The 242,352-nt window shown below is 38.7% G+C and overlaps 6 protein-coding genes across 11 annotated transcripts; 4 read left to right on the top strand and 2 right to left on the bottom strand.

Moving 5' to 3' along the window:
* The first annotated feature begins 7,244 nt into the window (after nucleotides 1-7,244).
* Nucleotides 7,245-13,125, top strand: SPIC (Spi-C transcription factor). The gene is made up of 4 exons (XM_050324640.1): nucleotides 7,245-7,350; nucleotides 8,368-8,474; nucleotides 9,356-9,464; nucleotides 12,698-13,125. Exons 1-4 carry the CDS (start codon nucleotides 7,245-7,247, stop codon nucleotides 13,123-13,125), a joined length of 750 nt encoding a protein of 249 aa, XP_050180597.1.
* Nucleotides 13,126-48,065: 34,940 nt separating this feature from the next.
* MYBPC1 (myosin binding protein C1) lies at nucleotides 48,066-116,548 on the top strand. Its single transcript, XM_050324621.1, has 28 exons — nucleotides 48,066-48,182; nucleotides 68,591-68,623; nucleotides 71,564-71,605; nucleotides 80,194-80,298; nucleotides 81,690-81,838; nucleotides 82,191-82,308; nucleotides 83,158-83,209; nucleotides 84,818-84,874; nucleotides 88,353-88,519; nucleotides 89,928-90,060; nucleotides 91,157-91,281; nucleotides 92,322-92,427; nucleotides 92,727-92,893; nucleotides 94,261-94,423; nucleotides 95,171-95,277; nucleotides 96,516-96,649; nucleotides 97,753-97,909; nucleotides 98,551-98,655; nucleotides 99,340-99,528; nucleotides 100,890-101,024; nucleotides 105,628-105,795; nucleotides 106,305-106,393; nucleotides 107,795-107,990; nucleotides 108,611-108,750; nucleotides 110,453-110,612; nucleotides 112,089-112,225; nucleotides 113,114-113,300; nucleotides 116,382-116,548. Exons 1-28 carry the CDS (start codon nucleotides 48,158-48,160, stop codon nucleotides 116,546-116,548), a joined length of 3,513 nt encoding a protein of 1,170 aa, XP_050180578.1. The 5' UTR covers nucleotides 48,066-48,157.
* An 8,681-nt stretch (nucleotides 116,549-125,229) lies between these two features.
* On the top strand, nucleotides 125,230-145,617 carry CHPT1 (choline phosphotransferase 1). 2 transcript variants are annotated; one of them, XM_050323496.1, is made up of 9 exons: nucleotides 125,230-125,546; nucleotides 133,368-133,515; nucleotides 134,418-134,559; nucleotides 137,347-137,431; nucleotides 139,010-139,141; nucleotides 139,534-139,692; nucleotides 140,905-141,030; nucleotides 141,520-141,630; nucleotides 144,855-145,617. In XM_050323496.1, exons 1-9 carry the CDS (start codon nucleotides 125,304-125,306, stop codon nucleotides 144,897-144,899), a joined length of 1,191 nt encoding a protein of 396 aa, XP_050179453.1. In that variant the 5' UTR covers nucleotides 125,230-125,303; the 3' UTR covers nucleotides 144,900-145,617. The 2 variants fall into 2 exon arrangements, with proteins under 2 accessions (XP_050179453.1, XP_050179454.1); XM_050323497.1 differs by lacking the exon at nucleotides 141,520-141,630.
* SYCP3 (synaptonemal complex protein 3) lies at nucleotides 144,039-157,747 on the bottom strand. 2 transcript variants are annotated; one of them, XM_050323499.1, is made up of 9 exons: nucleotides 157,634-157,730; nucleotides 153,166-153,312; nucleotides 152,640-152,715; nucleotides 151,604-151,638; nucleotides 149,293-149,410; nucleotides 148,193-148,292; nucleotides 147,345-147,443; nucleotides 145,070-145,174; nucleotides 144,039-144,934 (listed from the first exon to the last, which is right to left on the bottom strand). In XM_050323499.1, the coding sequence occupies exons 2-9, from the start codon at nucleotides 153,293-153,295 to the stop codon at nucleotides 144,881-144,883; spliced, it is 717 nt and encodes a 238-aa protein (XP_050179456.1). In that variant the 5' UTR covers nucleotides 153,296-153,312; nucleotides 157,634-157,730; the 3' UTR covers nucleotides 144,039-144,880. The 2 variants fall into 2 exon arrangements, with proteins under 2 accessions (XP_050179456.1, XP_050179455.1); XM_050323498.1 differs by lacking the exon at nucleotides 144,039-144,934 and having other exon boundaries at nucleotides 145,016-145,174; nucleotides 153,166-153,309; nucleotides 157,634-157,747.
* GNPTAB (N-acetylglucosamine-1-phosphate transferase subunits alpha and beta) lies at nucleotides 156,496-198,576 on the bottom strand. Of its 4 annotated transcripts, XM_050323493.1 has the most exons (23): nucleotides 198,410-198,576; nucleotides 194,062-194,147; nucleotides 188,945-189,064; nucleotides 187,265-187,306; nucleotides 186,313-186,518; nucleotides 185,544-185,608; nucleotides 185,230-185,364; nucleotides 177,442-177,603; nucleotides 175,567-175,746; nucleotides 174,334-174,504; nucleotides 172,474-172,597; nucleotides 171,843-172,046; nucleotides 169,601-170,709; nucleotides 168,391-168,590; nucleotides 167,898-168,117; nucleotides 166,777-166,890; nucleotides 165,137-165,222; nucleotides 163,319-163,417; nucleotides 162,370-162,462; nucleotides 159,962-160,129; nucleotides 158,880-158,970; nucleotides 158,233-158,290; nucleotides 156,496-157,747 (listed from the first exon to the last, which is right to left on the bottom strand). In XM_050323493.1, exons 1-22 carry the CDS (start codon nucleotides 198,524-198,526, stop codon nucleotides 158,243-158,245), a joined length of 3,840 nt encoding a protein of 1,279 aa, XP_050179450.1. In that variant the 5' UTR covers nucleotides 198,527-198,576; the 3' UTR covers nucleotides 156,496-157,747; nucleotides 158,233-158,242. The 4 variants fall into 4 exon arrangements, with proteins under 4 accessions (XP_050179450.1, XP_050179449.1, XP_050179451.1 ...); XM_050323492.1 differs by lacking the exon at nucleotides 158,233-158,290 and having other exon boundaries at nucleotides 198,410-198,575; XM_050323494.1 differs by lacking the exons at nucleotides 158,233-158,290; nucleotides 162,370-162,462 and having other exon boundaries at nucleotides 198,410-198,575.
* Nucleotides 198,577-210,007: 11,431 nt separating this feature from the next.
* On the top strand, nucleotides 210,008-226,165 carry DRAM1 (DNA damage regulated autophagy modulator 1). The gene is made up of 7 exons (XM_050325212.1): nucleotides 210,008-210,260; nucleotides 216,030-216,097; nucleotides 217,225-217,367; nucleotides 220,967-221,144; nucleotides 222,050-222,108; nucleotides 223,065-223,157; nucleotides 224,875-226,165. The coding sequence occupies exons 1-7, from the start codon at nucleotides 210,103-210,105 to the stop codon at nucleotides 224,917-224,919; spliced, it is 744 nt and encodes a 247-aa protein (XP_050181169.1). The 5' UTR covers nucleotides 210,008-210,102; the 3' UTR covers nucleotides 224,920-226,165.
* The last annotated feature ends 16,187 nt before the right edge of the window (nucleotides 226,166-242,352 follow it).

Here is a 242,352-nt window from a genome sequence, read left to right as displayed (position 1 = left end):
TGAGCTTCACATTCCCACTAACTGCTCATTGTTGGTGAGAACAAGATGTAGCATAGCATTCTTTCCTTTGTCTATTGCTATTTTTATGAAATACTCTCATATTATTCCTGTCTTGCGCTGAAATTTTTCCTCTGAAATATTATTGATTTTGTGTTTTATTTATCCTAATATTTGAGAGAGTGCTCATTTTATCTGTAAATTAATCAAAATAATTATTTCATATTTCACTTTAGAGTCTTCTTTTAGGGGTGGTTCTTGGGTTTTTTCCAATGAACTTTTTGTTATTAGTTCCTTGTGCTTCTGTTGTGGTTTCTGGTTTTCTATCTCAACGGGGCTTCCCAGCAGAAATTCACTTCCTTTGGTTATATGGAGCCAAAGAAGAAGCTTCCTGAGAAGCCTTGCTGACATGAGCAACTGGACCAATACACTGGGTCTAGTTGTAAAATGGGGGCTTTAGATGTGGGTTTTCCATTGAAGAGCTGATCTGCATACTCATGCAACTTCAGCCTTCATGCTGCACTTCTCTTTTTAGGCCCCAGAAGAGGCAACTCCGTGCTTAGACGTAACCTCTGCAATGATTTATCAAAATATCTAATTTTATGACTGTAATTATTCAATGACTCTAAGTGAAATATATTGCAGATGTAAAGTTAGCCAAATAAATAAATAAATCTTAAAGTTGGATCATAACTTATGATCTACATTGAATTCCACTTTGGGATGAGAATCCCAATGTGATATGCAAATGTGTTGTGTTTAGAGGTAAGGAAATGAGTCTGATTGATATAATCCCTCATTTTGGGCTTAAAATTCAATTTGTAAAACATTTTCAATATCTTTCTTTCTTTCTTTCTTAAGATGAAAAGCTCCATACAAAAGATGTACTTGGAGGTAATGATTGGACAAAGCTCCTTTAAAAAATGATGTTCTGTAAATAACTATAAAGAGCTCTCACATGAATTAAAATGCAAACATACAACTATTTCTGGTAACCAAGTGTTTTATAAGGTAGACAAAGAATTAAAACAAATCAGAAATTCAGGGAAGAATGTGTAACATTAGTACTGGCACAGTAAGTTTCCCCTTACTAGAGTGAAAATAATATTGGTGCCGACTATGAGCCAGAACCTCTGTTTGTAGATATCAATGATCCTTTGGCTTTGGTGGCTCTATACCAATTTCTACCAGCTAAGGAGCCGATACATTAACTCCACCAATTGCAATAAAAGTCTGTATTTTGCTTTGCAGAGTTTGCCATTTGTAGAATAATTTGTAAGGCAAGGGAAGCATTTGAACTTATGGTTCTCATCTTCTGGTATTTGAATAAATGACCATGTTTGTTGAAATGTACAGACTAAACTCTTCCAGCACAAATGGAATCATTAGACCCAGTTTCATAATCTGATTTGCTTATGTGATATGATGCCATAATTGGGGTTTTTTTGGTCTCTATTCTGCACTAAATTATCTGACCAAAATCATGGTAAGAATACTTAAACTAGTACTAAGCTGCATTTATTTCCTTTTTGTGTTTGGTTGTTTGGTTTTGATCGTTTGGGGGTTTTTTTAAGGAGAGTTTTCTTTATATTCCAGGGCTGGGAATGTGAATTCAGGGATTTTCTGAGCCCACTGGTTTGAAGTTCAGACTGCAGATTGATTCAGTGTGAGACACTCATGCCTGGGTTATCACCACACACTGCATGTAAAAGGAGAGAGTTCTCCATGTGTTGATCCCTGTTCTTGCATAAAGAAAAGACTGCACAATTGCTGCAAGAAACTTTCGAGTTGCCTTTGAACCTTGAAGGCAGCAGACCAGAAGCAGCATTATGGTAGAGATTTGAAGGTTTGCTGGTCAACATGGTTAAACTCAGAAGGTGAGATCTGGCATGTGACCTCTCAACCTTTTCACTTTCAGGGAGAAAGCATCTGCAGTTGTGTAATTATTGTGAATCTACATCCATGAGGATTCATGACAAAGATTATTATAGAGCTGCATGGCCAGATGAGAAGTGGTAAAGCCATCTGACAAGGGCCAGAACAAGTATATAAACACAGATGCTCTCTGTGGCTGCCTCATTCAGCAGTTTCTGAATTCTGGAGATTCTTGAACTGGTAGCCAGTCTGTTATGTGTGGGTAAATGACTCCTCATGACAGAATAATTTCTATAACCAGTCTTTTTTTTTTTTTTTTTTTTAATGAATTGCCTTCTATTGTGAGGGGTCTATTTGTGATATTTGGTCAGTTACAAATTGCTGGATGTTCAAAAAACCTGAGAAATCTACAAATGCCTGGTGAGGAAACTTGCCATTTTAGGTTTGATATTCGTTTAGGAAAAGACAGACTGTTTTTTTATTCTACATTTGAACAATGTCTCATGCAAAAGTCTTTATGCTTTCTCAAGCTCTCTGACAAGTGCTGTAATATATTATTTAGTTCTGGGGTTTATTCAGAGGTGAAAATTCTTCTACTTTACCATCTCTGTGAGCTAGCTTTTAGTGCCAAGAAAGGATGGAATTAAGTTCTGAAACTTAAACAATCGTTCTGTTTGAAGTTTATTTTTAAAACATGGAGGAAGGAGAAGAGCTCAGTGTTGTGGTTTCTAACTGATACTAAAATTTTATTATCAGGCACATCAATTGTTTGAGACATGTAAATGTGAACTGTAAGTTCTCTTTCTCAGACTTGTATCTGGAATCCATCTTCCCATCCAGTGAAAATATCAAAGCAGGATTTGTTCTGTAATAGTATTTCTCAGTAGAGGTCATTGTGCTGCCAGCCTTGACTGTACTGGGATTTGCTCAGAAGTGAGAAGTCAATGTTTGCTGTCACTCATTCCTCAGCTGTACCTTACTGTGCTTCTTCTGAATGAACCCTTACAGGCTTCCCAGAAGGTAGGCTGAGCCCTTGCTCTGAGCTTGTGGTGGTCAAAGATTCAACTTATAAATGGGTCACAGAGCTTAAAACTGCCCTATGAGACATCATTTGTTCTTGTTTCTCTGTTGTGTGTTTGTGCTGCACAAGGTACCTTCCCATTTCCTCTGAAAACAAACTTTTGCAGACCTGTCCTATGGTGTAGCCTCTCATCTGAAATGAGAACTCTCTGATCAAACAGTTTGATTTAGGAAGATGGACACTTTTATTGACGTTAAAACCATTTGCTTTCATCTCTTGACCTTCACTCTCTTTTTCTACACCCAGCCAGCAGCCACAAGCCCACACAGCTGCTCACACACTTTGGGAATTTAACCTAACTTATTGCTATAGTATATTTATTTGCTGATTCAGGTATTGGGAACTGAAGAAGACAAACAATAAAACATCTTTCCTTCCCCTTTCCCAGGCTCAACTGAACTGCAGACACATCTCCTCCCCTCTTGTTATCTCCACAGGTTATACTCAGTTCCTTTGGTGAGGCAGTGAGTGGTAACAGGGGTTTGGGGTCAAGATGTAGTGGTTTCTCTCTGCCTTTCCTTGTTTCTCACCCTTTTGTTCCACTGCTGCTTCCTTCTTACTAATTTCCTTTACACCAGTGTGGTCCCTCTGTGAGCCACAGTCTCTTTGGGGTTGTGGCTGCTCAGTTATGGAGCACCTCCAACTCCTCTGACCTTGTTATCCCCTCATTCCCTTGTTTCTATCCTTATCGCCTGGTTCCCTTGCTCCCTCCTTGTCTCCTCTCACGTTCCCTCACAGGTTTGTCTCTTCCCATTTGGCATTTTCTGCCCTTTGTTCGGTGTGTTTTCACAGAGGCCGCACACATGTGGCTGATGGGCTCCGCTTTGGCACGTGGTGGGTCCATTGCAGAGCCAGCTGGAATTGGCTGTGACCAGCACAGGAGAGCCCTGACCTCCCTCCTCCCCTGGGGCCACCCCTGCAGTTTCATGAGCAGGATGAGTGAGGAGCACAGGAGGCCAGAACATTCATTGCCCAGCTTCAGGTAGAGATGCAGGAGTAGGCAGGTCCGATTGTATCATCAGAGGGCCTATTTGGACGTAATTTATCAGAAAGGAACCCAGGAGGAATCTTGAAACTCATTTGTAATTGTAAATCCGATACATATTTCCACTTCAAGAAAGAACTGAACCGTGAAATCTGTGATTTTCCATGTAGCAAAGTAAAGTTAACTGTATGTGGAAAGAAAGTTAATTGAGTAATTGTATTTTGGCCTGAAATCCGGTACTGAGTAACAACTTGATATTTTGAAACTACAGTGGCCAGTTAATTTTCCTTTATAAGCTCAAGTCACACCTGAGAAGTGGTGCAAAAAAAAAAAGATATTCTGAAACTTTGTGTTGCAAATTTTGAAAATGCAGTTTGCATCTGAAAACAGCAGAAATTGTTGATACTAACCTTGACTTCAAGTTGCTATCAATCAGTTTTCATAACCAGGGTAGTTCTTGACTGGGTTTTTCATTGAGGGAGTATAGATAAATAGTGTAAGAGATAATTACTGTTTTATAGCAGCTGATGGGACATACTGAGGAAATTCTGCGAAATGTGTCTCTGGAAGACTTGACTGGAAAGAGCTATGGCACATATTAAATTATATCAGCAGTAAGAAGTTTTGTGCTGAAAAATACAGAGTTCTCTTCCTGTAGGATGCAAGATCATGTCTTAGAGCCACTCAGAAAGTGTTTGGCAAATCATCGACTACAGCTTGTCTGAATCTTTACTGAATGCTTTAGTCAATGCTTTAGGTCTGGGCTTGGGCTACAGACATGAGCTTTGAAGAAGAATTCTGAAATTCCTTCAAACTCTTATTTTGAGGTCTAATTTGGTCTATTTCTTACACTGAGCCAACAAGGAGGTTCCGATAAAACCTCTAAGTCTGCTGCAGTCTGTATGGGACAGATGAGGGATGAAGGTTTTTGCCCTGGATTCACCATACCACCATACTAGACACAGATTTGTTAGGAGATGCGATACCCAAAAGGAATCTCTCCCAATGCTTAAAACCTGCATGTTTTGGATGATAGTTAAAACATTTAGTTTTGTTTATATCAGTATAAATCACCCTCTTTAGAGCAAATGAAGGGCCAAGCTAGCAGAGTACTATACCTATACTTTCAAAAAAATCCCTAGCCAAAACACTTCCCTAAAATCAGCTATTTAATGCAGCCCCTTTGCCAGCTCATTGCTGTGGGAACTCAGTCTTTCATTTATTTATGAAACCAGACAGATTCTTGTCTTGTGTGCAGAGCTGAAATTCTAGGTAAGTGTCCAGATTTTTTTTTAAGTTTACTTAAGATGGGACTTTTTCTTTTTTAGTCTGAATTCAGTGGTGTAAATGGTATGACCATTCAACAGTACCTTGCCAATACTTGCACATTTTAGGTTTTGAAAAGCGTTGACAGTGACTGTAGACGTTCTGTTAGGGTTTACCAGATACCAGTTTGGAGTTTGAGTTAGAAAAGATGAATTTAAGTAAAGTGAATTACTTAAGATTATAGGGAAACTATGTGGGGATCTTTCAAAGCAGATTCCTGTCTTTAATTTCTATAACCCTATAGCCCAAGAATCTGTGCCCACCATTGCAGATAAATGATTAATGTGGCCCATTTTGGTTTCAGAATAAAATTAGATCAGTTTGTTGAAACACTTGTTGGACTGAAGTCAAAGAGAAAAATCCCATCAACATCAGTGAGATCAATTTACTGAGTCACTAGGATTTCACCATATATGCTTGGTGTCATCAAGATTTAAAAATAACTCACAAATTTTGACAGTACACTATAACATACTTACCTGAGGGATAATTAGAACATTCATGGTTAGTCTTGGATAAAATTCTTCCTTAGTAATATTTATGTATCCTGTCTCTCATTTGTATTTTAAAACATAACACAAAATAATCAAATATTTAATGAGTAAAATACTGATATATTGATTATTATATTTATGATTTTGGAAAAATGTAAATTATAACAGGGAAAAAAACCTGCAAGGCAACAAAACCTGATTATTGTTTTCTGTAAGAAAAGGGATATGTTTCTGAGTTCTATGTAAAGTATAACCCACATTAAACTGGCTGAAAATGTGTCTATTTACAGTGTTTATTAAACAATCAAATTTGCTTCTGGAACTCACAGTTCGTCTGAGTGTTTATGTATGTTCATATACAGTCATATGTTAGTCTGCATTAGGAAATAAAACCTAAGTTTGTTTCAACTGGTTATGAACCAAAGTGACTTAAATACCTGCATTTAATGCAGGTCAGTATTTTCTTTGGAAAATTAGTAGTTATGCTAAGAAAAACTCAATATCAATAATAACGCATTTTCACTTCACAATGTCTTTTAAAAAATGTATTTAAATTGATGTGGATAATACTTAAAAAGTTACATTTTTGATGAAACTGGAAGATTAGTTACAAAAAATGCTATTAATTTTAAAAAATCAAAATACAATGTCACAAGCATTTAATTTAAATGCTGCCTTCTAATAATAAATTCCTTTTATCTGTTTTATTAAAAACATTTAGTCTTGTATTGGAAGTAGTACTGGGTTGTTTCATTTGATTTGTTTTATTTATATTCAAAGAATTATTTTTTATTTTGAAACATACCATTTAAAAAATATTATTCATTTTCAACAGGATTCAAGTTTTGATATCTAAATAATGGTAAGTCTACAAAACTTCTATTCTATTTCATTACCGAGTGTTTCAAATACTAAGAGTCTAAGGTAGACTCTTAGTCAAACTCAAATTTGGGGGGATTTTTTAGCTTTTTAGAACAAGGTGTTCTAAAATTATAATAAGCAGTTTTCTGAAAATCCACACTTGGTTTCCTGTACTGGCATAGTATGGCATTATCTCTGCATAATTGCTTCAGAAATTATATGTAATAATTTTTGTCATGTCAATGTTATCGAATGATGACTTTGGCTTCAAAAGTCATGTTAGACAATTGATACATACATTTCTGTATTACAGGCTATAAAACTCTCAAACAGTATTAACACCCTTTATGTAAACTTCTGTTGTAAATTAAGGAAATGAACCTTGAAACATTTGACCAAGTGAGTAATGTTACCCGTGTAAGCTCTCCCACTGACCTCAAACAGACTTCTCAAAGCAGTGAGAACTTTCTCATAGTAGTAAAAAATTATGGTAATGCCTCAGTGCCTGCAAAATGCTTGTTCCAAGAGGATGTGTATTCTATACAAGCACTGTATTTGTTTGGGATCTGCTGATTGACAATGCTGAAAAAACCAGCCCGGTCTTTTCTGGTTCCTGATCACAAAAATGTTCTTGCAGAGTTTTCCTGACCAAGATGTCCTGGGCCAGGCTTTTGAAGATGCATTAGAAGTACTGCAGCAGCACTCTGACAGAGAAATGCAGTATTCACCAGGTAAAAAAGACCCATATTCCACTTCATTTACCACCTCCTATTTTTACAGGAAAATAGCTTGTAAAACATATAGGTGGGAGAGTAATTTTGAGATGAATTAATGGAGAGCAGAGGGATGTTCTGGGAGGATGAAAAGGAGGAAGAATATTTGCAGGGTTTCCACCCCTCTATTAGTACAGCCCAGTGTGGTGAGTATCTTCCAGGTCACAGGACAGGGAAACTGTTGGACTAACCCTCTCTACCTGCTCCCTAGTATCAGCTCAGGAACACAGAGCTCAGGTTTCCTATAATCAGAGGATATATGACCATAATGCAGCAGCCATTTTCCAGTTCTGATGCTTTAACTTAAAAATGCCATTCTGCTATGCTATGAATAAACTCATGAACTCCAGTGAAAAAAAAACAACCCAAACAAACAAAAAAAACAGCAGGTGAAATTAATTTCCACATTTAACTTTTTTTACATTAATATATAAATTTAAAATATTTTATTCAAGAATGATAGTTTGAGTCCGGATAATTAATAGAAAATTATTTTCCTTGGCTTCAAGAGTTTTATATCTTAGGAAATATAAAGTGCAATAAAGCTGTAAATTGTTCCAGTTCTGGCAAGGTTTTGGCAGTTAAATTACTATAAAATTTAAAATCTGTGCTTGGTGTTTTCACACTGTAAACAGAAATGGAAGGAAAGGAAAGTAGCAGGGTGCATCAAAAATTCTCTAAGTTCGTAACAAAATATGTCCTGTCTTTTGCATAAAATGCATTTCATACAAGGAAATTTATTTACATATTATCTATTATAAATTATTATTATATATATATATTCTACATGTATAATTATTCTCTAATTATCCAATTCATTATGTTTGGTGACTTCCTTGCCCTCCATTTTGTAGTAACCAAACTATTTCATGGTGCTATGAAATATCTGACATTTTATCTTCAAAAAAATTTGCTTTCTCCCTTCTTCTCTCCCTTTTACTCACTTGGTTTTTGCTACCTCCTCCTAATTATCAGGTTATAAAAATTGCCTGACTGTGATCAACCATCACCACCACCTCCGAGCAAATCCCAGTTACTGTGTGGCACCATCTACGGAGGAGCAAGGGTATAGCTGGAGAAATGTAAGTGATTATCACTAGCAGGCAGACATAACTGGAATAATGATTGCTCACTTGTGATTCCTAAAACAAAATCTTTATTCTAACACTAATGGGAATTTGGTCTGGCCAGGCATGATTCAGATGAAACTTCCTTGGGATATATTTGAAAAACATGATTAATAGTATAATTTTAGGAGTCATCTTTGCTCTTTGCCTCTGGTGCTCTTCTGTGGTTCATCACGTCACATGACAACTAACAAACAAGCCTTCAAGTATACAGGGAAAAGGGCTTCTTTGTATTACCTGGGAACAGGCAGAGAACAACAAATTCCAACCTCAGCATATCTTCTACCACTGTGAAAAAGTACCACAACTTTGATTTCTCCAACAGCTGTTTGCTTTAAAAGTTCTGGAAAGACCATGAGTATCAGGACTCTGAGCTCAACTTCAGCCAATAGAATTCATATTCATTTTTAAAAACACTGGGAGTGTGGCCTCCAGGAGTGATGGAAAATGCAGGGGAAATAATAGATTCCACAAAAGGCCATTTTCAACCAACAGATTAATGACAACATGACATAGGAACTACAGAGTCTGTAGGGGACACTGTCCAGGTGGCTCTTGTCTTTTACTAACTCTGGAAACTGTTCCTCCTCCGCTTACAGCAGAAGGGCAATAATGCTGTTTTCCTTCTTAGTTTCTTGCCTAGTGGGCAGATATTGCCCCTGGACATAAATTAGTGCTGCTTTTTACTGGTAAACCTTCCTTCCTGGCTGAGAAAAATCTTCCGTGGATGGGGTGATGAAAGGTTGCATTTTGAAGGCTTCTGGCATTACCACAAGTTTCTTTTTCTTTTGTGGATGTACTCTATTAGTAACTTTTTGTTGTCTTAATTCTTGAAGAACAGTGCAGCGGATTTTTATGCAGATGAGACTGTCTACCATACACTGCAGAATACTCCAGAAAGTCAAGTGATGCATCCTGCTGCTGGCCAACCAAAACCAGGGAAAGGTCTGTAGAAAGATAATGTCTTGAACATTACGTTACTTCAAAAAAATCTCTTGGCAAATCATGCTTTCTCCTTTTCCTTTTTTTTTTTTTACTTTCAATAGGAAACAATAAGTGAACATTCATTAGTAAGGAAAATGCAACTGCTAAAGTTCAGTTCCCAACTGCTAAATCTTATAAGATATGATAAATCTATTATTAACTTACTTTGTCCTTGCTTAGTACCTGGAAAAACAAAACAGGGATTTTTTCACTCCAAATCATCTGGGATGAAGTCTGATGCAGAAAAATAAATCTATATAAATCTAAATAAATCTTTTATTTCATGTGGTTCAACAAGCAGTGATTTTCTTGAAAGTTTTTTACATACGTGAATATTTTTGCACCTGACTCATGCCTGTCTTTGTTTGCTTTTCAAACTACGTTTTAGCTTTTGCCACTCCCAGTGTGCATTTTTATAGCTATTTTTCTGCTCCTTTGGTTGACTTTACTTCAATGGATATCTATTTTGCAAAGAATGTGTTGGGTGACATTGGTTGTTACTTTTTTTTTTTTTTGGTGGGACTGCTAGATGAGATTTCCACAGATTCCACTCCAAACTGTTGTACCTACTTTTGAGTAGCTTCCTGGTTTAGCCACTCTGTGAAATCCCCTTCTCTCAACATTAACCACAGAGTGTCAGTTTTTGGTATTGTCTCTTCCCATTGATGCTGAACATTGTGGTCTCTGTTGCTTAATAGCTACTACTACTACTACTACTACTACTGCTACTACTACTACTACTATTACTACCACAGACTCTTTGGGACAATAGGAATAGTAGCCTCTATTTTAAAGTTCTGTACTTCGGGTATCTGAAATTCACCATTGCAAATGAGAACATTTCAATCCAGAAATTTTGCTTTTCTAGGTCTTACCCACTGTTGCACTGGGGAATTTTGCATGTCAGTATCTGATTTCACCTTCAGTTGTTACTGTTGTGTTAAACTTCATTTCCTATTTCCTATTTCTTTTCCTATTTCTGTTGCCAATCTTTCCCAGAAGGCAATACTGCAGAAATTATTTGAGTAACTTACTATTCCTATGGGCTTATCTTGTGTCCTTTTATGGGTTTCTTTGTGTCCATGGTGATATTCCTGCCAGAAACTGTGATTTGGGGGACTATTTCCCCTGTACCTAAATAAATTTAGTCCTCTTAGTTTCTTATTGACACATGAGAAGTTTTTTGTGCTCTAACAAGTAGTGTGGCTCTTTAGGAATAGATCTGTAGATGAAACAATCAGTATTGAGGGCCCAAATCCTGTGTTTCAAGTGCTTCACAAAGGTTCATTTAGGGCAATCTCTATGCTGGCCACAAGTTCTGAAAGCTGTACTGGTTTAGATATGCTTCTGGAAAGCATCTTCTGAGTTAGGTTTCTTCTGAAAAGAGTCCAGTTCATGCCCATCAAGACCATTCCATGGGGTACTCCAGAAATGTGTTTGAATTAGTCACATTCTCCCCAAGAGAATTAGACTGCTTCAGGACAATTCAGCTCAGAAGTTTAATGCAGATGCTCTGAAACACCCTCTGGAGGAACCTGCTTCTCTCCAGTCATCACATTAGAAAGCTGCAGGCATTTACCTGCTAGCTTAGACTTTAGGGCCTGGTACTGAACTAGCTTATGCAATAAGGTGCAGTACACAGGCCTGTAAACTAACCCCAGCTCAAATTGGTGCCCTGTCCAACCAAGATATCAACTGGAGGCAATGTGTCTAAAATGAAAGTATGGGCAGAAATGACAGCTGAACTTAAGAGGGCAGACAGCATGAAATCAGATGCTGCTGCAGACCTGGCTACGTGATCCTTTCCCAGCAGAAATTGAGTCCACAGTAGTCTGTGAATTTCCCCCGATCTTATTTGTTCTGCCACAGGTTTATAGGATAATTAATGTTGGCAAGGACTTAAATAGGTCACCTACTAAGAATTGTCTGCTGTGACCAAGCTTTTAAGCTTCTTGTCTCAGTAATATTATATGTATTTCTAATAGCATATGTACTTCCAGTCACAGGTCAATTTTTATTTCGATAATGAAACTTTATTAATTTTTTGGAAAGTACCTCTGATTTCAGGCTCCTCTTTTCCCCAGTCCAACTGTTACTTCTCTCCTCTTTCCTTATCACCAGATACAGAATTACTGTCATCCCTGACAGATGTCTTTGACCTCAGTGTTCCTTAGCAACTGTTACTTTTCCCCTGTTCCTAGCTTAAAATAACCACACAAGACAAGACTTTAGGTGCAGCTGCTTGTTTGCACTTTGGTTAAAGTGGAAGATGTTCTTCTGCGTAGATTCTCCTTTCTGCAAAATGTTCCTCTTTGTCTCATAATCTTAAATTCTTCCTCCTCACAGCAGCTTCTTGATCACCCTTGGCTTTGTGAAAGGAACTAGAAGTACTTCAGAGAGGAGGATCCACAAGATCTAATTGAAGCTAAATTAGCCCCACTAGTAAACTTAAGTTTAAAAACTGAGCCTGTGGAGAAAAAAACTTAGCTGACTTAGTTACTAAGCTTGCTTTATTCTGCATGGGAATTCAAGTTGATATTTCTGCTGATTTAAAAAACATTACAGGGTACCAGAGGTCTAGCTCCTTTTTGAGAAACCTACATGAGGTTTCTGGTTAAAAACTAGCCTGCTTTTCCTGCTCACCCACTCACCATTTCTTATATCAAAGACTACCTTGCATCCCCAAAACATTCCTGAAGCAAACCTGACAAAACTGAGCCATCTCAAAATCTTGGAGTTTTGATTAAACAGGGAAACTATTAATCCAAAAACATTCTGACTGGCTCTCCAGAACCTCTTTCCCACCCTGTCTGAGGCTGTATTTTCTTAGTGTGTGTTCCTTCACCATGCATCTGCACAGCATGTGTCTGAAGGCTGCTAAAAGTGGCTTCTGAGACCTAGTGAAGGTGTAGACCAGTGAAGTCACCAGATATTTGTCATGATCCCCAAATAACCTGCTCTTGAAACTCTAATTACCAAATCCCTTTCTGTCACCACATGTTTCAGAATAATGATCCCATTTGCTGTCACTGGTCTTCCATTGAATAGTTTATACTGATCTTTTAATTTGCAACAGGGTAATAGGTTAAGCTATGCTTTTGTCTGTAAGATCTTTTCCAGGAAAAAGACAACTGCTCATCTTTGAAAACAAGCATGAGTTCTGTTCTGACCTTTTGTACTTTATCTCTTTTTAGGTAGAAAAAAACTGCGACTATTCGAGTACCTCCATGAGTCCCTGTATGATCCAGCAATGGCAAACTGCATCCAATGGGTGGATAAGCCAAATGGTGTCTTCCAGTTTGTCTCCAAAAACAAGGAGAAACTTGCAGAACTGTGGGGAGAAAGAAAGGGAAACCGCAAGATCATGACATATCAGAAAATGGCCAGAGCACTGAGGAATTATGGAAGAACAGGCGAAATAATTAAAATTCGTAGGAAGCTGACGTACCAGTTCAGTGCTGTTGTTCTAAAGAGACTTGCTCCATCTTATTTCTTAGGAAAAGAAACAGTTTATCATCCCTACATTCAGTCTAATCAAGAATATCAGTGTGCAGATGACTGGACCAGTTACAATAATTACATGTACAACAATGGTTATGCATTGCAGCATTCTAACAGCTAGAGTTATCCTTCACATTAATAGTTCTTATCCAGCAATACTTCCCAGCACAGAAACTCTTCTCTTTACATAGATTTTCCTTTAAGTTATCATACATGATACATGAAGAGGAGGGTTTAAAAAATTATGTTGGCCTAGTTTTGTTCCTTTTGAAGTTAATGATATACAGTCACTGAATGTTGAAGAAAAACAGCAGCTGTAGGACACATTCTATTCTCCATTATGTTAATCAAAGGAATTACTGTAGTTTCAAGATGGTATATCCAAGATTAGGATCCAGGCTTTTGTCTGTTAGTGGACACCAAAGATCCCATCCTGAAAACACTCATCAGAAGTTTTATACATATTTCCAATCAGAAATTTAGATGGTGTTGTGCTATAGTTACTGCACTCCCCTAAAGTAGAAAGGGAAGAGGTTTGTCAACTGCATGAAGCTACTGTCTCCTTTTTTCATCATTATTCTTTATTAAAAGACATTTTCTGAGTGAATGCCTGGCTGAATGATAGAGTCAGCATGAGGGTACACCTGTTGACCAAGTTTTTAATCCCTAATCACTTAAATTAACATATCCTAGCACAGATCTTGATGTGGTATTTAGATTGCCAGGTGCACATTTCACTGTTGGCAGTGGATTCATTGGGACCATGAGTTTGTAAAGGATTGTGCTTTTCATGAAGTTATTTGCAGTTCTTCCCCCACTAATACGAGAAGCTCAACTTTTAACCAGCAGTTCTGTACTCACCTAACAAACATAGCTTTGCCATGTATTTTAGGAGTTAGAACTTTATAAATATAAATACAATTTCACTTCTCCATCTCTTTTCCTACATGGGAATGTAGCTGAAAGGCTCAGTGATTTTACAGTCTCTTCATGGGGAAGAAGAACTACATTTAGGTAAAAATAGAGTAGTAACCACTTATTCCAGGAGAATACCTATAAGGCTACTTTTTTCTCATACTTCTGTTACCTGATTGACTCGTGTCATCATATCAGTTGTCTGTTGTGCTAAGATATTTCCATTCAGCTGTGTTCGATTTCAAGTTCTGCATTTTGCTTCAAGTGAGTACAGACACAGATATTAATAAAGACAAAATTAATTTCTGTGGAGAGGCGTAAATGACGGCCTGATATGTTTGATGAAATTCAATGACTTTGATAGTTGCCCCTTGCTCTGTCTCCTGCTTACTTGTACAGGGATATAATTTTATGTAGCAGACACAATGCAACACACTCAGCTTCAAGGTTTAGAAGTAGTACTTTGGTAAGATGAAAGATGTCTACTCTTTGAAATACAAAACATGTTAAGTAGCACTAAAAAGAGATTTTATGTCAGTAAACATGTGCCAAAATAAGAAGGTCATAACTGCATTGTTAATATTTCATTTTGAGTGTAGTGCCTTATAAAATATAAACATTGACACAAAATAGACACTAGAATGCATCTGGTCTTACAGAACTGAATCTGAATCCTACTGCAGCACTGAATGCAGTGGGAGTTTCGGTCTTACAAAGGACTGAGGTCTTTCATTTAGGATCCTTCACTATGTGGACATGTGTAAATACAACCCCTCAACTTTCATAATGTACATAAATTTGCCAAGGAAATGCACAGTTGAGTTACTTGCCATCTATCACCCTTTGCACACTGGTAACATACACTGGATTAAGAGCCTTCTTGGTGTAAAATGCTTACATAATCGGTGTAAAAAGCTAACTTAATCAGTATGTTTATATTAATTTCCCTCTAATTCATCTACTTTTTAAGGAAATAAATACTTATTAAGACTCTTTCTTATCCTTTTAACTTGGGTATAAACATTAGTATTTTCTTCCTGTAAAACTGGTAACCAGATGAGATGTTATGGTTCCAACTGGGAGAACAGTAGAGAGCTGAAAGAGAAGAGCATAAGGGGGAAGAAGAACTGAAGGAAATTCAGGCAGACTAAATAAAATAAATAAAATAATAATAATAAAATAAATAATAATGGCCAGTCTTCGCGAGCGAAGATCCGGGGAAGGTCTTTCCACCTTCCAGCCTGCGCATTGGATTTTTTAGGTGAGACACAGTGTGCGCGGAACTGAGCCCACCCTTTAATCCTAAGGTTCATCTGCCGGGGCCAAGCGAGCTTGGACGGTGGCAGCGAGGTCCTCAGGACGTAGGTGGGTTGCCTTTAAGGGCTAACAAGCTCCACCTGCCCGGGAGTGGCCCTGACCGGGAATCGAACCCGGGTCTCCGTGGTGATAGCGCGGCGCCTTTACCACTGGACCACCAGGGGCTCCTCAGGCAGACTACAAATGAGGTAATCATAGTATCTGTGGATAGAAGGATAATGGTTTCAGCCACAGGAATTAACCATGGGAACGGGCAATGTCAGAAAGTGATTTCTTTGAAGAAAGGTACATGGCATCCCACCTTTTGCCTCCCCAACCAGATGGGAGGATTTAGAAGCTGCTACTGTAGTTCTGTGGATATCTAACTGTGCAATGCACTGATGCTGAGCTAACAAACATAAAAAGTTCTTGACTTTTAACAACACTTGAACCTAGCAGAGGCAGGTTAAATTATAAGCAAAAGCATAAGGTTGCCAAATATCTCAAGCACAGACTTAGGCTTACTGATGTCTAAAAGAAGGTGTAGCTGTTTTCACTGTGCAAGTGTTTAACCACTGAAACAATACAAGGGATATGGTAGATTAACTGTTTCTCAATGTCTTTAACCCAAGACTGTGCCCATTTTTAAGATGTACAGTACTGCAATAAAGTCATGATAAAGTCATAGCCAAGTACCACAAAACACAAGACTGAATGTATGAAATTGGACTCCTGCTAGTCTCAGTATTTGCAGGATCCTGTCATGTAACTCCACATAGAAAATTCAAGGCTATGTGGGGAGATCTAAATAGAACTGAGGTGGGTGCTTGTAAGGCATTTTGATTCCCAATGCTTGGGCACCTCACTCTCCCTTCCTGTCCTCCCACCTTCAACCTCTGTGTAGCATCTCTGATCTTTCCCATCTCCACAGGATTAGACACAAAGTGTGATGGTGCCAAGTACCCAAGGGAAATATGAGAGACCCTTCCCAAGAGAGCATCTTTATCCCATCTATGTAACCCGTGATTACTGGCCCATTGCTCCCATTGTTGACTTCTCCTCTGTCTCTCTCCTGTCTCCTTTCTCATCACCCAGCCAAATCAGACCAGAAAGCAGTCTGTCTGCCCACCCATCTGCCTATATTTCAAACACACCTCTGACTTAGAGGCTGCATCTCACCTAAAAAGAACCCAGGAAAGGGCATAGGTGTGGGGAAAGAAGCTGTGCTCCTTCCAGCTCCTGCACTCAGTGTCCCACTTTAAGCAATACACCAGTCTGAGCAAGGTGCCCCACGCTGAAGTCCTGCGTGTATCTACCCACTATGAGAAAGACACTGAGGTGCTGGGGTGAGTTGAGAAGGGCAATAAAGCTATTGAAGGGTCTGTAGCACATATCTTATAAAGAATGGCTGAGGGACCAGGAGGTGTTTAGCCTGGAGAAAGGATGCTGAGGGAAGACCTTATTGCTCTCTACAACTATGTGAAAGGATGTTGTAGTGAGGTGGGGGTTGATCTCTTCTGGCAATAACCGAGCATTAGGACAAGATAAAATGGCCTCAAGTTTCACCACAGGAGGCTTAGATTCGATATTAGGAAATATTTCTTCACTGAAAGGATTGCCAAGCACTGGAACAGGCTGCCCAGGGAAACGGTTGAGTCACCATCTCTGGAGGCATTCAAAACACGTGTAGATGTGGCACTTAGGGACATGGTTTAGTGCTGGGTTAATTGTTGGACACAACGATCTTAGAGGTCTTTTCCAACCTAAACAATTCTATGATTCTGTAATACTTTGGCTCATGATGCTTCAGGCACTCATGAGCCTTTCAGAAGCCTCTGAAGGGATGGAAGAAATCAGCTTGCATGGATGTAGCTAGGCATGTGGTTAGTCTCCTTGCTCATCCCTTGCACCAACTTTGCAGTCTGGTCTCTGTTCAGACATGGCAGACAAGATCAGAGAGTCCCAGGGAAGAGCTGAACTGATGCCTGTCCCCAGCACACAGTACTTGTTTGCTCAAGTGATCTCAGGTATGATATCACACCTTCTACATAGAATCACTGAATGGTTTGGGTTGGAATGACCTTTAAAGGCCATTTCATCCAACCACCCTGCCAATAAGCAGGGACATCTTCAACTAGATCAGGTTGTTCGGAGCCCTGTCCAACCTGACATTGAATGTGTCCAGGGATGGGGCAACCACCACCTCCATGGGCAAACTGTGCTGGTGTTTCACTACCCTCGTGTAAAGAGCTGTAGAAACATCAGCTGCAGCTCCAGCACTGTGCTCTGATGGAAGGTCTCTGTGCTACCCTTTAGGATGGCATGAGGTGGGGGTGCACCTTGGTGGAGTGAGTTGCCACTTTGGAGTGGGTGGTGGCTCTGGGCCCACAAGATGGCACCAGTGGACAGCTTTTCACAGGGGGGCTGTGACACTTGCAGGCCTTCAGGTCATTTGCTCTCTCAGCGTCCCTGCTATTTTTTTCCTTTGCCCCCTTCCACGTTTAATTTTTTTCACCTTCATGGACAGCACTGCTGCTGATGCAGCAGAAAAAACACTGCCTTTTGAAGCTACCGCCTGTCCAGTTCCAGCTGTGGCAGATACAGAAAGTGTCATGATAGAAACCCCACAAATTAAAGCAGATACATTATGTCAGCAGATCACAATTCCGTGTTGACTACCTGAAAAACTGTCAGTTTTACATCTGACACTCAGTGTCTTCTCCAAAATAAATATGACTGCAGTGGCCTCCAGCATGGCTGAGGGTGATGCATGAGGAAGAAATAAAGTTTATCTTTCAGATTTAGACTCTGGGATTCCTGCAGGCAGGTATTACATAAACAGCCTTACAGATTCTGTGAAGGAGACAGAACTAGAGCACCTTTGTAATGTATTTTATCTACCCCCTCTTTCCTGGCCTTTGCAATGTTTATGTATGCCCTGTTCAGTAGATCAAAAGCAGGAGAGATTCTTACCTTCCAGCTGAGAAATTATTTGATCTGATTTAGTTTGATTTGAATTTGACTCCAGTGAAACTTTGGCAGCACTTCGAGCACACATCAGCACTTTGAGTACACATCAAGTACCTGCCTCCACCTTGTCAGACACCTACCAGACGTGTGTTCAGATGGTAGATGGGTCTTACTGCCCTACCATCCCAAGTAAAGATGGATGCTATCTCCTGGAGAGCACTGAAGTACCAATTCCCACTATTTCCATGCTGAGATCTTCTATCCTCTCACAGATCTGCCTATGTAGGGTTATCATTAGTGCACTGCTTAGTGAGTATAAAAATGATGCAAAATACTTCAAACAGTAGTGAGCTTTCTTCCCCCAAGAAACTGCCCCATGGATTCTTTCCTAAAAAGCGTCCTGAGTGCCAAACGTAATCAAAACCATGTATTCTTCCTATTTTTTTTTTTTTTTATTACTGAGCTGCCCCTTCATTCTCAGTGACATCTAAACAGACTGCAAACACTCACTGGTGAACTCACAGGGTGACTCTGGAGCTCAATATGGGTGCTCAGGCTATTTTCTGGTTATGTTTCATTGACCTTGGAAATTTTCCTAGTTTCCTAGTTTTTGAACTTTCTTTTATGGAAAAGGTCAAGCCCAGACTGTCTCTAAAATACAGGAGCAGATTCCTACATCCATGCCTAAGCTGAAGGCGACAACATTGCATGTGCCTGCTTCTGTTTTCATGAACTGATTTTCTTGAGAAACCAGAGAGAGTCTGGGATCATAAAACAAAATTTGTATTTTAAATATTTTTTTTGATGATGGTCTTCAATTCTGCTTTTAATCTGCATTTCAGAGTGAAATATTTGCTGTAATATTCTATAAACAACACGATTAAGGGCTCACATACATTTTAGAAGATGTGGAAAACTTCACAGTCAGTGCACTATGTAGAGAAATCCTCGGTTGACGGTGACAGCAGAGGGCGTCTGCCAAAATACATGTTCTTGAGTTTTTCAGGTCCAGCAGAGCTCCCTGTGAGTTACCATGTGGCCTCCTGCAAGTGGCACTTCATGGGCAGTCACTCTCCACCCGTGTAAGGACCTCTGCTGAAATCTACCACTTGTTTCAGATCTTATTTCACCCAACTTCTATCTGTCTTACCTGCTGTGAATTTCATGTGGCATAATCTGGAGCAAAAAGTAGCAGCAGTATCCTATGGACTCACCCTTGGTTTATAAATGTGCATCCCCAGCAACACAGTGCCTATGCTATAGTATGGCTGACTTATCCTGTCTTTTATCATCTCACCTCAACCTTCTTTGGTAGATTTCAAAGGGCTCTGTAAAAGTACCATTACTGCCGTTGTATCTGCAGGAAGAGCAGAGCATAGATGAGTTATGGTCACATGTGCAGGGACTCAGTGGCAGATGAGCCTGTCCTGCAGCCAACAGTCAGGCCCACCACGTGCTGATCCAGCTTCCTGCTGTTCCTGAGACATCAAAAGAAACAAGTAAAATAATTAACTGAATCCAGTCCGTGCACTGAAAGTGTCCAAAAGAGAAGTGAGCAGTGCTCCACTGACACATACAGCACAACTGGAGGCAGCATAAGCTTTTCATATTACTCCACAGCACACATGAGATTTGAAACATGGGATCATAGAATAGAATTGTTAAGGTTGGAAAAGACCTCTAAGATTGTTGTGTCCAACCTTTAACTCAGCACTGCCAAGTCCACCACTAAACCAGGTCCCTAAGCACCACATCTATATGTCTTAAATTCCTCCAGAGATGGAGACTCAACCAGTTCCCTGGGCAGCCTGTTCCAGTGCTTGACAACCCTTTCAGTGAAGAAATATTTCCTAATATCCATTCTAAACATTTCCTGGAGCAACTTGAGGCCATTTCCTCTTGTCCTACGGACACCTTTTCGCCAAAGCAGAGTATTTCTTTTTTCTAGTGAAGGAATTTATATCTAATTTTGACAGTTGGGAACCTCTGTGCAGGCAGCTTTTATCCTGGACATATGTTTTAAAATACCACTCTCCCAAGGCAATATAGCAGCTAAGAGGCACCAGCCACCTTGTTAGGAAATTACACATTGAACAGTCAGTGTTGATACAATGGATTATAAGGTGAATTACAGTGCAACCAGGCTGTATTAGCAAGATGCCATCAAACTGCATGCAGAGTGTAAACTGGTGGATGGAAAAGTAAATTCCTTATTTGACATTCCAGAAACACATAACCTGAGCCAAGAGTTCAAGAACCACAATGAAATAAAAAGATAGACAGCTGGTTGTTTGTCATGATATCTCTGTGTAGAATTAGAGGCTTTAATTACATATGGGTAATATTAATGACAGTTTAAAGTGGAATGTAGCTAATCATTATGGTACTGTCTCCAAGCAGGGTGCTGGGAAGCAATATAATATTTTCTTTCAAAGGAAATGAAAACTCAGCAAATCTATTTTTGAGTACTAGCAGTGTGTAGTAGTCTGAGGATCTAGGCTGAATTTTCTGCCTTGTTAGAGCAGTATTCAGTCACAATTAGAAGACACAATTCTTTACAGATTTGGCTAATCTCTCTAGTCACACTGAGAACCAGAAAGCACAGGAGATGGCTTAAAAATAATGAGATCAGCTTAAAATAATAATATTTGAATAATTTGGTTTGTCTTCTAGTTTTAACCTTTTTAATTTTAGGTTCCCAGACTGCACCCAACAGTGCTGAGACTAACACTCTTTTCAAAAAGGGAACCAGAGGCTTCCAAGCAGGAGCTGTTGAAAAAGCAGCACATTTGGAGAGATGCAGGCTAAAGAGGAACACCCCACCTTCTGTACAAGTATCAACTTGCTTTATAATGGAGGCAAACCCACCCACTACAAGTGGCTATTGACTTGCAGATAGGGATGAAGGAAAAACAGCGGAACACCAAGATGGTCTCTGGCCACTGGAAGTCTGTGCAGTCACAGAGGCAGACATGTTTTCACCCAGCTGTGAGAAAGACGCTACTGCTCTTAGTTTCCTCTCAGCTGGTTTTAGGAAACTGGTTTACTTTGGACCTCTGAGGTCTGCAAAGCCTCTCAGTCTTCATAGACTGAGGCATAGGATTTAGGCAGCATTTTGGTATGCTGGGACAAAATCCAGAGGATCTAATTGTCCATTATGCTGTTTTAACAGTCCACAGTATTCAAACCAGATGAGAATCAGGACTAAACATCTCAATAGACCTTGAAAGGTCTGAGACTCTTGCTAAGAGCAGTCCTGCAGGAAAACTGCAGTTTTCACTTGGTCACATTATGCTGTGTCCTGTGAAAAGTATGGTAGAAATGGAAAGCACTGGATTGGCTACAGAGCTTCAGGGCCCTGCAGTGCATGTTCCCCTCTACCATGGATTTGGCTGCCTAGGCTCACAGTCAGGTTTGACAAACTGTTGTCTGGACTTGAAAATGTTGTGAAGAAAGAGTTGATTGAGAAGAAGCTCAAAGAAACCTCAGCAAGGGCTCTCGCTCTTTTCTTGAGAGCTGCGTTTAATCTGACTTGGACCCTGCCTGAAATGTAATGCATCCATGGCCTGTCTGGCCATGTATCTTGTTGATCCTGACTCATGGACTGCCTCTGTGACATTGCCTCAGCCATTGCTCAGCACTATGGACTTGTCTGGTGATCACTTGACTGAGTCTGACCTGATTTCTCTGTTTGGTCCACCTTGTTATCTAAGCATCCTGCTCCTTTTCCCTTGTGGAGTAGCTTGCCCTTGCTGCTCATGGACACAAGGGCAGCCAGGCTGCAAATGACACTAACACATCCTGGGAAGTGTAATGAAACACAAACTCAAACGGAATTGCTTAAAAATAGTATCTAACTGGTTCTTCAGAGTATTGTTTGGTGTATGGAAAGCATTTAATTCTCTCTCTGACCTCCGTTCAAAAAACCCCACCTCTTACACAGCTCATGTCTACAGAGGGAAGTTTTCTTGCTTGGTGCTTAACTTTGAATTTAAACCACTGTTGTTAGGCTGGTATTTTCCTCTCCTCGTGTGAGTTCTTATTCCTCTGGGTTTCAGCCAAATTCACATTTCTCTGCAATAAGCATTAACCCTAGTATAATGTCAGTAGTGTAAGTGGACTTCTTTATCTGAACTAAGCAAAGAGATGTTTTAATGAAATAGCTCTACAGGATTTGGACTGTTGCAGGCTGCAAGTAACATGGAAGATTTGTTATGTTATGGAAACATACGTCTTTCTGCTTTCTGTATTGATCTCTCTCAGATAGAGTTTTCTTTAATCTCCAGTGTCTATCTGTCAGTTCGATTTCTTCTCATATTTTAGCTGTAATTCACCCATTGGTTTGCCCTCTGGCATGGTGAGGACAGCAGCACATAATCAATGGCAGGCTTTCTCCTATTAATCTTGTTCAGTAAGGTCCTGATGTTCTTCCTGCAACAGGCAAGAGGACAGTTCACATCGGCTTCAGTGTAGGCAGGAGTGCCCCAAACACGAATGGCTTCAGCAGCAGGTGCTCCAGGGTATCCACATTAATCTTCTCCTTTGCTGAAATTAGGACTTTTGCCACCCTCTACTGGGCTGAAGTCAAACATCCATGGAACCTGACTCTCCAGCATTGGGTGTGAAAGGTGTTGCCATATAAAGCTCTCCATTTATTTTAATTGCAATAAAACACCCCAACTAGTTCACTTGAAAGCCTGATACCTTTAAAAGTGCTTACAATTACCTTAAGCTGATCTTCTGAGACTGGAAGGAATAAACCACAAGAAAGGTGAATTTTTTTACTTTCCAGTGACAAAAATCTCCCTTTCTTACATTTTTTTTATACCTGGAAACAGGTACAGATGTGGGATTTGGGTCAGAGAAATGACTCATTAACCTGAGACTTGGGTCAGAACCATTTGGGAGTAAAGGAGCCCTGATTTCGGAGTCTCAGTCTACCAAAGCCATGAACTGCCTGCAGTAGGACTGGACATGAACATATGCCTTTGTACTACTGTGTCATAGTTAATTTTTCAACAACAGCTGTTCAAAGATATTCAGAGGCCTGGAATGCTGCAGTACTTCCTGGGGAGTTAGATTAAGCTTCAGTTCTACAGGGATTTTGATCTGTAAGTCTTTATTTTGTATGTTGTACAACTCACATAAGTCCTTTCAGGCACAGGCTTGCACAGAGGAGATCCATTGCCTAAATGCAGTCCAGCTGGTCAGGAACTCAACAAATATGCAATTTATGTGATTACACAACCAAACACGACATTTATTTCATGTATATGTTCATAATCACTCAATATCCAGTCTCCAAAGTTTTTATATATTAGCATCATTTATGTTGCATAATGCAATACATATGCATGCACATAAAAGTTTATGTGTGATTACTGGGCACTGATAGAGTAAATATTTTGATTTTCTATATAAATTGAAACAGCAAGAGAAAAAGGCACGGGCTATTTGAATTCTTTCTAACCCTTTAATATGACAAAGGTTTATTACTGTTTTGAGTAAGTGGTTCATCAGTTAGATGAACTGCATCTCATGAAAATACTTTTCATATCATGTTGCCCTTTGAAAGTGAGTCTATTTTTAAATTTTTGCATGATTTATGTATTTTGGACAGGATCAATTTTTAATTTCAAGGTAGTGAGAGTTGTGTCTATAGAGATGCAGATTATAGTTACTCATTACAGCTTGTAGTAGTACTCAGAGCTGTTACTGTCTTAATTGTTTTGAGGACTTTGCATTATAATACAAAAGTAATAAAGCAATAAAGCTTTATTTCTAGCTGTACTTTTGCTAATATTGGATAATAGGTAAATAAATGCTTTGTATGATAATTTGAAATAAAACAAAGTATAATTAGATATTTGCCTAGAACTGGAAGAGAGTGCTGCTTTGAATTGGTTGGAAATAATTTTACTCAAATGCAGGATAGAAGGGAACTTCTTAATGCATACATGTAAGGGAACTACATCCATACACAACATAAATGCTCCTACTACCTTATAGTTGGAATATCTGAAAAAAATTGTGGTTTTCGTATTTATTTCCTGATTCAAACGAAGGTAAATAGTTGGACTCTTTGCAGTGATTTAATGTCCTGTTGAGAAATTCAGTTTTATTTCCTGTTTCCCTAGGTTCTGCATTGCCCCAAAGTGAGTCCAGTCACCCACCTCTGAGGGGACAGATCTAACTGCATCCCAATTTGCCAGAGGTGAGAAGGTGTCTGTGAAGTTCAAAGGTCTGAACAGTGTTGAAAAACACCATGTTGGGGACAAGGTGAGCTGAACCCCAAAATTCCTCCTAATGACTTTTGTTCAGACCCTAAAAGTTAAAATAGAAGTGGGAGTTTGCTCCAGGGGATTAAGTCTTTTGTAGGCACCAAAAGTCCAGGGTATGTTTTATGAAAAAACACCAGGGTTGGTAAATATCCTCCCATACTTCACGCATCCTTTACCTTCACATACCTGTGAAGGTAAAGTCTTCCCCGCCCTGAGCTGCCATGCGGTGGCTGCAGGAGTGCGAGAGAGGAAGGACACTGAGGTCCCCAGAAGCAACCTGGTGGGAGTCCCTGCAAGTTGGAGTGCAGGAGTGCAGGGTGGGGTTTTTTCTTTGGTTTTTTTTCCTGTGTAAGCAACTGTGACTGCCTTTTCATTTGCAATCAACTCCTGTGACAGGTATTGCAGAAATCCATGATGCTCCTGGGTTGCTTCAGTTTCTAGTTTCCAGCAATGTACCATGATGAGATCTTGGGGAAAGGTGCAAAAAGGTTGGCAGTAGTTGATGGCAAGGATAGCCTGCCTCTTGGAGGCACCTCTTCTTTGGTGCTATTTGGTAGCTGCAGCATTGCAGGAGGGTTGAAGTTCTTTCCCAATCCCAAGGGTGTTATTAGTGTTTCATCAGAGGATTTCATAAAGCGGCATGCAAAGACTTCATATACTGCTTTGATCATGATCTGAATACTCCCAGTTCGTTAATTATCTTGTTATGACTAGTCTGGCCTAGGAGTCACAAAATCATAATTTCAAATTTCAAGCAGTGTAGCTTGCCTGCTCCACTTAGGGACGAGCACACTGTGAAGTCTGTATTCAGCCCCACTTCCCTTGTACTCTGTGAGAGTGAGGAGTATTAAAAATTCGTGTTTGCATTTGATTCTCTCTTCAGCTCAATGTTGCCATCGAAGCACTCTTTTGGATGGGAATATTTACTGCTATTTCTTTTTCACCCTTTTTCTCTCCTACCCTGTACCAACACATGTCATACTCCTAATACCTTGCAAATATACTCACTAGGTAACAGAGAAACAATGCAGATTCTTGCCAGTTGTCAATCATATGATCAAAGAGCTCGGCACTGTATGTCCCAGATCAGTGATGGATTTACATCCAGTGTCGCCTGACACTTTCTTGCTCTGAATATAAAAGATAGTATTTAAATATGGAAAAACTGGAATCAGAGTCTCTGTCACAAACTTATGAGCTTAAGTCCTTAACAAGTTGCTGCAGAGGTCATCACGTTTTTGTCTGAGCCAGGTAGAAGCAATGTCACCTTCAGCACTTTACCCTGTATGTGACTTCAGTTGATCTTGACCCACCGCCAAGATAGTGAGTGTTAACTTTATGATTCAAATTTTGGCATGCTGCAGTTGGGAGCAAAAATGTAAGACTTCAGATTACACTTTGGCAAGGCCAGTAAAATTCAACACTAAACCCCTTTAAATCCTTTTGGTTAAAACTTAATTTTTAAAAGTTAATGACCATTTGATCATCAGAATGAGTTGCTGCTGCAAATAAAGAGCATAAATTAGATCACAGTGAAGCTATTAATATTCCTTTCATGCTCTTTGTATGCAATTTAAGCTTTAAGCTTTAAAAGATGGATTTACTCACACGGACAGAAGACTTGCTATGCTTTCCTGTTTAGGAGAAGATTTGAGATGCCAGCTAATTGATAACTCCCGCTTGCAGGGAGAACTTCATTAGAAACTCTTGTCCAGGGACCTTGGTTCTATTGTATGTGCAGTACACAGGACAGATAAGATGCAAACAATGCTGCTTAATTTTGCCAAAGCTTTATTTCAGAGGTTTGCAGACACAAATATGTATGGACAGGAAAGATTCCCCTTTTAGTATAAGGCAATTGTGGTAGTGCTCTGTGTCCATGAACTTACATATATTGCATTTCTATAAGGAACCTTAGGCTAATGTGTGCTCAGCTCAGTGTACTGTTAGAATTATTCTTAATGCCTCTCCCTTCATCCTTTTTGCTCCTCTCTGGTCATCTCCCACACTTTGGCCCTTTCCAGTCCCATGTTCCCATCACCCAACACTTGATAATGTTCTCTCTCCACAGTCCTTCCAAAAGTTTCCTAGTCTCATTGTATACTAGCCTTCAATGGTATGGGTTCATGTTTGACATTGGATGGACCTAGAGAAAGTTTTAGCATGCCTTTGATCCAGGGCAAGTCCATGTTCACTGTGCTAGCAGTGCTAACATATCAGCTTTTCACTTTTCCAGTAACTGCATCACATATCTGTGTGTAAGGTATACCTCATCTGTTTCCTCTTGCTAGACATGAATGTTTTATAGCTTTGTATAGAAATTTTTCAGCAACGAAAATAGAAACACTGATGTCAGTTCTTGATAAGTTACTCATATCAAATCACATCCCACTGGTAATCTGGCATAGCTTTCTTACAAAAGTATTATGTGAATGAATGCCCAAAATAACATTTGGTTTTATTAGGAGTATCAAAGTCTCATCTGTAATAACAATAAATACTGAAAATCCTGCAGGAATAAAACAGATGATGGTTCCTAAATAAATAATAAAAAAAGTTTTAATTTCCTTGTGTGACGTGACTTATTGAGATCATTGCAATCTCATCATTAAATGTTACCAGTGATACCATAAACTTCAGAAAAAGTAATATTCATGAAAGTTACAGGCCTTTCATCCAGCAATAAAAATGATATAAAAATAATTTCACAAATACTGAGATAAAGAGTGCATTACTTTCTCTCATAGTTCCTCTGTGGCAGCCCCTGGTGGTCTAGTGGTAAAGGCGCCGCGCTATCACCGCGGAGACCCGGGTTCGATTCCCGGTCAGGGCCACTCCCGGGCAGGTGGGGCTCGTTAGCCCTTAAAGGCAACCCACCTACGTCCTAAGGACCTCGCTGCCACCGTCCAAGCTCGCTTGGCCCCGGCAGATGAACCTTAGGATTAAAGGATGGGCTCAGTTCCGCGCACACTGTGTCTCACCTAAAAAAATCCAATGCACAGGCTGGAAGGTGGAAAGACCTTCCCCAGATCTTCACTCGCGAAGACTGGCCATTATTTTTTTTTTTTTTTTTTTTTTTTTATTAGTTCCTCTGTAAGTTTATCCTGAAAGCATTACTTCCACCACTTAAAATTCAGCACTTGCCACCACAGTACCAGGTAGGTTAGCAAACAGGAGTCAAACCAATTGTTAGGAAAAATTTTGGGAGTGTAAGGGAATGAAGCAAATAAAGTACATCTCTTGGGAGGGTACATATCCTTCAGCACTGGAGGTGTTTGTGATCAGGTTAGAAAAAAACAGGAGTCCTATTATGGTAGGTGATTTTGCCTTAGGATAGGGGCTGCACGAAGCAGTCTTCTGAGATTTCCTCCAACCCTATTTTTTCACAATTTTGTGTTACAGCATTTCCTATTGCAAATTTATATGAGTAATAAGTAATATTAAATAATAATTTCTGGATAGGAGCTGTCAATACTCATTGAAAACTGTAGGTGAGAGAGGATCAGTGACAAAACTCATGAAAAGAATGAAATAAATTACCAGTTCAGCTTATTTAGTTAAAATTAAAATTAAATTTAATACACCCGATGGAAACTGAAATAAAATTCTGGGGAGACCATTAGAAACTTAGTGGTGCTTCCGTTTACATCTAAACACCCATTGATATATGTGTAATATACATACAACACGTGTACATATAGATAAGGATCTTTATTTGGGCTGGGTGTTAGGGCCTAGTGGTATGAACATAGGTCCTGAGTGTTACCTTTGAGACTAACTTGTCAGGTCATAGGCTGGAGGAAAGAATATTTGGGTAATGTTACTTCTGTCCTCAAAATATGCTAAGGCCGTGCTCTATTCGTCTGTGCAATACATGTGAGAGGAAGCTCTGTTAAATCTGGCAGGGCTCTAACTGCTGATGCACACTTGGGAATCAGCTGGGGATAAAGGTTTGGTCATTTGGAAAGGCATCACCAGACTCAAGCTAAGAAAGCATCCAGATTCTACTTGATTTTGAGAATTTAGGTTCCATCATTGGTCTCTGTAAGTGGCAATATGCTGTGAATGAACGATTCTGCTGCTCAGAAATTATTAAGCGAGCCTTGGAAGAGAGAGGAAATGCAGCATACCTGTGTGGCTCACAATGTGTTCTTATTCAAGTGTTTGCAAGATTTTCTAGGAGGGGGAAAAACTTAACATTTTTTTGCCAGCTTACTATTGCTTTGGCTTCACTCCCAATTTCTGCAACAAAATCTCCACCCATGGAGAATTATTGAGTGTTGACCTCAGCATCTAGCCTGAACTGTTGCTCTCAGTTTCGACTGAGTCACAAGTCCTGCTCTGAATGGCCAAGAAAAAAGGCAATTTTATGTTCCAACCAGAGCAGACAGAACCAACTTTTCTTCATGTTCTGTTGCACATGTTACAGCTGTGACAGCTACTCACACTGTTGTTCTGCAATAAATACAAGACAGAGAGAATTACCCTGCAAACAGTTGCTCTATTCAACATACTCATGTCCATGGAGAGTCATTAAAGCTAATTTTGCAAAGGATTGTCCTCAAGGAAGTAAAACTGGTGCTTGAAGCAGCCCAGGTGAATATTCTTCCAAGAAGAATCATTCTCAGAACTTTCTGCAGCTCTGCACAGTATTCACAGAAGTGACTGCATAAATTTTGCAGTGCTAGCAGGGATTAAATTCTCTGTATCTGACACTGAAAATTTTAGAACCTTATCCTTTGATTTTTTTTTTCCTTAGATCATAAAGGGCAAAGAAATTGATATGCAGCAGTTAGGCACAGAACTATGCCTAATCAGGCAGTCTCTATGTATTAGATTTCTACATACAAATTCAAAAGCAATGATGACATTTCAAGGGGTTTTCTAGAATTTCCATAACCTTTCTGTCTCTATCTGCTGTGCATGCTAGTAGAGACATGAGTAAATGCACAACAGTGCTGTTCTCCTGAAATTTTGCCTGTGGTCCCATTCATCTAGCCATTAGAGATATGCAGAAATCCTAGAAAAATATATTCAGCTCTCAGGATCTACCTGTTCAAAATTATCACAGCAAATAGGTTGTACCAGAGAAACTGCAGGTGTATGAGAAGCTCAGTTGTTCAGGAAGTCTTATTAAAACTTATTGGATCTCGTCCAAATGCACGTCTAATTGCCTTGCATTGCTAGAAGAGAGAGAGCAAAGCAGAGCACAGCAGAGAGAATGGCAACCTCCTGGTGGCCTGCTGGCTTGATTTGTGTGAGGCACTAAGCTGCACTACAGCAAATAGATAACACTTTGTTTAGAGGAGATTGGGGAAGAGAAATTACCCAGTCTATGGTTGAGTTATGGCAGCAGCTGAGGCCAGAACATTCCTTTTCAATTGAATTTTCCTGATATGCAGTTTCTAATGCGTTCTCCCCTAGAACTGCAAGAAAAAAATAAAAATGGTTTTAATATCTTCCAACATGAAAAAAAGAGGAGACATTACCATACCATTCCATTGCTTTATTGGCTTATAGAAAGAAAGAAGAATTTCTTTTGATCCCACACAAGAAGAACCATGTCTCTTTCTCATTTTGAGTCCAAATCCCATGCACAAGATAAAGGAAACAAAACTTGCTGTAGCTCTGTCCACAGACATGTAGGGGCATACACATAATGCCCAATTTTACCAAGAAATGCTTTCCACCAAGCACATCCCACACATAGTGGAGTGGAGTGGTCTGTTCTGATGCAATTCTGAGTCACTTCAGTAATGCCATGGGTCTACTGCAATAAATAATTTGGTGCGGATATAGTAAACCCATGGGTATATTTCATTAGTAAATTGAGCACTGATTCCATCTCTTGAGACACGAAATACGGAGTTTCTCTCTTTTTTAAGTTCTTCTAATTGTACTCCTTCAGTATTGCTCATCTCAGCAGCCTGTGGTTAGCATCTCAAACAAACCAGTAAGTATGAAGGCATGTGTTTATATGCAAGGTGTGTATGAGAGAGAGTAAATAGGGGAGAGAAAAAGAAAGGGAGAAATAGTAAGAGAAAAACAGAGAGAGAACAGGTGATGGATAGAAGGAAGAAAGGAAAAGAAAGAAATAAAAATGTTAAGTAGGAGAGTCTGCTGTCTTCTACTATGCCTATCCCATGTTTTTCTGAATTCTGTTGATCAAAATACATTCTGCCTTGTGATGAAGAAAATACACAGGTAAAAAGATAAACTTTAAAGAAGTACAAGGACATTCTCTAAGGACACAGCAGGTATGTAAATGCTTACTCGTTATTTTATTGAATTCTTATCCAGGCGGTTTTTAAACTGTTTCCATATGGCACAAGTCTTTTTTGCAAAAAAAGCACCCACGCAGATACCATATTAAAAAAGGCTATCAGATTTCTTTGGCATTGTCTCTTTCACAAATCCCACTTGGCCTTAAGCCAATAGGTTTGTCTGCTCTATCTAAGTAAAAATAGATGCTCCTCTTAGGTTTAGCTAATATTCTACCTGGAACTGAAGTCAGGCTGCCAGATCTAGAGTTACACAGTTCTCTCTCTAGACTTTTTAAGGATTTCTGTTCTTTCACTTTGTTTTCCAACTTTTGACATTTACAGAAGCTTAGGCTTTCTTCTGAACATGTGCAGAAGTGTCAGTGTTGCTTGAATAATCATATGCCACCACCTCTTCAACAATAACTTGGCTTCTTTTTTTTCATTACTGTGCCCTCGTAAGAATTAAGAATTAAGAATTAATGAATTCTAAACCTCTTGTTGCTGACATCCTATTGCATCAGTGCTGTCCTATGCTGTCCTCCTCTACAATGTTAGAGTTTCCAGTTTTTTTCACCCTCTCTCTTTTTTTGATGTAACTGGACTAAGACTGCAACTTTTGGGCACAGCTCTGAGAAACAGGTGGTAGATAAGCTGGGCTGGGGCAGGAGTGAGCTGACAGTCTGAGCTGGAGGAAAACCTCTGAGCAGGAGGATCCTTCTTGCATCACCCTTGTTTCCAGGAGTTACAGAGTAGAGGGGAAGTAATCTGTCACTAATCTGTCTTCTCATGCTAGCTTAGCCACTCTGCATGGAAGATAGCGGTGAGGGGACAGAGCCAAGCATTGCCTGTCTCTTCCTCCCCAGCTCTGAGTTGGCCCTATGGAAGGCTGCTACCTGAATCCATGGACCCACCTGCCCATGTTGTGTGGAAAAGGCTTCTCATTTCTCTGTGCAGATATTTACTCTGAATTTGAGAGTTAGATAAGTGTCTAGTTATACTTTAGATAAGTGACAAAGCTACAGTGATTTTTCAAGTCTTGTCAGAGCCTCTTGGCTGGAGTTGTCATGAAACCTCTCATGAAATAGAGATATTGTGGTTTGGGCACAGTATGTGCTTATAGTTTCTAGCAGGGAAACAACTGCCCTTCCTCCAGAGCTCTGGCCATAGCCATCAGCTGGGAATAAAGAGATAAACACAAACTAAAAAGATCTTTAAAATGACATGCAGGAAAGCCAAGGGCTGTTGCAAAAGTCTGAACCCACTCCTGTTTTATCTGACTTTGGATATATCCTCTCTGATTTCCAAGAGCACAGTGACTACTATGCAAAGTAGCCCTTGCCTGAGGCTGCCCAGACAGCGGGTGTCTCCTGCCTTGCAATTCCAGGGATAGTATGAAAACTTCCATCATGCCATCACCTTGACATCATCAGGAACAGCAACTGCTTGTTCTCCTTGTGATATATTACTCCGAAGCAACATAAATGTCAACTGGCTGCCTGCACATAATACCCTGGGAGAAAACGGCATTGCTCTGAGTCTCCAACTTAGTTCTGGGCAAGTTGAAATGCTGGTAAAATTAAACAAAAACAGAATACTGCAATGTAAATAACAGTCAAAATTACATTTTTATTTCTTGTGCCGTCTCCACTTTCACAATGCTAGGATGATTTTCCATACATTCTTATCTCTTGGTCCCAAAAGGTTGGGACGTTGTTTCTGCTGGTCCTGGTCATCAGCATAAAGCTGCATTCATTTGTCTCAGACCTCAGTCTGTTTTATAAGAAAATGATCCTCAACAAAAAATGAAATGCTGTTGCCTCCCCCACTGCAGAGGGTGTCTTGAGGCACTGTTTAGTTTTGAAGAAAATGGTTTATAAAAAAAGTGAGAACCAGTCTCTGTATTCTTATCAAACATCAGAAAGGGAACCCAAGGTTTGGCTTGAATGATGGAATTCTCCTTGGCAGAAAAATGTATAAAATCACTGAAATTAAATAGGAATCTTTCTGTGCTCCAACAAAGACTTATTATATTGCTGTAATGTCTTCAACAATTTTGTAAAAGATGAGTTGCTTTTACAGAAAGATGTGTTTGATACTCCATAATTATCTTAGTTTGAAATTGCATAAATAATTATACATGAGAAATTCAGTTAATTTAAAGAGTGCACTTATGAAAACTCAAGTTTCAAAAGTTGTCTCTTAAGTAGGCATAAATCTGTTTTCTAGCTTTGACAGCAGACTCAGTTTTTTTTCCCAGTTTCTGGCTGGGACAGTGGAAACAGATTCGTGACTGTTCTCAGGACAGTGCAGAAACAGTAGATTAGAGCTGAACCACCAGATATTCAGAGATTAAGTCTGCCCTATCATGGCTGCAGTTTCAAGAAAACTGTTTCAAGGACTGATTATAGTAGTCACAGTGACACAGAGCTCTGTACAGCCTGCAACCTCCACCCAAATATCTATCCAACCTCTTGTATGGTTTGACATCCTGTACTGTATTCCTGCCTGCCACAGCTAAATCTGCTACCACTACCCAGTTTAGATACAGGTAGGTATCCTTCAAATGGGTAGGTTTACATGGCAGGACCTACAGTGCACTCATCACTATAGTACAATTTCTTGTATTTATATTAGTTGACCTATTCTTGCAAGCCAGGTTTTTCACATATTTACATGTTCACTGGGTACTGATCTTGTGCATAGGGCTCTTTTTAATAAAAGGAAGGAGTCCGCAGAGTTTGCATGTGCATATCTGTAAATTTGATTCATATGAAAAATTGTCACCATATGTAAAATGGAAATCTTAAAAATTCCAGGAATTATGCTGAAGTAAGAAGTATGGCCTGTTATTGTCCTCTTAAGAAAACTAAAGGAAAAAATATTATACTCATGAAACACTCCCACTGCACAGAAAAATTAATTCAAGTAATGGCAAAAGATTAAGTTGTAAACATGTCTGCATTACACTATGTGTTATATTATGCTATATTGTAATTTACAGTTCTGTTGTATTTTCTGTCTTAACTGTTTTTCTTGTCACCATGCAACAGGGTGTTAGTTTTTGTTTTGTAGTTATGGATTACTGTGCAATTGCTCAAAGTTGGGCAATTCTTGGGAACTGTGACCATAATGCATTGCAAGAGACTTCATTTTTTGTACTTTTCTTCTGATACCATGGAGGCTGCATTTACCAGAATAATCTCGTAAGCACAGTTTTATCATAATGCTTCAAAGTAACTGCAAACCTCTGACAGCTGCAGCTGTTTTCAGACCCTGTAATGAAATGGAAGATGAGTCAGACTGACACTGTGCCAAGGGATACTGCCAGTGCAATACAACCTCCGTGATACCTCCAGTGAGGAAAGCAATGTCAGTGAAGAGGAGGTGTCTAGAAAGGTTGAGCCAAAATACGCCTCAGTGACAGAACTGAAGAAAGGAGCTACATCCCCCAGAAGGGAAGTTAGCAGATACAAACCTGTTCATCTGGGTTTGGCACTATCAGCTTCACCAGCTGGATGGGCAAACTGCCTCTGCTACACAGTGATCGATCACAGGAGAACGTGCTTGAAGACGTGTAGGTCTGCTGGTAGCAGAATCAACAAGTCCAAAGAGCCCCATTGACTCAGAGATACATCCTTCAGTGCCTTCTCCCAGAGGCTTCATTGCATGCAATGTTGTAAAATAGAGACAGGGGTAGACTGGAAAAGTGAGACAAATGAACAGCACTAAAGTGAGGGGCTGCACACACAGGCTAGCCGATTCTAAGATGGAGATTTTTTACTTTAACAAAAAAGAGACAAAAAAAGGGAAGGTAAAAAGTGTAAAAAGCAACTGTGATAGATTCCATCAACAACAGAACAGCATATAGGGAATTGAACTCATGAAAATCTAAAGACACAATCCTGTAATCTTTGCTATAGAGAAAATATTAGAAAACTATGAGGTTTTTGGAAAAACATAGCTTAGTTCTTAGCATTATAAGTTTTTATCAAATGGTGCATGCAGCCTGCCAAGCAACTCAATAATGTAATCTGAGATACATATGCAAATATCCAAAGGGCATCCCAGATAGGGATTCCTACAAACTTAGATATTAAGTTGTTATTAAGGAGGAGAGAGAGCACATTTTGATCTCCCAATCATCTCCAGCAAGCACACTTTGCTCTTTGATATGCTCTCAGTTGCTGAGTAAGTTAAATAGTACTTGGTGTGAGTTTGCTGGCTCCTGGTAGCAACATTTACTAAATAGTGACAAAATTAAGGGCTAGTATTATTTACAGTAGACCTTTCCTCAGTAAGTTAGTCAGTTTTTCCATCCAAAATGCTAAGGGCAGGAAGGTTAATTTAGTGTCTAGGACAGGATTAGAAGTCAGCTTTATAAAAATACAAGAAACCTGCATCATGTCAGAGCCCACGTAGTCTGCAGTGTTTGCTAGAATGAGATGCAACAGACAGAGGGTTAAAATCTTGTTTAAGTCAATGTCTGGGTAACTGGGCAGCTGGATGTTTCCTAACATCTGCAAAGACGATGGCTGATAGACACTTTTTTTTTAGCTTGTGTAACAGACACTATACTTAGACTTAGACTTCTGAAAAATGGGCACCTTCAGAGACGGCTAAATTTGTTTTGTCAAAACTTCTTCCTGTGCAAGAATCAAGAGCTGGTCCCCCTTGCCCTTCTTCCTGCGAGTGCTGGGAAATCACACCCTTACCTGGAGGGTAGAAGAGCTTCTTTGGGGTGTAATGGATTTTTGCATTCTCTTTGAATTCCCAGATGGCCTTTTCATACATTCCCACCAGCAGCTGCATCAAGGAACACCACTAGGTTCAGTGGGATAAGTACTTGGGGAGAAGCACACCTCTGTGCAAGTATGTTTGTTCCTACACCGTAACTGTGTGAATTACTATGGCTAATCAAACATGTTGGTTGGCAGAATTGTGGCTTACACCAAAGCTATTTCAGTTATTCAATTATTCATGTCATCTTCAGACTAAATATCCCCTTTATACTTTAACCTCATTTTGTAACTCAAGAAAGGCTTATCAATAAAATCACTCCATTCTTTGGTACTTTACATCACTTTGAATCTTTTCACTGCTTTCTCCTTTTTCATCATGCCAAACTGCATTTCATCTTCTCACTTTTCCGAACCCTGAAGGTGCCATAGTCCAAACTTAGCTTTCTTTGCTTGCATCTCTTTCATCCTACCTATCACAACATCACAGCATTTTCTTTCTCTTTTTCTTTTTCTGAAATGTCTTATAGAAACTGAATTACATCTTAGTTGTAGTTCAAAAGTCTTTCATCTTCTGTTTAAAATATTCTCCAAGTTCTTATTGTCCTGAAAAGACTAACTCCCTCTGAATTAAGACTTTGTGCCAGTAGCCATCTTACAGATATCTGCCTGTCAGGACAAAGACTGTCATCCTGAGATCTATACAACTCCCAAATGAGGATAAAATTGACCTGTATGGTGTTCCACAGACCTGCATGGCAACAGGGAGAAGGTAGGTAGGATTTTAACCTTCTAAACCATTGTATATGTTGCTCAGTTCCTGAGGATGCCATCTAATGGCTTTCAGTGATGAGGAAGCCACAGGCCAACTTCTCCCAGCTAATGATTTTCATTATCACTGGCAAATGGACATGGAGATTTTCATCCATTTTACTCAGTTCTTTAGGTATGAACACTGCCCTGAGCTTCTTCAGGGGGATGATAGAGGATGGGTTTAGAAATTCTGCTCTGCATATTCATTATTAAGTACTATTAACTCCATTGGCATACCTGCTCATTTTCAGTACAATAAAACTAGGATTTTAAAAACCAGGAACCTGAATTTGGGTTCTTAAGCCCATATTTAGATGACTGTGACCAACTTTAACAGTGTTGTATAGAATGCAGCTGCTCATCATGACAGTTTAGGGCTTCTGAAATCTAGACTAAAATTTGAATATTGGGTTTGGTAGCCACCTTTAAATTCTGTATTTTTTTAATATTTTTTTTAAACCAAACAGAAGCATATTCAGAAAATGATGTGACATTCACTAATGTGACATTTATCCCTGTTCATAATGTTTAATGTCAAGGAAAAGTGATAGTGCTACACAGAACATACTGACTGATACTTTTGACATTGCAGAAATCTGATAGTTTGGTTTTTTTCCTCTATTTTTATAGTTCTCTGCAGCTTGATCCTTGGCAAAAGCATATGACAGACAACAATTTGCAGAACATGAACAGAGGAAACAGGAGAGGGGGAGAGATTCGAGACAGGAGATAGGACTGAGTAGAAATAACAGTCTCTTTTCGAATACATTGGAAGTCCCTCGACATGTTAGCTAGATGGCTGCTGGTGAAAATAGCATAAGGGTTTAAGAAGAGGTCATTTTCAGGTAGCCCCAAATGCCTGAGACAGCCTGAGGATATGAAACAACCTGTGAGTGCTCCTGGTCTGCTTTATTGGGCAGTTAACATTCCTAGCTGGAATCAGTGCTGAAGCCAAGGCAGGGTGAGAAGAAACCAGCTGAGATGACAGTAACTACTTAAACTGCTATCCCATACCTGTGAGAAGGCAGTAGGGAGGGAGTCTTGAGCACTGTCCAATTGAATTGGTCAAAATGCCTGTAGGAAAGGTTTGCTGTATGACTCATGAGGAAGAAGCATTCCAAGTGGGACTGTGGCTGGTTCTTTCTGGGCAGGGCAAGGGATGGACTGACACCACCTGCCTGAGAAAGTTATACAATAAAGCATTTTCAACCATAAAAATGATCAGTTTACTGCTGATATTTTTCAAGCCACAAGAACTGGTTTTTTTGAATTTAGCACTTGAAAGAAAAAAAGGTTGTCATGCTTGTTAAGGTGCCAGTAGATAGCACACAGTCTTTCTGCTTATGCAGTTAATATTCAGGCAAAAATCCTGTGGAAGCAACCCCACAAGAGTTATTGAACTAGTAACAAGAAAGCAGTGATGGCATAGTGCACAATTGCTGTTCAGCCCTCTTTGGACTTCTCATATGTTTGTATTGTTATGGTTCCAGACTGCTAATACCCTAAGCCTCAGGCTCTAACTTGAGCCGGAAGGATTTATTTTTGGAAGAAGAATTTTTCCCATCGAAGAGTGCCTGCAATACCAACCTTTTTTTTTTTTTTTTTTTTTTAACTAAACCAAACAAATTAAATTTTTAAAAATGGCCCAAAACATCATTGTACTATTGAGATAGGAATAGTTAGAACCCAGACTGTAATGTCTGGACACTGAGATGCTCTGCACTGACAACAGCATGTCCAGGAGGTGGGGAAGAGATGGAGCTGAGTGGCTCGTGTATGAACAGATGAAAGACTTTGGCTCACACACAGTTCTGTGGGGTGCACCGCCACTGCAAGGCTGAAACACCAAACTGAGCTGATCTACTGTGGTCACTCAGGGAGAAGCTGCACAAGCACTGGGGTTTGGTACACAAGGCAGCTTTGAGGAGCTGGTGGGAGAGGGGAAGTGTACATGAGAGGACTTACTTTTGGGCATCCAATATATTATTGGAGTTATGAGCCTAAAAATCTCTCATAATCATTAATTCTTGTGAAAGATGCATTGAGAAGGGCCCTCTGGAAATCTGTGTTGGAGCACTGACATATGGGTTGGTCACTGTAAAGGGCATCACCATTGAATTCCAGAATATGTAATACCTTATCCTAAAATGCACTTCTTCATTGCCATGTAAGCCCTATTTGATAAGGGTTTAGTTTAGCTCCCTGAAGATAGGTGTCTAGTGCCATCAGAGTTGCCTGCAGTTACTTAATCATATGAAGGAGATGGATTTGACACCAGACTTGCCTATGAACCCTATGCTCTGCAGGGACAATGGGAGGCCATGGTGGATATGGGAGGGCACTCTCAGATGGCTGTACATGATCACATTCAAGTAACTGAACTGAGACCTCTGACTAAAACTCCACTGACTGCATGGCTGGGGAAAATGAGTTCAGATGCAGAAGCTGGCACTGCACTCACTAAAACTGAAGCACAAAGGCTGTCACCCCAAAAGCCAAAAGAAGTGTCTGTTGTGGATGTCATATGTACAGCCCAGGGCAAAAGTGAAATATTTCCCCTTGGGGTTTCTCCTCCAAGTTTCAAAGATCAAGAAAGCAGCATATATCTCAGACAGACTAGGAGCCAAGGAAAAAGACTAAGAACCAGATCTCTGGGCTCTTGTTCTTTAATGTTCTCACGTGGATCTTCAAATACCATGACTTGTCTTTGTTTATTCCTTTGTATATAAAATATTTTTTCTAGCCTATTTTAACTAGGCTGTTCGTGAAGCTTAATTAATGCAGAAAGTCCTTGTGAACTGATTCTAACAGGTTTTTTTCATATTTAATCTTACCAATTCATGTAACTTTTTGAGAAACCACCTACCTTTAAAATTAATGCTGGATGATCTCCAAAAACTTCAAGTCAGAATCTTCTACACACAGGCTTTTCCCCAAGGAAATCTCCTCATTACCTATTTAAAAGATGCCACTAATATCCAACCCACTGCTGACTCAGAGTGGACAGAAGTTACAAAGACTCTGGCACGAACTAGCACAACTAGTTACAAAGACTAGCACGAACAGGTTGTCCATGTTAAAACCGGTAGGTATTCATAAATGAAGCTAAGGTGTTGCCACCACATTGCTGTCATTCAGCCATATTAAGTATGTTACGTAAAAGGTGACATTTGTTAGAGCAGAAAGGGAGTATGTCATTCATTTCATTACATAATGGACATAGGAAGAAGGTACATCATCACCATCTGTCAAGATCAGAGGGAACCACAAAGTTACAAGGGTTTATAGAGCAAGTGAGGAAAACTGAATAAACCTCCCTTCTTAATGAGAAGGTGGAGGCCTCCACCAAGGCAGATTCACAGCTAATTATTGCCCCTTTGCCTTGTGCTCCCAGTGGATGGTCCTGTCTTTTCAGTCATGTCCCCTGCAGGCCCTGTTCACTCTCCTCAGTGAACAAATGGGAGGCCTGAAGTTTGAAAGGAATTTGAGTTTTTTCATCGAATACAAAGGAAAAAAGATTTGGTTAAACTAAAGAAAATCTCTCCACACAACAGATGTTTTTGGAATTAAGAGATCGATATGCAGTAACTCACACGTATCTCAAATATCTTCCAGAATGGGAAGTGGATGTTTATAAACTGTGGACCTCCGACACAACGAGAGTATAATTTCCTGTTAAACCTAACACTATGTGTGTGTAGGTTGCAGCTAAGAGAGATAGTCCCACTCCCCTGCCGTGTGTTCCCTTTGCCTCACATCCAGCAATCACAGGGCTGATAGAGGGCATTGCTTCAGCCAGCTCAGCCACCAGAAATAGTGTACCTCTTGCTCCAAAAGGGTAGGATCCACTCAGATCAGTGAGTTGAACTGACTCATCCTGCATAGGACCAGCATAACTAAGGGAACAAGGCCTCCTGGCTGAGGAAAGAGGAAGAGAGAAGGCAGGGGAGAATGGACACATCATGACAGCAGCAGTCCGCAGCAGCACTGGATTACGTGTCTCAGGAACTCTACAATTAATATGCCAAACAAATTAATCTAGTGTTATAATTGTACTGCAGTTATGCTGTATATATATGTTATAATTATACTGCAGTTATGGTAAGCACAAATGATCTAATAGACAAAATACCAGCTCCAGTACTTGACACCTTTTATTCCATCTCTTCATAGCCAGAAGTATCTTTTAGTCATTGTAAATAGCAGTAACATATATCATAATAGCAACTAAGATTAAGGTTCCACTCTGCAAACCCATACCGATGAACTCTCCACAGGTTCTCTGAGGAAGCAAAGATGATGATAGCTGTAGGGTAAAAGAATGGGCTATCAACCCCAATTCACAAAGAAGAGAACTGAGGTATGTCCTGGTTAAGGAAGCTGCCTAGGATGATGTGTGTGAACTCCTTTGGATACCTGGAAATTGAATATATTTCTGTTAAACACCTCCATAGGATTATTATAATGAGAGAGTAACCCTAGATGGTGATAATCTGAATGGAAATGGCCACTTTCACAATATTTCCAGGCTATCAAATAGTTAATTCCAGTTTTCAACCCCTTCATGTTGGGATTTGGATGGTTTTCTTTGAATGTTAAGGGACTTTGACACTTAAATTTATATAATTTGTTCTGAGTTTTTAAAATACTCATCTACCTCAATGAAGTATTGAAACTCATAAGACTACAATATTTAAAATTCTAAAGGTGACAAAATAAGGACTTTTAATATCAATGTATTTCTAATACTTCCACTTGGAGGCCCTGTACAAGTAATTCCCATAATACAGAGGCTGTGCACCTTTGGGTATAAGAGGTACCTGCAGCATACTGAAACCGGAACATGTTACTTGTAACCAGTAGGGGCACAGAAAAAAGAATTTGGGAAGATCTGTGCTATTGCTGGGGTAGTTATGGATTTCAGGAGTTTTCAGGGCTGAATTTCTACAGCCATGTTTTTTGCAGACTGCTAATAAGAGAGATCAAATGAACTGAAAGTAATTTAAAATGAATCCACCAGCCTCAATGGTGAAATGCTATAGTCACATCAGAAAAAAAACAACAGCAACAAAAAATGCAATTCTCAGAAAGAACCCAAGATCAGGGCCCTCAGTTTATAATGATGAAAGGACATTTTTCTCATCCCAGGCCTCACTGTCCAGTGGTGGTGACACAGCACCAGTGTGACACACCATAATCTGCTGGGTCAAATCATATGCTCTTTTTAAGCTGCTGAGGTAAATTTCCCATGCTTAATGAAGGGGTCAAATCAGGGCCAAAGAAACCTCTGCTTGATATCCTGCATTAGGCATTCACAAACAGATTCCAGTACAATGGAGCATGTAAACCCAGGCATGGGTCTTGCTTACCTAGGCATAGCTCAGGTGAGGAGCTGCTCCCAGTTTCACCTGCAGAAGTAAGAACAAAAACCTGAGCTACAATGTCTCTCTCCTCTCCTGTCTGCAAAGTTGTCTTTCACATCTCCTCCTAAAACCAAAGAAAAACAAACCCTGGCTCTCTTAAAGCACAGTGGCAAACTTCACTTTTCCTTTCTTAGTAACCCTCATCTTAACTTTTTCTGAGTAATCCAGCCAAGCAGTTGACATAAAGAAGCTGCTCTCTTTCCTCCTCCTGCTGTTTTGCCTGCTACCCTGACCTAGGGATTGGCTCTTGACTTTGGTGCTGAGTGCCTCAGTGCACTGGAATTTACTGCCAGAAAGGAAACACTCTGACTGCTATAGGACACCATGGGGCATGTGTTGCTTACACAGTAATGTCACCCTTTGGGTCATTGTAAGGCAGAAGGTAAAGCTGAGAAGTGGTGTTTATCTGTCAACGACATCTTGTACATGCCTTGAAGTGTCTCCAAGCCGACTGCCTTGGAAAAAAAAAGCAATGTGGGCTTTAAAGTTTAATCTTGCCTCGTCTTGCTAGATAGAGTAAGACCCCATTTGTGGATGCTACATCAATACAGAAAGTATTTCTCATCACTTCTCAGCAAAGGTCATGTGTCATTTACATGGCTGAAAAGTAGAGCGTGTGACAGAGCAGGAAAGTTTTTTTTCTTCCTGGCAGGTCTACACTGTAAGGCTGTGATTAAATTGAGCTGTACAGGTAAACCCAGGTGTCTTTCATCAACACTAACAAGTTCAGCAAAGATGTCAGAAAAAAAGGACTGCCTTCACAAATTAGATGGAGATTTAAAAAGTAAGAGATATCCAAATAAAAAACGTTCTGCCCTTGCAAAAATAGAAGTTCTGCATTTTTCGTTTGTACATTTTTAGCTTTCCACTTGCCAGCATGATAAAAATTCAAATAATGGATTTGTTATTTTCACTGGTAAAAAAGAAAAAAATGCTCTGCAGATTATCAATGATATCAAATACCACTGACAATAATAAAGAAATCCACCAGAGTCTGTGATGGTCTATTTTCATGAGACTATGTGGCAAAAGCAGAATCTGAGCATAAAATGTCATCATCATTATGATGCAATTCTGCTGTGGACATGGAGTGTTAAGGAAACTTTCCTTTCTGACCATCCAGGAGCCACTCTGGCAGTCACACCTCACCACCTGAGCTGTGACCTTTGCAGCAGGTGGGTCCAGTGAGTGACGAGTATCTTGCTTGACTCCCTACACACACCAGCCTCACACAGTCGGACAAGGTTTCCTCACCAGACTGACCCCAGGTTTCCCATAGCAGAGTCTCAGATGTCTGGATCCTCAAAATAATTTAATCAGGGTACAATAAAATAACAGCTTGAACTGGATACCTCCAAGGAGGGACCCAAAACAAGGATTCCCTGGGATCACAGTCTAAGCATGTGAAAGTCTGTGGTCCTCCAGCTGAGTCCTTTACTCCTGTTGTGTCTCTATGTCTGGTCAACTGGCTGGGACCACAGGTCCCCATGCCCTTTGTTAGGCAAAGGGACAGTGCCAGATTACAGCCTCTTGCCTAGGGTTCCTGCCACCCAGAGCTCAACCTGCCTCTGGCACTGCAGCTGCACACAGACCTACCTGCCCTAAGTGCCTTCCTCAGCTTGGACAACAGGCTTTTCAGGCCTGGTGGGAGAGGATGTCGGACTTGGATGGGGCTTGAGTACTCTCAGACCTCATTCCAGTGTCCTCCTGAAGAAGCACATTTATGTGTTCCTCTTATGGGAGGGGAAACTCCATGTGCTACTGCTTCTTATCCCTCATCCTTCATTCTTGGGCTCTGTAAATAACTGTTTCCTGAAGGCTCCAAAGCTCCAAATATTAAGGCTGGTGGAAAATTGTTTTCTAAGACCCCAAAACTCTGCATCATTTATTAAGAACAAAACCAAGATGCTGTTTATTTTTTGAACATAAACACATAAACACATTAGCATTTTGGGCGCTATTTCCAGATTTTTTTCCGTGCAGACTGGGAATCCTTTCCTATTCTCATTTAAACAGATCATTTCTGCCCTCTATTATTATCTCAGTTGATCAGTTTTTCTCAGTATCAATGAAACTTTTCAGTGGGAAAATTTTAAATAGAGCATCTCAAGCTGGAAGGGATCCATAAGGATCACAAAGTCCAATCCCCTCCTCCTCATAGGACTACCTAAAAGTAAAACATATGACTAACATTTGTTTAAATACTTTGGTTAAAAACTTGTCTCTGAGGTCTCCCAGGAGTGTCCTGATCTTTTGGTTTGGTGATAAGATGAAGATTTTTCTCTGGTAACAAGTAGACAATTACTTTAGACTGAAGTAAGTGAGAGAGTTCAGTCCTTGAAATAGCAGCAAATATGAAGCTATTGATGCAGATCTAGCAGCTGCAAGTGCAAATAAGGGCTTTGGATGTTTAACCAATGGAATTTATTAAAAACAGATGAGAGAATGATTTAATTATCCGACGCCTTGATTAGCTGCTGTTTGGAAACTGCTCAAGGAGCTGAACAGAGTTTAAATAGGATAGTCATACTTTGGAAACGGACCACAGAAGATTAATTGGGGCAGGCATGGAAGGGAAGGCTCAGAGAGCTTCACATTTTTGGCCTCTGAGGTGGTGGAAGAAGAGGGCTTGTGGTGGTACACAAAAGCCATGCTGTGATGAAGACAAATTTTGTTCGTAAGACATTCACATTATGGAAAGGATAAAATACAAGGTCAAAACCAGGGTGTTGAAGGAGAATATCAAGTTATGAGAAGGGCTGTTTCCATCCAGAGACATGAGGCAGCCTGTGCAAATAGGGGTGCTTTAGCAATAGGATAAGTTACTGAAAGGATAACTGGGAATGGCACAGCCTTTAGTTCAATCTACTGAAGTTCGGGAGGTAAGCTAGAAACAAGGTGTAGCTCAGCTCTCTCTACCTCACAGTTTCTGTGAAGGGTTTGGCTCAGTCATTTGGCAAGTAGGCTGGCAGCTGAGTCCAGAGATGGTTCATGGCCCTTTCACTCACTCAGAAGTCAGCACAGAGGAGCTAATTGCTTCCTCTTCTGGTTCAGCTCCTTCACAAGATAAGCTGCAGTGATCTCCATGTACAGGGAAGCTGAGTGGTCTCCATGTACAGGGAAGCAGAGCAAGACTGCAGAAAAATATGGTTAAAAATTTAAACTTCATGGAATGAATAGATAAATGCATTTATTAACAGGAAGTGTACACCTTTATTAAGAAAGGTTAATAACCTATATACAAGTTGGGTATACAGCTTGGGTGGATGTATAATTTTAAGTATGTTTAGACATCTCTATGATCCAAGAACCGTAAGATTAGAGATGACCATCTGGAATTTCTTTCTTTACAATTTTTTTCTTCTTCTTCTTTAGGTAGTCTTAAAATAATTTGGACAATTATTGGACAAAATAAATTCTTCTTTTCTATGCAGTGATCAGGTAACCTTGATGACTACTGTGCATTCTGCATATGTGGAAAAGAAGTATAAGAATGAGAGTCCCAATAGCACTGAAGTACTAATTGTTACAGCCCAAGCAAGATGGGAGTCAACATTGTGACAATATTTGTGCAGGGAGAAAAATAAACTGATGTGACTAGGTTGTTTTGATTGGGGTATGAAGTATCTGTAGGTGCTTAAGGCATGAACTCAGCTGGGAATTAGACTGAAACAAATATAATATGGATTACTGTCTTAGGAAATAAACTACTTTCCCTGTCAATTCTGGTGCTAAGGTACGCTGAGATATCACAGTCTAAATCTAACCCAGTGGCACCTTCTATTAAAAATTACATTACAGGAAAGTTGCAACACAGGAATGTTTTATCAGAGTGAAAGCGAACATAACATGAAATGCAATGAGTGCAAGTATAATGTAAGGGTAGGAAAGAGTGAAAGGATGAGCAAGTTTCATACGGCTACTACTCCACTATTTATTTTGTGCAGCTGAAGAGCCTTTTGTTTGTGCTTGCAGATGACCCTTACAAAACAGAGACCTCAAGAAGAGTAAATCTTTCAACTGCCTACAAAGGCAACTATAGTATTTCATGATTTTTTTTCTAACCACAACCTATCTTCATCCCTTGCTGCCTAGCAGAGGTTATAGAGACAATTTAATTTTTCTGGCTATGTCTATACCTGTAAACAAAGCAGGGCTAGGGCAGGGGTTCCAATGTTGTCCTGTGATTATAATCCTGGGGGATGATTAGCATGCTCCCTGGTAACATTTTGGCTTGGGCCAACTAGCATTCTTCCACCTATGCCTAAGCACAGCTCAGGCACATGCCAGCAACCATTCCCTGTATATGTTTTGACTGCAGTCTCACAGTTTACGGGTGGTGAAGGAGTTTTGCTGTGCAGATGAGAACCACGTACTTTCACTTGGCCTCTGGTTCCAGTGAATGGTCTCAGCACTGATTTATTTAGCAGCATAAAGGTTGACTATGAATGAGATTCTGTCTTCCTGAATATCCTTCTTCCTCTTGCTGTAAAGGAAGCCCTTTAGGCTGTAAGGATAAGCAACTGTTGATGCTCTCCAGCATGGTGTTTCCTTAGTGACTCTTTTGTAAGGGCTTTGCATTCCACCCATCATGTGCCAAGAGGTGCTGAGAACTATGCCTCTGGAGATCCCTGTTAATACAAACAGGATTAAATATGGTCACACTCTAGTAGTGATGAGTTAGAGAGGACCTCCACTGCAAGCTTACAGTGAGAAAGAGTTGATGGTAGGTGCTTATCCAAGTAGAAGAAATGGGAACAAGAAAAAGTGATCTCTGCAATGTTATTGAGTCTGTTCGTGCACTGATTCCCCACTGCCACCTCATACAGAGGGAAAAAATCCCCAGTTACCTTTTCAGGGCAGTGCTCTTTGCTTTCCAAAGACGGGAATTATTACAGTGATATAAGGAGATTTACCTAGATAGTGATAAGAAAGAAAGGAGGGACATAGTGTTAATATTCCTTGCTTAAGTTCATGCAGACAGAAATCTTGCCTTTTCTCTGTATTTTACAGGCACTGTAAAAAATACTGTACTTGACTGAATCAGTCAAATAATAAACACCACAATGAGCAGAGCAGAAATATGTCAGATGGTGGTCTGGTCTCTTAAAACAAAAAGAAGGAATGAAATGCCCATCTTTCATAAAATATCTGTAAAATGGCTAAATAGATAGGAAACAATATATTGCAGAGGAAACCATCATGTATTGGCTGCAGAATAACCAGACACATGACTGCTCTTACATCTCCAACTTTTATTCAAAGATGTAAGATATGTTTTCCATAACATTTGCTTGTATTCATACACTGAGAAGTCTTTCTAGTAGTCTAGTTCTTATGGACATGTGCTAATGATATGAACGTGTGTTTCAATAGCGGGAAACCTTCAAGGACCACTTCATCTATTGTGCTACAGTCACAACAGTTTTGTTTCAAAATCCTAAAAGAGTGTAAGAAAGTAAATCCCAGTACCCTCTGATTAACTTGACCAGCATTTCTCTTGCCTACATGTTCACAGTCTTAAGTGGGAGTTTAAGAGGAGGGCAACCCAGTGGCTTAGTTGAGTGGCTCTGTGCGTGTGCTACAGATAGGATTTCCATTCCTTCTGTCTAGTTTCCTAGCTTGGCAAAGGCAAGCAGTGTTGGATCTCCTGGATGAGTGGAAAAGAGAGTATCTCGACTCTCAGCAGTGATCTCTCCAGTTAATGAGATAGTCCTGCTGAAAGGAACATTATAGTGCCTACCAAAGCTGAAATGAGGGTGGCTACAGGGAAAGGACCCAAGAAAGCGTAGTAAGTGTAAACAGAATGGAGATATGGAGGTTCTTCACTGCTGCAAACAGTTTTTTCTTTGTTAATCCTTTTTTCTTCATTAATACTGAAAAGTACCTCTCACGTTGTCTTTACACACAACTCTCTCTTAAAGGAATAAAATGAGGTATCACTGAAGGCATACTCTCTGTAACTATTTGTCACTTTTATGTTGCGGAAAAAGGCACAAATGTATACAGTCATTTCCGATAAGTTCTGCAGGCAGGAGGGGCTCTTTAATAGCATGGCAGTCACTTTTTCAACCTCTATCTGCGTGTGTATACGTGTCTGCATATTGCAGAGAGGACACAGAGAGCGAGCTGTGCAGCTGAATTTAGAAAGTTATAGATGTTCTCATCAGCCCCATGCAATGCAGCAGAGATTCCTTCCAAAAGCCAAGGGAGCAGAGGCTGCAGACAACAGATGTGAGAGGGTTTCCCATAACTGTCAATTTTCAAAGTGTTTGCATTGAAAAGAGAGGAGGTGCTATTTTGATTGATATTTCAGCCGCGGTATATAAAGCAGAGGAATTCTTCTTACCCTCTGCTTGTCATACTGATCTGCATACTCTCTCAGCTGGACTTGGGGCTACTACTTACTGCATCTGAAAGGCTGAAACTCACTGGGAATAAAGAATTCTTGTAACAATGCCGGAACCCACCAAGAAAGATGGTAAGCATAACAAACATTACCTGAATGTTTCTTAATTACAGCAATTATGGGTACACACACACACAAAACATCTTTTAGACCATCTTGCATATAACAGCCACAAATAATATCTAAGAACAATAGCTGTGTAACTTCATTATATCATTAGATATCACGGATACTTTTAAACTAAGAAATTACTTTCAGGTAGGGGTATAGCACAAAACTGTTTTAGGTAAGAAACAACGACTTTGAATGGATATTGAGAAACTACTTTATTGGGCAAATGCTGTGTTTTTTAAGGACTGCAGGATTTCCATAGTGCAACTTGTGGTTTCTCTATTCTAAGCTAACTAGACTCTGGAAAAGAGGGAATAAACATTTCTTATGGTTTAAAAAGCCAGGACATTGATATGTTTTTCATACAGCTCTTTATTAGTTATTGAATGGAAAGGATGTGTTACGGTTCTGATGAAAACACATTCTATACATGGAATACATAAGTGAAGAATGTAATAAGTTTTTCTGTACAGGTTGAACTGGAAAGATTCATTTTGCCACAATACAGAAATTATTATTTTATGTTTCAGAAGGGTAGCTAAAGGCACTAATATTGGCTGGTTTTTGTGATGCTATTAAGTTCATAGCAAAGAAACTGAGTATATAGTCTGCTAGTGAGTTACAGAATTGTACACTGGATGCTGCACAAAAAGGTGCAAAGTGGTTGGAGTCTATTAATTAATAACCTTTTGAAAGCTAGAATTTATTTTTCTACCATTTTGAAAATATAAACTAAATAAGCTTTTTCTATTTGCATTACTTCAATCACCCTTGCTTTATTTTTCTTTCAAGTTTAGATGTTTTGGTAAGAATTTTTGGTGACTTATTTTTAACACTGACTATCTAAATAGCTTTTGCGAAGCCATGAATGTACAGACTGTATATGCTTTGCAAATATTGGTAAGTGAAAGGTACAAAGACAGGTTCTCTAATGCATTCCCAAATGCAAAACTGAATTTTATCCTTAAGGTAATCTTGTGGAAAGAATAGAATAGACTTCATTTCCCATTAATTTTGAAAGATCTGCTAGGCCCATGTCTGTAGTTTGAGTAAGTTCATTGGATTTAACACTGATCTATCAATAACATTTGCTTGATTTTAAAAGTCTTTTTGAAATATTTTCTGGTTTTGTGAAAGGCAAGAGCAGAGCAACTGTCAGGAACATTACTCACCTTTCAGCACCTTCTTTGGTTCGGGACATATGAAAACTAAACTTTTTGCACGACTGAGTCTTAAGCAAGTAGTGTTGACAGACCAGTGTGATCACTTTACTTGCTGGCCCTCCTTAGTGCTCGAGGACAATGATAGATGAAGTATCCTTCTGAAAATAGCTACACCAAGTGCACGTATTAATACAAGAGCCTAATCCTCTATATCAAACCTAGAGCCAAGCCCCTTCTAGAGTGTCTTATTTGTAATTCAAATTATTTACACATGTATTAAGTGTCCTTTTTATTTGATCTGTTATTTGACTGGATATTACACACTTTAATCAGAATGCATTCTCTGGCTGCCAACTCAAATTAAAAAAAATCCACTAAAATATTTATGCACTTTTGAAAGATATGTGCTTTGAAGAAAATTAGTTTGGAGACTCATGTTTATTATTCTGTTTAAAATTAGATTGTTTCAAAGATGTTCTTACAATGCAGTGATTATAAAAAATGCAGCTCTGTGTTTGTGTTTGTGTTACAAAACTAAGTTTAGCAACTCTGAACAACATTGACAGTGGAATAAATGCAATTTTTGATGAGTCAGTATTCAGGACCCGAAAATACTGAATTATTCTCTCTTGATAGAGCTAGAATTCACAAGAAGTAATGAGCTATGGAGAAGTGATAAAATTGGCTTGTGTGCTGGTTGCTCCTTATTGCACCCAGTTTATTTGCAGCCAGTAGATCAGTGGAGTAACAGGTTTATATTATGGTACTTAAGAGATTAGTTGCTTCCTAAAGATTTTGTGTTGATCAGGAACTCACCTGAGCTGGTGGCAGTACTTGTACAGTAAGTATGGCAGGAGGATTTGCTTCCAATAATAATATAATACCACTGCTACTACTCATATTAGCTCTACTCATACTAGGTCTACCAGTAAGAATTCAAAACCTCACGTGTTCATCAAATGCTTGTTCTCAAGGTAATTTCCAAGGTGTGAAGGGTTGAAGGCAATTAATTAATGAAGGTGAACCTTGGACTAACTAATTCTGGAAAGTACCGCTGGAAGGACTCTCTGAGAAACCTTTAAAGAACTTGGAGGACTACAATAGAAAGCAGGGGAGGGGGAAAGAGGCTTAAGGCTTCTGCTTCACATGAGCACCAGAATAGTGTTCTTCTTACATTTCCAAGAGAAGCAATCTACTTAAATTATCCCATACCCTTTATTCACGTAGGTCCTGCCACTTAAAAACAGAACACACAAGAGCAAGCATCTGAGAAATCAGAAACTGCCTAACACTTGATGTTAAAAAAAAAATCTCAGCTTTGCATTTTTTTATCTCTGCATTCTGAAGTGCATAACTAAATTTTTCAGAAGCAGTGCTGTAGCAAGCTCCCAGGCCGTTTTTCAGGTCAAATGTTCTTTGAGCTATTTTAAGATTATTAGATTAACAAAGTGAGAAATTTCCTGACTTGGTGAGAGTGTAGCCTCACAAAGTGTTCTTAACAAATAGGATCACCAAATTAAACAAACCACTCAGCTTAGAGAAGGTTGCTGGAGAGCTTCAGCCTGATGGAATTTGTCACTGTAGAAACAGGCTTCCATGACTAATGATTTAAGGCCTCTATGGTACTCCTAAAAAGTTGAGTCCTGTACATAATATCAGCTGTGGCTTCTCTGCAGTAGATGGTCACGTTGTTGTAAAAGAGTTTTGTCTTATCTGGTTCAAAATATCCTATTTGCAAGGTGAAGTTTACATCAATGGGTTAACTGATCCCAGTGGATGACTAGGATACGACTATGGTGCCAAAAACTTTACTGGTGCATTTAAATTCAATGGCCTTTAGTTTTCCTGGTGACTAATAAAACAACCCTCCCCCATATAATTACTTCCTGTAATTTATTGCAATCGCTCAGTCAATCTTTCCTCTCCCCCCTTTCCTTTAACCAATATTCATAAGAGCTGCTCATTAATTAGGTGCCCTCTTAAGCTGTCACAGGCCACGGCATTTGGATATGCTTTTGTAAAAGTGCCAAGTCTCTCAAGAGCAACCTTTTCAAACTATTTGTAGGCATCATCCCACAGTGACAGGTGCAAGTCTGTCCCCAGTAGGCAGCTCTGTAAATTTGCCTTATTTATTCTTCCCAACCTAGGAAATAATTCATGGCCATGAGTTAAGCGACCATTCCAAATTTTGAGCCAAAGCATTTATTGACTGTCTGCCAACTTTATTTTGTAAGTGTTTTCAAGCTCTGCTTGAATACTGGCCTGGAGCATCCACATATTGGCAAGGAATGAAAATTAAAAGTCAGTTTGTCTTCTTTAGACAGAGTTTTAGTAAAACTTTATTCAATCTATAAACAGGATACATGCAAAACTTGTGAAGAAAACTATGTGAATATATTGTCTGTTAGAAGAACAAACTCTAAAACATGAGAAAATTTGTGAAAGGAGGTAAAGAGACATACCAATTGAGACTGCTTTGGAGATATGGTAACACTGTTCTCTCTGAAGATACGCTGTAGAAAAAGCCTTTATTTATGTTGGCTTTTAAACATGATGGATTTTACTTTGTTGTGTGATTTTTTTTTTCTATCACCAAATTTGAATTATATTTAAAATATTTTAAGCCATGCCACAGTCACAAATCACCTAGTCATATAAATCATACAGGTAGACACATAAAGCAGCATTCCAGTAGGTAATGAATCTAAGCATAAAGATTGATTAAGAGCTAATTGAAGTCAGATTCCTTTTAATATTATATTGTCAGGGCTAGACAATTTTTCAGAGGTGAAAAAGAAGTTGAATGGGAATTCAGTTTCCTATACAGAGTTGGCTTGTGTCAAAATTAACACTGCTGATGCAAAGTTTTCCTGAAAATTCAAGAACCCAGTGTGTGAAACTTTTATAAAATTGTTTAGTGCTTTCTATGCAGGAGACTGGACCTGTAAAATCATTTCAGATGGCACCACACTGGGTAGTGCAGCTGCTGCTCTCCTTGTTGTATAGTAAGGGAAAAGAACAGCATACAGACATCCACCTTCTGCCATCATCATTGCCCCTCTGCAGCACTGACTGTAAAATGCAGTCCCATTATTTCTAACTTCCTTCAGTCTCAGAGCCAAATCACACTCCAAGTCAGGCTCATACATATAATTTCCAAGCACCGTATCCAAGTCACAGGTAAATGAGTTTTGGTGGACGAGGGAAGGATGAAACCCTAACCCCTTAAATTATTTTCCCTCTCAATTCTTTAGAAAGTTTCAGTTCATCACCTCTAGCTAATAAATTAAAATCCCTCCACAAATGGAAAGCAAACTTACGCCTAACTGTTGTAATTAGATCTGTGAGGGTGGGCTGTGCTCCCGTCCTGAGCCCCACGGAGCAGCGTCCTCCTGCACAGATCGTGTTGCACTCTGGGAACTGAGTTGTTCTTAGACTGCCTTTGCCCTCCCATTGCTAACTTCTAAGTGTTGCTCCCACACTTCCTTCTAAGATACCAGAGCATCTCAAATTTACTCTTTGACCTTCCGCCCCCATCGTTGCTAAGATTAAGACTACTTTTTCAATCAAATTAATTTGATTAAAACCCCCCTACACTGGCAAAGAAAAATCCCCTTGATTTATTTTTAAGCTTTTATGGTTTGTTTTGTTTCATTATGGTGTAAATCAAGGGCACTACATTGATTTGTTTTCTCATTCAATGTGTTGACTTTATTTCAATATTCGCGTAGGAGGATAATGCAAGATTGACCTGTCTTACTTAATGTTGTTCTTACTTGAAAAGCTTGTCCAGACTGTGTAAAAAACAGTCCATCTATGCACAGGAAAAATATTTAATATTATCACTCTAAAATAAAAAGATCATTGATTTGAGGAGGAAAGAAAGGAATGGTCTTTCAGCAAATCAGAGGGTGCTTTGTACTTAGTAAAACTGAAATTAGCAAGTGCTGCCTTTGTGCCTCCCTGTACTGCACCTGTTGGTAAGATAAATAAAGGCCTGCCCAGTTCTTTCCCCTCATACCTCCTAAATATATCACTTTGAGAGAGCTCTAAAAAAACCAACCATGCTACAGTACTCCTCTGTTCCACGAAAAACTGGAGGAGATTTTTCATATTAGTTTCAGGGATCTACCAAACAAGATGGTCTCATAACAAAACAATAGCAGAGAGATCTGGTGAGACCTCAGTTGTCAAAACATTTGTAGCTGCCCCACACATCAATGGTCCTTGGAAAGAAGTTGAAGAACATATTTCAGGTTTCATCAGCGGACATCCAGAGTGTTCCTTGAAAGGGAAGAGCAAATCAAGCTTGAACATAAATTGCCTGCGGAAATTTCCCTTGGGATAGGAACAAATACTAGACTCATCACTCATGGAAATGCAGAGATTCAACTAAGCTGGAAGTCCTAATTTAATAATTGCTCTAGAGTGAAGCAGAAAAAAAAAAGTTCTCATTTAGACGCTAATGTGACTTTGCACTGAATGTAAAAATCTGTAAAATAAAGGACAAGGCAAATGGATAAGATTCTGAACTTTAGTCGTAATTAGAGATTTTTCATACCCACTGCAAACAGTTTTGTCGGTAGAGTCTGAGGAACTGTGTGACTGAGAAACACTCACTTCTCTTCCCACCCTCTCTTCCCACCCAGCCCTCTCTTTCTGCTCTCAGTCACTGAAGTGCTATTTCTGAAGACTTCAAACACAAGATAGATGCAAAGGTTTCTCTTTTTCACTTTTGTTAGGGAATATGTACTTGAAGCTATTTTTCCATCATTTTGTCATCACTCACTTTATGACACTGTGAGATTTTATTCTTTTGCTTTGAAGAGTTGTTGGTGTTTTAAGAGTTAGGGAAGGGAGGAGTGGTCTGACATGAAAGTCTGTTTTAGATCACTGAAAATTTTGGTAATTTTGCAGCCCCAGATATCAACCTATTGTCTTTATACTGCAATAGAAGATCTCTGGGTTAGGAATCAGATACCCAAATAGAAGTATGTGCAAGTGAACTTGGTGTACCCACTCCCAGTGGAGTCAGGGACAGCAGCTCGTTAAAGTCAGAGGTTCCCAGTCTGCTGCTACTCAGCTGACCAGCCAGTAAATGCCTAAACTTAGGTGCCCTACCATATAAGATGCCCTGGGATACACAGAATACTCATCATGGGCTGGCAGATACGACTCAGGACCTGTAGGAGGCCTGCAACACCACGAAGTAGCAGCTAGAAAACAGAAGGCTACGCTACAGGATCTGAATGTCATTGATCAGTTGTGATGAAGAAAACGAATTGAACCATAAGCAGCTACTATAAGGTGAAAAAAAAAAGAATCTAATTCCATTGATTATAATGGCAGCTTGGACTCAGTTCACAATACAGACACATTCATATGCCTCTCTTTTTCTGAGTACTGTAACCATAATGCTGCAGAACTATCCTCTACAATTGGTTCAGTTGCTGTTCAAGGATTTTCTGCAATGGGTAGTTTTACAAGAAGGCAAGGAGAGATTTATGTTCCACCATTATTTTCATATTCAGATGCTCTTCCTCAATAAATAAGGAAGTACATGAGGCCCAGATTCTCTTGAGCAGAGTGCACCCTTCTGTAATCTGTAATCTGCTTTGTGCATTGATAAAATAAAATAATAATAATAATAATATTCTACTGCCATTTTTTTGTTATTTGGGAGAATTTGATGCTTTTACTTGTTATATTTTTATAAGAAGGAGACAATATATTTTATTTCATGGCTGAGCATTTAAATCAATGCAAAATTAAATTTCTACTTTGCATCAATGAGAGGAAACAGAAAGTTGAATTCCTATTCAAATTAGTATTAATTTATCTACTTCCTTTCTATTCAAGCTTATTCTCACTTCCTCCAACAGCTTTATGCTGTTGGATGAATGACTGGTTACATCAGTGATCTTTGTACCTATAAGCACTTTTTATGTTAAATAATACAGTGTTTCTGAATGTTCTATGAAATGTTCCACAAAAACATGTAGATTTAGGAATTTCCATGAATTCCTACATCTGGAATTTGCTCTCTCTAATTTGCTAGGTGTGGTTTTAGCTCCTAGAGCTCACTGAACTAGCAGATGTTGGGTCAGGATGAAGCACCTCAGAGAAGAGAGTTCTGTGTTTAACAGGATTTTATGTCCTAGGAAGCCATTCTAGCAAGCATGTGTTGGGAAAAGTGTCAATCAATCTTTACTGCTTCCTGAGATGCTGTAGGGACAGAAAGTTCCTCTGGGTTCGATACCTATGAAGATAGATTTTTGCTCAGATAACTCTCAGACCCTAAAGAATGCAACATACACAAAACAAAGTGGTTTCTCTCTGTCTTCCCTCACCTATTCCCTGTGCCTGTATTGCTAACAGCCTGTCCACAGAGGAGTCAGTGGGACCTAGGCTAAGTGATGAAAGATACCTTACATGCACATGGCTTAGAACAGCCACTTCTGAAGATCAGTAACACCCCCTTTCCTCTCTACTGGTTGACCAAGTGTCTTCATGTGTACTTTCAGTTCTAAGTGACAAAATAACCTGTGGCCTCTGCTGCAGTTAGTAATGGTGGTGTTAGATGTCATAATACTGGGATATTGCACACCCTGCCCTGTCTCAGTGATAGATGAAGGTTAGTTTAGGATATTAGACCTAGAACAATGTTGAAGGCTTGCTGAACAGAAAGTCAAATAGGGTACAGTCTCAGAAAACTTCAAAAATTAAAAAAAAAAATCCACCATCTTAAAATTTGCTTCATGGTCTGCCTCAGAGTAAAGTTGTTTGTTTCAGCAAAGGCCCTCACAAATATGATAGCTTGCATGTGTTTCCTCTGCAGAGCAAGGATGTGCAGTGCCAGGACAGACCTGGGAGCATGGTTGGATGACTCATTCCACGGTTTAGAGCTGCCCCCTCTGCCCTATGTACCATCTCTGTGTTCCCAAAAGTATGCAGACACTGCATCAAGAAGGGAGTCCTGCAGCAACAGAATGTGTTTGAGATAATAATTGCTTTCCCTTCCCTGGAGATTAGGAAATAGTTCTTACATAATTTGCCCTCCCTGGACCTATTACTAATTGAAAATAGCATGTGATCTACTTCTTAGGGTGGTTGTCCTTATATGTGATGGCTCCAGCAAGTTATTTTGATCAGGTGATTATTACAACAAGTTCTGTTCTAATTTAATTCTCTGTAGGATCAAATGGTGGTTTCAGTGAGCATCTGAAAGAATTGTTCAGTAGTAACATTATGTTTTCTGAGACAGATCTGTATTAAAATACACTCATTACGTCTTTGCAGGCTCAGAATAACTTCCTAATTTTGGTCATACATGTAAAGAGTAGTTTGAAGCCAACCCCAGACATAGATGAAGATTCCCTTTTCCTACAGATTTCTGTTTAAAGGTCTTGGCTCTGTGCATAGACATTAATTTCAGAGACATTTGCTGCCCATTTTGAACCAACTGGATGCCATAGAATAGGCAGTGGTTGAGCAAAAGCAATGCACAAACAAGTAATCTTTTCTTGAAGGGGAGTCATGCTTTGCTCAGACTGCCTGCAAATCCAGTCCAAAAGCCTATTCCAGATTTGCTTTTATCTCTTCCCTCTTCTCTCAAAGCCCTGACATTGTGATGAAATTAAACTGAATACAAACACAGCTAAACATGAAGGAGACCCCAATGAAAAGTTTATTGGCTCAGCTGATGAGACAGATCTTACTCCTTGATAGTCACCTAATCCATTATGCTCGTGGACTAGAAAAAGCAGTAAGACATAGTTGTTGAACAGTTGTTGAATTCCAAACTTTGGATATTTTTATGCTTATTTTCATAGCTATCTGCCACAAGACCTTTTCAAATGGGAAAAAAATGCACAAATTATGACACTTAGCACCAGTTACAACAATTCTAGAAAGAAGAAATACTTCCTCTTATCAGTCTGAGCTGATTGTGCATGTGTGGTAGCGCTTTTCACAGTTTTCAGAACTGAAACGAAACATTTCAAACCATTTGCACACCTCGATGTACACATTGCATTTCTATCATTTTTCAACAACTTCATTTATTTTCAGTACCACTAAAGCATTATTCCTGACAAAAGTTACACAAACCACTTGTCCCTGGTGATGTGGGGAATATCTGTGGCTTGAGATATCCAGGAACAACCACACAAAAAATGCCATGCAGATGGAGTAATTCATGGCCTAATAGCTTCTGTGTCTCATCCTGTGATACTCACGTAGACAGAGACACATGTGCACACCCTGTAGCACACTTGGTATCTCGTGTCTTTATAAGAACACAGTATCTAGGCCAAAAACCTTATTTTAGACCCAAAAGAGGAGCCTAATTCCAGTGGAGACTGTGGCTGCCACTCCTCCACAGATGCAGACTTTAGTGAAGGCACAGAGGGTCAGATGCCTGATGACATTTTTTCCATGGCATTCCCTCCAGCCTTACTAATCTTTCATCTAAGCTTTCCTTAGCCCTATTTTTAAAGGGGAAATCTGACCTCTGTCCTGTGCCCCTTTTTTCTTTGCCCTTGTTTTGTATTTCCCTGTTTTGCAATAAAGTTTTCTCTCTTACCAAGAGAGAAACCATATGCAATGAGCTGTGACTGCAATTCATAATAACATCTTAAATGCATTTTGCTGCATGCTTTGTAAGAGCTTTCTTTTATACATATCACTTACTGATATGTATAGACCCCCACAGTCTGTCTACAAACATCCTGCTGTGTGCTTACTCTCTAAAGGCAAAGCTAAGTGATTTCATTTTCTTTAAAGTGCAGCCTTATAATTCTCACAGTTATCTTCACTGATGCAGAACGAGATAGAGAGGTCAAATATGTTAACAGTATTAACACAGAGGAGTGTATGCAATTTTGTATGCTGAACACCCATGAAGGGACATACATGACTTTCCTGTACATAACTATTGCTGCAGGACCCACCAAAGGTTTGCCTAGTGCCATAGGTCTCTGGCACTTTAAGTCTCTTAAATTTTCACCTATAGAAAGAGTCCTTTCTTTCCACTTGTGCAAAATACTCCTAAAGGTTTTTCCATACAGTGCTGAATCCCAGGAATCTGAGCAACAATAAATATTTATGTGCAAAGAAGCTAACAAAAAGAGAGAACTCAATGAGTCAGTACATAGAAATCCAAATAAAGCAGTAAGTTTCTGAGTTTTAGGGCAACTGCTGGTTGTTAGTGTTTGCTATCATCAATACTACAACTCTGTTATAATGCTTTCCCGTATTGTGAGTTATGTTTGGGGTTTTTTAATTTTCTCCAAACTCGATTCCAAATCCATTTTGCTTAACATGTACTCGGACATCAACACTTACAAAAAGTAGCAGCCACCGAATTTCGCAGCCCATTAATTTGATTTTACTCTTGGTAAACCAAAAAGTGGATCCTACTACCCTCTTTTTCATCTTAAGTGAGTTGTTTTCCACAAGTCTGATGGGTAAAAAATTCAGGGTGACATAAGTAATGGATTATTAGTGATTAACTACTCAAAATGGTCCCTAACCACCTAGGAGCCTGACAGCCCTGAGTCCCTGCTCCTGTTACAATCCCATTCTGTAAGACATTGTCTCTCAAGAGGACTGAAGTGCAGATGACAGAAGAGTGCTCTTATCTGGAGGAAGTCTGAGAAGGCTCTTCCTTCTTGAAAAGATCACAGAGTATCAGATTATCTGTCACCCACTGTCAAATAGACTTGAAGCAAATGTTTTTCTTATTTGGTATCTGGATACCGTCATGACAGTGTTTAGACCTAGTTGTAGCATATATTACTCTGACAAAGAGCTGATAACAAGCTGATAAATTCAACCCTTCAGAAATCCCAATATGTGCATGTTTAATTTTGCCCTGATCCTCAAAGAAAATTGACATTTCAGAAACCATGGAATAGGAATACAAGTAGGATTTAATTTTAAATTGCTGAAATGCTTTATTCTGAAATTTAGTTAAAATAAAGCCTATCAGCACATCTTAAATGTTTCCTTATATCTGACTGAAATAAGTTAGATTTCATGAATACACACCACCATGGCCTCATGCTGATGTCAACATTTTCCCTAAGAGTCAATCTCTCTAAGTGGAATGATTTCCCACTATCTGCAGATAATCACATGGCTTTTAGGACTAACCTGAATGCACTGAATGGCAGGAGACTTAACTCTTTGTGGAACTCATTCCAGTTATGCAGAGCATCCAGTCCATAATGAGATTTTCATGAAATAATACAATTTCCTTGACTCAGAGTGACATATTTCAGGAGAGCTCAGCAAAACAACTCTATCACAATTTGGGTTTAGCAAGAGTGAAGACATTTTTCTAACTGATAAAACCGGTTTTCTGATCTGGTTTGGAAATTATCTGGACGATCTGAAAGGAAGTTCATTACTGATTAAGTACTCATCTCTGGAAATAAACGACCTTTCAATTTTATTACTGACTTTTATTCTATAATTAGAAGACAACTGTCATTGAAAACACATTGAACATTTGAGGAATAAGTTACTGTCATTCCTGAGTAGCAGTTCCATGGTTTATGAAGTGTTTTATCCAACAATGTGGTCCACTTTATTACATTTTGCCTCTTTCAGAAAGGAAGCTACCATCAGTCACTGCATTGCTATCTCTGATATCACATTATGCCGTTTTCTGCTTTCACTCAGGAATCTCTTGAGCTAAATGAAAAAATTTCTCTTCCTGAGAAAAATTATTAACAAACTATTGCAAGCAGGATAGGAAACTAAGAATAAAGTCTATATTTTGTCATAACATGGGATCAAACTATTCTGATTAGTGGATTAATTGATTTTAGTAAATACATAACAAAGATTAATTAGATTTGGGTCATTTAAAAGCAGGATTGCACTTGGCTGTGTTAGGAGTAATTTTGAAAACTCGATTTCTCATTAGCACCTACTGCCAAAAAGGAACCATGTTATGTTAAGGGCAATTTAACACATTAAAAACTAAAGAAATCTGAAGCATGTCGAGCTCCTGCCTTTTGTGTTTACACAGTTCAGTTCTGGAGTGTCAGAACTAACAAAACCTGGCTCTCTGTGATCATCTACCTCTTGTCCCTGCAGATACTAACACTCTGATTTTCCACCTATGAGCCAGAGCATTCATTTTTCCCCCTAGACAGGAGTCTGAGACCTCCCTGTCCTCTGGACATCACTCGAGGGCCCCACAGCAGAGGCGATGTCACTGCTGCCCAGCAGCGGCCCCGCGGGGTGGGAGCGACAACAGCACAGAGCATCGGCCATGGGGGCACGGTGGGATCCTCTTCCCTGACCTCACTGGGACCTTCTTATATATAAAAAAAGTGGAGTGAATGCTCACAGCTGAGCTATAGCACAGTAGGAGTGATTCTGCAGAGCTTCCATCACACCTGCAGCCCCCACCGATGACAGTAAGCTGTGCTGACCGCTCAGGTTAAGAGCAGGGACTTTCGAGTATGACACTGTGTGGGGAAATCTATGAGGTTCAGATCAGGTATTTCAGGACTGTTTTATTGTTGGTTTAAAACAGTAGCACTGCTTCTGTCCTTTAGACATGAGCACCCATCTCGTTGGCAATATAGACACAGCCATTTTTCTCCTTCTCCTCTTTAAATGGCACCAGAACCGTGTAGTGCATAACATGAAGCAATATTTAAGAATGTCCCAGGTGGCTGTGAACAGCTAGGTGAGGAACACAGAATGGCAGGAGTCATAAATCATTTCAGACTTACACTAAACTGGTGGCATATAAACTGAGATGATACCATAACACAGGAAAAATTGAGACTTTCTATCATCGGTAGTAAGAAGTTGACTCTTGTATGGAATTTCCAGTTTTCACAATGTAAATTTTAAGAGGAAAATGCCTACTAAGAATTTTTTCAGCAACATTTAATAGCAAGTTTTGCAGTGATATTTCAAAATAAAATGTTTTTATTTCCAAACATGGAAATAAAAGTTAACACATCAAGATGTGGAATGAGAGATAAATTGATATCACCATAAATAGACTCAGGTTCTGCAAGTGCAGCTGTGCTGACAAAAGTCTTCTCATAAAGGTGCAATAATGATGGCAAACTGAATTACCTTATGAGCACAAGTCACATTGGTAAATGCTATAACACATTTCAGCAAAATTCTTCTCTTATATAGATGGTTAACCAGCAAAACTTTGCCTACAAGAATTTGCAGGATAGAGAGCATCACAAAATTTCTGTTCTGGAAGTTAAAAAAACCCACAAGTGTTTATTGTTTGTTTGTTTTTAACGATGGAATGAATTAGAAAACTGCAATCGTGAAAAGATCAATAGAAAAAGATTTAGTGTAAACATTTTGATGAAGTTTAGCACTCAAATTGTAGTCTACTGCTATGTCTGTGAAATGAGAGATACCAGTATGATACTCTGTTTTTTCTTAGGTACTGAAGTACTCAGGAACTAATTTATATGTATTATTTTCTGTGGTATAAAGTAAGACAAGAGAGATACCAGGGAAATAGAAATGGAGTTTAATTACTCCATGCTGGTGCCTTGTGGGCTGAGCAGGTCAAAAATGAGTTTAAGAATTCATGGGAACTTGATAACCAGAGTGAAGCCACCAACTTTAGCTTTCTCTATCTATTTTAAATACTGTCGATGCTTGGCAGCCTTCTAGATCCCAGTTACAGTACACATGAAACTTCAAGTCTGCAAAGGAAGAAACTTAGAAGAATATAGATATATAAACATACATTTTATTAAATTACTTTTGTTCAAGGTCATGGTTACAGTGTTCTTTAGAGACTAATTCCTATATGAAAGACAAGTTCTCATAAGAAATGAAAAAGACATGGAGGCTTACATATAGTCAGATTTGATTTAATAGCATCATTTTAGAAAAATGGGAACAGCAAGGACAACACACTAAACAAGCAATGGTTGCTTTATGCACTTCCATAATTATGGATGACAATGACGACAAAATCTGGAGTGACCAACTACACTTGAGTGGATTTGTAAACTATTTCTTTGGTATCTAGTATATTCTGTAGAATTCACTGTTACCAGACTTTTGTTCCAATTGTTTATTCAGTTTTTCAGTCCTTAAGTCACGGAATATTTTAGCATATGATGGTTTGATTGACTCCGGTGGCCCATAAAATCATTTATAATTTAAAGTATTTACATTATTCCTGAAATAGGACTACTATTGGTGAGATTATATTATTATCCTAATTAGAACTAAGTATTATATTTAGATTGTTTGTGTTTTCTTGGTGGTTTTTTCTACAAACTGAAATTCATTAGGATTTCTTCTCTTGTCCCTACCTAGATATGCATCACCAGACTGTGACGCTTTTAGTTGTTGGAATATAAAATAATTTCAACTTCAGTGAACATGCTGCTTTGTTCACTTTGCCACAACAAAAGACAGTATTTAACCTAAGGTTGCTGTTTTAATCTTTAACCATAAAGAGTCATGAGTCAAAACAGGCAGTCTTATCTGTCTACTCCACCAGTACAAAACAGAAACTAGAAATACATTAATGAATTTATCAGTCTGGTTCTATCACACTGTTGACAGCAGTAATAGTCATTTGGCTAGCCACTAAAGCATCAGAGCTTATTTACTTCAGTCCTTTAGAACGACTTTTGATCTCAGGACTTAGGAATGAAATCTGTTTAGAACAGTTTCTGTAGCTGTGCATCTTTTAAGAGTAACATGGAAAATGTCCATGGACATTTGTAAAAACAGGTAATGATTTCAGCTGGTACTGTAGTTTCTTGCTTCCACTCAGACTGGGAGCTGTCTGCAGAAGTTGCCCACAAATCAGATTATTTCTCAGTGAACAATAGAGGCTCATGAGCCACCGGTCAGACCCTGCCTTCATGACCATGCTTAGGTTTTGCAGAATAATGATTACAAATTACCTTGAACCAAGACCTCTGTTTTCCATCTCATTTTATCTGAAGTCTGCTAACTGTATCTTTCCCCAGTGAAATACTCATCACGCTGTGGTAATCTTGATGGTTTATTAAGCAAGTTCCTGTCTTCTGAAAGATGAGGCTATGGCTTTTAATCACATCACTGAAGCCACTCTAACTCCATATTGATCTGGGTGAAGTGACCCACAAAAAATAGTCAAACCATTTTGAGCCATTTCTCTTCTTCAGAGCACTTTTTTTCAGGGAGTATAAGGAATGAAAGGAAAAATCCTTACTGAATTTTTCTGCTGATGATCTGTACAGGAGGTCTGTCAAGTAACCCTTCCACATCCTTGGTCCTTCCCTGCCCACCTATTTCAGTGGAGTATCTACCCCAGGAGAGAGCCATGTCCCTCAGTAAGAGTTCTTGTATCTTACAGCAGCCAGGCACAGGAGACAATCCTCACACACAACAACTGCACAAGGGCTGGGGTGAGCCATGCTCTCTCCCCAAACTAGCATTTTGTCTATTTTTGTCCGACTAGCAGAGTCAGCACTTTAGGAATGCCTACGTAATAGTTATATTTGTCTGATCCCTCGAGGTTATGTCCGCAAGCTTAATCCACATACTTAAATTTGACACAAGTTGACGCTGACAGGTCTTTATGACAAAAAGCACTAAGTGACTGTCCTCAGTCACTTCATATGCTCTTTGACATATGAAAGTATCTTTAATATGCTGCTGTTAACACAGGCAGATATCATACCTGTATCCATGATGGTGCAGCCATAGTCTTGGTTTCCTTTTCAGGTAAATGGGGGATAAGTCCTTTGGTCAGAGTGGGTGAGATCCTGAATCTCTTGGTTATTCTTCACTGGGTTGTAAGTGATCTTATATATATGTATATAACTGCAGGGAGAAATTAGTGGAGGAGACTTTTCTCCTCCTTCCTGTGAGTGCCCCAGGCCAGTGATGGTGAAATGCTATCTTTGGGCCTTCTGCAAGCCCCGACTTCATGCTCAAGGCCATTTCCTTTAGCTAAGGGAAAAAACATGAAAAGAACAACCCAATACTCATTTTCCAAAATCATTGGAAGTTCCTAAACCTACCCAAAATGAACCTGGTCATGAGCAGAGCACTGCAAGATGAGAAGGGTTATCCAGGCAGACCTCATTCCCAGTATGCTTGTTGATAAGCTGTAGTTCTTGAATGATCTGAACTGCAAGTCTCCAAGATGCTTTACATCCAGCACAGTAGTAGGGTAGGACTTGGAGACTGTTTTAGAACTGTCAACATGCCTCATTATGATCACACTTCAGTGTGAAAATTAATATATATGATGTCAGGGAGTTTCCATGCTTGGTGCTGTCAGAGAAGCCAGTGGAAGTGGGAATTCAGAGCCCTTGAAAACTGGCCACCACACGCAAACCGACATCTGTATGTCAGTTCCCTGCCAAAGCTTCTTGTGGCTATTGCAGGTCAGATGTCACTGCAACTAGACCTAAAATGGAATTGAAATCCTAAATAATGATGGTCCCACTTTAACATGGTTCTTAAGCATTTCCATAACTTTAGGACATTGATAATCTCATGGAAATTTTAAGCTTAGTTATCTGTATACATAGCGAGGGATTTTAAGTCTTATTTTATCTGAAAAACTGAACAAAGTAAATGTGAAATAGTGATGGAAAATTGTTTGTAATGGGTCAAATTGCATCTCCTGCTGATTTTCAAGAGTGTATGTGCGCATGTATAACTATAAATCACAAATAAAAATGTCTTGGCTCTTAGTGCTCATATCCTATGTCAAACTGGATCCTGAATGCATCTCATGACATGGATGAGGCATGAAAGCATTTCTGGAGATGTTATCTAAGTGGCAGTTGTGCTTTCCCTTTATTTGCTAACTACACTTCTTAATATACTCTGAGTAGCCATGTAAAGAGGACTGTTATGTTAATTCCTGTTCTTTCTGAAGAATTACATAGACCCAGACGGGTTACAAGTTTCACTACCAATGACTAACCCAAGGTCTGTGTTCCGCATGGCACAACCCACTGGACGTGCAACATTCTCAGCTTCTCAAACAAAAAACTGTAAAGAAGAGATCTTTGTTGTCTTAGAAGCTTCAAGGCACAAATTAACTTTAGTTGTTCGATAGAAGGTCCAGTGAACACAGTGGTATCAGTTCAGTGGTAACTGGATCTTCAATAACCTTTTTTCCCCATAACTCAAGAGGCATCATTGCAACCCAGTGAACAACACTTCTTCTCCAAAGGGACTGAGGATTGTGTGCTGGAGGCAACACTTTCTCCACCACCAGCCCCCCTGACAATGCCTCAACAGAGCACCATATTAGGCAACAGGCTGTCAGGAATGGCATCTGGGGACTCCAGTGATCATGCCTCCTAGGGAAGGAGCACAACCATAAGCTGCTGGTTGAGTGTACAGAGCCCTTTCCTGGCTGACAAGCCTGTTGCAGAGGTCAGCCAGAGAGGGCTATCATTCTTTGGGGAAGTGGAAACCACTCGGTGCTATTAATGGTTTTTTTCCTGGCTGTCCTCAGGAATGGAGCTGTAAGCCAAGCATGACCATGAAAGGGGTTGCACATGGCCAAAAGATTATGTTGAAGTATCTCCCATGTCTCTGTCACACCCAGTGCCTGGAACTCTCCCCTTTCTTTTTCTTCCCACAGTATACTTCAAGTCTCTCCCTTGAGCTCAGTTCTTTCCTTGGTTTTCTTAGCAATAGTCCAAACAACCTAGAATTATGGTTTAGAAAAGAAACCACTGACTTCTTGACTTGGCTTCAGGTCATTATCCCATCACAGAATTACAGAGTAGCTGAGGTTGGAAAAGACCTTTAGACATTGTCTAGTCCAACCTCCCTTCTAGGAACAGGGTCAACTCTAGGCAGTTGCCCTTGAGAGTATTCAGGTTTCGAATATCTCCTTTTGTGTCTGCATGTATAAGATGAAGTTTATAATAATAGTGTTTCAGGTCTGGTTTGTGCTGTAGCCTAACATTTGTGCCTACTGCTGGGTAAGGCAGGACTTGAAAGATGTGTTATTTCTGAGCAACGTTACTGTGTTGGTGTAGCCATGAAATACCTCTCAAAATGAAAGAAAAATTCTAGGCAAGTCCCTCAAAAGTCTCGTAAGTTTTTCATCTTAGTCTGGAAAGTGCTTTATTTGTTGAGCTTTTGTTTATACTGGTGAACCAGGGAGAATTTTCTAATTCAGTGTTCGTAAGAATACTTCATAAGGAAAATGATACAGTCAGTAATTTTCTGCTATTACTTTTCCATGAAATAAATATACTTCCATGCCATAGAGTTGTTATTTTATTCTCAGTGGAAGTAGTGAAATGTCATGGTAGCAATGTGAATATGTTCCAAGGCATACTTTTTGTTTTATAATTTTCATATTTTCATATGAAAATTATTCATATTTTTCTAGGCCACAAAACAGAATGTAGTATGTTAGTAACTAGACCAGAAAAAACAAATTGCTATGAACCTAAGATATTGTACTGTTTTCACACTCTGTGTGTTGGTCTTTACTATACTTCTGCCATCACATTCTGTGTGATGGGTGCAGTGACCAGAATGTACAACATGAGCTCTTTCCCTGTAGCGAGGGTTTCTCTTTGGAACCTCTACAAAGATTTGCTATCATATCTGTGTATGTGACTGGAAGTTCCTAAACCATATCAAATTCACACACTCAACATATATTTGCACTAAAAATATTCTTCCCTTTTAAATATTAAATGGATTTATTAAGAATGAGAGAGTATGTTTTAGTTATATCTAGACCTGAGTGCAGAGGAATAGTCTTACCCCCATTTCTGTGTGACAGAGATTGAAACTTTATTTCCTGAATATGACCTGAGGTGGGGTCCCAAATGTTAATACCCATAACATGACAAAGGTTAGTAAGAACCATCTACTGTTACAGTTAAAGACTTCAACTTTTTAAATCTTTGCTTGTTGTAAGTAGTTAAACTGTAAGTCAATGAACCAGTTCCAATAAACATTGCTGGTTTCAACCAGTCTAGAGTCCCAAAGCTTTGAAATGTTTAAAAGTTTTTAAATAATCTTCCTGTAATGTTTTAAAAATAAGTTTTAGCTAGTCAAGTTGTTCTTATCTTTTAGATGGGAATACATGTCGTCCCAAATGGATAATATTTAAATAGGATAAAAAGCCTAGTTTCTTTATCACACATCTGAACGGGAAGTGATTTAGATTAAAAACCATGACTGAAAGAAAGAAACCCCAAACATACTGTAGGTCCTACTCAGAGCAGATAAACTGATTTTTTACTTTCTGCTTGCACTGAACATTGATCTCTAGATCTGATGGTTTGGTGAAAATGAGATAAAGGTCTCTGGATTCGCTCTGTATGATCCTCCTAAGTTAATGGATCAATTACACTTCACCATTAAAGTCATATCAGATATTATATCAGTGGAAATTTTGCTTAAACATAAGGTATTATCTGACAGAAGAATATTGATGTGGTAAGTTATACCTTTAAGCATAGGTTCAAGCCAAATTGACTTCAAATCCAAGCTTGAAATTCAACTTGGATTCCATGATATTCCAAAACTGTCCAAAACTATAATTGCCAAAAGGTCCTTGAAGTGTACTGGGGCCCAATTGATAAAAATACATGCAGGAAGCTGACCTGCAATCAAGGAGAGACCTTACCACTCTCTACAATTACATGAAAGTTATACCTGAAAGGAAGTTGTAGACAGGTAGGGGTTGACTTCTTCTGCCAAGTAACAAGTGATAGCACAAGAGGAAATTGCCTCAAATTGCATCAGGGAGGCTGAGATTGGATATTAGGAACAATATCTTCACTGAAAGGGTTGTCAAGCACTGGAACAGGAAGTGGAGTCAGCACCCCTGGAGGTATTTAAGAGAAGTGTAGATGAGGTGCTTGGGGTCATGGTCTAGTGGTGACTTGTCAGGGCTGGGTTAATGGTTGGACTCGAAGACCTTAAAAAATTTTATGATTCTATGAATATTATATATCTCCGTACTGAAAAAGTTTCTTGACCTATCTTCACAGAGCATGAGCTTTAGACAACTGACCTTGTCACTCTGAAGTTGTCATCTGTTGCATGCATGAAAGCAAAAAAAATATTGACAACTGCATGAAAATATGAGATGAACTCAAACTATGTCCAAAGTAAACAAATGCATATCAAATGTGTGAAAAATATTTGCTTTTATTTGAAGCTCAATATCTGTCTTCTTTCCTCATTTTTCAGAAACTGAAAATGAAAGTGCACCGCCACCTCCAGGTTAGTGAAAAAAACACTAATTTGAGCTGTAACATGAGCAACAGTTGCATTAGACTAGATACTGCATGGCCATAATATAATTTGTGTTCATTATCCCTTTGAAAGTAAGAGGACAGTAAGAAAAGTAAGAAAGCCTGCCCAAGTAAGATGTTCTCACTTTGCTGGAATGTTGATTTTTTCAGACTCAATTTTTGTTTGCAAAAGACCAGTTGTTTGCTTCATATTGCACTTGTCCTTCAGGCTACAGGTGAATGATGACTGTTATATTCTGTGGCTAAATCATGCTGTCTTCTTGGATGCTGGACAGCATTTAATTACCAAAATATTCCCTTTCATTTCTCCTCAAAGGTACACTGTGAGTCAAGTTGACAGAATCAAGCATGGGATTCATTTCACTTAGTTTTAGCCATTTGAAAATTAAGTATCTTTTCTAAGTAATTCAATAGTGCTCCACCTATGACCAGTGGAGCAGATCCTGGGTCATAAATGCTCACCAATGGGCATTTCCTGGATAACCTATTGAAAATGTCACAGGAGCCTGATTGTCTAGAACGGAGTGGGTGAGTAACTTCCAGGAAAACAAAGTTAGGTGACCTGAAACTTGCTCATAAGGACTAGAGCTTCAGGTAAAGCTGAAGCTCTGTGAAAAGCTGCTACATTCTCTTTAGTGGGAGCAGGAAAGCTAGGGAAGCCTTTGCCTTGTGGCATTGAGTAACTTGAGTTATATTGACAGATACTTGTTAATATATATATATACATTATGCATGTTTAATTTAACCATTTTGTGAGTTTTATTCTTTCTCTAGCTAGATAAACGGCAATTCCAAACAGAACAAATACTCTACAGGTGTTAAACTTCATTTACTTACACTCTTGTTAGCTGGCATTTTAAGAGGCTGGTTGAAGACGTTTTGTTTCAACAATACATGTTTTAATAAAAAAATTACAAAGGTAGTAGTATTATCATCTGACACAAAGAGTTTCATGTTTAAATGATCCATGTATTATTTTTATGTGATGAACTCTTTCATATTGCATGTATTCGTAAAGAAAGTTAATTGATATTTCATTAATGATGGTTATATTTAACTCAGTTGTAAAATTTGTACAGTTAATATTAAAGTAATTAATTTCACACTGAGGCTCTTACCTGTTGTACTTGAATTCATGCTTTCCATCAATCTTAACTTTGAAGTAGAACTGAAATGAGAAACAGTTTTTTTGTATACAGAAAGGTACAGCATCTTTGAAGGATTACATTAAAAACATCTATTAACATAGTCAAATAATTAACATCTTTCTTTCTACTTAAAAACACAGGATTAAATGCAAAATCATTTATATAAACCCCTTTCTTTTCCTCATACCTTTACTTCTTTGCTAAAGTAAGTAAGGTGTCAGCAGGCCTTTTTGGTCAGGCACAGACCAAACTGGGATACTTCTAAGCTGGAAGTGCCAGTCATTTCTAGCTTCCTTCTGCCTGACTCAAGATGCTGTCATCTTGGATTACCGAGTGCTATCACACAAAGAGAAGTTAGTTATTCAAGAATCCAAATTCTGTAACATATAAATAGTTTATTGGACCTAATCAGTGTCTTGAACTGCACCCATTTACAATGGGAAGCCCTTGAAAGTGCTCCTTCCAGATCTCAATGTCAAGCCATGGGACTGGAATAACTAGAACTGGTGAAGTTTTCAGATGGGATGTAGACATCCTACCACATGCCAAGAACAGTGAGTTCTCCTAATCCCAGTTCCTGGTGGGAAAAGCAAGTGTTACTGTAGCAAAAGTCCCATTAAAAAGGAACAGGTTTGGCCATCTAGGCAAGGTGGACAACCTGACAACTGGAGCTTGGAAATTTAGGGAATATGGACAGAAGCATCATGTCTGTCACAGAAGTCTGTCACACTTTCAGAATGTGGATTTGCCTTCTAAACTTCAAATTTTATTTTCATAGTTACCATGGCTACACACATGTGAACAAGAAATTAGGGTAATCACAATACCAGATGGCTCTTGCCAATGTTTCCTCCATGGAATAAAAATTATCTTAGCTTCATCTTGACAGTGTTAGTCCATTGACCATCACCCAAACCCATGTTTTATCAGGCAGCTGACAGGTAAGTTTGCTACAGGAAATCATTGTTTACAGCCAATAGAATATTGAGTGTTTATACTTTGAAGACAGCACACTTCATAGGATTTCACAAGATTCTAGATGACCTTGTATGCAAATTGAATGAGGTAGGAAACCAAAGAGAAGAGGAATCCTGCCAAATCCTGAAATAGAGAAAGTGTAGAAATTTTTATCTTGTTGAAAGTACAGTCCAAGTTTTCTCATACATCTGAGCTCAAACATAAATCAGTTCACCTACTCGGAGTAGAAGGACAGGCTGGCAATTCTTCTGATTCAGAAAACTAAATACAAATAGTCCAAGAAAGACTGTTGATAATGATGATGACGATAAAGAATTAAGAAAACCTTCAACACACTCTCTCTGTGCTTTGTCTTTAGGACAAACTGATTAGTCTAATGGAGCTCTGGACACCATTAGTAGTTGGCAGTATCTCATGTCTGATCAAATTCCTTTCAAATTAACAGTGATATGTAACTCATTTCAAAATCTTTTGCAAATAAGTTCAAGAACAAGAGACTAACAATTGTTACTTCTAAAAACCCTAGTATTTTTCTTCCACTGAATCCAGGAACATCAGTCTTACATGACTAGTTCAAAACATAGAAATTGCATTGATAAATGTAATTAAAAAATGCTTTAGGGGTTTACAACTGTTTATTACTTACACACATATACCAGTCATTCTTTAGTGTTTTTTCAGTACTAGCAGAATGTAGAATATGACTGCATTTTTTAATGCTGTGTAAGTTTTTCTTTTTACTTTAAGATCCTCTCAAAAATATACTTGTACTTCCTACACAGAACAAACAACACCACAGGAGGGTGGAAATGAAAAGAGTAAAGGTAAGTCTGAAATCATATTTTAAAAATTGGCAGTAAAGGCAACATTCCAAAATACAATTCTGAGGCTGAATTGCTTGAGCTTTAATTCAGAATTTTGATGTTGCATTTCAGAAGTGTGATGTGAAGCTCCCTAGATCCTTTTCGTGCATGACTTAGCCAGCACAAGGAAATCACGATACTTATGAATATTTTCAAAAATTCTGCAAACCAGACCGTCACCTTGGCAACAGTATTTATATAGATTGTTTAATTAATGGATGGAATTACAAGTGATTTGCATGAGCAGAAAGACACCTTTAAACAAGCCTGGATGTTGCCACTGACCAAGCTTGCTTAAACTCAGATGCTGTGCTCACTGGTAGCTTTTAAATAAAGTGGACAGTCTCCTGCTGTCATTTTAAGCTGTTTCTGTTCTACCACAGAAACTTGATATTGCCTGTTTTACTTTTCAAAAAGCCCTATAGATTTTTTCATCTGAAAACAGAAATCACACATTCATCTTTCTATCCTCACCAGGAACCCAGCACCTGAGCTCATTGCAGGTTCTGAAAAATGTCTTTGAGGGTTGTTGGCTGTGAACAAACAGATAACTGTTCCACTAGCAATGCATGTAAAAATCAGCTCCAGTTTTACTATATATTGTTGTGCTGCTAAGATTAGACTCCAGTTCTGTTGCCATTTCTTCTGGTTACTAAGAGACTTTTTTTTGCAGAAATTGGGCCAAATTCCCCTTGTTTTTGTAGGACCCCTGCCGAAGTAGAAATCATACACCCCATCAGCTTAATTTTGAAATTAATGATCTTTTTATTTTCTTTCATTCTGATAAAAGGATAAACCAGACCAAGATATACTTACAACCGATGCAATGCTTGCTTTTCATTTGGCACGGTTATGCTTCCTCATGGCAAATCAATAAATGGCTTGCTTGAAAAGAGGTTCTGGCTTTTGGTCTCTTCCAGACAAAATCTTGTCTTTTAGACAGACTGGATGCCTACTTGATACTTGCAGATTCATTCAGCAAAGGCATGCATGGCAGTTTTTCTCACTAAAGTAAAAATATAAACACTGGGAGTGTGTGGTTCAAGTACCCTTTTGAAAATAAAAATGCTGAACCAAGATTCAGTGCATGTTATTTCACCAGTCGTCTTTGCATTGAGCAATTATTTTGACACACAAAGTATTGTGTGAGTAATCACATCTGTCATCTTGGTAATGGAAACTCAATTCAGGAATAATTTGCATGCTTAATGATAGGAAAAAAAGATGAAAGTCTTGCCTCAAGCTATTCCAGCAGTTAGTTCTGCTTGCTTTAATATTGACATGAGAGAAATGTTTGCTTCCAAACTGAACATGGATGGCGTTTCCCCACTGCTCATAAGCCTACGTTTTACTGAATAAAAAAGAAAACATGGTAGGTAACTTATCAAATACTTCTATTACCTTCTGCATTATTGTGTTTCTGGTTTGAAATTAGTGAAGGACACAAGTATTTCCTAAGAGGAAAAATGTTCCTCCTAAGAGGAACCATTTGGTGCTAGGAGGATTTTACTACCAAAAAAAAATTGTTTGGGATCCTAGTATGGAAAGTGTTTCCTATTTCAGACCATGGTGGCAGCTGCTGCCTCAGTAAAAATTCCAGTGAAACTCTGAATACTAGTATGTAGATGACCTTCTGCCACGCTCCAGTGAAACTGTCACCTCTGCAAAGCAATGCAGATGTCATTGCCAGACACTCAGTAGTAACTTTTTGGAAAAAGTTAGTAATAGTGCAATTGTTCCTATTAGCTCCTCTTTTGTTGTAAAGTATCACTTAGTAAGGAAAAGGATATTTTCTTAGAGTGATTTCTTCATGTTGGTCTGCCAGAAGAAAATCTTTTTAATGGTGAGCATAATTCACAAAATGGGAAAAGGTTCCATTCTTCCAATCTGTCCAAAATCATACACACATCTAGGAAAGAAAACTTGGTAGTCCATGTAAATCCCATAGCCCATAATCTTCACCTCATTAGTAAGAAGAGTATAACTGTCTGTGTGTCTGGTTTGCTGTTCTATTTCTTTTTGGTAGTTACTGTCTGTGTGAAGTTACAAATATGTGTTCCTTTATATTCACTGTGAAGTTAAGAAATGGCAAAGAGTGCAACAAATTCTTTGTGTCTTGTGGTTATTTCACTATAAATTAGTAGCTCAGAGCAGTAGACATAAAATTTTCTTTCATAGAATAAACTAGTTAAAAAATAACTGAAATAATGTTATAAAAATTCAGGATTATATGATCATCCATTTCATTTTCAGAGAAAAAAAGTGACTCAGCAGAAATCCCTCCAAATTTACTACATTATCTTATATTCATTGAATTAAAATGTTTATGCCTTTGTTTTGAATTTTAACATTATCTTACAGATTGAATATTGTTTTTATTTTGTTCCCACTGGCTGGAATTATAATAGAACTTTAATATCAATTTGCTCATTCCTTTTTTTTTAGGTCCCATCCAGACATTCAAAGAGCTACTAAAATTTCTGCATGCTTTACTGATACCTTTTCTCTAGGTTTCATCCAACCATCTACTAAAATGTTTGCATGCGTCACCCTTGTATTTTTCCAGGTTGCACTTATCCATCCATCTCTTTACTAAAACTTCCATTGCTGTATGTATGAACTTCATTTACCATTTTCAAAATACCAAGTCCCCTTGATGGGACTGCTGAGTAATCTTTGAAAATCAGATGGGTAATTGCAGTTGACTAAATTTCAAGCTCTCAGTCTTACTGTTCTCAGTAATTTCAGCACGAACCAAAATTATTCAGTTTATATACAGATCAGTAATTTTTTCTGTCAGATTTTTCCATTTTATGTGTCAGAAATTTATGTGTCAGAAATTAGTGTTCAGAAATTTTAATATTGAGGTTCCACTAACTGGGAGTATAAAAATGTTTTACATTAGGTACTTCTGAGATATGGAGAGTTCTTTTGTCTAACCAGACTCCTAATGAAGCTCAGCCTTGTCCTCAGTTAATGTTATCATTTAGATACAAGGAAAAAAACATAAATATCCTATTTGTCAATGAAAATGTACCACAGACAAAGAATAAAGCTCTCTATAGAGTAATACATCTTATCAACCTGTTATGTATGACCCTGGGCATACAACAGATTACTAACTAACAGATTTATCTCCATCAAAAGTTTACTTGCTGAAGATAAGGATAGTGAATTAATGATCATAGTCCTACTGGGAGGTTTGATATTTTTGGTAATTTTTTTATCTTGAAATATAATTCCTTGCCAACATAAACAATCATTCATCACATAAAGCAAATTGGTTATAGCAGTTTAACCAGTAGTTGGTCCATTTTGTCCTAGAAGCCTGAGATATAAGGAGTGATGGATTGTTAATTACCCATTTGTCAAAACAACCCAATTGTTTTCATACTCTTTCCATTTCTAACACAGTCAATTGTGCTTTCATTTTGATACTTCTGAAAGGTTTGTTTGGTTTGGTTTGGTTGTCTTTGATGTTAACATCTTGTTCGAAAAATTATAGATTACCCTGGAGAAACCCAGCAATCTCTCTGCAAAACTACTAATATGCTTTTGTTTTTTAGTTTTTAATTATTTTAATTTAAATAATTAAATCAAAATCAGAGTGGTCCTTTTATAACATGATTCTGATACATCATCATGTAGGATGCATCACATCAAATGTTTCATGCCGATTTTAATTTTTTTTTCCAGCCAGATGGCTCTTCGAACCATCATCAATCAAAATGGTGACATTATTGACAAAAAGAGATGAAAGTACACTTTATGCTCTCATGATATATGGAGAAAGATTTGCAGTGGAATTATGAATCTTGTATTCATTTAGTTGCTAGCACAGTATGTTAAAACATCTGACATGACTTTGTCATTATTGTGCTTTCACTGAAAATCAACATCTTCAGCATCTGCTTATGGCATTGGATGATGCAGGTCATGAGAACTCTTCCATTAAAAGAATTTGGGTTTTTTTGCTAAGAATAAGAAGAGATTTTTCTAAGATAACACATTAATTCTTCATGTGCAGGCATACCTTTTACAACTCTCATCCTCCTCCTAAGAGATTTCTAAAATGAAGTTTGATGAATCATTAAAAAAGGAATGGGTAAAAAATTACGATTGAGTACTTAAATTGTATTAACAGACTTTCAATTAACCTTCAATGTTTTAAAAAAACTCAAAAATCAATATCACCAGTGTTTATAATAAAGTGCAACTATACTTTATCTATGCTTTTGTTATAGTTGCTACATTTGTCCATGAGAAAATATAGACAAATTATAGCTTTAAGGTAAAAATGAAAGGATAACTCCAGATTTAAATTTAGATTATGGAAACCCGAATCAAAAATCTAAAAAAACCCGACTCCCAAAAAAGTACCTTTAAATATGAGGGTGAATATTTTTCCAAGGTCATTCTTGTTCAACTCTCTTCTCTATTTTGAAATGTTCTTCAGATTATTTTCTGGTACTGTATTAAAAACATATTATCTTACATATGCATTAAATCCTAAATATATCTAGTTTATTCTTGCCTTTTAAAGGATACATTGGTAATTTTCTTTTTCTTTACCATTAGGTTTTTAAGACACTAAGACTTTTTGCTCATTTTTATCAGAAACTGAGTTGTCTAGCCAACATCTAAAATTCAAAGAGATGTAGGTGACTCTTGTAAAGATATGCTTTAGCTTATTCTAGCTTTCTAATAATCATGATTGCAGTATTTCAGTTTAATGACAGTTTCATGTTTTTCCAGGCTTTTGATTTCTGTAAATATATACTCTCTGTGATTAAAATTTTAAAATTCCTGGTTACCAATTACTTGCAGTGATTTAAAAAGAAAATCCAGTATGACAGCAGTAGTTCTTTCCTTATTTTAAATTATTCTCCTATAATATGGAAAAAAAATGAGTTGTTTATTCCTTGCATTTTAAATTGATATTCTAATACAGAAGTTACAAAGTAAAAATACAGGGGACTATTTTTAACTTTTGCATATCCTGATTTAATAATGCTAAATGCATGTATGGTGCGCGTTTTAATTGCAGACACAGTCACCAGAGAAATGGCGTCTTCCTCAGGTTAGATATGTGATTGACCTTCATTTCATTGTGGCTTTTTCTTTTGTATTTACTGTGGATTACATCTCTAACAAACAGAATCACTCTGCAGCTTTCATATAAACTCATGATTTAATAACAGATCACAGTCCACATCTCATTTTTCTTTTACTTGCTTGAAACATTAAGGTTTACCATTTCAGCTACTGAATTATGCAAAGCTTTCCTCATCAGTTTGAAGCTTCCATTATGAATGCCTATGAATATTGTGATTTCTTTCCCTTTCTTTTGCAGGTTTTACATGTTCACGTAGTTGTTTTTAAAGCAGATGATCTTCTGTGCTTTCAGTTTCTTTACGTACCTTTTTATTTGTATTTCTTTTCACAGATGAAGATGACACCTCAGTTAGTACTCCACCAGCAGGTTAGGACTGTGATAATGCTTTGAGTGTGTATGTATGTATGTACTTTTCTCTTGACTATTAATGAAGAACAAGTCTGAACCACTGGACTGAACTCAAAACACACTCCTTAGAGAAAAAGTTTTTTAGAGTGCCCTACATTATATTGATCTTTCTTCAGAGGTACAAGACTTTAACGCTGGATAAGTCCCTTTCCAGTTCTGTCTTGAGGTCTTTGACAGAACTTCTACCAGTGGAAGGTAAAATATTGGTTAGTAGATCTGAAAGCAATTCCAGATAAATAAATAGACTGTTTAAATAATTCAAAGTACTGCCTCCTGGATAAATATTGAAGAACATAAATTCATCTGTTACCTGGAACTACACAAATCATGGAAAAAAAGATCAACCTCATGTAACCCTTCTAAATACAAACTACTAAAAAGGAAATCTTGAGTGGGAATTAAACTAATTTAGATTTCCTAGAGAAAAAGGGGGAAGATTTCTGGGGTTTTTTTCTTAGCAGTTCACTTTTTTCTGGTATTCAAGTAGTTTCTCGTGGATATGGTCCTAAATATTTAGTCTATCTTTCATGAAGAATCAATGTTCTTGAAATCATAATGGTCTGAGGTCAGTTAAGCTATGATCTCTGAGCTGGTATCACCTAAATTGCTCTTCCCTTTCAGATGGGATGTCTAAGCCAGCGGAAAGGAAAGATTCAGGTGAGACGTCCTGAAAAACATGATGGAAAACTCCAAAATGACACAATAAAAATATTAGTTATTCTTAATTTCTTGAAGATAATACTTTATTTTCGTTGTTTAGACAGTAGCAAACTATAACTTCTAAGGAGCAGAGCAAGTAGGTTTCTAGCAGCTAAACCAGGAATAAGAGAAAGCCTTTCTGCACAGGACAGGACATGTACCAGTATTTTACACATACATACATACCTATCTATCTATATCTATTTCTGTATAGATAGATACATAGCTGTTCCATTCCTCCTCAGCCTACAGGGTGACAGTGGCTTACCTGAATCCCAAACACGGGTCCCAGGAGACTGTAAGAGAATGGCTTCCGCTCACACCTCAAAGGACAGTGGGGAAAACTTAGCAAAATCATAACCTCTTTCTTCCTACCCTGGCAGGTAACGCACACTACACCCACTTTTGTGGTTTCAGGATTTGCAGCCTCTGGAACAAATTGAGCAGCAGGTACTTCAACCATGGTTATAGACCTGGCATAGCCGCCTATGCCAGCCCCTTCCACCAGCGTCAAACCCGCCTTCTGTTCTGTTTGTTTAATAATTAGGAAAATGTTAATATCTAAAGGTGATGGTAATATTTAGGTGTTCTTCTATGTGGTACCAAATTAACGACTCTATGTATGCTTTTCCCATTCTTTAATATTCTTTTTCCATTTATTAATATTCTTTTTCCATTTATTAATATTCTTTTTCCATTTCACCCTGTGGTGTGTTAGGTTTGTTACTGCACGTGACCAGGTCCTGTACTGAGCATCATCACTTCATTCTGTTCCCACCAGTAACCTTCACTTGCTCTTACATTGTTTCCACATACCACCATGTAATACTGGCATAATCTAAACATTTATACTATAGAGAGAGTATATATAGATATGTATCTATATATATATGTGTTCATTTATGTTTAAGTGATTTCATGTATGTGTATATATGTTTTCATGTATGTGTATATATGTGTATATACATGTGTATATACATGAATGTCTTTACCTATGAGACATATTGTACAAGCAGACATATAGGCACACCACCTAAAACTGGCTGAAAGACTGAAGGACATAGATTTTATAGCAAAGCTATCTAGAATTTCTATACCTTTTTTAAATCCCCAATAGACTTTAGGATAATAAAAACAGTTTGGTTGCCTTTTCTCATGGTTGTCATGAGTTATGTTGCATTTGTGAGTGATGGAAATTTTCATGAGTTAAAAAGGTTCCCACAGCAGTAATCTCTATATAATAGAAAGACAATTCTGACTTCTGGTAAATGAGTTTCTACAAAAAATACTGAGCAGGGAAAGGAACTTTTAATTTCAAGACCAGGGTTTGACTAAGTGGGAAGTGTTGTGTGACTGGTTCCTCACTTACGTTAGTTAGGAAACCGGAACTAAATGAACATTATATGAACTATAGAAAGCTAACTTCACTTTTGAAACAATTAGAAGTTCAAGGGAAACAAGGGAGAGGCAGCTCTGTTTTAAAAGACACAGATGGCCTTTATTAAGTACAGCTGTACCTTTCCACATTTGCCCTGCCCTTCAGTGCCAGAGATGTGATCTTCTCAGACAAGTGTCAAGCAGGTTGTAAAATACAAAAGCTTCCCATGAACATTGACCAAAAGCTGCTTAATGTGCCTGATAGCATCTTCTTACATTCAAAAGAGGGGTTAAAGGTGAGAATGATACCATCAGGTTCCATCTGCAACAGAGATCAAAGGAAGGAACAGGGACAGTGAATTCTGTATAAAGACTCAGAGATTAAAAATACAGAGAATTCTGCTTAAAATACAGAAGATTCTTCTCAAAGACATCAGTAGAAGAGAACAAAGTTCAGAAGTAAGCTTCATACCTGCCCTATTTTGCAGACAAAGAGGAAGAACCAGCTTGTACAATTGACTTCATTTGAGAGAGACCCACAATGTGGGTTTTTTGTCTGGTTTTTTTTTGTGCTTGTAGCTGTTTGTGTTTTCAGAACCTCCACCTCTTCTGAAAAACAAAGAGCTGACCTTTGTACATCACCTCTGTAAAGCACTCATGGTTGAATGCTCAAGTTGCTCAGTACCCATCTTGGCTGATCAGGTTCCCCTCTCTTCCTCCCTGATAGTTTCATTTTCTCTCACCACAGAGGTAGTGTTCTTGAAGGAGCTGTACACAATGTGATAGCCAAGCAATGGATGTCAGTGTGAACAAAAACTTACATATCTTTCAGGACATCTGAAGAGAGAGGTGATAGGGCTAGAGAGTTTAGTAAGTTCAGGTAAGTGTACTTTGGAAGGAGTAAAACACACTCAGATGACTGATATTTCCCCCTTTCTCTGCATCTCAGTATGGTCTCTTGGAGAAGGAGCTCCAGAAGAGTCAGAAAAACGAGATGACTCCCAGAGATCTACTTTATTCATCGAAAAACCTCAGAGTGGTACAGTGAGTGTCGGTAAGTGCTTAGAGACAAAATTAAAAACCACTCTCAGAGAGACAGGGGTTGAGGCAGAGCTGGGAATGGTAGGTGTCATTCCTGTGACACTCAGCTTCTGCCCTCAGCTGCAAGTGCTGCCACTGTTTTTAGCTGGATGTGAACTCCACTCTGAAGGAAAAAAGGACCATACAGAGAAAAGCAAACCCCAATTGTTTAATTCAATACAAGCTCAAAATCTAATAGTTTGCCGAGCACAATGGTAAGAGGTATAGTTTCTGGATAAGACAGTGGTTACTGTGACACTGTTGGCTGTACTCTTACTGATATATCAGGAAGATCTTCCCAAAGATCTGCAGAATATCTTAGAGGTTGACAGATACCCTACAGCTCTGCATAAATTAGCAAGTAGCCTAATGGCAACAGCTGCCCACTGTGACCATTCTGGAGGACTTGCTCTGGACTGGCTTTGGTTTAGTCCAGTGGTCTATGTACATATTCGCAGTTGGAGCACAGGTGGCAAACTCCCAGAGCACATATTTGGTTTTAATTTCACCCCAGAGGAATCCAGTTCAAGCACTGTGAGGACTTTCTATGTTGTGAACCACAATATAGTAAATGGAGGGAATTAGGAGGTTCACTTCTAAACTGCACTCCTGAAACATGCTGCCATGGTAAGGTAGCCACTCCTAGTAATGATGATATGTTTAGTGCAGGCTACTTAATATGCCTGTTATTTCACAGGGTTCACAAAGATGTGGGCAGATCTTGGGATTTTTTTCCATGTCTGTATTCTGAGTAGAAAGGGGGATTTGAGGAGGATTTATTTAGAAAATAAATATAAGGAGTTGGTTGCATTCTCTTACAGATGAATGTTAGGATGGAAACTCAATGGGGGTTGTGCAGTGGTCTTTTGAAAACTGAGATAACATTTACTACTCCCAATTTGCTGTTTAGAGAAAACTCTTTCCTCTACCTTCTCAACTTAAAGAATTAATGATAAAAAAGGCATGAATTACTCCAGACTTTCTTTTCCAGACTGGAGTTTATCTATGTTACAGCTGCAGGGTAGCCTATGGTTCAAAAGAACCTGTACTTCTTTTGAGCAAGGAAATTCAAATATTAGGAACAATTCACCCATGAGAACACTAAGATGAGAACATTCAGATTTATCCTGCTTCTCAGTGTCTCAAGCTCTGCATTGACATGCACAGAAAGCTTCCAGACCCAGAATCATTAATGTCTGTCTCACTGCAGTACTTGCATAGTCTGTGTGACTCTAGCTGACTCTTTACTGTTGTGGTAGAGCACGTGGAGACTGAATGGAGCAGTAGTGAAAGAAACTTGTACAGATATAACTGGCCAACCACATGTTCCTCAACAGCTGCATTATTCTTTCCTCTTTTTAAAAGGTGGGAATATTACATTTATAGCCAAAGTAGAAGCCAAAGATCTTCTCCGAAAGCCAAACGTTAAGTGGTTTAAAGGAAAATGGATGGACCTGGCCAGTAAGGCGGGGAAGCATCTCCAGCTGAAAGAGTCCTTTGAGCGTCACACTAAGGTGTGTCTTTGCTTTTCCTTCTTATGGGGGTGAATCTCCAAAGAGAGCTTAAAGATGGGTTTAAGACAACAGGTAGAAGTTCAAGAGCAGTGGATTCTAACCCTGGCTTCTCCGCACAGATTTGAGTGATGATCTCTGGCACTGCACAAAACCAGACTTTTCTGCTCTACCAGTGCAGGACAAGTAGTGATGGGGGAATAAAAGTTGCCATTTCTGGGTTCCAGATTCTTTTCAGAACCCATTATTTGAGTTATTCCTTGTTTCTGGTTTAGAACTGAAAGACCATTGTTTTAACTTGTGCTTTGTGCAAATGTATCTCCCACATTAATGAACAATTATGTCTGATTTTTAGATTCACACATTTGAGATGCATATCATCAAAGCTAAGGAAAACTATGCAGGGAACTATCGCTGTGAAGTATCTTACAAGGACAAGTTTGATAGCTGCTCTTTTGACCTTGAAGTCACTGGTAAGGTTCAACTTTTGTCTGTAAAGTTTTATGAAGATTTTTTTTTATTTTTATTTGAAATGCCACTTCATTTTGTTTAGAATCTTTAAATGGAGTAGTGGTAAAGCGAACATTTTTATCATAGAGTTCTGAGAATTTTTTTAAATGTCTAGTTTATTGTTTAAATGAACATTGGGATAGATAGCATGTGAGACATTTATCAAAAAATTAGAAAAGCTGGCAGGTAACACTAATATTGAGTTCAAATCAGGCTCTGGCACACAAGACAGTTGATATATGCCTGACAGCCCAAGGGGCACAGTACACACCTGTGTGTACTCAGAGTTCAGCAAGGCAGGGCAGCCTGGCTGCAATCATTCACTGGCTGTGAATCAGAACTTAATCTGATTCAGGCTGGCACAAAAGGGTAATTGCTACAAGAGGGATTCCTCCTTGAACTGAGAATGAACGGGAGTTTGTAGCTGTAGAAGAAACTCTTTCCTGTGATGTTGAGCATACAGAGAAAGTGCAAGATGCAAGCAGGAGAGAGAGCATAAAAATGGGAAGATGAAAAGGTCAGAGCCTCTATATAAGGTAGGAAGGGGAATAGAGAGAAACATCAGAGAAGCATCTTCTATGCAGAACTGCAGAAAGTAGTTTAGAGAAATACATTAATTACACTTAGCTTAGCACTGAGCATCTTTGCCTTCATCAGAACTTAGTATATTAATGAGAACTTAAAGGGGAAGCACAAACTCTGGTCACTTAGCAGGAAACTGAACAAATTCCATATTCCTAATTACACTGATTACATAAATTACATGAATTTCAAGTTGTGTTTTTAATTCTTGAATTACCATTATTTTATAGAATCTTCCCAAGCTGCTCCATCCATTGACATCAGATCTGCTTTCAAAAGAAGGTAACTTCAAACAGTGATGTCATGAAGCTCCTCAGTAATGGATACTGGTAGCATACACAGAACTTGCATCAGACAATTGTATCAAGTACTTTAAAAAACTTGTTTTGTAAATACAGACTAAAGAAGTGGGATTTAGGGTAGTTGAGAGTGGGTAGAATGAAATAGTTACAACACATAGATAGTATGTATGATATTAAATACTCTACTGTCATTACAATGTCATTGCATTAAGGAAAGAAAGAATATTTAAGGCAATTAAATATGTTTTTCTTTAGCAGTTTTAAAAAATGTACTTTCATTCACTAAAATATTCTACTGCATGTTTTCTGTAAGCTGTCAGCTACAATATGAAAGATCCTGGACCCAATCCTGTATTGATTAAAAGCAGAGAAAAAATTCACATTGAATTTCAAGAAGACAGGATCTGGCTTTATTTTATCTTACAATAAACAGTAAAGGCCATCATTAATGTATTACATCTATACATATTAAATCTATGATATAATATATTATGTTACAGAGAATGTGAGATAAAGCATTGTGTCTTAAGTTTTGTTACCTTTCTGATAAAGTGGCAAGTCTAACCAGTTTAGATGTCATCTTTATATGATGAAATATATAAAGAAGTATACAGACATATTCAGAATGAAAATGTTTTGCAAACAGAAAATGAATGCAGTTTGTTAATTTACAAGTAAAGCTATGATTCCCAAGTACCTGCTTTTATTTAGAGGGGTTAATTTAAAGAGAAAATACAAAAGGTATTACACTCAAGGTGCACTCCTTTCTTTAGCACATTTAAAAAAACCTGCAAGAACTGCTCTGCCCAAGCAGATGAAGATATCTGAGTATTTTCTGATTTTCTAAATAATATCTTGCATGCAAAATTTGGATGAAATATTGGCATCATTTCAGTTAAGATTTGCAGTATTTTGGCCTTTTTACAAATATTAGGGGCATTTCCTTTGTTTATATTTGCTCTATGATAAGGTAGTCCTGCTTAAGGTCACTTTATAGAAAGAAATGCACCTTCATAGAACTATGATTCTATCTGTAAAAATGTACAATGTCCTGTTTCTTCTTTTTTATCACTGATTCCTCCCTTCATTTAGAGAAAGGTTAAATCTAAATATAATGCTGTAAAGTGTAATGCTCTACAATCAGTATTTGACACAGCTATGCGTTGTTAAAAGCAACACCAAGCAATGCAAATCTTTGTTTTCTATTCATAGCTAAAGATCAGCACAAGCCCTTTGTTTTTATACACATTCACTACAGAAATGAAAAACAAAGCTGGTTGTGTTGACTGGCTCACATTTGTTTGTGTTATTGAAATCTAACACAAACCTTGGCAAATTTATGTATTCAGTTACAAAAATTTGCCATCAAAGTATAATAAGAAACAATACAAACCCTTGTGTTATTTTTCACACGTGCCTACGGAAACATAATTCATGTGAAAAAGGATACAAGTTTGTGTTGATTTTATACAATTATTGGTGTGTCTGGACAGTGTTGAATATATGAGATGTGTAGATCGTTTCCAATGTGTGTTGTCTAAGTCTTCCTGTATTAAACAAAGATTTGATCTTTTTCTATTAATAACAGCGGTGAAGGACAAGAGGATGCAGGAGAACTTGACTTTAGTGGTCTCCTGAAACGTAGGTGAGAACCAAGTGATGCAGTGAGCAGGTGTGGATTGCAAACCATTAGGTTCGCACATAGAAAGAGTCAGGTGTAGCATTAATAACTTCTTAAGAATTTTCTGACCATTTTTTAATGTTTCTAACTATCTTTTCTCATATTATAATATGCAAATATTCAGTTAATTTTACCTTTAAGTGTGCAGAAAAGAAACCTCAGATTTGAGTGCACTGGGAAAAAACGTGAGCCACAACCTAAAGAGGCAAATAACATTTAATTCACTTGCTATTTCTTTTGTGCTTGCATGGAAGGCAGAGGGGGGGAAATTTCCTACACAGGGATGAGCAGTTCAGAAAATTGAGTCTGGTGCAAAAATAAAAAACTGCAAGGGTTAAATTTACCTCTTTGGGTACATCTTAATTTGATTTTGTAAGTATCCTGATATATCATGTTTTCAAGCCATAGGCATTGGTATTAATTATTTGTAGCTTTTGGTTTCAATATGTGCACACAAATGCTCAATAATGTTTTATTCAACTTAAATGCTTTGATGGAAAAAATCTTGGGCACTTGTTTCTCCAGTTTGCTTTGAAAATCTGGTGTTATGATAGTTATATCTCCAGCTATTTCAGATCTTAAACCCATTTTAGTGTTTTACCAGGTTAAGAGAAAATAGTTCATAATTTTTTAAAATTGATCACAGAAATTCTATATGCTGTGGAAATCAATGGCAATTAACCACAGAGAACTGGAAAAGGAACTAAATCCTTTTTCTCATCTACCACTTACTCTGAAAGAGGAAAACCCAATATGAGGTATTAATTACATTAGAAGTTCACAACAGGGTCATTGGCTTTGAGGGTGAGGATAGCATTTAAGCAATTAAAGCAAACAAGAAAAGCTGAAGGTAAAAGTGCACAGGGAAAGAATTACCTGAGCCAATTCCAATCCACCAGGTCCTTGGTTTTTTAATCTTCTCATCCCTAACTAGGATCTTCTGTTTGACTTTTTACATACTAATACAACTTACCATACCAGTTCTCATGACTGCCTGTGGGGTGTTTTATTAGCAATATGACAATTGCATGTAAGAGGTCTTGGTGTTTTCATGGAAAGAGAAAAAAGATTTAAGAGGCATTATCACTTCACTAACAAGTAACTTATACGTTTTGTAAGATAAATACTATATAGCCATATGAACATAGTATACCTATTGTGTGGTTAATGGATAAAGCATATGTTTAGTTTTTAAACACCATTATTTGACATTGGTCAAATTGGTTCATCACCTCCTTGTTTCAGGCACTGAAATGCAACCTCATATTTCTGAGCTTAATTGAATGAAATAGTTAATTAAGCCACATTGTGGATGTTAATATCCGTGTGTGTGGATATTAACATCCATTATTATGAAGACAAATAGATGTTTTCATTTCAATTTTTTCAACAGGCAATGTTGGAGGTGCATTCCTTCTCTTTTGTACCAAGGTGCATCCCTTGGTTGTATGACCAAGACCTAGAACTTTTCACCTTTGGTGCATACTGCTTGAAACATGGTTTAAAAAAAAGCCCAACAACTAAATGCATAGAATTGATATGCTATTTTCCAATTTCATGCTGGTTGGCAGGCAGAAAAACCAGTTCTTATCTCAGTAAGCCATTCTGTGACTGGTTATGCTTTGTCGGTGCAATGGATCAGTAATGGCACGACTTTCCAAAAGGAACAAGATCTCTAAAATATTCAAACATTTGGGTCCTTTATTTTTTAGAAAAATAACATGTACATCTTTCAGTGAAATGCACATTTTTAAGGTAAAGGTCTGAAAGTGATCTTGTGGTGAGGTCAGTCTGCTTAGAAAATACCAAGCACTGTTTGCCCCCTAGCCGCAGCACAAACTACTGAGGTCTAAGAACAAAGTTGGTTTGCTTTAAGTGTCAGAATTTTTTCTCCAGTAACGCAAGAGGAAAATGAGCCTGGAATTATCATTTCAAGCTGGTTGAAGATCAGGATTGTCTAACTGATCCTCATTCTCAACCACTGCCTGATTTGAAGGGGTACATTATCTTGATTCCCACAGAGATCATCTCTCCTCAGCACGGACAGGCATTGCATGGCTTGTGGCCAGCCCTGGGAGAGGAGAATGCACCCCATGGGGTGTGTCAGCTTTTATATATGTTTGTCAGCTGATCTCAGCTTGCTGCCATGCAGAAGGCATCTCACTGAAAAGTCACCCTCCAGAAAGCATGAGATAAAAGCAAATAAAAGTGACAGGAACAAAATATGAAATTATATACCTGAGATTGTGTAACAATAATTCTAAGATAAGACTGAAAGTATTTCAAAGACTCCTCAGGGAGAAGCTTTCTTCCTTTTTAAAATAGCTCTGACGTATTATGAAAATTAATAAGCCTCATGGACTAAACAGCAAAGTGGTTTTCCATAGTTCCTCATCCAACATAGGGATTCTCAGGGATCCCCAGTGCTATTCCTGTATATGTCAAAGAAAATCCTCTGTCAGACTCAATAGAGCTCAACTCTAACAGTGTCTCACTGCAGAGCTCAGTCTTTTTTTATTTCTCAAAAGTTTATTTTCTCACTCTGTTCTCCAAAGTACTGATTTTGTTAGATCAGCTAGATCAAATCAGAATGATACTGGTCTGACCCTAGTGAATTTACAGGAGGAAGAATATAGATTTCTGCTCCAATTCCTGGATTGTTCTAGCAGTTCACTTTTTGAGCTAAACTGTAAATCTGAAAAATCATCATCACTGTTCTCTCATTTAATGGTTGCCACTGTAATAATAATCATACTTCTCTTTATTGGTTGTCTTAGCCTGGAGTTGCAGATAGTAAAGAAAGTATTGAAACTTCTGTAAAAGTGATGCCTCACACAGGACTCTGAAAATTTTTCCTGCTCTTAAGACTGAGATGCAGATCCATCCTTCAAGTCGAAGCTGGGGTGGAAATGTTCAGTTCCTATCCATATGACAACTTTAAGTAATGCTGAGAAGCACCAGTGTAACTATAAGCAGACACAGATTCCCCTGTATTCCAATGTCCTCTCATTGGTAACCCAAAGCAGCAGCTACAGGGACTCAGGGTTGAAAGCATTTTTACTTAATTATGACATGTACAGATTAGACTCAGCTCTCAGAGGTGCCATCATAAATTGTAACTGTATGCTATTACAGCACTAAATTTTTCAAACTATATATATTTTTTTAAGCAATGAAACAATATAAAAATCCTCATAACTGATTGTATCAGCAAAGGCCAAATTAAAACTTATATCCAAATTCTCACTCGAAGAAGTGTAAAGTAAGGTGTGAATGTCATTCTGAGCTGTTCCACTCGTTCTGAGTGAAATAAAAAAATAAGATAGCAGCCTTCAAATTTTGGCCAAAACATTTCTAGCCTCCCCACAGACTCAGCTCCACCTATTTTTATGGTGTGATAACCGCTAACTCTTCACCCATAATTTTATTTTGCTAATGTTAGGGAGGTTAAACAACAAGAGGAAGAACCTGAGGTGGATGTGTGGGATCTCCTGAAGAACGCGAATCCCAGCGAGTATGAGAAGATTGCTTTCCAGTACGGTATCACCGACCTGAGAGGAATGTTAAAGCGCCTGAAGCGGATGCGCAGGGAGGTGAAGAAGAGCGCAGGTATGGATATGGGAGAATATTCTTATGCTCATTAGTCAAACACCACCTTCTACCTTAAAATGCCAAATATGCTTCGTTTCCATGCAAGGGAACTTGCACACTACAACTCAAGCCTCGTTACTGCAGGGGGTTAATCAGAAAGCTGCTTTGTTCCACTGTGGGTAGTGTAAGCACCCTGCCCCGTTCAGTGCTTACAAAAAGAATCCTTCCCTCTCAGACAAACACTGGTTCCATCTGGAGCAATGTCCCTCAGTTGTGTGGTAAGGTGTTATCTGATCAAGCAATATGGAAATTAGACCTTGTGCTATTATCAGTATGTTCTGCTCAAAACAGAGGTCACTCCAAACATGTTGTTTGCTCTTCGTAATTTCATTTTGCACTTAATCTACATTCCTTGGAAATCCCAGCTGTACTAAAAACCCTCCACTCCGCACTGGGTGGGGATATTCAGGCCTGTCTTTCCCAACCCACCCTACTGAATAGTATGAGTGGTGTAATTATATATACCGAAATACAAATATGTGTTTCTATGTATATAAATATGTGTGTGTGTATAAAATACATGTCACATAATATGTCTACACGTACATAGTTCTACACATACATATAAATACTACACACTATCCATTATACTATTGTGCCTTCTGCTTGTTCCTGGACAGCATTTCAGAACTGGATGCAATACACACATTTGCTGTTCCACTGGATTCCTGGAGGAGTCCCTTTTGTGTAGGTGAAGTCCTCCACAAACCCAGCTGTAATTCAGCTTCCTGATATACCCTCTCTCCTTATCCATTACCTCACATAATAACATGTTTATGCTACTACACATTAATTTTTACTTATATTTTTCATTTGCTGGTATATTTGATTCAGGCCCCATTTGTGGGAGGGAGGGAGGAATGGAGTCAGTGGGCTTTGGCTGAGCCACTGGGGCAGTTTTTGGATCCAGTAAAGCTCTCTATGGAGCTGCAGCCCAAGGAAACCCCTCATCTTCCCCCAGGAGTCTAGACCAGAGATGAGGGCCTGGTGGGTCTGGAGGCTGGAGCAGGAATAGTGTGGTTGGGAGGAAGAGCTGTTCCCTACCCAGGTGCATGACATAGAAATGCCTGAATATTTTCCTGGGAAAGAGGCATCTCTCAGCACCTGTGACAGGTTGTCTGGCCCCTCTCCCCCATTCCTTTGTGAGTAGGATGGAGATTCCAGCTAAACTAGGATTTTTTTCAGTGGGCAGGGTTTTGCCTACAGGAGGGGCTCCAGATATTGGGGAAAATGCCTATAGTAGTGACAGGATGAGAACAGGGCATATTTCCCCTCATGACACCTTTATTATAAATTGGAAACTTTTATATGCAATAAGATAAATAGAAAATCCTTTTTTTATAATAACACTTGACTTCCATAACAGCTTTTGCCAAAGGTCTGGATCCTGCATATCAGGTGGACAAAGGAGGTAAAGTAAGATTCATGGTGGAGCTCGCAGACCCAACAGTGGAACTCAAGTGGTATAAAAATGGCCAAGAAATACGACCAAGTGCAAAGTAAGTGATTTTATCATATGCAGGCAATAAAATGGGTACATGTGTACTTCCTTGATAAGAGTGTTGCACAGATCTCTCTCTTCACTCAGTTTGCACCAATTTTATTCCTGAATTTCATTAGATGTGAAGAGTATGCAGATGATGCTATATTGCTCATGACCCAAAAAAGTCCACTGTAGGCTAAATGCAATGGTAGATCGACTCCTTTGTCTCAACAAACCATAGTGCCATTTTCTTCTTAGTAGTTTTTTTAAAAATCAGGAAGCACTGCGAGTAAACAAATCACTTTAAGTAAATAACAACAGCCCTCTTAGAGAGAAAGGGCAGATTTCCTTCAATATGTTGCTGCAAAAGTCAATGAAGGATTTTGATGAATCTTCATAATTGGCAAAAAAATGGATGATAAAGAGGGTAGTGTTTCTTTAGCCCCTTTATCTTCCATGAGCAGTTCAGAACTGTTTTGCAGGCAGCTCTATGGATACCTCTCCAGCAGAAGGGCCTGGATTGAGTGTTCCAGTGCATTTCTACCAGGCTGCTGAAGCAGCTGTCAGATGCTAATGAGCTTTGGTCATTACAAACCTGGAGCAGATCTAAACTAGTGACATAAAGGTGAAAGGCTCCATTACCAAAACCCCATATCCCATTACTGATATCTTGTGCCATCTGGCCTACCAACAATATTAACTTCTTAACTTTGGCTATTATTACACTTCACAAAAATGTTGGAATGAGTGATGGTGTCCTCTTACTGGTTATTTTCAGCTTTACTCATCTAGAGTTTCAGACTCCATTTTATTTGCCATCATTCCATGCCTGTTCTTCTTTTTTTTTTAATTTGTGGTTTTTTCATATCACCCAAGCCTGGGATTTTGGAACAAGCTAGAAGGAGCTCATTGTCCTTCTACACCACAGCTTTTTGCTAGAAGTCTATGACAGCACTGTTGAAACTTGGAAATTGCTTCTAAGGACAATTTTTCCAGTACTGTGCAAACCCCAGAATTTTTGCTTCTAATAATCCCTAAAGCACTTTCTACATAAAACTAAAGGGGCCCAGCAGTTTTGCTAACATCTCTTTGCTGCATTCCCGTTCAAACAGATACATTTTTGAGCACAAAGGCAACCAGCGAATTTTATTCATCAACAACTGTTCGATGACAGATGATGCTCGCTATTACGTAACAGCTGGTGATGAGAAATGCTCTACAGAACTCTTTGTGAGAGGTAATTATGTCAGCCTGATGCTCTTTCACGTGCTGTAAATTGATGTGGCTTCTTTGGCTCCAAGAGAAACTAACAGGGAGGGTCTGGTTCAGTATATTTTTGTATTTGTATTAGCAGCCCTGAGGATCGTTCAGTATTTCTGTGATCCCTGGACACTTTGTTTTCCTCATCCTGTGTTTAGTAACTTATGGTTGATTTTATCCTGTGCATTGGGATCTAGTGGGGCTTGTGGAGTCCTTCACAGTTTTAAGCCATTTTGGAGACTTGTGTGTCATAACATTTCCCTAGCAGCACACTTTGGTACCTGAGGACTTCGATACTATTAGTCCAACTAGTCTGTTCCAAGTACCCTCAGATCAGGCTTTCTAGCAGTTAGTTTTCATTCTGCCTGCACTATTTTAAGGGAAGAATCTATCAAAAATCATGAATGGGTGGCCATATCTTCACTCTCTTTGATCCCATTGTGTTGATTACCCCCACATGCACAACAAAACAAACAGAAAAATTCAGTAAGAGAAAAAAAATCATAAAATATTTTAAAAATCCTTTTTAAAAGAATGGAGTCCATTGCCCCTATAAGCAGCATAGGATAATTCTTGTACAGCCTCTTGCGATTAAATAAACTTGAGTTATGACATTAGGGATGGATTAAGCAAATAATGTCACCATGATATTCCATCAGTCATCTTATTGTGCAAAATGGGCTATAGGACCTAAAGAAAACCCAGTTTATGAGAGGGATCTGTGGGAGGCAAGAGGGGAATGTCAACTTCTCATGCCAAGCTGCCTGGACAAACTGTTAACAAAATGGGATGCAAGGCAGTTATTAATATGAACAATTATTATTTTTTTTTAATTTAGCACATTTCCTACTAGCATCTTAATGAGCAATCATTTTTCTGATTTAAGACAGAAAGAGCTGCCTTGATACTCATGTTAGAATTTTAAAGTAGTATCACCTTCTACAGCATGATTTAGGAAATCTCTCTCATTTAGTTTTCTCTCTCAGACCATAAACCTGTAACTTAATCTTTCCAAAGATCCTCCTATTTTGGTGACCAAAGGCCTGGAGGATACCAATACCTACGTTGGTGAACGAGTAGAACTGAGCTGTGAAGTATCTGAGGACGATGCAAATGTGAAATGGTAAGCCATACATAGTTTTTTCCTTGAGAATAAAACACAGAAAATTTTAATTGTGGGTAAAAATGTGGGCAGCTTTTTCTGTACCAGTAAACCTGAAAATTGTTAAGAAAATCTCAATAAAACATTATGCAAAAATGTAGCAACAGCAAAAATATCCTTATACAGTCATGGATGCATTTGTTTATCCTTTTCTAGTGCCTTAGAGTCTTGTAAAGTCTTCTCTGGGAGTTTCAGTCTATGGAAGTTTTATTTGCACAGGATTTCTATTGGAAAATTAATCATTCTTTGTTTTTCAATAGGTTTAGGAATGGCGTAGAACTTACCAATGATCCTAAATCTCGGTATCGAATCAAGGTTGAGGGTAAAAAACATACTTTGATCATAGAGGAAGCTGCAAAAAATGACACTGCAACTTACTCAGTTATGACAACTGGAGGGCAATCAGAAGCCAAGCTTGCAGTTGACTGTGAGTATCATCCATCTTACCCTTGAATTCATGTATCAGTTTGCTGGCATACAGAAATAAATAATCTACTTGCTTTTCCCTGGGGGTTTAAAGAGAGACTTTAACCTCCAGACCAATTTCTTTGCTGCAAATCTCCAGAACAGTGACTTCCCTTTAGACAATTTTTGCAGTAGCAAGCAATGAAGTAGTTCTCCTTGATAACTTTCTATCACTCCATTAAGGTGGAAAATAAAGCAATCCATCCAAAGACACAATAAGTCAACAAAATTTTCAAGGAAAGCATCTGCTTTTCCTTAATCCTTTCAGGTTTTTGCAGGAAAGACAAAGCTAGGCACAAACATACGGTTATGTAGCTCCCTCAGCTTTGTGCAATATCTCTTTAGAATATCCATGGTTTTTAATAACATATATCTGTCCATCCTCTAAAGTTATCATGCATTATACATAAATGTACACTTTTTTTTTAATACTCATACTGCTTTTGACTATTTTATACAAATTGGCATCCTAACCAATCCGTGCTATTTTATTATGAAGTTGGAAATTATCCTCCATGGCTACTGAGCTCTATCACATTTCCTTTCTTGCACCTTCTTCCAATGAATTTCCAACTGTCTTTCTACAAAACTCTGCCTTTCCCATCACTCTTTGTTTTCTGTGCCAGATTATAGTCAGGGCTATTTATTGTACAGTACTGATTGTACTGTGTGTTCAACCTGGACTCTGCTTTGCAGCATCTAATCTTCCAGAAAGTGGAGGAGTACTAGGGTACCAGTTCTCAAACTCGAGTTTTACCAAAGCCAATAATATCTGTGGGTGTTCATAGGGTGAGTTAAGGCACTTCAGCAAACATGAGAACAAGTAGTGTATGAAGTTAAGCTTACTGGCCAGTCATCCTTTGCCACAGGCTTGATCGCAGTTGGATCAGAGGAAAGATGGGCTGTAATCCCTTCTACTGCATAGATCTGGGGACCCAGGTCATTCACTTCTTGAAAGTTTCCTACTGGACTCTGGGGGACAGAAACACCCTGCCTCTAGCACCCAAACATCAGAGAGGAGACAGCATGCAAATTAGGCTCCTGGCCTCAGTTCTTCTACTGGCAACATCCACAGTTTCCCCAGTCAGGGTATTTTGGATCATCCTTTCTAAGGCATCAGACTGCACGAAGATAGTTACAGACCGCATGAAAATAGTTAATTTATGGTGCTTACATGTGCATATTACTGGTATTTCAACTTGAGAACTTTATTATTGGAGGCATTTTTCTGTTTTGAAGCCTGTGGTGATGGCTAGCATCAGCTCTGTGACAGAATCAGGAGCTGCTGTTTGTTATCACCATTAATATCTCTGCCTCTGTTTTCCTAAGTGAGACCACTGAAGATATCACTTGCATTAGAAGACCAGACTGTGAGGCTTGGACAGGAAATCCACCTGAAGTGTGAGATATCTGAGAACGTGGAAGGGAAATGGTACAAAAATGGACAGCTGATTGAAGCTAGTGACCGTGTAAAGCTTTATCACAAAGGAAGGTAAGCCTTGGGTATTGATTTGGCTTTTGATGGAGTGACACTGTAGAGACGTGCCAATATGTGGGTTCCTTCACTGAAAATTATTTGCTAATCAAGCTAACTCCTGTCCCTCAAAACATTTATTTTTATCATCTTAAAAGCCATGTCTCCTTGTTTCTTTTAATTCTGGCTGTGGAGGAAAATAATCAAGTCCTTGATCCATCTAAGTTCAAGCTGTTATTTTTTCTTGACATTGTTATTGCTGTTAGCATGGGATATTAAATAGTAACTTAAAATAATTCTTAGACACTATTAAGAATACATAGCTTTTAAATGCCTCTTTTTCTCATAGTTCCTTGGACCATGTAATTCTGCCCATTCAAAGTTTATGGAAATGTCAAGTTACTTTGCTTTTATAAGCTGTCCTTTTTCACGTGAAGTAAGAAACCACAAACAACAAACAAACCTTAAAAAACACAAAGCAGGTCCTACCTTGAACCACACACCCTTCACCATTCATACAGCTGGGAACTGCTCTTGTGAAGGCACTCCTAAACCAGCTTTGAAATGTTTGCACTGACTCCCTAACACAAGTCACACAGTATTTAATCAGCTAAAATACCACTAAGTGACCAAAAAAAGGATTTTTAGTCAGTAATTTTGCATGCTTGAACAGATCTCCTAAACTTTTCAGACATTTTTTTCCTTACAGCTTCAAGCAGTCTGCAGAAATAATTTACATTGATTTCTTTTTCAATTTTTTTACAGAATCCACAGATTTGTTATACCAGCTTCTGCTGTTGATGATGAGGGTGAATACATGTTTGTACCAGATGCCTATAATATTAATATTCCATGCAAAGTACATATCGTGGGTAAGTGTATTGCACAACAACTTATACATAACCTCTCTTTCTCTGAGCTTTGGAAATTGAAAGCAGCATGAAATATTCCTGATTTCAGTCAGTTAGTATCCTCTGAGCAAGCATCTACCAGAGAAAACAGACTTGCTCCTTTGGCAAAGTGCAAATGAGCTGGTTGACGGAGTTCTCTGCCTGTCCTCAGGACCTGTTCATAGTTTACACACTGGTGGGAGCTGAAGGCTTCTTGATGTTGAATTACTAAACTTAAACCATTATGAAAAGTTTGTGTAAAATACCTGTTGCTATGCACTTCTCAAATATGTTGTGTTGTCTTTGAAGAACTGGCTCACTGACATTGTAAAACGTGATTTAATTTGGTGAAAGATTAGTAGAATAAGCACATATTTACCTATTCACTGAATACATTAAATGCTATCTAAAGGAAAAAAAAGTTTCCAGACAGCTTTCATTCACTCAGTAAAACAGAAGGCTTGTCAATGATCCCAGTCCTTGAAACAAAATCAAACAAGTCATTGACTCTTCCCACAAAAATACCTCACCAGCTTCTAATTGCAACCAGCCACTTGGAAGTCAAAAGGAGAGCAATATAAATGACCAAAGTTTTAGAAAACATGTTCTTTAATTGAAGCTGAAAGAAGTGGGATTTCTGTGTTAGAAAAAGTATTGGTAAGATTTAGAGAGAATGAAAAGGGAAGTGGTACTAGAGGAAAACACCCACTGCTATATTTGCAATACATTAAAAAAAACTGTAAGAGGATATTCCTCAGTTGTTCTCCATACACATGGGGTACAATAAAAGTGATAATTTCATTTTCAGGAAAGGATTTGGGTTAAGAATACTTTAGAATTATAAGAACAGTGAAGTCTGAAGCATGGTAAAAGTGTGTTAAAAATTCTGCAACCGAAATTCTCAAGAGGCACTTAAAGAAAACCTTTCTCAGAAGTTACCTGAATATACATAATTCTGCTTCAGGAAAACATTTTTTTTTCTATACAGTCTTACTATTCCAAAATCTTTATGGTTCCATGATTTCTTTTTCATCAGATAACTATTTTCTTAAATAGATTTTCTTCACATATTTTTTTCCAAACAAAAAATCAGTTGCCTAGAAAAATCAGGAAAATGTGAGACGTAGAGCATGTTTCTTTATGTTGCAGACCTGTGTCAGGTCACTGAACTCTCAGAGCAGCAGCTGAATGACAGATTTGGACAATCTCTCCTTTTTCAGATCCTCCTAAACTTCACCTGGATGGTCTTGGAGAAAATAACACTGTTACAGTAGTGGCAGGAAGCAAACTACGACTTGAGATCCCTATCACTGGTGAACCAACTCCAAAAGTTGTGTGGAGTAGAGGTGACAAGGTACATTGTCATTATATACATTTCTTTAGCTTAAAAGGAGTCCTTTTTTTCCAAAAATAGCCTTTGTGAATACATTGATTTTATCAGCAGAAAATAAGGGGAAGATGCCCTTTGTTGAAAAACTCTCCTCGCTCAAGGATAAAATATATTATTTATTATTTTTTCAGTCTTTTTAAGGAAAGGCTGAAATTAATGAATGAAATAATATGGGTTTTCTATAAATAAATAGTAAAGGAGAGGGATATATGAGATACAGAAAAAAACTAGAGAAAATCCACCAAATGGCTACTTCTTCTATACATACTGCCTAGAATGGCCAGGTTTTGACAGGAAGCCATGATATATTCTGGTTCTGGAAAATGAATGACAAATTCTAATGGAGTGTCAAGTCTCAAATGAAACAATAGGCTGGGAAATTGCAATCTTGCATCCTGTGTCTTAATGCAAAAGTTTTTCACAGATCAATCCCTGGCTGTATAAATATAAAAAAAGTCACTTTTCACATACAAATTTCCACTGTGGTATGTGGAAGCTGGAACATGTTGTTACTACTATGTTCAACAGACCTATCTGGTCAAATCTGTGACTATTACTTTACAAACATTAATTTAATTGCGGTGTCCAAATAGGGAATTATTCTAAGAGAGCTCCGAATATATACTCCAAAATATGTGACAGCATTTAAAATCTGTGAGGACGAACTACTGGCCATTACAATCACTCTGACCTTTAAAGTGAGTGAGTTAAATTTTTATTTGACTTTTGGAAAAATCCACTATTCTTTTTCCATCAAATAATGTCAGGTGGTGTTAAAAAAGTGTGTTCTTGCTCACAGGACAAGTAAGCCTAGTGCCTCATCCTTTATGGTGCAGTGGCTGAACTGAGTACTAAACAGTATTGTAGTTATTTGTACTTATTTAGTTATTTTGTCATTTTTGTCACCATTAGGTGACTGAAATTCTGAGTTTTACTGTGGTTTTTCTTACAGTTGCTTAAAGAATTTTGCTGAAGTGTACTATATTACTTCTAAATTTTGATTTTTAGGTACTTTATTCTCAAATACAGAAACTATGACTTTTACCTCTGCTTACCCTGATTCCTAGGGGATCACGGACAGCGGAAGAATACGGGCAGAAACATATCCAGACAGCAGCTGCCTGGTCATTGATACAGCTGAGAGGGAAGATTCAGGTCCTTTCAGAATAACTTTAAAGAATGAGGCTGGAGAGGACACAGCTCTAATCAACATCAAAGTGGTTGGTAAGTCATATGGAACTGTGTTCTTGAGCCACGTCTTTTATCACAGCCATTGCCAATACATGTTCCTTGAAGACCCACACTTTCATGCGCTCCAACAGGACACAAATTCTCCTTTCCCTACCTGAAGGGTCCCTTCTGTAGATGCTGTCCTCCCTAGCTACTGAATTGTTACAGATTCTCAGAAAACTTCCATCTACCTCTTTGTCTTTACTGTCAGATGAGGACTTGAGATGCAAGGGTTCTGAGGCTCAGTGTTACTGAAGGACACAGGAGCTTGGCATGGGATTTAAGTAGGAGTTAATTATCGCTCTGCTGTCACCTCACCTGCAGGGACCAAACTTCTGTAGTTCCCTCAGGCTGCCCTTATCACTCACTGTTCTCCATTCTCCCTGGGGCTGTGGGCTCTGTCTCACCACATGTCATCAAGTGCCTCTCAAGTGTCTTGACTGTGCTGAAGAACTTGGCACTTATCCATTCCCACCCACCAGCCAGGACCCACAGACTTTCTTTTTCTCTCTGGCTCTTTTCATTAGGAATTCTTGTTGCACATCAAAAACTATTCATGTTTGTTTCTTATATTTTTAATTCAACCTATGTAATAAGAAGATTTTAACAAATAATATTTACTTTGTTTACAACAGATGTCCCTGATCCTCCTCAGGCACCAAATGTGACTGAGGTGGGTGAAGACTGGTGTATTATGACCTGGGAACCTCCAGCAAATGATGGTGGATCACCCATTTTAGGTAAGTTTGTTTTTTGGTTGTTTTGTTGTTGTTGTTGTTGTTGTTTTGCTTTGGTTTGGTTTGTAGTGATGTTCTAATAAAGACAAAAGAAACAAATCCCAAATAGTGGATGAAATAGGATCAGAGTTTATCTCAGGCCCTGGAGGGTTGCACTGGGAGTATCCAGTTGCGAGAATGTTCTACCTACTCTTTGACTTTATCAGAAATTAGTTTATCTATTGTGTTGAGTTTTGTCATTTTGTATGTTGCCACACTATCACACTCCCTACTTGAAAGACAACCTCTTATAAAATAAAAATTATAACTGTTATTAGCCTGTTTGAATGTTGGAAGGAACTTTAGAAACAATTTACAGAGTAAATTGGAGTATCTTCTAATACACTGTACCAAGAGGAAAGGCCCAGAGGCCAATAGGCTTAGGCTCTTTTCATTCTGAACTAAACACAGCAGTGTTGTAAGTGAAGTCCAAAAAAATGCTCCTATGTGACCATGAAAGCAAAACAGGTGACTGTCAGATAGTTGCAATGGGGAAAATTTAACAATAATCCCTAAATCACTCTGAGACTAGAAGGGGATATGGAGATGTATCCAGAAAAAAATGCCATTTGGAAGTCAAAAACCAGACCCTTCACTATTAAGCCTTATGCCATCACTTACTATAATAAAATTTTGTTTGGTCAATAGGATATTTCATAGAGAGGAAAAAGAAACAAAGCTCCAGGTGGATGAGGCTGAATTTTGAACTGTGTAAAGAAACAACTTTTGAGCCAAAGAAGATGATTGAAGGTGTTGCTTACGAGGTCCGTGTGTTTGCTGTTAATGCAATAGGCATGTCCAAACCGAGTATGCCTTCAAAGTCCTTTGTTCCTTTAGGTAAGTAATCAAGAGCACAGAGACAGGCATCCATTTACAACATAATTATTAATACATTATTATAGTCCTCTAATTACGTAACTGTAGCTCTTGTGGCACTTGTGTTGCTCAGGATCTGTCTTTATGAGGTGCCTCATAAAGTACATGTCTATCTCTGGAACGACAGTCTTTTATAAACAAGAGTCAAGGATGCGTAGACAGAAGAATGGTGCACTAAAATAAACCAGTGAAATACTATAGGTGAGCCTGATATGGTCAATGCTGCAGTCAATGTGTTTTAAGGACCAGAACTGACAGTCCCACATTTTTGTGGGACTGTCATAGGCACATCCTGAATCAACAGAGTCAAACTATTGCCAGTCAGACTGGCAATTTAGAGAAAAGGTAAAGATGATGAATCACAGGCAATCAGGGGCTTTGGGGCCAAAAATGGTCAGGAAAAATGAGAAGTCTAAAGATCACTATTTGCAGGCTGCACTGTGTGAAAATAAGGCTTTCTTTCACATTTCACTATTTAGGCTTTGCTACACAGTACCTTGCCATTTTAAAATGTACAGGTAGTCACAAATAATTCATACATTTCCATTTTTAAAATATCAGAGGTCATAAAGGTAGAAACCCATGAGAAAAAAATTTGCCAAATTTTGCAACTAATCACAGGATAAGACACATTGGAACAGTCCCTACTTTCACTCTATGCCCCATCAGCTTAAGCAGGGACTTTTTTCCCAGAAAGGGATCACATATTTTTAATATCCTTTTGCAGACAATCCAGATTTATACTATTCTAAATGTCGTCTTACTGCTTTTTATTAATGTAAAAGCTAGAAGGCCTTGTCATTCACCTAGTGACAGACTAATTCCACAGCATCTTCATATAAAGAAACAGATTTTCAAACTATTGTGACAACCACAACTCCCTGTGAAAGAATGGTGTCTTGTTCTATAGGCCAGCAAAGGTTCCCACCTTGCTCAGCAGCACCTCCAGAACGAAGAGGAGAGGGAAGAAGGTGACTGTTACTGCTACAGCATGCATTTCTTGACAGAAAATACCTGCTATGGTAGAATACACTGCTCCAGACTTCTCTGCTCTACCCTCCACAGTTCTTTGCCCTTCTCTCTCCTCATCAGGAGGAATTTATCTCTGGGTTAGGCTGTGAGCCGATATGGGATGAGGTAGCTGCTTCTCCTCGTGTGGTCCTAGTTGAAAGAAAGGTGTGCCAGGGATGATTTGAAATCATCCCGGTGGCAGGATTTAGCCTGTCACCTATGATGCTAAATTAGAGGAATACAGGCCATAAATGTAAACCTTTAATGGTAACACAGTTTTCTGCCCTCTCCCTGCTGCCTGCTTGCTTCAGCTGTTACCAGCCCACCGACCCTCCTGGCAGTGGACGGAGTGACTGATACCACGGTGACAATGAAGTGGAGGCCGCCAGACCAGATCGGAGCGGCAGGGTTAGACGGCTATGTTGTAGAGTACTGCTTTGAAGGAAGTAAGTGAGAACACCTGGGGTATGTTACTCATGGTGAAAGTAGGTGAGACTTTCTCCATTTTTTTCTCTACGGGTATCAGGTGCTGTCACTGTAAGGCAGAGACCAGTCAGTCAGAAAACCTCAAGCAGCAGGGTTTTATTCAGGCTTCCTTTGGTTTGTATTCCAGATCCCACCCACTGATTGAAGTTCAACATATCTTATATTTGATCTGAAATCCAAATCAAAAGCCATATAATCTGTTGCAATGTACCAAGTACCATGTTAATAGCTATCTTCTTTTAGAAACTAAGTGAAAGTCAAGGCAGTAAAGAGTGGATGGATGCATTAATGTATAGGAAATAATGAGTGTGGTCCAAAATATGTTCAGGTGGGGTTTAGGGTCAGGAAATCCTCAGTGTGGCAGTCTCTATGTTGAAATACCACTAATTGGCTACTTCAAGCACAAGTTCCCCACACTAAGGACAGACAGCCTCTCCTATAGTTTCCTGTAGAAGTTATCTAGGCATATAAAGTTCATGTCTAGATATTTAATTTCTCCAGTGTTTCAGTGCAGTCATATATGGGATCTTCAACTATGTCCATCTAAGACAAAAATCGATATAGAACCGAAGGAGAAAGATAAAGACGTAAGAGACTGAATAAACATTTGAGTGTAGGGAAATACATTTTACAACTAATATGTTGTAAATATTGTCTTTGGTGATCAAGTAGAAGAAACTTAGTCTTTTCTAGCAGATTTTTTTCTTAACTGGCATCAAATGAAGTCTATTCTCAAAAAGTAAAATCCACCAGCACGTGGGTAAGTATAAAATAGCCTGGAGTGGTATGTGCAATACCCAGCCTCTGTGATCCAACACCATTGACTGCAGCAGTGTTGTGGATGTGGATGAATGGGACATAGTTATCTTCAGCTCCACTATCTGCTGCTCTTAAATGTGCTGTAAATTGAGTTACAGGTTGAATATCTCTTTTCACAAAGGCATTTGTTTCAATGAAAGCTTCTCATGAATGCAGTCTATAGCTTGGAGACAAGAGATAGAGGACATTGTCATTCACATTGTCACATGTTTCAGATTCAGACAACCCAGGAAAACAGTAGTTCATAAAAGTGGTCAGATGCCACAGGATAAGAGTGCACTCAGCTCTCTCTCAGGCGAGTGGGAGAGGGTGTGAAGAAGAACCACTGGCTTTTCTCAGGAGCACTCAGCATCTTGTAGTATTTAGCTGAATATCTTTAAGGAGCAGAAACACACTGCAAGAAGCTCAGAGACCTCGAGAAGAGTACCTGAAGGCAAACACAGCTGGAATGGTAGGAAAGGTTTTCCTTGCATATTGGGAGGGAGCTGCGGGAACATCTCAGAACGAGTAAGCATGCAGTCTTCCATTAAGATGCAGTATTCCTATATTATTTCCATTCACAGGCCAGATGTAGGGGAATATAAAGGGAACTGTCAATGCGAGGACTTCACTGTATACTTTATATTCTGCTTTGTTTAGCACTGGTAGAATGACAGGGAAAAGTTACAAGTGCTTGTAATATGCTACTTTCATAAACCCCTTGACATTACAGTGTGTGATATCCAAATAAGGGGACAAGAGAGAACCTTCCTAATCTATCTTTAAAGGACTGTTAGACAGAAGATCATTTTATACCTGTTGAATGGAACAAATTCTTTTACTTTTTTTTCCAGATAGGCTTAAAACATATGAAGATACAACAAAATGGCAATCATCTGCCATTTTATTGTAACCCATCTCAGTTAAAATACAATGGGTACAATGTATTTTACATAGTTTTCTGAGTGTTTATGTATATCTATATATGCCTCCTATATATGCATATACATCTATATATACACAATTGACATTATGTATATATGTTATAAAAATGCTTAGGAAGAAGCAAGATAAGTAGAAAATACCAATTTTAAAAGTCATGTTACTGCATTATAAATTTTTCTCTCTATATAAAGTCTTTTTTTCTTTTCTTGCAATATCTCAGTGCCTCTTTTTCTTGGTCTTTTCAGTGCCTGTTCTGCCTCAAACTAATTTTTTTCTGTAATATTTAATAACTCTTTTTAATTTCAAGGTACTTCTTATGACTGTCTATATTCATTCTAATGTTCTGTTCTCTTAGTTATCTGTTTGTAAACTCATTTGTCTTTACATTCTCCATTCTTTCATTGTTGTCACTGAACTACTTTTAAAGAGGGCTTTTTTGACTCTTCCTTAGCATAGCAATCATTAGGAAAAATCACAAGCTGAAAAGAGAAGGACAAAAATTATATAAAGATAATTCAAAAGAATAATGAATCATGAACATTGGTTTGGCTTTGCAAAAATTGATATTTCCCTTTAGTCTGAAGCTCATAACTTGATCAACGTGGTGGACTTTTGGACTTCCTTACTAGTTTTGACAGCTCTCTGTGTTTATTACTGAATTAGAGTCTCATCAGGAGTATCTGGATCCAGCACTGCATAGATGTGACTAACAAGAATAGAGAACTCCCCAGGTCTAGTTTTCAACGTCCAACTTGAACCTTTTGCTATGGTGATGTGGAGTAGATCAAAATCTTGTTGATACTGGAGAAGTCAGTTAGTAACAAAGTATGCTGATGACTGGTTCTTGTGGGACATTTCAAGGGTAGTGTGAGGACCTGGACCCCAGTGTTCCCTAGGACACTGTGTTTATCTGCTTTTAATGGGCTATTGTACCTGCAGATGATCTGTTTCCATAGCTAGTAAATAAGCACTTCAGAGAGTGTCTCTTGGCTGAGAACTTTGCCAGTGTACTCATCCAGGACCATGCACAGATACTAGAATAGTATTTTTATTATCCTGAAAATAACCAACTCCAGGATTACAGGAAATCCAGGACAGGGATAGCTTCCAGGAAATAAAGCCTTAGGGTCTATGTCATATCTGTCATCATCCATGGGTTTGGTCTTCTTTAATCTTCTATGTTGACTTTAGCTAAATGTGTTCTCTTCCTCTGTTTCCTCAAGTTTTTTTCCAAGACCTCTTTTTTTTCCTGTCTCTTTTACTCAGAATTTATCTCTGAATTTCTTATCTCTTCTATGATCTGTTTTCTTCTCCATCTACACTTTCTCCTATCATCACTTTGTTTCATTTCTCTCTTCCAAATGTTCCTTTTGTCTCTTCATTTTCATATTTCTAGGGCTATGCTCAGGCCCAAAGAAAACATACAAACTTATCTCCTCCTCTTCCTTTATCCTTTAGCTTTCCTGTGGGCATCACATATAACTATGCTGTGATCTGGATGCCCTCTTCCCATCTCTCTTCTCCCTGCAGTCTCTCTAAATATGGGTCCTCTAAATCTTTAAAGCCCAGCATCTATCTTTGCATACTTACTAACAGGAATTGCTAACCACTGACAAAATGCTCCATCTATGTGAAAGTGGGTGTCTCTGATTAATTTTAAAGATGGATTCTCACAAGGTATATCGACAGATCTGTCTGAGGAATTGCTGGAGCCGCCTTTTAACCTGGAAGGTACAGTATTCAACAAAGGATATAAATCTTCTTTAACAAATGAAAAACTCTCTTCATAAAAGTAAAGATAAATGCCTGAGAGTGAATTTTAGGGGCAACATTCTGCAGAGTTTTCTGTAGTTCATGTGTAATGGGAGGGGGAGGTTCTTGGGAAACAGTCATCAATTGCAATCCTTTTCTGCTAGAAGCTGAAAGAAGCAACTTGAAGGAGAAGTTTATTCCTAAAAGTGAGACACACATTATGAAAAAATATCATAACATTATACTCTGAATCTGCAGGGCTCTCTAGTTTATAATAGTTCTCTTGTCTTCTGTGCCCATTTTATAATGCCATCTTTATATGACATGGAAAATATTGATCCTGACTTGGTAGTTCATAAATCTGGCTCCAATGTCCAGGTGCCAGCAGTGTTAGAGCAGCCTATATTGGGAGGACAGGGTGGATAAGAAAGTGTCATTTGTAATTGAAGTTCTTGTAAGAGACTGTTAGGATTGCTCCATGAATTACATGCAACTGCCTAGGGGTAGGATTAAAAATCCAAGAATGCTGTAATTATGTGAATAATTCTGACACAGCCTTCCTTTTTTAAAGGCACAAGGAGAGATGGCATTTCATTGCAATATGTAAATATTCTGTGTTTCTCTTATTTCTCAGTTCTACTTCCAAGGCTACTCAGTACTGGTTGAGATTAATTGCAAACCCCATTTCTCTCCAAGGAAGCTGTTAAAGAAATGATGAGTGCTTTTGGAAATATACTCTTTGTCTCCCTTCTTTTCTACCAGCTGAATTAAAAAACTAACCAGTTTTCTTTCTGCCACAATTAAATTATAGACATATTCTAATAACATTTGTATCATTATATATAAATATATAATCATCAGGAACTTCTTAAGGTTTGAAACATTATTCCTATGTATGAAAGTGAATCTATATTGTGTTACAGCTTAATCAGAAAAACAAAATGGAATTATTCATTAGAAACTAATGTGTCTATTACTGTTCTGTAATTTTCCTCATCCATGCAGTGGGTGTATTTATAATTCCCTGTTCTTTCAATTTGTCCTCCTCCCTCCATTTCCCTAAATTAGCCGATGAATGGATCGTGGCAAACCCGGAGCTGACAGACAAAACGAAGTTTACTATCACTGGCCTGCCCACTGGCTCGAAAATCCTTGTGAGAGTAAAAGCTGTGAATGCTGCTGGTGAAAGTGAGCCCAGGTACCACCCACAGCCTATTTTAGTCAAGGAAGTGATAGGTAAGATCCTCCTGCCTACACTTAACCCCCAAAAACACTCTGTTTCCGTACTGAGACCTGGTTTTTTTAAGGTTAATGCTTAATTGTTGTTGGAAAGTGATGATACAGCCTTACAAAGCCATTGTGTGGTGGCTAGAAATCATGACACCACCTTTAAAAAATTTCACAATTATTTTTATTTCTTTAATTTCTGAACCTTTATTTCTCAGTTTTTCAGGGCTTTTTTTTTTTTTTTTCTGCAGAACTTGAACTTGATGGTGCCTTTTTAAAGTTGCACTAAATTTCTCACCTATTCCTACCACCACAGCATTTGTTGTTCTAAAAGCTGATAGTGTACTAAATGTAACACTCTGGGACAAAGAAATTTAAGATACATCACACATTAGTCACCTCTGCGAATTGTAGACCACATAGTCTCCTTTTTATATTGCTGCCCACCAGTGCTGCCTCAGTTAGAAAAGAAGATAAATGTAAAGCCCAAGTTGTTTTTTTTTTTTTGTTTTCCCCAGAACCTCCTAAGATTCGTCTACCAAGACACCTAAAACAAACATATACTCGAAGAGTGGGAGAAACTGTGAATCTTGTTATTCCTTTCCAGGTAAGAGTTAAAAAAATTATCCTTGGTTTGTTTTTTTTTTTTGGGGGTGGGGTGGGGCGTTTGTGGTTTTGTTTGTCTGATTGTTTGTTTGTTTTTATACGGATGCTTTTTAACTTACTTCTCTGTAACTTAAGCAGTGTGGAAGCACACTGAAGCACTGAGGTGTTTGAAAGCTTTTGCTCTGACATCCCAAAGAAATTATGTTCAGCCAAGTAATGAATTGGGTAGCTAGATCAGACAGACTGATTGGTCATCTGTCATCCAAAGGACACTTATAAATCCTTACAGTAAATGTTACATGTGAGATAATTGCTAGCACAATGCAAAGTGCTTAGCACTGTTAGATATAGTTGTCACAGGTGGAACAGTAGTGTTTAATAATTTTCTTGAGAGAGGAAAAGTGAGGGGAGGAGTGGGCAGACTGCAACTTTTCAATCCTTGTGATCACAAATATGACTATTTCTAAACATATAGTGTGTTTTCCCACAGTGTCATGTTAACCTTCATTCCCACACCTCTTACAACACTGACTGCCTATCAACTTGCAGAGCCCTTCTGGATACAAGAATTAAGGAAGAATTCATTTCTTTTTCATGTTTGCACACTTAAAGATACTGGGTGGGCATAACTCAGTTTTTATAAGGCTGATTAAAGCTTTTTAAAAATTTGATCAGCAAAACACTGCAAGCTACACTTCTCTTGAGAAATTAAAGGAACATTAAAATCTATGATTAATTAAAGAAATTAAAGTCTATGGTTATTTTCTAAAATAAGGCATCCAAAGCAGTGTGAGAATTACCCTTTTCAGACAGCATCTACAAACTGCCTCTAGAAGGCAAATCCCATGGTAAAGCAGGTGGAATTCACTCTAAATTAAGTACCTAAATTGGGCACTTAGACATTAAAAAAATGGCAAACAAAAGATGTCAATCCAGCCTACCTAACAGCTATTCCAGCTTCTTTTGCAACGAAAGAAAAGAGTTTAGGTTCCCTAGAGGCTTAGTCTACTATTTCCCTCTTTCACTGGCAGCGTAGAGAATGCATGAACTCCCACAGGGTGAACTACTTTATTCTGTATTTTCTGTGAGTTATTTTTTCTCCTTTTTATTTTAGAAAACTGGAAGTTATCAAATTTAGCCAGAAAGATAATTGCTCAGTATAGGTAGAATGTGCAAATATTTTCAATGTCCTGGGGGAAAAAAAGGGAAAGAAAGTTGTATTTCAGATGAATTGGTATGATTGCATCTCTAAATGCTGTATATTTTAAAAAAGAATTTTTTGTTTCTTTCAGGACAGACAGATTTTATTTCCTGTTTGGGAAAAATGGGAAATAAACCTGTTTTTTTTCCTTCCCTTTTCTCTCCAAAAATCATATAAAAATTGTTTCCTGGCTTCTTGCAGGGAAAACCGAGGGCAAAAGTATCATGGCAGAAAAATGGTTCTCCAATCGACAAGAATGAAATCAACATCCGCAACACTGAAAATGACACCATCATCTTCATCCGAAAGGCAGAGAGGGGGCACTCTGGAGAATATGATATGACAGTGGAAGTAGAGAACCTGGTGGACAAAGCTACGATAGATATTCAGATTGTTGGTATGTTTTGAGAAACAGAAATAAATCCAGACATTCCAAGGCTATAAGAAAAACAGGAATCCCAAAGAACATCTTTCTTGATAGTGGTGACTCCACATCCAATTACTTGGCTGTAGAATTGTGGACTTTAAGTAAATCTCCATATATAACAGAAGGTGCTTGTTGAAACATGTCAGTCTCTTTTTTCACTGTCATGCTCTTCATGTTCTTGCATATCCAGGATGGAAGGTTTTTCCTGTTGAGGTACCCATAGCCAGAAATGGTAACAAACTCATATTAAGTTTGTCACAAATGTAGTGTACAGATCTTAAATGTTGAAAATACGTGAAGGTAGGAAAGACAGGCAAGAAAACACACTTACTTTTCATTTTTACCAATCTATTTCTTTACATGGTAGTCAAAACTGGTAGCACAACTTTAAATATTAAGTCTATTGCAATTCTCAGGCCTTAACTTTGGAAAGTTTTATTTTGCAACCTTTGTTTTGACATTGGTCTTGGGGTTTTTTTGCATGCCTGTGTTGCAAGAAAGAGAGAAAATAAACTAAGTGGAAGATGTGTGTAGGAAAAAGACAGAGAAAGCAAACGTAGAAAATGTCAGCTGCCATATTTTTGTTACAGATCGCCCAGGCCCACCAGAGATTGTAACTATTGAGGATGTCTGGGGAGAGAATGTAAATTTATCATGGAAGCCACCAAAAGATGATGGAAATGCTGCCATTACTGGGTATACTATTCAAAAAGCAGATAAGAAGAGTATGGTAGGTAAAAAGGAGATGTTTAGAAGGTTGATGTACTCATGAATTCTCCCTTTTAAAAACAAAAACTGTTACATGCTTAAAATTATGTAGGTGGACAAAGCATTGATTTATCAGCATTCAGAGATACTGCAAGACATCTCTAAAACCTCTAAAAATTTCTTGTTCACTATAACTAAAGGCTACAAATGAAAATGTTTTCAATTATGCGAAAGAAGAGGACTAAAAAAGGACAGATGGATTTGAGAGAAGTAATTCTGCATTTTTCACTTGTCTCAGTAGAGAAAATAAAACCCCAAAAATATTAATTCTCAAGTCAGGATGTTGCTACTAGAACAAACTATTGTACCAGTGCTGCTGTTTTCAAATCTCTAATGTCACATTGTGTGAGTCATTGCCACTCCTTAGTACCCCTGACAAAATGGTACATAATAATTCCTATACTGCTTTGAGATTTACAGATGAAAAGTGTAATACAGAAATGTTTAGTAATTTCATTAAACTAACAAGAATTTTATGCATCCCTAAAAGACAGTAGCTGGATTCTTAGATTTAACATTTGCTGCAAATTTAAACAGTGGAAATCCAGGACAACATTTTGGGAGTGACCTTATCAAGGAGAATCTTTTGGTACCCTCCCCTTTCTCCTTGCACTAATATGTTTGTCTGCTTCATGATCTGATCAGTTCATTCTTCCTGTGCCACTGTTTCCATCTTTCTTTTTTTTTTTTCTTTTGAGACTTTAAGAAGATATGGTCTCTGGTACAGAAATCACAACAATGTCCCCTCTCCCTAAATTACTGTGCTAAGGAGAAAGTAACAACAGCAGACATGGATCATTCAGGTCACAGTTTCCTCACATTATCTGTGATGGTGCATTTTGCAATTCTGGCACAGCTGGCCTTCTACAGAAAACTGTTTTCCCAAAGGAACTTTGGCTCTTAAAGTTGACTAAACATCATTGCAAACTGTGGTACAGGGAACTCAGCAGAAGTTCATCCTGAGAAAAGCAAGAAAACTATGTAGGGCAGAGTAAGGAAAAGCAAAAACTTTGTTGTGGTCCCTTTATATTAACTGAAATTTTAGCATTAATCTCTTTCATCTCAGATTGCTATTGAAGCACTGTGTACTAGGACAGAGTTCACATGTCCTATTACTGCTGCAAGACTAAAGCACTAAACCCCACTTCCCCATATAAGCCTTTAGATATCAGAGGATCACCAGCATAAAACTACATTTCTTGTGAACTCTCAACCTGTGACAGAGAGGGTAGATTAGTGTAGTGGCCTCTTGTGAGTGCATGTTACTGCAGAATGGTACATGCTACTGCCTTTGCTCCAAGGATGCAGTTTTCTTATCTGCAACTGTACTCTCTTTGTCAGCAGCCTGAATTAGGAACGAGAGAGCCTGCCTTGCTCACACAATGTCACCTTTGTAATACTGGATTGCCTAAAACAAACTCTTCCAGCTACCAGAGCGCAACAATTCAGGACGGTTCACTTTCCGTTTGGCCTTCACTGCTCGTCAGTGTTCTCTCTTCACTGCAGTGTTCTCATCATCACTCATTTCATCACTACTTCAGTGTTCACTAACATTCCCTTAAAAAGAAAAACCTACTCCCACAAGCTTGGTGATTCTTCCAGTTCATGTCTGCCAGGTGCAGGGTGCTGTGGGGGAGCTCACCCTCTGTGTTTGTGCCTTTCAGGAATGGTTCACAGTGATCGAGCACTACCATCGCACCAGTGCCACCATCAATGAGCTCATCATAGGAAACGAGTACTACTTCAGGGTCTTCGCTGAGAACATGTGTGGCCTCAGCGAGGATGCAACGATGACCAAAGAGAGTGCTTTGATTGCAAAGGACGGTTAGCTAATTATCCATTCCTTGTCAAAAGGGAAGGGGTGGGGGTGCTCAGAGGCTGGAGGGTGATCAGAGGTAAAGGCCTCTGAAGCATTCAGAGGCATTCCTAGCCCCAAGACCAGGTGCAACCAACAGCGAGGGCACTTCCTATTAAGACTTCATGGTTTGTCCACACAGTTCACAGGTACTGTTTTTAATCAGGAGTGGGACATTTTCCCCATGTTCTGTCATTTCCTATGGTCTTGGATCTCAGACTCAGGTCACCACTGGCAGATATAAGCTGACAAGAGCTGGAAGAGGATTAAAGCAGCTGTTCTGTCAGAAGCGGTGGGTCACTGCCTCCCAGTGGAGATTTGGCATCAGCTGTGCAAGTGCTCCCTCCGTATTAGGCAGGATCCAACAGAAAAGCATAACTCCTGCTTCACATCTCTTGGAGGTGGGGCTGGACAAATTCTGATCCTGCAGTCAAAAATCCTGACATTTCAGAAGCTGTCAGTTTGAAATGGTACTGTAAACTTTAAAAAAACCTGCCCATTTATGGAAGGGGAATTCTACAAACAAGCGGCTCACAGGAAGAAAATCAAACTAGATCACCTCAGTTTGTCTGAAAGGAAGGAATACATGACTGCCATGATGCAGAGGACAGACAACCTGTGCAACCCATACCACCAGACTGAAGAACTGAAGGTCTTCTCTTTTATAAATAGGGTCATGAACAAAGGAGTGGTCATAGAAATTGATTTTCATCACTGCTTACTTGCCCTTTTCTCATGAGAGCAAGTATCAGGCCTAAGCTGCACAGAAGTCAGTATGAGAGCTTGGATCAGGTTTCAGTGAAGCAATGATGTTTGATCATACCTGTGCACAGGAACAGATGTCTGTCTGTCTGTCCAGCTGTTTTAAATGCTGGCTGAGTTTGTGGCTGAAGAGGATTTACTGATGGTAATTTTCACTGCAGAGCAGGGACAAAGTGGTATGAGAAAACACATTTTACTACCATGTTTTCCTTGCACAGAAACTACATCCCCTCAGGTGTCTGTATTATTAGTGCACTGTTTGAAGCAGAAAGAAAAATGGATTTTCAGATACAGGGACAATTTGTAAGTAGAACAAACTGTGAAAAGCAAGTGGCAACAGAGTGAACAACGCTTGTTAAAGATAGGCATCTTGCAGTACATCGGTCATGATCTGTCCTGTTTTGTAACATGCAGGGCAAACAGGCAAAGACAAGGAATATACATGTGTTATTTGGTTATATACCACCTGCACAGGAAATAAAGAGAAGCTCTCAGGCATCAACACTATAGCATGGCCAGGGGCTATAGTCACTTTGCAGGTGCACTTCCAGCCTCCCCTACAAGTGCAATTACTAGAGTCACAGCGCAGATCAGAACTGACTCCTTGTAGCCATTTAAGATTCTTGGGTATTTATCTACACGCCAACACTCTTTTTTATAAATTTTTTATTTTCCTTTCATAGGTAAAGTCTACAAATATCCAGTTTACGACGATTTTGACTTCAGTGAACGGCCGTTGTTTACTCAGCCTCTAGTCAACACCTTTGCTATCGCTGGGTACAATGCTACTTTGAACTGCAGCGTTCGGGGCAACCCCAAGGTACAGCACAGCTCCTGACCACATCACTTAAAACATGAGAGAGTTCAACCTGACAATGCAAATTATAATACCACTTTTGCCATTTGCCTTGCTCACAAGCCAGGCTGAAGGCAAAAATACAAAAAAAAGACCTACACTACTTGTGCTGTAGGCACTAAAATAGTTAATCCACAAATAACTCAGTGAAAGGGCAGAACCTCAGGAAAAGACTGGGCTATCCTGGGACCCACACTGACAACAGCTGTAAAATTAATATATCAGTAAAGGTTATTACAAAAATAAAGCCATAATTATTCCATAAAAAGCTAATTATTCTTTAAGTAAGCACATTGCAGGAAATACTCTGGGGACCACGTTGTTTCTTAGACCCACTGCACAATGTGTCTTGTAGTTTCTTTTGAACTGTGTCTTTTCGTGATCTCTTCTCGATTGTGAGAAGCTGGCCTAGTAAAATGAGAACTCCAGAGTCGTTAAGAACATGTTTGCTGTTCACTCTTCACCTTCACAGTTTCTGACTGTGCAAATTGCTGCAGAAAAACATGCTTTTCTTGTTAAATCAGAGTAATTGGGTGTCAAAAGCTATTGCTCAGATGTTTGCTATCATTGCACAGTCCTTGTTGTATTGATAACAGGCTTATATTTATGACTTTAATTATGTGATAGGAGTTGCACTGAAAAAAATATCGTACTTAAAAACGGATGTATGATGCAGCTCACGTTTATCTTTGAGTTAAGAATTAGTTTGCCTTCTATCAGTACTTCATCTCTTTTCCATAATTTCTGGATTGTTTTAACTGAACACCACAAAGAAGTGATAAAATACTTCAGTTCACAATTTGTGCATGTGGGCTTTCTTTTCTTTTTCTTTTTGTTTTTTTTTTACCACAGCCGAAAATAACCTGGCTGAAAAACAAAGTCCTTATAATGAATGACCCAAGGTACCGAATGTTCAGCAACCAAGGTGTCTGTACCTTGGAGATCCGCAAACCCAGTCCCTACGATGGAGGTACTTACACCTGCCGAGCAGTCAATGAACTTGGAGAGGCAGAAGTGGACTGCAAACTGGAAGTAAAAGGTAAGGTCTTTAAAACATTGCAAAGGCCCCATTTGTCTAAATTGGAGCTGAAAGTACACAAGGCAAATGCAAAAGGGAGTTCAAACAGCTTTTTTTACCTTCCTATATTCAAATAATAACTTTTTTAAGGACAAAAGAAACTGTAATGTTTGCTTTGTTTTCTTTTTGAGGACCAGCCTACTACGCTTATGCTATATTTTGTTTTCCTCAGTGCCGATTCACATCTTCAGTGATTTCAAGGACTTCTTTGCAAATGACAGAATGGTAGACTGTAACTCTCAGAGCTGTGACATTTACCTGAGACTCCAGTAAAACTCAGTCATAGAGCTCTCTGGGAAAACATTAAGAAAGCCATCTCAGATAAGAGGCATTTCTCTGAAAGAAATGGCAAGGGGAGAAGGAGAGAAAGAAGAAGGATTAGCTCAGGGCAGAATTGGTCTGCTTTAAAACTATTTATTAAACAAACCAAACATTTACATCCAAGGAACTTTGTTCGCAAATCATGTAGCAAAAAGTAGTATTGTTTCCAAGGACACAAACTAGTTGATATAATTGCTGCATTTTCTTTAAGAACAGAGTCTATAAAACCATGGCTTTTGCAAAATCCTTCTACAACTGAAGAGCTATTTTTGATTTTATTACCAGATAAATTTTATGAATTTCATGTAGTTTAGAATTGACTGGAATATCATGAATGCCAAATGGATCTAGGTTGGACTACTTACGAATAATCTCACGACCATATTTTCCAGAAAATTTCTTCCTAGGAAAAGATGGGGTTGTATTTAGCTGGACTAATTCCCACCAAAGGCTTTAGTTTCAACTGTCAAATAAGCTAAGTATTTCTGAAAAAATTAATCTGAGGTTATAATTAAGGAAAGCTGGCTAAAGCTAGCTAATAGGAAGTGTCTAACTAAGGAATTTAGAGGGGATTTAGGTGATATCAATATGGCCCTAATTATATTACTTCCATCATGCTAGTCTATAATGAAAACCACACTTAATATTTTTATGGATTCTATTGTGCTTACTTCAATTTCCATTTTCTGTATTTTCTGATGTATCTTGTCCCACAGCTCAAATTTGCCAGCAAGAAGACATTTCAATAAATGTTTGGATTATGAAGTTGAACATTTAATGTAATAGAAATATGCATAATATGTTTCTTAGTTTTTATCATTTAAGATACTGTGTTTAAAAGGTGATGCCCTTGTACTGCAAGATTGTTTTCCTTAATCAGAAGCAAACTCTCTATTTCAGAGTATAACAGAAGACCTCATCATCTGAGAAGATTGCTTAGTCTATCTTTTTTATACTGAAAAGCCAAGTTAGGTTGTTACTTCATTAACCTTTTTAAGTTCCCAAGCCCTAAGATTCTTATGCACATTTACACTCGGTTGTAGTTTTTCAGTCTTCAGCACTTCGCTTATAGCACAATCAAATACTACGTTTTAAACACGAGAAGATGTTCATTTATGTCCTTTGTTTTACCAGTAAGTTTTTTGCATATAATGTTCAGAAAATAATGTGTTGTTTATCTCTTATTAGCCATATGATGGGCTGCTTCCTTAAACTAAACCCCACCTTCCCTAGCTCATGGTTCAACTGACGGATTCAAGGTGAACAGGATTAAGTGAATACAGCAGCTGGGGCTTAGCAAACCAGGGTAGGCTCAGGGTTTGCAAATATAGCAAATTCCTATTAAACAGCCAGAATATAAAACCATAATTACATCTTATTTCTCTCTTCTACTGACTAACATGTTGAATTATCATTCTTTTAAGTTTCCCAGCCTGTTTGTTCATTTAGGAGGGTTCTTCGGATGATTGCTCATCACACTGATGCAGAGCAGAGACCTACGGATTTCTGACTCACTGGAAATGAATTGCAGTGTGTGTCTGTTTGTGTTTTCATTTGTATAGTTTTTAATTGGTTCAGCTTTATTCCAGCAAGCAACAATCAAGGTCTGGATTTGTAAGATGATGAGATAGTTGAATGTTGCCTGAATAAGACTAACAGGGTCAAGGCTATGCTACCTATCTGGTGAATGCACAAGGTACAGTGCTATTACTACAAATAGTAGGTATTATTTACTTACTAGTAAGTCATGCTAAAGAGCTCTATGCCATGCAACAGCACATATCCTAGCAAGCTATTTTTCCTTACATTGGCTAGAATTACTTTCGGCCATCTATCTCTGACATATGGGAGATCTGAAATTTATCGTGCATATACATGCTCAGCCCCAGGAATGTCACAGAACAGCCTAGCATTTCTGATTTTGCATAATACTTGAATAACTGACTAGCTAAGAACACTCTGGCTATGAATGCTATCAGGATGCTACATATTTCTACATTATTAGCCGTTTTCTTACACTACTTTAGGTGTAAAAGCAATGGCCCCTAGTCATTGCTAGATTTAATTCTCATTTCCTGAAACTTATGAGCACAACAACTGAAATAATAAAAACTAATTCTGTCCTCAAAAGAGGGTTTGCATGTACTGATGTTGTTTCAGATAGACAGTATTTCATTCTTTGGTTTTAAGTTTTGCTGGGTGAACTTAAAGATGGTAGTTATACGAGCTGCTCTGTACAATTGCACATACAGTGGCCTTTTTGTAAATATAGGTGTGCTGTAAAAAGCCATGTAACAGATCTTAGAGAAGAGAATAACTCTACCTCATCTATCTTGAAAGATAATGCATAAACCGAATCTCATTCCATGTTTCATACTCATCTTACCACAGAAAACAACATATATATCTTCTGAGTTTGTTGAGCTAGATACCTAAATTTGGCTCTAAATCTCACGTTAGAAGCAGTAAGGAACTGATTCCTTATCAGTCTCACTGAGGTCAATGAAAAGAATTAGATAAGGCGCTGTACTTCTTTTATCACAAAAAAAATGGCGATGGAGGACTTTTATCTTAAAAGTGAAATCCAGGTTGGTGATCACTCTGACTGGTTGGTGATAGCAAACTTGCTGTATAAGAAATATTTTTTTAAAAGGTGTTAAGATCAACTGAGAAGAATTTCAAATGCGAATAAATACCACTATAAATATTCTAATTCTGCAGTGATCTATCATGGAGTAATTAACCCAGGAGAACCAATCTGCTTGGCGGGGAATAATCAGGTTTATAATGTGCATACTCCTCTGGACATTCCATTTCATTCCCTTCCTCTCTTTCCACATGCAAACGCATTTTCTGCATGCAAAGTGTGTATTTATTTCCTTTTTTGAATAAACTAGCTAGTGTCTCATGGCATAGACTGTCTATGTTACATGAGCAAAGAAGGCCAAATTAATCAAGAATATGGATATTTAACATCAGAATTACTAAGGTTTTAGACACATTTCATAGGACTACCTGTACCTATAAAGAATTTATTTAATGACTGTGAATACCTTTGACCACAACACTTAGACCTTTCCAGAAGAATGAAATTTGCATTTAAAAAAAACATCTTTCAGTTAGTTTGTAGAATTATTGAAGGAACAGAAGCATCATAAAGTCATTTGCTGCGCTTAAAAGGCATTCTTTATTACAGATTAGTTTTTGGTTACAAATTAGTGCTCAGAATGACAATCCATACCTGAGCTTAACCTACTTAATTTAAGGATGAAATCTTGACTTAATTACTTACAAGTAAAACATTTTACTTCATTTACTTTATTTCTTCTAGAACTTATTTTACATTCAAGTTTAGTGGGGTTCAGAGATTTTTGCTCTTTGTATGGAAATGAGTTTTCTTGCAACCTTGCCCAAATGTCAAAATATTGACAGTGCAGTTTTAAAATTACAGCGATGCCCAGAAACCAGTCTGTATTATATTATCACCCAAACTTAAAATTCCAAACCTAAAACAGAAACCTAAAATGTTAGATCAGACTAGATAAGGTTCCTGCAGCTTTTGAAGTACCAGGGTCTTTTTCTTAAAAGGTTACAATAGTTACCAAGTTGAATACCTTTACATAAATACACATATATAAATGTATATATACGGTTGTTTTATAGATTCAAAATGTTTAATTAAAGGTAAGGGCTCCTTCAGAGTAAATAGCATGCTTTAAGTAATGTAAATGTGGATATATGACAAAGTACATACTCTAGTGCACAGGTATGTAATTAGTCTGTACTTGATTATTTTGCCTTACAGAGTTTCCACATATATATATATATATATATATCTCCTTCAGTGTTTTCTGTGTGTGCTTTTTTCCCTGGTGGAAAATACTATATATATATATGTGTTAGCTTCTTTGAAGCTACATTTGGAAACCTTTGTCATAAATATAGTTTGCATAATTTGGTTCCAATCTATACTTTAGACTAATTACAGGTTTTATAGTTACTTGTACATATTAATATAACTTTTACATATTAATGATAATTTTGAAGTGGAACTGGATCCCTACCTTTTACTCTTCATGTGCTTCTATTCCTACATATTTTACATGACTAAGGATTAAATTATCATCTTGACATAATTGTAATAATAATTTCACTCAATATTTTCTCTCTACTTTTGTGTTTGCAATTAAATTATTCCTTCTCTTTCTCTCTCTCCCTTAGTAATCCCACAGTAAGGATTTTTGAATGTATATTGTCATCTAAGGTAAGCTTTCATATGGTTCTTGCATATGAAGCTTATGTCTGTTTACAGGTCATACAATGTCTGCCTAGTATGGCATGATTTTCATTATGTCACTTAATGAAAATGTTTTTTACAGTTAGTAGACTGATAATTTTAATGCATATAAATGCAGATTTTTATAATAATTGCTTGTTACAGTAATTCTTCTTAGTAGTACATCCCACTATCTTCTAATGGTGCATGTTTCAATGAAATCTAACAGTGCATGAGTTAGCATGATTAATTAGCATGAATAAATACAGGTAATAAAAGAGCATTTTGCATTTACAGTAAGTTATTTTTTATAGGAATATACCTCTACATAAATGAAATATTTATTCCACAGTTAACTCCATTTAAAAATGAATGACTCGTACTCGGACAGCTCATGCATTCCATGAGCTGAAAGAATGCCAAAAAGCATGCTTCTTTTTTTTTTTTTTTTTGGTCTGTATTGTGCATCTACCTTCGGTTGGGAGCGAACAGTTCTGCCACAATGATGGTGTTAAATGAGACAGTGCAGTCTCATAATTGCTAGTAACTAATAGCACTTTAATTGGATAATCCTTGTGTTAATAAAGGTTATAAATTCTTAAAAATCCATACTCGGGATAAAAGCTGTGTGTAAGTATCAGCTCAATTGCATTTAGCTGAAGCACTCAGTGTTACCTTCATCCTGGCAATGTACTTTTGCTTTAAAGCTTTTGGTGTGTTCCAGAAAAAGCTCAGAAGGTAAGTGCAGTTATCAGCGGGTGGTTTTCAACCTACAGAACACGATGTTCATGCAGAGTTGAAAGGGGAATAGCAATGGTATACAGCTTTTTTATGAGCAAATGACACCATTTGTCTGGAGAAGGGGCAGGTTCTAAAGTTTTTAGCAAAATATTTATCTTTCCCTGTTTCTTCCAAATATCATTTGGAAATCATCTAATTAATATCAATTAAATGAACAGAAATACTCATGTGTTTAGTTTCTGTGATGACTATTTCAGTCACATGGGGCACCCACAACCTCTCTGGGCAATTTGTGTCAGTGTCTCACCACTCTCACAGTAAAGAATTTCTTCTTTGTATCTAGTCTAAACACACCCTTTTTCAGTTTGAAGCCATCACCCCTTGCCTTATCACTGCATGCCCTTGTGAAAAGTCCCTCTCCATCTCTCTTCTAAGAGGTACTAGAAGGTGCCGTAAGGTCTCCCTGGAGCCTTATCTTCTCCAGGCTGAACAACCCCAACAAAAAGCAAAATTCAAAGGCGAATTTAAAAGAAAATCCAAAATGATTCTTCAGACTTCCCCAGCAGATTGAAGTTTCAACTTTCATCATCTCTCTCTGGAGGCTAAAGGCACCTTTATGTAAAATCCTGACTTTTTTCCATATGAAAAATTATTTCACATACATCATCCCAATTGTTATTTTCAAGTAGCATGGTAAATATTTTGCTAAATACATATAAACCATTCTAAGATCCAAAACTAGAATAAATTGAGTATCTCTGCATGTTTTCCAACTCATCCCAGTCAGGTGTTTTCTACACTGTTGCCCCTGCACTGACTTCCATCTCTGACCGTACTCCACCCAGCCTGATGGAAAGCCAGGAGAGTCATTTGAAGTGAAGCTTATCATAGACTATTGCATGGGATGAGATAAATGACTGAATATATGATATCCTAGAAATGAAATTCACCCTGTGCAAGGGGACAGGAAATACCTTGTATAGCACCCATTAAATAACGTTTAAGTCTCATGCTGGACTTTTGAACAGGGTTGAATTTTACCACATCTCAAAAGTATGCAATATGGACTGACTAAAACTTGTCACTTATTTCAGAAAATAAAGGTACTAAAGCTGTTGCTCCAGGGACCTCCAACCTGAAGATTATCTTTTTTTTGGTTTGTAGGTGGGCTTTCGTTCTTCAGACTATTGATGGATGGAGTGCCTCCGCATATCATTGATTCGTATATGCGTGAAGTACAGGCAGACAAAACTGAAGCCAAGTGAGAGTCCGTCCACAGTGTGTCCTCCCACTGCACTGGAAGTTGGTAGCACAGTAACAGCATTTGAGTTCTTGCAATGACAGAAAAAAAACGTGCGGTTGGAGATTTTTTTCCTTTTTTTTTTTTTTTCCTTAATCCTTCTTTTGGTTTCCCTATCTGCTCTTACTGAAAAGAAAGAATGCGCATGGATTGCTTTGGGGTTGAAATGAAATGAACTGAAGACAACACACATTTTGTAATGTTCAGCTTTATTTTCTGTTTGATATTGTGTTCTGTTTTTTAATGAGGAAAGAGGAGAAACTGTGTAATAAACATGAGGTGGAAGTCAGAGTGTGTACTCGGTGGCACAAAGCATATCTTTCTCAGACTGGAAGTACACGGATTAGCCAGTAGCTGTGCAATAAGACCCTTGGAATACATACCTCTTTGATAATGTATCTTATTCACCTGGGAATTGTTTAACACCATATGGTTTTACTATAATGTAACTAATACGTATGTACTTAATGATCATTTAAGCTGAACATATCTTCCTATAGAAGTTCTGATTTCCTAAATCCAACCCATCGGTCTCTCAACTTAATTGAAATTGTTTTATTTAATGTACAATAAATATGAAGTGTTTAAGATCTACTAAGTTCTTGTTTACTATTTGTATGGGGTTTTTTTCTGTTCTCCTCTTACATATACATATTTCAACATTTAAAATATTATAAATACCAACCACAATGCCTTTGATCATTCTGAATCCACTCCCTTTCCTCAGCAATTTGTGGAGTTCTTTTTAGGTATCATATCTGAAAAGGGATTCAGATCAGAGCACTAGTGAGTTCACTGTGCAAGGCAAAAGTGCCTGAGGTAGGGTAAAACAGCTCCATTACTTCTCCAACTCTGGCATCGTCAACCTCCAAGCATTTTAGGAGTGGGGGGGATTGTCCCCAAGTCTCCAGCAAACTCTGAAGCACGTGAGACACAAGGTCACACATATTTTGGCCAGGTTGTCAATTCCCTATTGCCCTGTCATTTATTTACCAGTTCTCACTCTGGCTGTGCAGACAGGGCAGGTTATGTGCTTACTGGTTAATGATTGATCTCCAATTACAGTTTATAAAGATAAAGGTCTACTTAGACCAGTAGTACATTACAAGATGCTTATTTGATGTAAGTGCATTTTCAAGCATTCAGCAGTCAGTAATTATGCAATAATAAAGAATGTGTCACTATGAACTGCCAGAGCTGAACTGGTGTTTTTGCAGTTTAATTAGCACTTCTTTCACTCTGGGGATCTGAATGCATTTTCTCACGTTCTTCTGTGAATCTTACTCACTTCTCTCCCTCCTTTCTATCTCTGTGATGCCTTCTGTAGTGCTATCTGTACAGGGAAGCATTCTGCATTCCCAGTGATCCTGGACACCCCCTCCCACACACACACACCTGCATTTCTCTCTGCTCCTGCCAAGATCAATACCCTCCTTACACATTCATTCACACCTACACATGAAAGAAAGCAACACATCTAGTAAGACTAGAATTTAATAAAGGATTAATAATTTCTGTTTATTCTGTATGTTACCAGTGAATTGGGACTCTATCTATTTTGAAGCACAGAAGGGTGCAGGAGTGGGTCACTCTGAACAAATGCCATGGAGGTTTAAGCATTTAAGCACATGGCCCTCATTTAAGGTAGTACCAGCCTGTTACAGTCAGCACCAAAAGCTACAGTTATTGTGAGTTTGTGCTTGTCAGATGCACAAAATGTGCACCAAAAATGATGCAAACAACCATCTCCACTTCGTATGCAGTGATGTTTATAGCTCCAAGTTTGTGTCTATTTGCCTCCTCAATCTTCAAAAACACACACATAATAACCTGGAAGCCAGCATAAACCTCAGCTCCAGTAGGCACTCTGACGATGGAATTAGCTGCTCTAATTTCTACCAGATGCCAGCACTGTTAAACGACAAGCTGAGCTAAGCTACTTTTCCCCGTGTGAACATAAGCCTTATACTCAGATGTCCTCAATTCCTCCCCAGTTGCATTTCCCAGCATTTGCCATTGGCCATCCCTCAGGCTGGAGATACAGCACGCCAGCAGGAAGTGCTGGGTATCAGGCCGTGGGTGGAACTGAGATGAGTGGGCATTAATGTGCTATAAATTCATGGTCTCACCAACCACGCTGAGCGGCCAAGCCTCTGGATTAAAAATTAATTGACTTTGACAGGAATGATTGGATGGGGTGGGACAGCAAAGGGACTTCTGGTAGATCTCAAACAGGCTGCAGAGCCTTATACAGAGAGAATAATAAAAGATAAAGTTTTGATTTATGACTATTTGTTTAATGGGATTCTCCAGGGATGGTGTTTGATAAATGAAATAGTGACCAAACCTACAGACTGCAGAAAATGCTAATGAAATCTGCAGCTAATACCAGCTTAGCAGAATAAAGATGTGCCAAAGACAACAACAACTACAGGCAAAACAACATATGGAGAAATAGAAGCAGCAGAATATCATGCTGCAGAAGATGTGGCACAATGCTCTGAAGAATAAATTTCTCCAAAGTCAGTGGACTTTTCAGGTAATTAGTGAACCTGAAAGAGACATAGGAGTAACAGAGGGTAGCAAATAAAACCTGGTCATATGAGACAAAGTAACAGCAAAACACAAAAGCTCAACAATCAGTGAAACTAGTTGTAGCTTTGTGCATCAAGTTGTACTCCCTGATGGTTCATAAAATGTGAAACCAGTTTATTAAGTCTTCAGCTAGGTGCATTATTCATATTACCTGTTTGCTACGTACAGTCTCCATCAACTAGTATGTGCTGAGGTTATAGTTCATTAGCATCTTTAATAAGATATTTCTTTTCTGCACACTTACCCACATCTACCAGGAATTCAGTATTTTTGAAAGCTCTGACAGAGTGTACATAAGCCAAGGAAAATCAATACTTTGACTAAGAAAGCAGACCCAAACATGTAAACACACTTAGATACACACACACACACACAAAGATGAATCAAAGTTAATTTAAAAAAGAGGTTTATTTTTAAGGAAGTCAGAGGAAAATATTTTGTCTTCATTTGGCTTGGTCTCCTTGCCCATGGAAGGGCATTTGGCATATAAATGTTACAGTTGTATAAATACAGATCCATTCTCTAATTGCTGTATGTGGAGCTTGATACAGGCACTATAGCTACCCATTTGTATTGCAAGATTGTGGCCACTGCCAGCACACTTTTCCCTCACCAAAAACAATCTCACAAATATAGGAAGGGAAGGAGTAAAAAACCACATGTAATCTTTTAAAGCTTATTTAAATTGGGATATACTGTTTATAAGCAGGTCTTTATGAAGAGTCAGAAATTTTTAAAAATTCCTTTTATTAAAAAATGTTTTAAGCTTCCTGAACTTCTTTACAGGGGGAAAAAGAAAAGTATAATATTGCTACCTTTTACAGAGCATTGTGAAGGGACCGTTACTTTATGAAAATATTTTTTTTCATTTTATGATTCTGGAGCAAAAGGCATTCTATTTTAAGCACAGAGTGCTCACTGTCACTTGATTTTCATGTCCTGCTTTCCTGACTGACAGGTGAAGCTGCTGCTTTGCTGAAGCAGAGAGCATTTTGAAGCAAAATGTGTCCTGAATACTGAGGAAGCAGTGGAAGTCTAAACACATTGGACTTTAAATTTAATGTGCTCTTGTTCTACACTTTGTTGCTGAATATTTTTTAAATTAAAACAAACCCTTCCCAAGGCCAGTGATTAATTCAGTAGGGAATTTGTTTCTTCCTCTACTTGTGGCTTTTTACACCACTTACTTTCCCCTCCATTTTTTTTCCTAGTTTCTCTTCTTTAACTCTTGGTATTGGAGCTTGAGCAACCTCTCCATAAATACCAGCACCATTATGTTCATTGACAACAGTAATGCACAGGGTATTAAAAGAAACAGAGTTTTACCTTCTTCCAAACCCAGTGATCCCAGTGGACTGGGGATCTGTCTAGTCTGAGAATTTGTTGCATTTCCCTTTTTCTATTCTCTAGTTGGTTGCTATTCTTTCTTTATTATGTTACACATTACCTCTTCTTTTGCTACCAGTTCCTCTCTTCTATGTTTTGGCCCCTAACGACCATTGCTGTGCCATATTGTTTTTAGTGATCTATAAATTAAATTGGCTGATGAACAGCGTAGCACTTGGAATGTGAATACTGTGTCATGGGATTTCGAAACCACCCTTTAGCCTGACTCTTGTAGTAAAGAAACCTACTCAAAACAGTATTAACTTTATCAGTTGAAGTGAATCAGTTCCCTTTGAATAACAGGAAATAGTTTTGTCTGGCCAGAAAGCTGCACCCTCTGGCTCATAATGGAGTAACTTAAAAAAGAATTCCAAACTAAGATGTCATTTGGGTTTATAATACGCATTGCAGGATGTATTTTACACTTTCTACTTCATCTTTCACACAGCTACACAGGGCTCACCTTTCCTCAGCCTCCCTCAGAAACCACACACCCTTCTTTCTAGAGGTTCAGGGACACATCTAAAATCCTTCACACGACCAATTCAAATAATTTGATGTGCCACAAAATGTGTATTTGTGTAAAAGTGTATTTGTTTTGAAGCGCTTTCTCTACGCAGGTCAAGGAGGTAAATTAAGTCCTGTGCTAACACCGTGTTCGGGTGTCCCACAACACGTTAAGATCGAAACTCCCCGGGCAAACCAGACTCGTCTGCTTTGGGTGGTGGAGGGACCCTTGGCTGACACAGTGGGGCCACCTCCCTGCAGGCCCTGTCCTGCTGGCTGCAGGGAGCTCACCTGCTGCCCTTATACTTTACTCCAGCAAAAATCCTTGCCGGCCACCTCCTGCGTGGCCCCGCTGTGCCCATCATCTGCACGATGAACCGCGCGAAAGCAAAATAAGCTGAATGAGGAAAATCACAGGGGAGAGAGGGATTCGACCCACGCTGCCCGCATCCAGGAGCGGCGAGAGGTGGGCGCATCACCCCGGGGACCAGCACGGCCTGGGACTGCCCACGGTCCGGGATGGACAGATCCTGCTGGGGCACACCCCACGACGACAGAGGGCTTCCCCCGCTGCCAGGGAGATTCCCATCCCCGCACGGGGAGGCGGGGCCGTGCTCGCTGCGGGGCCGGGAGGCCGCGGCGCCCTCGGGGCGATGGAGCCTGAGGCGGGCCGGGGGTGAGGACGCTTGCCCCGCGCTAGCGGTGGCGGGGGCGGCCGCTGCCCTCCAGCCAGGCCGCTGCTGGGCGTCGGCCTCTTCCGCCGCTGCCCCCGGCCCGGCCCCGCCCCGAGCGGCGGCGGCTCCGTGACCCCGGTACCGTCCGGTGCGGCGGTGCCGGCATGGCCGTGCCCTGGGCTCTGCCCGCGCCCCTCAGCCCGGCGCAGCTGAAGCGCCTGGAGCAGCACCGCTACAGCGCGGCCGGGCGCTCGCTGCTGGAGCCGTGGCTGCAGCCGTACTGGGGCTGGCTGGTGGAGCAGGTCCCGCTGGGGCTGGCGCCCAACGCCATCACCATGGGCGGCCTCCTGCTGAACTGCCTGACGGCGCTGCCGCTCATCGCCTGCTGCCCCAGCGCCGCCGAGCAGGTACCGCCCGCCGCGGCCGCCGCCTCTCCGGCACAGCCCGACCCCTTCCCCGCCGGCCGCCCCGCGGGTCTCGGTGCCCGCTGGTGCCTCCTGGCAGCCCCCGGAGCCCCCGGGCCGTGCCCCGCGGGGTGCGGTGCCCCGTCACGGGCGGCTGCACCGGGCATCCCGTAGGAACGGGGGCTGCGGGTTCGTCCTGAGAAATCAGGGGAGCGGCGGTGCGAGGCTCCCGCTTTGGGGCAGCAGGGGCCGAGCTGGAGACAGGTGCTAAGGTTTGAGTGCCAAAACGCTGTGAAAGGACGAGGTTCAGTGAGCTCCGCTCTCCTGCCCGGCCCTTCGCTGAGCAGAGGGCCCCGCGGGGCCGGGCCTTGGGTGGGCACCGTCCTGCACTGCACGGCGTGGTTCGCGCTCCCCAGTGGGACCCCCTGGCTCCTCCACCGACCATCATATCCCGTGTGTGCCTCAGCTTGCTGGGCAGGAAAGGAAACCCTAGGGGCTCAGGAGGAACGCTGTAACACAGGGGCCCTGGGGGCAGAACCAGCTGCTGGTCAGGAGAGAGGGTGCGGGATGTGCCCAGGAGCAGGGCAGGGCTGGCTGGAGCTGGGCACGGCTCCTGCCCCTTCAGCATCGCTTGGTTCACAGCTGCGGCTCGGTGGTGTCGCAGGTGTGTTAGCTGATAGTAGCTCACATGTTTCCCTTCCTCGTGTGGGAAATATTTAATCCCTTTAACTTCTGGAGGGAAAACAGGCTTGTTAACGTGGGCTGGTGCTGCCTGCAGTTGCCTGCAGTTTCTCTGACAATTTCAGGAACTGTCAGCTTTGCAGCCTGTTACAAGTTTCCCATTGCAGTCTCTTTATGGTAGTTAGGGTAGCAAATATCAGGGGAAAGTTGTTTTAGGTAGGTAAAATACCTTGAAATGTGGTAGTTTTCCGTGTGTTCTAGTGGGTTTAAATCCTAATAGCAGAGTTTGGCTGTTGGTCGTTTTAATTTTTTTAATTACATAGATTTACTTTGGTGAGTGTTCATGTCAGAAGAACATTTCTTTTTCTCTAATTGCTTTGCCCTTTGTGCTAGCAGAGGTGTTTGTGACCGACATATCAGGAATCTGATCCAGATCAAAATTAACTTTGCTTTGGTCACTGCCCTGACATACATCACCAGGTAGAGGGACTCTGGCATTGGGTGGTAGGAGAAGGGAGAACAGAGGTAATACTGAATGGCTGGAAATGACGGATTGTCTTCTAGTGGCACTTTTGGAATTAAAATGCTTGTGGAACTGCTACCTTTAGCTTAGCTTTGTGATGAAAACATCAGTTGAGTGCCATCTAAGTGTCTGGGTGCTCATTTTAGCTTTTTTCTCTTTGGTATTCAAATATAAAAGCAGAAAGTAAACTTTTTTTTCTCTTGAGGACTCTTGTACCAAAAGAAAAAAGTTGTGTTGCAGACATCCAGGGAATTATTCCTTCCAAGAAAGCTTAGGTAGATTTTGGGAACTTTACTGGTTTTGTAGGTTTCGAGTTTTTGGGGTTTTGTTTTTTTTTAATTGTGGAAGCTGAATTTTATAAGAACTTATAGTTCGGACTACACTTTTTTCTTCAGATGTCAGTATATCCTTAAAAAATAAGTACTGTGAAGCCAGACTCATCCTGTTGTTTTGTTTGTTGCCTCTGCGCTGCTGAGAGTAGCTCTGATTTTCTCTTGCTGCATCATTTCAGAAGCATTATTCTCCTTTTTAATGACTCAGCTTATCTTCTACCTAAGTTGAGGTCACGTTTCTGGATGGCTTTTTGCAAAAGCTAAAACTGTTGCAACACTAATAGGTGCTATACGTGCTGTTGTAATATCTGCTTTGTAGTTTTGACTGGGATGTGTAGGCTGGAGGGGGTGGGTGGAACTGAAGATGACGTTGAAGATGATTGAAATCACAGAGCACTTCAACACCACTTCTCCATATGGCCTGGGCGACTCTTCCATTCATGAACAAGTCTTGAATACCTGATGGACAAACAAGAACTTGTTATATTCTCTTGGTGGAAGGGTGGGTGCACTGGATAGAAGACATGGATAAAATAACAAGCAGGTTTTGGTTTGAGTTTAGGGTTATTTTGGGAGGAGGGGCAGTGGTTCTGAGTTGGTTTGTATGGTTGTTTTTTATTCCCTAACCAGTCTTAAGTGGGCTGTTTTGGTTAGGCCTTTATTAAAATCACGGAAGTCTTGATGTTTGTACAAACTGTCCAAAACAAGTAAGACTGGTAGCTGAAAACCCTCAGAGAGTAGCTGCTGACAGATGCTTAGAAAAGACATATTTCTCCAATACACCCTTCCAGCTGCCAAGACTCTGGTTTAGCAGTTTCTTCACAGGGGGTTCTACTTGGGTTACCTGCTAGAACAGCAGCTGATGGATCTGTTTCCCCACGGACACTTTCCACCTCGTGATTTTGCCCTTTGAATTAGTTGTTGTGAACCTGTTTGTTCTTTCAGCTTCCATTATGTCCTATTGCAGTGATTTCCACAATTTCATACTGCTTACCCCAATCCTAATGCAATTAATGTCTCAAACCATACAATGCTCCCTTGTTCTCCTAATGTGGAGGCATTATTTCCCTATACACTGTTCTTTTTATCTTCATCAGCATCAGTAGCCACTAAAAGCCAATTTGTTACTGACCAACACAATATGTTTGGGATTTATAAAATATTGTCTGCTTCAGTAATGTCTTCTTGTCTAGTAGGAACATGGGTTGTTTCACTGCCTCCTGTAAATGCACGTTTCAACATAAGCCTTCTTATTTGCAGCTAAGCCATTAGCAGATTACACCCTTCAAGCACTGTTGTAACCAAAATTCATGTGTGTGTGCTTTTGTTGAGTGTTTGTCCAGTTTTCTACTCTCTGTAACTTAGGAGAGTAATCTATAAAAATAATATACAGGTGTGGTGGTGAGGAGGACACCTGCACATTTCATCTTCTGTGGAGGGCTGAAACATCTCATTCACTGTGACTGCAGCCTGGGTTGTATTTTGTTTTGGGGTTGGTTGTTTGGGTTTTTTTGACACTAATTATAAAATATTTAGGAATGAAAAGTTTTGCTGACATTAACTATGAGCTAGAGTGTAAAAAGGAGGTTTTTATCCCTACCATTTGTCAGTGAATTGTTTTGCTCCACTGCTAGGAGACTTCTCTGAAGTAGCTACAGTCAGCTTCATGTACTCCTCCCAGTGCTGGGTAAAACTGTGAAGAGAACTGTCTAGACATAATTCCCTATATTTCTAAAAGAGAGAAAGGTAATTTTGATCCTCTACTGTCATGGTTGCTCATGGAAGGGCCTAGCTTTGATAATCCTTCAAACTCAGCCACAGGTCTCTCCAAAAGCAGAGAACAGTTGAGTGGAAGAGATCTTTAGAGGCCATCCTGTCCAACCCCCCTGCCATGAGCAGGGACATCTTCAACTGGGTTGGATTGCTTAGAGTCCATCCAGCCTCATTGTAAATATTTCCAGGAATGGGGCATCCACAGCCTCTCTGGGCAACCTGTGCCAGTGTTTTACAGCCCTCATCACAAATAAAATCGTCCTTATATTTATTCTAGATCTACCTTCTTTTATAGAGTCAGAGAATCTTAGAATGGTTTGGGAAGCTGGAATTTTAGGACAGAAATGCACACTAATTACTAACAGTAATTATTACTTTGTATTGAATTTATATCTATTAAAAAAAAATCTCGTAGCTGTTACAGCAGGATCTAAGCAAAGAACTGGGAATAGATGGCATACAGGAAGACAGGAAGAGAAAAGCATGGATTATGGATATGCTGTTAGGGCAATTATAGCAAAAGGGGCTCAAGGGTTCTCATGCAGAGAGCCAAGGGAAGGAAGGGAGGCTCATGATGGCTAGCTCTGTAGAATTGTTTAAGAAACAGTGTAGTGAATTTAAAAAGGCTGTCATACCTTGCTGAAACATGCTGTTTAGAAAGCCATACATCTAGGGACACCAAAAAGCAGTGGAGGGTCTAGGTGACTCCAGCTATCTCTACCATTAACTACTTGCATGCAGAGGAACATTGGTGAGATGCTGTCTCTGCTTCTCTCTCTTTTTAAAATACTTTCTTAAAAAAACAACCAAACAAAAACCCCTCCAAACAAACAAACAAACCGCCTTTAAAACTGAAAGAGGGATTGTCTTGATGTTTTTCCTGCTAGAGGGAAAAAATGAGGGGAAGATATTAACAGGCATGATATTATGTAAACAGCAAGAGCACAACTGAGTTTTTTGGGAGAGAGAAGTAGAAGAGGTAGAACTGGAGAAGCTGGTATAAACGGCGGGGCGGCGGGGAGGGAGTGTGAAGGAGGAAGCTCCTGACTTTGTAGAGAAGTGTGAAGCACTGTGTGGAGTGGGAAATTTATCCAATACCAACCAGTGAGGAACAGAGCAATCAGTTGTAAATGGAAGATGGAGGTTATTTGGCATGAAGTAAGACCGTGAAGGTCCAGGAATCCTGACACTTGAATGAAAGGAGCTCTCTCAGAGGGAGCTTGTTGGAGAGAGGAGGATGCTAAAGGAATGCAGGGAGTCCTTGGTGTGCATGTACTTGGACTGCAGTATGATTTTTTAATTATCTTTTAAATTATTATTATTTTTTTCAACCCTGCCCTCTTCCCCTGCTGTATTTCAGGTTTGAACAGCCCCCTCCCTTCTCCTGCTATTAGTAGAGTTGCACACAGTGAAGGGGGGGAAATGATCCGTGTTTGGGGGTAAGAGGGAGGGAGTCCAGTCAAAATGTCTCTCTCTGTTCTGGATTAGTTCCAAAGAGGGGCCATGTAAACTGGGGCAAAACTATTAGCTGTGGATTGAGGAAGTGAGATTATGGCTAAATGTGATGAGTAATTAAGGGGAACTGAATCTTTGAATAATGCAAGAGCTTGGCCTGTCGAACCCTCTGGACCTGAGAGCTTTGCTTGAAACGAGTCATAAGGGATCTCCCTGACACGTGTAGTCTTCTGCAGCTTTGTGCGCTCTTTTGTGAGGAGGAATCACAGAAGCAGGAGAATGGCTGCTCTTCTACCTCCATTGTGTCTGAAGGAGAGGGCGTGTCACACATACCTGTCAAACACTACAAGCACATGGCCTATTGTTTTGACACCCTCTGGTTGAGTAGATGACCAGACCTGCTGTATCGAATCTGTGCATGACAAGAGTCTGGGGCTGTAGCAGCTGTCAGACATCCTTTTGAATTGAAGCAGAGAAGCATCTCCTCCACTCCTGGCCTTCTTCACCCAGGTTTCTGTTCTCTTCTAGTTCTGTGAGAATAGCATCTGGCTCTGGCCAAATAATATATTTGCTTGGGCAGTATATCGCTTCGGGCAGAGATAATAAACACCTCATCAGTGAAAAGCTGATGATTATTGGGAGCCTCCTGACCTTTCTGCTCAGCCTATCAGCCATGTCAGCATTCTCAAATGTTCCCACTTCTCTAATTTGCAAACTACTTGGGTCCAGCGTGGGAAGCTGTCAGGGGACATCCCTGGATGGAGAGCCAGGCATGTGAGAAGGCGGAGGAAACAGCAGCTGTAGTTGTATTGAGAGGGTGGATAGTAGAGAAAATCCACAGTTATTAGGAATTTGGAAGCCTTTGTGTACCATTGGTGATTTGGGAAACTGTTTTTTACTGATTAAAACATTAGAGCATTCATTTGATATGCTAAATGACAGTTGATCCCAAATGAATTTTGGTTATTACCACTTTGGGTTAAATTTGAACTGACAGCTTAGGGATGAAGTGCTCCAGATGGTGTTTCTAAGCTCTCTGACACCTGTTCCCCTGTTCTTAACTAGGATTTTTTTCCTTTATCCTCGACTGTGGGAATACTGATAGATCTGCTACAGGTGCTAATGGATACAGATGATCCTTACTGGGAAGAAGATGAACACTCTCCTCCTGCCTTTCCAGATCAAGGGGCAGAGTGCTTTAGTTTTGGAGTGTAGGAGGACCGTTGCTTTGATTTGCCCCAGTAGGAGCTATTGCAACAGATTTGAATCAGCAGTCTGATTCAAATATATATATTACTATAGCTTGCAACTAGACAAAAGCCACTGCTTTGTCAAAAAGACCTAATAGAAGTTTTGAGTGAAAGCTGATTTATTTGATTATTTTTTACATTTTAATGTATTACATTTGTTTTGTAGCAAGATAAATGCAGACAGTGTTACCTTGAACAAAAATCCTTGCTTCATGTTCTGTGGGTTGTGGAAACTTTAACTACAGTGACCAATATGCAAGCCCTCTGTTTTGGTTAGAACTGAGGCTGTATTTCTCATGGAGCTTGCATTTCAAAGACTGTACTGATGCTATGCATGCAGCATACAGCACTACAGCTAATGATTAAAAATTGTGCCATAACACATTTCTGTACCTGAGTGGTGTTTCGATGATGGAAGTGATCCAATTAAGTAAGAAAGTGCCCATGCTTTGGCATTTGCAGTAATTGGTGATGTGCCCCACACTGGGGTGAATGCAGTGTGAGTAAAGAATTTGGATACCATATTTAGCACTGGATACAGTCTACTTTCATCAAACCTGATAACTAAAGCAAGCTAAAATCTATTTCAGTTAGAAATATATGGCTGCAAAAGGAGGGGAGCCTAATGCAACCAAAAAGCCAGTGGTGTCCTGTGCAGAATTGCCAAGTGTGGCCTTCTTTACTTTTTAAAATCCAGGGATTAGGATGACAAGTTTTGATAGACCTCAATCATTGCATAACTGGTAGAAGTGTGTCGCAGCAGGAATACCTTGTGAAGCACTGCAGGTTATCTTAAGGAATACATAAAATCATGTTGGTCAATGTGTGCTGCAGGAGAGGAATTGCAGAAGTGGAGTGCCAGCAGCTCTCCCTTACCTGGGAGTGGGAAAGGATCCAGCCCTATGGATGTTCACTTGTTCAACCTGCAAGTTGCATTTCCAGCATTTATACCTGACTTTTCATGAAAGCTTCTAAATGCTAAGGATACCACTCGACACTACTCGAGGCAAAATGTTACCTGTGCTTTGTTCAATAGGTGTTTTAAATAATTTTTAGCAAAACCTAATTCCTAGACGAAGTCATACTGACTGTGCATGTGGAAATAATGCTTTTGAAAGGAGTGACTGCAGAACAGTTCCTCTGGACCAAAGACTGGTGTTAATGTAACTAATTCACAGCTCGTTTTGAAACTGATAGTGTAAATTAAGTAGATAGTTGCTCCTGCATATTTAGTGAATGACTTAATTTCCCTAAACCTCAGCCAAAGTGCCTATGTAGTCAATTTTTCTATGTTGGCAAAAATATCTTTCCCTAGAGGCTGAAGTCTTTATTTAGTAAAAACCATAACAGGTTTTTATATCTATATGTTGTGAATCTGAGCAAATCATCTAAGTGTCTATCACGTAAAACGCTGAGAGCTTTAGTAAGGGCTTTGCCACTGCTTTCTTTTTTAAAGATTATTCTTATTTTTATAACATTTTTCAGCACAAAGAATGCAAATAAGTAGAGAAATACAGTGGTTTTAAGGTAGAAAAATAAGCTGTTGATGCAGAAGAGAAGCTAAAGTTTTGGGGTTTTTTTAAAGTAAATAGAAAGACCTGTGTTCCATTGGTGTATCTGGAGTAGTTCATTACAGTAGTTTTTACAATTCACGTAGAAATTAGTGCAAGGTGTTTGGTTTGCCCATTAATTAACAGATAGCAAAATATAATATAGTTTTCTGCTGAACATTATTTTACCTTTCATGAAACAGATTATCAGCTAAGAAATTGGAAACTACCTAGTGACCTTTTATGTGAATCTCTTTCAGGCACCTTCTTGGGCATACATCCTGGGTGCAGTAGGACTTTTTATCTACCAGTCTCTGGATGCCATTGATGGGAAGCAAGCCAGAAGAACAAACAGTAGTTCTCCTCTAGGAGAACTCTTTGATCATGGTTGCGACTCCATTTCCACAGGTAGCCTTCACCTACTGTTACCCATCCTAGTTTGTAGAGGTTACCCCTGCTCAGAGCAGGGTCAGCATATTCCCATCTTTTAGTATAACTTCTTCATCTCCTGGTCCATGCAGCCAAGTCTGTCTCTTATCTTTGCACCCCTGACCAGTATCAGGGTAGGATATTTCAGAAGTTCCTTTGGCAGATGTTGGGTAAGATGCATTCTGGTCTTGCTTACCTTCATATACAGTGTTCTTTGAATGAGCTAGATGGTGAACAAAGAACTCCATAACAGCATGCCTAAAAATTCTTTATAAAGCCTGTGTTTTCCAGTAGGATACAGGTGATGCCTAATAAAGTATTTTAGGGACATACAAGACTGATGCTGGCATGTGAAACTAAAGATTCAACTTCAGAAGTGAGGTGCCAAAATATCGTTTTGGTAATAAGGCATCTAGCCTGGCACTTAGAAGAAGGATAATTCTGTAGAAGAATGAGTTTTAAAATAGTTGTGAGTCCTTAAGAAGCCTTGCTCAGTTTCACTTTCCATAACTTAGCAGCTGTTGGTGCCAATGCCTTATATAAAGCTAAATGGCTGAAACTAGTTGCCCTGGGAGTTAGTACGTTCTTTATGCCTCACTTCCCAGAGGAGTGCAGCTGCCAGTCTCTCTGAGCTGGGCCCTTCAGCTGAAGTTGTCGGTGTTGCAGAGAACTTGTGATGACAAGGCCAGGAGAAGGGAGAACCCCTGAAGGCCAGAAGGCAGGGCCCTCACTTGGCAGAAAAGGAGTGCTGTGTTTTGGCCTCTCCTGCCAGGACTGAGTGATTGTAAAATGCCCTGTGATTTTTAATTTTTTTTTTGGTAATTTCTCTGAATTTCAAGCAAAGAGGGTATGTAACTAACATGTTCATTTCTGCTTTTCAGTTTTTGTTGTCCTTGGATCCTGCATAGCAATCCGACTAGGAACAAATCCTGACTGGTTGTTTTTCTGTTGTTTCGTGGGACTGTTCATGTTCTATTCTGCTCACTGGCAGACATATGTATCAGGCATACTAAGGTTTGGAAAGTAAGTGGGTATCTTTAGAAGCACATGTAGCTTATTGTCTGAGGCTGCTAGCTGCTTTCAGTTTCTTCTTGATTTACTCCCTGCTTTCTCCCATCTTCTTTCTCATCTCCCTTCCACTCTCGTGTTTTACCTGGCAAGAAGTTTAAACTCTGCATAATACTGAGGACTTGTTCTTTTAGCAGCTGTTAGCTGCATACGCTTTGTTTGCATGCATTTGACTCTTCTCTGCAGATTTGTTCTCAGAACCCACACAAGCACCGTGCAGGCTCAGGCCAGAGACATCTTGTTTACATTGCAGACAAGTGCTCTGTGTAGGAGTAGGGACACACCAAGCATCTGCAGTACCTGCCTTTGTAATGTCCCAGCCACAGAACAGTTTCAGCCCCAGGGGACTCTGAAACACATACATTTTTAGAGAAATTCCCCTGCTAATGGGTTGCTCTTTCATAGACATCTTCAGTCTTCCTTGGAACAAACTCTCTGTGTCCATTGCATCCTTCAGCAAGGAGCTCCACCGAGCTATGGCAGTGCTTGAAGAATTACCCCACGTTTATGTGGGGGCCTTGCTTTTAATCTGGCTCGTCCTGGTTTGATGTCCTTTAGGTTTTCTGTTAGGTCACAGTTCTAGAGATTGCTGTGATGCTGTTTGTGACCTGATGGACGTTTCATCTGTTTCCACTGCAGCATAGGAGGAAAAGTCATGACATTCATGTAGAAGACATGATTTCAATTTAACTGCTAATAGTGTGGGGATTGCTGCACCCTCCTGCAGCTGTGGTAGTGCCTAGCCATGGCCTTTGGCTGTTTTTAAGCAATGAGCTGCAGTTTAGTGAGGAAAAGATCAGAGACTTCCACAGCAGCAAAATTGGAAATAAGTGATAGATGAAGGCTGTTCTTCTGCTAATCCCAGTCACTTTCCTAGTCACCTGTTCATAGTCCTACTTAGCTTTGGCCTGTGAGAAGCAAATCTGAGCATCCCATGGGCACACAGGCTGGTGACCAGCTAACCTTGCATACTGTTTGATGTCTGCATCGAGTGCAGGCTGTCCCTGTGATATTGCTAAGGGCTCTTTTTAGTTTGCTGATAATCCATTTTACCATGCAAACTATAATTGTTCTGCCTGCCTGCACATCCTAAATTTTTAAAGGACATCTTTTACTGTAAACAAAAATAGGTGCTTTAGAGTGATAGCTGAAATAGGTTAATTTCTGTGCTTGACTGAAGGGAGATGGACTGCAGCATGAGCTCTGGCATTTTGCAGACATGATTGCTTTTCTTTGCCTTTTGTTCTTGCATAAAGTGTGAGAATGATTTCCCCACATCAGGAAGGCACTCCTATACCACATAAAAATTTCATCATTAAAAACTCAGTGACTTCTGCTTAAACACACTGATAGTGCATAGTGCAGACAGTTCAGAATGGCCTGGTGTTCCATGCCTACTGTTTGAAGTTAAACAGACAAAACTTTTCTCCAAGGTAACTTATTTCTGGTCAGTGAAAAAAGGCCACAGTTTTCTTTAAGGCTTGCAGTTTTGTTTCTCTTAAGAACAGAGGTGTGAGCCTAACTGAAGCAAGCATTAATATAGTGTTCTAAACATGGTAATATACAATAACATGGATGGAAGCTCTCACTGATGCTGTTCCCGAATTAGCAGCACTTGATTTTAGAAATCAAATCAGAGATGAGAGATTCCTACTGCTGATGGCCAGGAAGGAGCAGAGAGCTGACTAATGTAACACTGTTAGGTTATGTGGAATACTGCACAGTGTCTGATTAAAGTCTTTGGACTCTGATTTGGGCTCTGTTGCAACCAGTAGTCTGAGCCTCTGTAAAATTGAGTATTAAACTTTGGCACATATAATAATTCAAGTTCAAGCCTCCTCCCACCACCAGCAACAACAAAGCAAATACAGATTAGAAATAGGTGTTAATGGTGCAGAGTGCAACTTGTGAACACTTGCACTTGCTCATGGACACTTTTGAATGATGTAATCAACAAGTTCAGCAATGCCTGGGTAGATGTAACACTTTATGCCTGGCAGAGAGGAAAGAGCCCACTCCCAGCACCACTGTCCCCTGACAGACTGTCATTTGACTTTGAGCCAGTTCATGAAATGGGCAGAAGATGAAAAGCCTACACCAGACTGGCAAGCTGAACTGGCTCACCTTGGAGTCTGATGAGCACTACAGCTGGTAAAGTTGGAGGAATGCAAAGGTGTAGGAAGACAAGGACTCCCCATTCTAACAGCTTTAAGCAGTGACAAGCACCTCAGCTTATTACCCAGCTGCAGTTTAAACTTTAGCTTTAAGAGTCAGTCCCATATGTTCTGCAGGCTCTATCTGTCAGGTTTTCATGATAAGCTGGCCTAAAGAAATCTCTTCTGTCCCAGCCTGCTCTTTACAGTCTCTGCTTTTATATGTTCTGCTTCCAATGGTTGATTGCATTTACCTGTGAGCTTCCCTTAAACTTTGCTTTGATACCGACATACCAACAAGTCTATAAATTTGTACAGAGTTCTCAAATAGTTAACAATGTATTTATTAAAGATTTTCCACCATTAAAATTATATGATATGCAGCTTGCTCCAGATAAGGAGTATAGCTTTAATTTTACATCTTGGCCAGAGATGTGTGCCTACACATAGAGTACCTTTCTCAGTCAAGGAAAGGAATTTATGTACATTGATGTAATTTGAAGTACAGTTACTGGGGTTTTATTCTCCCCCTTTACACTTACAGCAAAAAGTCCTTTCCTTTAACTAAATCTCTTCTTTTCCTTCATAGAATTGATGTAACTGAAGTTCAGATAGCCATAACAATGCTGCTCTTGATATCTGCATATGCAGGAACAGCAATATGGGACTACAAGGTAAGTGTGTTAACTGTTCAGAGTTCCTGTTGAGCATTCAGTTCCTGTAAGTGCTCACAGTTCCTGTGGTATTTGAAGCTGTCCTGTGCAAGTACCATCGACACCTGCTAGTTGTCTCATGTTCTGTTTTAGCTCATTGTATAAATGCAGGTTATTTTGATGTTGTAGTTACCTTAGATATAATGGTGTGACTCCCTGTGCGCAATTTAGAGCTACATAGAGGAAAAAAGACCCCATCTGCCACTTATATGAACTTCTGATCTGGAACTAATACTCTGCACATCAGCAAATAGTTTTTGTTCTGGTTTTATGTATTTTGGATATTGTAAGACATATGTTTCTTTTCAGTTAAACAATCTATTTTAAAATTTAAGGATGAAATGTTTTAATCTAATGAAACCATGGGATGAAGTCAGAGGGGTTTTGGTTAATCCATATTTGTGTTGATGCAGATACACTGATTTTTAACAGTTGTGTCACAGCCACATAAATGTAAATATCTCTATTTAAAGAATTGCTTTCTGTCTCTAACTTTTATTCTGATCTTTAGAGATGCACTTTAGTGGACAGTATCAGAAGTATATGAAACTTAAGGTCTTCATCCTTTCTAGGGTCTTTACTCAGAAATTTATAGTTCTGCTTGGCTATAGCACAAGGAAGAGCTGAAACCATTTTATACTATTGATAACCAATACAAATGAACCTAAATATAAACCACCAAGAAATTAAAATAAATTCATAAGTTTACTCAGCAGTTAAGAAATGCTTAGCTAAAGTTTTTCCCCATACTGCAAGATATTTTTTGTTTGTTTTCAAAAAGCTTATTTTCATGTTGGAAAATAAAGTAGGTGCATTAGACTTTAATTATGATTGATTTTTTTTTTCCCCTTCACTATTAAAATCTGTTGTAGTTATGCTGTATCTCAAAACACTCTATATTAAAAAATATAGTCAATGGTTTCAATTTATTACTACTTTTTTTTTTAATCCTCTGCTGCCTTTGGAAGGTTCCTTGAAACTGCAATTGATTCCAAAAGGTAATTCTTTAATTAAAATTTGTATCTGGAGACTATTCAGGATAGTCTCATGATATGCAAAGATACAGCATACAAATAACGTACCAAAACACACAGCAGGCAGATGGTGTTTGTGTTTCCTGCGGTGCAGTGTTGTGTTATCCAGTGAAATAGAAGGAACTCTCCTCTTTCCCCCTCCCATACCATGGTGATGCAGTAGTCTGTGTCAAGTTTTTGCTTATGTAGTAAAAATGTTTGAAGAACATAGTAAGGACGAACAGAGTAAGATCTCCTGAATCTCAAGAACAGAAGTGAAGTACTCAAAAGTTGAGTTTAAACATTACAAAAGATATTTGTTGTTTCCTTAGTAAGGAAACGAATTCCAAGCACTGTTGTCCTGATCTTCTTCCTGGGAAAGCAAGAGTTGAAATAAAATGTTTGTTTAGTAGGTGTGAGTGGCTTCTGTAATCTCTTTTTAATAAAGGTGTTGTGTTTAACCTCTGATATCTTTCTCTTGTCTTGTTGTGGTTTTTTTGGTTTTGTTTTTCTATGTTCTGCTAAGGTCCCTTTGGTGGGCTTAGAACTGAAGTTCTTTGCAGTTATTGGCATCCTGTGTGGAACAGCACTTTCTTTTTTCAATTATTTCCGTGTCATCTTTGGTGGAGGGGTTGGAAAGAATGGATCTACAATAGCAGTAAGTTGCTCTAAAAATCAGAATGATGTTTGAATAATTTATGCCCATAATTTCTTGCATTTCAGATGATCATAAGGGTTTTATTTGTTTGAGCGTTTAAGCAGACAGGCATATGAGTGCTGGGTGGCTAAAGCAAAGACTTCATTATTTACCTTCTCTCTGCCTGTTACTGGATTTCTTCTGTCGTGGGAACCAGCAGTGAATTTTCTTACAAAATTAATTCGTGGTCACTGCAGAGGATTCCAATAGCATTCCAATGGCCTAATGCTGATGGACATTCCTGAGTTTTGGCAACTCTGGTTTTGTTTAATGGGATTTGCAATATTTATAAAATCTGGATGTTACTGTGTGACTGAAGTCTAAGACAAATTTTCTGTCCATTTACATTTCAGGGAACAAGTGTTCTTTCACCAGGCCTGCACATTGGACTACTTATCACAATGGCCATTATGATTTATAAAAAGTCTACAACTCAGCTGTTTGAAAAACACGCTTGCCTGTATGTCATAACATTTGGGATTGTGAATGCCAAAATCTCACAGAAGTTGGTGGTAAGGATTTTTCTTTCACTCCTAAACCTCCTAAAACTAAACTGGTTCTTGGCTTAACACTTGTTGGATCAGCAGGCATCATGCAGGTTTTCCCATTCTGCTCTGCCACTGTATTACCAGTTTCATTATGACCCAGACACTGAACTATACTCAGGGTCCTACAGAGAAATTCTATATGATACTGCTGCAAATGCATACTTCCTGTTGAATGTATTGGTTGGAACTTTCAGTTTTGTTTAACTTACTCCGAGAAAAATACTCTCAATTTACTCCTAGAAATATACTGTCTATCATTTAATATCCTAACTCTGGTCCCTCAATCCTTACTAACAGTGCTGTGACTTCTGATTTAGTTATCTGAAATAGGAATTTACTTTATTCATTAAAACAATGAGAGAAACTTTCCTGTCTTTTTTTATACATATAAACCTTATCAGTGGATTAAAAAAAATAAAAATCTGCCTTGCTATATATTTGCTAATAACAGCAATCCAACCAGCTCATTTTTTTCTTCTGGCATGACATTTTTCAAACACTAGAAAACAGGTATTGGACAGACTTTCTGGCTAAACAGGTGTTCACCTAGTGAGCTACTACCTGTTCAAGAGAGAGAATGCTGATACGAACACTGAGCCTTAAGACTGAACTTGAAGCAGTTCTGTCAAACAGATGAACTGCCCTGTTTGTTCTTTGCTCATTCAGAGGAGCCATTTTTAAGCTTCCTGGTATGGATTCTTCATATGTCTTTTATTAAGTCACCAAGTTTTTAAAAAGAACTCTTAGTTAGAGGTGACCTCAAGTTGTCTCTAAGAGTGCTAAATATGGAAGGAACAAGGGCTGTGTGGGGAGAACAGATTTCTTCCCTTCACCCCCAGTAATGTTCTCTTGGTCAGTCTGTAAAGTGTATCTGAGCATACACTGTCTTTACTAAACAGTGAGAACAAGTCTTGTTACCTAAGCAAAAGCCTGCTTCCTAGTTAGCTTTTGGCTAGGAAAAGCCAAAATTTTCAAGTTATACCTGAAAACAACATTTCAAGTGGATGGTATTTGTTTTCAGTAATACACTTGCATAGTCTTACCTTTTGAATACAACACTGAAAAATTAAAGATTTGGAAACCCCTGCAGGTAGCTGTACAGTGGTACAGATTAACTTAGAAGAGAACATTGCTGGGCAAGGAGGTCATGCATGTTTGCTTTTATTTTTTACATAGGTGGCTCACATGACAAAAAGTGAAATCTCTCTTCAGGACTCTGCATTTATTGGGCCAGGACTTCTGTTTTTGGACCAGTACTTCAACAGTTTTATTGATGAATATATTGTTCTATGGATAGCATTGGTAAGTGTTTTATACTTCTAATTTGGACCATAGCTAAAGGAATGGATTGAGAATTGTCCCTGTAATTCTGCTCTGCCATTTCTGACCTGCTCCCATTTCAGCTGCCGCTGTGGAGGGAGTGCCAGGGTACCATGTAAACATGTATTTTGGGAGCTGACTGGCTTTCTTTCCTTGGAAGAGATGTGAAAGTAAATTTACAGAATCTCTCTTGTAATTATGATTTAGCCCATGTGGGTTTAAATTGTTCTGTGAACTGCAGACTAACCTTTGTTTATCGGATTTTTTAAGTGCTTAGTGCTGTTGGGGTGTCGGGGTTTTGGGGTGGTTTTGGTTTTTTTTAAACTAGACCACTCTGTAGCTATATGTTAAAACGATTGTTATACTTGTCACGTGGATAGATCCTTATTAAAGTATAACATATTTATAGTAGGGACAACTGAAAAAAAAGTTGGATTTTGTTTTAACCTGTTCTGTTTTGCTCTTTTGAAGTTCATATCCTTGTTTGATATGCTGAGATATGCCACTGGTGTGTGCCTACAGATTGCTGCTCATCTTCATATACATGTCTTCAGAATTTCATCTCATCAAGCTCCTGAACAGGTTCAAAACCATAATGACTGATTAAATAGGTCAAGGACAAGAGAAGAAGCAGTTAGGGGAATGTTGAATGAAGCAGCCCCTCTGTTTTTGGGAAGACAGATTAAGCTCTTGAAGAAAAGTTTTATGAGAAAGTTCACCGTATCCCAGACATTACCAGATGTTAGAATTAGTAGATAACAAAGTTCTGCAGATGCTATTGTGATCAATACTTTTGAACCAGCATGTATTTCAGACCTTCAATACCACATTTGAAAATGTTGCCCTTTCCTGTTAGGTAACTTTAATTTTGTACTTCTGTTTTGGTGAATGTAGGCTGCAAACCAAGGTGCTACCAACCAGAATTTAAAGAGGAATTTCACGTTTGCCTAGACTAAGTGACTAATATATTGTAGCATTAGTTTCTAAAGTTTTCGTGGAAGTGCTCTGAAGTGGTAGTCAGGTGTACCAATTAAATACAGCACTGCAGCATTAAGACTGGTAAAATGAGGCAGCCATGAGGTAAAACCACTCAATCTCTCTTCTGGTATTTCTAAGGAACAAGCTGCTGGATCAGTAGATGAAGGAGGTACAGCTCAGGAAAATTTTATTCTACTTCAGAGTACTGTTATGAGTGCCTTTAGGATTCGTTCATTCTCAAGTATCCAAGCACATAACTTACTGCTACCAGATAAAACTGGAGCTTGTACTTTCTTTCAAGGCCAGTTTCTGGTTTTGTAGTCATAACAAGATTTGTTTCATTACACTTCATCATTATCTGGACTAGAGGGAGCTGTGTAATTCAAGGATACTGACTTTAGTTACCCTGATGTGTATCTGTGAAACTGTGCAAGCAAATGACAGAGGTCATTAAATGACTGCAGCTCTAGCAATGTAACCCACCTATGTGTATTTCCCTATATGGTTATTTTTGCTATTGCTGTGTTTATCTTCCTTATAATTGATCGAATTGTCTTGTAGCTACCACTGTACTTTATCCAAACAAAACAGCACAAAACTAAACCATAATGTAAAATCCAAACCAGGAAGTCAGGCCCACTCTCAGCCTGTCTCTTTAAGACCAGACCCATTGGCTAATACGATGTGCATAACTACAGGGCTATTGTCATTGGAGAAAAGTAGCTTATTTGTATGAATAAATCAGGACTTGCACACAAACCCTTTAAACTTAAGCTCCTTTAAAGAGGTACTTTTGAATATGATTTATGTAAAAAGTTGTTGAATGTAAGGGTCCATTACTACTTTCAGTTGTTGTACCTGAGCTTTGAGTTCATGAAGTCCTTCCTGAACTGTTCAATAAACAATGCTGTGGTTTGTTTTAAAAATTCTACCCCTGCAGCTTCCAGGCTTCATGTTAATTCAGAAAGACTTCCTGAGGTGTTCAAGGAACTTCAGTAGTGGTACATTGTGTGCTAATCTGGAGGGAATAAAATAACATCTACCACACTAATAAGAATTTAGTGATACTCTTGAGGGATAGCTGTAACAGTTACTGCCAAAGGACTAGAACTCTTAAGTGACTCGTATCAATTCCACATGAATCCTACTACTTACTACTCCTGTTTGAGACTGGGAAAGACACAGCATCTACACATGAACTTAGCCTGAACCCAGGCCATGGGCAAATAGGAAAGAATACTGTAAACAACCACCTGATGAAAAGACATGGGCACCTTTGGTTCCCCACAATGGGTAAAACTATTTCATGTCATAGTAGGCATAAGTAATTTTAAGGATACGATTGAGGCAGGTGGATGATTGGAAACTAATGCAGAAATCAGTCAGAAAACAAGAAACGTGAGTCAATACTAACAAATAAAACCAGAAACAGGAGGTAATACTAACAAATAACCTCCTGTTGAAGATAGGAAGCAAAACCTGTTACCTGTTTCATAGCATCTAATTGTCCTTAGAGGGCTGAGGCACTCAGCAGCACAGTTATAAATCCTCCTAGACAGTGGTACCCACCAGAGGCCCATATTGCCTTGTGCATCATTGTAACAATGTAACTTCTATAATTGTGCCTGCCCTGAATCCTAGCAGAGGCAGAACAAGGAGTTCCATACTGGTTTCTTATTCAACTTCAGTTTGCAACCTCGTAGCTGAGTTTCCATAGGTTACTTTAATCTGACTTCCAGAACTGAAGAACCAGCAAATGACTTGATACCAAACTAAAAATGCCAGTAAGCTGAGGAGAAGAATATGGTTTTGAAATATATTGTTATGAAAACATCACATTTGTGTGTGTGTGTGGATGGTTTTTGTTTTATCTACTGTGGTATGAAATCGAAGCATTAAATGTGTTAGCAACTACCTAATTTGTGAAAGTGGATATTCAGGTATAATGGTTTTCTGTAGAAACAAACTACATGCACACTAAGCCAATTTTTAAATTTATTTATTGCAATGAGATACATGAAAGATAAATGCTTTACCCTTAAAACTCAGGCCTCCCTAAATTGCTAGTCATTTGGGGTTGCAAAAAGTAATATTCCATCTCAAAGGCTTGTAATAGCTTGTACTAAGTAAATGAGGTAAATCTACCCCATCTTCTTGCAGTGGCTCTACGAGAAGTATATATCCCAAAATGCATAATGTTCAGTTATGCTTACTGGAGCTGATACATGAAGCTCTTCATTCAACTAAAAAAACTCCAACGTTTTCTGGACAAATTACAGCAGTTCTTAAATCTCTTTCTAATACAAGGATATTACAAAACCTAGCATAACAAAAGAGTTAACAGAATGTACTTTGTTTTCCTGTAATACATCATTAAACAATCTTACATGAGCTATGTCATACCCCATGAACTTATAACTGCTGATATGTCAGCTTACTGAATGCTGAAACTACAGAAATCTACATCTTGTGAAAAATGCTTCTATTTGCACAATTTACCTAAAGGCCTAAGGTTAATATGTACAATCTGACTAAAGCATTTTTCATTAATTTTGGCCATTGTTACAATTTGCCATTAGAAAAAGCAAAACAATTTCAACAGTTCAGTGCTATTGAAAGTGAATATTAGGTAGTTAAAAATTAATAGTAAATGGTTTGGGGTTCACACTGCCCCCCCCATTAATAAAATTTACTAATCTATGTGCTTACAACATTATCAGATACAAGATCAGAACAATCCATGAAAGCCTTTAAGAGGAACCTTAAAACATTTATATCTTAACATCCTTCTCTGTGGCTAATGCCTGTACTTGTGTCATGTTACTTAGGTACAACTTGTTTCTCCACTGAGCCATCAGAATAACATGGACTGAAGAGACTTGCGAACAGTTGCCATCTCCTGCTGTTGCTGTGACGAGAAAAGGAGATAATACTGAACAAATGCCGTATCAATATGAGTCCTTTGAATTAAATGAATGTCAAATGACTTTCAATAGAATGTTCTATTTTTGCATTTAACTGGCTTCACAGATCTGATACTTACGGTGTCCATCATAATCTTCTTCTGCAACATAGCCATTTCTTTGCGGAGTTCATTTTGGGCACCCGCCAGAAGATTTTCATTGCTCTTCTCCAGCTCGTCCATGCTCTGAAGTTAAGGAGAATCTTAATTCAGAACTCTTCAGTGTCAAAGTGTTCATTTAAAACAAGCAAACAAACCAATCATTGATTTTTTTACTATAATTTAATTTTTAAAGTATTCACTGATAATTGATTAGTTTTGTCACAAACTTGACAGAGGAATCATACAGGACTTCATACTCCAGACTACATTCCTATTTAAATACTGTGGACCCTGTGAAGGAAACGGTATCCTCCAGACAGCTTCTGTGAGGTCTTAGCTAGTTATTCTGCATTTTAATTAAGAATTCCACAAGAAGAACTTGAACAGACATCTGTCAGGAATGCTAGGGGTTCAATATTATGGCAACCTTGAGGGACTTGAAGTAGGGACTATAAAACCCATTACATGTCTTTGCACACTTCTCCCCAAATAAAACTCACTGATTATTTTCCCTTTTGTACCTACAATTATGCCTACCTCTGTGTATGTGTCTAGTTGCATTTTCTTTAACTTACATTTACGTAAACATATTTGAGGCTTGACTTTTGATCTTCTTTGAGGAGAAAAATCAAAGTAATACTTGACCTTCTGTTCAGTATTTCCTCTTTGATGAAGACATTTTTGGCATTTTGGAATAGTTATTAATGCTTCTGTAATATCCTTTATAATTTTTTACTATCTTAAACTAAGAGTTGCACTATTTCAGATTTACTTTCCTAAACTCCCAGACTTGGAAAAAAACCCACAACACCAAACCAACCAAACCAAATACCAAGCTTATTGTAACTAACTGAAATTTCAAAATGGGACCAGTTAGAAAATGACTTGAACAGAAATTAAAGTTTGTCAGAAACTGACAGACTTGAATCCACTCCATATACTGGGGCCATGCAGCTGGAAAGCAGCTTGGCAGAAAAGAACCTGGGGGTCCTGGGGGATACCAAATGGAACATGAGCCAGCAATGTGCCCTTGCAGCAAGGCAACCAACAGTTTCCTAGGCTGCATTAGGAAAAGTGTTGCCAGCAGGTCGAGGAAGGTGATCTTTCCACTCAGCACTGGTGAGGCCACACCTGGAGTGCTGGGTCCAGTTCCAGACTCCTCAGTACAAGGGAGACATGTACATACAGGATAGAGCTCAAAGGGCCATGAAGATGATTAAGGGACAGAAGTATTTCTCATGTGAGAAAAGTCTGAAAGAGATGGGACTCTTAAGCCTGGGAAAGAGAAAGGAAGGGGAATCTTATCCATATACATAGTGCCTGAAGGGGAGAATGCAAAGAAGATAGAGCCAGGCTCTTGAGGTGCCCAGTGACAGGACCAGGAGTGACAGACAAACTGAAAACAAAGGAAGTTCCCTCTCAACATCAAGAAACACTTTCCTGTGAGGGTGACTGAGCACTGGAATAGCCTGCCCCAAGAGGCTGTGGAGTCCCCATCCTTGGAGATACTCAAAAGCCATTTGGAAGTAAGTCCCAAGCAACAACTCTAGGCAGCCCTGCTGTACTGCCTGCTGGCAAGACCAGATGTCCTCCAGAGGTCCCTTCCAACCTCAGTGATTCTACGGTGCTGTGCCTCTGCATTCATTACAAAATCAATCATTTAGGGTATTTTCATTTTTCTCACAGTTTAATTCTCATATACCTTAGAAAAAGTGGGTGAAGGACATTCTGTGAATGAAGTGCTTTGTTTTGGTGTACAATGAAAGGGGAAAACGTTAACTAAAAAGTAAACTTTTTGTGTAGTTATACTCAAAATATTTTTTTGCTTGCGGAGCCCCTGGTGGTCTAGTGGTAAAGGTGCCGCGCTATCACCGCAGAGACCTGGGTTCGATTCCCGGTCAGGGCCACTCCCGGGCAGGTGGGGCTCGTTAGCCCTTAAAGGCAACCCACCTACGTCCTAAGGACCTCACTGCCACCGTCCAAGCTCGCTTGGCCCCGGCAGATGAACCTTAGGATTAAAGGGTGGGCTCAGTTCCGCGCACACTGTGTCTCACCTAAAAAATCCAATGCGCAGGCTGGAAGGTGGAAAGACCTTCCCCGGATCTTCGCTCGCGAAGACTGGCCATTTTTTTGCTTGCTGTCTAGTATGTAGCTACTTTGTTACAAAAATACCAAATAATTTAAAAATCTAAATTACTAGAGCTTTCTTAAGTGATATGATAAGAGTCAGCTGCCTCCCAAGGAAAAAATTTACCTTCAAGAACTGCTCGTAGAGTTGCTTAATGGTTTTCAGTCTCTGACTTTGAACTATTCTTGCCTGTTGAAAAACTTTTTGTTGCTGACGAAGCATATTCTGAAATAGAAGAAAAAGGAAAACATAGTTGCAATAGTTGTTAACCAAAGCACTTTGACAGCACACCAATGTCATTTTCCAGAATCAGAGATTCTCTGCCTTCACTGGAAAGTCTGTGCCTTGTAGGTTTCTGCCCAGAGAGTTACCCTTACTCTTAGTAATTAAAGTAAGGTGAACACTGGATTAAGCCTGAGTCACCTCCTAAGGTCCCTTCCAACCTGAATTATCCTTGTAAAATCCTATGAGGATTGCTATCCCCTGCAGCTCCTTAATGTGCTGCCTAAATGTGCTGCCTGGGGAAAAACAAAACTTGCAAATGTGTTGGAAGTACAAATACAGCAACATCACTTTATTACATTCCATTGTATGGTTCCTATCCCCTTACAATTATCAAATTCTCTTACATTTACTACATACAAGCATATTTTTAAGAAAACTACTTTTAAGAAAACTACTTTCCATTATTCCTTTGTTGCCTGAACTGAAAGACTATGGATGCACAGAAACAGCACACATCTTTCTTCACAATAAATGGTCTTGGTTCTTCTCAAGCCATATGCTGCCCTAGGGCATCACTTAGGGCCATTTATAAACTTGCAGTAAAGTTTATAAATGCAACCCTCTTTGTAAGACATAATCATATATTTGTTTAAACTACATAAAGTCTTTTCACATTTCTTGAGTCGCTAAACAAGGGTATTCCCTCCTTGTGAAAACACAGTGAAACTCATGCCATGCCGGAAACCCACCGCTAGTTTTTCTTCCTGCTCCTCTGCTTTTTGCAAATCTACATCCCATTGCTGGAATAAAGTCAGGAACTGCTGGGAGAACTCATGATTGAGCTTCTGCCTAGAAACAGACACTATCTGTAAGTATGACAAATGCTATAAAGAATTACAAGGAAACCTAAGGTTCAACTTACACATGGAGTAGGATAAAAGCTGACATAGATAAAGAAACAGGATATTTAGACATCTGACCCTCACTGAATAGTGTGTGTTTTGAAAAACTGAACATACATAGGCACATACTTTAGGTGAATGTAAATTATATATATATTTATAAGGAGACAGCACTCACATACAAAACTCAGGTTAAAAAGAAATACAACTTTTCTTCCTAACAGTGTCAGGTTTTCTGAGGTTTACCAAGTCCTTCTAACCCAATTACAGATCTTTGTTTTAACTTAAGGGGTTTTTAATGCAAGGTTGATCAGCTAATGAATGCTCATTCATTAGTTTACGATGTTCTTTCTCTGTGTAAATTTAAATTTTGTCCATAGAAGTTTCAGATAAATATATATACATATAAATGTAGAACAACACTAAGTTTTAAATATTGCTGACTTTCAGTTTTTAGCTGTCTCATTTTTCAGTTTGCTCTACCTGTAGTATCAGATGTAGTAATTAAATATGTGTTAAGAAGGGAGAGGAATATTATGTAGGGTGAAAATTATTTTCTTTCTTAACCTGAATAGCATTAAAGTTTTACTGAACATTTTTTCAAGTTTTCAAGTAGAAACAGAAAATTCCAAAGTGGAAAACACTCCCACGTTGTTCTAAAAGACATCAAAGGTCACTCTCCGTAAAAATAAAACCAGCTCTTTAACGTACCTTGCTCTCAGAATTCCAGTTCTTAAGTTTCTCTATTCAAAAGAGAATATGCTAAACTCTTACTGTCAGTTTTTTGCAAAGTGGACACAACTGAAGGCAGCAGAGACCCTGAGCAGATATTGAACTACTAGGTACAGTACTTGCCATTTAATTGCAAGAAGATGGATCAGTTATCATTGCTGTGACTCAAAAGGGAATCTGGTTCCACAGGTTTGAAAACCAAGGGTAAATGTTACCTTTGCTCCTGCTGCGTTTTCCAAACATGCTCAATCTTCTGGTTGCTGGTTTTGAGTGAGGCTTTTGTATACATTTCTAATCTTTTCCTCTTAGCTAAGAGAGCCTTGTTAATGTCAGCTAAAAGTCAAAGAATATTTAGAAATAAGGCATAGTGGATACATTGTGCCATTTATTAAAAATGCTGCGAAGCAAATGAGGTGTGTTCTAAGGGAAGGAAGCCGGTGTGATCTGGGCTGTCCCTCAACTGCTGTTGCCCAGCCCCACAATAAATGTGGCATCTCCTTCGAGTCCCACCTCTCTCAGATGCCCGACCAAATACGACCCGCTGTGATGTGACTCAGCTGTAGCTGCTTTGATTCTCTCAGGCCAGTGGTAGGTCCAGTGTCAGACTGGCTTTGAACTGACAAACACAGTGAACTGAAACTCCAGTGGCTTGAACTCAGGGGAGCTGCCTCTCTGTACACTGAGAGTGGGGCCTTACACGCTGTCATCCTGTGCTTCCCTACAGATTATTGTGGTCCGACATGGTCTCACCTGTGCAGTAACTACACACGCATTCTCACAACACTGGAAGCGTTACTCAGTCAATTCACACCCTGTAGGCACGTTGTATTTGGACATATCACAGCCTATAAATTTTCCATTCAAAGCTAGAGATACCTTGCACAAACTTCCTCTTTTCTCTAGTATCTCATGATATTTTAGTAACATTATCAAAATCTTCATGAGTTTAGCTGCATGACTGTGGTGCTAGCTCAGAGTTTCCAGACTTTCAAGGAATTTAGTTATGCTGACACTTTAATTATATTTTTCCTAGAAAAACCACACCTGTTTCAGAGTAATATTCAAATTACTTGGATTTCAGAAATAAATTAAAGGTAGTATGTGGTTACTATCACTGTGAACATAGGTAATGAACAACAAACTATTTTTCATACTTCAGAGACAGTGCTTTTTAATACTTAATATAAATTAGTGGGTTTCACCTTAATTTACATTTGGAGACTTAACAAGTCATAGTTTAAGGTTAATTTCTTTTCCTTCTCACTATAGAATTCAGGAAAACACCTGCCAAACCTCTCTAATTTGCTGAGGCATCTGCCCCTGCTAATACCAAACATACTGTTCTGTGCAGACATCATCCTCTCTCTGATCCATCCATCCATCCATCCATCCACCCATCCTTCCTTTCCTTCCTTTTTTAAGTCTTAAGTTACAAGCAATCATAAGTTTTAACATCCTCCTCTTATCTAAATTGCCAGACCTACAATAGCATTCTATTATGTAATACAAAATATGTCATTTTGTGACAGCAAAAAGTCTTAATTCGTGCATTAAGGAATTCCTTTTAACTCCTCTTTCACCTTAAGGTTGACATGCAAGTAATGACTCTGTACAGCTTTTTTATTACATACAATGAAAGTAATAATCAGCTATTGAGTATGGAATAGTGATATTAAGATGGTTTCCCTTCCTTCCATGGCTTTTTGATGTTTTCTTACACTGTGATAGGTATTACACATCCTTTACAAGTGAAGGGTGGTTTTTCTCTAACCTGTCAGCTATCTAGAATTCAGCTGGTAATTTAACTGTAAGTAAAGCCATCTGAGGATCTGACTATGACTATACTAAATCTTGCTAAGTGACACACATAAACCTCTCATCACTGGATGACTGGCATTACTTACCCTCATTATTTGGCTCCTCTATAAACTCATACTCATCCTGACTGCTGAAATTGTCTTATTTGCTTATTCCCTATTCTCTAAATTTCTGAAGGTTCTGAGTAGAGACTACTGTCTCATTCTCTGTTGCAACTAAAGTTTACTTCCAAAGTTACTTGTCTAGAATTAGAACCATTTGTTCTACTTAGCTGCTTATATTCACATTTACATGCCCCTTATTTCTCACTCAAGTCTTGCAATCTCCAGTATCCTCTATGTCAGCGTAATAAAAAATTGTGAGTGAGAACAGCAGCTAACTCATATTGTGCCTTTTCTCTACAATATATTCACTACCTCTTAAACTTCACCTTAAAATTGGAATTATCAACAGCACTCATGCATCTTTCCCTTTTCCTTTGTAATTACCTACATAATACTGATTTTGTGTGCAGTTATTCCCTTTTCTTCTTTCCTCTTGCCCTACTTAGATCTAACTTTTTTCTCTGAAAACTGGCTTTATTCAGAAATGCTGAAAAATGCTACAAAGACTGATCATTTTATGTAAGTCTTGCAAGTTATTTTATGGTAAGAAATTACTGCCAATCCTGCAACTTTTTAAAATTTATTAGAATGTAAATGTACTTACCTCCAAACCTTTCCAGCATATTCTGTACTTCACCCCTACAAAACAGTGTTTAAAATTTTTATTTGCCCATTTTCTGGCTTTAGAGTAAGACCTGTTTTATATGCTCAAAACTAATTTTATTCATGTGTCTATTACTTGTAAGCAGTCACAGAGCTGCTACTGCTCTACAAGATAAAATAATTATACTCCTTTTTTACCTCCTCTGAGAGGTCCCTTTTTCAGACTGATTTGCTTGTTTAAAAAAAACCCACTAGAATCTATTAACTTACTCCCGAGTAAAAAGACACTATTAGGCATGTAAGGGGTCTTGAGTGAGGGCATTCAGTAAATAAAATTGATTATTCCCTAGACAAAAAGAAAACACAAAGAGTATTTGGAACATCAGATGAAACAAGTCCATCCCAGGTAGCATAACTGGCACAGTAAGAAAAATTCAAGACAAATAATATCAAAGTTGTTTTTACAGCACCTTTTAGGATCATAACACCAGCGTGTGAGGCAGTGGTACAATACAGTAAAAACAGTATCTTCAACTCAACAGCTGTAATCTCCTACAAAACTATTTCAGCATACACTTTTTTATTACATTTACATTGCTCATAATTATTAAATTTAATAAGATTTATCTGTAAAAAGATTTCATTTTTCATGCAATATTTGGATCGTTCAAAGTACTGGTAATATCTTCCAGCAACTAAAATCAGAGGAAAAAATTAATGGAATTTGATTAAATTATCATCAATTTAGGACAAAACTGAAATATTTTTTAAAAGAAACAAATATTTTAAGAACTCACACAAATATATCAAATTTTCATGCATGTTCAAAAATATCTACAAAGAAACTGCAGAATTACTAATTTTAAAATACTACATTTTCTTTTTTTACCTACGACTGCTTTATTGTCTGCCGCTTGATTTTTGAATCAAATACTAACCAACCCAAAAACAAAGAAAGCAAAACAAGCATAGTGGATAACTGAAATTGGTATCTGCTTGCTTATTTTGGAAAACAACCTCCAAACTCCTAACCTTACCCCACATCATCTGGAGCCACATGAGTAGTCGCCAAAGGTCTTTTCTTTCCGTGCTTGTCCATCACTGGTGTGTCGCCTTTAGAAAAATTATAGAAATAGTTACAAACATAGCTTCTATTTTGTGCAGGTGGTTTGAGTTATTACAAGTTTGATTACTTTTCTGTAATGTCATTTTTCTGAACATGTCTCACAGGTTGCAATTCCCATCAATAACACATGCAGCTTTAAAAAGCAAAATCACAAATATATATTTATATTATTTTGGAAAAAAAAAATCCTTGGCTATCAGATTTCTGGTAATGGCAGGGATAAGTGGGACAGGAATTTAGTCTAAACAAATGAAGTGGAGAAATTAATATATATATATTCCTCTTACCAATCAAAATCACGCAGTAGGAGGTTGATTGTCTTAAGCATTATAAACCCTGCTTGCTCAGACATTGGCTGACACAGAAGCATCTTTCCTTCTATTCACAGTCAGAGATATGATAAACTTCAAATTTTAAAAATGTGCTAAAAAGGGCACCTTCTCTAATATCTTCCTCTGATCCACTCAGTTCTTTTCTATCCTCCTCAAAGTCATAAGCAGGTAGGGTCTGTTCTTCTGGTGCTGGTTTACCAGCTTTCCCTCCATGCTTTCTTCCTGAGGGTGCCATAACGAGATCTTTTCCTGCTGAAACAGTATATTGTATTTGTTACATAACATTCCCCACAATAATTTGAAGATAAATGTTTTCATGCTTACATGGACCTGTCATGGATACCTCTGTAACAGTCTCCAGAATATGTAAGAATATGTAAGCAATCAAACTGTTTTAGTTTTGAGGTGTTCCACAGCATTACCCATCAGGGGTGTTTTAAGAACTCAGTAAAAAAGAATATGCCAGGGCTAATAGGAACACACTTGATTCTGCAGAAAAGGAAGTAAATTATCCATTTTCTTAAGGTGCCTGCCTGCTTACCTTCCATGTTTATTATACATTTTGTCATATCCAGTCCTGCATTTCCCAAAAGCTATGTCACTATTCTATTTTACAAAATATAGATATGGCAAATCATAAAGAACAGTATGATTCTACAAGCCATTTTTAAAGGTTCTGGGCAACTTTCAGGTCCTGAACGATCTTTCTTTATAGCTATTATACCTCTGCACTCTGTAATGTAACTAATGCCATTTCTACGTTGGTAAACATTTTATACATGCACTACCCTCTTAAAACTATTAATTGATTTATTTTCATAATACTAATTTTTACATATTCTGTGTATTTTTATAAATATTCAAGGAGAAAAATATCTATTTAGAAGAGAAAGAGCATACTTGTAGTCACTAGATGCATGAGTGATGGAATATTTTTTTCCTTAGCATTTTATCAGCAATAGAAATAATATACAAATACAACAGGAAATAGAAAGCTACTGAATCCTTGCTGAAATATTTCTTCTTGTTATCTTTTTCTGATTGCAAGAGCTATGAGGTATTTCAAGTTGTGTCACATAACATTTCCTTTTAAAAATTCTTCAAAAAATAACAGGATTCCTTTGAAGGTGGAAAGATATCAGCTGCTAGTACCCTGTTTTCCAAACTGAGCAAGACATGACTCAGTAGTGGGTAAACTTCTCATTCTAGGCACAATTCAACACAGCTAGAAATATGTAGGTTTTCCACAAGCCAGGGCACAGATAGATCTGAAAATTAAGTTCACACAGTGAAACTGGGAACTCCAGCAAATGTCTTTTGAATTTCCATGACTGTGAAGTCGTCCCAACATTAACAGCTCTCACACACCTGAGTTTCCTATTTCTGTTTGTTTTTTGTTTGTGGTTTTTTTTAATTATTTGTCCATAGTTGTGAAAATATTTTTTAACCACACATTACACAGATCTATGGAACATGACCACAATTAGTTAAGGAACACTGCTTTGTAAGACACAGCTTTTTCTGAGGTTGATACTTCTCTCTGTGGTATGAAGATTTTTAGACCTTGCAAGTGTCTTGGAAACAAAAGCAAAACCTCTTTAGATTATTAACTGGAAGAATCAAAGAAGTCCTTGCATTAACATTATCCTCAAATGAGAGAGAATTTTCAAGCCTTGATCTGCTTTTCAACTACTGTGATTGTTGAAAACACGATGTGAGGAGGAGAGTCCTGGTGCAGCATCTGGCTGCGCCTGTTTCTGGGCTGCCGAAGCACTTCAACATTTTACTATTTTATAGGACGTATTTTATCTGACACACAGACGCGCTTTGTCCTGAAAATCAGTTTACAAAGCAGGACTCCCCAGCAAACCCCCACAGGCGTAAAAACAATCTCGCCACCTCGCAGCCCTCGTTCCATCCTGTGTGCCTGTTTTGGCCGATTGAAGGATCTTCAACCCCGAGCAGCCTATTTTAATTACTTTTTTTTTTTTTTTGAGAAACCTCTGTTTTTCACCCTGCCCCCTCAAAAAAGACATGAAACAAAACGGTTACTTCTGTGAATCTCCTAGGCGGGGCTTTTCACCGCGGGGACGCACCTGCCTCCGCCTCAGAGCGGCGGGGGAGACTCGGGCCCGCAGCCGCCTCACCCTGAGGGCACCCGCGGGCGGCAGGGACCGGGCGCCTCGCACCTCCCGCCGCGGAGGGAACTCCGCTCGCCCCAAGCCCCTCTGTGGCCCCACAGCCCTCACGTTCCTCCCGCGGCTCCCCCAGGCGACAAAGGCTGACGGGGACAGCGGGATGCGGTGCCGCCTCAGCGCTGCCCACACCGCCCCGGGAGAAGGCGGGAACGCGGGCGGGGCGCGGCAGGGACACACACGGCGCTCCAGGGCGCCCTCAGGAGCAGGGGGCGGGCCGGGCCGGGCACGTCGTGCTCATTCGGCATTAAACTCGTTTAAAGCTCACCTACCTTCACCTGTTTCTTCACTGAAATGGCTTTAATTTATCATTCAGATAACAAAAAGCCGTCAGAAAGTATTCTGGTGGGTGTAGCTAGGGTACGGCAGCACAGGAGGATTTTTCCATAAATCACTGCAAACATGCCATTATTTTTCTGTAACGTTTCAGGTTTCAGATTTTTCTAATGTTCTCATTTTCTGCCCTCAACCAGTTAAGGCATTTGTTTTTTTACTTATGAAAACCAAATACAGAATCTAAATTAAAGAAGAATCCTAACGCTATTTCAATTTCCAATGTTCTCATCAACCCCAAACACTTGAGAAATTTTACTTGCTACGTCCTTGACCAAGCTTAAGTTTTCCTTGGGTCTGCCTGGGGAGGAGTTGACTTTCCTCACCGCAGCCCTGGGGGTGCTGCAGGGCCTGCACAGTATCCCAGGTCTTGCTCTGTCCCTGTCCCCCCAGCCAGGAATTCAGTGGGAAGGTGGGACACACAGCTGGGACAGCTTTCCTTAATGAAAAAGGAACTGCAGTGAAAACTGAGCTACCTATACAATTATTTACACATAACTTCATTAGGAAAAACCGCCTTGAAAATTTCAGCCAAGTTTTCCCAATTATTTTGATTAGAATGGCAAATATAATAATAATAAAAAAATCCTAGTCAAACTTGAATATACCTAATATTTTCAAGTGTAAGAAGTTATAAAAGCTTTCTTATATCTCTTGAAATGTCTCATTTTCTGCTAGGCTGATGTACTGCAGATTTAAACTACTTCTTTATATTCTACATTTTAGCATAATACATAGTGCTAGCATGAAATATAACCCCAATAATTATAAGTGCTTACATTTTTTTAGTGCTTAAAAGTTTGATTCTACTTCAAGAACAGAATCATGCTTCAAAATAATCCTAAATTACTATAGTTGTAAGGTTAAGAGAAAAATAATATAAGGATTCATACACATTACTGGCTAATTTATCAAAATGGGTGAGTTTTTGTTTACTTTAAAATAGAAACAACAGACAAAACTTTCATCACATTTTAGTTAATTTCAAAGCAAACCAAGTATCTTACAATACATATTCACATACATTTTGTACATCATCTGATTACAAAAATTAATGCTTTTTTGAATACTGTTAACACAATTAACTGAAGATACACCGCCAAAAGTTTCTGCTTGAAAAGATTCAGTACCCTTTCCCACATAAAACGACATTACTCTGATGTCCCAGCAAAACACAGGGCCAAACCCTCTTTTTAAATTTAAAAACACCAAAGCTCTGTATATCAGTACAAATATTGTTTTCCAAAGTGAAACATTGCTCCCAAACTTTTCTACTTTAGAAGTTTGTTACCCATTCATATAGAGAGGCACTTTTGCTTTTATACTTACAATGCTTGTAAAATATTATTCCTTGATCATTTTCATTTCATTACAACCCTCTCTTTATAATCAAGGCAAGAAATAACATCATTGTATTCTTTGGAGTAGAATACACCAGATATAAAATACCTTTCAAATAACCATTAGATGTTTTATTACTGTGTAATTTTTTTATTAGCATACATTTCTTCCAAATCCCAGTTAAATATTACAAATAGGGAGATGAATTGTCACTGTGCTTTAAAGAATGTCAACATCTATAAATGTATACTAAATTTAAATGACAAGTCACATAATTATCAATTTCCCCATAGGTCTAAAAAAAGCAGCAATGACAGAAATTTGCAAAATGCTTTGGAATGCAAGACCAAGGACTTGTTAGGCTGATCCTAAATAACATTTCCTTCCAACATTTTATCTTGTTGGCAATATCCACTGCAATAAATGCAGTTACATTTGTTTAGGTAACCCTTTTTATAAAAAAGGATAACATGGCCATGGAACTAAGAGTCATAAAATAAGATCTGTTGAAAACTGCCTATGCACAGGTTTCCTGCAATTATTTTTTGTTATTTTGCGTTATCACAGCTCCAACAGCTTTTATATCATGAAATTACTGCAGAGATTCTAACTCTAGATGCATGATTTTTTTCTTCATATCAACGTAGCTAAATGTTAAACCAGAAAAGACACTTATGAAAGAAAGATTTAAAATGCCTAATCACATCTTGAGGTAGACTGATCTCCAAAATAAAGCTCTTCTACACTTTGATTCGTTCATGACCAGCTTCTTTTTGGATCCTTCTCCTTGGAAAAATCTTTCGTTTAAGTGCAATTAGCTGAGGAGAGAAAAAAACACAATATGTAGTTCTCTGCTGGGCTAAAGGTCCACAGCTGGTCAGGTTTTCACCCTAGAAACTATAAAATCTGTACCATCTACAGTAATTTAGTCAATACTGTACTTTTTTTTTTTCATTGCACAGGAAAAACATTTTTTGCTCAAATTCATCTATTAGGTCTGCAGATTTCCACTGGACTTCTCAAAAATCAGAATACAAGCAGAAAGTATGCCTATATTCTGGTTATTTTAAAGGAAATTTGTGTATTAAAATTAACACTGGGCTACATTCAATTTCTAAAAGATCAACACAAAGCTGGCATCTTAAAACAGCATTTATATTCCTAACTGTAACACTGAGTTGAGTGTCCCCTTCCAAAACCAAGTTACTAATGGAGTTTTCTAATAGATACAAAAGGCTGAAAATCAAGGGAAAGAATCATGCAAAAGTTACAGGTGGGAAAAAAATAATAATCAAAAGCCAACCTTTCAAGAATTACACCCTCTTCATCAGACCACGGAAAGTGTTACTTAAGGCCCCAACCTGCAAAGAATTACCCATATGATTTGTTCCATTGACTCCCTCTGAGTTTAGCAGGACTAATCATGTTTAAGAAAGCCATTTTAAGCTTGCAGAAGTGGCATTTTTTTTCCTTCGAGTCAGATTAAAAACCTTTTGAATTCAATAGGAGTCTTTGCAATTATGTAGGGAAGAAATTTTGAAAAGATTCTCTTCAGGACTACAGTATTGCTATTACTTAAGTTCCCTTTCTGTTAATTTACTTTGCACTTTTACCAATATGTATGTTAATAGACCAAGAATTTCAAAAACAAGTACTCATTTTAAGCTTCCAAATTTAGCATACTGATTATGAACTTGACAGTCACAAGGCACCTGAGAAGGGAATACCACTCTTTCCCCCCATATGACTCTCTTTACAAGGACTCTCAACATGATGACTTAAAAATTGAAGCAACCTAATCATTATTCATATAACACCTTTACTTCTTCCATGAAGAAAAAAATCCTAGCTACTCTTCAAAACCTATTTAAAAGAAATCTATTTGATGTTATCCTGAAGATTCCACAATCTGTTAAGCATTATATAAATTTGATAATACATTAACTTTACCTGTTCAGCAAAAAATGAGATGACTGTAAATACAATAAGTGTTACTAGAACACAATGGGTCCAAAATTTGAGCTTGTCTCTATATGCCCTCCTGGACAAGGAAAGAAGGAAAGAGAAAAACAGTTTCATATATTATAAATCCAAATTTTCAAACTTTAAAGACTTTCCACTAAACATGCAAAGAGAGTTTTTTCCAGGACTTAAAGTCCAACCATTATGCGAACACTGCCAAGTCCACCACTGAAGCACATCCCCAAGTGCCACATCTACACATGAAATGTTTCCCATGAAATGCTGGACCAAAATGATCTTTTGAGATCCCTTCCAACCTAGGCTGTCCTCTGATTCAGAAAACATTTTGATTTCCAGCAGCACTTCAGCATGCTTTAACCCATCCTGGTAGGTTCATCTTTGACTACAAGCAATTCAAATTGTCTTTCTGAAGCTACGAAAAGTCTTGATGGAGGTTCTCAAAAAGGGAGTCAACAATATGTCTATTCCTCCAGTGCCAATTTCTAAAGCTAACTGCTGAAATGGGTTTGCCCCCTGCTCCCTCTGCCACTATGATCCCCACCTGTTCTTGTCACCTACAATCCTTCTGATTCCTTCCACAGTTCCTCTAATATTTTATCTTTCCTTATTAATGGTTATTTTTCATAATGCGCTGATCAGCAACAGATTTACTATATTAGACTTGTCTCATTTCTGTCACTGTACTTGTCAACCTTTTGCTTGTATTCTCCAGTCGACTACCCCAATTTCTGAAGTTATTTATAAAATGGCAAGAGATACACATAAGTCTCACATTTCATGTACAAATGAGACACACATATATCTTTTCTGATTATTATCCAGATGGTTTGGTGTTTTTTAACATTTAAAGAAACCCATAATTCCCAAATTACCTAAACAAAACAACACTTTTTCTTTGCAGTAGGTTAGGGCCAGTTGATCAAATATTAATGACAATTTAAGCACAAGGAAAACTCAAATCCTGCAGACTTCAAATTTTAGTCTATTCAGATCTTTTTCACTGTTAAGTCCTTCATGACAATAACTTGAAAACAACTTGTGTAACATACCATTCTTGGAGTTCATGCATGTGAAGGAAACGATTCCGATATTCTCTTGGCAGTTCAAATTGGGAAGGTATGGGAAACATTGATTCATAAAAATCCCTAAGCACTGCTTTCACTGTTTGAGCATCCTTATGATTGTGATCAATATTGTCATTTAGGCAAACAAATTTTCTAGAAAACAAGACGAAACTGTTAGAATATTTCTTTAGTAATATGGCAAAGGTATTGGCAACCCAATAATACAAACAGAATCCTTTTTTGATAAAGTATCCTTTTAAGACCAAAATGATCTATTTTTTATTGTTGCATTACTTTAAATTAATTTGATTTTAATTCTAAGAGAGTAAGGTTGACAGCAAGTCAAAACCTCTGAGGAATCCAGTGATAGGCCACATTTCTCTCTTCCAGTTATATAATGCTGCCATCTAATGGGCACCAGTGTATGCCCATCATAAACAGCATTATGACTTGTGTAAGGATTTTTATAGTTTTAAATTATCACAAGTACCTTAAATAACAAAGTGAGCTCCACTGTAGGAGATAAACATACTCAGTTAGTAAGATTTTACTGTGTATGCTGCATTCTTTAGAAAAAGTCAACATAAAAAGTATGGAAGATTGTATAAGAGAGGGTAAAGCTTGGTCCCCAGGCTTTGGATTACTGAGAACATTAAATAAATTGGACAAGACATGGCTTGAATCACAGATCCAAGGTTAGACTTGAATAATCAACCAAAATACAAATTACAACAACCTGGATAGAATTTATATGGAAATCACTGTGACCAAATAAGCACATGCCCAGTAATGCCTCTTGCAGAGAGTTATTTCTTACATATGAAACATACAACTATTTAAGTTACTGCAAAAAAATTGAAACTAAAGGAGCAGTTAGTGTGCTAGTCTGTTGTGTACCCTTGGCCACTCTGACCTGGTGCTTGACAACAAAAATTCCGTTTCCCACATATGGGCAAGGTTATGTGCTTTATTTATATTGTGAGATACAAGACCCCTACATTTTCCCCAGAGGCAGAAATCATATCTGGTGACATATGCCTTGTCATTGCTAACCTTTGTAAATAAGTAGTTCTGGTCAGCTGTATTCTCTATAGTATGGTATGCTCTTTCAAAGAGCAAAGTTCAGACTTCCTACATGAGGCTGGAAATAAGCAGAACCCTATAGCATGTGTAGCAGCCCACACAGGGAATTACCACTGAATGGTAGTGTATTGAATCTGGCATAATTGTTAACCTCGCTCTAGACAGTTACGTGCAGGGGATAAACAGTCATTCGAATTGTTACATCTGAGAAGAACAAAATACGCCTCTCCAAAAATGAGCAGGCTCTATCTACCCTATCAAGTAATACCATGCAAAGCAGCTGGTTATGGCAATCATGTCTACACTATAAGCTATTTGGGAGTTCACTCTGGACTATCCCTGACCTTGTCCATTGGACTGGCAGCTCATTAGCCCTGGGAAGGCAGTAGCTGCACTCCTGGAGTATATATCCCTGTTTAGCTTCATCTAAAAGAGATGCAGTTTACAGACAGAGGTTGCTACACACAGCAAACCAAACCACAGTATGTGGGAGTGATGAGGATATTAGCCTGTTTCTAATGGAAAGACTGTTTTAATCCATTCAAAAGAAACTAAACATGACATTCTTCTGGATATTTCCAAATTAATGCCTAGACAATTAATGCTCACTTTGCCTTAAGGATGCAAACCAAACATTTTAGGCAGATCAGTAAGTGATTAGTTCATTCCAAGACAGGCAACAAATGCCTGTTTTTAGAGACTGGGGGTAATTACTGGTTTATATGCAATGAAAAGATAGTAAAGAGAAGGAAATGGCATGCCTACATAACTGTGCCAGCTCTCCTTTGCTAACAAGGTACAACTAGAGTACTGCGCTATATCTTGCAGGAATACAGCCCAAGAAATTGACTCAACCTCACTTCATAAACTTGAACACTGAAGGTGAGAAACTCATGTTACCTGCCCTCTTTGGGCCTGACAAGGCTTGAAATCACACCTACCTTGAAAAAAAACCCTCCTAGCCAGCAGACAAAGAAATAGAGAACAAAGGGAAAGCAGAAGGATGAGCTAGAGCACTGCCTACTTTTCCTTTGAAAGAGGTCATTGTGGAAACTGGAATTTAGGAGTTATGTGGCCAGAAGGCACTCTTGTAGCAATAGATACAAACCACCTTAAGCTGAAAAATGTCTCAAGACTAGCATTTCCCTTTCTGAATGAATGACCTAGTAAAAGCAGTACAGTATGAAAGGAAAGTGAGAACCTGCTCTCTATCTATAAATACAAATAATGGTGTAGTGTTAAAGGCACCTGAGATTACCCAATAACTTGCTGCGACCAAAGGAGGTTTCACTTTCCCTGGCCCAAGGTACCTGGTTCTATGTTTCTCCTTGCTCTGTCTTTTGACACTTGTCAGACCCCTTCTTGAGGCCAAACTCGTTAAACTGGCAGAGAACTCTGGTTTTCTAAAGACAGAAGCAAGAGAAGGAAGGAGAGGAGAGAAGTGGAGGCACCTGTCCCACTTCTAAGACAGTTAGCTACTAAATTATCTCACAGTGTCTTCTCAACCCCCAGTTTTATGCAGCGGACAGGTCTACAGTTAAATGCTTCTGCAAAGAAGTTTCAGGCTCGAGTCCCAAACATAGCACACTTTGCTTTGCAAGGTGGTTGCTGTGAAATGTATTCCAGGACATAGATTTTCTCCATTTACCTCACAGTCATTTCAGAAGCCTAAGTCAACACTACAGACTCTACTCTCAGATTTGAGTACCTAAACCTCTTACCCCTCCAGAGTAAAAAACAGAGGACTACCTTCCAGCTTTTACTTGTTTCTCATCAAATATTAAGAAATAAAATAATATTAATACTTCTTGCCATATTGTAAAAGAGCATGAAAGCACAACGAATACACAAAACTGATTTTGTAACAAAATAATACACACCTAAGTTTTAGTATAAAATACCTACACAAAGCAGATTCAAAAGCTCTTCCTTTAACTGGCTACAATATAAACTGTGTGTCCTCTAAAATGGCAAAAATGAAAGTTTCAAAAATAGCTGAAGTTTAAGTTTTCAAAGACTTTAGATATATCAAAATATAACAAATTACTGAGATAATTCTTAACATAACAGAGAGGGGAGTCACTTAGCTTCAGTCAAACAGAAAAATTAGAAGTACTTTTGGTTCAAATCAGGCTTAGCTTTGTTTAGAAATACATGACAATAAATTATTCTTTCAACACACAAAAAGTTTAAACAGTCAAAGCAGAAAATTAAAACCACCTCACAACTTCATCACAAAAAAATCACAAAACAGGATACCTGGGATTTTTTCGTATGTCATCCAGCTGACCAACTACATGAGAAACATTTGTGCGAATCATTTTGAAGGCAATTTCCTCTTCTCCCATGATTTCAAACCTTAATGTTAAAATAATAGTTATACATTAATAAAACAACCTGAAGTCTAGTTCAATAAATACTAATCTTGAATTTAACATAACTTAGTAACATTTCTAATCTGACTAGCCAATCTTCATTACAATTTGCCATTTGCTTTCTATCAATATATTTACATTTTCTGGCCACTGCTCTTGCACAGAATCACTTTCCTGTAGATTTATTAGTAACCACCAATAAATTGAAGATCTGAATTCTAACAGAAAGTATAAAAACTATGAGCATCTGACCCCAGGTTAACAGTCTTACTAGCGGGACTACACTTATATTTTTTACCTTTCTTGTCTTGATATAAGAAAACACCTTGCTGGCTCCTTGAAGTCTCAGTGGAAACAACATAATCCGTTTATAAAGATCACAAAATTAATATAATCATTTAGCACATACCCTAATGATATAAAAACATTACCATAAGTCAGTTTAAGTACAGCAAATCCTTGCCCCCCATTTTTCAATCTCATTTGTTGGTCAGCTTTTCAGTTTTAGCAGAAACTCTTCTGGGAAGGGAAATAATTACAAAGTTTACAGCACAACTGGATGTTCCATAAATTAATGTATAACAACACCCAGAAGTGGTCCTAAGCAGCATCTGTAACCTTCTTTCATTCTACAGAGTTTTTAGCCACTCCTGGGGCAACCACGTGTGTGAGAGACCACCCGGCCCTGCTCAACACTGCTGGTGAGAACAGGAGCCAAGGCTGTAAGCTCCAGCCAGCAAACAGCCTCACTGGCCTGCAATTGTTTGCAGGTTTCATAGAGTCACAGAATATGCTGAGCTGAAAAGGGCTCATCAGGGTCAAGTCCAACTCCCAGCCCTGCACAGACACAACATGTGTCTGAGAGCATTGTCCAAACACTTCTTGAAATAAGACAGGTTTGGTTCTGTGACCACTTCCCTGGGGAGCGAGTTCCAGTGCCCAATCACCCTCTGGGTGAAGAACCTTTTCCTGATATTCAACCCAAACTTCCTCTGACTCAGCTTCATGCCATTTCCTTGAGTCCTGTCACTGATCACGAGAGGAAAGAGATCGGTACTTGCCCCACAACTTCCCATTTCAGAGAAGAAATATTTAAGAGAACCTGATCTCAGTCAAATCTCTGCAGATACAAGCATTCAAACAAATGTATGGTCACGATTGTGTTTGTTCTATCCTTTTCCAAGGGGGATGGAACAGTTTTTCTCATCCGTCTCCTTCCCTACTTCTCATTCCTCCTCCTCCTCACAGGAAAACAAGGTAATTAAGTCTAAAACGCTTTTTCTGTTCTCTTTTTCATGCTTCAGTAGGAGAAAGGATGAAGTAGATTTACAACTTCTAGGTACAGGACCAGCTCTGTCCTCCTGTTTATGCTACTTTAACTGTCCTCACTCATTACACACAGTGAGTTTATACAGCCATCTAAACATACTCTAGCTTACTATTGTACAACACAAATTAGGATATGGCCCAAGAGAGCACAAGCAACACGGAAATATTTAGTCTACTAAATAACAAACCACCTCATTCTGCATGATGAAATATCCACAAATTAATAACTATGTTTCTTTAGTTCCACTGTTAAAATAAATCAAGCTAAGATTTGTTAGCAGACACATACAATCTTTGGTTATGTATGCATTTATCATCTTCTTACAGCTTTACAAAATGTAACACAGCTTTTCACAGGATTACAACAACATACCTGTATTTGTTTTTGTCCTTGTATGCCTTACGAATTCTGTCAGTCACAGGTTTGCAATTAGTCACTAGGTTTTTGGTTACTGGAGGCTGCAAGAAAACAGTTTAGATTATAGGTTACTAAAAACCAGAGTCTGTTATAAAGATGTGCTTTGTAGAAAAACAGTTGGAGAGGCCTGCATATGCTTTACTCTCCTGCAAGCAAAAGCAATAGTTTCTTGATCAACAGTTGAGGGAAAAACCAAACAATACTGGTGCATAACATCACAATTTCCCATGCATGTAGGTAATATATGAAAACTATAGGGGTTTTTTGTGGTTTTTTTTTTTTTTTTTTGGCAAAAAACATTGCAACTTCTAGATTTCATTCTCAATCAAATATTCAGAAATTGTAACTCCTTTGACAGATATTCCTCTGATAAAGGCTACCAGTAACACTGGCCAGGTAAACTCTGTGCAACAGCTGATTCGGTATGTTGAAACATACATGAGTTCATCTGGTCCAACTTCCCTGCTCACGCAGGGCTACTTGGTGACAGTTGCTCAGGACTATGCCCAGACAGTTTCTGAGTATCTCCAAGGAGGGACACTGTCCATAAACAGGCAACATACACCCTCACATTAAAAAAAAAAAAAAAGTTTTCTGATGTTCAGAGGGAAACTCCTGTGTTCAGTCCATGCTCAGTGACTCTGGTTCTGCTACTCAGCACCGCTGAGAAGAGCCTGGCTCTGTCTCCTTTGTGCCCTTTGTTGAGATATTTTAATACACTGAAGAGATTCCCCCTTGAGACTACTCTTTAGGTTTAACAGTCCCAGCTCTGTCTTCTCAAAAGAAATGCTCCAGCCTCTCAATCATGGTCCTTCACTGGACTCCATCCAGGATGTCCATGTGACCTTTGTACCGAGAAGCCTGGAACTGGACCCACCATTCCAGATATGGCCTTACCAGTGCGGAGTGGAAAGGAACGGTCACCTTCCTTGACCTGCTGGCAACACTTCCTGTAATACAACCCAGGCTACCATTAGCCTTCTAAGCAGCAAGGTCACACTGCTGGCTCATATTCCATTTGGTGTCCCCCAGGATCCCCAGGCCCTTTTCTGCCAAGCCGTGTTCCAGCTGGGTCGTGCCCAGCATAATACTCCTGCATGGGGCTTTTCCTTCCCGGAGTAGGTTTTTGCACCTCTCCTTGGTGAACTTCATGAGGTTCCTTTCAGCCCATTTTTGGATATTAAAATACGGGAGTCTGAAGTCTTCAAATTCTAAAGATGTCCAGCTGGTAGTTTGGTGGGTTTTTTTTATTTTATTTTGGTTTTATATACATGGGTTATAATTCAGATAAAGACTTGTCAGAGAGGTATTGATCTTTATCTTTTTGGTTCACAACATAAACTTTCCTAACAAGGATGGACTTTTTAAATCCCAATTATAATAACATTCTAAAACTCAGTTTTCCTCCGCTTTTAAAGAAAATTAAGGGGTTTTAAGGTAGGAAGTAGCTTGTAAAATTTTCTTTTGTAACACTTCATATACACACAAGTAGTAGTTTTTCTAACTATTTTCCCTCTAGAAATCAAACCAGCTTTTAAACCACAGTAAATACATACTCAAAGAAAACAAGTATTTTTAAGACCAGTGTTTCTTACCAGATTTGGATCATAATACGCTTCCTGAGTCGGAGGAATAATGTGGATCTGAGTAATGTTGGCAGGAAGAGCTTTAGAGCAATTTATTAGCATTTGTTCTAGACCTGTCAAATCCTAACAGAAAGAAAAGGAAAAAAGCCACATATAATCCTGTTTTCTCATTGACATAGTTCTAAAAATCCAGAGTACACAGACATATTCAATGTTATCTACAAAAGAAATTTCCACAAAAAGACTAAATATTCAGCAGATCCCATTTCAGTAACTGCTAAGTCATGGGACTCCCTATACACCCAGAGTAAAGTAAATGGTCAGTGCAAGGTTGAATTGAGAGCAGATAAAACATGACTTCATTTCATTTACAACTAAAAACACACCTGTACTGACAATGTCAGGACAGTACATAATTCCCAAATCAACACTGGCATATTAAATCCCAAATTAAACAAACAGACAGAAAAGTGAACTGAAAGGACAGGAAGATTTTCTGATTAAGGTACAGGCCAGGAACACACTAAAGTAGCGCTGTGTTCCAGCTATGCCAATCATTTTGTGCACTGTCACAAACAGATTATTTCACTGGTTTGTCCCACTTCCTCTCTGTAAAGCAGAAACAGTCCATTTCATTCTCTACCTGCCTCTCTAAGACAGCAAGTCTTAGTGTCTGTTTATCAGATTCCTAGAAAAACAGAGGCATGACTCTTTGTATATGGGCATACTGTTTATTAGTATGACTTCTTTGCTACCCTTCTTCTCAATTCTTTCTTTAGACCTCAAGTTCCTCAGGGCAAGAACCATCTTTTACTGTGTGCAGGAACTAGACTAAGCACAGCAGGATCCAACTCTACACAGTGAACATTTTTTCTGACAAACTTACACTGCTTTCTCGAGCTGGGATACCAGTGAGCCATTTTTCTGATGCTGCTCTAACTCAATTTAATTGCAGACTCCACAGAACACTGATAAAGTAGAACACAATGTTATATGCTCTACATAGTATTTAAAAATTGCTAAACGTTACAGATGCTATAAGCAAGGATAAATAAAGATTTGAATCCTTCTATGTTAAGAATTTTTGACTTTAAAACTGAAATTACTCTGAAAGCTATTGGTAAGAGTACCTGCAAACTTAGTGGTAGTTCATGGATTCTCGTGGCCAACGTGCGAATCTCTCGGTCAGACAAGATGCCTGACTGGTCCGTATCAATCTCATCAAAGATCTGAGAGATGTTCAGTGGCTGAACTGCACTCATAAGATAGTAGAAGTATGAAAAAGCAAACTGCATATCTTCTGAGTGCCGCACTTTGTGAAATGATGTCTTGTCAAACTCCTCAGGAAACCTAGATAAGAAGAAAAACTAATTTAGCACTCCAGTTCCTTGAAGCAAAACACTCCTTACCTATAAATAATTTCTTATCTAGAATTTTGAAAGGTCTTCAAAAGTCTCCTTATTTTAGCACGACTAGCATGTGGTAATAAATTTCTTATTTCTTTTTTCAAAATCTAATTTTAACGAGTGGCCATTAATACACTGGAAACAGCTCCAGCAAAGCAGCAACAGAAATGCGGAATTACTTGCACTTTTTCATTATTTCAAACAAACCCACACTCACATATCCTGCAGCTCTTGCATAACAGTGCGGTCAATCATGTGAGGCATATGAGCAGGGACTTTACGAGATGTAAATCCAAACTTGCTGTTTAAAAGTTTATTTACATATCGAAGGGAATCAGCAAAGGTATCTTTCAGCTGCCTTCCAAAATGCTTGCCTTCAGTAAAGTACGACATTTGTTTGAGTAATGACTCTTCTTCCTAAAGAGCAGGGCAGGCACAAATCAAGGTTATCTTACTGAAAAAAGGTAGAAAACATTACACACACAGGAAAAATGACATTTCAGCCAGGTGCCAACTCTGCAATATGTGGAAATGGGAAGAGAACTTTTGAATATTTTTCTTCACATTCCTTAGTTCTCTTTAAAAAGAGAACATAAAAGGTAACCTTTTCCTTAAAGCTTTCATGCTTTGAGGAAAACTATAAAAGGTGTCCTTAATATTTATGCTCCGACACCTCGCACACAATTAAGTCCTTGTTTGTCATCAGATTTATTTGTAATATTGCCCTCTTTTTTTGCTGGTTATTCATCCATATTTGATAAAATGAAATCCTATGAATATAAAAAGATTCCTCAAGCAAAATTCAATCTCAGATGAACAGAAAGAGATAGTACTTTACAAGCATGCCCCATTTGCTATTTGGAAAAGGGCAAAGCAGTTGCTACCAACCGAAGCACAGTCTGTCTGCTCTTCTAGAGGTTTTCAAAACCAAGCCAAAATGCTTTGGCTGGAAGCAGAGGAAATTTCCTACACATTTTCTTGACACAGCTGAGATATGCAGCATCTTTGCAGGCTTTTAATTTCACTTCTAGAACATAAATATTTATTATTATACCTATTTTCTACATTTTTTAAACATAAACTGGATCCAAATTTGTATAAATGCTACCAAAACAAAATTTAAGCTTTCTTTTATAGTGCTATATATATCTGAACAGTAGCATTGTGCCAACATACAATGAATAAAAAGTGAATTTCACAAAGAAAGGGAACAGAAATGGTTATTTGGCTTTAACCACCTAGCTAAGAGAGGCCCAGATCATAAACAAATTAGACTTTATGTGAGAAGTCAAAAGTAGCTTTCAAAAAATATCAGCATTTGCCTCAAAGGCAAAACACACTCCAAATATATAGATCATATTAACAGTATTCCACTAAATGCAGAAAGATGCAACTATTCCAATAAGCAATGACATTAAGATACTCACATCAAGAAGGTCCTGGAAATACTTCTTTTTCTCCCATGGCAAAAAGCCTTGGTAACTTCCAGCATAAGACTGTAATTTTCTTCCCACTAGCCCCTCCCTTTTATTTGTATCCACCTGCTCCTGCTCTTTTCCGCCTTCCATTCCCTGTGCGCCTTCTCTAGTATCTAAATTCCCAGTATGTTTTGATTTCTGTGTTTCCCTTAATATGAGTGCATTCAATACTTTTTCTCGAGTTTCATTTTTTTTCCCCATGCTCTGGGAAGGTAGCGTGGCTTTAGGCTTTCCTTTATAAATAGATGCGTTTGTGTTCATTGTCACAAGAGTCCCCTTTGTTCCCACAGGCCTTGAAGAAACTTCTTCATTTGCTTTTATTGTTTTTACTTTGCCAGTATTTACACCTTTATAAGGCTTCTGCAAGCTGGTATGGTTCTTCGGATCTTCTGAATGATTATGCACACCCTTGTTTTCCAGGCCTATAATACTCTTCACTGTAGTTAAGAATTGGAAAGGTCTCAGGAGAGCAGCCTTGGATAGATTAAATCCTTTCTGAGTGATATCACCATTTAGTAGTTTTAAGTCCAGGTTCTTCAGTTCCAGCTGAACATTTTCAGGAAGAAGAGACACATTTACTGATGGTATTATCAACTCTTCCTGCAGACTCTCTTTTGTGCCATTTTGACGTCTCCTGACTTGTGGAAAGCGTTTTTCTTCAGGAATATCCTCAAATATCATTTCAGCTTCTGGTACTGAAGTTATACTTTTAAAATCAGAGTTGGATTTTTGCGTGGAAGTTGTGTTCGGTTTTGGTTCCTCTCTAGTATCAACTTCAACAGCTACTTGCATTTTGAACTCTTCATCGTTTTTATTTAGGAACGTAAGGTTAAAATAGATCACAGTTGCATTCATGCCACTATGCATTATGAGGTGGATAGTCTTCCATTTGTTAGCAACCGAAGCATGTCGGATGATTGGATTATCACTGTATGAACCCTCGATTCCTTTCTTGGCTATTTCGCTGAAGCTGAAGTAGGGCAGACATTCACCTTTAGGAACAACATAGTAGGTCTGATTAAGCTGAAGTGTCACCTTGTACATCTCTTCAAAGTGATCTGGAAAAGAAACAAAACCATGAAACAAATTTCTGTCAATTTCCAGCGTGATATTTATCTTTCACTCTTTTTTAAATTGTAATATGCCCAGCTAGGTTCACTGTAATAGCAGGGAGACAGCTCTGTGAAAGAACACTTACTATAGCTTCCAGTTACTTGCTTGCTTATCTTCAGCAATGGATGACTAGGACATACTCAAATATATAAAGCTCCCAGACATTCCTATACTTATTCTAAAACCCAGTATAATTTATCACTCTTTGTCTCCACCTGAAGAACCTTAGTGGGTCATTTCACACGCTACTTAAAATTCTGTATCAGTCATAAGTAGCCTGCCCCACATTACATTTTTATCACATTTTAGGAGATTACCGTTACACTGACTGGATTTCACTGCTACACTTCATCTTGATTTGAAACTTCTAAAATCAGATAGGCTGAATGGAAGTTCTCCCTCCCACAGCACAACAGAATAAATTCTGTCAACTCTCGTATGAACAAAACCTCGCTGCCAGCAACAGAATTGCCAGTAACACATTTGTCTGAGCTGAGATGCAGGAGAGCCTCTGCTCTTCCAAAGAGGCCAAATTCTTCCCCTGACTATACTAGACAGCACTTTCAGTGATTTCATTCATTCCTGCTAGTCTTTCATAACCAAATAAACTTCAGACAAGTTCACAGGTGACTGAGAACAGCCTTTGGCAAGAGCCCAGAGGCAGACTTGAACTCACACTGTCAGCATCAGAGACTTCTTTAATTTTTTTAAAACTGCTATAGGCATCATAAGTTCAACTGTCCCTATTCAGGTAGAGACACTTTGTGTAACTGAAATGTCATTTCTCCACTTAAAATGTAAGTCTCTTGGGGCAGGGAATGTAATGCTTGCTGCTTCATAAGGTATCAAGTCTCCACCCATGCTTGGTCACCATTAAACAAAGCAGCACATAATATTGATCCAGGTTTGGATTAGTGAGTACAAGAACCACCCGACTTCTTTTTTAGCTGCTACCAGCCCTTCTCCACAGCACTGTACAGGGTGTCTTAGCCCAGTCTGAGAGTAATGTTGAACCAAAAAGGTCAGGTAACTCAAGAGAATCTCTACAGAAAGTTTACCAGTGATGCATTTTACATACCCTGGCCACAGTCACCAGCATCAAATCCACACGAGAGGACATTGCAGGCCTGATCACAGAATTTGTCTGCCAGCCAGGAATTAGCACAGCCTTGGTTACAGTATGAAACACCACTTATTCCTGCACCAAACTGCCATGGTGGTCCATTCCCAATACCTCCAACTGCACCTCCACCAGCAACATAGCGACTACCCCCACTGTTACCTAAAGAAAAAAAAACAAACACACCAGAAATAAGAACTTCAAATGAAGGAAAAAACTCACATTTTAAGCCACAGTGTTGAATCTAGACTGAAAACTCAACAATCAGCAGTGAAATTAAAAAGGAGTCAAATAATATATAAAACTGTATATACATTATACAATAATACATTATACATTTCAAACCCCTTCCTTTCAGCTAAATTTGGTACCTAAATAAGAATTTTCCTATGCCCTCCTATTTCCTGTCATCTATAAATTTGTACATAAATTTGTAGTTTGCAAGAAATAAGGTTTTCATCGGTAAGTCTTTTTTGTTATTATTAAAGGAGGCAAATTTTATAGTTAGAGGAAAATGAAAAAGTACAGAATTATTCTCGTAAGGAAAAAAAAACAGTTCAATTTTCTAAATTTAACATTGCTGTCTTACCAATGCAATCACCTCCATCCCAATCACATGCTGAGTTATTACAGGCTTTATCACAGTAACCATCTTTAATCCATGAGCCAGGACATCCCTCAGCACAGTTTGGCACAGGCCAAGTCAAGTAAACCTGGAACAATATGACAGTCTGAGACAAGGACTCAAAAAACTGAAGTCAATTGAGCTTGTTTCTTGAAATATGGAGACTTAAAATAATGCCTCCCTGTGTGCTGTGCCTTAAGATTTCAGAAAGCTTTACAAACAGCATTTAAACCCTATCATATGTGAAATAAATGTTATTAGTTTCAAACAGAATGAAGAAATGAAGAATTCTCAAGGCCATACAGCCAAGCAGCAATGGCCAGAAATAGAAAGCAGGACTTCCCAAATCTACTTCTGCAAACCACAGACCAATGAAAATTAGCATCTTCTCTTTTGTCAGAGAGGAAGGGTAAACTTTATTCTGAAATAGCTGCGCAGTTCACTTGTTCTCCTGACTCAAAATGTTTCTTCATTACTAACCAGTCATGAGATAAGCAGCACATGTTGAACATAATCCCTGAAGCATCTGATCCTGTGACTTAAATAATTCCGAGAATTGGCATGATAAAAAAAAGTGCGTAGGTGTGTATATTTTCAACTGGGGAGGCATTAAAAACCGCACACATTTTCTTTGAGGCCTTATGGTTTCAAGATTTTAGCAGCACATTCCCTACTGAAACACGTGCTGATCAGGTTATCACACACAATGCTGCACCTATGCTGACTCCATCATAACTGGGATGAATAACTGAAGAACAATACAAATGCAGTAACAATATATTTTGCAGTTATATGCTTAGATCCTCAGAGATTTAAAACAACTAAAAGCTTCCTAACATCCTCAAGTACTGAAGCAGCTATTTTAGTGTAGCTTAAACTAATTTTGTGCAACACTCCTGTGTTTGTGCAACCCTCCTGTGTTTGTGCAACAAGTGTGCAGATCTGCCTGCATGAAATGTATAATTCAATGGTCTCTAGTGCCCTGTGTACTCACTGCTTTAATATAAAAAATATATATAAATCTTTACTTTTTTCCTCCACACTACTCTTGTAGATCAAGCTCATGGATGAAAACTCTGATGGCAACCAGAGCCTTTATGCATAACTACTGCTAATGTTTCCTCAGCCTGCTCTCCTTGCTTAACCCCAGTTGTTGATAATAGGTTTGTTGAAAGACTAAACTACTTTGTGTTCATGAACATGGAACAATATCTACTTCAGTAAATAATTATATATATGATTATACACAGACTGAGCAAAGATATTCCTGGTGTCTGGAACAGAGGTAAATTTAAATATGGTAAATTTTAATGGTAAATTTAAATATTAGACCAGTTTAAATGTCACCAGACCTCAGTGTTCCCACAGAATAATTGATTCTGGTTTGAGTATTTCCCACAAAACAAAAGGAATATTCAAGGGAGGGAAGACTGATAGCTGCCAAACACCACATCAGTCTTACCAGTGCTCTAACAGAATGTGGGAGAATTAGAGAACACTGAAACTAAAGCATGAAGCCTGAGAGAGGAACCATTATACCCCCTGAAACCTATGAATGAATATGAAGAAAGGCAATTCTGCAACTCAAACATCAACACACCACACATAAAAATAGACAAGAGCCTTCCCCACCCTGCACCTTTGCTAACAGTTGTCTAATTAAGAATAATGAACCTTTTGAGACAAAAGGGGGAGTGGAGAGCAGAAGGAAATAATCCTATATTTACTCTGCCTTTCAAAGTAGCATTTCTGTGATTTTCATTATATCAGCACAGAAAAGTTCTACGTCTACTTCTGATACAATATCTTTTCATAATGTCTTACCTTTTGACCTTTAGAGTGACTGTAAAAATCATCAGGCCAAACATCCTTCCCAAACATAACATCATCATTGAGATAAATAAACTTCTGAGAAAGGCCACTGATACGATGAATATGACTTTCAATAGCTGGTGAACTGAAAGTAGGCAAATGACTCACATTCTGAAATATTTCCTGAAACAAGAAAGTCACCACCACCAAAAAACAATTTCAGAAGGAAAAAAACCACAAACCCCAAACAACCCCAAAACAAACAAACAACAACAAAAAACCCCAAGGTCAGGCACATCATATATTTGATACTTATCTACTAAAAAAAATTATAAAGAACAGGAGAGATGAAAGAAGTAAAAGTACTTCAGCAAATGAAGACTTCAATATCTCATTTTTCCCACATAAAATCATTTTCAAGTCTGCTGCTTAACTAAGAAACTGTACCTGGTTCATTACAAAGACACAAACTTTCACACACTCCTCTTTCATTGGGTAGTGGATCAGGCCAATGTACACATCTATTATTCTCATGAAGTACAGGCTGCACAAAATTTCCAGCAAACTGAACCTCTTCCAGCATTCAAAAAAATATTTTAAATAACTTCACAAGCAGACAGCAACAGAACTTGAATTAATATCTTTTTACCACTTAGAGCTCAGAGCTCCTATGGCACGTCCAGATGCCAAAATTACTCCCAAATTCGTTAAGAAGCTACTTGATTATTTTTGTTTAACTTATTCAGGAAGTTTGAAGTATTTCTTTTCTCTTTTTGAATAACACTTTTGGAATGCATAGATACTTTTTTTGTAGCCACCTTCTCAGTTCCAGTAATTTTAATCCATCCTGTCTCAACACAAGCTTATTAAGATTATTACTGGTTCTGACAGTGTCTATGGATTCAGATTACATCTTCTTCTCTCTAGGTTTTTTATAAATAGACTCGATAAGGAAATTAGACACAGGTATACATTAGCTGAAGCCTCAATATTTGAAAAAGTGAACTAAATAAAAGCTTGATATATATTCAGTTATGTGATTAGTCAAAACACAAAGACATACTGGGGTTTACTAAAACTGTGGATGAGACAAGGAAGAGGTTGCCACTTCTTCCAAATAAATGCAGCCTTTAGCTGAAAGTGGATAACTGCATTTCAAAGCAAACACAGCATCTTTACTAGTGGCACTTTCATACCAATGTTTTTGTTTGGGGGTTTTCTGTTTGATTTTTGTTTGGGTTTTACCTGATGTGTCACTATAGTTATCCGAGGATTATCCAGGTTAAGCCAGGAAGGAATCTGCCCATTGGTGACGATGAAAATATGTCGTACCCAAGGGGCATGCCTCTCTATTGATCGTAAGGAGTATCTCAGCTCTTCATTATCTTCAAAACGGCTGGCAGAAACATCTTCATCCTGTTTGGACTATAAAAATGAAAAATCCATCCTTAGATTCTAAACAGAACATACAAGTTCTGATCCAGCTAGGTCAGGATAGTGTGCTATGGGTGCATAAGCACTTCAGGTCTTAGTCATTCAAAAATAAAAAGTACATTCATCAATAACAACTATTCTTATGAAGGATCATATTCTTCTGAATTATCAAGATGAACAATACAATCTTCTGACATCACTGGCTGACCACCTGGTATCATTAGGATGTCTGCTGACCACACTGCAAGGTGACACTGCCTTGTGTGATACTAGTTCTTAAAGAAAGAAGCCCAGTCAAAAAAAAAAAACAACCCTCCTGCATTTCAAATCAGTAACATTTCAAATCAGTAACATTACCTTTCAGAAATCCAGTTTCAAGAGGCTGAGACCTTCCAAGTACATTGCATCATAAACTGTATTTAAATGTCACCTAATATAGATATACTGGAAGTGTCATGATGTAGTAGCTCTGCAATTTTCCCCTGCTCTGTTATTTTAAAGAATTTAAGCAGAAGAAAATTAACAAAACTTAGCCTAATACTCTCTATCAAATAGCTTAATGTTTCTGTGTGTTTTTATCAAAGAGAAATTTCTTCAATTAGAAACTCATTAGTTAAGTAACAAAATTAGGTTACACGACACAGTAACACAACTCTTTTTATGAGAACTTAATGACCTCTCCTAAAACCTACAATTAAAGCTTACTAACAGGAACATTTCTAAAGTCCAAATGAAACAGGAAACTTAAAAAAATATTTGAATGTTTAACAATTACTATTTCCACTGCAAATTCTAGACACAGAATGAGCCTTCTTTTCTAATATGTAACACAGTTTTCACATCATCAAAAGCGTAATACCTGAAAACATTTCAGCAACACCAGCAGCTATTGCCTAGGTATCCATTCCCAAAAAAATGCATAATTTCAACATGGGGAAATAAAAAGTTTGAGTTCAGGGTTGGTAGGTAGAGTTTCTTAAAAGCTCAGTTGACAGGACACAAAAGCAAGTTTTTCTGGGTTGGGCACATTTATTTTACCCAAGCCACTGGACATTTACCATAAAATTAAATTCCAGCAGGAGAAAAACTCCAAGATTTTAGAAAATCTTATCTTGAAACTCACACCTTGTTATTTCATTTCCTGTTTCTAAACAAACATCCTTTCTGTATCAAAAGCATTCAAAGTAAGCCTCCTTTCCTTACACACACCTGTATTTCAGGACTTCAACACTTGTGGAAGAGAAGCAATTAACATTTGCTCAGCATAAATGATGCTGCAAAGCAAAAAATTACTAAGAAACATATTGGGAATGAGATAATCATGTTTGCTAATAAAAGCCTTTATCTGCCCCACACAGGAAGTCTGTTTATCTGCCAGTCAGAATCAGTCAAGCCTTTCAGGACTTGACTGCAACACAACTTTATCAGAACATGTGCAGAGGGCAAAATTTTTCACTTAGTGGGGAACACGAAAACTTCAATTAAATGTCACACTGCTTGATTCTTCCCTCTCCTTTACTTGAGAATTGGACAGTGTTCTTGTGACGTTTCTCACAACCTCAGAGGCACTTGATTCTTAATACTTCCAAGCTTCTGGAAGAAATCCCATGTTCCTTGTCATAGGTAGCCTCTACTTGCAGTTTTTAAATGCTGTAACCTTTATGTGCTGTAACAGATTTTACCTACCTGACTGACAGAGCTGAGGTCCCATAACAAATAAGCAGGATTAAGCACCAGTTCTTTCCCATCTATAGTCATGTTCTTCTTTGTTTGCTTGTTCAGTTCTTGGAAACCCTTAGGGTTATTCAGTTGCAAGAGAGCCACGCTGGCTTCTGAATAGAGCTGTAACTGTACAAGCAGAGAAAACAATTTCTGGCATGCAGCACTCTTTCTCTGCTAATTCCACATTTTTGTTGTATTTTTCTTACTAGAGTTACCAAGAAGAATGACTGCTAAGTAATGTATTTAAAGAACTACAATTTTGTAAGAACACAAAAAGGAGTAGTAAAATGGGAAATGGAAAAAACATTTAAAGATACAGAACATTTCTAAATGCTTAGTTTTCACTTTACAAAGAAAATTTCTCTTTACACAATGATCCAGTCAGCAGTAAAGCTGTTCACGTTATAAATGTTTCCGGAGCAAGTGAATACTAAGTCACCATCCATTCCCTCCCACCCCAATAACAAAATTCATGTTTTATTAAAATTTTATTATATGACTGGAAAAATCATCCTTTTTTTTTTCCATCTTAAACAAGCAACGATCTTCTCAGAAAATTAAGGGCATCAATGTATCGTTGCTGTCAGATGCGTGAAATTTTCAGAATGGTTTACAGTTAGTTCAACCTACAGCTCCGAAATCTGAGATACAAAGGGCTCCAGAGCTAATCCATGTGGGTCTCCAAGCCCTTAATGATGGTTGCCAATATGCTATTAAGGTCATTTCTTAGCTGAGGACTGTTTGATCTGTTTGCTGTTTTTATCTCTTGCCACCAGTAAGTCTGTATATCAGATTTCATAATGCACAGGATGAGGGGCTTGCACTACACACCCACTCACCCTTTCTCTAACAGCTTAAAAATGACAGGGCAACAAAGCATCTCCCCAGTAATATGGCATAACCCAATAAAATGCTGTGTTTACCATATGAAGTAGCATGAGCAGATACAATCAAGCTAAAAGCAGAACTGCACTTGGAGTTTCCAAGGGTATGCCTGATTGAGAATAAATGCAGTTAATCATTAATGATATTTATTTGAGCCTATGCTTAATTTTTGTTCCTTCAGGCAGCATAAGACAAATAACCACATCTACCAGGTTTTCAGTTGCATAAGATCTGTAAATGCAATTCATAAGCTACCAAAATTTGAATAATGTCAGGTTCAAAAAAACCAAATCCATCAGTTTCTTTCATAATAACCTTAAGTGGTTTTATTTATTTTTTATTAAATGTGACCCTTTCTGCTCATTTTAAAACACCACTCGTCCCAGAGTTAGCAGCCCTTCCCTTAGTAAGACCAGCTGTTCCACTTGTGACATTTCAAAGCTGTTGATGCTTTGACTCATATGCTATTTGAGATCTTTCAATCTGACTTATGAGGCCTGCCATTAGGAAAATCTGATAAATCTCAGACCTTCCAAGGAATCATCTGAACCTATGGGTGGAAAGGATGGCTTCAGTAGCTAAAGGGCTGAGGTATAGTTATGGACTGCAGCCAGCAACCTCCAAAAATATCGGGATCAAAATGCTACAGATTACAAAGCTGCCATCATTGGGTATGTGCTTTATTTAGGAATACAACAGTGTCACACAGTCCTTTAGAATCTGTAATTTAAAACATACATATAACAAACAAAAATATTACCATTCTAGAGCTCTGAAAGCATTTGAAAACATTCAGTTTCTCTTTAACTTGTTCCCACCAAACTCAGCAAAATAAATACCTGTACTACAGACTCCTACCTAGATTTATTACACACATTTCCCCTTTCCCCCCACTAATACAGCATATACGCTGCATTTTTTTAATTTGTAATATTCCAAGCACAAACAAGAAGTAGTGGAAAAACACTCCACTGCTCAGCATCAGTTAAGCTAAACACTGAAATAAATAGATTATTTTTATTACCTCAGTGTGGTTTTTTTCCAGTAGTATCTTTTTTAAGAAACCAGTATTTTCCTTAGCAGAGCTACAATTAAGTTAGATTTCAATGAATTTATCTGGTGATATTACTAACAAGATTCTAATAAATTGCAGGCTCTGCTCCTACCATTTTGTTGCTGGTACATTCAAAATGGAAATTTCTGGCAGATTTTCTACTGTCTCACAGGTATTAACCTCCCCTCGGTAGGGATGCACACAATTGTCCATTCCCTTGGAATATTACCTTATACAGAACATCTCCATCCTGCCAAAGCAGGTTAGCAGATCTAAAGGCATTGTAAAGATAGAATAGAAAAACAAGTAGATAGATGGTCAGTGTGACCAGGCGAGGCTCTGCTAACCCAAGTGGGCTGAAAACACACCCAGGCCACCACTGCACATTTCTATCACACACTTGAAAATGAGACAGGAAAACTGCATTTTCTCCATCAGGTAGCTTTAAAAGCAGGTTCTCCTTTGGAGCCAGCATGTTTGGCATTGCTTACTAGGAGACAGGCTAGATGAGCTCAGACATCCCATGTGGAAGTAAACACCTTCATTTCCATTTTCTCAAGGTAAGAGGCCTCGAGCACTTTTTTTTCTGAGGTGGGGCTTAGACTCTTAACCAGTCTTCAAATTATTTTGCTTTGTCTTCTTAATGACTAAAGTTGATTGTCAAAGAAATGAGATGCTCCTTTTTCACACTACAGTATGGATATTGGGAAAATTCATATGCCCACATAGCAGGGGAAGGGGGCCATGTGTTGCCTTAAAGAGTTAAAAAAGTTTAATGAACATGAAACACTATTGTCTTTACAAACGTCTCAAGTTCCCTTTATGAAGTGATACAGTAGGAGGCTCATCTCTGAGCCAAAACTAATGCAATGCCTTAAAGTTTTTTTCTACCAAGTTTACTTACTCCATCTGTGTGATCATACAACACCAGCTCCTAAAGCCACCTGTCTGCTCCAACAACACTGACAAGCCGCAGTAAGAATCCCAGACCCCTCATCCTCAAGGCAGTGAGGACAGCAAAACACCACTGTGCCTGCAGGTTCCCAGGTGAATTTTCTTCCATTAGTAAGACAAGGTTAATAAGACAGCCCTTAGTTTCTAACATACTTGCTCATATTTGTGTATATGTGTGCGCATGTGGATTAAAGGACACAATATTTTGCAAAGAGGGAGATCTCAGTTGTCCTTGAGGCAACTAGGATATCAAATCTTGGAAGAAGATCACCTCTCCAAAAATTTTCACTTCTATATATAATCTCAGTGAAAAATTGTTAGCATGACAGCCTCAAAAAACCAAAATCAAACCAATCAAATCCTTTTGCCCAGTCAATCCTTCCCTTGCCAGTCTTTATATCATGACTTCAAAAATTAAGTCATAAGTGTCTCCTTAAACTGAATAATAGTTTTCTTTAGATGTGTAGTTAAGGGGTGGGAAAACTAAAATAAAATGTTCAGTTGTTCTTCATATATGTCCAACATAATGTCTTTCAAACAGCTCAGCAGCCATCAGCTGCACAACCAGAGTAACACCTCCATCTAGTGGCTTGTTACACTCAGTTAAGAAAGCACAGACAACAAAAAGCAGCCAAATATAATTTTCAACCTTATCTGTCATAACACTCACAATGCAGAACAACAACTATGACCAACAGACTGATTAACACTGCTGATTAACTTTCATTTGGAAATAAAATTCCATATCATTACATTACAGCATAGGCCATAAGTACAAAAATTCAGTAGACCGCAACAGACATAATTCACCTTGGAAATGAAGCCATTATATCACAAATCTTCACTTCTTAACCACTTCTAGTTGACCTCAGCTGTTTTTCTCAGTGATTTTTAGAAGAAATATCTGGCCCAGATGTCTGAACAATTTTTGGTCCTCTTTGGACTCAGAGGGGATTTGAATCAAACTAAAGCAGTCTAACTAAAACAGCTATATCAACATTCAGCACAAACTCACTGACAGCTGCGCTCCTTCTACTCACCAACAGTATACTCCTTTTCTCACTTTTCTTCCCTTCTAACAGCAGCATTGCTGGAAGTGTTTTTCATCATTTCTTTACTTCCAGCATTGCATTAAGAAACAGTCCCTCAAAGCATGAAGAAACCCATTAAGCATCAGAGGACATCTATGAGACAAGTCTAGCTTAAACTCAGGTGCAACTTTCTTCCTCTCCGCCAGGCGTGTTACACCACTTCAGAGAGCTTAGATTAAGAGATACCATAACAACAGAGGAATTGCTTCAGATTTCAGAGGAGACTATAAACAACCAAAATTTCTCCTACTTAACTGTAGCATCAACACAGCATATCTCTCTGATAAGAAGAAAACCACACTTGGCTGTGTTTACCATAACTGCCTACCTACAACATCCACTGAAAGGATGGACTCTGAGCTTGGACCTTAGCAAAGGCTTCTATAGAAACAATATTTCATCCAAACTTCACGTTTAAAAAATTTTATGCATGCAAATAAAACATTTCTTACATTTATATACATATATTTCATTGTAAGTACAACATACAAAAATTGCTGCTATCAAGAGTAGAGAACTGGTTGAGAAAGAACTCACTGTTATGACCACATGGGGTACAACAATCCCAAATTAATTGTTCTAAAACGTCCACCACCAGTAAAAGAAACACAGAAAGCAAAGTTGACTGGAAAGAGAAACTGCAGAATGCTGTGGATACCTGACAAAAGATTGTGTTTATACAGAGATACGCCTAGCCAAATTGCAGAAGAGAATTCTTAGGAACAGATAATGAGTTGATCACAATGGCAATGTTTACACAGAGATAAGAACACACTAAGGAAAAGGGAACCAGCACAAATAGACAACACATGACTGATCACAAGGAAAAAAACATAAACGAGACAGCTTTAGGGAAAAATCATGTAGAAACATGATAGGCATGGGATAGCCCTTCCATAAAAACAGAAAAGGAGATGGAAAATGTATCTAAGACAAGCCAGAGATACAGCCTTTATGTTCATCTGGACAGCAGCAAAAAAAAAAACAAAACCACTGAGAAACTATAGTATTTCTAAATTTGCTAAAGAGCTAACCTGGTGATCAGCCTGGACACAGACAACAGATTAGCCAGCTGCTTGGATATAAGAAGTACAACTGAAACACAAAAAGAATTGATCCATCATGTTTTCTGTTGGACTAATACTGCTAGGAGAGCCTACTGAAATGGAAAAAGCGACGTTGAAAGCAATGAGTTGACCAAATGAAAAAAAAAAATAATACTGTAATCAAAAAACTAAGGTCCAGGCAGAATTGTTCCACAAGTCTTAAGACCACAAGGAAATAATAAAACCAGTAGATGGCTCAAATGTAATTAGGAGAAATCCAGGTATTTCATTCTTCAAAGGTGTCCATGAAAGATGAAGTGTCTCTGTTCTAGCACACGGACTAGCCTAAGGTCTGTACTTGACATATTCACAGCAGAAATCCTGGAGACAATTATGAACTTCTCAATGCTGGAAGCAAAAAGTCCACACAGGACGGAAAAAAAAAGGGAAAAAAACCTATCAAAACTGACTTTACAATAGTCAGATAATGCAATTAGAGAAATAACTACAATGAACGAAGACAGAAATTATCTGCAGAGAGCTGGGGAACAAGGAAAAAACCAGCAAAAAACACCCCTCAACAGGAGGTATTCGTATACTAAAAGTACTGTGTTTTAGCAGCAAAATTATTAGTACAGCCATGACAACAGACATCAGAGTAAAGAAGAAAAGGTCGTAAAATATCAAGGACAGAAAGACACTAAAGGGTCCAAGAAAAACACATAAAAAGTTACTCTGACAAAGGAACACCAAGTGTTAATGATACAAAACACCAGAAATAAAAAATAAAAAAGTAGAGTACTATGGCACAAAACTGATTTAAGTCAAAATCATTGCAGAAAAGAACATAAAGAAACATCTGCTAAAGGACAGAAAATGAAATTCCAAATATTGTTTGGAGGGAGAACATTCTTCTCATATGTTACTATGAGAGCCTATGTCTATGATGTTCAGCCAGAGAACAAACACTGCCAGGGATGATGCTCCAATATATTCCCAGATGTGGTAGCACACAGATTTCTTTTCCACAAAATGATCTGTGAACTGAGAGAGGCAACATAATTTCATATACCAATTTGGTGGTTAATGAGAACATTACAGAAGAGCTGCTCCTAGAAAATAACCCTATGTCAGGAAAACATAAGCTAATTGATTTTAAATTGAAACAGAAAAAAATAATTAAGGAATGTCAAGTTACTAGATTTCTTGAATGCTAAAAGGGCAAATTTAGCAAACGAAAAGAGCTGGTACAAACACATTCTGAGCTCTTCAGCTACATCAAGTCAAATGTATTAAAACTACCAGCAATCTGTAACTTAAGCTGTGGTGAGGAACTAGAATAGGCTCGAAACCCAAAGAGATGAAGCTGTGCTCAAATAAGATTGTTCAGATGGCGCAAAGTCAGGAAGCATTTAACTAGCAATGTTCCTCATGCAAACTTGAAATCAAGAACCTAGCAACTGAAGTACCATCTCTTGTTGGATAGTAATCTCATTTCTCTACAGAAACACCATTTCTTTAAAGTGATTAAAAAAATACCCACAGCTTATGAAATAAGCAGACTGGCAGACTGACCATATGAATATCCACTGTTGTTTAACCCTGTGACACTAGAGATGTAAACGAAGGCCAAAAAAAAAAGCTATTCAAGCTGAAATGGCTATTTAAAAGCTCTATTAAGCTGTTTTAGGGAATGTATGAGGAGAGGTACACATGTGTTTACTTTGCAAGGTTTCTACCATTAGCAAGACTAGCACAGTCAGCTAACACAAGCTGAGACAAGAAAGAAGAAATTCAGCTTGCGTTATATTGCATTGTGACCAGCCTTTGAAGGGGATTACACAAGACAATTTCTGCAATAGAATACGTGAGTTGTTAGCCCAGCTTGCCAAAGAAAATGAAAGACTTTTCCTCATTTGAGCACAAAGAACAAGCCATAAAGTAAATTAGCACATGCTACAGGTAGACATCAGATTAATGAAGACAAATTACCTACCGATTGACATCCCTTTATCCCTGCTAACCCCTTCTCCTCCACAAACTCTTTGGCCTCAGTCCTCTCCACACCATGAATCACATCTCTCTTCAGTGCATAAGCCAATGACTTTAACAAAGTTCTTAAACTTTTACCTATCTGTTAAATCTGGCGTAACTCAAACAGGTGTCCAAGTATCAGAGAAGAACAGGAGGCGCTAAATGTTAGTGGATGACAGTCACCCAAGTTGTGTGATCTGTTGCCTTGCAGATGGGTCAACTGAAATGCAACTTGCTCAAGACCCTACAGAGTATGTGGCAGTGAGAAATGCAGTGTTTGGTGCTGTTACTATTAAGAGAATTCCTCTAAAAGCAAAGAGGGAAGAAAAAAGCCAAGAAGAAACAAATTCTGTCACATTAAACAAGTCAGTCATCTAGAATCCTAGAGCAAGACAACAGCCTATAGCAAATGGCTGAGAGAAACTGATAAGGCTGGTCCCTTTCAACCAGTTGCAAGTTAGTAAATCCAATGCCCAATAACTTGCAGTCACAGAATGAACAACTGGTCTTTTGAAGGAAACTCTTTAAGACACTATTTGCTACTCTTCACTACTCAGGAAAGAGTCACACAGAAAAACCCCAGATTACTATCAGAAATATTCTAAGTCTCCTCAGTGAGTGAGATCCCAAATGTAAGCCATTTCAAAAGACCAATACAAGTCAAGTACTCTTTCTTCCAGACCCTTACCAGTTTTACTTTAGAGGCCAGGCTCTCTGGTAGTTTTGTTCGGAGCTGATTTGTTTCTTTGAAGGTAGCTGGAAATCCACTAAGGAAGGCCAAGTCTTGCATTAATACCAGACCTGGAACTTCTTTGTCTGTAGTCTAAAAACAAGAATACAGGGTATAAAGATCTTTTCACACTTACAGTAAGGTTTGTTTCAGAAGTTTTCGCTTTTTACTACATGCGAGTTATGGAGAAAGAATAGTCCAGAAACTTTCTAAAAATGCACAGAATGTTCAACACACAGAAAAGCTAATCAACAGATTTTAAAAGAACATACCAAGTAAGCCCTCCATACTATCTGTTTGCTGTTGTCTTTCATCATTCCAGAATGGGCAGCTTCAACTAGAATACATAAAATGTATTGTAGATCAAAAACTGAAAGTCACTTCTTTTTCATATTCTATTAATCAACATATATTTTTGCAAAGTAAAATGATTTCAATATTTATGGCGTGAAGAGTTATCTTTACAAGTAGTAAAAAACTCTCGGTAGTGAAATAAACACTAGTGGTTGGGCTAGTGAGTGGTAGTGGTTGGGCATTACATATTAAACAAAACAAGAAGCTCATACCTGCCCTAAGACCCTACTTATATATGCTGAATACATGAATAATTTTGTTTTACAGTATGCAATCCTTTGAGCAAGGGCAGAACTTACTGCGCAATATTTAAACTAGACTTCACAGCAATTAAGGGAGGACTTCCAAAACTAATCTTCCTCATTCTAAACCTCAGCCTTCTGAGATTACCAGTGCAAGACAGATACTCAGATATCAAACCTGTTTTGCAATAGTCCTTTAAAGCATGGAACTCTAATTGTCTGTAATCAGTTGTCTGGGAGGTAAGCAAATGGTATCATTAATGTTAGCATTTAGAGGAACAGATCGAGGGCTAGAGACACAGAATGACTTGCTAAAGTTAAACAGAAAATTAGCTGCAGAGTAGGTAACTGGAGGAAAAAAGGACCCCAAAACTAATTCACGGCAGCTTACCAAAAAAAAGCTTCCTCTAGAAAACTGGACGGAATCAGACAAAGAGGTTCTTACCATCCTTAGGGCTATCAAAAACTATTACTGTCACATTGGTAGAAGGATTTTTTGGTTTTGCTACAAAGAACATATTGTTAGCAGCTTGTAAAGCAGGATGAATGGACAGCAGGTCTTTCAGTGTGACGTTGATAGGCAGTGCAGGATCCAGGACAAGCATTGGCACTTTGATGCAGTGTGTCAGCAAACACTCCAGTTGCTTCTCGCTACAGCAAAATACCAAAGGTATATTTAACATCAGTAGAAAATTTAGGACAAAAGCCAGTGTCAGATGCAACTAGATGTTTTCGTAAAATCGGCTCAGTTGACTGTAACACTTGCTGTGGCATGGGGACATTGTTGAAATCACTCTTACTTAGATGTAGAAGAGGAATATTTGACTGTTAGTGTTTAGTTCATTCCCATAACTGTTTTTCCAGAAGTTTCCAGCATTTCAAAGTCTGCCTACAGAGAAGTCCCTATAAAAAATCTCTAAATAACAGAAGGACCAAGCCGAACGAGTGGGATGGACCAGGCCCTGCCACTTCCTGGCAGCAGAGCCACAAGTGGCCCTGACCCTTCACAGGCAATCACCTGCAGTGCCACGTATACAAACAGCAGGTGAAAGTAACACTAAAAGAATGTTCATGTTTTTGAATCATAAAACTTCAGGTACATACACATTAAAAATTCACACTAGGAATAGGGACTGCGCCTAAAAAGAGTGACAAGGATATGCTTTTCAAACACCAGAAATTGTTACGTTTTAAGAGGGTCATTCAGACAATGTACAATAACATTACTTTTATTCAATATATATATATTATCATGCTGTCATCTTTTCTTGAAGTGACATAGGAAAGCATGCATAGACTATAGAAGACCAAACCACAACCCCAACCAGCACCTGCTTTCAGCTAACAATGAACAGATTATCACTTATTCCAATTTATGCCTCAAATCACAAACTCACCTCTTTTTTGTTGGTTCTGTTGTGTTCTTTCCAAGGATTTCCCTATTACAAAGTTAAAACAACTATATTAAATAACACTGAGTTGACAGTAAGGAATTTAGTCTAATTTCAGATTGTTAATTGAGTCAGGGGTGCATTGTGAAAGCACTGCTAACCCAGTTACAAAGCTGTAAAGGCCTTGCCATTGCCCTTGCCAAGGCAAGCTGACACAAGTGCCCTTCACTGCTCACACTGGTGCAGTGTGGAGCTCATAAATTCGTGATTGTGCTGACAGCTACGGCAGCAGGACTCTTTCTTCTATAACAGGATTTTATGGGCTTATTATTAGATTACTTAGAAAAAAAAAGATGTTGATATGAAAAGCACTGGTAAGAAACGAGGATGAAGTGACCTGAAACTAGGTTGACTTGATTGTTTTGCCTAAATATTCTGATAAGGACTATGAAAAGCTCTTTCTGCAGTAGTGCTCATTGATTTCAAAGTACATGAAAAAAGTTACCTACAAGAGAGGTGCCCCTGTAGATACTGAACGTGGCATGGATATGAGTCTTACTCATAAGCTTGATATCAACTTTCCAAATCAGTTGTGGAAGAAAACAATACGTGTTTTTCCCTTTCCAAAAAGGAAATCACAACACGAGGGATGACAATGCTCCACTAATATCCTCTATATGAACTGCTAAGGAAATAGTAGCACAAATCTGAAAGCTTTTCAGAGCAGAGACACCATGTCTATGTTTAAGATGTTTAAGGTCAATGGATTTAAAGTTCTACTAATATTTTCATTGTTTAGGTAGTAAGGAAAAAAAATCCAGAATTTCTCTTATGATCACATTATCAGTGGTACCTAAATTGCAAGACGCCAAAACTCAGATCAATATGTTTACTTGCGGATTTCTGATTATTCTGAATTCAACTATTACAATCCTTAAAATATGAACTTGTTTGTCCATTCAGAATACTTTCTGCCCAAAACAGATCATGTGAACAGAGCTGGTTAGTAAGAACTAAATCAATGGTTGCAAGACACAATCCAAGGTGTCTGCAGCAGCGTGTGTTTGAAGGCTTAGATCAGTAATTATGCAGAACTGTATGCCACAATCTATAACATCAAATAGCATCAAATGCTCCCTAGTTAAAGCACAGTTCATACCTTTATAACATGAATAAATTATTTTCCTATTTATCAGTTTCAGTGTTTGGAGACAACAAATCTACCTTAAAAAGAAAGCACCTTTAAGAAACGTGTGCTTATAATTTTATTAAGCCCATTATAAAAAGAAATACTGGGGCAGGGGATGGCAGGAGAAAAAGGGGATGAAGAGAGGTTATACATTTGAGATACAGTTTTATTATTGTTATTATTTACAAATTGAGTTATAGAAATCAATACAAAATTACATATACAACACACAGTTCTTTGGATGGCATTTAAGAAATTCATGACAGCACAGCTCTAATTATTATGCTTTATATCTGAAGCAGTTTTTTTATTACACGGTATTTCACAGCTAAAAGTAGAACTGAAACAAGGTTTTGAGAATAATCAAATGAAGAAGTGAGAAAATGTGCTTTGAATTTTCATGTTGAGTAATACAGGAAAAAATAACAACAAAGGGAACTAGTACTGCATTAGATTGTTGCTGTTGGTTAAAGGGAAAAAATACATAAGATCATTACCTCATTATTTTTTGTTCTTCCTCCATCTGTTCCCTGACCTGTTGCAATTCTTTGATCAGTTCAACATCTGTGCCATTCACCCAGGTGTAGACCACATCAATTGGCATGGGCAAACACAGCCTACATAATTCAAAGGAAAGCTACATGAGCTGTTTAATATTACATTACAAGTGTTCATGGCATCCTACAATAGCAATTTCTGTCTAACAACAGAAATACTTGGTGTTTGGACTGCAAACAATACAAAGCAAAAAGCCTCTGTTTAGCTATATATATCGTGTCTTAATTATACACAAGCCTTTGACAAAACAGCACAGGCACAAACCAAAACCACAAACTGGCTATAACACTTCAGTAACTAAAGGAAATCTTAGCTTTATGCTCTGAATTTCACCTACATAAACCTATAACCCAATTCCTTCAAACCCATCAAATATTTTACAAGTCAGCACCAGCATCCAGCCACATTCGTTATTCACCAACTACATTAGATTGGACAGCATGAAGTATTATGACTTAAATCATACTTGCTGTTATTTAATTGCACAGAGCCAACAAGATCTCAGCAGGACCAGGTCTCTATCCTAGCAATGTCTCTTAGTTATTATTAATAGACTGTTTCATAAACCAAAAACTTAATTTGGGTACAAGAATTCAGACTCCAGACAAAGCAGATAAATTAGTTCTTGACACAACTGAATATCCTGGAGCTATTTCTGGAGAGCTGCAGATTTCCTAATATACCCAAGGCAGAAGAAATAGGTTTGGAATCTTTTTTCTATTTTTGAATGATAATCTCCTCTCCAAGGCCTAAGGTCCACTGCTTTGTGACAGCAGGTACTCCAGGCTGCTACCATAGATGAACCTCTCAGTCCCAGAAAGCAGGAGGCTGCCCCAAATATTATTTTCAAAAGTTCCAGTGTCAAGCTATTTAACATCTCCCTAAACTGTAGATGGCCTAGCAAACGCTGAACACTTGTCTAATGCTGAGATATGTGGGGTCATGCAATGATGTTTTCCAAAGGTGTTCCCTCTCCACCCACTGTGTCGCCCAAAAAGCATTCAAATCGAGGCACAGCTTGCAGGCAATATCTCACCCACATTCCCCTGCACAGCACGCCAAGCAACTTCCACCCAGCTTCATTTTCTACTGGCTCAGATTCAGTAACTGAAGCACAAAATTTGGTAAAAGGTCAGCCAGTAGCTGGTCACAGCACAACAGACAGGAACATTTCGTCCTCAATTTCGTCCTTCTCTATAGAAGTTCATAACACAACAGTTACACAAGTTAATGGAGCTATGACACAAAGAATAACAGTGGGTCATTCTGGGACAGTTTGAACACCTGAGCAACAGTGCTGCCTTCCCCAGAAAGTCTCTCTCACCTCTGACATGTAACACTGTGCAGAAGGCTACCCTCTCAACTGGCAAGAAAAAAAAGTCAATTTACTGAATACAAATAATCCTCTAATCAGTTGTTTCACCTCTTTCCCCAGAAATGACTAGCTTCTTGTCCATTAACAAGGCATGTTTTGAACTAAAAAGTTCTCCACGGGAGTAGAAATTCAATGGCAGTAGCTCTTCCAGCTTTTCTACATTTGTTGTGATCAATTAAATTACTGGTTTGAATGTTACAGCTAGGAAAGGAGTGTTTCAGGTGGAAGCTACTGACACAAGCCAGCAGATTTCCAAAATGCCCAAGCCTCAGTCTTCTGTGCAGAGTTTATTTATCCAGGCTTCACTGAAGAATGTAGTATGTCCAAAATAAAAGCCTGAACTCCAACTCCTTCAATGGTATGAGGCAATTCTGACTTCTGTGAAGCCTCTCTCCAATTCATAATTTATTTAAAGGGTGTCTATGCAACAGCACATATAACTATGTAATTTGCTATGCTATTGTCACATGCAGTCAAATGTTTATAAATTCCAGAGGAAAGGCATTTTCGGTCAGGTGCAGGTATCCCAACTCTGAATTAACTCTGGCATGGCAAGCTCACTATTCACTACCAGTGGCAATAGAGAAAGACCAGTAAAAAAACAAGTGAACTGTTTGCAGATCCACTAGTCCAACCACTTTAAGTTTATCCAAATACTTAGATGAATTTTCTTAACGCATTTTTACAGCATCCATTGTTTCAGAAAGTTTATGAAACATAATAATAAAACCCAGATATTGCAAAATTCAATTTATTGCTTCCAATTGGGCTACGTAACACTTTTAAGACTTTACCTTTTTGGGCTTTGTCAAAGCTTTCTGGATGGTTTCATGGTTTCTTAAATAGTATTGAGAATTTATATTTTGACAGGTATGTAGGGGAATTTTGGTTTAAAGTGAAAAGGAACAGGAGAGCCACTTCAGCAGTATGGTTCTCAAACACTATTTTTCACGTAGAGCCTTTTACAAACATTTGAAGGTCAGAAAAAAACCAAAAACTGTCTCCCTCAAATTCTGTAGCTGTGTTTCTCCCTCATGTGGATTTATACATGTGGTCTTCATCAAAAACACCAGTCTGGCAAACAGGTCAAGCCCAAGATGAACTGAGTCAATTTACTAAATACAACTACCCTTCTAATCAGTTATTTCCCCTTTTTGAGATGACCAGCTTCTGGTTCATCAATAGATGCAAATCAAAGCACTCTTTGATTCCAAGTGGGAATTATCTTAACACCTTTCTAGAGAAAATCATCAGTTTTTCCATTTGCTAATGATTGTAATATCAGCAAACATGGACTTTGGAAACTTCCTTGGAGACTACTAGACAAGTTAATTAAGTTGAGGCTTGCTGTGGATAGTCTTTTACATTTTTCTCTTTCAAAAATGTACATTTTTTACTTGCAAATCTAAAAACATCAATAGGATCCTGCTTGAAGGCAAAGGCAGAGCCACCAGCTCCCCCAGATGGGACAGGATGCACACCTGCTGGGAAGTATTTTCCATATCCATGATGTGTTTACATATGAGAACCATGTTCACAGCCAAGATTGCAGTAAGAAGACAAACCTCATTGTCTCCACCCCCACTGCTGCTGAAGGAGCACAGCAGACTCTGGATCTCCTCCAAGCTGCCATATGGTCCTTGCTGAGCCTCTTTATGAACAAGGTACGTCTAATCTCCTCACTGTAAACCTCCCAGCCCTCCTGCCTGTTACAGCTCTGTAACTAATGCACCAACAGCAACTCACCTGTTCCGTTGGTATTCCTGTTCCCTAATTTGTGCATCTTTTCCTCTCTCCAGCCTCACTCAGCTCAACAATTAATGGCTGGCCAACCACTGATAGCTCTCACTTGCTGTACCATACTGAAATCAGTCTGTACATTTTAAAAGCTGAGGATTGTTCCTTCACATTTTCTTTCCGTACATATTTTGGAGTTCTAAATATGACTTGGTCACATCCTGGAATAGCAAAGTTACACTTCAGCATTAACTAAAATACAGAATTTGCATGTAGAGTAATAAAATACAGTTCTCATCCAAGACACTCGTGCACACAACTCCATTATTTAGTTTCTTTCTCTCCCTTTTTATTTTCATATCAAACCTAAGTCTTCAAAAATGGTTTTGGATGAGATGACTTGGTAAAAAGCCTTGGAATTTCTACTCCACTGTCTCAAGCTATGTAAGAGCCTGGGCAATGTAAGTACCAAGTTTAGCAGCTGATGTGACTACCTGTAAAGTGCAGCAGTTGAGATGCCAAGGGTGTGCAACAGGAGGGAAAAGCAAACCAAAACAATGGCTAAACTTCAAGGCAAAACAAGAAAAATTCCTTGGTCTGGCAGAGAAGAGCGTTCAACAGGTGTCACTAACGATGTTCTCAACATCAGTCTTTTTATGTGATGAGCTTTTTCAGTTTATACTCATAAGGACCTTGCCCACATACACAAATCTGTCTACATTTTACACTGAGGTTCTCTATAGAAGTTCGTAACACAACAGTTACACAAAAATAGAGATGTTTACCTGCAAAGCTCATAGAAAATAACACTATTTAAATTCAGTTGAAGATACATTAATATTTCCTAAAGGCCATGCAGCTTTTACTTTCTGTGAAGCAGTGGATCTGCTTTACTTCCCAACCAACAAGATTCCTGTTATCCAATTCTGAATAATGTTCTCTAACACTAAAATAAGAACTGATTAAAATCAATGGATAAGGTAGATTCAAAACTGGAAGTCCACAGTCCCCAGTTTATGCATTCTGCTTTCATCTGTCATCCTTTGGAAAATAGGGGAGAGGGGTACAAGATGAGATTATAAAATTGTATAGCATTCAATGACACCACACAACGTACTTTTACAGAGTTATCTCACACCAACTAAAGCATGACAAATTGATCTGATGATTTCTCCTGTCTCGTGACTCAACAAACCTCAAGGCAGATTAAAGCATCTGCTTTCACGGTTGGTTTTTTCCCCAGTCAAGTGTATCAATGTTAAGAGTCAGATAACTTCTTAGTAGCTTTCTTCCACCTACCAATTCACAGTCCACTGACTTCCCGAGCAAGAGACCCCAGGCTACTCCCACACAAACCATGAAGCCACAGGAAGTCATGTAGCAGTTAACACAACTGAAACAAATGACCCATATGACTTGGTTTCTAATTTGCTGTGAGAGGTTTCTCCCATGCACTCAGCTTTTAAAAGCTTCTTACTAGCTTTGTGGCTTCTCTGCTAAATAATGTTACTCATGAAACATCGTGGAAAACTTAAGGTAAATGAAAAATAACTTTTCAGAACACTGAAAGTTGGAATTTTAAGCACACAGGAACAGTACTTTTTCTACCTTTATATAGAAAACGTGTCATGTCCTCCCTTTATTGTTAGCATCGTCACCATTTTGATGTTTCATTAGAGACGGGATGATTAAATCACACTTAGAGTGTAAACTCCATTATATGACTAGAGCTTCCAAATGTCAAACATCTTCCAAAATAGGAGATTATGCACTGACTATGTACTAATTTTAAATCATTAACTTGAAAATTTGCTGCAGATTTAGAGTCCATACATTAAGGTCCTACTCAACAGGATGTTATTTCATCTAAAATATTTTACTTAAGTAATTAAAAATTCATTGAACAGTAAAATGTGCAATATGTCAAGTGCAGGTAAAGCTCACCGATTCTGAAATGATTTGCCAGCAACGTTGTCTCTGTATGAATCAAACATAACATGATACTGGTCTCTACTCCACTCCAAGACAACCTGCAAAGAAAAAAAAAACAAACAACACAAAACAACTTGATGTCACCACCTTCTAAAGTTAGACACTAATTTCTCTTTTTGAAATGTTTAACCACTATCAATCTAATTGGAATTGATCTATGCATTAATGTACAACTGACCAGATCACAATCCCAAATAAGTTGTTACACCGAGTCAGCAATCAGACCTAGAACTGAAGAGCCCACTTAATTTAAACAAACTTTGTTTTGCTTTGCATGAAAGGATTTCATGATTTACAAACACTTTTTAAACTACTATTTATTTAGGTTACCTCCCCTTTGTCTCCAAAAATTCAGGAACGTTTTCCCAAAACTGAGACCTAAATCAAGCATATTTCAATACAAGCAGATAACCCCTAACACACACACAGAGACCTGCATAGTTTTGCTCATCTTCCTTTCTATTCTCATACAGGATATATTGAAGTATACACACCTCTGAAATGTGAGCACTGCAAACAGACAGGCCAGCCCATACCAAATTAGGTGAAATGACCCAGCTACAGACTTAAAACACAGCAGTTCTTTCCAACAGAAGTAAAGTCTTACACTGCATCCCAACTAACCCAACAGTACAGTATTTCTGCAGGTTGCAGCCCCTCTTCCATCCCTGCCATCCCCCTTTAGCTTGATGTGAGTTCACCTGACCCCACAGTGAGCCAAGTCACAGCTAAATCAACAGAAAGATGAACCTTCAAAAAACCAGAGCACTTGATCTTCCTCTACTTGGTTGTTGGAGCAGATGACAAATGGTGGTGACAAACACACAGCTAATATCTTTTAAAGGGAAAGTCCAACCTTAAAAACTACAGAAGCATCTTGTGCTGTTTTAGAGAAGAAAGCACAGTGACTAATTTTACTGGGGTAAATACATATTTGTATATAGTGGATGGTAAACAAAAACAAAAACCAAACCAAACAAACAAAACCCCCAAAACAACACAAAACCAGAAAAGGATAATACTTATTTACACCACTCTTCCTAGATATAAATTTTACTAATGCTTATTTCTTGTATTATAGGAACTATGAAATATACTATTTCTCTAAGGTAGGGTTCAAAGCCATAACATAAACCTTCCTCCCTTTTCTGAGGATACACACCTCTCTACCATGATTGACAGTAAAGCAAATTAAAGCCTTCTAGAGAGCAGGGAAGCTCCATCATGTGCCTGGCTGACAAGTGCACGCACACACAACTCCTGCCAGAGCTGCAAATGGTCTCTGTAACCAAGATCACATCAGAACACTTCCATTCTCCTCACACAAAGCACATGTATTTCCCAGGTAGGCAAAAAAATCTCCTTCCTTAAATACCAAGGTCAGGAATTGTCTTAAAAACACACCATTATACTTTTTTTATGCACGAGTCATTACGTCCTTCTGCCAAATACCTGGTTTAATACAGTACACACTAAAAGATCGTATCCACGTGGAAACTTTTGCTACTACTGACAGTGATGAACTGGCACACACTGATCTGCTTCTAGAAGAAATACAGAAGTATTTGAGCAAGACTGTAATATATTATATGAATAATATGGCTCTCCAGAAGAAAAAAATAATTAACATTCAAGCCTTTGCCTTTGGCATTTGTCTAACTATAACCAGAAAGGACCGAGGGCAGATCTCTTAGAAACATATTACGAAGTTAAGCTCTTCCTACCTGATACAATTTTTTCCTGCAACTGTTTCCTCCTGACACCTTATTTGTCTTGCAACAATGCCTGGAGGCTGCCTTAATTTTAAATACTGATATTATAAAACCACAAGGGGAACATCAAAAAACAAAGGGAAGGACACCGCCTATTAGGAGATACTGTATCAGATATGTGATAACAGTGGCTCAGGCATGTTCTGGCTATAAAACTTTTTTACAAAGCTGATCAAAGTGTTCTTATAACCAAACTGTCCTAAAACTTAAAGTTCATCTTACAACTAGGTTGCAGCATTGGTTTAGACATGGCTACCTTGTACGTTTTTGGATAAATATTTCTGAATCACACCCAGTGCCCTGATATTTTATTGAGCTCAAGTTTTTACTTGAAATGAAGCTCATTTTCAGCTTCTGGCTGCACAGATATCGTTACCAATCTCAAATTATTTGCCCTAACCATCCATTTTTACTTCACTGATATTACTGATATTAGCATGAATCTAAGAAATCAGACCTAATATTGCCTACTAGGACAAAAAGCTGGCTCTGGGGGTGGGGGAAAAGCAGAACTGAAGATGCTGCTCAGACACCAGGGTCTGATAAGCACTGCCTCACACTGCTTTTTATTGCTTGAGTTCACCACAGATGGCTAAAAATGGTTGAGTCGTTCATTTCTAGAAAGACTTCTTGGTTTCATTTTCCAAACTGTTTTATAATTTTTATTAGCTGCTGCCTTACAGACTCTGTATGGGAGAAGTGTTTTACATTCCCACTATTGTTGCCAGAAGACTTTAACAGTGTTCGTTCTCACAAGCCTAGTCTCCCTATTGAACTACCACTGTTTACCAACGTACAAAGGCAAAAAGCAAAATGCATGCAAACATATCTTATCCAGGCTAATTTACCATCATTATGGGAAGAAAAAAAAAAAAAAGTTTTATGTATTCCTGTATGGCCATTCTATAAAGGGTGCAGGTTTTGTTGGTGTTTTAGCTTGGTTTTGTTTATTGGTTTTGTTTCTTTTTAAACATTGCTAGTTACTTTTCTTTTTTCTTAACGTATAATTTGGAAAATCTACTCTTACATGAATTTACCAGTTCTTTTGCTCACTGCCTAAACAGTATCTAAGCTTTCCAAATAGCTTTAAAGGGGTTGGAAGCATCAAAGTTAGTAAGAACATAATTCTGAGCAGTGATTTCAACTTATGCTCACCAAAATCAACAAAAACTTGGACAACTACTGAGGCAATTTTAAAAACCTTCAAAGTTCTATGGTATCCTAAAGTTGGGTTTAAGTCCCCATTCTGAAGAGATGCAAAACTATACTCAGTTTCACAGCACCAAACTAAGTTGATAATCATGTACAGACAGATGCCTAAGAGTACTATATAATTACTTAATTTGCTGATGGCTTTGAAGTGTCCTGGGAACTTGTGAACCCTGCAAGAAAGCAGAGATGAAGTACTTTATGTAAAGAAGATGTACTGATACAAAAAATAAAGTTCCAGTTGTGGCACACTCTACAGTTTCAGATAATACTCCTTATGGCTCTTCTTTTTTCCCTCTGTATCTGAAAGAGTCAATCAAAATAAAACAGAGAAGAAACAAAAGAAGGAGGAAAGAAAAGAGGAAAAAAAAAAAAAGAGAACAACTTAGGAATCAGGAAATTCCAGTCTGTTTGCATTTAACACTGCCATCCTTTTAGACTGACAAAAATACTTGAATTCCCTGAATCCTTACTGTATTCTCAAACACCACACTGAAGTAGGAATGGGTCTTTCCTCTCCGGATTCTTTTACTGATAACTTCCCAAAGACGTGGGGCAATACAAAATAAAGCTTTAAAATATACATCTGTACAAAATCATATATAGAAAAAGGGTAAGTTACACTGCATCATTTACAAAATAACGCGGGCAAACTGAGTAACAAGTAGCGAGCAAAGCAAGGCAGAGTCCGATGAACTGCAGGCAGCTCGGAGGGAGGATACACTTAACTCCTTAAATTCCTGAAGGGAGAAAGATTCTGTCACTCCCAGTCGCCGTGTGAAGGTTGCATCCAGCACAGGCTTTACGAGACTCAAACAAAAACACAGCACTAATAAATCACCCGATAAGTGAAGTGGAAAAAATTGCACAAGACCAGCCAGCAGCAGCCGGTTCGTGTCACCTCTGCTCCGCCGGGCCCGTCAGACCCCACCTATCACCCCTCGGGGCACCCACCGGGAGAGCGGCCCCGCCGCCCAACAGGTGGGAACACGGCGGGCCGGGCAGCAGGAGCTGCCGCGGGGCTGCGCTCCCACGGGATGCGGGATGGAGCCATTCCCAGCGCGGGGCACGGCGGGCCCGCACAGCGCGAACGGCGCCCGGCGGGCGGGGCGCGGCGCTGTCACCGCACGGGCCACGGGGTGCCGGCCGGGGGACCCCGCTGCTCACAGACAGCACCACCGCCCGGCTCCCCAGAGGAGAAACGGCCCCGAACCGAGCGCCGCCGCGGCCCCCGGGCCGTGCAGCCGCGGGGCTGCGCCTCCTCCGCCGGCACCGCACGGGGGGACGGAGGGGAAGCGGGGCAGCCACGCCGTACTGACCTCCCCGAACTGCAGGGCGGAGACGATCATGAGGACGAGCCCCCCGAGGCAGAGGCAGGGCCCATACCTGTGCGACAGGCAGGTATAGGTCTGGCGCTGCAGGAGCTTTAGCAGCATGGCCCGCCGGCGGCCGCCGCCCCGCACGGCGCTGCCCGGCCCGGCCCGGCCCCGCTCCGCTCCTCCCTCGCCCTGCGCGGGCCGGGGACGGGGCCCGCCCACAGCGCGCCCGCCCCGCTTCCGGCAGCGCCGCGGCGCCGCCTGGCGGCGGACGGGGAGCGGTGCGGCCGGCCCGGCCCCGCTGAGGGAGCGGCGAGACCGCCCCAGCCCGGCGATGCTGGGCTGGACCGCGCTGGGCTGGACCGCGCTGGGCTGCTCCCCCTGGACAACTACTGAAGCAATTTTAAAAATTTAAAAAAACCCCGCTGCCGAGCACGCGGGGTTGCAGCCGAGAGGCATCGAGAGGAGCAGATGGATTCTCCCCCTCGGCCCTAGTGAGGCCACAGCTGCAGCGCTGTGTCCAGCTCTGGGCTCCTCAGCACAAGGAAGACAAGGAGCTGCTGGAGAGGGACCAGCAGAGGGCAACAAAGAGGAGCAACTCTCTTACAAGGAGAGACTGTGGGATCAAGGCCTGTTTAGTGTAGAGAAGACTGAGAGGGATCTCATCAATGCATATCACTGTCTCAAAGGCGGGTGCCAAGGGGATGGTGCCAGAGTCTTTTCAGTGGTGCCAAGCGACAGGACCAGCAGCAATGTCCGTAAACTAAAGCACAAGAAGTTTCATCTCAACATGAGGAAGACCTTCTTTACATTGAGGATGGCAGGGCACTGGAACAGGCTGCCCAGGGAGGTTGTGGAGTTTCCCTCTCTGGAGATATTCCAAACCCACCTGGATGCGTTCCTGTGTCACCTGCTTCAGGTGGCCCTGCCTTGGCAGGGGGGTTGGACTGGGTGACCTCCAAAGGTCCCTTCCAACCCTAGCAATTCTGTGACTCTGTGACTCTTGGATTTCATAAAAATACAGTCAAGCTACATGCTGAGGTTTAATTTAAATGTTCTATTGCATGTTTTGGCACAGAAATAAAGTGCAGGGATGGGTTCATGGAACGGGAATGAGTAGGCTAGAGAGGGTTATTCGTGGACTTCTTCAAGAATAGCTCTGGAGGAAAGAACATGAAAACAAGAAACTAGTTAGCAGTCACTAGCTGACAGCACACTCTGTAAATCCTTAATCTGCATCAGTCTGGTTTCTGCTGTGAAGTTCAGCCATCTACCTAGGACACTGCTGGTATCACCACTGACAAAAATTGCATCAGGCAGAGGCACTTCTGGTTACCAGAGCAGAAGGATGTGGTGTCATAGGCACTCATGAGGGGCCTAAAGACAGTAGCACCTATCTCTGTAGTCTATCCCTGCACTGAAAGTTCCGAGTATTTATTAAAAGTCCCTGCAGTGACTTTTCTGAGTAACAAACATCTCCCTGTGTGAAGTAACAATACTCTACCACTTCCAGAAGTTTGTCCTAGTATATTTACACAGTTGGTTATGTGAGAGGACTACACCTGGCTGTACTTTAAGAAATAGCCAAGAGTGCACAGCTCTTTGGCACAGCTCTCCCAGGCCACTGAGCCCCCATTTCGATTTACTTTTTGGGTGTCACAGTATTTCTCCAAGGGCCATAAATCAGGATTGCAATTTCATTAGAAAATTGCTGCCTGTAGAGTCTTAGAGCCCACCACTCAGTGCTGTGTTCCTCCTCCTTACTGTGTGTTATCAGCCTGATTAGCCCTTCATAATAACCCAGCCCTCCACTTCTTGGTGTGCAGAAGCCTCAGCTAAGCTTTTGTCACAGCCAGCACTTTCTCCTCACGTCTTCTTCCTTCACAAGCCTCAGCAAGGTGCCAAAGTACTACCCTGGGGGAATATAATCTTTACATATTTGCTGGTACTTCCCTCACCCGCCCCTCCTGCTCAAGCAGTGTGTTATTATTACTGAACTATTATTACTCGGCTATTAGTATTGCACTGCAGCATCTCGTTACCACCACCTACAGCACTGTGGCTGCAGTACTAGTGATGGCCTAGTATTCTGAGTCAGCAGACCGAGGTTTTTACTGAGAACTGAAGTACAGTGTATATGCAAATTATGACAAAAAAACCATAATTTCTGGTCAATAATACAGCATAAATGCAGAAATGGACTACAGTGTGCTGAAGAGATGAAGCTGAGAGACATAACACCAAAGTAAAGAAGAAAATCAGTTAAGGGAAACTGAATGACTTCAAGACCTAGATTAATAATTAGTGTTAAGTGTGGGATGATACATTTACACAGACTAATAAACGCTTCCATATGATACCGATGTGATAAAGCCATTAAAATTCACATATTATTCAATTTATTTAATTAGGTATCAGCCAAAGTATTCCAGTAGATACAGAGATATAAAAAGCTCTGAACAAATCACGATGGGACTATATCTGACCTTGTTTGTGGAACACTCACGTTCAACAAATACATATTTAAACTGAAATAGGTGCATGGAAAGGAACAACTAGATCTTTCCTTCTGAAAAGACACTAAAAGATTTTGACTTGTTCACTTCACAGGAATGAAGATCAGAAACCTATTTAAACTAAATGCAATACCATCACCAGGTTAAAACAAAATAAAGGAAAACCCAAAACAAAAAAAAAAAATGCAAACCAAAACAAACCCAAACCCAAACCAAAACAAAAAAGGTTCTGGCATATACTTGAAATAGGAATTGTAGGAATACCTATCAAGATAGCTGAGCCAGCTTGTGATAAGAGACAGGCCTCTATACTCCAGATGCTTGCCTATATTCCCATTTTGCCATAGGCTCATACACTCTTGCCATCTTCAGTCCATCGAAGGCTTAATTATTCCATACAACAGAGAAAGAGAGATGCTCAGTCTGGAGAAGAGGACACTCAGGAGGGATCTCAATGCTCTCTACAACTATTTGAAAGGAAGTTGTAGTGAGGTGGGGGGCAGCCTCATCTGCCGTGTCTCAAGTGAAAGGACAAGAAGAAATGGACTCAAGTTGTGCCAGGGAAGGTTCAGATTAGATACTAAAAAAAAAATTTCACTGATAGAGTGGTTAGGCACTGGAATAAGTTGCAAGTGTTCGAGTCACCATCTCCGGAAATGTTCAAGAGGTGTCTGGACGTGGCACTTGGGGATACAGTTAGGGGTGATTATGGCGGTGCTGGTTTGGCGTTTGGGCTACATGGTCTTTAAGGCCTCTCCCAACCTTGATGATTCTGTGGTTCTATGCAAGGCAGAAAATGGATGAAAACAAAGCCACCCTTAACTTGCTAATTAATTGCAAGCTAATAAGGTACACATAGTAGACACAGGTTCAAATCCCTTTCGAGATGATCTTTACATATACTTAAGGGCCTTGCCAAATCATTATCCATGTGTACCACTGGGCTTTTGGAATAATCTACTTGACTGTAATCTAAATAAGCAGTCAAATAGTTATAAACACACTTTATCTTGATCCTGATTTTCTACAAGTTGCCTTCACCAACACTTTCTCTTTCTTAGGTCTTAAAAAACTCTGAATTTGTGGTATTTTTCTCACTACAGTTAGACCTTTCTAAGAGGGGGTAGAAGTTACTTTAAAAAAGAAAGGTTTACTTTCTCTCAAGGGCAGTGGAGATCCTGTAATATTCAAAAGCTCGAGGAAGGCAGAATTTGCTACTGAATATGGTAGACTTGTCCAGTAGCAGTTCTTTCCAAATCTTTCACATTCTAATTTGCTGGGAATGGAGAACGGTAAGAACTAAACATACAAGGCAATAATGTGATTATCTTTGTTTGAGGCAGAAGAGCAGAAGTAATCAACGTAGCATCTCAAGCTTCCCTGTTAGCCAAGGATAACATTCACTGTACATTCCATCAATCTTGCACAGAGAATATCATCATAGGTTTCCTGTGTTCATTGTTGCATGGTCTTTTTCACAAACATGAATTAATCTTATAGTACCTCTGAGAAGCAAATATTACTGAGCACAAAGGTAAAGACAAAATCCAGCAAGTTGGATGCCTACTTCCACTTTAGGACTGAGTTTTCGCAGTACAGGAGCTAACTGGTAGTACTCTGAAGGCTCAGCAGTTTGCTCTTAAGGACTTTGGTTCCCTTTGTGAATGCTTTGAACTTCTGAGCATTCAGAGGTCTCTCAAGTCATGCAAGAAAAAGTTAAGAACGGAGAAGTAATGACTTGCCTGTGGAGAATTTGTTTGAAGTAACTTGGCTATCATCAGATGAGTTTTGCAGTGGAGACAGGGGCCACTTTGTATTTACTTACTGTAATGATGCAGCCATCATTTCTATTCCTGCCCTATTCACTATGTAGATCTACAGTAGATGTACTAAGAACTTTCTTTAAATCCTAGAAGTTCTTCTACACAGCTATGAACAGGTTTGCCCAATGAACTGAAGAATGGAGAGGAGAAAAAAAGCAGCCAATTATTTTCCCACTCATTCTTGTAATGTATTGTATTTTCTGTGCACCTAGGAGCCAGCACAGGATGTTGTAGAGGGCTAGGCCCTAAACAGCAATCAAAACAAACTGGTGTGCTTGGCAGTATTTTGAAGGGCTGCATGAGCACTCTTTATGGAAAGAAAATGGGAGAGAATAGAGCCTTCTAGTACTTCTCTCCCTGCCCCTCCACCCCTAGAAAACATATAATATCTATGCTTTAGAAATTTAAATCAGTAGCCTTGGGAACATTGGAATTAATAAATTCACAGCACTGTGAATTTGGTAGTACTCGTATCTATCAAATACAATAATTAAATCACATTAGTCACTCAGAAGATAAAAGAGTAAAAGACAGTGACTGAGCAGTATTCTATCCTTCAAAACATAATCCCATTTTTACTCACCATTTATAGAGCATATTACTGAGTCTTTGATAAGACTCAATGCCACTGACATTACCTCTAAAGCAGAGATTGAATACAAGTGATTAGTTTCTGAGAGATGGCGTTAGACCTTGATGCCTTGTCTTGTAATGGATTATCTCTTAATCAGTCTGCAGTAATTTTAGCCTCAGGAGCAAATGCATTCTAATTATATGCAGCTAGTGAGAGTTTTCACTTAGTACTCCAGCAAAAGTGGAAATTTTTAAATTGTGCTGAATACTTCAGTACTTTTGAAAATCCTCAGATGTTCAGCTCCCAACCCTCTGGACAGGTAGGCAAGGAACATTTATGACTTGTTACTTGAAAATTTTGTTGATAGAATATAAAATCTTTTTTTTTTCTTCAGGAAATAAAAAAATATTACCTCTTAAACATCAGGCAGTTCCCACCCTTTCCACTTCTTTTTTATTTGTAGAGATACTAGAAAGGATACTTACAAAAATCTGAAGATCCTGGCTGGAAAACATGAGATATAACTGAAGAAAAAAGGAAAACGGTAATACCTTACAAACAGACAAGAAAACAGCGCCTAGGGAGCAAAGGACTGGAACAATGCCATTTCACAAATCTCTGAAAGTGAACATCTAGATGAAGCTGAGGCAGCATGTGCACCTGGCAGCACAATCAAATTTTCTAAGCGTAATATTCACCAACATTTTACTCTGAAAGATCTGTTATTTCCTGAGCACTTCAAACTAAAATAACAAATGCTTGCAGAAAGCCAGAAGAAACCTTCTGAAACTCTGCAGAATCTGGCATCTGCTCTTGGTTTTGGTTGTTTGGGGGCTTTTTATTGTTGTTGTTGTGGGGGTTTATTTGTTGTCCTTGGTATTCTTTATGTAAGCCTTTGCTTTTTAAAGAGATATACTCTTAGCAATGGTCAATGACAATTTAAATAAACTGTGGCCTTCAAACCAAATCATATCTTTATGTCTGTTTCTAAAGTCCCTAATGAAGTGGATGAAAGATCCTGGACAATCTGCCCAAGGCATGATTTGATATACATAATATATATTAAGAAAATACGTTACATAAGTATAATCTTATTTTTTAAATATTAAATTTCATCATGCTTTCGAAAAGTAAACAATTAGAATTCATTATCCTTGATATTCAATTATCACTTTGTACTAGAGTATAACCGAATAGAACAGAACAGAATTTCTCACAGTAAAGTCTAGTTCTCTGAAGTGTTTGATTATTCTAAAGAGTAGAAAAGTATTATTTTTTATTTTAACACTAAAAACACAGGGCTTTCAGTACACCGATGCCATTGTTACAGCATTGTGCTGGAATTTGCATTTCTTTTCTTAATCCTGCCAAGTTGTAATAGCACAGGGGACAGACTGTATAGATTAGATAATTAGAACGGGCAGGGTGGTCTTTTAAATCCACTCAGCAGCACACAGCAGAAAAAAATGGAGGTGCCCTTACTGATGAACAGTGATCAATGAGATTTTGTGGCTCTATCAAATAGCAGGCACCTTTTACATTGCAGTAGTAAGATGAAGACTCAGAACATTAAAAGAACACCTGATTTTGGTTAGTTATCTCTCAATCATCTGAAATGGATCACAGTATCAGACAGAAGGATTAAAATATATAAAGGACCTCTTCAGGATGAACAATTTCTTTTGTTGCTTGGAAATGTATTTTCTATGTTTAAAAATGCTTAAGAGACTACTAAGAGAGTAGAGTGGAAATAATTACTACAAGATCTTTTTGGAAAGTTGTATTAATTGTTGTTCTTCATATGTATTTTATTTCAGAACACAGAATCACAGAATTGTTTAGGCTGGAAAATGCCTTTAAGACAATCAGTTCCAACCATTTACCCATCTCTGACAGTTCCACCAACCATGTTCCTAAGTGCCTCATCTACTTATCTTTTAAATATCTCCAGGGATATCTCCAGTATCTCAGTGCATCCTATTGAACAATACTGTGCCTCTTTCACTTTATTGTAAGTTATTATTCCCCCATACTAAACTTTACATATGTGATGGGAATTCATCATGATTTCTTTATTTTCATGTATCCTACACCCGCAGTGAATTACTCTGCTATCCCCAGAAAGAAAAAGACTTGGAATTCCTGCCCCATGAGCCTCCATGGAACAACCTGAATCCCATAAGGCCCACACAGGGAGAAGGACCGAGGAGGGAGGTTTTCTCTAAAGGGATGGTGACAGGTGGCCCTATGAGATGGAGCAACCCCCTCAGGTGGGTTCTAATGGACATCCTCTGGCTGCTGCTGCCTATGGCACCACTTCCCATCTCCCACTGAACCCCGACAGTGGACTGCAAAGGTACACAGCTTGAACCACTGGAGAACCTGAGGCCTCTGTCTGCCGCTGCCATTTGTGAGTGTGAAGGAGCTGGTACAGACAAGACACACGGTCTTTTCTCTGGGATACTCAAGTTGAGCACCAGCTTTTCCTCAATCCAAAGTTCCTCAAATAAATAAGAAGCTCCAATAGGTTATCGCAGTGCTCGTGGCAAGCTACAAAGCTGAGGATTTGCTTATGCCTCATGATACTGATTTCACTGCATTTTTACTGAACAAGAACAATCCCTCTGCCTTTATTCCATATCTGTTTGGGGTCTTAAAAGAGTTGCTATGCAGCACAAACCTTTGCTATAGAATAACTATGAAGGACATGGACAAAGGCCATGAAAGGATGGAAAGCATAGTTTGTTAAAACTGAAACGATGAAATTGGACACAATATTTAGGTTTTGTAAAATTACATTTTACTATTTAAGTGTATTTTTTACATTTTTATGAGCTTGAATCAAGCAGTTTCAACATGAAGAGATTTCCTAATATTATCCTGAAGCACATGTAACTATTTGGCCTTTTTAGAACTTGGTGTCAGCTGTGTCCAGTCACAAAAGAAAGTTTATGAGAGAAGCAAATAGTAATTAGATGTCAGCAATGTGCAAAGCATGGTATACACAGGAAGAAAAAGTTGAGTGCCCTATATTTAGCAAAGTGATGCGATAAAGGCAGACAAACCAACATCCCCCAATTGTTATGGCAGATCTAGATTAACACATAGAAATAGGATCTGATTTTTCAGCAGTGAGTACTCCCCATTTGTAGGAGGTTTTATGTTGGATGTAGCACATCATTAGCCACTTCTGATTTCTGATATTTCTGATAGCTCATCCTAAGACTGATCAACTTCTCTCAGTTTAGACTCTGAGTCCTTTAATCCCTTTGCATCCTAATTGGCCTGAAGGTCATGGATTTCATTACTTTCCCTTACTCTTCAGCAAGCAACTTCCTTTTCACTAAAAATGTGCTTCTGCAAAAATGCACCATCAAACTTTATTAAAATCCTAAAGCCAAATTCTCCCACTAACTGCTTCAGTATGTTGCCTAACTCATTTAGAGTGAAGGAGACCAAAGTCACCGAAGAATGGTTCATCTGCAGCTAAACAGTCTCTTCCTTGCCCTTTATAGCCCAAATTAGTTTACAGCTCATGCACTCTGGAAACAAAGATTTCTCCCAATAAACACTTTAAAAAAAAAAATCACCCAAAAATTAAGTAAAAATAGAGAGTACAGTAGTTAAAAAAAGATATTTTGAGAGCTAGTCTTCTCTAGAAATTCTGAAATAAACCTTTTCACATCTCGTCATTATTAGAAGGTATTGATTCAAACCTGTCTTGCAACACAAAAAGCTTCTATTTTTTTGAGAGAGAAAGTCACAAAATTTTAACCTAGTAGTTACCCTTCTTCATTCTTAAGGGACTTGTCAATGTTTTACAAGTCATTTGACTTGTCATTTTTGAACTGTCCAATCTTTTTGACAGATGAGACATCTTTACCTGCATTTTGGTTAGACATTTATCTAGATACTGTAATCTAGATGGCTATAGAGGACCCAAAACAAACAGAGCAAAATAAACCATCTTTTAAACAGTAACATGTGACAACTACTTTATAATTAAATCACATTTCTTTTTGGAAATACTAATGTCATGCCTTTAATGCCTCACAGCATAGGACTTCACAGAAGTTGTAGATTGTTACTACTGCCATTCCAGACTTCATGTCAGAAGTGGGAATAGCTTACACATGCTTTTGTTACTGAGAGGTTACAGACACTGGTATGTGATCAAAGAGGAAGGGAAGAGATACCACAAACCAGCTTGAACTCTTCATACAGTAATCTGAAGAAGTTACAGGTAGTGTATTTGATTCTTTCTGCAAATATTCTTGTACAACCTGTGTCTGGAAATGCTTTCCTTTTTTCCAGCCAGTACCATCTTTACCACAGCAGTCCCAGCTGTTGCACAGTTCTCATACCCTCTTTCCCTTATTTCACCATATGCTGCTCTTTACAAGCAACAAATGCTTCCTCTTCTCTCTCACTTTATTCCCTGGGAAGATCAAGTTCTGCTTATGAGCACTTGTAAGTCTGTGCATTCCAAGGGGTATGTCATTATAGTGGAGTTCTCTGAATATCCAGGTCTTATTACATGTAAATAAATTGAACAAGTAATCTGGGAGAGTGAAACCTGCAGACCTTATGTTTTATGTTGTAAATGTAAACTTCTCACAGGCTTTTAGGTTTTTTGTTCTACACTGGAAGCACTTTCAAGTTAAAAGAAGGGGTAAAAGTTCTTGGAGAACAGGGAAGTAACCAACTAGAATAAAAATTTTACTTCCAATTTTATTAGGGTTTTGAATGGCCGTGTATGACAGCCAAAGCAAGCAATTAAAGATCACTGCTCAAATTATATATTGTTACTGACGACCTTCTACAATAAAATTATAAAGAAAAAGAAACATCACATGAGCTGTAATAAATGTTTACATAGCAACGAAGTGCCTTTCCTGGTGATCACCAGAGAGTAAGCTGCCACCTGCTTGAGCCAAACGTGTGTCTTTCTTTCACTCCAAATACTGTTCAGGCACTTCAAAAAGTCATGTGAAGAACTGAAATACTCAACTCAAACTTAAGAGAGATTTACTTACTACTTTCAAAACCAAAGTTAGTATAATGACTTTGCAGAACTGTGGACAAAACAGTTTTCCAAAAATGTGACTTAAATGTTGATGCAGTAAAATAGAGTCCCTTCCTCTTTCTACAGGAAACCAAAGTAGAATACCAAATTACTGACACTTAAATGTAAAATTCTACTTCTATACATACAATAAACATCAGGACATTTCTGCAGATTTTTTATTTACAAAAGAGACTAGACGTAGCGCCTGCATAGTATTTCTTTGATTTTCTGTTTCAAAGGAAAAAAACCCAAAGATACCTGATACTGAAGCATAATTAAAGAGTTTTTTAAACCAGCATATATTAGTACATCTCAAATATTAATTTAATTCAATTATTTTTGCCCCTCTAATTTAAAAAGAAATAAACCTGCTCTTTCAGCTAGAAACTTATGTCACTCCAAATTACTAGAAGACAGACTAGCTATTGAAATATTAAGTATGATTTTGTGGTTTGGTGTTGATTTTTCCCCCAAACTCTTTCTTTTGCTATATATAAAATACCTCTATTTCTGAGTAGTACAGAAGTATTAGCCAATATGAAAACGGATGGACTTTTAAAGTAATCAACTGTAAACATGAAGTATCAGTGAATTATTACACTCAAGTCATATGGAAAGAATATGAGCAACATACTACTGCCTAAAGGCACAGGGTGTAGAGTACCTCCAGTCTTAGTGGTACAACAATTTGTTTTATTACTTTTCTGTACTTGTACCAAGATACACTGTTCCAAGCAAGTCCTTTTATTAAATTTCTATCTCCCTTCCTAATAACCTTCAAAGGCATGCCAAGTACTCACCTTATACGCATCCACCACAGGGGATGTGTACCAAAAGCAAGATTCCCAATACATTTTCAGGGAGAGAGGCAGAGCGTGCCCATGTACGTCTTTGCTGCAGAACGGTGACCTTGCGTTTACATGTTAGTTTGGAAGGCAGATAACTATGAACAGTCAAAGGAAACACAAACAACCTTGACAGGTTGTCCATGGCTTCAGGTTAAGCCAAAGCAAAAATGCTGAACGTGGCATGATTTTAAATTAAACAATGGTTTCCCTCTAAGCATGTGAAAAAGTGAATCTCACGGAAGATTTGCAAATCAAGGCTACATTATGTGCTTGAAACGAAAGTCCCAGGAGGCTGAGGTGCGTACCATGCAGGGCTCCACAACAGGACCTCCAAACCCCGGGGTTTCTGAACTGGTTTGCACCTCCCGTTCCGCGCCCCGGCGAGGACCGGCTGCCCCCGGGCCGGCAAGAGGCGAAGAGCCGCTAAACGCGCACACTGGACCACTTTTTAATCCTTTTTAAAGAAGGCACAAGCCGGCGTGTCCCGCGGCCCCCGCCGAGCTCTGCCCGGCAGCACCGCACCTCCTGCTCCCTGCCCCGACAGGGCGTGAGAGGCCCCGAGAGGCGGCAGCCAGCGAGGCTGGGGCTGTGGAGAGGCTTTCTGCGCTCAGAAACTCTCCCAGGCGCTGTTTCCAGGTGTGGGTCCGCAGGGCCGGCCGTGGGCGGGGCGGGCGCTGTCCCGGGACACCGCTGAGGAGAACCGAAAGTGAAGGGAAGTCGTGGGGCGGTGGGAGATCCCCGGGGCCGCGGGAGGAGGGCAGAGACACGTGTGAGTGCTCGTGTGTGCGTCCCCCAGCTCCTCGGTCACGGCCCGTGCCTTCAGGGCGCCGCCACCGAGCCCGGCCGGGCGCTGCCGCCCCGCCGCTGATGCTGCGGGCAGGGCACTCGCCGGCGATGCTGTGCGGCATGCCCGGCGTGGCTTTCGTCCCCGCTTTGCTCGTCAGCTGGTCCTCGGCCGCCTTCATCATCTCCTATGCGATCGCCGTGCTGGAGGGGCACGTCGAGCCCCTCGTCCCTTACATCAGGTGAGGCGGGGGCGCGGTGGGAGCGCCCGAGGAGCGGGAGGAGGGGGCTGGGTGTGTGTGTGTGAGTGTGAGTGTGTGTGTGAGAGAGAGAGACACACAGGCAGCGCTTCCGAGGGGTTCCCAGTCGGGTGTGAGATCCCCGGAGGAGGAGAGGCAGTGGTGGCAGGGCCTCCCCGTGGTGGAGGGGCACGCTGTGCCCTCCCGGCACCCATCACACCTCCAGGGCCCCAGCCTCTCTGAGAGCCACAGGACCCAAACGCTGGCAGACGCAGTGGAAAAGACCTGAAACTAATTTTCTGCTGGAGCCAACGTGTCCCGAAGGCCTGATCCTAGCAAAACTTTATGATCGAGTGGTGGAAATGTAGTTTTGTTTGTATAACTCCAGAACTGGGCCAAAGTGCAGCAGATGATGGCAGGACTTGAAGCCCTGTGATGGTTTTTGCAGCACACGCATCCCCACAAACACGCATATTGAAAGTTTCAGCATAGGACCAATCAGTGTAAAAGACTACCCAAGAGGTGGCTGGCATCTCTTTTCTAAAACCTTACTCATTTAAGTGCAGTTCTGTATAAATCATTGCTTATCCATTGCTTATGTTAACATTTGAACTATGAAATTGCTGATATTTATCTCTTAATAGATTAAAAGTTAGCCAGATATCCAAGAGTGTCTCTGATATATACAGAAGATCTAAACAAGATTTTAAAATACATCTTTCAAGATACATCTAGACCTAATTCCTTGAAAGACTTTATGGACATTCATAATTTCAGAAGACTGCTAACTTGATGGGCACACACAAGCAAATTTGATTGAAAATTAGGGTTTGTCATCATAGGCGAGTGCAAATGACACCACAGCCCACAAGAAAGCTGGGCTTCATTCAAACTGAGACACACAAAGTCGGGCTACATACTTATGTTAGCAAAACTTTTTAAGATTATCTGCACAAATCTGGATTCAGCTCTTGGAAGACCTCGTTCTTGTACTTGAGCAAATACCCTACTGCTCGTCCTTGATTACATACAGTTTTACTGACACAAAAGCACTTGTGATCAGTGTAATTTATCCATTAGTAACCAAGGGGAAAAAACCCATTTGATATAACTGTCCATTCTCAGTATGTGGTTTGTGCTCAGAAGGATTTTGAGGTCCTGTAGTAAGAAATTTGACAAAATTATGTTTCTTATGTTAAGCCATGTCATAGAATAAAATATATGAGACGACAGGATGTGGGTTTTTCTGTATAATTGTGTTTGCAGTCAAGTTTTTGACAACCCAAGTATCTTAATTGTGTCATTCTTTTTAAAGAGATAGACCAAACCTTTAAGTTGCACCTGTGTAACTCTGACAACCCATTTCAGGCCCTCTGCATTTACTAGTAAAGTTTTTTAAAAGTCTTGTTTATTTTGCATCCATATAACACAACATTTGGACTAAGGATATACATTGGCTATTGTTGAAGAATCTGTAATAATTCTAAAGGCACATGGTCGTAGTGTAAGATCTTTGTAAAAGGTGCACTTGGGAGTAATATGATATTTCCTTTTAAGTACTCAGGCCAATAGTCATACCATAGCTCATATTTTATTTTGCAGGTCATTGCTTTAGCCTAAGAATCTGAATCATGTGATTAAGAATGTGATTTAAAGATTGGAATCATAAAAAAGAGGAAGAATGTTGCAACATAAAAGTTGTGCAATATCTTAAAATGAGCTTTAAAAATTAAATAGAGATAGTATGGGAAAATTCCAGTTACACAAAGGAGAAGAATATGGAGAAACTTTAGTTCAACATTTCTGTAAATCTTATATACCTTCCTCAAGTACCCTGTGTATACCTTGAGGTAACTTATTAATTTTTATTTGTTTACCATATAACAGCTGTCACAGTGAGAGACCACACCTAAATTTGTCATTGAAACTGTGCTAATGTCTCATCAAATAAAGCCAATACATTTCTGGGTAGATAAAATGAACATGATTTTGTGTTTTCTAGTAGTTGATTCCTAAAATTAGGTTATGCCCAAACTAGTTCTTTTGTTAATATACTCAAAATCCAAACTAATTTGGATGTGCTGGGGTGGCTGTTTCGTGGTTTGAATTCTCTGTGAAAGTGTAAAGGGAATTTTCCTAAAGGTATTTGCTATCAGGTAGTACCTCTTGATCAGTAAGAATCCCTGAAGAGAATAGAATTTACTTATTTTAAAAATTTGGGACTTAAGTTTGGAGAGAAATAGTTTATGATGGCTGTGTAGTAATTAGATGATGATAAGTCTTTTGACCCTAAAATATTTATTCCTTGTCTCTTCCACCTTCTTGTCATTCCACCCTTCAGAATATTGTTTGGTTTTAGAATTCTATTGCATGAGATGGTGACACAAATATGGTGACACAAAGATGGTTCCTCATCTTTTCAGTGGTGGCAGAGCTCACCTAGGCCCCACCCCAAATAAGTGAGCACATTTTTGTTTCAAATATGCCATTTGCTTTTTTTCTTTTTCATAATAAAAAAGGGATTGTCACCAATACTTTTTTTTTCTAATCTTTTTTTTCCATAGCAGCAGACCAGAAGTAAAATGAAAATGAACCTAAGTCTTCATTTAGCTTCAGGGATTTTTCAGTGAAAAATATGACTTTAGAAAGATTGTGTCCTTAAAAGTCCAGTGCAGTACTTTGTAAAGAGACTGTAAATGCAATATAGTATTCTTGGTATGAAATTTCTTTAAAGCATACATCTATTGAGTTTAAAAATCAACAGTAGCAAAATTCACCTGTAAAGCTTTGGCTTGAGAAAAGCTTTAATTAAAAAATGGAGTCCAGTGAAATTTTAGGTTATTTGAATTGCTCTTATGATGTGCTCCAAGAACTTCAAATGGCTTTCTATGCATGTGCCAATTCCATTCTCTTCTCACCTAAAGCCCTTCAAAAGCTTTGAAGTGATTACAGTCCTGTACTTACCACAGAGCAGTTTCTGATTTGAAAAAGTCCTTGAAGATTGTCACAAGTGGCTGACTTTTTAAATGGAGTCCTTTGTCATATTAATGAAAACACTCCAGAAACACGAGGAAAAGATGTGAAGTTGAAGGTTAAAAAATGGGCTAAATGAAATATGGATTAAAATGATTTTCAGATGTGTCAAACAAACGAAAAAGTTAGTTTACTGTTTTCATCAATTCCACTATCAGAGAGGAACAAGACTAATACAGAGTACAAGCTGAAACAAGTTTTCAGAAAGCATTACAACAAGAACCAATCTAGTAAAAATAATTCATTTTCCTCTGTTTTTTTGCATCAGCTTTTCATAGAAAAGGATCCTTTCTTTATCCTAAACTTCCTCCTGTTGTTGGTAAATCATCTTAGCAATTGGTTACACAAATCCTTCTGTACATAGAAGGCTGTGAGAGCAAATATTAATTTCTAAAGAAAATCAAGTCTTTTGAGATAGCCATACTCTTCTGTCTTGAACTTAACAAAATTGTCAGAATCTTTAAGTTTTTTAAAATCTTTAATTGTTTAAGTAGAGATTGCTTTCTCTTTTGGGTGTTGAGAGCACAAGAATTCATGCTGAGCAGCTGTCATTTTGGCTGCACTCAGCGATAGGTTCAGAAGCTTAGCACTGAAACCTAATCCAGCCTCACTGTTAGAATGAAGAATATTCATCTTCTTGAATCACATAAAAGCCTCACATATAGCTAGTACCTACTTGTCCCATCATACACAGAATCACAATATCAGTTAGGTTGGAAAAGACCTCTGAGATCATCGAGTCCAACCTAGGACCAAACACCATCATATCAATTCGACCATCAATTAGGTATGAAGTGCCCCACCCAGGCTTTCCTTAAACACCTCCCGGGATGGTGGGACTCCACCACCTCCCTGGGCAGTCCATTACAGTGTCTAATCACCTTTTATGTGAAGAAATTCCTCCTAATGTGCAACCTAAACTTCCCCTGGTGCAGCTTAAGACTATATCTTCTTGTCCTGTTGATGGTTGTCTGGGAGAAGAGTCTGAGGCTACAACCTCCTTTCAGGTAGTTGTAGAGAGTGAGAAGGTCCCTCCTCAGCCTCCTTTTCTCCAGGCTAAACAACACCTACTCCCTCATCTGCTCCTCACAGCACTTGTGCTCCAAATCACTCACTTTGCTGCCTTTCTCTGGACACGCTCCAGCAGTTCAATGTCTTTCTTGAGGTGAAGGGCCCAGAACTGGACACAGCACTTGAGGTGTGGCCTCACCAGTGCTGAGTACAGGGTGAGAATCACTTTCCCTGGTCCTGCTAGCCTGTATCAGAAATAGAGATATTTCTGAAATGTGTGTACCTGTGCACACTGCTGGTTCATCTTCAGCTACTGTTCACCAGCACTCCCAGATCCTTTCCCACTGAGCAGTTTTCCAACCACTCTTCCCCCAGCCTGTAGCTCTGCATGGGGTTGTTGTGGCCAAAGTGCAGGACCTGGCACTTGGTCTTGTTGAACTTCACACAATTGGCCTTGGCCCATCAGTCCAGCCTGTCCAGGTCCTCCTGTAGAGCCTTCCTGCCTCTCCACTCTTGGAGAACAGTTAATTCTCAGAATCTTTGCTCATTTTCCAATAAACTTTGGCATTAGCTGGATCCCTTACATGTTTACGTTTCTGACAGTAGAGTTTGTTGAGTGCCTCTGTTTACACACAAAATTGCGCCTCCTGGTACTGCCCAGTAACTGAAAACTCAGCTCATACCCAAATTATGTAAAGATTTAAGAACTAGTTGCTTTCCATTGGCTTGGCCAGCAGAGCCTGATCAAATAGGTATCAACTATATGTATCAACTCTATGTAAGACAAGAAAAAATACACATTAGACAAGAAAAATAGTGTAAAGAGGTGACAGCATCACAGTATTGTTCCTTCAGCAGAGTGCTCACCTTCTATAGAAGAGTCCTACTTGAGGCAGCTTGAGCCCACGTACTCCCAGGCATATGTTCATCCTGTGAAGAAAGGGCATTCTTTGGGGGGGTGTTTGTACATGCATACAGAAAAGAGAGACAAGGATTCTGTGATCAAGGTGTTCCATTTTCTACACTACAAATATTTTGTATGTGTGATGGTTTTCATATATATATCTATGCATGTACATAGGTATATAAATTCTGTAGATATTTTCACACTCATACTCCCTCTTTCTGTCCCAGTGAATTTCTAGTTATACCCTATAAGGGTGAATTGCTTCAGCAGAAGAGACTTAAAACACCTTGGGCGTAGACTACTCTTAAACTCTATCTACATTAGTAAATTAAACTGCTCCTAGGAACTTTCGTGGGCATTGGAAAACAATTACTCTCATGGGGTAAGATCCTTTTAAGAAAATCAGGAAATTAAGCAAAATTCTCTCATATCTTAAGAGGTGCAATGCCATTAGATATGTTTTACTCTATCACAGTGTTAATTCAGTGGATAAAAGAAATGCAGTTTCTAAAATGTCATTTATGTAATCACGTTATTCATGAGCAAAGTATTGCTCTGTCACATCTCTGCATATTGGATACAGAAAAGGAAGAAATACAGTTCAAATAATATGCTCTCAAAATACACTTTCTTTTTGAAAAAAAAAAAAGATTCACTACTACAAATGGAGGCTACATGTGCAGCAGAAGATATGTTTTAATGCCCTACTCCCATAGCAGCACTTCACACAAATTATATTGTTCTTGGGATTTCACGTGTACATCTCATTTATGTTTCACAGATTTCAATTAACTGTTAATTTCTTTCTCTTCCTGCTTTAGTGACACTGGAACAAAACCTCCGGAGAGTGGTGTCTTTGGTTTTATGATTAATATTTCTGCTCTTTTAGGTATGTATGAAGTACTTGGTTTGCCCAGAATGAAGAAATGAGAATTAGCAAAAGTTGTCTGTTTACATTGCAGTCCGTTCAGTATTCTGCAGAAAAACTATTCCACAGTCAAATGGTGGTGTAGATAGATGCAAGTAATAGCCAGAGGGCCAGGTCCTTAGGAGGCACTTAAGTCTCTTAAGAGCACCTCATCAGTGCAGAGTAGTCAATGTGGCTGGAAATAAAAGGGGAAGAAAGATGGCATAATTACTGTGCAAAAACTCTGTCTCTGATAGGGGGATGCTTTAGTTTCTAATATGCTGCAGCAAAGGGGAAGAACAGTGTTGAAACAACACCTGGTTTTCTCTGCAACATTCCTACTCTTCTACGAAATGACTGATGGGAATCAGGAAGTTTGGTGTTTTCTGTTCACTTTTAGGGGATGGAGGATAAAGAGCTGTGTATCTCTGTATACATGTAGTATACCATGGCCTTAAGGCAAAGTGAAAATCTCATATTTTACTTTCTCTAAGAGGCTCATTCACTCACACTATCTCGGTGTGTTTCATGGAACCTCACAGTGCCTGGGCAAAGCTACCTGATGTATTTTTCCTACTGCAGATAGACTAAAACTGTGTTCTGTGTTATATGTAACTGTGGAATCCAGTCTACAACTTATTATTTCCTGATGAACCACTATTTATTAATTGATTCTACAGACCATCCATTATAAGGAGATGTAGTTCTTCTATAAGACTGCATATCAGAGCAGAATAAAACCTCCCACTTCCAGCTTATGGTTCATCTCCCTGTAACATCTGTTCCTAATGTGGAATGGCAATGCCTCTGCCCAAAACACCCAGGAGAATGGGATTTGAATTGGTGTTTTTCTTGAATTGATGTACAGTTATTTCTAGATAGCAATAATGTGTGATGTTAAGACTAAGATAAAGTTTTATCTGAAAGTAATATATCTGAAATTCACTACCTTTTTTCTTCATCCCAGTAGATTTAAAGGCAATATTAGTTACTGTATTATGCTTATAATTTCATTCTGCATGCTCATTTGTTACAGGAAAAGGTGTTAAAATGTAAGCAATACGTGATCATTGAACAAAATATGTATTTTTTGGTTGGGTGTTTTTCAGGTGTAATTACAATGTACATCAGATATTTATTAATAGAGAAGCAAAATGAGTCATCGCACTTTGTTAGGTCTTCGTGCAACATGTTTTCGTTATGTATTGGATTGATGGGCTGTACTGGAATGGGCATAGTTGCAACTTTTCAGGTATGACCATAAATCTCATATCATAAATGAAACTTAAGTTGTTCTACCAGTTAAAATTTCAAATAGGTAAGAGTGATTAACATTATCCCAAAGTGAATACCTGGAAAATTAAGTAGGAATGCCTTCCTTTGCTCCTGCCTTTATTTAGTACCTGTAAAAAGACAGATTTGTTTTCTCCCTAGATACTTGATTTTTTGCTTGTACAAAAATGTTATGTCAGTAAGGGGTTTTCTGTGTGTTTGTCTGGTAAAAGGTCTGTACTATAAACCAACTTAATATGGATGTTTTTGCTGTAACGTTTTTACAGTGAGAATTTGACTGTGAAAAGCTTTTACTCTTCAAAGTTTAGTTAGAGAGAGCAAAATAAGTAGGACTGACAAACGCATCTGCATTTTTGCCTGAATGATGGCACACTCACTAGCAGAACTTTCTACAGAATAAACTAGACTTACCTGACAGGTGAGAACATTGAGCACAATATCAGCCTGTTGTTTTGAGTCTGTATGAGATGGCGTAACAATATGTTGTCTTTTTATAGAGACATGTAGAATTACTGCTTACTTTGCCCGAAAAGATTTGACATCCCATTAAAAATCGAAGTCCATTCCTCAGTGTCTGAAAGAAAATTCAATAGAGACAAAAAATACTGAAACAGATTATTAATTTCACCTTTTATAGTGAGGCAGTGTGTAATAGGGTCGATTCTGACACGAAGAGGTATTAGGACAATTGCACTGAAAGCTTCATCTTAGAATCAAGTAAAATTTAATTTGCAGGTAGTTTGAGATACTGCCTTTAAATCTGCAGAAACAGCTAAATCATTTCTTTTAAAGGATGGCCTACCTTGGAGCATTTTGGTAAATAATGGTGTGCTCATACAGTGACCTGACAACATACAGAGGAATTGAAAATTAAGAATGTCAGGGCTTCAGCAGCCAGTGCAGTTTTACATGTAATGGGTATGGTATTTTCAGACAAAAATGCTGCCTTAGATTGATACCTTACCCTTTTTAAGTTTTACATCCGGGCAGCATGTGTGGATTGCAAACACCACAGGCACTGCAGTCTATTCTAAGCACACTATTTTACTTTTAAATATCTGTACTCTTATTGATAAGATTTGTATGTGGCACAAAAAGGTTAGATAATGGGGAACAGTGTTGCTTGACTGAAGCAGAAAATAAACTCAGCTTCAATAAGGAAAAGGCAAATTCAAGAATGCAAAATAATTGTGACAGTCAGGGAAGCAGAAACTTTGATGCTAACGTTTCCAAAGGGGTCCCTTGACAGTTATAACATTGCTTCTTAACTCATCTCTGTTTTCTCTCGTTGCCTATTTTAAACTCCTTCCTTACCTAATTTCTGTTTCCTCTGTTTTGACCTTGCCTTCCATGCTAAGTGCAGTTTGTAGGAAGGGTTCAGAACACAGTAAGGATCTAGTCTAACTAAACATCTATCTAGCAGATTTTTGAGAATGCTTACTTGCCTAGGAAGCTGGAAATGGTGGCTTGCAAGTCTTTAGTCTTTTAACTGTATAGTGTACAACCAGTGAACAGGTACATTCCTACTTCCCTTTACACATTTAGTAGAATAACTGAGACACGAAGAGGATGTGAGATTTGCTCAAGGTGATTGTTTCAGGTCAGGAGATCAAAGCAAAGCTGGAATTAGAAGTTACTTCTTTAGTATTCTGTCTAGTCCCTCTAATCAGTGTGTCATGCAGGAAATTTATGTTTAAGTGCACTATTTATGTTCATGTTAGTTTCTTAACACTCATTTTTACCCAGCAGCTGAGTTCACAACATACCTGAGTACTGTAGTAGAGTTGACTGACACTACTGGGCATCAGTTCATTTTCTCTTTCTCCAGAGCAAAATACCTAGTCTGCTAAAAAGGCTTCAGTGTGAAATTATACTTGAAATATTTAAGGTTTGCTTATTTTTTTCATCTTTTTTACTTCAAGAGACGTGGTAGGTAGCATGAAGGTTTAATGGTATTGGTGTCTGAACGCTTAGTAAAAGTGAAGAACAAAATGGGACAAAAGACTAAGAATGTGTCCCTTAAAAGCAAATGATTTTCTGAGAACATAAGCAATGGTCATGAATGTTTGTTCTCTGTTTTAAATAACACAATGCTTAAAATACAGAAATGAAAGACAGTGGAGGGTTAGCTTTAAGAAGATAATTGGATATGTAAGGCAAAACCCTGTAGTCCTTAATGAAAAAGGCAAAGTGAAACCCCAGGTGTTAGGAGCTCTAGTTTTGCTTGTTAGACATTACACATGATTAAAGAGTGATCTTCTGCCTTTGCCTGCAAGATTTAGGAGGCTTACTGTAGCACATGTAGCAACAGGTCCCAGGTTCTGTAGGGATTGAGTGTGATGAGGTTTTTAAAGGAAACCGTGGCAGTTTGGCAGTAGCAATCACGACAGCCATGTTAGCAAAGCTCTTTATATTGTGTACAGGGCTAAATGCAATGCTTGTTTAATGCTTTCCATACCAAATCCTGCCATTCCTGTATATGGGAGGCAAAATCTGGGACAGAGGAGAAGAAAATGCAAGTATAGATGAGCTGCCATGTAAACACCTGTGTGAGGAACATGCTTTAAATTCTGCTAAAACTTAATACATCACAGAGAGATAGAAGGGAATGAGAAAAAGAATTTTAAAGAGCACGTGAACACAACCACCATAACAAGACAAAGAAAACAGGGACCTCCAGGCAGGAAAGACTCTTAAGATATATAATGAAAGGGTATAGATATGTTTTCATGAATCAAGAAAACAGATCTGTAGTAGGTCAGTTCCTAGGTTCATAGCACCTATTGGTTTGGTTATGCTCTGGTGACAGAAAGGATCTTTAAACATTATCTGCCTGACTGATATTGGATTTCAAGGTGCCATATCTTTGGTTTTGTAAAAGGTTTTGAAACATTTAGAATACAGTAATTTCTCTGGAATCTTAATCTGTTTTGCTACTGGATATTCTACTTGTTTTTGTTATAAAGGAGGGAATCTTCCATAGGCTGGATTATTACAAAAATATAGGTCACATATAGTGATATTTTTTATATATATAAATAATTTTCTCCTTACTTGTTTCCTGGAGCCTTGTGATTGGCCACTGGAGGGTGGGGGATGGAGCTATAAGAGTCACTATTTAGAACAACTCCCATGAAATTTTACCATTAGAGTCTGGCCGCACAAATGCAGATTAGAATCTCAGTGTGAGGTTAAAATCTGGCAGAGTGGGGGGAAGTAAGGAACCATAAGAACCTTTCAAGAAAAACACAGGCCAGTTCCTGTTTGTGGAAACATTAATTGGTAATAGAGCAACTGCTGAACAGAACTAAAACTGATCTAAACTTCTACATGAACATGGGAAAGGACTGACCCAGTGGCTTTAGACACAGTTTACTTCTCTGAGCTACTCTTTTTCTATTTTCTTTCGTCTTCCCTGTGTAGACTGTTTGGAAAAGGGATTGTTTCCCACTCCTTGTGTGTGCCCAGCATAATGTGGTTGCTGTCTTCTCATGCCTCATTGATTCCTACCGCTACTCAGATAGTAGCAGCTAACCATTATGCTGATTCTTTTTCCAGGAGCTGGCTGTTCCCAGTGTCCATGACATAGGAGCTTTGGTGGCATTTGGCTCGGGTGTTGTATACATTACACTTCAGTCTGTAATCTCTTACAAGTCCTGCCCAAAATGGAACACTTACTTTGTGTGTCACATAAGGATGGCCATATCTGCAATATCATGCATTGCCTTCGTTCCCAGTATCCTTTATGGTGGATCCCACGGTTTTCCCTTTATGCGTTCATGACTTTCCTTTTAAGTTAAAACATTGTTGATAAAGCATGAAGTTGCACTCTTTGCTTAGGGCTATATTCATGCATATAATATAGCATGTTGAGACACCATTGGTAGCATAAAGATGAGGTTTAGGGTCTTCTAAAAAGCTTTATCTCTTATTTCAGTGGTATATTTCAAACCAATGCCCCCATGTTCTTCACAGGATCATGCGCTAATAAACCTAGACCAACTTTCCAACCTCCTTCATTTGAAGGAGAGAAGGGAGAAAGGCCTGGTGCTAGTCTTCATTAGTTGCCTCTCCTAAAGACACACTTAACACACTTAATGGCTTTTCCCATGGCATGCTGAAATTTAGAGTCATCCCATTAATTTTACTGGCTTTGGGTGATCTGCCACTGTTGAAAACTGGTCACAGCAGATTCATCACATCAGTCAGCCAGATACAGCCTGCTTTTGGTTTCAGCAGCTGGGAAAATGTTTTTAAAGATGGCCCCAGTTCCTGAGAGGAAGTTGTACAAATATGTCAAGCACCTGTTGTGGACCAGTGGAATCCAACATAGTTCCCCTTCCAACAATGAAGGACTCTGCTCCTACAGTTCTTGATCACAAATATGATTTAAGTTTTGGAGTGTCTCTCCTTATTGTCTGTACTTTGAAAGAACCAACAAATGTGTTTTGATTGCTGCTACCACTTACCTTGCAATAATGTGTTTCATTTACTTGTTTTCTTAATATCTTGATTTGATGTTCTGGTTGTTCAGGTGCTGCTGTTTTCTGGAAGGGGAAGATGGGGTGGTTTTTTGTGAGCAAATATTTTCACTATTACTCACTAAAATGTTATGGTTTTCCTTTACACTGTTTTTCCCAGTGATTGTGTTTGCTTCTCAAGTTTCCATGACAAAAATTGATTGGACTCCAGGTGAAAAGGTAAAATCTTATTAGGTAGCAACTTACCCTCTATCATATCATTTGGGGAATGCTGTTCTAGTGATCTAAAAGTGTCTAGCAGTACAAACATTTTAGAGACTTTAAATAGTGCATTATCATGAACAGATTTGTGTGATGTTGTTTACTTACTTTTCATTAGAAAAATGTATGTGGCTCGGGTAAGGAAACTCGCAGTGGAGGGTTCAGCCTTTAGAGAGTGAGACTTTCATTTTAACCAAGCATTTGAAACTTTCCCGTAGTAAAAAAAAAACTTTCCTGCTGTAAAAAAAAAAAATGTTCTGGAAATTAGTTGTTCTACTTCCTCAATTTCTTGAAAGTGAACTTTACACATGAAACAAAAGTGGACTGATTTGATTCTGAAGTTTCTGAGGTTTTTTACAACATTGTTTTTTTCAGCTTTTTTACCATTCCTTATTAAAAAGTCTATATTGCTACCATAAATATTTAGGGTCTGAACTGAAGCACACTAAAGTCAATATTAGGTATTTTAATTGATTTCAGTGTTCTCAGAATGATAACTATGAAAAGGAATTTTTATTTTTGGACAAACAAAAGGAAGTACTAAAAAAAGGAAGTACTAAAAAACAGGTTAAATAATGCAGAGAGTGCATCCTGCTTTAAGAGCCTTAATAAAAGCAAACTTAGCAAATGTACTTCAATCAAACAGTGGCAAGGCAACCATGAGATAAACCTTTGCAAGTTAGACAGTCTTAGTAATATCTTGAGGTTTTGTTTGTTTGTTTTTTTTACTTGGGATGCACTTACCATGCTGTAAAAACTAAGTCTGAAGTGACTTTTATAGAGTGGGGTATTAGAATGATGAGTCATAAGTCTTATAATGTGTTGAATTTATAGAAGGAAATGTCTATAGCATTCCACATGTATTCTGTTTAGCTGTTTTATTTGAAAATTTGTTTTATGTCTGATTCCATCAGGATTATACTTATCATTTTATGAGTGCAATCTGTGAATGGACGGTGGCCTTTGGTTTTATCTTCTTCTTTTTAACGTTCATTAGAGATTTTCAGGTTGGTATCTACATATTTTAGCAGTGATTAAGAGTTATGAATTGTATAACAACAAATGGAATTGAAAAGTACCATTCTTTATGTCAGACAGATACACCAAAGCTGTACAGAAACAAATTTTACCAATGTTAAAACTGATTTCTGTCTATGTATTCTTCACCTCATTTTTAAAACATAAAATACAGTTTAATAGTTCAATATGAGTTTGGTGTGTACAATTATTCAGTAAATTAATATGTTCTACTTATTTACCGATCTTTTTGAGAAAGAGGCCTTCTAACATTGACATAATAAAAAAATAAATAATGCAACTAAACCTGAGAGTTTTTATATAATAATCCAATGCATTTCAACAATGGATGTTTCCTTTCTTTTTAGGTATTACAATTTTGCTTGACATTCCCTCACAGGCCAAAAAAAATTAAATAATTTTTGGAAAATTATTGACATAAAGACATTCTGGTTTGGGTAGCTGGATCTGGTGATGCATCAAGCCTGAATTTGAGGAAGAGAAAATACTAGATTAGTTACAAGAAAACACTTTTTTATGACTTATGAAAGGCATGCCTTGAACTTAGTTTCCCAAGCTTTGCCTCACCAGCTCTTGTTGCTTACTGAGAACTGCTGCTTTATACCAGTCACAAAGATGAACTGACTCACTTGTAATCGCTGTAGATCTCATACCTCATATGTAGGTCTTTCATTTATAGCATTGCCTCACACAGGTCCCAGAAAGCTGAAAACCAGATCCAAGTAAGTAAATGCACAAGTGTAGAATATGAGAACAAATTGATGCTGTGATAAATTGCTGGAAACGGTATCCAGAATTTGTGGAGGTGGGAAGGGTGGAAAAATAGTGAGGACCCTCTATGTCCTCTGGCGTAAAAGCAAAGTTTGGCATCAGATCACGTAAAACTTTGTCATTAATTCACTTCCTTCTTCACAGCATGGAAGTAGCTAATACTTCTATATAATATACACGTAGCTTACTAAGCATGTACAGAAATCAGTTTGCAACTAAGGATTCTTAGTTATTTTCTTTTACTTAGTTATTTTACTAACGAACAGCAAACATTTCTATGTCTGTTTAGTTTTGACTTAGTATAGACCATGTCTGTAGGACTTTTCCTTATTAAATAATAATAAACCCCCCTAGCTACAGCAGAAAAAAGCACTGATTTTTTTAAAAAAAGAAACTGTTCAAAATTACACAATGCATTATCTTAAAGGTGTATACTTTCCTTCTAAAAGGACAGAATTATTGAAGTACATTCAGAAATGCATGCATCATTTAATGCATCATTTTGTAGGGAGGTGTTTATTGCTAGTCCATCACTCTGATACCTGCATATATGATGGCATCTCTTTCATCAAAGGTCAGACTCTTCCCTTGGAGATGGATATTTGCAGGACAATTCTGTAGTCCTCAGAATACTCCTCAAAAAGTTTTAGTTGATAATTTTACTTCTGATCACAGTGTTAAACATTCAAAGTTTAACTATACATAAATATTGTGAACATAATAAGAGAAAATGATGGAATTAGGAAAAATAGGAAAAATTAAGAAAAATCATCCCCTTTTTAAAAAAAATTTCCCATAGGATGTATTTCACTTAAACACTTTTTTCTTTTGTTTTGTTTTATCTCCTTGTACTTTAGATTGCAGAACTGTGGAATTAATTTATCTTAAGCTGATCTTGTTTTATTTTTCTTTTAGAGATTTTCTGTAAGGATATCAACAGAAATACATGAAGACTCCTGATATGAAAAAGTATATTTTATATCTTGAAAATTCTAGGTTTCTTTTTACTCATAGAAAATGTTGCAGAGGGACAGGGATTGATAAATTGCATTAAGAAACCATGCCATTAACTCTGCAACGTCTACAACAACATCCACTTAAAGATGTTAAAAACACACAGCAACCTTCCTGCTGCCTTTTTGTAATATTTTGTAACTTTTATACGGTTTGTTATATTAAAAATACTGTAATAGAAGCAATCTCTAGAAGCACTGCAAGGTCATTCAAGAACTTGATCTCCTCAGATCTTCCCTTTTGGACATGTCCATACTTTATAATTTGCTGTAGTCTAGTTAGTAACATCAGTTTTAAACTTGAGAAAGTGCATTTTGCAAACACTTAGGAAAGTCTGAAGGCAATGGAGATCACTAAGGCTGAATTCCTACTCTGTTAAGTTGCAAGGGCTATGGAAGATGTTGAGAACATCTTTGTTTCAAGACTAGAAATTTAGCACTATGCTACATGTTTTTGATACTGGGCATTGTATACAAATACAAATGCTAGGACAAGTTTAAATTGCTTGGAAAGGTGTTTTCTAATCATCACTGCAATATATGAAAATCTACCCCTTTTTTCCTTTTATGCACTGCTGGTCATAGGAAACTTAAAACTAAAGTGGGAATAGAAAGTCAGTTTACATTTATGCACGCCATACTACAGAGAAATCTTACTGCAGTTTGGTTAACGTAAAGCAGAAGTTTCCAGCCTGTGTTTTAACCTACAATGATGGAATGAAGAAGGTCTCCTAAAAGTCTTTGGAAATGAATGGAAAACAAGAAGAGGCACCAGTAGTTTTCAGGTGTTTGGTCCTATGTATATGAGTATTATATACATAAAACTGAGGAAAAAAAACAACCTGGAGAGCCTCTGTAGTGAAGATATGGCATATTTGCTGCTATAAACATACTTCTGTAATGAAAAACTGGTTAAGGAGCTAATTGTGGAGTCAGATGTTACAGGTATCTGCAGGCAAAAACGTTCTTTTGTGGACTGATCTGCTACCTCCATTCAGTGCATTAGCCACTTGACTGTCAATTAAGTTCTTGAAAATTACATTTGCCATGCTCTGTCACAGTTTATGCAGAAATATTGATGACTTTCAGTTTCTAGTTTTCCACTAAATAAAACTAATGTGTGTTTTGGACAGTGATGTCTTATTAGTCATCTGTTGATATTTCCTTTAATGTGTATTTTAAACTGTATTAAATTCAGCTGCTTCACAACATAAAGAGTTGATGTTTTCTTTATAAGTTCTTCCAAATAGTAAACATGTTTTTCACTGGCAGATTTACTTTCCATAGTAATCAGGTTATCTTTCAGAGATTTATAGCTAGAATCAAATTGAAAATCAAATCTAGTACTGACTAAATAAAGGACCTATGTCTTGCTGATTAGATATCCTGCAAGGGACACATATCCTTTCAAGAGAAGATCAGAAATACTAAAAAGAGAATGTCTATCAACCATAAAAAGTAACATCCTGTTATTTTGAAGGACGTGTTAAGAAAAGACCATATTTCTTAGTACACTGTGTATTGTTCTTCTATTGTTTTGTATTCCTAGATTTCATAAACTAACTGATAAGAAGCTTGAAGTTGTTATTTCAAATGACAACCAACCTCTACAGTGATTACAATATCCTAAAGGGGGAAAAAAAATGTTCAGGCTGAATCAAGATAATCTTGTTTGCTGAAATCAGTGTGTTAATTCAAGTACTGAAGAACTACTGAATGAAGTACACATGGTATAACTCTTGGGCATAATCCTGTGCAGAGCCAGGAGCTGGACTCGATGATCCTTGTGGGTCCCTTCCAGTTCAGCATATTCTGGGATTCTGTGAAATCCTTCACCTTTTTCTGAGCTTTATCGTGATACATTTTAATGAGAGCTATACTCATGACCAAGAGAATACATTGCCAACAGTGTACCTTTTATTAAATTTGCTAGACCAAAAACATCAGCATGCATCAACATGCAGATAGAGACAATGGATTATTTCCTTTTTCTTTGTGCAGCTATTGAAAACACTGTGATTATTCCCTGGCTCCAGGCAGATTGTCAATCAAAAGTTTTTCAGTTGAAGTGGGAGTTGACAAATTGCAAGCAATTGCAAAAAAGCATTATTCTAGCAAGCTGTAACTGACTCTTGTTAGTTAATACCCATTCACTTTTTACAAGCAAGTGATCTCTATGGGTTAGTACGGATGATGTCACATAAATTTGTGTTGCTTTGCTACAGGCCCTTTTTTCTATATTTTCCCATTTCTTAGCAACAAGAAACAGCTATTTTTTCTTGGAACCTATACTAGAAATATTTTCATCATCTGCTCTGCATGGTGTTTTCAATTTGTCAGCCCATCAGGAGCGATTGAGAAATTCCTTTTGCATAAATGACAGTAAATCACATGACAGATGCTGTTATTTTTAGTGGTCACGTTAAATCATTCTGTCCCTTCCCAAAGTGCCAATTCTCATTTTTCTAGGTTGTGCAGCTTGATCTGCTGATGAAATACCACCGGTGTGGTCTCTGTCACAGTTCCAGATCATGTCATGTAAGGATGAAACTCAGTCAATTCAAAATACCGAAAACCGGCTTTGTCTTAGGACTCCCTTACTGGCACTGCTTTTCCTTCCTGTGTGCACTAAGCCAGTGATCACCGTGTGTTGCACCTTTGGCTTTTCTCATGAGGTCTTCTGAATTTTAATTTCTGATCTGCTCTGTTTGCACACTGCCCTGTGTGTGACAGCAGTGTATGTTCAACAGTAGTAAAGTAATCTTGATGGCGAGGGATTTATTACTTTGTCCTACTAATTGTTGCAAAAGTTTCAAGCGGAACAGAGTGATGATGGTAGCATGTCCGTGAATTTTGGACATCCTGGTATGAAGTTTGTAAAGACATTCAAGAGCTTGGTATTTTAAACTGCTCTATAAATACAGTCTTAGTCTCAATATTGACACCACATTTTCACAAGCCTTGAGGTTTTAGAGGGTCTGCTTGAAGATGGCGGAGTGTTTGGTGTTGGTGAACTGTTCCTAGTGGTTTACAATGTCCACTAGAAATATTCTCTCTGGAAAAAGCTGGAAGGTCTGTTCTCCAAGAAACAGTGAAAGGCAGCATTTTAAGAAGGGATAATACATGTTTCCTTGGGAGAATGAGCTGAGGTTCCTTTATTTGGGAGAAATTCAACATAATGCAGGGAAGTAGCAATAGGTTTTAATTTATAATTAATTAATTTTATTTATCTGTAGCTTTGACTAAACCCAAAACAGTTGAGTCCGTCTTTCACTGCATTTGTGTGCGTGTGTATGTGCTCATATGGCCAACACATGCATATATAAACAGTATTGGCATGATGAAGCCTGACAGTGGTTAGAGTCCTGTATGTTGCTGAAATACACATAAATAATAGTAAGTGCTGTATTTTAAAAAAAGCAGCAGGGATTTAATGAGCTTTGGCTACATTTTTTAATTGGTATTGTAATGCAGGAAGAGCATTTCTCACATCTTAAGGAGAAAAGAGGCAACTCTTCCATGCGGTATCTGTAGTTTTCCCTGTACACAATAGATGGCACTAGCAGACCACATGATCCGGGTTCGTTTCCCACGTTCAGGCTGGCAAGTCCAATAGCTTTGTAGGTAGCTTTAATTGATTTTAATAGTCGTCTGGAGGCCCAGTTAAATGATTTTTTTATTATGCCTTTGTGGAAAACAAGTCAGATCTGAGTTTCCTTGCCATCCCTTCCTGCCTTCATCTAAGTAAATATGTTTTGCTACTGCAACATGTAGTTTCATAGCAACTTCAGTTTAATTTGTCTAGGACAAAGGAGCCACTTGCTGCAGTTAGCACTGGTGCAAGCTGCAATCCAGCTGTCATTATTGAGCCACTTCTCTTGGGAAGGTTTTCCTGCCCTATTACAAAGAAGGTGCATTTTTTTCAGTTGCTTCAATAGAATTCTGTCAGTTTGCAGTGGAGCATCAGAAGACAATATAGACCTTATTTTCATGAGACAACAGTATAAAAAGAACAAGATTTCAACATTTCAAAATTGCAGCCAGTCTGCACCCAGAAAGAGTGACTTGTAAGGTCGTAAAAAAAATTCAAAGGCAGCTGCTGTATCTATTTAAAATGCACTTTTGTGTATGTATAATGCCTTTTTTTTCACTTATATCCTTGACTAATTAAACATTTAGTTAGCATTTGTTGCATGTCTTCTGTGGTGTAGCAATAATCCAGGCCTCTGAACATTATTTCACCTGCAATGATATAAGCTCAGCATCCTCAGTCTTAAATAAACCGCACTGAGCATGGATAATCCTCTACAAACTCCCATCAAATGTTGTATGGATTAAAAAAAAAAAAAATATAGAAAGTGCTCTGACAAAGTAAGAATATGTCATTATTGTAGACATCTTTAACACAGTAGAACCTTCTTAGTCCACAAGAAGTCCTCTCCCAACACACACTCATAAATATCATTGTAAATAAAAGGTGCATTTCAAAGAAGGTTTCTCTGATGAACATCTAGACTTTCATCATAAGATCTGCAGGAACAGTCTCTGCAGCCCTACTTTTATTAGAGCTATTAGCAGCTGATGGATCTCCATGCAAAGAGTTCTCTTTCCTTCCTTTCACACTGCATCAAGTGGCTGAAACACATCAGATGGTTTGCATGGAGTTTTTTTCTTTTGGTTTGAATTATGTGAGAGCCTTTTGCTATGGCAATGGCAAGAAGAAGAGTGTTGGCAGCACAGACTACCAACATCAGCTTGGTAAGGTGGTCACAGCAAATGTCACTAAAATTTGCAGTGTCACAGACAGAAAGACAGCTTGGTATGAGGAGATGATCATGTCTGCTATAAGGGTTTTGGTTTGTGCTGTTTTGCTTGGCAAAAGTGGAAACCATGCAAAAGTCAACAGCTTAAAGTTAATTTGAAAGGTCTTGTGGAAGATTAGGGAAATTCTAACCAAGAAAAAGGAAATAATACTGTTAAAGAGGTATAATATGCCTTTGCTTTTATCTTTGAGCATAAAGGCTCTTTTAAAATCTTCGTTCATTTTAGCTAGAATATGGAACTATTTATGTGGGTGACTGGGTGATACAATTCTTGAACAATACAAAGAACAATTCAAAGAATTTTTGTTGTTTTTCAAATTGACAAACTTCCCCCCTAAATATCCAATGTGTAGATACCTCAAAAACATTGACTATGCTCCAACCAAATGTTCTGAAACAAGGTCTTATGCACACAGGCTTTGTCACATCCCATCATTTCTAGACTGGCTCTGTCTTTTCTAGTCTTCTGTGCTAGATTTAATTCATGTGGGTGATGTGGGAAAAACAAAGGCTGTTATTGTGGGGTTACCATAAACATTGTTTTATACAATTGCTAGTCCAAGGTTTGTTTTTGATAATAAAATAATCTGTGGGGTTTTTTTCCTTCAAGAAGTTATAAATAAAATTTTGGACACATTTGAACCTTCAATAGGATTACATGCAAAATCTCGTCTTTTACTGCTTAGAAAGTATTTTTACCACAGGTCTTGCTGTTCAGGTGAAAATGCAATGTTCAGAAATGCCTCTGATGAAATATCCCTCTTTTCTTACAGAGAGCTATTTAGTCTTTGAAGATCCAAATTCAGTGGAAGATAAGAACCTTCACTTGAAGGAAAAGTGATCTTCTTCTTTAATTAACTAAAATCAGATTCCAAGCCTTCTACTGGCTTCAATTGTTAGTATTTCTTGCTCTGCTCAGCAAGTGCATATGTTGTTCAAAGAGCCTGGGGATGTTTCCTGAATAGCTTCTGGTGTCAGCAGAATAACCTCAGGGATGAATCTGGAAAACAAGTTGTCTCCCTGTAAGCAGTTTGAAGGAGACGTTAAGCTCTAAGACTCAGTTTGTTCGGCTTCCGCTCCTTAAACCCAACTTGTTTTCTTACTGAGGAAACAGAAACGCAGTGTTCAAAGTGAAGTATTTAGACTTGAGGTCTCAGAATGGATACCACAGCTACAAAAGGATGTAATTTTTATTAAGCCTCTAACAACATTTAATTTGAAATTCAGTGCAATTGTGTGTAAAGATCATGGCAATGTGGCAAGATCTGAAGTAGCTGTAACAGTCTTAGAAGCAACTGAGGAGCCAGGAGCCAAGTTTCAGCAAGCACTTGTTTTCTCAGGAGTGTGGAAGCTTTCCATTGGCATGGCTTCCTCTGGGTTTTGGGGGCACGGAGATGGCGCCATTTCTTATTTCTCCCTTTGTCCTCTGTCCTTCTGTGTTACCTAATACTCAATTCACACAAATTGTGTTGGCAAACAGCTCTCTTAGTATGTTAGTATTAGGATGTGGTTTCTGTGATTCTATTCCAGAAATCATCTTTCTTCATGACAGTCAACAAATTAGCCTTACTTTCCTCCATTTTATGGTCTCAATCTGATGTCTGGGGAATTTAAACGTATGCAGGTAGTAAGTCATGGGTGCTCTCTGACCTGACTGCAGACCAAAATCAACTCTCAACTGAGATCTTGCGTACAGCTGGCATGGCTAGTTAGCTTTAAAGTGTTTAAACCAAATATTTGGGGTAATTATAGTATTATAGAAGATTTTAAAGGGTGATTGCCAGTGCTGTCAAAGGGTGAAGCTGACATTTTTTCAGTACCCCTCCTTGCCAAAAAGCTTTAAAATTTGAACGCTATTATTGTATTAGTATAGGTTTTTAGTCTTGAACTGAATTTAAAACATGCTTACTGTTTAGGGTAGGCAATACAAAATCCTGATCTCTACTTTCCTGGAATTTCAACCAAAAGGAATGGTACAACATTATATAATCATATTTTTTAAAAATCAACTTGCAGTTTTACATGGCATCTTGTGTCTGTTCGTGGCAGCCAGAACTGAGCGTTGCCATTGAAAACAGAGAGTCATGGCAGTATATTCACTCCAAAAATACCTTCTGGTTGCAAAAATATTTAACAATGTTAAGACTAAAGAGGAGTGAGAGGAAACTAAAGAAAGACAGGATTGGAAACTGTTCACTGCACAGTCAGATAAAAATCCACTCTTGAAAAATGCACAAATAGGCAACTAAAAAAACAATTTCTGGAGTAAAAGTGCAATCCTGCCGACCACTGAGTCTTCTTGAGTAGGGGTTGAAGGATGAAAGGGGGTTGACTCTCAAACCACTCAGTTAAATTCAGTGAGCAAAAAGCACTGGACATCGAGCGTTCAGCTCGGGACTGGGGACAGATAAGTCTCTCATGGATTTCTAGGAAGAACAGAAAACACTGTTATGCCTTTGTGCATATCTCTGGGTTTTGGAAAAACAGAAGTCTCTGAAACCAAACCCCTAGCAATACCATGGATGGGTTATTGAAAGTATCCCATAAATCATACTAGCAGTTAAACAGCATGACAAAACAGGAATTAGCGATGTCTCAGTTTTCTTCAAGAGGATCTGGAGATGGGTCTTCATCTGCAATGCTAGATTATGTAATCGTGTTTCAGAACCAGCAGTTCCTGTGTAGTTGTGCTGTATTTGTGTCAGTTACTCTCAAGGCACACAGAATCAGAAACAGGTCTAAAGACTGGAAGCTGAGAAAACAGGTAAGAAAAAGGAGAGTCCCTGTATGAGGAAAGAGGGAAAGGAAAAGGTAGGACTACAGGAGTTTGCCTCTAAACATGCCACTTATCCCTGGCCTTAGTGGGAATGAAGAAAACCAGAAAGAGTCTTTTATTATCTTGCAAAGAATTAATTACATCAAATGACAACAAATTACATAGAGGGATCAGGAAGCACTTTTCGTCCATTTTCTGAATACTACTAAGGCTCAATACCCTGATAGGTTTCTTAGGAGCAAAGTTCTATTGTAACTTCAGTCACAGGACCTGGAGAAGAGGTTCCTGTTCACAGATTGCAACAGAAGGATTTCCCCTTTCCATGGATTGTCAGTGTAGACTTTGGGATAACAGGAGGTTGTGCTTGCTTGTAAAGGTCCCCAAGTAGCTGCCAGTGGGAAGACACCAGCTCGTTTGGCACTCCCATAGGGAACACAGGGGAGTTTTTTACCAGCAGAATCACAGAGAAGGAACAGAGTCTCTAAAATGAAACACTGAGGAATGAGCTACACAGGAAAGATGCTTGTGGTGATCCACTCCAGCCCCCGGTGTCAGGTTAGGAGACCCTGAAGCGGGTGTCACTGAGGGTGCAAGGAGGTTTGCTTGATTGGGATGGGTTCTCCATTCCCAGCAGCTAAGTGCTGGCTGAAATACATCTCAAGGAGTCATAGGAAAACAGAAACCTAAGTCAGGAGCTCCAGGTTCATCACTGAAATTAAAAAAAAAAAAAAAAGATTTAAAAAAAAATCAGGAAAGAAAACCAGTGAAATTGGAAATACAACAGATGCAGAACTACAAACCTCTGGTGACTCTAATGGACCAGTACTGGTCTGGGGAGAAGTACAGGGAAGAGAACTGTGCTGATGCAACTGGAAGAGCCACAAGGTAAATGATCACCCACCAAATAATATGGAATGAAGTCTTAAAACATCTGTTGATGATCAGGAGGATAGAGACTCCAGCAGAAAATGGCAAAGATGGCTTTTCTTACCCGTGTTTATACTGGCCTGCATTAGGATCAATCATATGTGTAGTCATACTTCATTCAACCAAACCTATGGAATTAGCCCTCAACTACTAAATACTCAGTGCAGGGGACAGTTATGTTAGTCTACTGCTAAACCACTGTTCAACATAAATTATTGCTAATCTGAACTCACTCCTTAGCATATATTCGTTGCTGCTCTGAACATTTCTTTCTGGGTTGTTGCGAACTGTCAGTATTGGTTTTTTTTTAAACAAGGGAACACATTATTCAGAAATTACCAAACAACATCTTTATAATTATCATGAAATCTCCTATAGAGCGTTTCCTGTTAACTTTCATAGTGTTTTGAAGAAAATTCTTTTGAAGGCTTTTATAGGCTCTTTTCCAATATATCTGGGGAGTCTGTTTTTCAACATCTAGTTTTACTCTTTAACGTTTATTTATGGCCATTTCAGTGCCTTTAACTTCCTAGGATTGTAAAATATTTTTTTAACCAACTTACTGATTTTAGATTTGCACAACTTTGGACAAAGATCAGCTGATTCACTGATTATTAATGTATAATCACAAAACTTGTTCTTAAAACAACTTCATTTACAGCTTGTGTTCTTCTTTCTAATGCTGCATATGGACAGGCACACAGAGCTGGCTGTTTTGGCTGTGTACAGCTACACCTTGGGCAGGGTACAAGAAGGAAGCTATAGAGGCTGAAGTTCACAGCAGATATTGCAAACAGGACATGAATTCCAGTACAAGTTCCTTTCAGGAATCTAGTTATTTTTGTCACCTTTTTTTCCCCACTATTTTTTTAACTTTGTTTTTAAACCTGCTTCTTTTTAAAGGATATGCATTGGTGTAATTGTTTTTCCCCATGCACTTAGCTACCAGCCCTTATCAGGACTGCAGTGTAAGAACCTAGAACAAACTGGAATGATTTAGGCTTCTGGTATTTCCTGGCTGCTTATATAAATCAAAGTAGCCTCTGACTTCTTATATCTGTATTTACAGTGATGGGAGCAAATATTTTGGTAGTGAATTGTATTTAACTGGAAATACAAATCCAATCGCATTCTGAAGTGTCCATTCCCTTAAGATTGTGTCATGGTCGTTGCTGCTTTTGGTTCTACATATTGTTCATGGTAATTCTTCTGTTGATACAGTGAAAACTAGTTCTCCTCTGCCACTCAACTCTGCACATAACAGACTTTGTACACGGCTCATTATTTCTTTACATCTGCTTCTGAATTGGGACAGTGCTGTTTCAAATAAGGTGGAAATTACTAAGCCCATCATCCTACTTGCCCAGGTACCCTTAAGACAGTGTGTGTCTCTGCAGACCATATTGCAGCTGACATCTGGCAATCCCACACAGAAAGAGAGGATCCTTTGCCTGATGGTTGAAATGTTCTCAATCAGTAAATACTTAAGCATAGCTGGAAACTGGAAGAATATGAGAGGTCTCCTGTAAAGTAGGACATCTGCCTGTAGGATATTTCAAAAGAAGGCCCTAGGAAGGAAAATTATGAAGTGTCCAAGGCTGAAGTGTCCAAAAAACAAGTATTGTTACTAGTTTTGAATTAGCTCCTCTGATGTTACATCAAACCTTATTAGCCTTCTTTTAGCAAAAAACTAAGGCTGTTGCTTAACTTTCTGGAAGAAGCCATGAATTCCTGAATTCCATTGTTTTTCAGAGGCTGTGGTTCGATTCCCAGAACCAAAATGAATCTGATTCTTGAGCTGGCATATACCATTAAAGCATTCCTAGATCAGGGTTCTGAAAAGAGAGGCTTTGGTTTCAAAACCTCTTTCACGTTAATGGGTTCCTTATGAGTTATAATGGTGCAGTTATGACAGATGAAGAACCAGGCTGAGCAGTGGGCTATGCAGCACTCACCCTTTTCAGATTCATTGGAGGGAAGGAGTAGAGACTGGGGGTACTTAAATTTAGCCTAAGGAGGAAAACAAGACCTTCTAACCATGCTACATGGCATCTGCCACATTTAGAAGTCTGTTTACAAGAGGACTCATTCAACAACATCGAAATCCCGTGGAATCTTTCCACTCTGTTTGAATTTAAATTACATTCTGTTCCTGTCATGCTTATCTGCTCAATGCCTTCGAGAGATATTTGCAGAAAAAAACCTGCTGCTTACTAATTTTTGGCTGGCAGTAAGTTATGAGGCAGGTAAACAGTGGTTACCAATACCACTTTTATCTACTGACTGCTGAAGTACTCAGTGCACACATGGTGCTGGTGAGGCTGGTCTGTGTAATTTCTGTTTTCTGTTTGTCATCACCTGTCAAGCAGTTGAATGCATTAACTAAAATTTGTCTTCAGTTCTACAAATATATATGTGCTTATCATTCACCCTATGCATGTTTGAACGACTGCCCATGAGTTCTGTGCGCTGTTCTGTGGAACAACAAATAAAAATGAGCTTCTCCTGAAAAGAATGAACTACCTGTACTATACAATGATGTAATAGTAAGGGTATCACAGAGATCAGGTTGGCTGGCACCATGTGCCCTGGGCTATTCACCTTGATGCACTGTGTTGATTAGCAGATTACAGCTGGCACTGCATCTACCATTATTTCCAATCTCTTATCCAGAAATGGTGCCTCATGTAAATCAAGAACCGATAAATAAGTATTCACGTGAGAGAAAACCCAGAGCCAAAGCTAAAAAAGGTTTTGTGCTCATTTACACTCTGCCAAAAACTACAGTCTTCACTAAAGGACTTGCTGATACCTTCATGGCAACAGTGTTGAAATGCCCAGCCGAGTTGGCAGGTTAAGGCTTTAGCATTCATAAGGCTGCAGAAGTCTTGGACAGCTGTCTTTGTCAGTGCAGTCTGCATATGTGACTTCATATTTGACCTGGCTGTTGGAATAGCTTCTAAAAACATACATTATTTCCTTAGGTACCAATCAGAACTATCTAAATAAGTTCTGGACCACGTATACAGATTCAACAATAAGGATTCCTGGATGGAAAATTTCCAAAGGTTTCCTTTTTAATGTTTGATACTCCTGATGTTATTTAATTAGTAGATGCTTGTCTTGGTTTCATGACATGGTCTCCAAACGGTTGTTTTCTCCTTCTATTTTCTTTTTTTTTTTTAAAGTCCTGTGTTTAAAATTACACTAGATAAGGGCAGAAAACGAGAGACCAGATAGCCAAATTCCAGTGTACATCAGATCTGATGGCAAAATCAAATTCTACAGATTTATACCGTGATTAGAGTAGATTGGGAAAAGTCTTTCATGTGCCTGGACCAAAACTGCTAGATTCTGTCTTCTAAAGCTATTTGGGGCAGCAAGGCTTTGATATTCTTGTGGAAGAAGCCCTGGAAGGCTGCTAAGCAGATGGGCTTCAAAGCTCATGCCTTTATTTAGGAGGGCACCCTGAAGAGTACAGCTGCATTTCTCTTACCCAGCACATAATCTTTCCTGCAGTCTCAGAACAGATTACATCTGCTGTGCAGGTTCAGAAGACACAGGGTGTCACTTATGAATAGAGGAACTAATACCTTCATACAGAAAACAGATCTTCCAGTCTTGTTGCACAAGGGTGGAAGTGAAGAAATTCTCTCTTCTTATGATGCATGAATTCCAATACCATTCAGTACCAAAACTTTTGTTCTTGAAGGCAATCATAAAGAACCACGAAAATGTAGGTAACAAGCCTGTGAAAATCTACACTCTTTTCCACCAGTATTTAATTACCCTAGAATAGAAAAGTACTATATAAGAGTTATTATTAGAGCCAAGGAAAGTCTTCCCCAGGAATGAGAGTTTTTCAGGGTGATAACATGAGGCTACACCTTATGAGATGAAAGAGGAAAGATGTCCTTACAGGAATCACTTTGGGCTTTTTAAGGAACAAATGGCATCAGTCTGGGCAGGAAAGTCCATTCGTTCTGAAAGAATACACCTAAACCCAAGAACTTTTCTGGAGGCAGGCCAACCAAATGAAGAAAATAGAGCTATAAACTCAGTGAACTTTGTATGATGCTGAGAATTGTTTATTTATAACAAAACGGAGAAAAAAGAGGCAGGAGCACCTATCTTGTAACATGAACTTTAAAGTGTAAAATAAATATAAAGCTAAGAAGCAGTCAGGCCCAGGAATCCAAAACAAAGTTTGCTCAAAACGTGAGCAGAGGCACAGCTGTCACAATGCTGACCTAGCATTCTTCAGGTTTCAAAGGAAAGTCAAGCCCATCAGTATTTCCATATCCAAGTAAACCCATACCTAGTCTTAGCTGCAGACACTGCTGACATTTGTAGTCCTTCATCAGGGAAAAAACCAGAATGTCAGTTGCCCTTAGACATGAAAAAAACCTCAATAAAACCAAATCAACCAAACAACATGAGAATAATTGCATCATAATATCATATTTCTGCCTTTCATATAGAAGCCAAATTGGAGTTATAAGTTGTCATAATTTCAGTTATGGTTTGGAAAAGTGATTCTCAAGCAGAGTTTGTGGACCACTAGTCATCCACAGCAATCCTCAAAACCACTGACTGTCCGGGATCCTGACAGACAAAATCTGCAGGTTGACAATAACTCACCACTTTAACTTTTTAAATTATTAAATTATAGAATATTTTTTCTCAATTCTTTTTCATAAAAGCAATTTTTTTTTTCTGCAGTCACGTAAGTATTTCAGTGAGTTTGGTCCACAGCATGTAGTTTCCAAAGCACAGGTTTTTTTGTCCTTACTACATCACTGACTATTGCAAATTGCCTGCAGGAAATTTAGAAATAAGACAGGTTTTTCACCGGCGACCGATGTTTTAGCTGGAGGAAACAGGTTTTATTTTGCACTGTGTACATAATTTCTTTCAAAGAACGGGCGAAGGTTTACATAGTGTATTTCCAAAATTGTAATATGCTGACAGATCAGTAAATACAAAAGCTGAGAATTTGAGTAATTCGCTTCATTTAACTGGAAAGAGAATTTGGTCCCTGAATCCTTGCCTTTTTCAACTTCGAGGTCAGTGGGGTTATTTTCCAAAGGCTTGCTGACACATGAAGGAGGACAGGTGCTTCCATGTCTGGCCAGACTAACAGTGGCAGGAAGGATGGAACCACGCTACATTGACTTTATCTTAGTTCACCAAAACAAGGTTTCAGCTGTGGTTTGAAAGAAGCAGAAAACATGAATGGCTGGCGGCAGCGGCTAATGAGAACCAGAGCAGAGGGCAGCCCGCTGTGAGACAGACGGAGGGCTACGTGGGGTTGTCTCCAGTGGGCTCCACAAATTGTGGCTGGGACAGACACCTGTGGGCTCCCAGCTGTCAGAAGGGTTTGTGCCATTTGTGAAAGCTGAGCACAAGAAGAACAAAATCCCAAAGAGGGCCACTGTTGAACACCACAAAAAAAAAAAAAGCCAGTCTTCCTTACTGCTGCTCTCATCCTAACTTCAGTTCATCACTTGCATGCAAGACTGTTGTAGTGTAAGACTTGGTATTATTTCTCCTATAACCTCCCATTCTTGTTGCTGTTTTCAGTGTCTTGATGACAGTGCTTAGCTTGGTTAAGAACCACAACTCCTCCATAAATCTCAGGTATAGCTCTATTCTCTGCAAGTTAGCCCAAATGGCAGCTAAAAATTTGGCAACTCCCTGCAGTCTGCCTGCAGAAGGACTCCAGCTTCTCCTGCCTTTGGTGGATTAAAATCAGTGGGAGGTAATTATTGTTATTTTTAGCAGAACACAGAGTACAGGAACCATAAACTGGCTGGGAAAGTCTGAAATGTGGAAAATCTGAAATTATACAAAGGCTTGTTTCCAGTCCCCAGTTATTATCATAAAGCAGCAAATTTTCATTCCCTATCGCTAAAGCTTTTTTATTGACCAGTCTGCCACATTTCTGCTTGCACCTCTCACTACAGGTGGCCTTGATCCAAGGTTTGTATCTGTGATTCAAACAGTAACAAAGGAATGTAAATATTTTAAATTTGAATTAGTTTGGATTGAATGTGATTTTTGAGCATTTTTGGACAGATTGCCTTTAAAAAGAAGCAATATGGAAGCAAAAAAAAAAAAAGAAAAGAAAGGAAAACCCCCACCTTTTAAATTTAGCTTTCTACCCTGAGGTGGTCTTTTGTCCTATTGCCCCCAGTCACCCTGTGTATTTACTCCAGTATTTGCAGCACCACTTTGAGAATAAGCTTCTTATGATTTTGCTTTGTGGAAAACTACACTCCAGCTTTAAAACTTCTACAGTAAGTGTTTATTTATGAGTCATTTGTACCAAAACCAGACACTCTTGGAACTGAATGCTGCCCAGTTAGGACATCTAAGGAAAACAAAAGTGAAAATTTAATATTAAATCTTTTTAAAGTTCCTTACAATGATCTGACAGCAGGAAAGCCCCTGCCTCACACGATATTTAGAGTTTCATATTTTGTCACATATTCACCTAACTGTATTGAAACACTCAGACATGATAATTTCTATTTAGATAGGTCTGCACTTCTGCAACATCTTAGGCATTATTATGCCTGCTATTTTAAAACAGGTGATGCCAAGCAAATTTTTGGAGCAGTCACTCTTTGGCCACATGTACAGACGTGCTGATGTAGGACAAAGGTTTTCTCAGCTGGAAGTCACACTTTCTGCTCTACCCATACCTATTGGGGACCTTAAGGACATTTATCATGCTGGTCTAGGTTGTTCTCTCTCTTTCTGTCTTGCCATGATGTGTATGCAATCAGAGTGAGTGACGTCAGGAATGAAAAAGTTTGTACCTGCAACACGGTACCATAGTCCCATTTTTTCCTTGGGTCTTTCTCCCTCATGTGACAAATCATCTTCTACAAGACAAGAAAAGGAATGAATGCAATAATCAGTAGAACTTTGTCAATAAGAAAGGCCTTCTAGCATGAAATGCAAATCCATCCTTTTGAAAGTACAAGCCTTCTTTACTGCAAGGATGCTGGGGAAGTCAATAAGCAGATGTTGCAGGTCTTATACTGGTGGTGTTAATAAAGACCAGGGAGACTCAGTGCTTTTAAAATGGGGAAAATCACATAACCTGCATAATGCAACACTTCTATCCCTGGCAGTGTGCAAGGCCAGGCTGGTTGGGGCTCTCAACAACCTGGTCTAGTGAAAGGTATCCCTGCCTGTGGCAGAGGGGCTGGAACTAGATGATCTTTAATCAATCCAAACCATTCCATGATTCTGTGACTCTATGATATTTCCTATTTGCATGTTTTAAGTATGAGACAAAGTATGGGCTGTCTTGATCATTCAGTTCCTCTTTGATAACAAAATACTTCTGGATTAAGTATGAATTAATCTACAAAGATACATATATAAAACTAATATGAGCATCTCCACTCCTATTTCTGAATTTAAGACAGGATTGGGATGAAAAAGGAAGCCCAAACAACTCACAGTATAACATATAAAGAGAATAAAATACATCATATCTTCATTAAAGTGATCTCAGCAGCTTTACACAAATGTTTCTGACTGACCATAAGGATTTGTAATATTCCGAAGGGATTGTGACAAAACGCATTGTTTTAAAGTTTCATACAAATCAATTATATCTCCTTCCAAGTACTTGGAAGTCTTTCAAAACCAGAAAACTGGTTAAAAAGTGTTCTTTCTGTATATTTCCATTAAATCTTTCAAGCATCCACTTTGTCAGATAAATTGAACTCACTTGCTGACTACAAAATATCTACACATAGATGAACATCTTTGCATTTGTGGAATCCAAGGTACTGCCCCTGTAGAGCTCAGAAGATGCAGAGTCATACTGGCAGTAGTTTTACTTGATTGCTTGTTTCACTGTGTGTTTTGTTTTTAGGGAAAAACTAACTTTTAGTATCTCCATGGTTCCACATAACTAATTAGAGAAAACTTGCTACCATATGGGACTTACGTCACCCTTTCTGTGTTTAATTATTCGCTACTATCTTTTTTTCTCATTAGGAATCCAAGTCACTAACCACGTTAGATGGAAAAATACAAGTATAATGATGGCTGCAACTGGGTTTTGACTCAGGAAATGCAGTTCTAACACATTGCCTCAAGTGCCTGCCTATATATTTGGAGATGGCCAAGATACACAATTTATACCATTCAGGCATTCTCCAGACATTAGAAATGGGATAGAATTTTGTTTAATCCTAGATTTGCCCACTTTTCCACTTCACCAGCCAAAAAAATGTGTTTAGAGGATGCGTTGTAGGTGCCTGTGGCAACTGGATGTATTTATCAGGGCATCTGTTGTTGCACCTTTTTACTGCTCTGTCAGAAAAATATTTCCTTTTATTACAATTGGAGTTTTCAGTTTTCTGTCAAGAAAGCCCTCCAATATTCAGAGAGCCTTTTGGTGTGTATTATTAGTGCCAAAAAATAAAGTTTTACCAGACCTCTTCCCAACATCTAATTTATATGCATCACTGCCTATTTTTTATTAGGTGTTATTTGGTATCTTTTCCACTCTACCCCTCCTCACACAAGAAGAATGAGTCAACCCTTTTCTCTTAGTCTCTGCTACATATACGTATTGCAATTTCAAGCCAAAAATGGGCTTTGTGACCGTTATGCGCTTTTTTCCCGTAAACATGCAAGCTGTAAATTGTCAGATTTGAAAGCTACCTGTGCAACAGTGCAATCTGAGCTTCCTCTGCAAGTGTACTGCTGTTTAAGTTTGCAGTTCTGCCTTGTATTTCCATAGGGAACCTCCTATTTCATTCTCTCTCCTGGATGGTGGTGCAGGGCACCGACTTCCAAGATTCCTGTACATGGCAGTCTGATG

This window comes from Myiozetetes cayanensis, unplaced genomic scaffold, assembly GCF_022539395.1.
Source record: "Myiozetetes cayanensis isolate MyiCay16 unplaced genomic scaffold, myiCay2020 scf3, whole genome shotgun sequence".
NCBI lineage: Eukaryota > Metazoa > Chordata > Aves > Passeriformes > Tyrannidae > Myiozetetes > Myiozetetes cayanensis.
Note: the sequence above shows the minus strand (reverse complement) of the source record. Positions and strands in the feature narration are given on the sequence as shown.

Bases quoted from the DNA above. Each gene is read 5' to 3' on its own strand.
- SPIC (XM_050324640.1), top strand. From the start codon at position 7,245: ATGTTCTTGCAGAGTTTTCCTGACCAAGATGTCCTGGGCCAGGCTTTT. The intron at 7,351-8,367 runs GTAAAAAAGACC...CCTAATTATCAG, and splicing joins AGAAATGCAGTATTCACCAG to GTTATAAAAATTGCCTGACT. The intron at 8,475-9,355 runs GTAAGTGATTAT...TAATTCTTGAAG, and splicing joins AAGGGTATAGCTGGAGAAAT to AACAGTGCAGCGGATTTTTA.
- MYBPC1 (XM_050324621.1), top strand. From the start codon at position 48,158: ATGCCGGAACCCACCAAGAAAGATG. The intron at 68,624-71,563 runs GTTAGTGAAAAA...CTTCCTACACAG, and splicing joins AAGTGCACCGCCACCTCCAG to AACAAACAACACCACAGGAG. The intron at 71,606-80,193 runs GTAAGTCTGAAA...TCTGCATCTCAG, and splicing joins TGGAAATGAAAAGAGTAAAG to TATGGTCTCTTGGAGAAGGA.
- CHPT1 (XM_050323496.1), top strand. From the start codon at position 125,304: ATGGCCGTGCCCTGGGCTCTGCCCGCGCCCCTCAGCCCGGCGCAGCTG. The intron at 125,547-133,367 runs GTACCGCCCGCC...AATCTCTTTCAG, and splicing joins GCCCCAGCGCCGCCGAGCAG to GCACCTTCTTGGGCATACAT. The intron at 141,031-141,519 runs GTAAGTGTTTTA...GCTCTTTTGAAG, and splicing joins TTGTTCTATGGATAGCATTG to TTCATATCCTTGTTTGATAT.
- SYCP3 (XM_050323498.1), bottom strand. From the start codon at position 153,295: ATGGCACCCTCAGGAAGAAAGCATGGAGGGAAAGCTGGTAAACCAGCA. The intron at 151,639-152,639 runs GTAAGGTTAGGA...ACTGTTTTGTAG, and splicing joins GTGGCTCCAGATGATGTGGG to GGGTGAAGTACAGAATATGC. The intron at 149,411-151,603 runs GTAAGTACATTT...TTTGACTTTTAG, and splicing joins TATGCTGGAAAGGTTTGGAG to CTGACATTAACAAGGCTCTC.
- GNPTAB (XM_050323492.1), bottom strand. From the start codon at position 198,526: ATGCTGCTAAAGCTCCTGCAGCGCCAGACCTATACCTGCCTGTCGCAC. The intron at 168,118-168,390 runs GTGAGTGTGGGT...CTTCTTATCTAG, and splicing joins ATGCAAGAGCTGCAGGATAT to GTTTCCTGAGGAGTTTGACA. The intron at 165,223-166,776 runs GTAAGAAACACT...GTTTTCTTGCAG, and splicing joins CGTATTATGATCCAAATCTG to CCTCCAGTAACCAAAAACCT.
- DRAM1 (XM_050325212.1), top strand. From the start codon at position 210,103: ATGCTGCGGGCAGGGCACTCGCCGGCGATGCTGTGCGGCATGCCCGGC. The intron at 216,098-217,224 runs GTATGTATGAAG...GGTGTTTTTCAG, and splicing joins TAATATTTCTGCTCTTTTAG to GTGTAATTACAATGTACATC. The intron at 223,158-224,874 runs GTTGGTATCTAC...TTTTTCTTTTAG, and splicing joins CGTTCATTAGAGATTTTCAG to AGATTTTCTGTAAGGATATC.